Here is a 217,498-nt window from a genome sequence, read left to right as displayed (position 1 = left end):
TTTAATTCTTCAATGTAATTGATCAGCACACTGTATGGACCAGCACACTCTTTTTCATATTCCAGAACTCTCTTTGAAATTCTGGGAGTATTAGCTTCTTTCATGATGTCATCAAACACCTTATAAGTATTCTCTTGCTGACTGACAGATGCAGATTTTTTCTCCTCCTGTCTTTTCACTTGATGCCTTCAGCTTAAAATTTTCAAGTCCTTCAATTGATGATTTTGTACTATCATATTTAATCCTATTCTTTTTAGTGGTCTGCTTCTGGGGGTCATCCATTGTTTTCTGAATGATACATCTTTTTTGAGTCTAGGCTGTATTGTTGATCCTCAGGTTTGTGTGATCAGCAAATTTTATTAGCACACTCATATTTTTGTTCTAGGGTCACCTAACAAAAATATTAGAAAGGACAGTATCATGACTAATTCTTCAGGGACTCCATTTATTGTATCTCCTCAGTCTCTTTTCTTTGGAGCAGCACCCACTGCCATACTTAAATAGTTCCAATCCCTTGCCATCTGTACTAACCTTCATCTCTTCAGTTACTATCTTGTATGCCATAATTTGAAACACTATGTAAAGTTAAAAAACCCCCAAAAACAACCCCCACATGAATACATTTCCCTTGTGTAGCAGTGTAGTGGTTTGACCCTGGCTGGGTTCCAGGACTCACCAAAGCAATTCTATCACACCCCTCCACAATTGAACATGGGAGAGAAAAGGGCTGAGGTAAGGACAGAGAGAGATCACTCACCAAATACTATCATGGCCAAATCAGACTTGAATTAGAGATATTAATTGAATTTATTACTAACAAAATCAGAGCAGAAAAAAAAAATAAGACCTTAAAAACACCTTCCCCTCCACCCCTCCCTCCTTCCCAGCTCCACCTCCTCCCCCTCAGTGGTGCAGGGAGACAGGGAATGAGGGTTCTGGTCAGTTCTTCTCATTTGTTTCTCCCACAACTCAGGGACAAGAGTCCTTCCCCTGTTCCAGCATGGGGTCTCTCCCAGAGCAGACAGTTCTCCATGAACTTCTCCAGTGTGAGTCCATCCCATGGGCAACAGTTCTCCCCAGACTGCTGCAGTGTGGGTCGCTGCTCCATCGGATGCAGTCCCGCAGGCACAGCCTGCTCCAGCCTGGGCTCCCCACAGGGTCACAAGTCCTACCAGGAATCCTGCTCCAGTGTGAACTTCTCTCTGAGGGGCTGCAGGTCTTGTTTTCCCTGTTCAGGTCTTGAAGAAGGGGGGCAAAATATATGTGGAAGGTTGGAGCTGCTTTCACAACAAAAACAAGGCAGGAGGAAGCTGGAGTGAACAGCCAGGCAAGTGGAGGGTTTGGTCAATCCTCCTTCAGCTTGGCTATTCCCTCAGCTACGGAGGAAATCCTTTCTCTCTTGGGGAATCTGCCCAGGTTAGCTGACTTGTTTCTTTTTTTGATGTGTTCCTCTGTGGTGGATGAAAATTCAGCGTGAGGTACATCAAAAGGAAATGCCTTTTGGAAAAGGAAATCAGTTGAGCAAATGAAACTAACAAAAATGCATTGAGTTTACATGTGGAAGGAGTGAATAGATTTGCATGTGAAAAAAGGGAGCAACTTTGCGTATGAAACTCTCTAATGCATTAAAAATGGGACAGTCATTCATGCTGTAAATCCAGATAGAAGTGAAAGAGGAAAGTAGAATAATGGAGGCATCCAGAAAAGAAGCTTTTGCATAGCAAGACACTTCAGTACCTATTCTAGGTTCTGTGAGGTAGTGTTCTGCAAGGTGAATTCTATGTGCCTTTTTTTTTTTTACTACCTATAAAGGAAATGTTTCTATTTCTTTTAATTTCTATACTGTTAGCACCATAATCCAATGAACTGGTACTTTAGGTCGGACTTTAGTAGACTGGAGGAGGAAGGGATGAACAGGCTAGTGAAGGAAAAAGTTGTCTATTTCCTTTGGGTTTTATATGTTTTGTATATATTTTCAAGAAATATTGTGAAGTGTGAATTAAGTATGCTTTAAAATGCTTCATTATCCTAAAGAGGTACTCTTAATCACAGTAAAATACAGTTCAAAAAAGTACAAAATAGTTTCACAAACCTGATGCAATAGAGCAGTGGTGTTTTCCCAAGAGTGATCTCCTGTTGCATTTATAGAGCAACAGTGTCCCATAGGCAAGTTACAGGGCCATGGTCTATTGCTATAAATAGTAGAGATCTTAACTTCTATTTTCACTTTGGAAGATGAGGCCTTGTCTTATCTGTAAGGATACCCCTGGGTTCCACTCAATCAGATTACTGACTTCATCTGAGATTGCTGTAGCTTCCCTTCTGCACATGGAGGATTGCTGCAGTCCATTCCCAGCATGGAAAAAGATGTTGTTGATTCACACATGCAGATGAACAAGATGGGGGATTGTTCCTCTGTTGCAAGGTTTAAACACCTGAAGTATCTGGTTCTAGTTCCTGGGATGCACTCTTGTGCATCTGTGTAAATTCAATTTTGGAAAACAAACGTGTTCTGTTGATAGAGTGAGACGGAACAAACATCTCCCCATGTATTTTCCTTCGCTCCTCATCACAAAACAGTGCAGAATGGGTGGGATTCCTGCAAGGTATCAGTCATGGTCATAGTGTGTAGAGGCTGGTGAACAACTACCAAACAGATTTCTCTTGTGATTAGGGACAGCCACAACTTCTCTTGCAGCTCACGAGGGATTAGTGGGCAGGGCAACACTTTTGCACCACAGTTAATGTGCCTGGGGTGAAGAGGACAGGAATTACAAAGGCAATTAAAGCTGCACTGGTGCTTTGCAAACCTCTTTGATTTTTTTTTTCTTTCCTGCCTAAATTTAATTCTTATGATGGCCAGTAAACTAGGAATTGAGCTAAGATGCAGATAGCTGAAGTCAGACACAAGAATTGAGTGAACAGTGGTTTGAACTCAATTGCTCCTCAAAATTTTCTACTGAAATATAAGCCTACCAGTGGTGGTGATGGCTGTCTTGTGAAAATATCCAGTGAGCAATTCAGGGAAGAACCTGGTCTTCACAGCTCACCAGTTGATAACAACTCTAATGCACCCAGAAATTGAGGCTGACAGCTTTTATTTATTTAGCTATAGGATCTTTTAAGGGGCGTCCCAGGGTTTAGCTCTGTAGTGTAACTGAAAATCTTCAATAAAAAGCAACTTTTTTTCTAAATGAGAATTTCATTAACAGACAAAATGTATACCCAACTCTAACACATTATCTCAGGCTTCAGTCTTTCAGATTTTTGCACATGTAGCTGGTCTTCTGGCACAAAGTTTGTCCCCTTCTTGCTATAGATTGTAAGATAAAATCCTCGTGGAGCTTTGGGCAATGGTGCGAAAAATATGTACCTTTTTAGTTTCTGAAATGGTCTGTAAGTTTTGTGTACTAAAGCCAGCAGGGGCCAGGGCCTTTTCACTTCCTGCTCCCCATGTACTATCCCTTGGATGGCTTTTCTGGAGCTGATAATTGCAGTTCATTCGAGGTTTTCTTAAACTACTGAGTGCTTCACACCTTTCATGTTCAGGCATTTTGTCATTCCTTTCTGAAGAAAGTGAATGTGCATTGAATGTGATAGCAGAGCACAGCATCACAGTTTGCTTTTACCGAGGCTCCCCCAGGTCCTGTAGTGTTGGTATCTCTGGACTGTATCGCGAATTTCCAAGTTTGAAGGATAAAGGCACTCTCTCCGACAAGACACCCCCGTGACCCATTACTGTAAGCATTATTTTCTGGGACCAAAGGTTACGCTTAGCACGGAACATTGGTCAGCACAGTTAATTTTCGCTCGCTGTGTTTGGTGCGAGTCAAAAATGCAGGAATACCGCGCTTGTTATTCCTGCGGGGAGGAGTGCGAAGTACACGATGGGGCTCGATGCCCCAGATATCGGCACCCACTTACTCTCCTTCTTTCTCAGCCCTGAAGGCAGGAGGGGCAAGCCCGCTCTCAGCGCTTTGCTGGCACATCACGCCCGCTATTGTGGTTTCAGCGGGCGGTGAGGGGCTGGGGGGGCACAGGGATATTTTCCCCCGTCAGACGAGCTGTTCCCACGCCGCGGCCGTGGCCCGGCCGGGTCCCGCGGGCCGGGCTTGCGGAGCAGCCCCGCTCCCGGCGGGGCCCATCCCGGCGGGGCCCATCCCGGCGCGGCCGGGCGGGCGGCGGGGGCGGAGCCGGGCCGGGGCAGGGCGGCGGTCACGTGGCGGGGTCACGTGGCGGGGGAGCCGGGCCCAGCCGCCGCCGCCGCCGCTCCGGGAGCGGTGAGAGACGGAGCCGGGAGGGCGGGCAGGGAAGGAGGGAGGGGAACAGGGAGCGGGAGGGAGGGAGCCCGCGGGCGCGAGGGGCCGCCGCCCGCTCTGCCGCCGCTGCCGCGCCGAGGTGAGTGCGGGAGGTGGGGCGGGATGGGCCGGGCGCTGTGCGGGGCCGCGAGCGGCTCCGGGGCTGTTTTCCTTTTGTTCCGGTGGGCGCCGGCCGCCGGCAGGGCGGTCCCGCTCCCTGCGGGCGGGGGGTCCCGCTGCGCCGCCGGGACGTGCGCGTCCGCCGTGTGCCGCGTCCTTCCCGCCGCGGCTCCCCCGCGCCCGCCGGGATGATCCCCGGGAAGGCGGGCGGGAGGCGGCCGGAGCCCCCGTCCTGCCCGTGCACCTGCGGCTCCGGGCCGTGGGGCAGGGGTGGTGCCGCCCTTCCTCCCCCGGAGCTCCAGGAGCGACCGGGGGGTCCGGGAGCCCCGGGCGGCGGCGGCGGGGAGGGAAGCGCCGGCTCCGGCATCACCTGTGACTCTCCGTGCACCGCCCGTAGCGCTGCCATTTGTAAATATTTTTGTCTTTTTCTTCCATTTTTTCCCTTTCCCGCTCCGTGCCCGCCGTGCCCCCGCCTCAGCGGGGCTGGGGGTGGCGGGGGGCGCGCGGCTCGCAGCCGTGCCCGCGATGTGCCCGGAGCCGCCTCGGGAGCGCAACTCCTTCGCGTTCTTTGTGTTGTGGCTTCTCGCCGTACCTTGCCGTAAGCGTCTGTGCGCGAACGTGTTCCAGCACCTCGGCTCCCGAAAGGCTTCCCAAAAAGTGCAGGAATCCTTTACCAGTTCAGCGCTTAAATTTGACTGAGGCAGTAGAACAGGCGATTAAAAACAGCTGTATGGGGTGAGATCAAAGGTCTGTTTTGTTTGGATTGCCGTTTCTGCAAGTGGCACATAGCAGATGCTTAGGAAACACCATAACAACAGGGTGAGCGTGCTGTGATTCTTTGGGAAACCAGCCAGGCCTCCAGCAATTTGAGGTTAAGGGATTGCCTGAGTCAAATGTGATGTTTTTGTATTTAAGAGTCCTTTTTTGCCCGTGGCTTAGATATACATGTTTTTCAAACAAGAACTAAAGAAAGGCCTCTTAATAGAAAATGTTTATCTTTAAAAAAATACAATTGCACTCATGTTATTGTCATAGGTAGTTTCATTTTGTCAGGATTAAATTTGCCTGTCCAAGGATTACTGATTCATGGGCAACATCCTGTGTTTTGAATAGGTAAGGGGTATTTGCAATGGATATTTTCTATCTATGAAAACTGTAAATAAAAAAACCGTTTCTTAATATTTGTTTTTACAAATAATTTGCAAAATTTGAATCTTATGGTATCTGTTTAATAAAATGAAGTATAGTAAGAGCTGTGTCAAAATAGCAAGTGTTTTGCCATATTACAGTATTGACAGCTTTGGAGACAATCATATGAACCACTAACATTTAACTGTTTCTACTTAAGCTTAAAGACTTAAATTGTTGTCTCATTGTGTCAAGATTTCTGGTAAAATTATTTTGAGCATACCATCACAGATTTTTCCACAATAGCAAAATCATGGTGATCCCCAGGGATGCTAGCTATCAGCTTGATCCTGTAATCCTAATTCAAGAAATAGCTTCATGCCAGCAGTTTCTAACCTGATTGCTCTTATAAGGAACATTTGTGCGAGTGGGCCTCATTTTTCACAGGCAGTGGGAATGTCAGGCAAAGTAGAGCTATTTCAAAAAACTGCATATTCCCCCACGCCCCCAATGGAATTTTGTAAGAAGGTCATTAGCAGTTTCTTGGGGGCTGAAAGGAGGTAGTGGGTTGATAGTATATATAGATAGCTATTTATAAGATTAAAAATAGCTTAGAAAACTGACAACTGTAACTGTTATGAATGATTTTCATAGAAAGACAATTTATTTTTTTTTGTACATTGCATCACTGCTTCTGACAACAGATTGGATTTCTCACCTAGTCAACAGATGTTTATTGTAAAACCCTTAACACATTCATTATTCTATGAAAACCCTACTCATGTTGAACTATACTGAGCCTGTGGTGGACAGCTTGAAATATTCATTATAATTCCTTCAGTAAGGCAATGAATAGATTTAAATGGTTCTATTGTGAACTTGCACCAAGAAAGCTGATGTAGTGCAGCTTATTCATTTTTATCACAAAAAATTGATTGATTCAGCTGAACTTTCAAATAAAATCAGTTTTGTTTATAGCTAGCCTTTAGAAAAAGTTGTACTTGTTTTATGTAATTATTAAGCATACTTACAATATCCAGCTTTTAGCATTGCTTTTCATTAGTAGGTCTCAAAGCATCTTGCAAAAGAATTCAGTGTAATTATTCTCTTCTTATCTTAGGGTAATTATTATGTTATCTAATGCTCATAAAGAGATCATTGTCTGCTGTGATTGCTATAAGAAGCTCTATATGAAGGTCTAATAATAAAATCAGACTTTTTGATTTAGTTCTTTTTTTGTACAATAAAACCCCAACAAACTCACCTTTCTGTTTCTGTTGTTCATTTAATGAGGACTGAGGTAATTTCATACCATACCTTCCATGCCAGTGTTGGGAGCTAAGCCTATGCTTTATGGAGGACAGACTTCTCTTCCTAGTGTCAGAATAAACCTTGCCAAAGGCTTAACTGAATTCATTGATGAGCTAGGAAATGTTTCAGGACAGTTCCTGTTAAGGTGATCCAGGTACTAATGGTGAATGTCTCTAGTTCAGTTCCCAGGGAGCTTGGCTGCTCAGAGAGTTTGTCCATATGTCTCTTGATATCGATCAGGATAAAAAAAAGTGTGTGTGAATGAGTGAGGTACATGGCCAGCATCCTCTTATGTGTTTTACTTCATCTCTACTGTGATAGAGCTGGTAGAAATGGTACAGAATCTTTCATTTTTTAGGGTCGCTATCAGTGTCTCACTTTTGTAATGCATCTAGTGGCAGAACAACTTCTGATGCTAGCAATGTGAAGTACACATCTTTAAGTTGTTTTCCATCTGTCTCTATAACTTGGGATGTGCAGTTGATTATTACTAATTACATTATTAGTGCATTTTCATAGTTGCTTAGGACTTGAGGTCTTATGATGGGTTGATAGTTGGAAAATAAAACAAAAAGCTGTTGGTTTTTCTAAAATTCAAGATACTATATTAGGCCATTGTCATTTAGGGATAAAATACAAATTAGGAAATGTATGGTAAATTTGATAATGGAAAGATTATAACTTGAAAACTGTATAGTGTAATATATGCTAAATAATATGGAAACTATTTCTAGACAGTGCAGTGCTATCAAGAAACAGAAGCTATAACTATAGATCTAAGAAGATGTAGAAGAAGTTATAGAAGATCTGTAACTTAGATCTCAGTTGTAAACCTTTTAAGGCTTAGCTACTGTAATAAAATGTTTGTCAGAAGTTGGGCAGGTTTAGTCAGTGATTATGGTTGGCTCTCTGTAGAAACAATGCCTTGTTGGCAGACTTGCATCTAGATTCACTTAGATTTGTGTGGCTTTGGATTATTTGGAAAAAGGTCCAAGAGGAAATGTTTTGAGAAGTCCAGTTTCAAGAAACTGCCTGTTGCTGTGCTCATTGTTTTTGTTTGACTCTTGTTTTGATCCATGCTTTTATTATTTGATCCATTGTTTCTCTATTGTGTAATTTTTGATTAATGCCTTTGTTTACATCATTTTGCAGTATTTAAAACTTTAGTATCTTTTAAGTGGTTCACAATAATAGTTTTCACTTTGTGCTCACACTCGTGCAAGGCCTCAGTATTACTGTGCTTGGTGCCATATCCTTGAAAGCTGTAGTAGATCAGATCTGGTCTGGAGAACCTCCCAGTGGAAAGCTGGGCTGTGTGCTGTGGAGGTCCTTTGTTGCCTTCTGCATAGTTTGGGAGCTAACAGACCCAGCTGGTAGTCATACACTTTCCTGTGCCCTGGGTTTGAGTAGTCTCTGACATCCTTGTCTAGTGCAAAATACTCTTTGCAAAACATTCACTTGAAGGCTGACTCTCCCATTAGAATAGAAAGATCTAGCATTTCTCAATACTCACACCAATCCATCCTATCAGTTCCTCCTCTGCTTTGTATGTGCCATGGAATAGATTCCTCTCCTTTGAAAACACTCTTTTCAGGACATGTTTGTTCTGAAGCAAATATCTAGCAGCTGAACTGTTTTCTAAATAAAATCCTTGTTTATCTCTTGTGTCACTAGTTTGAACATTTCAAAGGTGGCCAAATTCGTGCATATAGCCATTTAAAGAGAATTGGTACAAGTACTTTACCAGGGGTCTCTGGCACCACTTAAGCAGACAAAAGACACGAAAAGGAGCCATAAATGTTGGACACAATATGCAAGAAAAGAATCTGTCTGCATGTATAGCAAGAATATGATAGAAGAGCAGTGTTTTTGAAGATAAGTAGCAAGTAAAGTTATTGGGAAAAGCAAAGGTTGACTGCCTGCTGTGATTGTGATGGATCACAGTCCACAGGAGACTCTTTAGTTGGGGAAAGACCATAACTAACAAAATTCTTAAATGAGGGAGAAAGCACTCTCACTTTTATTCTCTTTTGGATACGGTATCTAATACAAAGGGAACCTTGGTCTTTTGAGCATGCAAGCATTAGTAGCAATGTTATTGCTGTCTCTGCTTTATAAAGAACAGATCTCTCTATTCTATTGGAATGGTGGGATGACTTTTATGAAATCCTTTCAGTTGTAAATAACTGAAATGAAACGCAACCCTAGAGATCTACCTATCTAAAATCTGATTAATACACAGAAGGTAGATTGACTAACACAAATCCTGTCTTGCAGATCATAGAGGGTATGGGTAATAGTTGCTGTTGTATAAAAATAGAAAAAATGTTACTCATAAAGCTATTTTAAGTGTTAAGCAAAACTTTTAAGGGGGAGTGAATTCAGCTAAGGGAGAGGGAGGAAGAGTTACATACTTGTGGTGTCTTCCCCAGCTCTCACGAGTCATGTAAGTATATTAAGAACTGTTACTATATAAATATCCTGGCTGCCATACAAGTGCCCTACATAGTGTTTGGAAATGAGGGACTTGAACAGTGTAGGTGTTGAACCAGCTTTAGATATTGTACCTTCTTTTTTCCCAGGCACAAAAATATGGACCTATGAATGGCATATCAGCTGAGACCAGAGGTGTTTCTGCATGGTATCTTGTTTTTAACAGTGAATGATAGCAGATGCCCAGGGCAGAGTGTGATAGGGTGTGCAAATAGCTGAGTGTCTGAAGGGAAGTGTCACTGCATTCTAGCAGGGTGCAGTTTAGGGCTCTGTGGGCAGGTATTTAATCATTTGTGTTTTAATAGTTGTGGTGAATTTATGCCATCTTTCTTTTGAACCCTTGATTGCTTTAGCATCTGCAGCATCCTGTGGCACAAGAATGACAAAAGTTGAACATGTACATTTTTAATTTGTCTGTTGCCAGCTTGAGAGTTAAAATCTTCCATGCATTTAATTTGTTTGATGTAAACCCCTGTTTTTTTCAATTTGTAAAATTTTATAAGAAACGTTCATGGATAAATTTGAGTGCTTGATGTGGAACACATGGAATATCAGGCCTTGTATGCAAACTCCTGTTTGCTGTGAAATATATAGAAAGGACTCTTCATAAAAGTTCTTTTCACTTTGAGTAAAGTCCGTTCATCTTAACATGGAACCTGAGAAATTCTTATAGTTTTGCTCTTAACAATGTTTCTGTTTTTGTAAAGACTGTGTGGTTCCTATCTACTGTATATGAATTCTGTCTGTAGAAACACTGTGGGCATAAAAAGCTGGCCTTTCTATAGTTGCATAGTAGAAGACTGGTATCATGTGCATATTTGTCCCATTAGTCATGCAAAAAAGAAGACATTCCTGAATAATTTGGAAACAGAACAATGTGTAAATGAAATAGCTCTTTCCTATGGTCAGTAAAGGAACTTTCACTTAATCTGTAAAGAAATAACAATGGAAGTCAAAAGGGTTTGATTTGCATTTCCCAGCTTGGATTGGGCTGGAGTCTGTTGAGGACTTTTCTAGTTTGATGTGGACTTATCCCTGCTTTGGATTTCTGTTTCCTTCTCTTACCTGGTAGAGTTTGTTAGAAGATCTTTAATGATGTTTGATGCTTAAGGCAGAGGATCCTTTATGGAACATACATACATGTATTTCTGCTTTTTTAGTTTCTCATCAGAAAATGGGGCTACACCTTCCATTGTCCTGTAAGTGTTTATGAATTCAATTTGCTATAGCAATTAAAGTGTTTGAATTCTAGGGGACAATTAAATAAATGCATTTGTGTTTTATATTGACATGGGAAGCTATGCAGTGAAAATCTGCTAACTTGCATGAATGATCAAGGGATAAAATTAAACCAGCTCATGTTACAGGTATGCAGTTTGGAACCATTTGCTGTTTTTCCAAAGTGGAGATGAAGATATGAAATAGATTAAAAATAGATTAGACCAGCGGGGGAAGGGACATGGTTGTTCTGAAGATACCTAGACGAAGTCTTATGGTGAATTGTAGCAGAGCATTATGAGCAAGAATTAGTCTCTTTCTCTCAACAGCCAAAGCTTTGATGCAGCAATAGGGTTCCATTAAAAGCAAATACAAATCATAGGATTAAGTCTTCTTTCTCTGAGTTGACCTTTTAGAGGTGCATTCCTTCCAGATTTTGCCAGCCCACTGAGGAAACGTTCTGCCTTCCTTTAAACCAGTAGAATAACCCTGTGGAACATGTATTAAATCCAATACAAATTATTTCTCAGTGTTGCAAAGAGAATTTTTGAATTTGAAAGTCTGTTCACTGGACCTGTAATAAGATTGAGGAAAGTATACTGTATAAAAAAAGTATATTTTGAGCTCAGTACTTGTGCTAGGAGTGTGCCTGTACAGTATTAGTCCCTCCATCCAGAGGCCTCAGGGGCTCCTGCTGGATGAGTGCAGTGGCAGCATCTCCTGGAAAACACCTCAGCCTTCATGCTGCAGTCTGATCAGAAAGGTGCTGGTATGCTCTTCTACAGAGGAGATGAACATAGAAAGAAGACATAAGTAAACTAGCAAAGATGAAGTGTACAGTCACATGTCATCCACATATTATCATGAGAACTGTGTATTATATACTTTGCAGCAGCAAACTGCTGACTGTGTCCTTTAGGAAAACATATTCTGTCAAAAAATACCCATATCCAATGGATGAATAACCAACATGTGGATGACAGAGAGTTGGTGGAGGTGCAGAGAGGGGTGAAGTGAAGCAGTATGAGAATTTAATAACCATATTGGCTCTCATGGGTAGGATGCACAATGACTTTTTAAAGAAAGGATTTTAGAGTCTGGCTGCTGTGGCTTTTGCATGGTATCTTTTAAATCCTTTTAAGGAGTTACAGAGGACTTTGTTTCCTTAGTTGTCATGAATTAGAAGGCAATAACAGACATCTCCCCCCTCCCCAAACTAGTACTTACTTTTATTAATAAAGGAATTGGAAATTGCTCTTTCTTCCAAGGATTTAAATGCGAGACCACTGAAGAGAGAGTGAGGAAGAAGATGTACAGAAAATTCTTAAAATGCAGTTTCATTTTCAGTGATGTATTGGTCTGTTTTGCAGTTATTAATGCAGAAAGCGGGTGACCTGAATGAATGGTGGTTGTTCTGGGCTAGAAGTTACCATTAATGCTGCAAGATTTTATAAAAGATAGTCTTCTATTTCCATGAGATGCAACAGTAAAGTCTTTTGTCTCTGTCATAGGAAGCTTGTGTTCCAAAAGTTGGATAGTTCTCTTCCCCTTCTCCCTTTGGAGTTTGCTTTAAATATTTCTGGTGGCTTTGAGAGAAAATATTTGTGATTTGATTGTCTGGTGCTGTGATGCCAGAACAAGCTCTTGCAGTTTTAACATAGTATTACTTGTTCAAGCTCCAGAAATACTAGGAAAACTTTGTTACCTCCTTTGAATTTGAAATTATGTCCATCCTTATCATCCAAGGATGCACAGGGAAAACCAAGAAATAGCCAGCATTTGTTTAATGTAAATTCTCCTAAAAAAATCAAATTACCTTTGCATGGGAAATTATAATAAAAATTTTATATTGCCTTCAGGAGGAGAAGGCTATTAGTTGTCAATTTTTTGTTAAGAAAGATAGACTGGGACAGATAGGATTTGGATCATCCTGATTTGCCTCCAGGGGCATTGTTTCAGGTTTGACAAATACCATGCCTGATGACTGAGTGTCCATGGTGATGTGCAGCTGTCTGTTTTCACTTACATTTACTTCTGCTTTGTTTTCTTGGTGTGGAGGCTTAAAATTTCAGGGCTTTCTGAGCTCAACACTTGCTCAAGCTGTGAATAACTTTTCTGCCTTGGAGTATTCTCAGAGGTTTGGGTTGTTGCCTTTTTCACTGGCAGGACCAGTGTGGAAAGACTGAATGGAAAATCCCTAAGTGCTGACATTGCTTAGTTTTGTTTCTGTTCTGATTGTCCCTAATGACATCTTTAAGTGCACCCATCCACGTGTGGGGTGATAACACTTGATAAGAACAGGCTTGGGGTCATGGAGGTTTAATGGAGAAAGCACTGGAGAACCTCCTAAGGAGTACATGAGTTCTTTCAGTTTGTGCTCTTGGTTAGGCTGTTGTGAGCTTGGGGCGTGTATGGTGTATTGTTTAAATGTATTTTCAATTGCTTGTTTGTTATGGTTTTGATTTCAAATTATTTTTCAATGTTTAGGGCAGTTTCTTCCAGTCTTTCTGGTTAAGAGTTGGGACCGTATTTCCTGGGTGTTGGTTGTTGTTACTGTCTTTGCCTTCATTGAAATTCACAATTTTGTGATTTTGTGGAATGCCAGGCAAGAGACTGCATTTTGTTATTGCTTCCTGATTCCCTCTGCATCTTTATAGAAAATGTGATCAGGAGACAAATCTTGGGCGTTTCTTTTGTCGAGTTTTGAAACACCTCATTCTGTTAGCTGATCTAGAAACCTACCTGGAAAATTACTCAAATTTAAGAATAAGTAACAATTGCATGCAGGCATACTTGGCTGCACAGCAAGATCTATTTTTAGAGAAGGTTTCTGCCCTGTTTTTACTTCATTTTAGATTCAGAGTTTTACCTTCATTTGAGATGTCCTAAGGAATTTTGGCTTATTTTCCAGTCCTTCATAATAGATAAATGCATGCATCCTCTGGATCAGATTTCAGAATTGTTTTTGTAAGGGAAGCCATGCTTATCTTCATGTAACCTCAGGTATTCCAGTAATTCCTAAGGGTGTGTTTGAGGTTCTGCCTCAGCTTGTTTGTTGTTTACTTGTGGGTCTTGTGGTTGGGAAGGTGAAGTAGCTTGTAGGAGGCTGCTGCCATGTGAGTGCAACAACTTAAAAAACAATTGGAACCTCATGCAAATGGGTGTTCTGATGAAATGATAATTTAGGAAAAAACCAAAGCCATCCTATGTTAGTCTAAAATAACACCTAAATTTTGATTTTTTTTTTCACTAGTTGATGATTACAGCAGCAGACTAGGAGGCAGAACTCCTGTACTTCTCTCTCAGTTCTGCCATAAGCTTGTGTACTGCCTTGAGATGTTTAAATTGTCTTTTACTTAGCAGTATAATGGGGATGATGCTATTTTACTACTTTTCTTGGAATCACTGACACTAGTAGAGCACTCCTAGGACACTGGAAAAAGGGTTCAAAATATCAGCGTCATGTTAAAAGAAATCATGGTGTAGTTGGAATAGAGCCAAATGTTCATTCAACTGAAGATGACTAGTCTAGGTACACCTTAAGCTAAAAAGGTTGTAGAAAAAGAGGGCCCTGAAATGGGACAGGTGAAACTATCAGTACAGTTATGCAACTCCTTATTTCCTTGTTGATTCTTGATACTGTAAGCTCTTGGCTTACCCCTTAATGTCTGTAAACCATCAGAACAACACTGCTAAAGTTACAATACTTCCAAATGTTATTAATGCTAGCAAAAGTGCATGGCTGGATGAGGTACCCAGACAGAGTATGTATTTGAACATATCCACTGAAGTGCACTTATACTGAAAAATTCCTCCACGTGTTTGTAGCAGACAGTGAATCCCAGGGTCCACAGCGTTGCTGAGAGTACTGTGTGTTGGGAGCTTTGGGAGTTAGCAGTGACAAGTCTTTATCACTCATTCATTGGTAAGGGTGTATTTGTGAGAAGAGGTTAGTGCATTTTATTCACCCCTATGTAATCGAAACCATATCTGTGGAGCGTTCAGCTTTATTCCTAGAGACGCTTTTTGGCTGCAGATATTTATGTAAGGTTGTGGGAGTTTTCATTTTCACAGTCCTTTAGCAATGTTTGTATTTACTCAAGCAGTACAAATAAAGCAAGGATGCTCTTTTGTTGGATAGTCTTAGCCTACCTGTTTGGGATTGTTTCTGGAGAACAGACTGCTAATTCCAGTTACAATTTTCTTTAATACTTAACTCAGCTATTATGCCTCAGATTTATTTTTGGACAGTGCAGTGTACAATATGCACAACACAATTTATCAATGTCAATGTTAAGATGAAAGTGAAACATGAGGGTTATGTAGTCTGAAATTCCACACAGCACTGTCCTTGGATTATATGTGAAGATGAGTGCTTACATTAAAGTGGTGTTTTCAGAGGAATTAAGATGTAAATTCATGATGTAGGTAGGAGGCTTGCTCTCACACAGTCCACTGTTAATAGGCCTGCTGTTTTTGTGTGCCTGGATATAGGCAGAGACCTAGTGAAGAAGAGAATTGTACTCCAGGCAAAGAGGCAAATATAAAATTCCTCGGGTCACAGAGAGGAGTAGGAAAAGTCAAGAAGGTCTTTTTGTGGTTTATGGGTGTTTAGGTGCAAATGTTTGTTCAGAAATTCACCTGAACAAATGAAACATGCCATGAAAAATGCAATGAACAAAATCACATTCTCCTCTGATGATTTTCTTCACTATGTTTCTCAAGTTGTGATGCAAAGCTTCCTGTGTGTCTCACCTTGAGCTACTTGTTACCTCTCTTTGTTCACATCTCTTGTTCACCTATCCTTTTTTCTTTCTATTTTTTGAGGGACTTATTCTTTGCCTTTGCAGATTTACTTGTATTCTTTGAGTAACTGAGTAAATTGAGGGATCTCTGAGGGTTTTAAATTCATCAGAAGATGATAGCACTGTCATTTGTCTTCCTTTTTCCCCTCTGCATTTTTGAGTTGTTCTTTCAGGACAGGCTCCTGTGGCTGTGTGGATGATAATGTGCACAGATCCTCAAAGTGAGACTGTTAAGGTTTTTGCTCTTTAGACTGTGATGTTTGTGAGGTGGCCTGTACCATAGTACTCAGGTCTTCTCTTTCAAGCTTTTCTTGCAGGATATTTCAAAGCTGTCTGTTCTAAAGTAGAATAGGTGATAACAGGGAGAGAGAAGTTGGGGGAAATGCTGGATTCCATACCAAATGAAACTCAAAGAAGTGCACAGCTTGTTTGGCAGCATTAGGTTCTCTAGTGCACTTTGCAGCACACTTGCTGTGAACTGAGAGCCAGAGACCTTTTGTTCACTGTTTTAGAAAATTTCAGGCCCAGAACTCTGGCCAAAACAGTATTTAGGCAGAAAAATGGTGTATAGACACTGCTCTGAAAGCCATAGTTTCCCTTCTAATGTTGAGGTTTTTGGACCATTCTCTCTACTATTTTAAGGATCAAAGGCTTAATGAATAAGATACTTCAAATTGTGAATTATTTGCTCTAGCACTCATTCACATGCAGTACCTTCTGCAGAATTTTTCTAGCATTTAGTAACAAAGTGGACAGGTTTTCCTCAAGTAGGTTTGTTTAGTCTCTGTTTAATTTTTTTTGTTTTGTTCCCCTCTAGATTCAAAATCTTTACTGATTATAAACAAGACATTCTCTCATGCTGGTGATAAGTCTAAATCTGCCTTGGGACAATTGTCTCTTTCTTAGCATGATGGCAGTGGAAAGCCTGAAAGTACTGCCACACTGCAGTTTGCTTTCTCAGCTAGAAAAGCATTGTTGATTGTCAGTGCTTGTTAGGTCCTTTGTGTCATAGAAATTGGTTGTGTATAACAGTGTGGTGACATCCTTTGGTCAGATGCCCTGACTCTTTGTGGTGATACCCACAATCAGCAGGGTATCATGGTGTGTTCATGGCTTGAGAATATAAAGACATGTTTTGCTGAACCTAGGCGTTGTTCAACTGGAAAGATTTCTTCCTGCTTTCTACTGCTGTTTTGTTGTTGTTGTTGTTATTGCATGTTTGTGTCATGCAGAAATGAAAATGAAACAAAGGTACACAGGTTTTGGGTTGAGACAGATATATTGGTTGTCAGAGAGGTGTTTTTGTGTGTCCTAATCTGTTCCCCCAGCTGTGTTTGTGGTTACAGTAGTAGCCAAAAATATGTCTGGAAAGAATCCAGCATGAGGATAACACTCTTCTCTTAGGAGCATGCAATCTGTATAATTTTTTAAGGCAAACACCTATTATATATTTCTATCAGTTGAGTCTTTAGGAAATTAATATGATGGGAATCACTGCCCTCCTAAATTTTTCTTCAGCATTTTCCTCTGTTTTGCTTAATTGCTGATTGTACATTGTTTTTTAAATAAAACAGTCCTATCTCCCAATGTGAACTTAGTATCTGATTTATGGAAACAGGACTGTCTTGCATAGTGGATTTTATGGACATGTAATTTCTCATGTAAAACAATGTAGCATTTCATTAGCATGCTGATGAAAATGCATCAGCAACTTGGTTCTGTATAGTTTGGGTTTGGTTTTTTGTTTGTGTGTTTGGGTTTTTTGTTTTGGTTTTTGTCTGTTTGTTTGTTTTTGGGTGATGGTGGGTTTCTTTGGGAGTTTTTTGAGTGTAAAAGTGTCTTACAAACACTGTTACTGGTCTGAAGGGCACAGATTCTCGCACTTCCCTTCCCCTCAAACCCTGCATCCCTGCTTAGCTAATTAAACATCCCTTGTGCTAGATGGCTGATGTCATGTTAGAGCATGTGTGTACAGATTCTTGGCCTGTTTACTCAGTCCAGGTAATTGATACCATGCCTGAAGTTTGATTTGACCCTTTTGGCCAAGAACTTGAGCATCATGGCTTCAAAATGAAACTGCATGACTTCCACATGTTACTCTGGTGCTCTTTTTACCTTGTGAACCACCTGCCTCTTTCCAGTATGAAAATTCCTTAATTCATCCCATTTTCCCAGAAGGAAGCTTGCTCCTTTTGTCTTTGCTTTCCTCTTAGAGGGATTTCCTCCAGCTCTGCCATCAGCTGCATGACTGGGATAATGCTTGTCCTGACCTGATGTCACAGCTGGAGGGGAGCACATCAGCCACTGGTGAGGTTAGAGCCAGCTTCTAAAGATGGGCTCACTGCTGCCATATGACACTGCAGGGTTTGGCAGATAACCATTGCAATTTTTCTTGTCATATGCGTATGTAGGTGGCCTTGAATGAGGGGAAGTAGAAATACAAATTTCTGCATAGCATGTCTTTTATGGACAAGATATATGCATTGCTCATGCCATATTCATCCATCTGAAATCTTGTGCATGTTGAGATTGGAATTATGAAGGCTCTATTTTTTCCTGAAGCTTTAAATGAATAAAACTAATACATCCAAAGAGATTTTTTTTGTCTGTAAAGCAGACAAAATTTGTTGAAGTCTGGCTTTGTCGTTTCAATATGTCTTCTCCTGCTGTACCTGGTAGAGACTCTCACAGGTTTGCTGCTGAATGGTTAGAAGAGGATGTGTGCCTGTACCTTGTGCAATTCACTTTAGAATCTGGCTTTTTTGATTTATCCTCAGTATTTTCAGCTGAGATTTGGGACCTTTTAGTGTTGTGATGAAAGTGCCGTGGGTCTGTAATGGAAGAGGAGCCTATGGCAATAGCATTGCCAAGTCTTTTTTTACTATGCTGCATTAGAGAACATTTACAGGGTGGCTAAAAATGGATATAAAAAGATACTATTTTTAAGTAGGACTTTCTTTGTCTTAGTCTATTGTAGTAAATTTAGCCTTTCATAAAAGCTGTCAAATTGAATTAAAATAGCTTTAATAATAAATTATGTGAGTATGTATTGCTTAAATGTTTTTGCTGAGGTTTTAAAAGTGCCACAGATCACTAAAAGGAGGGAAATTGCTGGGTAAATAACTGGTTTCAGTTTGCTGAAGGAGCAGGTCAGCTTGCAATAGATTTTCTTCAGGCATAGAGGAGAAATTGTGTTTATTTCAGTATAGTTTATGTCAGGTTTTTTTTTCAAGGAGAAACTGAAAAGGATTGTTTTCTTCTTGGAAAATGGAAAAAAAAAATTGATGTTGAGATTAGCTATTTCTACTGATGTAGTAATTCAGCATCTAAAAAGTCACCTCAGGTCAAAAGTTAAAGGTAATAATTCCTTTTGTTTAACAACAAATTAATTTTCAATGAAAATCATGATTAATATGAAACCGAAACATCTAGTATTGTAGTTTTATTAGTGACATTCTCTAAATCTTCTATACCTTGGATTTCTGTAAATGGAATTCTAGTTTCCTTTGAAAGTAGCTTGATACCATTGTGCGTTTGGAAGATAATCCTAAAATACAATTCTTTAAAATACTACTTTTTTGGGGGGATTTTTTTTCTGTTACCCCAGCAGTGTTGGAGATTAGAGAGACATTAGATTCTGGACTCAGCCTTGTTCTAGCCCGGGGCTTACAACACTTCGGGGTACCTTGTGCACTTGCAGTTTTATGTGTGCATACATTGTGTGTCAGTGGGGCATAGATGGCAGTTTGGAAAACATTATTCCAGAAGGAAGGACCATTTAACCATTCATTTTTTGAATGCAGACTAAAAATGGACAGAAATATTTTGAAGCAAGATAGAAATAGATTGGAAAACATCAGATGAGCTACACTCAGGGGTCGTACCACAGACTGGAAGCCAGTAGTGTTAAATTTTGCCTTCTCATTTATGAAGAATCTATTTTTCCCTTCAGTATTAAGAAAGTTGCTCCAGCTCTGTCCCATGGGTGAAGTTCCGTGGTGCTGGAATCCATGGAACTTCTGTGAGCTGAGCTAACATCTTTCTGTTTCTGAAAGGTCTTCCTGCACCCCAGTCTCTTGCCTGCTCCTTAGCTGCAGTTCCAACACTCACCTGACCCATCAGTGATTTAATCCAAATCCCTAAAGCCACAGAATATTTCTCACTTTTTAAAATATTTATTTTGTGGTGTTGTAAGAAACTGAGTCCACCCGAGGAGAGGTCGGACGGGCACCTGGCAGTGAAAACAGGGATGGGAGCCAAGTGGATCTAGGAAGGGAAACTGGAGTGGCTCACTCAGGCGTCAGAGATTAAGAAGTCTTTTTACAGCTTAGGATTCTGTGAACAGTTTGCTGTCTTGCAGGCCTTTGGGAAGGAATTGTACTTATCTATCTGACAGAGTTGCTAAAAAGACTCTGTAGTGTGTGCATTCAAGGCATCATGGGGTGTGAGAGATTTTATAGGAGCAATCCTGCCTTACTGTATATGGAATGTACTGCTACTTTGGCCATAAAACTTTATTTCTCAAGAGACAAGATGTCATAAAGCTGTTGGATTGCCAGTGGTAGTGGTGTCTCTGCCAGTCACGGACCAGCTCTTCTGCTGAGGATGGATGTAGTGCTCTTAGTAATTTTGTGGTAAGAGCAGGGCTCTCTGAGTCATTGGAGGTTGCTATGAGAAACCCAGTAGTGTTTCCATAGGGCATAGCAATGTAATTATAGAAGCTTCATTTGAAAATGGGTGAGGTGTCAGTTATTTGTAGCTCTGCTTCAGAGCAAGAGAAACAATAAATGTTGAAATTATTTTCTCTGCATCTGCATGTGGTCTTCCAGGAGATAGGCCTGGGTTTGCTTTTTGTCTGCTGGAGCTCTTGCTGGACTGGGTACTGCTCTGAGAAGCAGCAATAAAGGACATTCCCTATCAACCCAGAACAATTGCTTTGTAGTTTGGCTTTTGGCTCTTGCAAGGAAAGCAACAGATCCAAGAATCACAGAGCACATTGCATGAGGGAATGTTATTAAACAGTGAATGCCTTGCTATGCTCTGCTTAAAAATTTTGAAAAAATGTTGAAGCATTGAGGGAGAATAATCCTGCAACATCTGTAAGGCTCTACATAAGAAGCACTGTTTTATTGCAGAACATCCCAGCAGATGTGCTCCCCATCCCAGTGGGAGGCTGACTGCCTGGCAGAAGAGAGTCTGTAATCAGATCCCTGCAGCTCTGCATTGCTCTAGTGTGTCTGTTTAGAATCTAGCAGTGTCTTGCTTCATTTTATGGTTCATATTGCTTTCTGTGAGATGGATTTCCTCATCTGAAATGAAAATTGGTAAACATGCAAGTGCAAAATAAAGCTTGTGAGTTGGATTTATAAAAACCTATGTTATTGGTTTCAGTCAACTGAAAAATCAATTTAACTGGGTTTTTTTGGATGTGAGCTCTAGCTTCTCAAGCTTTAATCAACATAACATAACTTTCCAGCCTTTTTTGCTGCCATTGATTACAAGACTTCATAAAGTATTTAACTACAATTAGCATCTGAAGCAAAATCGTAGGGGTTGGAAATGATATTATTTTATTGACATTTTGCTCTTCAACGGGGGGAAACATCCATGAAACTTGTTAATACTACCTCCTACCTACTTATCCATTGGAAATAAAAAATTATGTGCATGATAATTAAACAGACTAGATAGGCTTTGCAGATAATTTATAGCTGCCTTAGAATACTGAGGGTAGTATATCTCAGTCTGCATGGATAGAAACAAGAAAGAAGTGTTAAGAGATTTCTCAAATCTAGTGTTATGCTTTGATTGCTCCTGAGAACAGCGGCAAAAAAATTTGGGTTTATTTGCAGGCCCCTTAAATGTCACATTTGTGTGGGATTTTTTTGTGGCTAAGTTGCTTAAGGATTTTGTTTACAATAGGGATTTGACAGGAAAGAATGGAATATTTGTTTTATGGGTTGTCCATCAGTAAAATGTTGTTTATTCCAATTCTTAGTGATAGATTCTGGTAGGATTACTGTGGTATTGACACTGTGGGAATAAAAACAAAACTGATGTATTTGCACCTGTGAGATAATGCACATATCTCTCAGGTGCATTAATTTGTAAAATTATTTGCTCCTATATGATGATTGCCTTTAGGGGTTTGCTTTTTGCAAGCTTACTGTGGAACATTTATCCTCTCACTTCTATGTTAGGGTCATTTAACATTCTTGGAATGGTGTATGCCATCTCCTTGCACTGTCTTATGGCCTTGTGGTTTTGTTAATTACACTGAATTCCTCATCCTAGGAATGTAATGAACAAATTATTATTTTTTTCCTCATAGATAATCCTTTCCACATTCTGTTTTGACCAGTGGCACAAGCATTACACAGCCCCTTTTACAAGATAAATACATTGCAATGTAGATGTAAGGAGAAATAACAGCAGCAGTGAAACAGCTCTGCTGTGACAGTGTACAGGTATAAACAAGGCAGTATATTCACATGTAATGTAAATCTTGTTTTATGCCTTTTTAGAAAAGAAATAGACTGATTTCAGACAAACATATTATCTGTGAATTATATATTAAGTGTAACAGATCTTTTTGAATTTTTTTAAATCTTGCAGCATTTTAATCACACAGCTAAGTAGTGAGTTGTTAGGTTGACAATCCAATGAAATCAGCATCTGTCAGGTAATGTTTGAGGTTTTAGAGTCACTGAGTAACTAGATGTTCCCATATTTAATTTAGGTATTTAATTCTTTTAATAGCTAGGAAGAGAATTTTTGTATTCTGATATTGTAATTTCTGTATGTTCATCATCTTTGTTTCATGCTGTCATTTAGTAGAAGAGTAAGTGAAAAGTAATATATAATTTTAGTTATTGGGATAGAATTTTCTTACAATATCATTAGGTTACCTAATTTCAGAAGCATTGTATGAAAATACTTTATATAATACCATATTTTAACCTTTTTCTCTAATGTTTATTGTGCGCATCCATCTGTTACAGATCAAATGTAATGTCAGTTTCAAGCAGATGCTGAACTGTTGAATTCATTGTAATCTAGCTAATAGAGGTAACAGCAGAGCATATAGTTTCCTCATAGTAACCTGTGATTATGTGGTCTGTGAATAATACACAGTTAATGGAAAATGTATTAAGGTGTCAGTGCAGCATTAGGCATTGAAGTACTGTACTGTCTTATGTTCCCTGAATCTAAGAGGGAACTGGAATATCCTGATCCTCTTAAGCTACTGAATTAAAATCCTGAAAAAGATGTTTTCATGTAATTTGTTTTAATAGACTTTGTAAGCTCAAGGGGATGACTGACACCACAAGATTATGATGTTACCTTGCCAAGCTGCTTACCAGAAAAAGCAGCAGAATTCTCCTTACACAGTTTGCAAGCAGATTTTTTTAATACAGATGGTGAACCTTCAGTACAGATGTTGAGTTTTACAGAGAGAATTATCAGAGTAGATTACATGGTGTTTCTTTCTCTGATTGTTCTGCTTTTTCAAAGCAGAAAACTCTTCTCAAAACTCTTACCATGGTAAATATTGGGCTTTCATACAGTTCTGGAGGTACTTTGTGAAGTACGTATTTAACTAAAACAAGATTCTACTGAAATAGGCTTGTCTAAACATATAGTAGTCTTACACATAGAAGGAAAAAAGTAACTAAGATAACGATAAAATTTTACATCAAAATTATGAAATTACCTCAGATTGCTTTTGTCTTATTGTTACTTTTGTCTAGAAAATGCAAAGCGTGCTTGAGCAAAGTGTGATTGCAGGACTCTGACCTATATTTGTCAGATTTAGCAGGAGCTGTCTGCTAAGTAGCACATCATCTACTAAATGCAATCATATTACTTTCCCAAATCCAAGTTTCTAAAATGAAGTACAAAATGTATGAAGCTGATATTCTTCAACCAAATCGATCTTTCCTCTGGCTATTTTGAAAAGTTTACCGTCTTCCTCTGACGATCTTTGTGTTCCTTGGGAAAGCCAGTAAGGTGTAACTTGGCAATGGGAAAGAAGAAAATCCAAAGGGAAAAAAACCCCACACCAGCACACCAGCATTCTTTCTCTTGTTTAGTCATGCATAACTTTAGCTTTAATTGTATGCGAGTGCGTTAGCTCTGTGTGAGTGTTTATCTAGAAGATCAGATTTAACTGTGATGATGAATCTTCCCTTTTGATCCTCATGCTTTGTAGACTCTGAATCTGAGCTTTACAAAAAAAAAAAAAATCCTTTTGGGTATAGGTTAGATAAAGGTGCATTTAAAGAGGCATTGAGAGTTTTCTGTTGACGAAGAGAAATAATTGGGTCCAAGTAGTTTGACAGTTATTCATTTATGTAACTTCCTGGGGATAAAAACAACAGAATGAAGTTAATTATAGCACTAGCTACCAAGTAATGAGAATATTACTTTTCCTCAAAAAACCCACGCTAATTTACAACATTTGTTGACTTTCTTGATGAAACGTGAACACCTGTTCAATGGAAGAGCATTTTCAAAATTTTATAGAGATTGGAGTTAGAAGCCACCACTATCTGGTAGTTGTACAGAGGGCATTGAATGAAATATTCAGAATTCCTGCTTATAACTCTTGTTGCTTTTCGAATATACTTTTCTAGAGTTTTTGCAACCCTTTTCCTATTCATTCATTTTCATCTGCGATCATTTTAACACATTGATTTTTCATGTTTAAGGAAAGAGAAGACACAGTCATTGGTAGCCATCCTCCCACTGAATACCTCAGTAACTGGCAATTTTTCACTATTATGGATTTCTTAATAGAAAGGTTGTAGTGTTCTAGTCATGCATGAGGAACAATATACTGCTAGTTCTTATCCCCACTTCAAAATTTTGTATTTTAAGATATCTACTATTTAATATTCATATTTATATGAAATAGACATAGTTCATATGTCTAGCAAGAGCTAGGCCAGTAAGAAGAGAGAATTGTGAAGACACGTATAAAATAAAATTGCTTGGGCACAAGACTGCTCTGTGAATTTACCTAGGTGCAGATCTGCCTTCAGCTCACCCACCAGACCATGACTGTGCCTGGTGGACACCTGTGTCTTTCTGACCTCCTTGCTTCTGTCTGGACAGGTGAGCAGTCAACACTTGGCATATTAATACAGAGCAGATCAAAACCATCATTCACCTAACAGGGCACAAGTGTATGCGGCTGATCTTGTGCCCTCTGAGTCTTGGCAGTGAAACAGCAACTTTCAGAGGTCTTTGCTTTGCTCCAAGCATTTATTTAAAGCTCCTGACTTTACTGCATTTGTTTAAAGCATTTGACTTTTACAAATGCTTCTTTAGTGATTCTTGATTATCAAGGCTGCCTCTAAAGGAACTGCTCCTTGAGTTAGTCTGTTTCCATTCTATTATATGCCTCCTTTAATCCAGAGATCTTGACATGACCTTCCAGAAACAAGAGGAAAAAACATGGAACTTGGAGAAAAAGAGAGGGATGAGATGAAGCTGTCCTTAAGGTGTGCATCTCTTTGTTGCAGGAGTAGAGTATCCCTGCTCTGCATCTGCACCTCTAAGCAGTGGTGGTGAGGTGAGTGCAGCTCCTCAAACTAGCCTGGAATCTTGAGTTACAGCACGTTAGGGACAGCCAGGACTGGAGTTCAGTTCTTCATCCCAAAGCCAAAGACTGAGAAACCCAAGCTGTTTGAGAAATGCATCTGCTGTCTTTTTGTATTTTTAAATGCACACACACAATATCAGAATCCATCTCACACCTGTGGTGCAGCTTGCAGCATCACCAGGAGCTGCCTCTCTGCTGCAGCACACTGCGCTTGGACCGCTTCTCAGCAATTATCAGGCTTCTGACTTAAATATGTCTTGCTGTCCAAAAGACATAATTCTTGTTTATGAGGCTCTTCTGAATGTTAAAAACTGATGATATCTGTTGTTCTCTCCCTTCATCTCCCTTTCCTTTTTTTTAATGTTGTTTGTTTCCATTGTGGCAGCGCGTCACATACAAAGGTACATTGGGATTTTTGAGGAGAATATCGAAGGTTCAGTGTATGTTCATAAGAAAGTATTAAAGACCCTGTGGGCAGATATTGGAGATAATTAGGAACTAGCTGGAACTGCTGCAGACTCGAGGGATGTTTGCAGGCTGCAGAATGTTCCTACGGGAAAGAAATTGCTCTGTAATTACAGGCAAGGTCAGCGCAGTCAGTTCAATGGAAAAGAGGCGTGAGAGCTGGGGCGCCCTCCCATGAAGGTCATCGAATATTCTTAGTAAGACACAGTTGTTGCCACTTTTTGATGAAGTGTTGGTGAAGTATACATTGTCTGGGGCTTCTCTGTGCTGTGAGGATTGTAGCCTTTTCTTGAGAAAGAAGATTGACACAAGTGTCAGGAATTTCTTGGTCACACTTGATAGTTTCTTTGGGTGTGAAAAACACATCCAAACTCTAAAGTTTGGATGTGTTTTTCAGTGGTGTGAATCTCCCAACTCTTTAAAAGGCTACTATGTGTTATTTGTGCATTTTTATCTCCTGAAGCAGGTTTTTCAACACCTGTCCTGGAGTATTTCAGCCCACTTTTTTAAAATTTGAAAATGAGACATATTTTCATGGCTCATGTGTATTTGGCTCCAGGACATCCAAGCCATCTTAAATTCATCCTCAAGAGGAAAAACTTTGCTTCCCTTTCTTCTAAGGACAAACCCCTGAGTTCAGAAATATTCTGCCCAAACTTTGTTATCAGTAGTCATCAAGTGGCAATACTAGTTGCAGGTACTCCTCCCTTCTCTTTCTCACTTGCTTTGTGCCTTTTCCAGTTTGCCAGTGCAGCTGAATGTGGGACAACACTGGGGCTGTGGTGGGGATTGATTCTACTTAAAAGAGCAAAAACTTTTGGGCACAGCTCAAACTGATTGAAATTTATTGCCACAATTCCTAACCCTTTTGTGCATGGTGACTTCAGGAAGGGAAGCTCTCTTAAAATCAGTCGCTGTTTTTGGGGAGTAAGTTTTCAGAGAGATCAGCTTCCAAGCCAGTTAATTTTTTCTTCAGGCTTTTTAGGAAAGTAGTTAGTCTTGTTAAATAATTTTCTTTCACTTTTTTGATAGGATTGTTTAATGATTTTTGTTAATTTAGAGATTGGACTATATAACAACTTGTATCATCTTACCAGCTTCTGTCTCTATACTATTTAGCCTGTAATACAGTAGCTCTATTACATGATGTGCCAATTTTGTACTGTAGTGTTCAGCAGTGACCTTAGAGGTTGCTCCCACAGTCCCCATTTGATAGCTGGTGGGATCATCTGCCATCAGCTTGTGCCAAAGCAGTTGTGGCTGGTACTTTTAAAATACCTTGCTATCTTCATGGACACTCGTGTTCATTTTTTCCTTCTTAGACTGCAAAAGGAGGGAAAATTACAATTTCCTTTGACCTTATGCAGGTTTGGCAGGTAGGGAATCTGGTTAGGCTGAAAAATCCTGAAGTCTTTTCAAAGACTCTTTATCTTCTATTTCTTTCCTTAAAATGTTTGGGTCATCAGAATCTTCCAAAAGCAGGCTGTGAGTCCTTATTTGTTTTGGTTTCTTGGAGATAATAATTCAGAAATAATGTGTACTGACTTCACTTTCCCTTCTTTGCTTTCCTTCCCTTCCCAGTCCCCTTTTATCCTTGCCTTCAGATTCTCTGCTCTGCAGTCTTGAAGAGTAGGGGTTTGAATAGATATGAAATACTGAAGAGCTTGCTGAAGTATTGCTACATTTGGCTGTGCTTGTCTGCTTTCTGTCAACAAAAGAGACACCTCAATGAAAGACGCATGAGAACAAACAAATATTTTTCTGGTTGTCCAACTGTGGCTTAACACACTTTATATAAGTTAGTAGGAACAGAAGATAAAAATGATGAGTTAAATATTGACACTACAATAAGAGAGCTACTGTTTATAACCACATTTTTAAAAATTAGTACCTAAATTTTTTGTCATGCGGAAACGTACCTTGCTGCTGGGTTTTGCATTTGAGAAGAACTATGCTTTCAAAACAAAATGAAATAAAATAGTTGTGGATCCTGCTTTCCTGTGTCACAGGTCTAATGTGTTTTTGTCTGTACTTTAATGTCTTACATCACTGGGTTTAGACTCAACAGTATTAGAGGATGAGTTCATATAGCATCTCCCTTTGTTAAAGGGGAAGTCCAGAGAAAAGGTATTTTCAACTACCTTTTAGGTGAGAGTGAAAGTAGAGAATTCATTGATATTTATTGTCCTAGTAGTGTCAGAAACAATTCACCAGCAAAATCAGATGGTGGTGCACTTCTGTGATTAGTCCTTGCACTGCTGTGGAAGGAAAGGTGCATAAAATTTGATGATAAAAAATCTTCAGTTAAAAATTTAGTTTGGATGAGTTCCATCTGGAAGGCCAAGCTCTCTTTTGGGTTTCATGGTGAACCCAAACTGACTTGGGGCTAGTGGTAGGATTGTGCAGGTAACACCCAGCTCTTCTTTCTATCATGCTTTTTATCCTCTGCTGTTACACACTTCACAACAGAGGTGGAAGCCATTACCCTGTTCCATGGAGGGGAAAAGCTTGGTTTCAAAATATGAAAATGAGCAGAACTGTGATGCTGCTGTAATGGTGGTAGAAGAGGAGTGTCTAAATTATGGATTTTTTTAAAGAGAAGACAAGCACTTGAATCTTTTAGTTAAGTTCTTTCTTAGGAAATACAGAGTGCATGGAAATGAAGAAGAAGGGAATGGAAAGCATTAATATATAATACATGTAATCTCAATTCAGTCTGTATTTTGAGTGTTTGATACTACAGTCTTAAAAGTATTTTTTTTCTTGTGTCTGAATGTAACATAAAGACAGTGACTCAAAGGTAAAATATTTTCATAGGTTGTATTGTATTGAGAAAGTGTTTGAATAATGCATTTGAATAATGACTGGTTTTATTACTTTTGTAGTTATTTTAGATTTTCATCTCTCCCTGACCAACATTTCTAATGCAGTTAGGATATTTTTAAGAGGAGAAGCCTTTAGTCTGTCTAATCTTGAAAGTGATGGCAAATGGAACTAAGGTGAGAGAAGGTTATTGACCAAGATGCAGATGAGTCCTTTTCTCAACCTTGTTAGTCTTAGATGCAGTGAATAAGGACAGAAGTTGCATACAGATTTTATGCAAAGCCACTGTATCTATAGTTACCTGTATTTTAAAATCCACTTGTGAACTCTGGATTCTTGTACAGTTCAAACAACTCTGTTTAGTGCTTATCTCTGCTCTGATATTTCAGAGACTTTGTTTTCTCAGTAAACTTTTTTTTTATTTCTCTGTAGGATTAGTAAAGGCTTGCATCATAATACTCATGTTGCTAATATAAAATGTCAACTTTTGAATGCAGATGTCTGTTAGGAAGATTTCAGTGAGTATGGAAACAATGGCACTGATCCTTCAGAGGATCAAGTTTGCTTATGGGATAAATGCAGAAGTTTGTCTATAAACCGTTGTACTCTGAACGTTTTTCTATGTTTTCCTATATATGAACTTTCTCTGGGCTGTAATTGATAAGCACCAGGAATTTGGAAAGGTGACGTTTGTCATATCATCATCTTGCCATGATGAAAAAGAAATTAATAGCAGCCATTGTTTTCAAAACTTCAGTGAGATGTAGTGCTGAAGAGGTCTGGCAGTGACTCACCAAATCTCAGGGACAGTGTTTCTGATAAGTCAGCCAACTGTGTAATGTTGTAAACTACTTCACAACTTTGCCTTTGTGTCTGTAAATTTGTTTTCTTATCTAGTCTCTTTTTTTTAAACAAAATTAATTAATATGTCCATGCTAGAATGAAATAAGTGGTTAATTACAGGAAACATGAGGTTAGTATAGTGCTTTATGTAATAAAGACAAGACCATTTTTACAGCTCTGATGACTATTATGAATGCAGCTCTGAATTTAAATGAGCTCTCTTTAGCAGTGACTGTGTAGATGCAATAACTGCATATGTGTGCACTTCGGATACAACTACTGGAATATCCTGAATGGCCTTTTGCTTGGTCTCTTGTGCTTTATTTGTGTACACTCTTTTGTATAACATTGACTTTGGGGAATTTTTCTCCCCTTTTTTAAATGGAGATTTAAGCAGCATTTGAATAGTTTTTAAATTCATCTGTATTGATTCAAACTTTTAAGCTTTAATTTTGAAGTACCTTAGATCTCTTCAAAGCAGTAGTTTAAGCCCTGGAGGAATCTTCTCAGTCTCTTTGAGACTGATAAGTTCAGTACTGTATTTTCATGGTTTGGAGCATCTTTTCTCTGAGGAAAGTCTGAGAGCTGAGACTTCAGCCTGGAGAAGAAAAAGCTTAAGGAGATCTTCTTGTTGTGTTCAGTTGATGGGAGGGAATTGAATGAGAGAGACAGGCTCTTAATGGTGGTATCCAGTGACAGAACCAGAGGCAATGAGCACAAACTGAAACACAAATGGTTCCCTCTAAACATCAGGAAACACTTTTCTGTGAGGATGACTGAGCACTGGCACAGGTTGCCCAGAGAATTCATAGGGTTTTCATCCTTGGAAATATTTAGAAACTGCCTGGATACAATCCTGGGTAACTGACTCTTGGTGACCCTGCTTGAGCACAGTGGTGGGACCAGATGATGTCCAGAGATCCCTTCCAGGTCAGCCATTCTGTGATTCTGTTTGCGTGTGCCTCAGGGTCTGACCCTGTGCCTGCTCTATCACTGACATCTCCCTTCCCCATCTTCACTTCAAAGCTGTGAAATCTTTAAGACTTTGCCCCAGAGACTGTGAGCAGGACAAAGCTCTTCCCCCTCCTCTCCCCACCCCCCCCAAAGTATCCTTCCCATATACATTTCATTAGCTATACATGTCCATTATGAAAAGTTTTGGGAATTTTGGAAGTGGAAAAGAAAATTTTGTATTTTGTCTTTGTGTGTCTATCAAATACAAATATAGCAAACATGTATGTTCTGAATAATGCTTTATCTATTTATAATACACTGTGTAGGAGTCCAGTATACAATCCTTAATCACAATACTTCAATTACTGTAACAGTAGTACCAGTATCTTTAACTTGTTTTGTGACTTACTTTATTCACTTTTTTCTTTTTGTGTTTGTGTGTGTGCTTTGCTTTGCAGAGTTGGAAGAATCCAGGGATTTCAAGTTTTGAGTAGCCTGCATCTTGCAAGATTACCACACCTAAACTGAAAAGGGAGATGCAGCTCTGAGTACCAGACTGGTGTGTACACTGCATGTACATGAAAACGCACATGTTTTTGTCATCACGTAGACTTGCTCTGGCCTATTCCTGAGAGCTTTGCAATTGATGAAAATTAATTTGAGAACCAGATGGAGCACCTTCGCAGCACAGGAATCAGTAATCCATGGAAGGACACCTGCCAGTAATGTTCAACTTTCCACATGGTCTTCACGGGTGAAAAAAGTCTGCAAGAAGAGAAAGAAAAAACACCCTCTGTGCAGGAGAAGCCTAATAAATACCTCCACAATCTAAATCAATAGCTGTGAGGGAAACAGAAGAATCAAGAGGGCAGAGGAAACTGATTTAGTTCTAGCAGAGGAATAATGTATGGTCTTCGGCACGTTTTGCTTTGGGCTCAGTGGATGTGAATGGACAATAAATTGTGACCTTCTGCTGAGCAATGATGACTGGAAGTAAATAAGTTGAGGAACTATGGGACAAGTCTGGGCATTGAACTGAGCAAACCTCGCTGTCCTTCTTGAGTTAACCAGGTCATCAAACTTGCATATCCCTTCTCCCTCTCCTTTTTCCTCTTTTCACTTAGTGTGATATAAATACTAGCTAATTGAGCTCATAAATGTTATTCAAATAAAACGATTGGAATACTTCATATGTTTCCTTCTTGTACAGCTGCAAATGTTGTGTCTGGAACTATGAATCTGTGCTGTAGACAAGCATCAAGAAGGAAAGATCCTGTCAAACAAGCAAGGAAAATACCTAGAGAAATAGTGAACCCAGGAAGTCAGATTTTTAATGCTGCTTCTCTTTCTTTTTTACATGATTATATTTCTTCCTTCCTTGAATTTTAGAAGATTTTGAAAGAGTGCTTACTTGATGTGCTTTAATTCTGGCATTTGTTTTTTTATGGTAGAATGAAAAGTCTGTGATTCCTTATAGCAGAAAAAAGGGAAAAGTAAAGGAAAAACAGCTTGACATTGTAGCCCATTTCACAGGAGAGAGAACTTCATGGTTCACCTGAGGCAAACTTGTCTACTTTGAAAGCTAAAAGCTTTAGAGCATTTTTGATTCTGCTATAAATGAAGAGAGGGTTCTTTTTCATTCGTGTGTGGCAGCAAAAAGTGGGAAAGCAGGCAAGATAGCGTGATAAACAGTTCAGGCTGTGTTGGGTCTCTGGTGGAAAAAAAGTGCTGCGATGAAAATTGGATTGGCTTTGGATTGCAAAAACTTTTGAGTCCAACGAGCGGTTCAGTACCAAGAGGGATTTCCCAACTGGCCTGGCACACCAGTGCCTGCACAAGTTCGGGTCTGTTGTTTCACACGGTTTGTGTGCCTTTTTTTCCCTTTATGCAATCTCTTTCAGCTTTAGCAGCAGAAATACATCAGATGGAAAAGATATGCCAGAGGGCAGCTTGGAAAAGAGGAATGTCATATATATACATATATATGTATGTGTGTGTGTTTAAATTTCTGCAACTGAACTTTTGAAGAAAATCTGACTGGAGGAAGTTTTAAAAGCCTTAAGTTACTTGAAACCTACACATTTGCAACTCTTTGTCTCTGGAATTGCATTACGCTAAACTGGAATCTCAGGCTGAATAAAGATTATATCAAGTTGAGCAAAAAGATGACTTAACCATTTCTTGAGCGCCTCTTATGAAGTAGCTGTTTCTCCAAAGGATAAGTGCACCCCCACTCTACAGACTCAAAACAAAAATGAACCTGAATTTTTTTTTAAGTGTTACTTTTTCTTAGCCAACTGCCATCATCTTTTATAGAGGAATTTTTCACTATGCATTTGGTGGATATTTATAAACACTGACCCCATCCTCCTCCCTTTCAATGATCTATCCAGGTCAGTCTTATCAATAAAAAAAAAAAAATTGATTTAAATTTTGTGCACTAGACATATTACTTTCTTATGTCAAAAAATAAAATATTTAAAAAGCATGTATGCAGCAGTGGAACATGGGCCTGTTCTTTGCAGCGATTCCAACATCCTCTGCCTCTCCTGGAAAGGCAGAGTCCCCAAAAGTGAGAAGGAGAAACCAGTGTGCAGGAGGCGGTACTATGAGGAAGGCTGGCTGGCAACGGGCAATGGCAGAGGAGTTGTGGGCGTCACTTTCACTTCCAGCCATTGCAGGAGGGACCGGAACACCCCTCAGAGAATCAACTTCAATTTGAGGGGCCACAACAGTGAGGTAAGCAAAACGTGTGTTACACTCTAAAGAAAATGATTGCTACCTCTTCTCTTCTCTTCTCTTCTCTTCTCTTCTCTTCTCTTCTCTTCTCTTTTCTCTTCTCTGTATTTCTGCTTGGAATTTGACAGAGTGGTATGAAGGAGGCTCAAGACTAATCCAAATGGGATTTGGGTCAATTGGAATTTTTCTGGTAAATTCAAGCATACACGAGTGATGGTGGGAGGTTCTCTGGAAATGTGTCTTGTTTTGGTCTGGCCTACTTTCTCCTTCATTCCCCAGCACCTGCCAGTTTCTAAGCAAATGCAATAAATGCATGTTAATGGAAGTTGAAAGCTGTGAGAGTCAACTGCTTTCTCACGGTGGTGAAGTCTGGGCTGGAAGACAAATGGAAAGGCAGGGCAATAGGAGAAAAGCTTGCTTGAAGTCTGCCAGATTTTCAGAAGCTGCAAACTGGAATGGCTTGTGACAGGACATAGCTGCTTTATCTGGAAAAGCTTCTCATTTTGTTAGAATAAAGGCCAAGAGTGACTTCTCAGAGAAATGCTGAGGTGCCTTGCAGTAAAATGCTGTAACTTCAGTGTGCAAAGCATTGTCCTGAGTACAATGATACAAAAACTTTTCCATTCATGTTTTCTGAAAGGCATAAATCTGATGGTATAAACTCGTATTTCAGCTGTGCTTTATCATCTTCCTGGCACCCATCTCTTTGTATAATGCTTCATGGAAAGTGCAGGTGATGCCCAGTAGCATACCAAGTGTCTTAGACAACAAGGAGGACCTAGTTTGTTTCTGCTTTTTAGTTAGGATGTGTTTGGATGTGCTCTTTGAGAAGAATCTGTTCAAATCAAAAATTTGCTGTAGGGTTGGTGGGTGGAATGACATTTTAAGTACTGAAATGAAAACCAAAGATACACCAAATTTACAATGTGTTTTTTCTTGTCTCTTTTGCTGTTTATTGGGTGGACTCTGGGAATGTATGTTGCCCTTTCAACCCAAGCTGCACCAAAGTTTCAGAAGTGTGTAGTTTTGGTTCTTGAGTAACATTAGTAACAATCCTCTTTTAAGCAAAAAAAGGGAGCAGCCATCAAATACTTAGTCTGAAATAATTGCTTCCACATGCTTTGTGTGTATGGAGGTGTGTGGATGTATGGTAAATCATACAGACTTCTGTATGTATAGATGAAAGACAGATTTATGTATATATTTGTATCAGGTTCATTCAGAGAAATTACAGCCACATTTTCCCAACGGGAAGAATGATATTTGAATCCAGCATTTTGGTTTGAATGACAGCAAGTTGTCTGTTTAATTTTCAATTACAAATTGCATTTTATTTTTTAAGAGTGTGTGACGCAATAATCACTTCTCATTTCTCCATATTTTGTTATCTAAATTTTCAGTGAACCTGGGCACTTGTTTCTCTTCTTTTGTGTAATATATGTTTTGGGAACAATATAGGAAGTTTCTGTTTCTGTGAAGTCTTATTGCAGAACTTGGAAATATAATACCAGGTTTCAGTTTGTGCCCAAGTGGAGAAGATGCTCATATGCATGCTGCCTTTGGGTTTGGCTAGTTTTCCTTTATTTACTCCGTTGGCCCTTAGAGTCTCTTTGTGGGTCATTGCATCATTGCTGTGTGGATTTAGCTGTGCTGTTTGCACATCCTTACAGCTGACAGTGATTGGCATGAGGGAGAGAGATTGAAATGAAATGAAACTTCTCTTTCTGAGTCTTTTTGTTGTGGTTGTTTGGGTCAAGCTTGTGATATGTGTTCCTGTAAGTAATGCTCCTGACAGCAGGAATGGTGTCAATGACCAGAGTAGAGGCTTCCAATTTGTGTCTCTCTAAAACAAAACTGACATGGTGGGATAGAGAAGTGGCTTTAGTGGAATTAGCTTTCTGTGACGAGTCTGTGGCTGCTATCAGATTTTCCTACTGTCATTTATTTCTGACCATCGTTGTAAATAAAAGTTCATTTTTAAAAGATGATGTTTTCCGCAGTGCTCTTCACCAGGCTTACTGAATTTAATCCTTTTATAGGAGAATCCCACTGGTTTGGATAAGAATGTTAAAGATATGTAGTTCAGTGGGCAGCGAGATTCTTCTGTCTGCTGAAAGATTCTTGAAAGAAAATATTGAACAGCAGTGCTTATTGCTACTATTTGCATAAGAAGAAGTAAATGTTTTGTTTTCTTATTGTCTTGTTAAAAAAAGCCAACAACAATGTGGTCTCTATTGTGTACCACCATCCATAATGGAAAATTCTGATTTTGCAGGCACATCCTGGTATGTGTGTCTGATTAAAGCCACATTTGTTGCACAGAGTGGGCCCTTAGATTGTGATTGACTTAAAACTCATAAGAGCCTGTTTGATTTGCTGACTAGTTCTAGAAGCATATTGTGTTGTCTTGTTCCCAGAAATGGTGATTTATACCTATTTTAGAGTTGATTTATAAATGGGGATTTATACCTATATTTTTCTCTGGGATAAAGCTAGGGTGCCAAGTGAGGTTTATTGCTTTTCAGTCATGCAGTGCTACTTCAACATTAGTAGTGTTCAATTATTAAGTATAAAATGCTGAAATGAACAGAATGAAAGAGTGACAATATAGAAGCAATATAAATGTTTTCCATTTAGAGTGTAATTAACAATATGCTGTGGGCAGAGCACTACATTGTATTTAAAGTGAAAATCTAGAGGAAGAGCTAATGTGGCAGCACTGTGCTTCTGGCAGGAATGTGAGACTATTTTTAAGTAAGTCAAGAAGGTGAATGCTTGTGATGGATTTTTGCAATCTTTTTATGACTGCTGAAGAGATTCACTGAAATCTTTTTGGTTTATTTTCTTGACTCTAATAAAATGCCTGTGGCCTATAAGAACAAACAAGAATGAGGAATCCCCAGGACTGAATTACTGCCATGCATATTATAGTGTTGGATTTGAATGACTCATCATGTTGAACAGTAATTGAGAATTAAAAGCATTGTAGTGTGAGCCACACTTATGTTTCTGCAATTGTTTTGCTTAGTTCTTATTTATTCAGTGGCAAGGGGTGAAAATATTGCATTTTGTGATACAAAATTGTGACCACTAGGCTCTGAAGTGTGCCAGACTGAGTATTTTTTTGTAGTGCTACAAAGATACCAACTTTCAGTATCTGATCCATCTTGAGTTTTCTGGGGAGAGATTTTCAGGAGGCTTTCTGAGAGATAATTCGAAAAAAAAGCCCAAACTTAATTTAGGAGGCTTCAATTAGCCTTATAGGGATTTTCCTTCCAGTGAAATATCTTGCAAATCTAATTGGTTGGATGGTGCCATTGTAAGTGTTTCCTCTAATGATTTCTGTTGTGTCTAGTGTATTAAGATGGTACCAATTTTTATAGCACTTAATGTTTCTTAAATTGCTAGTGCTTAAAAAAATGTTTTGCAGGTGTACATTTACTTTTGACTGTGCTAACTAAAAAGACATCTTTGATATATTTAATAAGAATCAGTATGCTAATTGCTAGACTGAGGCATTAAAAAGTATTACAAGTATATGCAAATTAGATGCAGTGAATTAAGTAACAAGCTGAATACATCATTGAGCATATATAACATTTTTTACTGTAAAGATAAAGGAAATTATTTATTTACATCTGTCGTTATTTCAGTGTTCCAAGCACATATCTACAGCTGCAAAAAACCCACCCTGTTTCATTTAGCACAGGTTTTAGTAGATAGGGATGTAAACATATCTCAGCTGGACTGTCAAATGAATTAGTTACAGCTTTTCAAAGGAACACTCTCCTTTAAAAATATTCAATACATGTTGGTTTTCGTACTGCATTAGTTATGGAAGTCTGCACAGTTCTTGGTTTTGTTTTGGTTTAGAGTAGAAGGAGCTTAAAATGTTTTTTCCTGGTTTTAAAAAGAAAGAAAGCTTTTCTTTATCCTGTCCCATTTTTTTGAGGTTTTATGTATCTTGCAGAGCAGATTTTTTCTAACAGTCTATTGCTTGTTTAGGAAATAAATTTTAGAAACCCAAACAAACAAGCCTTTTCAGTAGTGTTTCTTGGTTTGTAGTGTCACTGGAAAGAATACAGAAAAACAATATAGGAAAGCTTTTTTGTTTGTTTAAACTTTGTTTTAATGTAACTGGCATTTGAAAGTTAAATGTGATTTTTATTATGATTCTTGGACAGAAGAATTGAATCCGCATGTGACTCTTTACAGTATGGATCCCTCGTATCAAATGTTGCTTTCAGACACAGCTGGAGCAGTTGTTACTGGTGAATAATTAAAAAATCCTGAGGTGGAATGATGCCATGATGATCCCTTTTGGCTTTAGAAGTCTCAGTGTTACAAGACATACGCTGTTGTAAACTGCAGTGGTACTGCAGATCTCTGTTCTGTTTTTCTGTCACTGCACAAAGAAGACAGGACATTTGTTGGCAGAAATACTGTCTCTTTGTTAAAGCAAGCTAGTGTAATTGGAAAAGACAGACAAGCTTTGGGCATACAAGGTTCTGAAGAAGGGCTTGTATTTCTGAAAGCCTGTGTGGTTTTTACACCCCTCCTACCTGATACAATGCTAAATCTGTCTTCAAACCATGCCCTTCCTCTGTCCTTAGGCTATTAGGACTACAGAAGAATAGTGCTGCGGAGAGGCAGAACTAGTGACTTGTAGGACAGTAGGTGCTGTGCCTGCCTGTGCTGGCTCTGTTTGGTTTGAGCTGTGGCTGGTGTTGCCAGGCTGTTCTCACTGCCTGCTTGCAGAAAGGACAGACACGATGGGCTGTCATGCAGGCTCCGTAATGCACCTTCTTGAGCTGCCTGCTCTGCAATCAGTCTGGGTGCCTGAGTGCTTTTATTTCTTCAAGCAAATATTAAAAGAGCCAAAATACATTTTAAACCTTTTTGGTAGTCTTTTATCAGTCTTTTCAACCTTTGCTGAAGTTTAAACATGCTCCGTGGCATGCAGAGGTGTCTTTCATAGCCTTCTCTTAGGAGAATTGTTAAAGAAAATAAGTGGAGTAATAAGCTGGAAATGGTTGATCCTTTCCCCTTAAATGACAAATAGCAGTCTTGCTGTTTCCCATTTCTATGCCCTGTGTCAGTTTACAAATGCCAAGGTATGGCCTAAACTTGTGTACCAGCACAACTCCTGTATAGTTTGTTCACTCTAAGAACTGTGACCACTTTCAGTGAGTCTTTTTCTTTGCAGTACTGTCTTTTTTCCAGCCACACCCAGCTACTACTTTCACAAATATTTTTGTGAAAAACCTTTCTTTCTGTCCATTTTTCTCAATTGCCTCAGAATCTCAGCCTCCCTGTTCAATGTTTATTCTTATGCAGTTGTGGCTTTGAAGCAAACCATCCAATATTGCCACAATTGTTGCTGAGTAATGAGAGTTGGTAATGCTGCATTGATCTGCTACTTGGAAATTGCTCTTGTAGGTCATGCAGCAGTTTGTTTCCTGCAAAGGTTAGGTCATCAGCTTTGGAAAATTTTAAATTACAGTTTTTCTGGTTTGTAGTAATAAGCATCTAGATAATTACCCCGAAAGCTGAAGAAAAAAGAAATATATAACATGAAAAAATACTGACAGCTTTTAAACAAAATTAATTATATTTGTAAGTGGGTCATCCATGCAGTTTAAAATTTTATAATGAAAAAAATGTAGCTATAGTTTTGTTGTTAGATAATTCTACTCAGAAAAGTTTGAAGTGGAATGAAGCTCACTTATATCAGAAATTACTACAATTTTTTTTTTCCAAAAATTGCTGAAAGATAACAACATGCATATTTTAGGATAATGACATGCCTGAGGGGCATTTCTTGCTTTTTGAATTAGGGTGAAAATACTTTGTTGTTCTGTACAAAAGCAGTTGTTCCACATGATAATTTGTGTGTTCAAGGAAAATAAATGCATTTTCTTTAACATAAGTTTAATGATGGGGATCTATTGATGTACTGAATAGACAAGATTACTCACCTATTAGACAGTGGATACCCAAGCTTGGAACACGAGCACTTTCTGAGTAAAGTGTTCAATAAAGAATTTATTATGAACTTCTCAAGGCCTTGTATATATTGAGCATCTGAAGAGTAGAGAGATTCGGTTTTATGATGGCATTTCTGAGCCATAATAATCATTAAGGACACTGCCTTGGTTTAAATAGTTCCCAGAGGACTTCATCAAATTACAGATAGTCTGAACAGATAAGATACCCATTACAAACTATAAACATTTCACAATATAATTGAATGTAGAGTACCAAGTAACTGCTTGTCAAGTGTAGCTAGAATGTAGTAGGACAGACAAAAGATATTTTATAGACAATTATCCTTGGGCAACCAGCATCTTTGCTTTAATAGCAATCTTTTGTGAACATGCATGAACTTCTGAGGAAATTCTCAATATCCTCATTGCATTAGGAACTTCTTTAAAGATAAATAGTCCACTTGTATAATACAATTGTTATGGGAAGTAATGAAAATGAAGTTGACTTGGGGAAATTCTTGTGCATTTTCAAAAAGAAATGCTGGTTTATGATTTTCATTGGAATTGTGATATTCCAATTTTAGAATTACTTCACAAATTCATATACTGGGAAATAGTATCCTTATGCATTGATTTTTCTATTATTGTTATTATTTTAAGGATATTAAATGTATGTAGATGACTTTACTAATGAATAAAACACAGCTTTGTTTACCCTAATCAGAATGTTGAACATGAGCTAGCAGTGTAACCCTTACTGCAAAAAGGGTAAATGTGTCCCTGGTGACATCAGGAGAAGTATTGGCAGGTGGTCCTTCCCCTGTGCACAGCTCTGGTGAGGCCACACCTGGAGGATCATGTTCTGGGGTGGGGGTTCCCCAGTAAGAGAGGTCAATGAAGGGCCACAAAAATGGCTGAGGGACTGGAGCACCTCACCTGTGAGGAAAGACGGAGAGCTGGGGCTATTCAGCCTAAAGAGAAGGTCCAGAAGAATCTTATTCATGTATGTAAGTACCTGCAGGGAGGGTGCAAAGAAGATGGAGCCAGGCTCTTTTTGGTGGTTCCCAGAGACAGAGGGAAAGGGCACAAACTAAACTGCAGGAGGTTCCCCATGAACATCAGAAAATGTTTATTTAATGTGAAGGCAGGTGGCTTAAAAATAGCCCAGAGGTTTTGGAGTATCCATCCTTGGAAATAATCAAAAAAGCCATCTGAACACAGTCCTGGGCAAGCAAATACATGTCCCTGCTTGAGCAGGGAGCTCAGAATTTCCAGAGGTTCCACCCCAATCACTCTGAGACTCTGTGAAATATATTTGTGAAATCTCTTGCACAGAAATTGGTAAAGCAGCATCAGAAAAAAGCTCTTGAAGGCAGGCAGGAAGTGCTGTGCTAAGCATACAGAGGTGTGGAGAGAATCCATTCAAGTTTGGCTAAAACGAGAACAAACTGCTGTGCTAGAAGAGGAGGATTTTTTTTTTTTCTGAGGAGAAATCCATATGGTTTCCCAAGTAGTCAGAGAGTTGGAGAGCACAGTCAAAATCCTCATGCAGAGGTTATTAAGATGCAGAAGAAAGTCAAGCCGTTGGATGTGACTTCATAAGAGAAACAGAATTTGGGAAGGAAAATTGTCATTGAGCTGAAGAGAAGGAACTGTCTAGATGCACAAGTCATGGTGTTTGAAAAGTTCTAGAAGAAGCTACAGAACATGAGTCTGTTGTAAGCTGTAGAAACCTACAGCCCTGCTTCAAACAAAGTGATAAAAATGCTAAATGTAGACACTGAAAGATCAGACTTCTGGAGGAAATTGTATCACAGGCAGTGCTCCAGTTGCTGAGTTGGCTCATCTGCTTGTTAAATGAGAAAATGGCAAGGAATTGTTTCATCTGGGAAAGACAAGGCAGAAGTGTGAAGAAACCTGCAGCAGCAGATGCACAGTGCCTGGGAGAGGGGTGTGCATGCCCCTGCCCAAGTGCAGGAGCCACAGGTGCAGCTGGAGTGCAGCCAGTCTCAGAATGCTGTCACAGGGTGGGGAATGGCCCTGGCTCTTGTGAAGCTGAGCAAACGTGTGGGGGATCTGGCAGGCACTGGCAGTGAGCAGAAGGCAGCAGTCGGATGCACAGATGCGACTTGCAGAGGATAATGGCCAACAGCAGAAGGCTGATTATCAGCAGTGTGGCCATGTCCTGCTAATGGCTTGAGTGGTGGCCTGGAGAGGGGGCCAAATATAAGCACCTGCAAGAGATGTTGGAGAAGTTGGGAAAGAGTGAATATTTCAGCCTGCTAAAGAAGAAATGCAGTCTTCTGAGTAAGGTGGCAAAAAGAGAGTTCTTCCACCTAGAGAAGAGACAGCTCTAAAGCCTCAAACCTGAAAGAGCTAGAGGAGGTTGAGTTTTACAGGAAAACCAGTTTCCCCCAAAGGAATATCAAGGTCATTCTTCAGGTAGATACACAACAGAGAATTATGTCAGTAAAAAAAAAATAAAGGTAGAAAGGAGACTCAAAAATCTTGATTATTAGATTACAAAATACTAAAAATGGAGATATTTAACCTTAAGCTGTACCAGGGAAGTTTGGGTTAAAAATCAGAAAACAATTTGTCACTGAAATAGTGATTGGGCACTGGAATCATCTGCCCAGGGAGGTGGTAGAATCACTGTCCCTGGATGTGTTTAGAACTAAAGTCAGGGTGTGGCACTCAGTGTGGCCATGGTTTATTTGATAAGGAGGTGTTAGGTTACAGGTTGGACTTGATGATCTCAAAGGCCTTTTCCAATCTAGTTCATTCTGTGATTCTGTGTGATTTGTAGCTTCCCTAATGAGGACCTTTCTTGAGGAATGACCTTATCTGTCAGGGGTGCACATGTGAAGATACCCCAGAAGCTGCTCAGAGGATAGAGTGAGACTGCTTCCTGGTGCTCTGCTGTGGGTAAAAGGATTGTTGATGGCATACTAGAGAGCTTAGTTTGTAAGGGATACAACAGGACATAAAGAAAAGGGATCCTGTTTCTTCTTCTTTCCCTTTCCCCAGTTCTGATTTGGTCCTGTGCAGTATTTTTTGAGCCTGATAATATACAAATATCTTCTTCTTCAGCTGAGCAGTTTCCTATGAGCATACAATGGAACTGTGGTTCCAGCTGCTGCACAGAATCAGAATCCCAAATGTCTGATTCATTAATAAAGGATGTTGCTGTGGAGGGAGTTGTGTTTATTTTAAGGAATGGATGCTCAAAAGGTTTAGGTCCTTGAAATAAGGTGTCTTAAAAATATGCAGAGGATTAAGTGGCTAAGAAAGGCTGCAGATTGAGGGTACCTGTCACTTCTTGTTCTGGTAATATCTTGAGCTAGGCATATGCTTGATAACCTAAATGGGACCAGTATTGAGCAAAATGTATGAAATGGAAGAACATTTGTTGTTCTTCCACCCAGGCTCAGATTAGTTTACTGTACAAAATGGGGCCTTAGCATAAGTTATGTTTATTGGTGTCTAAGATAAATGTTTTCTCATTTACATTATCTTAGCAATTCTGCTTTTGGCCAGAAGGTACCCCATTGATCACAGATGTTAGAGTAGGAATTACTGTTTTCCTATGAAAAATCATCATCTATGTGTTTATTTACATTTCACTGCATTTCCAGCATTCTTAATGTTTCCAGAATAATACTCTCAATGGTTTCCTCAGATTTAGTAGTTCTCCTACTAATTATAGATTCCAGACTCTGCATTTCACTTGTGAGAGAAATCTCGTGTCATTAGCTTTTTTGAATATCAGCAACAATTATGCAAGTTATAAAAATGCAAACCAAGGCTTGTTTATTGAGAAATACCTATTGGCATATACATAGATGTTCATGTTGGAAGGAAATCAGAAGTCTTTTGAAGCAGTGCTTCAAATTGAGAGTTGTTCATGATGACATAATTTCTCCTGCCCTAACCTTTCTCCAGAAGAAACAAATCCAGCAGGGAGGTTAACAAATGAGATTTTGATATTGTCATTTTCATACATACTATTTATGAAACCAGTTATGCCTTGTTATTATGCCTTATGGCTGCCATAAAGTTACTCCGTTGAATAAACAGATTCGAATTAGATTTTGACACAACGTTGTTATGTTTTATTAAAGGTCCTTTCTAAAGCTGGTGTTTCTTTGAGTTAACTATGGTAAGGATTCTGGTCTCTGTGGTCACTTAGTAAGGGTTAAAATTGTCCTCCCTCAGCCAGGTCCTCCCTCAGCCAGGCTCCTCCTGGAGTGGAGAAGTGAGATCTACTTGGGAATGCACTGGTTGGGGAGATGACTGTGCTTACTTCAAGGCACTGGGTGTCGGGAATTACAGGTGGAAGTCATTTTTCCATCCTGAAGGTCTTGCTACTGACAGCTAAAATGAGCCATCTAAAGCATAAAAAGGGAGAAGAGGCTTCTCTAAAACCAGGTGATCCTATACTACCATTTGAGGCAAATATGTCTAATTTTGTTTCCATACATACAGAATATTTTCATAATGCCTCGTTCACATTTTAATTACTCTGTCTGCAGCTTTGATGCATAATTGTAACAGTAATCAGAACAGGTTTGCCTGATTTGAAAAACTTCCATCTTGTCCATAAACTAGAAAGCACAATAGAAAGAATTTGTATGCTATGCATGAGGCATTTTATGACTTCATTTGAGATTTTTTCAATGTAATTTCTGAGCAAGAGACATTTATACTTGAGATGCACCAAGGTTTAGTAGCAAGTGTATCTGCTTTTTGAAAATAATAGCACAGAGACTTAAAATATTTTGAACTTGATGGGTTTGGGCAGCTGGTTTTTAAATTTCTTGTGGCCTTTACATTTTTAATCTTAAGGACAGAAATTTGAAAGCTATTTAATAGGTAAGGCACTCTAGTCTCCTAGGCTGTTTTTTCTAAAACTACTAGTAATATCAGAAATACCTTGCTATTAAAATTTTCTTTGTAAACCATTGGTGAAATACTGGTAGCAACTGAACTGCTAGTTGTACTTCTACTACATCATCATCATCATCATCATCATCATCATCATCATCATCACCATCATCATCATCATCATTATTATTTTGCTATTGGAAAATACATAGTATTACCTAGTGGGCATCCATTAGTACTTTTACTAGAATCTGTTCCAGTGGAGGTTTTTGCTTACTTGATGTAGGCATCTTATATGTAATTAATTTCACATTAATGATAGCAGCTTTTATGAGAATAGGGAAAGAGCTCAGAATTTAGGTAGAAGTGGGAATGGGCCTGAAGTGTAGGTAGGGTGGGAGTTTTGGGACTGTTTGGATTCAAGATGCAGAATACCTGGAGGGAATAGGTGGCAGAGAAGAGGGCAAGCCTGCCTGCTGCTTTTCTAATGTGGCTTTCTGCCAGGCCTTGGGGTTGGATCTATAGTTGTGAGGTCCTGAATTCATAAACAGCTATCAGATGTCATCACAGTGTCTTCATCCTCTGCAGTGAGTGATCCAAACCAGAGATGACAACGTTAATAGCTGTTAGTTACATGCAGATAGTAGATATCAGTCCTGCTCATCGCCTTGTGGGTTGATGGTGGATGTCAGAAGCAACATGTAGGTTTATCCTACTTCTTTTGTAAAACCTTAGCAGTTTGTCAGACAGCCATTGTGTATCAGAGAGAAAGATTGAGCTATCAGAAGTTATGTAATGTCAGCATTAGCTGCACTTGATTTACCATGTCAGTTCATTTCTTTGAATGTGTTGGTGCACGCATATTGTGATTCAGTTTTCAATTACCTCGATACATACTCTTTTTTTTTTGACTCCTTGTCATTCTCTTCCATTCAGTGCAGTGCCTGTGGGTGAGGAAAAGTTGCCCAAACAAGTTCCATATTACTTGTTTTGGAAAGTTGTAAGTATGCAGGGAAGGGCATGAAGAAAAACAAAGTCTAACAGTTCAGCAGCTCAGTGTTGCTGTGAAGGATTTTATTTAATTGTTATTATTTTTTTTACACAAAAAAATTAGTTGTTATTATTTTTTTTACATCCACAACCTGGATGTATTTCTCATTTTCTGAAAAAGGGTAGTTCTAATTTTTCTGTCTTTGGAACTGTGAAGATGAATCAATTAATTTTCATTAAATGATCTGATACTGTAATTCTACATAGGTAGCCAACGTTTCTTGGCATTTGTCTTTGTCAATTTAATCTTGGTATTCTTCTGAGTATCTGATTTCACAAGCCAATTTAAAAATAAATTTTCATGACTTGTCTTCAGAGTTTGATCATGAGTAATATTTGACCCCACTGAACGTGGGCACCAGTGCAGTGAGGTTTTTTGGTATATATCTAGCTAATCTCAAGGAATTCCTCAATGGACAGCGTAGCTACCTTCAAAGCTCAAAACCTAGGTGTACAGCAGTCAGAGTAAGGGGATATTTAGCTATGTTATACATCCAGCTCACTGTGATTCAGTCAGTTAAACAGCTTACAAATCACCTGTTCTGAGCTTTAGACCAGTTGTAATGATGAGGATTGTGCCCAGAGGATGGATAACATGATTCATGTCAATGAGAGGTTTTAATAATTGAGTTTAGCGTTGTTGTAATAACATTAGTGATGTCAGATCTAACATGTTCTTATTAAGCTTGACTTTTAAAAGTATGCTAAAAAAGAAAATAATCTGTGATGTATTTATGTGCTGCAGTGATTATTAAGACTGAGAATCACAGGTATTTGAGTCTGAAAAATGGTATGTGACTCCCTTGGGTAGGCGTGAAAGCTAGAAGAAAGTCAGTTAGTAATTGAAGTTTCTTATTGCCAATTAGCTCCAGAATCACTTGAGAAATGATGAGAAAGTTGGCATTTATCAGCCAACTTAGTGTATCCTCACCACTACAGCAAATACCTCCCTGGTCCAAAAAACCAAGTGGAGCTTTTAATCCTCACCAGTAAAGAAGGTTATGTAGGTTTGCTCACCTAGATATTCTGTGAAACGTATTTCAAACAGGTTTAAGTGTGTTTAATGGAACATACTGTTGCATTTCTTTACTGTGATGACTTTGAGGTGTTAACTTTTTATCTTGAATGTCAGTGAAAGTGAGTTTTGAATACACATGGGAACAAATTCATTGAGTATACAGCTGCTACTGTTAAATAAATCAACCTTAAGGCTGCATTTTCTAGTCCTTACATTGCCAAAATGAGGCAGAGGCCCATAAAATTACCTGCAGAAGGTGCATGAACTGTACTGGAGGCTGTAAAAAGAGGGTTAAATGTATTTTAAAATAATTTTTATACTTCCAGGCTGTGGCAGAGAGTGCTTTTTCAGATTCGCTGTCCAATGATGGCTGATTTTCCAAATTATTTTTACAAGTGTTCTTTAACAGTGACAGCTCCATCATACTGTGCTGTGGCACTCATGGCTAGCTTCTGTCAGTGTAGATTTAGCTACTATTCTTGTAAAATGGGTATTTTCCCTAACAGAGAAATATGGGTTATTATTTTTTAAATATTTGTGAGGATGGTGCTGCTTTTAGTGGAATGTGTTAGATTCTGTGAAATTTTAGTCTAATCTGTTTATAGTGACAACTTTGTTTTGGGTTTTTTGTGGTTTTGTTTTTACAAATTGGGAGTATTTGAACTTTTCACTTAAAATACAAAAAACCTTTGGAAAGCCATTTGCTCCCTCCTCTTCATCTTTGTATTTCTGCTTAAAAAATAGTCTGCTGCTTTCTTCATTCACTATTTGGGATGAGTAAGGCAGGGAAGCCTTGAAAACACTTCATTTAAAATTGAAGACACAGATTTCTATTTCTGTGAGCCAATAAAAGTTGAAGATGAGGCTTGTTTTGAGGTTTTTTAATCAGCTGAAAATTTTTGGAGCAACTCTAGTCACGACAGTCACAGAAGTGTTTGATAGAAGGCTGCTCACCAATTTGTATTCATTTTTGGGTGGTTATTAGCAAGCTAATAACTCTTGCTGCTCTTTTGAAGTTTCCTGTCACTTTGTCATTGTTCTGGAAGCAGATGAACACAGATCTTATTCAGGCATTAAGAGAGAATTGGCTGCTTTGGCTTCTCCTCTACCACATGGCTGGACTTGGTGTGGGGCACTGCTGTGATGTCCTTCCCAGAACCAATGAAAGCACACAGGTACCTTGTTCCAGTGGCTTGTGTTTGCCCCTCAGGTGGGAGTTACCTGAGCTGGAGAACGGGCTCACAAGTGAGCTTTGCTGGTGGTGTGTGTGTGGAGCCCAGGGGCTGTGGCACAGCCCTGCTGAGGAGTGAGCTCTGCCTGCCTGGCTCCTCTGTGTTGTTGCCTCCAGGGATGATAAATGGTTCTGCCTTACACAGCTGCAGGAGCCACTGCATGTCCACAACACTCTGGGATGGAGGTAGCTGGAGCTGATCTGTTCCTAGAGCCAGGCTATCCCTGAAGCTGGAGCAGAAGCTCTTTGCTTGCTTCCCCTGTTCTGCAGGGCTTTTTTTCAGTGAGAGATGCCAGCACTAGGTGACCAAGTCAAGCTACAGAGCAGAAAAGATGGATGCAGGATCTCTCAGTCACAAGGATGCCAAACCAGATGACATCAAAAAGCTGTTAAAATTTCCAACTGTATGACAAACTCTAGTAGAAATAGAATGCTGGATCTTTTAGGATATTAATCTGTTTTATGATCTCCCTTTTATAAACAAAGCTGTATAACAATGTGCTCCAGGGTCCTTTCAGATGAAAGGCATTAGATAATGGCACCTTTAGATTTTACCTCTTGTCTGGGCCTGTGAAGTCCTTTATCACTGAAATGCTTTATTTCAACAACTCTGTTCTTGCCTGTGTGTGGTGTGAAACTATTTGAATGTCATAGTTATTTATTTTAGATCATTTATTATGTTTCCTATTGAGGCCTCTATGGCCTGAATTAAAACACTAAAAGGAAATCTCTCCATAAAGCTGCCAAATAAAATACATAGCCAGGCAAGATTAAAAATAAATAAATAACTAAATAAAAATCAGGCAAGAGGTCTGTTGGGCTTGTCCTTGTGCAAGCCACCCACAAAGGGATTAGTTCCCAGTTACTGAAAGGAATGGAAAAAATATGAGTAGCAGATAAAAGAGCATAGGGAGGGGATGCAAAGTAGACAAAAATAGCTCAGTTGAAATAAACAAGTCTTGCAGAAAAGGGCAAGAGAAGAAGTGCATGCTGAAATGTTAACACAAAATTGTGAGTTGTTATACAGGAGTGGAACTCATGGTGCAATGGGGCATCCTGGGCCTGGACCTGATCCAGAGCAGGCAGGGCAGGCTGCCCTGCTGACATGCAGGCTGCAGTTTGGTTTGGCCTGGTTTTCCCTTTCTACCTGCCCATGGGTGACCAGCTGCAAGAAAGGAGATGGCAGTGCTGATACAAGTAAGAAAGCTGCTTTTCTGAAATGTGAGTTTGCTTGCTGTGCTTGGAATTGCTGTATCAGGACCCTTATCCACCCATTAAGCACAGAATACTCATTTAATTCACTGTTTTGTAGGATGAAGCCCAGAAGTGTAAAGATGCATCCTTTTGAGGTTTTGGATGTTACTGGCTTGGGTGATACCTTCTCTCTGTCTTTCCCAAGGAAAGCCTTTTGGAACCATCAGAATGTTATAGGCAATTGAAGATCAATGACAAGGGCTTATTTAAATCATCCTGGTTTTTATAGATTTCTCCATAAGTGGATCTTCCTTGTTATAAGATAATTTAAATGAAATCTGTGTTGCTGCCATGTTTGTTATCTGAACTGTAATCCTTTACCTGTGCCAAATTATTGTCTGCAAACAGGTTAAATGATTGAGGGCAGAAGAAAGGTCTGTAACATGACCTTTGTACTTAGTACTTTGGAAGGGTCCATCCATGCTCTCAGCTCTAAATTTCTAAACAAACACACCCTGAACATCATGCTGTGCTTTAATTATACCTTCTGGCAACCTGTGATTGGTTTCTGCATTGCGTGGCTGCCACCTCATGATGGCATTATTGAGGGGGGTTTTTCCACGTGACCCTTTTAGATATTTATTTAAATGGTACAAATAAGCAAATGATGATGGTGGTAGTAGCAATAATAATAATAATAGTAACAGCAATCATCATCATTTTTATTTTCACTGCTACTTTTTCTCAGGTAACATTTCTGTGATTCTTTTCCTGCCCCCTTACAGTTTCACCCTTTTTCTTTAAAAATATTTTAATAACTAAGTTACCATATTTTGCCTTTCCTTCTTCTATTCCTTTTGAATCTCTTTATGTGAAATCAGTGTTTGTGAAAAGCTAGAAGGTGACTATTTTGAGGAAGAGATACCAGAGTGGATATGCAAAAATGTGACAGGTGCAAGAATTTTTTCAGCCTTTAAGGTTTATACTCACCCAGCAGTCCTGGTGCAATCCCTGGTACCGGTGCTGGGTGGTTTCTGTGTGGCATTGCCTATACATTGGGATCAGGAGCATGTGTATATTGTCTTCTAAGTGAGAGTCATTACAGTCCTGCAAGGCAGTCTGCAGGTGACTGTAAAGATACCATGAATTCTTACCTGCAGAGTCTTCTGTAAACTGGAGCATTGTAAACCTTCTGGTTTATGACCAGTATCCAAGGGTTGTTATACACAGTATGGCTGAAGGTTTATAAAGTAGGGAGACATTGGAGATTTCAGTTTTTCCTTACTAATGTGTGTTTGGTGTTTGTAAGTTAAAAATAGAATGACAGCTTTAATTTAAAATGTACATTAATTGAAATAGCTAAAAAGCAGAGTAATGATTTGTGTTGTATCAAGCAGAGCTCTGACTCTGTTGAAGCTTTCTTGGACACTGCAGTTGAATTTGTCAGTCCAAACTTGTCATGCCAGTGTGATGCATCCTCTTCATGGTAGCTTTAAATGGATCCACAGATGGATGCTATTCCCAGATATTCAGGGGTGCAGGTAAAAGGAGTGTGATCAAAGAAATCTGCTTTACACCCTTGTGTGTAATCTGCTGTTTAGCACTTCTCAATTCATGGTCTTCACTGGTATACTGTCAGACTTCTGACAGAAGTTACTATTACTGATCTACTCTAGTACTGGTTTTATGGTTGTGATAAAACAGTCTTCTGAACTTTCTGAGAAGGTGCTGTTTGAAAAATGGAATTTTTTTTTTCCTTTTTCAAATCTGTCATTAACCACATTTTAATTTTGCTTTTCTGTTTTCCTAGTATTTTTCATTTGGAAATGAAACTCTTCAGCTTTACCTCATTCTTAGTGCTATTTTGGCTCATCTGACTCCTTGTCTTAATTGCATCTGCCCCAAACCCCATCTGTATTTCTGAAATGGCTCAGTCCTACTTTGTTGTGCCATTTAGGTGCCCTCTGCTTAATTGTTTGGGCCAGAGGTTTCTGCCTGAACTTTATGGTGTTAAGACAATTTAAGGAGTTTCACAAGGTCTTCAGGTGTTTATTGCAATTGTGTTTTGAGCATTTGGTCTGGTAAGGCTCAATGCTGACATGTTATAGAAAAAGAAGTATGTCAAGCTGCCTGTGGATAGTAGCTTGCTTATAGATATACTGCTCAATGTTCTTAAAATGTCCCTTGACAGAATTTTAACTTTATTATACAATTGAACTTTTGATGTGATGAGAAAATGAAAGATACTTAAAACTTCAAATATTGACCTTTTGAAAACAGGAGTGAAAAAGAAATATAGAGCAGATTTTGCCAGAGAGAGAGAGGGAAAAAAAGGTTAATGTTAGATCTGGCAAATTTTAGAATTAATTTAGAATTAATCCTAAAATATAATTAATAATAGAATTAATTGTCACTTGTTTGAGACAGGACAGCATGAAGTTTTACATGTTAAAGGCTTTGTCCACAGTGGTTAATAGCATCCATAGGGTATCAGATCAAACATCCTGATGGCAGTGTCCTGTCTCTGGCAGTGACTGTCAGCACACAGGCAAGAGTTTAAGCACCAGTTTGCTCATAATTTTGCTTTTCTGGTACAGATTCAGATGTCTGCAGTTCAGGAGCTCTCTGGGCCAGGCTCACAGGTCTTGTTCTTATGACTTTCTTTTGTGAATTTGCCTTACTGGTGTTTGTATCAAGTGTAAAATTTTGACCCATCCTGCATAATGACTTGTACAATTTACCTATGGGTTGTGTGGAAAAAGTATTTCCTTTGTTGTCTGAATATCCATGCTTCAGATTTTGTTCAGTGGTCTTTTTTTCTTTTGCACTGGAAAAGGTTGCAACAGTTGTTAATTATTTATTCACGCCACTCCAGTAATTTATTTTCCTGATTTGAATCATGCTAGTCTGTTGCTCATACAGAATCTAATGTACCCCTACATCTGAATCATGGGTTTTTTTCCCTGTTCTGAGTGTTTTGAAGTTGATTTATGTGCGTTTTGAGACTAGAGGAACAACAGCTACACGTAGCAGTAATGAAAACCCTACAGTGGCATAATGCTGCTCTCTGTTTTCCCTTTCTCCCCCATCTCCTTATAGTTGCTAATGAAGGCCAATATAATAATGACAGTCGCCACTTGTTATAGTTAGGGCTGATGTGTTTCTTTGAAAGAAAGCCTAGTGGGGAATGTTTTTACTGGTGACAGATAGAGGACCTGACATGGGCTCCCAGTACAATTCCTGCTTCTTTGTTCCATGTAATATTTGTCAAAACAGTGGTGATGAATGATGATACGTATTTATTTTATTTTCAGCGTGAAGGATGGCTGCATTCAGCATGCACACAGGCAGATAAAAGAACTTGAACAGCTTCAAAAGCTGTGTCAGTCAGACTGTCAAAATCATACTGGCAGACCTGGAGTCCTGTATGTACAGATGGGACCTGAAATAAGATTTGTTTGCTCATGGGGGTAAAGGGAGCTTGATTTGACAAGACTACTGCAGGGAACAGCTGGCTTGCTTGGCTGGGACTGCATCTTCACATGTCTTGTAAGAGGCTTGCACTAAATATCTATTTTTTCCTTTTCTTTTATTTTTTTTCCCTGCAAGCCATGCTTCTCTCTTGGAGATGTGCAGCATTTGTGCACCATGACCTTTTTGCTGCCCTGGCCCTGGGGTGCTCCTGAGCTGCTCACTGCGTGGGGCTTCACATGAGGGTGAGCAGGCAGGAAAGCTGCTGCCTCAGTCTGCCTTTGCCAGTGCTCTGAGCAGCCTGCAGGGAAGGCAACAGAGGAACAGAGGCCACTTTTCCATGTAGTGGAGTTATGGTAGGACAGCACAAAGCAAGCAGGTTGCAGGCTGTGAGCCCTCGTTCCTGAGCCTTCCCAGGGACCTGAGTCCTTACTGGGTTTTGTGCTGAGGTGTGTCTGTCCTCAGGAAATCCATCCTGCATCCCTTGGAGAAATCTTATTAAGTGGCATCAAGCCTTGAAGCTAAAGCAAAGTCAGTTACCTGTTTGCTAGAAGATCAGGGGGTTTTTGTTAAACAGTTGTCAATTCAGAGCAGCTCTTCACCTACCAAGTGAATGGAAATACATGTGTTTGGAATGTTGGGAGATTCTTCTTTCTGGCATCTGTAGCCTTTATATATTTAATGCTGTTGTATAATCAGTTATCTGTATCTTTTACTTTTGTCCTAAGAAATAAGATCATCTTTATTTGTTTTAAAATGTGAGCACTAAAATATTTGTGCATGTAGGCAGTATATTTGACTTGTCTCTTGACTGGAGAATAGGTATGAATTACTTTGCTAGGCTTGGTCCGTGGTAACACTGGTGTACTGAAATATTTATCTGTTTTCTGGTGACTGGTTTTTGTGATTGCCTTTCTCAGAGAGATTTCATGCATTGAACTGATTTCTGGGTGTTACTGGAAGTGTCCACTTTCCTGGCTTTGATCATGCTGTGTGCAGTGCATACTCTGATCTCAGTTAGCAGATCAAATAATTCAGTAACATTTGTCATCCCGGAAAATGGTGAGCATTTTAAAAAGCTTTTTTAAAAGTTTTAGTGAGGAAGACATTAAATGCCAAATACCTGTGTTATTGAATGTAGTAAAGTAAATGTATGGAAATGATGCAGCTTAATGAGCATGTTTCTTTGAGAAGATACTAAAATGCAAAGAGTAGGTGAAGCACACAGGCACCTACAAACTATAGCAAATGTACAAAGGAATGAAATTGCCATAAGATAAAGATTTGGAAAGAACAGAAAAAACTAGGACACAATAGTAGTTAAAGGGCTAAAGTCTTTAAAGTCATTATATTGGGAAATGGAAAAAGAGAAGATTTGCAAGGGGAATGTAAACATTAACATAAATAAAGTTCTTATAGCATAATTACTACCTTAAATGTTCTTTAAAATGTCAGAGGCACTTATTTTTATTATTCCGTAAGTCCTTGTAAATTCTGGTTTTTTTCAATTTTTGATTTTTGTCTGAGTAGAGAGTTGAATTATTCCCAGTGACAAGCCCAAACTGAAAGACAGAAAATTCTCTTTAATCATCAGAAAATGCTTTTTTACCGGGAGGGTGACTGAGCTCTGGGACAAGTTGCCTAGAGGTTGTTAACTTAGAAGTACTCAAAAGCCACCTGAGCATGGTCCCAGGCAGCCAAGTCTGGGTGTGACCCTCCTTGAGCTTGGGCTTGTGCCAAATGACCTCCAGAGGTCCCTTCCAAGCTCAGCTGTGCTGTATTTCTGCAAAAATGTCCTTTAATTTTAAAAAGGAACATTTTATTGGTATTTGCATATAAAGTGCTCAGCCAACATAGTGGATACTTATAAAAAGATACATTCACCTATAGATACTAAAATGAGCTTTCCAACCAAATAAATGTTTAAAACTATTTATTTCAGTGATAAATTAGGGCGAAAGGGAAGCTTCAGACCAATGTGAATCGGGGGTTTTATGTTCTCTAGCTGCATCATAGAGGTTTTGCATGGCACTGTTGATTAAACATCTTATTATGGAGGATAATATTCAGAAACAACCTTGCTGGGGCCTTGTTAGCAGCACTGAGTATTCAGTGTTTGACTCACTGGGATGCTTACTAATGTATTCCTGGGTGAGATCTAAAGCCTTTTGTCTGAGAAATTATGTTTTTAAAGTAGAAATGCAAAATTAATGGAGAGATTAATTGCCAACCAAATCTGATTATTTGGCAGGGCTTCATGTGTAAATCCATTGGCATCAGTGCTTGGTCTAAAATTATTATGACATTGACACTAAAATGTGATGCACTGGCATTTTAAGATGACTCACTTCAGGAAGAAATACTTATTTAAAATCAATCCTTCACTCTGAGCTGTGGACTGGGAGAATTTGCTTTTGATAAGGGATATGAAAAAATAATTGATTAAAAGTTTACTGAGGGACAGAAATGTTGCAGGCATGCAAAGTTAGACAAGGTAAAGCCCTCTGGAGAGGAAAAGCCTGCTTTCAAAGACACAGAATGCTATGTGTGATCCAAGAGAGATACAAGCTAATTGGCTGACCTTACTGCATTTTCTATGAGGTTTGGCTTGAAAAGCAGAGAAGGAGCTTCCAGTGGAAGGAAATTTTATGTCAGCTTCTTCCAATTTCATTCTATGACTTGCATTATTAATTGTCAGTGTAGCTTGAGCTGAATTGTAACTTATAAAAGTCGTACGGTATTCTTTTATTCTAGTTAGTTCACATTTTCATTGTTTTGAATGTGAAAGAAGGTGTGGAAGTGTAAAGGGTTGTGTCTTTGGACCTCTAGCCCCAATTTATTTACTTGCATTAATTTGTGCTCCAGTTTCACTGTCCCTGTGATTTCCCTTTATCTTCATATCTACATCTTATATTGCTTGGAATAGATGACTTAGCTGGGAATAAAGCTGAATATTTCATAATTTTTCTCAGAATCACTTAACGACTATTTGTGATGCTAGTTTCCATAAGGAATGCATTCATATTTTTCTCTTTTTTTGACATTATTCAAAACTTTACATTGTTTTGCTATGTCTAAATCTAAATGTTAGTATTTATTTACTTTTTTTTTCTGAATGGCAAAAGTATCTTTTTATTACTTAAAAAAACCCCATACCTAATATGAAATGCTGTCTTAATTCCCTGATATGTGACACCGCAGTAATCAAATATATTGTGTTTCATTCTCCATATCAGAGATTTACATAACACTTGAGTCTTCTGTGACTGTGGAGTTTAATAAAATTTAAATGGCATCTTTGCTTTGATATAGAAGTTATTGTTTTTCAAGATACTGGATTTTGCTTCTTATATTTCCTCTCCACATAACTGTAACTGATAGATGCAAATCCATCTGCAGTTCAGCTCACTCTCTTGCTGCCTGCTATAAGATAAATTTGATTTTTATGGAGCAACTTGAAATAATACTTTAATAAGAAAGAATGGTAAAGTTTATGAAAAGAATATTGCTTTTTGCTGTCTGAGAAACCAGACTTTGCCTTTGTAGATGTCTTTGAAAGAAGAAAATGCTATGGAAACCAAAGGTTGTTTTAATATTTGGGGGGGGGGGGAAAGGAAAATGGGGGTAAGCAACATCTTGGTTCCTATTTAGTTGGCCTGTTTGGATTTCAGCATTTATGGGAAAAGGTGCTGTCTACAAATTTTAAAAGTTAAACCATCCAATTACAGATTCTGTGCTGGTTCATAAATGGAAAAGATTCAAAAAGTTAATTGCAAGTAAAACTAGTCAGTTGGGATTTAATTGCTTCAATCAGTAGGAAAAAAAGAAATGTTTCTGGGGAGTCTGACATATGTTTGCTTGGAAAAAAAAAATTGTGATAATAATAATGTCCATTTAGCAGAAGCTATTCACAGCAGGAACTTCACTTTAGAAGTCTGGTAGCAAGCACCATGAAGTTAAATGGTTTGGCTTGCTGGGGAAGCATGTAGGATGCTCTCCCTGACTGCTGTGCAATGGCAGCTGTGTTTTCAGGGTGGTGAAAGAAATGAGATGGGAGAACACAACACAGGAAGAAAGGAGATTAAAGCAGAAGCTCACTCCAATAATAATGAAAAAGAAAATATCCTGCAAGACTCCCTGTTCTCTTTGTCCCTTTTCCTATTTGATGGTACTGAGTAGTGTTTGAAGCAGAACAGGAAACAGCCTTTCTTTTCAGCAGCTGTCTTCCAGGAATTTCCAGTAGTGAGTAAATAGATGTGCTCAACACTGGGGCTGCATGTTTCTTTTTATAGGCACATACTATTTTTGTTATGATCTATTTATAATGCTTTACTTTTTTAGTTCACTGGAGAAAAGCTTGGTTTTCATATTAGCATCTTTTGGTCCTCACATTTTCCATGCCTTGGGAAGCTTCTGCTGAGTTGTTTCAAAAGTTAAGGGTTTTTTTAAAATAATTTTTTAAAAGTGGTTGGTGACTTGAAGCTGCAGTGACTTCTAGATAGGTGATCAAGCTGTTGGGTTGTTAATGTGCTTAATTTTAGGTGATTGTAATTTTCTTGAAAGATCTGTGATGGCCAGCACTGCTCAATTCTCTCATTATTTGTAGAACTCTGCTTTTGAATGTTCTTTTCTAGGAGTTCAGTAGGAAAAAAACAAATAAGCAACTCTGATTTTTTTGTAAATGTTAGAGAAATTGTTGGAAAAACGGAGAGATTAAGAGCTGCAAAAGTCAATAAGTTTATGTGATCTTCTGGAGGAAGAATGTAGATGTACTCTGCAGGTTGTCATTTACAGTAAAAAAAATAAAATTTGTACTAGTACTATTAGTATGTCGGTGCAAGCTATGATGATGAGTTCTTTTAATCATTATGTCAGTGTTTACATCATGAGTTGCAAGAATTAAACTCTTCAAAGTGGTAGGAACCCAAAGAAACAGGACAGTGCATCATCAAATCTGGCCACCAGCAGGTCACAAACTGTAATACCAAGTTCACTGCAGAATACAGTAACTTGGGAATTGATCACACAAGTTGTGTTGGATAAAAATTCTCTTTTGCAGTTTAGAAATGTCCGCTCCTTTTGTCTCAGGTGTTGCAAGTTTCTATTTCATTGAGGAAATGAAATTTTTCAGTCCTTGCGATTTTTTTTTCTTACCTCTAAGTAAATATCTAGTGGCAACATCATTGATAATCTGTAATTGCTCCAAAGTACTACTGAAATACTAACCCTGTGCCATGTAGCTGTCAGGAGAAGTGCAGAGGCTGCTTGATACAGATTAATTGGTGGGAGGTAATGGGGCCCCAGGGCTGTCTGCTTGTACCTGTGTGCAGAGATAACCAATGCTCCACTCCCAGGATTGTCTTCCTCGCAGTGTCAGAAGCTTTTTAAGTGTCTGTTATTGCTCTAACCAAGGACTGCAGATATTTCACAAAATCAATTATTTTAGTCTTTTCCTCTGGGCAAAGGAAAATTGAAGTAGTGTTTCATGTGATTGCTGAATTGCTACCAAAAGTGCCCCAAAACCAATCCTTTGGGTGAGATGTCTCAACACATGCTGCCTTTTTCCACTTGCATATGGACTGTGGGGGGTTCAAAATACAAGTGCAATGCAGCTGAGTTACACCTCTTAAACATAGTGGGAAAATCACCTACATTATCTGAAGTTGGTAGAAAATGAATGCATTCAGGGTGGGTTATGACAAAGAAAAAACGTCTGTATAATAGCTGTTCTTGGGAGTATATGTTCATGTAAATATTTTGGTTTGTTTTATATGTTGCTTATTTTTTTTAGCTTAAAGCAGATACAGCGATTATCAACTACAAGATTTTTAGGCTTTAGGGCACTTTCTGAAGTGAGAAACTAAATTATTAAATCTAAACAGGGGACTCTTTTGTGAGGAGCTTGGTGAAAATCTATTTCATTTTGGTCATCCTCCTTAAACTTGATTTCTCTTCTGCGTTTAGGGGAACAGTGCTACCATGCATTTTAGTAGTGTAAAGTAAGTTATTAATTTTGGAGTCTCGAATAGTTTATAGTATTTCTATCAAGAAGTACTTGATAGCATTTCTATACATTTCTATTTCTACCTCTTATGGATTGGTTGTGGCTCTTCTTTCTTTCTCAGCCTAGCAATAGGCTGGGGATTACTTCAGAGCCTGTCACCACTGGTTCATATTGAAGCAGAAGAATGACAGCCAAGCCCAATGCTGGCCTGAGAGTGCAGCTCTGTAGCAGTTCCAGCTCCTGCAGTCCTGGGCAGGCAGACTGGGAAAAAGAGCCAAATTTTCCTCCCAGAAGAGCTGCAGCCACATCAGTGAAGCCACTTGGATTGAAGGCTGCTTAATAGTTCTGTAAATCAGGTTAACAATCTATGCCTCCTTTTGGGCTATGCTAAGCTGGCCACTTCTGCACTGTCTGTACAGTGACAGTTGCCATGGATAAAAGAATTACATAATTTTTTCTACTTTTCTTGACATACAGTGCCCAAGCAAGGCACAAAAATTGGCTTCAGAGCCACAGGAAGTATGTCAGCCCTCCAGATGCTCAATGAAAACAATTAAAATTCTCTTCTGATTACAGTAGAATCAGTCATGGTTTTAGCTTCACAGTGAATAATGTATTTGTGAAAGGATGCATAGCCTTAAAAATTATTATGTGTAATAATTATTGTATATTAGGATTTTTCTTCAGGAGGATGAGCTAGTAATAAAAGAAACATTGCTATATTTTTATGTAATTTTTTATTGCTTGCAGCATATTAATGACAGATGGCAGTTGTCACTAATTATATTACTACAGAGGAAGTAGTCTAGAATAAGCTTCTTTTTTTTGTCTCTCGGTTATCTTTTATTCTGAGAGGAAAGTCCAATCCCCAAATGGTTTGGTGTCTTGAAATTGAAAGCATCTGTGCTGGTAAGCCACCTTCTTACTCATTAAATGCTTTCATTTTACCTAAAGTAGGATTATGCTAAGCTGTTGCTTGGCATGTTGCACCTGTTCTGGTGTTGAAATGAGTGGGTACAATATATTTTAAAAAGTGTGAAAGAGCACTATGGCAGATGAAACACTGAGTGCCCAAATGTCACAAAATTCCTGAATTAAATTTGTCTGTAACACAAGTTTCTACTTTATGCACAGGCTTGATGAACAAGTCTTTAACTACACAACCACAAAGTGGGATTTTCTCTCTTTCCTACAGCAGAATAGTTAGCCTACTTGCCTTTACTGTGGAAGCTTGGCATCATCACTTGTTATAATGGTGCTCAAAATTAAAAAGACTTCAAAAAGCCTATGGAGGAGAAGTACCAACCTATGATAAATGTTTGTCACTGCCAGTTGTCTGTGGTAGTACAGGATCCCTGGGAAATTGTTTAAAAATTAGTGTTTAAATCCCTGACCAGCATGCAGTAAGAAGTTTGTTAACAAGGTGTAAAGGTTAGGAGAGTTGTAGCACATAGCCACAGAAATTTATGTCAGGAGTTTTGCAGCTGTGAAGCACAATGCCCATTTCATATATCAAAATGAAAGGTGCTAAAATATACAAAACTAATTGTGTTTCTACTTTGTATTATACTTAAAGTAGCATAAATTTAAAAAGTTTAAGTACAGGCTAGTGATGAAGAATCAACCTGAGTAGGTGTTGAAGGATTAGAATTTCATTGTTAGTAATAGACTATAATAATAATTTCATAATGATAATAAAAGTATGAAACTATATGATAAAATATTGTAAGACATTAAATACGCATAATACATAATAATGGAAAATACACTATATGCCCTGTACAAATATATATTCCATTATGCAATTATAATGTAATATATATTTGTACAGGGCATATAGTATATTTGCTATTATATACTATATATTAGTAGGATATATATATAAAATATAGTATATGTATATATATATAATATATATATATAATAAAGTATATAATATAAATAGAATATATATAATATACAATATATTAAAAGTATATAATATAGTATAAATATTATATATATATATATACTGTAAATAGTATTATTATAATCATTATTATAATAATGATTATAATAATAGTATAGGACAAGAATGGGCTTTGATCTCATAGTTGACCTTGCTTGCAGTGATATCTTCTGGAGTCAGTTCCTGGGCTGAGGCTGCATTCCCCAAATGCTGCAGTGGAGTGAGTGCTTGTACAGGCTTTGACACAAGAGCAGAGATTATCTTAAGGGACCGGAAGATAACTATGCTCACCAGTTTTTCTGCACCAGACCTAGTGCTTGCTAGCTCTGGGGAGGGTCAGATGCAGTGCCTGAGCCCCCAGAATTGATTTTTTTTTTTGAGGAATTACTGTAATTTTTTCTCTTTTGGAGGTTGCTGTCCATTTTACTGATTCGGATCATTGTGTGTATGAGCTGGTCACTGATCCTCTCCTTGGCTTTTGCTTAGCAGTTTGTGGGCTCTCCAGCCTTGTACACTGCAAAGGTTAGCCTGTAAAGCTCATCATGTGCATTTTATGTGGCAGTGATTGGGGTTTTAACGTGGCCTTGTGTTTAGTTCTGAATGAGGAGAAAAGAGAATCACAAAGCCATCCTGTATTTTAGAGGGGAGTAAGAAAGGAGCCAAAGGAAGGCTGTGTGGAAAGCAGTTTTGTAGGAGTTGAGATCTTGGTTGCTCTGGCTGTTCAGGGTAAAAGAAATAATGAACCTGTGTTGCTGCAGCCTAGAAAATTAAGGGTGCATGGATTGAAAATGCAAGAGTAGTTATCCAGTGAACTAAATTGCCAAGGGAGATAGTAGAATTGTTAATTTAAGCCCATGTAATCATAGGACAGATGAGGCTCTTGTCCATTAGAGTTGTCTTAGGACCAGTGGCATTGTTTCTGGGACGTGGCAGCAAAACTGGCTGAGGAGCTCTCCTGAAATTCAAATAAGAAACACATTAGGTATCAGTTATTTGATGGCTATGGTAAGCATAAAGTTCAGAATAAACTTCTCTTGATTTAGGTGCTCTCATCTGAGCTGAATCTTTAGTGTCAACTCAGCCAAGCAGGTCTGGCTTATAGAGAGAATGGAAAGGCTTTGCTTTTTCCAGTTTCAATCTTAATGTTACTGGGGTTAGGGGAGACATTTGCCCAGTCATTTCCTTGCAGTGAATTGTTTCTGCTCTTTTAATTCACTGCTGGATTTATATGTAGATAAAAGTTTTGGGTTCATTTAGGCACCTTGAAAGGTTGCTCCTTTAGAGGCTCACTAGCCTCTACGATTGCTGAGGCTAGTGATCCTCCATGACTTTAATCATATAAAGATTTATATTGGCTAGAAAGTTTCAGTATCTAGAAAATCAAGTGGTAGATTCCTGCATTTCAGCAGCTATACATTCCTGTTTATCTGTGAAAAACATTACTCAAATAAATGAAGAAAGCTGCTCCCCATGTAGCAAGTGACCATGAGTTCTCAGCATTATCTAGAAAAGCTTGCCAAGGAAGATGAGAGTCTTTCAGCAACCAGTAGCTGATGATTTGGTACCAGCTCCAACTGCACGTTCTTTGGTAAGTGACTGTTTTGGTCTGTCAATCTTTTTCTGGTTTGATTTCTCCTTTATAAAGCATGAGTAATATTAATTCCCTTGTTGCACCCTTTTGTTCATATATAGGTTTTAAACTTTTGGGATGCTTTTTTGTAGAGTATTTGCACAAAATCTAGCACTGTAGGATCCTTGTCTTAGTTGAAGGAGTTAGTTGTCTTAGAGCACTATCAGAAGTATTGGCAGAAATAATAAGCTCCATTCCCTATTTAAAAAACTTCACAATAAGTAAGAGAGTTCTTTAGGTTGGTATTAGTGTAAGTCCCCATAGACTGCTGAAGGCTTTAATCAGGAAATTGTTATCATATGAACTCAACAGCAAAAAAGTTGAATTTATTAGAGAGTTAATTTTTCAACCATATATTCCCAGTGCAAGCCCTCATTACGATGGAAGTCATGTTTGGAATGTGCACAATTAATTTAGGAGAATCTACAAAAATGTTTTAAATACTGGGAACCATACAGCCTCACTTAAGGGAAAGAGTCCCCCAAACATGAAAAGTCCTGGAGTTAATGTTAAATTTAATGTATTTGGCTTTCTTCTAAGCTCAGAAATTTAAAATGTATGAACTACTGATCCTCTGTGATGTGATTTGGTGGTCAGAGAGCTGTGCTGTATTCTAGTTCAGATCAGGCTGACTAATTAAAACATGCAGAAATCTGTATTTTCTATCGTTTTTTCCCCCAAGTTTATAGCCAGAGAACAAAAAGAAAGCCTTACATGTTGATTAGCGAAGCCTTTCCATGTGGCATTTTTTCTTCCCCATGGAGAGTGGTGATTGTGTTGAAAGAAAGGGACTGTCATCTTTCCTAAAGCTGGATTGCATCACTGTTCCTTCAGGTGCACTGGGATGTGGCCATCCCTCTGCATTGGGTTCTTAATGGAATTTTCTGCTACAGAGCAAAAGTCATCAGTCCCTGTTAATTTAGAAAGAGTGGGGGAAGATGACATAGCCATTAATCCTTAAACAGATAAATAGGCAGAATTTTTGAATGATGCATGAGATTTCAGGAAGCTTTTAGAGTATGTGAGAGATTCTTACAGTGAGATCCCTTGGGATGCAGGAATGATTTAAAGCAAGACTTTCAGCATTTTAGAAACCTATTCTTAATGTGATTTATATCTAGGCTTACCTCTGAATTCTGCATTTTGTGCAAGTGTTGCACTTGCAGATGTTGGTATATATGGTATTATTATACATATATGTAACTGTGATTGGATTTTTGGTTTACTTGGAAAGCCTTACAATGTATAAAAATGGTATTTGGTATTTCTGCAGTATCAGAAAGAGCAAAACTAGAAATTTGTTTTTTAAGATAGATATAAATGCTCTCTTCCCCCTCCCCAACTGTGTTTTCATAGACAAATATTGCAATAGTATTTTTAGTGCCTGCTGAAACAAAACATGTTAATAAATATTTAATTTTCTGATTATTAGCTAATTTTAAAATCTCAGTTCATAAATATGCAGTTCAGATTTTGTCTCACTTCATTACTAGCCTAATTTCTTACTTTGAAAGACACAATCTCCTGCTGAGCTAAAATATAAGTTGCCTGGTGGCTAAAATCTGTTAGGGAAGCACCTGGGCAGACCTTCAATATACTGCTTATTTGAAAGACAGAGATAATCTGCTGCAGAAATAAAAATAGCACCTGAATTATCTGGAGGAGTCAGAGAATGAAGCTACTGGACTAGAATGCTGCTCATTTGTATGTAAGTGTACTGTCTTTGTTTCTGAATTTGCTCCTTAAGTTCTGTTAATATGGAAGAGTAAGGGATGAAAACCATTCTTGAAATTGATCCAGACAGATGCACTCAGGTTAGTGCTGTGTGGCTAAATCATGATGTACATGGTGGGGATTATCTGAAAAAAAAAAATTAAAAATCTGTACTTATCTATACTTGAAAAAGCCAAGGTGAATGCCTTGGGAGAGCAAGGCGCTGCATCTACGATTGCTGAGGCTACTGATCCTCCATGACTTTAATCATATAAAGATTTATATTTGCTAGAAAGTTTCAGTACCTAGAAAATCAACTGGTAGATGCCTGCATTTCAGCAACTATACATTCCTGTTTACCTGTAAATAAACATTACTCAAATAAATGAAAATATTTCGGGAAGGTTTATTTTTCTAACTTGGGTACAGGGTCTTTTTCTGAAGGAAATTGAGGGAAAGAAAGCAGGGGGAAAAGATAAAGGAAAAGACACCCTCTTAGAGACTAGGAATTCAGCCAAACTTGCAAATAGTTATTTGCCTATTTGAATGTTATGGTAGCTCTATGGCTGTGTTCAGTTACCTGCAGCTTAGGTTCTCTTAACTGAGTCCTGATGCCTGCCATGCCCTTCCAGGCCATACTGAAGTTGTCATTTAGAAACTTTGTGTCATGGAAATGTACCTAAGTAAGTTTGCACACCTGGCTGTGTGGGCTTTACATGGCATTCTGTCCATACCTAAAATTATATATTCAGATCTGCTGCCATGGTTGCTCATCATGTCATGAAAGTACAGTTCTGAATCTTTCTGTAGCAGGAAAAAAAATCAGGAAATAAAAATGAAGAAAACCAGAAATGCTTATTTGGAAAAAAAGCATAGATATGAAATGGAGAAATTGAGAAGTAATGTTAGAATTAAGGCCGTTAGTCTTCCTCAGATCATCTTCATATGTGTTAGGGCTGGAAAAAGGGCAATTAATTCAATTCATTGAAGCACTGTGCATTAGAAAGACTTCCTCACATTGCACGTCCCAAGAGAACATCCCAGCAAACACTGAAAACCTGGAGCTAAACCAGTGTGACCGATGATGCTTCAGGGAAATCCAGTTGACAGTAGGAGGAAGCACACCAGAACAAGATACTGATGGTGAGGAGTGGATGGATGACAGGAACACAGACAGTGGAGGAGGAAGGATAATGGGAGGAATTATGGATGACAACAGGGTGTCTTGGCAAGGGGTTGGGAATAAGCACGATAACTGCAGTCCTGCAGCTTCCTCCACAGCCAGGAAATGGTGTGTTCTTACAGTTTAGCCATTTTTTCCCCCCTGAAATTATGTAATTTTTATAAGTCAGATCTGATGTTCTTAAATGAGATGTTGAAAGAGGGATTATTTGCAATGAGTTTTGGATGCATTGGGCTATTTTATCTTACAACACAGACTACTGAAAATACATAATTAGGCAAATGACAAGAATTTTTAAAAACTTGACCTTTCCTAATGTTTGCATTATTATGTATTAGCTTAAACTTGCAGTCAACATTTTTTTTTGCTTTACCACACTTAATCTGTCTAATTAATAGAATTTTTTTATATCTTCTCGTGCAGTACTTGCAGTAATCAGTCTCTGGACATGCTTTTTTGCATAGAAATCATATTTTGCTGATCTCTTTAAGTTGCATCATTATTGGTCTGTAGCACTTGATTTAAAATTGAGAAAGGTCATCTGAAAATAATTGTCTTGAAGGAAGAAAGCATGCTATATTTGTTTTTTTTCTTGGCTGGTGCACTTCACAGTCCGTTATCTCTTCCATTTGCATGACTTCTTTCCCACTTAATTTCGTCTTTTACCTCCTGGCAAATAGCAATATGCCTCAGCATAATGATGAGCAGCAGAAAAGGTAAAAAAATAAAATTTATATTCTTCCCTGCCTTCCATATTTAGAACTGAAAATGGAAACTAGTTAATATCTACTGTTCAGAAGAGTAATAAATAAACATAGTTTGGAGAAAAGACTGGATATACTTCAACATTTTTCTACATTATCCTTTTCTGTAGTATGGAAAGATTTTTGTAAAATAATTTAGGAGTCATACTAACAATAAAAAGATAAGCAGGAGGATAATTAGCTTCTGGAAACAATGTGCAGCTTTCATTTCACCGAAACTTCAGAGGCTCAAAGCTGAACACTGAAATCTGTGGCACATAAAAAACAGCATAGTATTTGCATGCAGAGTGTTTGGAGTCCATCAAGGCTTGGAATAGCATCTTTAATGCACATATCTACCTACTGCTGTTTATTAATTCTGCCTACTGTTCCTCCTCACTATTAAATTAGCCTTCTAAATACTGCAGCAGAATCCTGTGTTTCTATTGAACCTGACTGGACACAGCCCTGAGCCAGAGCAGGGGCTTCAGCTGACCCTGCTCTGAGCAGAAACAAGGTGATCTCCAGTGATCCTTCCCACCTCAATGTTGGGTCATGCACAGACTCTGAGTACAAGGGGAGCTGGGGTTATGTAAAGGAGGCTTAAAAAATGTTGGCAGATCATGGCCATAGATTTTTTTAAAAAAATGTCTCCAGAACATCTGTAGAACTGGTAATACTAATAAGTAATCAAAGGCAGGATGGGTGTGACAAGAATGTTATCAATAATAATGATCAGTTTAGGTACAACCCTATGTAATAGAGAGGTTGATCATGGAAGTTAGCAGGTGCTTAAAGGTTTTGAAATTAAAGAATTGGTGCTAGATTGTCCATAGCTGGAATTTTTCACATACCCATCAGTGGGCTCATTCAAAAATGGTTGTTTTAGCATTGCTTTAACGATCAAATGTTGGGGTGGTTTTTAGTTCTTTTCCTTTCCTTTTCCCTTCTGGAAAGGCAGAGAGGCAGGATGGCAGCAGGAGCAGTCCCTTTCAGCTGGTACCTTGTGTTGCCCTGGCAGCCACATTTGGGCAACAGAGTGACCAGGGCAGCCACCTCTGCAGGGCCATGGAGGGTGGAGGCTCGCTGGTCACAGAGGTGGCTGGGGACACCAGCTGGGCCAGCACTGTGGTCAGCACAACTTCTCCCCTCCCTCTGCAGGGCCATGAAGTCATGGGGCAGGAACTCTGAAGTTGTATTTTCTTTCAGGTTCTTTCTTGGCCAGGAGTGCACAGGCCTTTGGGTTTAGACCAGACCATTGTAAACATTCAGTCAAATCTTCTATACTCTAGGCCTTGGGGCAGCTTTCAATTATTGTATTAATGAGCTTAGACATGGATTAGCTGTTTTTAGGAGTTTAATAGATTGGCTGTAGTTTAGCCAGGTAATTATCATCGCTGTTACACATCTCCTCCTAATGATTTTCTTGCCAAAATTTAGCTGGTGATGGATCTTTGTGAGTGTATGTGGATGTTGAAATAAAAAGCTCGAAGACGAACTATGGCAAAATAAAATATGCATTTATGATTAAGTAATGGGTTAGAAAATGTTTTCAGGAAGATTAGGTTTAAGAGGTAGATACATAGTTCTATAAGCCTCTAGTGTTTTTATCCTTGGTGGTGTAATTCCAAGGCCTGATGAAGAGATGTAGCTGAGAGTGATGATGACAGTCATGACTGTGAGACAGGACGTGGTCTCCTGTACAGCAGTGCCAATTTAGTGGCTGATTACTGGCAAAAAGCAGGCTCCTCTACCACTCCCAATTATTTTCTCTTTTTTAAAAATTGTTTTATTTATTTTTCATTTTCCTGCCAGCTTAGCTCCTGAAGTAGGGTTATGTGAGTGTTAGGAAAAAAGGCAGGACAGTTCCTTTCTGGAGCAGCCTTCAGTGAGATGGGCTCAGCAGTGTCATTCAGGTCTATGGGACCATAACAAACCCTGGGAACTAAGCATCTGACTTGGAACAACATCGCTTAGCCTTGTAGCAAAGGTTTGAAAAATCTGTATTTTTTGAGATTCCCGTTCAGATTCAGGTGCTTCGGCTTTAAAATATTAAATTGAGAATGTGGAGTGTTACTGTATTAGGGCATTGCAGTGGGAGTACATTGTTAGTGTGGAACATGCAGAGACACTGAAGTCACAGGATTGACACTGGCATGTTCACAATTTGATAACACCTCCTGAATAATACATGTGATGGGTACAGGATGCACTCACTGGTGTTGAGTGACTGATGTGGACGTGAGGAGAGGAAAAAAGGTTAGGACAGCACAACACCAGAAATGTGCTTCTGCCTGTTGGGCTTCCTGATCTTACATATCAGGAATTGGAAGGAAAAGGAGGAAAAGTGGATGGTGCTTTGTCATTTTGTGTCACAAAATGGTTAAATTATAGTATGCTTCTGCAGACACATGTACATTTGGGAACTGAATTACACCATCATGTTAAAGGCTGCTCTGTAACTAGGCTTTTTCTGAGGAAGCTGTTGACCTGTGAACCTTACTTTTGAAGATAATGTAGGAGAGAAGAAAGCAGTTTATTGCTATTTTTTATGTATAATCTGAAGTATTCAATATTTAAGAAAATTCTCAGAGATACATAATCATGTTTGTCCTTAGTGTACTTATTGATTGTACTGGAGAACCAGGTAATTTGTGCTCTTTCAGACTTCCATGAAAAGCAGAAATTGCATGAAACATTTAACAAAAAAGGATTTTTTTTCTGGAATATTGTCCAGCCTGTATTTGACTGTAGCCCATCAGAAATAAATAATGAGGAGTTTTATTCACTGAAGGAAAAAATATCTTTCCTTTTCAGATCTTTAAAGTGTGTGATGTTCATATATGGATATATTTTTATAGTGGCTTAGAAGGCTTGGCAGTTCTGATATGAAAATATATGGGGTATTTTAACAATGAACACCACCACTCCACCCACCCACCCAAGAAAAGCCAAAATCAAAACCCTTCGTATTTGTGTGCATGAACATGAAACTTGTAGTTCTGTGTATGCTTATGATGGGGTAGAGTAACCATAGTGGTTTCCTTTGTGTCTGATTATATTTGTGAAAAAAGCCTTTCCACTCCAACACCGATATTTGAATGGGATAAAGCCTCATTCCCCTGAGTTTACTCATGTCTGTAACCATGCAGAATCACAGAATAACTGATTTTAAGGGACCTCTGGAGATTGTCTGGTGCCACCCCTGTGCTCAAAGCAGTGTCAGCTGGGGCACCAGCACTGTGTCCAGTCACATTTTGAGCATCTCTGGGAATTGTGACTCCACAACTTCCCTGAGTCCAAATAGCACAGTGTGTGGTACAAAACATTGAATATGGGACAGGAAGGGAGATGAGCCAAGTTTTATGATCCACACTCCATGGAAGCATTTGAGCATATACTTCAGTCTTGCTACACTAAACACAGTTAATGTTTGGGCTTAAATGCAGTACTAGCTAGAGTCATTGGTAATGTTTATTTACATTTGATGGTGCTTTTGTTATTCTATTCAATCACAGAAATCAGATGGACAATTTGCTGCCTTTATTCATGCCCTTTTATTTTCCTAATGTCAGAAAGAGCTACACAATTATAATGGGACCCAGGCACAGCCATGTAACTGTGGGCTTTGGTCAGTTTTATACCTAGTGACTAGGAATATGTTTTCATTTTTATTACTGTAATATTACATAGAACTGTAGGAATTTATAATGTTTGCATATGTACAGGTGTCATTTATTTAGAATGTGTGCAGTAATATTTTTTTCATGTCGTAAACAGTTTACATAAAGCCTTTGAAAAAGTAATAAGGCTGCAGCAGGCCTGTGCAATAATCTTGTCATCCTTAAATTATTTTTCTGAAGCACTGCCTCTCAAGCTGTCATGTGGGATACTTTAATCTCTTTTGCTGATGGCATTCCATGTGTCCGCTTCCAGGGCAGCCACAGGCAGACCTCTTTGGAAAAACAGATGAAGGAGTTTATATATAGCATTCCATTTATTCCTAATGAAATCAAATGGCCTTGTGGCCAGAACTTGGTTTAAAAAGAGCAGTTTATTGAGAATCTCTAAATAGATAAAAAGAGTAACAAATGGTGCTGTATTCCCAGGCTATTTGCCTTTTCAATCACATGGAAAATTTCGCTCTGAAATGGAAAGAAATCACCACACCCTGTTTATGTAGAGGTGAGTCAGTACTTCCTTGAAGATTTTATGAATAGCAAAAAAAAAAAAAAAATTTGATATGCCCCCTGTGGCATTGGATGTCAGAACTGGGACACCAGAGTGACTGACGTGTAATATTTATCAGGTTTCACAGTGTCCCTTCATAAGCAGATATGTCTGACTATATGTTATTTTTAATTGAGATGAAAGGACAATTTAAAAAAATACTGTAATTCCATTGCAATAACAAATTTGGAGGGTAAATCTGAGACTCATTTGTATGACTGCAGAGCCACAAAGCTACTGACCATGATTCCTCATGGGCAGAGCTCTAAGTAGAAAGTGTGTTTTATCTGTCAGTGCCCAGGCTAATTTCCTAGATAGGAATGCCTTTTCCCTGGATGCATTTCTTCATACGTTTTCTCCAGGTCACCACTGGTTTTTCTACCTCTTTCTTCACTTTTTTAATCTCTTTTGATTTTTAGTACCTGGACACTTAGATAATGTTAATTCTCAAGGGCCAGTTGATTGAGACAGTTGACTCAGATTTCCATCAGGCTTGAGAGAGCACCTTCCATGGATGTGTGCCTAATTGTAATAAGCCTGTAAAAGAAAATGATATGAACTTCAGCATCTTAACAGGTGAAGTAGTAGTTATTATTTAAAAGCCACATTTTTCAAATGCTGAGAAAACCATGTATTTTTTAAGTGCTTGAATTTGCAGATTCTGGATGCTGAAGGTAACTTTTCATTGACCCAGCTGAGAGTTTTGGCAGTTATTGGAGGAAAGGACTGTGTAGCAAATTGGTCTTAATTAGCTACCATGGGCAATCCACTTTTTTAATGTTGTAATATCAGAATTTACCGAATGGGAAAAAAAAATTACATGCAGAGATTTTATTTGGTTTCAGTAAGATTAATCTTTTAAGTTTGATACAGTTTTGTGCTAATTTAGGTTTGAACTCAAGCTTCCTAGCCCTTAACAGCCAAAGGCAGAATTGGCCTTGGTTTCAAGATGGAAACAACAGTATGGAGAGTAGTAGAGCTCTTCTTCAGCCACAAGACACTGCTCTTCCACTTGTCCTCAGCTCTCTAACCACACTTTTCCAGTGCTATTGTAGGTAGTATTTCTGAGGTTTCATCTTCAGGATTTCTTTTAAAAACTGAAGGAAACCAACTGCAGAGAGCGAAGCCTGCCCTGCAGTCAAATGTAAACTTAGATTGTTTATCCTTTTCCTAGTCTGTAAAGCTTTAGTTCTCTCTCATATATTGTTCTTCTTTGCTTGCCAGCCCAGGAGTCAGATATCAATGTGAGCAGTACATTGTGTCATGTAGAAGACACAGGTAAATACACCTACCAACCTGTAAGAAAGGGCTGGTGCCTAAGGATGATTCCTTTGGAATAAAGGAATAAGATATTTTAGTGAAAACAAAAGGACTTCAGTTTTTGTTTGTCCTTATTTTTCTTCCTAAAATTCCTAGAAGTGTGTTTGTAAGCAGCTGATTCCAAATAGTTTCATGACACTGAGAGTGTGCTCCAGGGCTGTGCTCGGCAGAGACCTCCATGTCCACATCCCACCGTGTGGTTTGTGCCCCCTTGGTCACTGTGCCTGGCAGAGACACTGCCATCCATCTGGGCCATTTATCAGCTTTGACTGCAGCTGCTGTTTTGGAGCTTTCAAATAGCCACAGATAACAAAAAGAAATTATTTTGTAGTTAATCATATGGTGCTGAAAAGCAAGTAAACCACTGAAATCATTGCAAGAATCAAAATATAGGGAAGGGAGAGGCAGGAATACAGAAGTGGGAGAGGCATACACAGATAAAGGAGATGGAGTGTCACAGGTGTTAAATAGGTGAATAAAGGTGAGGAAAATATACATGCTGTAGGAACTTGAATTTTAAATTAATATCAGTTTATGTTGTAATGTCAGGGTTATACTTTATAGCTGGAACAAGAACTCTGTCATAAATCCAGTTTAACCTGTTTGGTCTTCAAGAAATGGACTGAGGAATGACTCACTCTTCCTCAGAATTTATGTGCTGTTATTGTTCATAGAAGGATGCATTGCCTGTTACACTCTTTGGAAATGTAGGTGTTTTCCTAAGTATTTTGAATGCCATATTTACATGCCTAACCATGGTTTCCAGGAAGGAGGTTTCACCTGGCCCATGCTTTGAGCCACCTTCCTGGAATACTCTGGGAAATGTGTTGTAATATTGGTCTGCTACCTCCCTTCCCAGGCATTCCTTTGACTTGCCTTACAATTCACATTAAGTCAGGTTAAGGTAGGAGCAAGTGTTATTTTATTTATGAAGTTTTCTTTATACAGCACAATGTATAATGTACCCAATAGACACAAAAAATGTAAAAGAAAAACAATTATTTGTCTGTTAGATTAACTCAGGGTATTCCTCCTAGCCTTTAGGGAGCAGCTCACAGCTTGCTAGAAATTCATGTCCCCATGGCTGAGGAGATGTTTTACAAGGAAATCTCTGGTCTTAGATGTAGAGGTGGAAGAGGGTTAAGGTTAAATATAAACTGCTAGCCACCAACCATTTTTTGCTGTTTACTGGGGTTTCATTTGTAGTTAAATCTTCTTTTCTTTCTCTCTAATTCTTACACATGTGTAAGAAGTACTGATCCATAGTTTATTCAGTTATAGATGCCATCTGATCTGTTAAATAGGGTCACTTCTTTGAAATACCAGGATCTCTTTGGCTAGATTTCCTGTAAGGCAGTAGGTTCCCTTTTTGGTAGATGATTTTCTTTACTTGATTAAACTGTTGCTAAAATGTTAATTCAATGAATAGGAAAACCATGGTTCTCATCTGCTCAGGAAACAGAAGAATCTCTATATAGTGCCTTTTCATGCTCTAGACCTCATGCACATTCAGTTCAGCACCTTCATACAGATACATAAACCACGACTGAAGCATGTATTGTGACTCTTGAATTAATCTATATGTGATTCTCTGTAAACCACTTTGGGGTAAAAAATTGGTCAAGATAGCTGCCTTTTTTTCTCCCCCTCCTTAAATTGGTTACCTTTTTTTCCCCCTTGATCCTTTTCCTAAAAGTCATAGATCTGAGTCTTTTGCTTCCCACATGATGGCAATGAAAAGGTGCAATCCCATTGTAGGCTTAATTTCTCAGTCTGTGACGTTGGACATTTTCTGATATGATGATGAGTCATTTCTGCCTGTATTAGCATATGGCCAGAGCAATGGGTCATGCACTTCCCTTTAGTAAGCTTTGTAATTAAAGGTTCCAGGTTTTATTTTATGGACTGGAAACTATTAAAATGTCAAAGTTGGTTTCCAGGGGCCTGGTAGGAGACATTGCATGAAAAATCTGGTGTCTTTGCACAGCTGCATGATTGAATTCAGTAGGTTTGGCCTTTGCACTTTGAGGGAGTAATTTTCATGTTACTATTTTTAATCTTGTACAAATCTTTTGATTTGTCATTGCCTTAACTTTTGTAGAGCTAATTAAAATTCCTTCTTTCAAGAAACCATTACAATAATTGGGGGGAAAAAAAGCCTGAAAAATGTATTGCCACCCTGAGCTATAAATGCACTATGGAAATGTGAAGTGTCATGCATAGATCTGTAATCCTTCAGGGATAGCATTAGCCTTTGATGGATTGTTCAGTGAAACTGCAGTGTGAACAGCTCTTTAAATTTAAGATGGTGAGATCTTGATATATATTTTAAAATAGAATAGATTTTGTTGTAACCATTCTGACTGAAATGCTAAATTCCCATTACAGGGTTTATTTTTACATCTATTACTTGTCTTTAGCAAGCTTTAGGGAAATTCCATCTCCTGATGTTTCTTAGGTGTTTGGGTGACTGCATTATGGGTTTATGTTTTGATATATTCCTTGTATTTGTCTTGTCATTTGGTGCCAGCTTGAAGGAAAATAGGAGCACTCATGAACCTTTGCTGAATGTGTCTTTCCTCTTTTGCTCAAAATCGGTGTGGGGGGAATGGGTGTTGATGAAGGAGAGCAGCTGCTGCTTTTGCTGCTCCCTGAGGAGCTATTCTGTGTTCCTAACAGTGATGCTGGAAGTCAGGCAGGACTTGTGCAGGTCAGCAAGGCTTCTCCTCTTTGAACTTGATTGCAGGCTGTCCTGTAATAACCCCAGTGCCCTGTTGTGTTAGTCATGGCAGCATTGCTGAGGGTATTTTTGATATCTGAAAAAACCAACTTGAATGATTGCTGGATTTGCTTGTTTATTTTTTTAGGCATACTGTTGGATGAATGACCTCCAATGCCTCAGGCAAAAAAGCACCAATATGGTTATTTGCTTAGTTTTGGAAAAGAACAATCCAGCATTGTTTTAATTTACATTGTGTCAGTCCCAAGCCCCTCTTCTAACTTCATCCATGAATCAGGTATTTTTGTACATAACTTTTTTTTCTGAGAGTTTCTGAGAGCAAAACACAGCCTGTAATTTAACGCCAGAAAGACCCCTATGAAGTATTGCCTTTAAAAGTAATTTCCTTGCACTGAACTGTTAAATTGAGAACTCTATTTGGCATAGCTTTAGTTTTTGATCTACAACCAGCAAATACTGGAAGTTACTTAATAGTTATGCAAAAAGCAAAGAATAAATCAACAGCTGAATAATGTCCTCCTTTAATTACTTTTTGCTCTCTTTTTATATTTAATTTTACATCAAATGAAGTGTTCCTTAGAGTAAGTCAGGTGTTGATTAGTTAAATGGATTATTCATGACTAAAAAAAATTTAATTGAAGTGAAATCAAACATCTTTGCATATATGTGAACAAATCCAGGCAATATTTTTTTTCCATCTAATTTGCTTTTAGCTGACTTACAGCAGGAATATCACAGCTCACAAGGTAGTTTTTGTCATGTATACAGTTACTGAGTTCTCACATGAGAACAAAATTTTATTATTTTTGGCATACAGTGTTTTTACTTTGGCTGCTTACTAGAGAAGAACTGCTGGGGAAGAATGTGGGGAGGATTCAAAGCCTCTGATTTCTTGGTGCTTGGCAGGAGCAGAGCCTAGAAAAAGAATACACTAGGTGATGTAACTGCGTGAAATACTTAACCTGCATTGGGAGCATTACACTTATTTTTTTCAGAGGTGTTTCTTTCTCTGCACCAAATTTTTGCCAGAAAATGAGGGTCCTCACTGCTTCTTCTTAAGATGAAGTTGTTAAACTATCAGGAAAGCAAAGCAAAGTAATTTTAATTTCAGAAGTTTTTATTGTTAGATAGCTTTAAAATTAATCTGTCTAAAGACAAATAGTTGTACAGTAACAGTGAATAAACCAGATACTGCTATGGACACTTCACTGGATATAATATAGAGAGATCTGCTTTGGTACAGTTGCATTTAGCTTGTAAAATCCGTATTGTGAGTTTTGTGTGCAGAGGATGTGTTTGAGGAGCAGAGCAGGCATGAGGTTGTTAGGTGTAGTGTGTGAATCACAGGAGGAGTGGGTGCAGCAGACGTGTCCTCTGCTGCTCCTTAGAGCCAGCACAGCCTCAGTGAGCAGCACAGATTTTGCTGGGAGGGGAATTTTATCTTGATGTCCTGAGTGAAGCAGCAAGGTAGTCTCTTGGTGGAAAGGCTTGCATGTTACTGAGGTGGTGTGACACCTCTGGTTAGCCACTGTGCTTTACAGTGCTTACAGGTTTGTCAGCTGGCACCTCCTGGGCTGAAATTTTTATTACTTGTTTGGTTTCAAGATGATCCTTCTTTTTTCTTTGAACACTTCTGTTATCTCTGTATCAAGGAATAGGGATTTCTGTCTCCATATTCCCCAGGTCTGCTTTTGGACCAGTTTATAACTCCTTGAAATCTGAGGGGAGAAATTTAAATTTTAGCAGTTAAATATTTTCCTGTATGGGTCAAACTCTCCATGCCTCCATCCCACAGAGTGACTCAGTGCAATGGTATCTGATGCTCCAGGGATGAGCTTGGGCTGAAGGTTTCTGCTTCAGCTGCTTCTGCATTGAAACAACCAAGCTGAGGGTGGGAATAGGGAAAAGAGAGAGCAGGTAAAATGAAAATGGTGTGTATCATCTGAAGGCAGAAATGGTTGGGAGGAGAGGGCAGAATTCATGGGGAAGGGCTGTGGTGGGAGAAGACAAAATGGAAAGCCCATCGAGGAGACTGGGAGTGGGAACTGTCAAGGGGGAAAGAAAGGAAATGGTTAAGGAATGGTGTCAGACCGTGACAGTGCTTCACAAGGACACCATTCCAGGAAGCAGAGGAAGGGAAGCTAGAATGAGGTTATACAAAGATTTGGAGGTGGGGAAGAAATAGGATGAGTTTGGATACAAAGGGGCTAAGGAAATTTAAGCATGGTATGAAAGGGAAAACAGTGTTAAACGCCATGGCCTGCCATTGCCATGATAAGCCCTGAATCCATGAGTCCCTTGTCAGTAAATGTCTGTGAAGGCCATGAGGAAAATCCCCCAGCACTGTGCAGAGGGGGGATCTGGGGTACAGCAGGCCACTAACATTCAGTGGGAAAAAATAGAAGAATTTAGGTAGTTCTTTTGACTCAGTGAGACACGGAAGAACCTGAAAATGCCTACAGAATTGCGACCACTTTATCCACTTGATCCACTTTGTGCTATTTAAAGGCCAGCGTTTGCCCTCAGCCGTGTCAGCTCCTCCTTTTTCTCACTATATGGTTAATGTAGGAACCTGCCACCCTGTTGGAGATACTAGTGAATTGCTACCCCAGATGCATGGGTTTAATCCCAAATTGGCCATTCACAGGCTGTATGATCTTGGACTAGCTAATCTACCAGAATGTGCTTTATTTTCCCCCTCAATAATTTGGGGATAATGGTTTCTAACGACCCTCTGTAGAGGCCGTTGAGCTCCACGAATGCCACAGTTCACGGAAGAGCTGAGAAGTGCTGGTTGTGCTTTTAATGACAGTTTCTTTCTATCTGACTGGTGACTGTTTCCTTTTTCTCTTTGGACCATTGTGTGACTGTATTAGGACAGAAATTGAGAAGAAAGAAAGGAACTGCTGGGGATAATAGGTATGGTGTAACAGGGACAGCTTTCTGTCTTATTATCCAGACTCACTGCTCGGCCAAAACTGGATGCGTTTGTGTCTGCAGGCTGGACTGACTCAGACTTCGTAGGGAGTCATTTCAAAGACACACAGACCTCCCTAATGACACTTAGTTTATATGAAATCATTCTAAAGAACCTGGCTTTATTAAGTAATTGTGAGCAAGCTGGACCCTGGCACCGAGCGCTCGTTTGTAGCTGCTGTGACGGTGCCGCGCATGCTGGGATCTTTGGGCTGTGGGATCAGGCAGCCCCACGGGAACCTGGAAGGCTGAGAGACAGGACTAGGAAGGGAGAAACTATAGAATAGCACATTTATTCCACATCATACATTGTTACATGAATGTTTTAAGAACTCTGTGCACCTGCCAATCTTTGAACAAGACAGCTTTTTTGTTTCCTGTTTGTTCTCGCTCTTCTTACTACTTGCAGCTCTCTTCAAGCAGAGAAAGCACCTCAGTGCTGTACTGTAGATGGTTCAGGTGCTGATTTATGGTGTGTATCTGTGTGTATGAATTTGGATTTGAATTCAAATGAGAAACTGTGTCAATGTCTAAGGTATCTAACATTGAGAAGCGATTGCCTTTCAGTGGTTTATGTGCTATATTTAGTACGATTCTTATGAATATTTTCAACCCTTGTCATTTTGTCAGAGTTGTCATTGAGGAACATGCTCAGGTCAGAAAGCTTTTGGTATGGCTTATTGTTAAGGAGAAGATGCTATCATATATGGCATAGGGATCAAGAAAATTCCCATTTACTTCCAGTTTTTGAAGCAGCAATCAGTGCATTGCTGCATTCATAGGGTCCGTGAAAGTAGTCAGGCTCAAAAGGCAGTTGGCTGAGAAAGTGCAGACTTAATTCTATTAAGGTCTTGTAGTAACACCACTTCTTGTATTAGATTAGAATCTTTCCTTCTTTCCTGCTCTTTTTGGTTGTTTTTATTCTTGAAATTTAATGACTTTTTACAAGGGCATGTAGTGATAGGACAATGGGAAATGGCTTTAAAGTGAAGGAGGGTAGTTTAGATTAGATAATAGGAAGAAATTCTTTACTGTGAGGGTGATGAGGCACTGGAACAGGTTGCCCAGGGAAGCTGTGAATGCCCCATCTCTGGAAGTGCTCAAAGCCAGAATCAAGACCAGTGTTCAAGAATGGCACTCTCAGAACCCAGGTCTAGTGCAAGGTGTCCCTGCCCCTGGCAGGGGGTTGGAACTAGATGGTCTTCAAGTTTTCTTCCAGTCTCCAACCACTCTGAGATTCTGTGATCCTCTGTTCATGAGAGTGAGCCTGGCAGGAAGCCAGCAGATGGTAGACTGGCTCTGCAGCCCTGTGTCTGTGCTGCTGCTTTGCTCCCAGGAGCTTCTGCAACTTTGGTCCTCAAAGAAGCTCCAAACCCTTCTGGGAAGCTGGTACAAGAGCAGATTAAAGTGCTTAGATGTTCTTTTTGGGAACAAGCCCAATTCAGCTAGTTTTGAAGAACCAGATGCTTGTGAACTTCGGAGGCTGATATCTTTCTCAACTGCAGTATTTCTTTAAACCTCTTTCTTTAGTTGTTTCTGTCCTAGCTCTTCCTCTGTAACCTGTGTCTGTTGGGTAACAGAAGCCAAAACTTGGATTAAAGTATTTTGATATTCTTTTGTCTTAAATCTGTGTGAAAAGGTACAAATGCAGATTAATTTTTTTTTCCTGGGGAAACTTTCACAAAACATAATATTGGAAATATATTAGGTAAATATATATTTTATGTTACATTTCCATGTAGTGTAGCATTACCTTGGGAGAGCTCTTGTCTTTGTGCCATATGACACAGTTCTTCCTTACAAACCTGGCTCTGAGGCTGAGCCCCTTTCTTACAATGTGCCTGTGGTTATGCTTAGGAGTCTTAAAACCCTCCCTGGCAGGTTGATGTTGTTGCTTTTATCATACTTACCTGTTGTCAGAATATTTCCCTCTATGCACTGCTGGTTGAAAATAGTCCCTTAAGCCACTCCAGATTGTTCAGTCCAGTGCTGTGGAATGGTCTTCTTTCTACACTGGCCTCTCTTTGAAAAACATTTTTTTTTAATATCTTCCTCTCATTGGTTTTCAGAAGAGCATGGCTGTAATTCCTGAATGCTCTTCATGATTCTCCAGCTGAGAATTTTTGTCCTAGAATAAGAACCTCCAATGTCTGCCATTATCAGTCATGAAATACCTCGACTAGTGAACAAAATACCGTACTGTAAATTGTGGTGAATATCATGCAGTGGTGATACAAAGTGGGCTTTATGCTTATTTTTAACTACAAAATGTAGTTAGTGTGTGCTTCAGGAATAAAGAATGTCATTAGAAAAGATGATTTAACTGAATCGGATTTTTTTTTAGCAAGAGAATTAAAAAATCAAGAAGGTTAATGAAGTAATTGTAGTTTGTGGTCCATGGGAGCCTTTTAATCTTTCTTTCTGTTCTTAACAGTAGCATTGCTGTGTCCTTAGTGTAGTGACTGTAGACTTCAGATTTTAAAAAGTGGGGTTTGTCAATTTTACCCTTATTTCTGGAGCTTGGTTCTCATTTTGCTGGATCGTGATAAAAATGAGAATTACTTAAATCCTACATCCAGGGAGTCAGATTTTGGACTCTGCGACCAGAAATGGCTTAAAAGTATTATGTAGACTTCAAATGCTTGGGCTGTATGAGCAGGGATGAGTCTCAAATGAGAGCTTTGTTAAATAGTAAGAGTATGCACAGCTTGAGTCTTAGAACAGTGGGGATTTAGCTTAAAAAAAAAAAAAAAAGGAAGACAAACTCTTTTCTGTGGATAAATTGTCATATCCTCTAAATTTTGGGTACATGGTGAGAGGGTGAATTAGCCTGGATCACATAGCTGCCCAAAAAGAAAGGGATTTTAGGATCTGTTTGTGGAGTATATATATTTCTGGCCTTCACCCTCTTAATTCACTTCACATGAGGATTGTGCATTATTTATAGTGAGCGTGGGAGATGGAAAGAGTACTGTGGAAGAAAGAAAAATAAACCTTTCAATCATGAATTCTGTTTTTGGCTGCAATGCCAGTTTGGGGCAAGGTGCCAGTAATTTTGCACCCAAAATAGAAGTGCTAAAATCCCCCAAAATTCAGCAGTCTCACTCATGATCTGAATATTTTCTCAGATTATAGTTAGGAAGCAAAACACAGAGTCTTGAGGCATGCATCATCCTCGTGATGAGAAGAGCAGATCACCCTCTTTTAACTCGTGTCCTCCTGCTGCCTTTAATGGCCACAGAGGACCCCTGTGCTCAGGGCTTGTGAAAACAAACCACAGCTCCTTGGGGTTTGTTCTGCAGTGCTTGGTGCTCCAGCCTGGGCCCTACACCAGCCCAGGCTTCCTCTTGGCTGGGGCCAGGCGTGCCCAGGGCTCCCTGAGAAGGACCCTGGTTTTGGAGCTCCCTGGGACTGTAGCCTGCCTTTGGCTCCAGGGTTAACCAGACAGGCGGAACTCAGTGTAGAAGTTGAGCAGCACTGGGCACAAGAGCCACAAACATCAGATGAACGTGCTCTACATCACACCAGGCTGCTCCTGTCACTGCCATGCTGTCCAGGGGGCATGGATGCACTTCCATGGGCAGCCTGGTGGTATCACAGCTTGTTCAAGAAGTTTATTTTCCTGCACTGTGGTTCAGCAGCAACTTAATAGCTGTGGGACATTCTTTCTGCAATCTGATGTGTGGTGTGGCCACTCACACAACTGCATTGGCCCAAATGGAGGAACAGTAAGATGGGAACCAGCCATGGGAACAAGCAGCTGAAGTGGGAATTTATCCCTCTGAAGAAAATTTATACTGCAGCTCTTCCTGAGTCTCCACCAAAGAATGATGCTTAGAAGAGTCCTCTCAACCAGCCTGAGAGGGCTTATGTAGATCCTAAGCACTGCCCTGGCCCTGTTCAACAGTGCCAGCTTCTTGTTCAAACTATGCATCATGTCGTGCCATTTCCTGCGTTTCTTGTTTCACTTCCAGCTGAACTGTTCATTCTGTTTAGCACTACGGTAAGAATTACTCAAAGAGTTGTTTAGAAAACAGGAGGATTGCATACTGTGACTGTCAGCTCAGGTTACTTGTAAGGGAAGGCAATGCCCTGCATTGTTAAAGCAAGTCAAATGTTATTTATTTTGGACCTTGTTACAGAGTAGCCTAATAAACCCCTATTCAACCTAGGTAACAGAGAATGGAAAGACGTGTAATGCTTGAGAGGAACAAAAGGATCAAACAGGGCAGAGGTTTTTGTTGGGTTGGTTTTTTGGGGTTTTTTGTGTTTTTTTTTTTTTTGTTGTTGTTGTTGTTGTTCTTGGGGTTTTTTTGGGTTTTTTATATATGTTTTACTTTTAACATACTCTACTTGCACTTCTGTGGTTGCTAGAGACTGCAGAGGGATGTTGAGTGATTAAAGTACCTTACATACAGACACTATATAGCTGTGATGAGTAGGGCAAAGAGTAAGACACAGTGATTCAGCCTGAATCTCTTGTGGAGCTGTTAACTCTCCGTATCTCACAAGAAAAGGTGAGAGCAGGTCTGTAGGATGAGGGAGATAAGGTCTGTAGGTGATAGACCTTCTCAGTAATTCATTTTCTTAGTTAATGTCTATCATGTTCATTTACTCAAGCATTCAAAAGTCATCTCGGATGCAAAATTTACAAATTTAAACTTAATAATATTAAACTTTTACAGCTTTTTGTTTGTTGAACTGTTAATATTTGTTATTCTACTCCTGATGACCACACTAAAATACTTGAATTGTTTTTGTGTGTTCATCTATAAATGAGATTACTTTGTAACCTTCTGGTGTGTTTTGAAATCTGACAAACAGGGAGAAAGTTACAGTAAAAGTGTTTCCTTACACAGGCTTTAACACCAGGAGCATTTTCTGCTGTAGTCCTGCAAGTGAGAGAAGAAGGGAAGGGAGAATCTATTCTTCCATCCACAGTAGATCCTGGGCAGACCCAGACCCTGCCCTGAGGTCCTGAGATCCAGTAACTTGATGTTTTTTGTGTGCTCCTTGCCTGGGGAGAAGGAAACGACTGTCTTCAGAAGGTGTTTAGCTCTGGGACCCTCACAGGAAGAGTAAGCCCAAAAAGTAATCCTGCTGCACATAAAAATGAACCCCAAAAGGCCAAAATGCTGGCAGTGGGGCACACAGCTGAAGGAAAAAAGAAGAACAAATAACAGAATGTGCTTTAAATGAATGAGAAGCTGGAAGTTGGTGAGATAACTGATGGACCTGCTGGGTGAATTGCTGTGCACAGAGGAAACAGTTCGAGAAAGCAGAATATTGCAGAAATGTTAAATTATTTATTAGTACCAATCCTCACCGCAGATTTGTGTCCAAATTTATTGAGAGCTCAAGTATGAGGTGGCTGAGGTGTTAGACAAAATATATGAACTCTTATTAGAAACAGCATCATAAGAATGTGGAACTATAAATGTGTTAGAAGGCTCTAGGAAGCATCTAGAGAATTACATCCCAGTAAGCTTATAATGGTAGTTGGGAAATTAGCTGAAATAAGAATTACTTACAGGTCACAATTCATGGCTTGCAGCTGCTGAGATTGCACAGGAGGAAATTATGCCAGACTGATGGGGAGAAGGGTGTTTTGGAATATGGAGAATAATTTGATTCAAATCATGAAAGCTTTTAGAAAGTTTCGTTGTCCTTCGTGGGTGGCTATGACTAAGGTGGTTCAAAACCTGTATTGAACACAGAAGCAAAAGGTGCATTACCCAGTTAGATCTGTTAACAGTGGTGTGTTGATAGATCCCTACTTCAAACTGGTGGGAACTGCTCTGCTCTCAGAAGCATGAAACAGCACAGTTGTGCCATTCTGCCTGCCCCATTAGCCCTGCTGAAAGGCAGAATTGGGAATTGCCTGAATGGTGTCTGGGCCCTGAGCATGGAGAGCTATGAGGCTGTCAGTCCTAAACCCCCCCTTGGAGAACTCCACTTAGGAAGGAGCTGGACCTGAGAATAGCAAGCTCTTTTTTGGTATGTGGCTGACTTGAAAAATACAATAGTAATAGAAACAATCCAATTAATTTTGAAAACATGTAATTAAGAATGGCCATTAAGAATAGAGAAAGTAATAAAGAACAGCATGGAGATTGTTACCAGAAATAAAAGCTGATATGTCTAGAACGCCCTTGTCTCACCTCAAAATAGCATTCAGGAGTAGGTGGGAGTTCAGGGAACACAAGATGAAACTGAAAAAGAATGCAGGAAGTCTCATTCGAGGAGAGTAACTGAAGAAAATTGTGACTCCTTACCTTAGAAAGCAGATGAGTCAGAGAAGAGGCATGCTAAAACTGTATAAACCAGCAAATGGTAATGAGAAGGTAGATTGGGGTAAGTTTCTGTTTGCTTGTCGTTATTCACTAAAGTGAATAACTATTTAAAGAAATCAGGAGGTTGAAATTCCAAAACTGATAAAAGGAAATTCTTGTTCAGATCTGTGATTAAAGTGTGAAAGTCACTACAGCACTAAGTTGTTGTGCTGAAGAATTCAACAAGGTTTTTAAAAGGTTATCTTAATGGATATCAGAAATATTTACAGCTGCCATAATCCATGTTGGACAGTTTTGGAGAGAATATTAGACTTAAGTTTTTAAGACTAGCTACCAGGGATATCTTCATGTTCTGTTGCTGGTTGTCCTTCCTTCTTAACATAAAGTGTTAGGTTAGTGGTGTAATTCATTAGTAGTTGTCTGCAAGGTGTGAAAATACTTCTGATTCTCACTAACAAGCTGGAGAGCACCCCTGTGTGGGTGATGCCTGAATTCAGAGCAGCTTGGTCTCTTTTCAGGCATTGAAACAGAGTAGCCCAGGTAAGGGTCATTCCCAGCATCTCTTGAAGTCACCAAGATCTGTGGCTAACAGGTGCATGCAGGGATGGGATTTCAGAAGTGTAATGTCAGGTCAGGAACTGATGTGATTTTATATCTGGGTAGAAAGTGTTAAGTTGCTTTGTTTTGGTCATATGGGCATTACATGTGTGAGTAGATCTTTGTCTCTTAAAAGGGCCCTAAAGCAAGAGAGCTTTCTGCACTTGTGTTCTGGAGTTTGTTTCACTTACAGTGACTGGAAGGCATGATGTAAGGAACTGTTGTCTTTGCCTGAAGTCTTCAGTTAAATGATTAAAGGAAATAATCAAACCTAAGCTGAGAAAATTATTGGTTTTGTTTGCCTACAATAACACTAGCAGTTCCAGTGCTTGTGGTTTTCATGGATATGCCTGTATGTGTATGTAAGTACATAGTGATGAGCAGTTCATAGTTTTTGTCAAGATTTTGGTTGGATTAAATTATACTTGTCTGTATGTGAATTTGATGCTGGCAAGACATCAGCTAGTCAGGTCATGAAGTCCTGCCATTTCACCTGATAGTAACCTCCCTAGGAACAATACCTGCAGTCTTACATCCAGCTCAGAGCTGGTGTAGTTATTCTCTTGGTAGGTGACATGATACTTTAGGATAATTCAAAATATTCTGAACAGTAATTAATGATGTTGTATACAAATTTCAAAGGTATGAGTTAGATATTTGAAAATACCTTGGTAAGCAAATCCTCCTGAGAAGGGAAAGCTATATATTCAAAAAAAGGAAACTAATTTCTGCTTAATTGCCAGAAGATAAGGTAATTCCAAAATGTTAATGGAAAATGCTGATATTTGGCCTTCAAATGGCAAGCATAATGCAAACCTGCTGATTGGAATCAGTGAAATGGTATGGAAAAAAATCCTCCCTACTTGAGAGTTTGGGGAAATCAATGCCTGATAAATTGTGCATATGCCTTTGCAGTAACAATAGCAGAATTGTGGAAAGATTAAGAAGGCTGGTATGATTTCTGTTAAAGTAGCGTTAACTAACTGGGTCATAAATGCAAATGAGATTATTAACTCTAGATGGCTGGCTTATGGTTACAGTGTCTCAGCTACTGGGCTTTCATGGCATTAACAGCTGACTCTCCAGTGCATGAGTCCACATCACATGGTTTTATTTTTAGTACTGATAAATGGAATATTTCACGATCATGTGGAGCTGGGCACTGAAGGTTTCTCAGGAGCTGCCTCTTCTGCTCTCCCTGACTCTGCAGGGCGACTCTGCCCAGGGCTCCCTGAATCATGCTCTGTCCTGCTCAACAAAAGTGTCAGCTTTGGCAAATTCCACCTTAGCAGCAAAATCATTCTTCTGATACTGAGTTTGGGATTTGATGATTCATACAGTGTCAGGATGGGTGGGAGAGTGGCTGCAGGCCAGGCAGGATGCCCTGCCATGGCTCATACCAAGCAGTGCTCGGGTGTGAGCATCGTGGTTACTTGGGCACAACATTTTTGTTGGTATTTCCTACAGAAATGTACTTGAAAGGAATTACTGTATAGAAACGATGGCAAAGTGGGATATAACTGCGAGGATGTGGTTGGTGCTGACACGGAGGTTTGCTGGCTGGTGGGCTGGCACGGCAAAGCAGGAGGAGGCTGCGGTTGCCATGAGCTGCATATCCAGCTTCCAGCTGAAGCTCTTGGATAGTGGATGATGGAGGAAGCTAGCAGGTGAGAGCTGTGGCTGTGGGATCTCTGTGCTCCACTCTTTGGGGGTGCTTAGCTGGAGCCTTCTCAGCTCAGCTCCATCTCCTGCCCTGTGCTAGCTGAGCTTGGTCATCAGTCAGCTTATGGGGTTCCTCCCCTCCTGCATCTAAACGTGGAGGTACCTGGTGGTCCCTGCAGTATCCTTGAGTCCAGCACAGAGTACTCTGTAGTACTGCATAAAGAACATGGTGAAAACCACTCTCTGTTGGACCTAGGGGCCCAGTGTTGATTCCATGCTTTTGATCTGTGGCTCTAGCACTCCATCTCCCTGCTTTTGGAGAGAGGGAGACCACCTGATTCCTGTGTTATGATGTGATGCACTCCGAACCACCCATACAGTCAGTCTCCCTCCCAAGACCACTAGCTGCTTGATATGAACAAACAATTTCCAAGTAGAGCTGTTTGATCATCCTGCTAGTGATGTCACTGCTCTAATTGCTAATGTTTCTGAGAAAGTGAATGTTTCCTGGGCTCTTTCACTCCATTGCTCTGTAGGAAATGTTGTGCTCTGGAAATGCAGGCAAACTAACATTTCAAAGTGTAACAAGAGCACACACAGAGCAAAACTTACTGGAATGACTGATTGCTTGCAGACATGAAAATAGCTCTCAGACCATCTAGACAGCCAGCCCCTATACCCCCAGACTACAGACAGACACAAAAATGTGATTTAATCACACATTTAATTAAGATCATTCCTCTTTACTCTCCTGCACTGAATAGGACTGTTCTATGTGCTATACAGAATACGACTTTTTCTTTATCACATACTTATCCTGAAATAATGTCTTTAGCCTATGTATTTGCAGCACTTCAGCACTGAAATAAAATTTAAAGTCATAGTGTTCTGTAAAAACATTAGAAAATTAAAGTAATTTATGTTAATCAATAAACCACAATTATTTTTCTTAACTCTCAGTTAATGAATAAGAAAACAGTGTTTTAATAAGAGAACCACTGAACTTCAATACCCACATCAGTTTAAAAAAAATTCCCTGCAATATACCTCTTTACAATATGTGAAAATTTGTATGAAGTGATTCCAAAGGTTGGCTTCATTCCACCTTTTCTGTTAGAAGACCGTTCAACTATTCCATTCATTGCTGAAAGCTTTGCTTGATATTTAACCTAAAGTACAGTTTCCTGAATATCATTCTATTTCTTACAGTAACATTTAATAATATGGTGCCTTCCTTGTTTTTTCATGTCATTCCAGTACTTGCTGACCCTTTGCATGACTACTTTGCCAGTATGCATTCTTTTATTTTATTATTTACCGCTAATACAATATCTCAAAATTTGGATTGCTTTCCATGCTTTAAAACTCTTTTTAAGAAGCACAAAACTTACTTTAAAATCTGTAAATCATAAATAAATGGAAATTATGCATAGAATGAAGGCAAGTGTTTTCTTCAGCCCTGTCTGAAGTAATGCTATAGATAAGGGGTCAGTGTTTCCTGGTTTTGAGTTGGAATTCATTGGACTGTGACAGTCAGAGACCTGCTGGCAGTGCTCTTTCTAATGCACCCAGGGTGCCATTGGCCTTCTTGGCCACCAGGTCACACTGCTGGCTCATGGACAGCTTGTTTTCCACCAGGACCTCCAGGACCTTCTCTGCAGAGCTGCTTCCCAGCAGGTCAATCCCCAGCCTGTACTGGTGCCTGGGGTTATTCTTCCCAAGAGACAGGACCCTGCATTTGCCTTTGCTGAACTTCAGACCATTCCTCTCTGTGCTCCTGTCTCCAGCTCTTCTGGAGGGCTGCACAGCCCTCTGGGCTATCAGCCACTCCTCCCAGCCTGAAGTGTCAGTGAAATCTCCAAAGAGGCATCTGTCCCTTCATCCAAGTCACTCATGAACAAGTTAAACAACACTGGGCCCAGTATTGAACCTTGGGGGACACCACTAGTGACAAGTGTCCAACTGGACCCCGTTAATTATGACTCCAACAATGTATTCTAAACATTAAATATTCCATATGCTGGTTGACATGCAAGTGACTTGAGATAGAAAACATCTGCTCATTTTGCCTGGTGAAATTTTCTTAAGGATTTTACTGAGGGGAAAAAAAAGAACAGAAATGTTTGTAGTTACTGCTTTTCCTCCCTCTTTTTTTCAGGTGAAGCAAAGGATAAACTAGACTATAAAAATTACTTTCAAGTGATGCAGTGCATATAACCTAGCTGGCTCAGGCTCTTGGATACAGATCAGACAACTTCCATCTCTAGTCTGTGGTTCCTCTACTGGTTGGGTTGTTAAAGGTTGAATATTGCTGCTCTTTGGTCTCTGCAAGTCAGTTTTCCCTCAGTCCCTTGAAAACTGCTTTCTGCACCACTGGTGATCAATACATTTGTTAATATTGGTGTTAGATGAGCTGTGATATTGTCCTTAGATATGTGTTACCTGTCACCCTTCCTGCCAGCACTCTGACAGTTTCACAGTGACCCCTACAACCCAGGGATTACATTCCCAACCTATAGTTCACCCCTCTTGAGGCTAATAGTAATTTTACAGTTCTGTAGAGCAAACCTTCCCTGCAGAGCTTCTCTAGCCTGGTTTTTGCTTTGTCTTCAAGCCTAAAAACTCCAAAGGCTTGATCATAACATGTACAGTTCCAACAACATGGGGTTCAGTTTTAGTTGAGACTTCTGTGTGCCACAGTGGTAAACAATAGCAGTGATTTGTGCTTTCTGGGGTTGTCCACTTTGCCCGTCCAAGTAACTAATTTAACCCTGTATTTATAGCTCCCTTGTGTTCTCTGGAAAGTCAGGCAGGGGAAATTATTGGTCACTTGGCCAGCTGCATCATGATACAGTTTTTCTTTCACGGAGAAGTAGCAAATGTAGATAAAACTTCCTAAGAGAGGTTTGCTCTGAAAACAGTCTGTGCAGAATTGCAGGCCAGCCAAAGCAAGGATAGCATTTTGCAAATCTGCTATTTGGCATTTCCTAGAGTATGGCATTTCTTTATCTGGTATTCACATTGACAGAAGTTTGTATCATATTATTGCAAATTAAGTGGGCCAGTGTGTCTCAAGCCTGAATCAGAGCCTCCACAGGGGCAATATATGTGTGTATATATTAACAAAATAATTCTTGGTAGGTATCTGTTGTCTTATTTATTCTAATATGCTAAAGTGAATGTCTTGCTTGTAAATATTGGGAATTTTAGTTATTGTGTTGTTAATTTAGTTCTCCTCTTTATACCTTTCTGTCCTGGGCGGTGAAGGTGCTGAGTGGCAGTTCTGCCACTGCAGAAAGCATTCCCTGTTTTAATGACTGCTCCCTCACAGTGTCCTTCTTGGAAGAAGACACTATTTCAGTTTCCACTTTGTTTTCCACGTCCATTTCAGCAATTATGCAGTCCCCTCAATAGCTGATAAATGCAACTGTTTACATGTCCTAAACACCACTAGCTGAACCTTGTATGAGTGACCCCACTGGGGCAGCCAGCAGATGGGGTTCAGGCGTGGCCTTGTGCTGGAAGTCAGAGCAGGTGTCCTACCTTTGCAAAATAACATGGTGGAGTTTCCTCAGTCTCACAGAAGGATTAGGGATGCACAGTCTCCATGAGTCACACAAAGACAGTCCAGGCAGTCCAATAAAAATGAATATAATTGCTTTCTTTTCTCAGTATCTGTGACTAATTTAAGGTCACCAGCATTCCTCAGGTGGACAGAAAAGTTCTATAACAGTGTGTAACTCACACAGAGGTCATATGAGTGGGCTTGATGATTGGGGTAACAATAGTTGGGTATTTCAGAGAGGAAAGTAGTCCCACTCCAGCAGTGAAGTGCCCAGCTGTACCATCTGTCTCAAATCCACCTTGTAACTCAGCTTAATTACATTAGTGCACAGCTATTATCACCTGGGAGATCATAAGAGATTTGGAGAGCTGATCTGTGCTTCTGCTGAAGTTCAGTTTATTTTTAGTTCCTTGTGTTTGAAAAAAATAACTAGGGCTGAAGTATTGTAGCTCTTGGAGAAATAATCATGCTTGGACAACACTCTCTGACACTCCTTGGGAATTTTAAGGTCTTTTCTGTTTATATTGCTAACAAAAATCAAGTTTTTACTGTATCTCTTAAGGAGTGAAGTTCCTCTCCTTGGAGAGGGTTTGCACGAATTTTGTGCTGCAGTCAGGTTCTATCTAAGGCTTGTTTAGTGGACCTTTACAGTGATTTCATCTAAACAAGTTCAAGCTAAATTATAGTCTAACCTGTAAAATCCTGAAGCTAGTCACTGATCAGCTTCTGATTATAAAATGTCCACCACAAATACTAATGATGATGCTCAGAAACCTGGAATAATGTTACTTAGCTCTTGTGCTGTATGAGTTTGAATATCTGATGAGCAAAAAGTGATCTGTCACCTTGGTATATTTGAGATAGACAGACTTAGTGTGTTTGATAGGGGCAGATCCGCTGTGTGTGGTCGTGAGACACCATTATTTTTCTGGCACTTCTCAGAATAGACTCCAGAAAGTGAAGAACTTGTGTTACCTCCTTCCTCTCTTGTTAACTAGCACAGTTTTATATAACAGAATTTATATGACATTTTTAAGAGTTTTCTTTTCAAATTTCCTCGTAGATTTTTTTTTCTTTCTTAAATAATTTCTTTTTGGTTAATATATGCATGTAAAGTTATAACATTATATTTCACTATTATATGAACACTTGATCAGGAATTTTTAGCCACTGGATTGGGAAGATTAAGTATAAGGGAGAATCTGTCTGTCATAGTCACTTCACTGGCTTTTTGCAGCAATACATTGTTGCCCTGGGGATATTCCTGAACAGAAACCTTTTACAAGGTGGGAAGATAGTGCAGGAATTCGTAAATAGATGCTGTTAGAAAGTAGAGTAGAGCTAGTTCATTCAGAGTTGGAATGGTTTTCAGTAGTGTTTATTGTTAACCTGTTTCCTCTTTAAATTTTTGGGATTTTTTTAATTTGGGTATTTTTTAAAGGAAGAGAGACAAGAAAAGCCATAGATTCTCTTACAAGGTTTTTATATCTCTGCATCCAATATTTTTCTCTATTTTTAGCCAGGTAAAAAAAAAGATAGTAAGTATTTTAAATTTGCTTTATGCTTGGGGTGTTTTGGTTGGATTTTTCTTCCCTCAAAACTTCTAACAAAGATGTGTATGGACTCTGAATTCATATAGCCCTGATGAGGCATTGGTGGATATCAGTGAGTGTTATTTTTGTTCTTAAAGCATGAGGTTCATTTACAATGAGCTTCTCATACTCATTCCAAAAGTGAATGTAAATGTTTAGGTTTTTGAAATGGTCCTGATTTATACCATCTGTAATGTAATTTTGTCAGATGTTAGTTAAATGAGCATTAGGCTCATGTACTTTTAATTTAGTGTACACTAAATACCAGAGATTTTAAATCTACTGGGGTTTTTTTTTTTTTTTTCATGTGAGAAAATACTCCACCATAAATGCTCAAACCCAGGGAACTTCCAGCTCAGCACAGTTATTGCATGTGTCTTATTTTAACAGGAATGAACCTTTCCCAATGGTGCTCATCAGTGATTTGCTAGAAGGAGGGGGAACAATATTATTCTTGGTCTTTTGATCTTATAGCAAAATGGTTGTTCATCTTGAGCTAAAATAGTTGTCTCTATATTATTTATTGCAGTGTTTTATCTGTTTGGAAGCTGCAACAAAGTGAAATCTTTTTCTTACAGAGGAAGGCAATGAAAGTACTATTTTATCCTTTGCTCATCCTTCCCAACATTCAGATTTGATTTATTTTTGTTTACCTTGGACCTGCCCTTGCATTTAAAGGGAGTATGTATGGGCAATTAAACAGACATATCTTACAGCCCAAGTACAGGATGACCATTGACAAGAGACCGTGGTAGGAATGTGCATGCTATAAGAGAATTTGCCTCAGTGGAGCTGAGTGCGGCTTAACTTTTAAACTTTTTTGCTGTGAAAACAGTCTTTTCTGTGAAAGAGCTTTTGGGACTTGAGGATCCCTGTAAAGGGAAAGGAGTCAAAAGCACACCATAGACCTTCTCACTGTCCCACTGTTGTGTGCAAGATGGGAGAAGAGCAAACCTCCACCAGTTTCCCTTTCCAGAACATAATAGTGTGCAGCTATCTTGTGCATATAGGTGACTAAGTCTTGATTTTTCATGCTTAATTATTTTCCTTCAGATTATCACCAACTATTTTCTTTAATAGCCCTTGAAGGAATAGTTAACAAACTTACTCAACTGAGAACCAGTAGCTAGATACCAACATCTTCTCATCCATGTTAGATTCATATCACCTGTTATTTTTCTCACATCCAGCTTTCTGTTCTGGCCTGTCAGATCTTCTGTTCCCCAAACATATGTATGGGATATACTTTGGATACAGCACATTTCTGTTGGTGTGGGTTTTTTTTTAAATGTCCCACAAAACTGTGGTTCTCTGAAGTCACAATTAAATGTGGTGAGTCCAAAGTGAAAAGAGTAATTCCTTTAGAACTGTGAGCCACTTCTTTCATAGGAGCATGATGCTTCTTGTTTGGTACCTGTGAGGAGTCTTGGGCCTGTTTTCCTCTGAAGTAGGCGATAGCGTAACACATTCTGTGTTCTGTGAACAAATAAAATGGTTATGTGGCAAATCCCTGGGACTAATAGACACTGAGGAGGGTGTATTTCTTAAAATGAAGTGTATCACTTAAGGAGACCTGTAAAGCTTTAGAGCCTTTCTGAGTCCTCATCTTGGCAGTTTACTATCAAGGCCCCTAAATGTATTCAGTGAGATGTTGACAGTCTAGGTATTTTTAAGACAACATCTTACACTAAAGGCATTCCTTCCTCAAAACAGCCCTCAAAAGAATTTTTGTTGTGCCATTGTCTATTTGCCAAAATCGTTTCCTCAAGCTTTTAAAGATCAGACTGGCATCCATTGGGGATTTCATGCCAACCATATGATACCTTTCAAAAATAGGTATATGTGGTGGGTTGGATGCCAGCCTCAAGATACCTTTTAAAAATAGGTGTGTCTGTCATTCATCTGCAAAGCAAATTAACAAAACTTGCTGGGGAGCATCAACATTCTTCCCAGTGGGTGAGCAAAAACCACACTTTTACTTGCAGAGGCTGCCAGCCGCTGACACACAGAGCAAGGGAGCACTGGGGGAATGGACACCTCCCCTGCAGATACTCAGAGGGCTGTTCCTGGAGAGCTGCACTGCTCCTACCTGGCCCCTTCTCCTTCTGCAGCTGCACAGGTGATCCCAGTCTTTGTCAGCCTGGTGTGTGCCCTGAGCGTTATGAAAACAAACACCAAGGAGAAAGGGGGAAAAAGTTAGAGCAAGTGTGTCCAGTAAAATGGCACAGAGCTTCTGATGTACCCTACATTGAACTTAACTTCAGAGCTTTACCTGAGATGTTTGAGTTAGGGATTTGGAGTAGGGTTTCACATGAAAGCCACAGAGAAGTCTGTGGTCAGAAGAAGATACAGGGTTGGACCTTTTATGCCCATTAAGGTCACTACTTTCTTGCAGGTCCAGCCTTACCTCTGATTTCATTTAGCACAAGGCTAAGTCCCCAGGTGACATGCTTAGCTTATTGACAATGTTATACTATGAAATCAGATTGTAAGCTTAAAAAAAAAAAAGAAATAATTGAAACTCCTTTTCAAAGAGCAGAACAAGCAAGATGACAGCAGCTACAGGATAATACACCTCTTTCAATGAAAATGTAGGATCCTGGGATACAGGATGTACTAGTGGCAGTGGAAAGCTGTGCCAGTGGCAGCAGCTGAACCCCGGGGGCTGTGAGCAGCTGCTGTGCCCTCGGCACAGGGCACCACTGACCAAAGCTTATCCTGAGGCATGGATAGGGAATATTATATGACATCTGTCCCTCAGATATCTGGAGGCTGCTCCAGCCCTTCTAGGAGGAGAGCTCACTTTTATTGTTTAGTCTAGAGAAGCGTGAAGAATTTGGAATTTTGGTGTTTTCTGTCTCCCAGAACTACTTTGCCATTCATTTACGCCCTCTGTAACCTGCAGCCCCTATTGTGAGCTGGCACTTTTTTTCAAGAAATGTAAATGCCAGTACAGATTTGCCATTCTTTAGCTGCAGCACAATGTTTGTTATTAATAGTAGTAGTTTCTTCTTAGCAATAATAATTCCTTGATGGGTATCATACCTAGGAAGGTGACAGCTCCATATGCAAATGAGGCACTTCATCTGGTTGTAATGTCACTGGAAACAAAAAGTCAGAGCTCTGCAGGTGTGGGAGAGATAGGGAGTGTATCATTAGAGAATGCAATAGAAGACAAGGAGGATAGGAAAAATGGGTGATGCCAGCTTGCTGTCTACCACATCTGCTGCTTTTTTGTCTGGTATTATTAGGAGGAGAAATACTTGCTTGATGCTCTTTGTGTGATTGAATTAGTTTGAATGGAGAGAATAATCCTGGCATTATTGTAATGGCACGAAATAAAGGTCATAAGGGAAGGTGAAAGCAAGAACAATTGCAACCAATCTGCAGTGTGAGAAACTAGGAGAGAGAAAACTTAGAGAACCTTTATGCTAAAAAATACTAATATTTAAAAGACAGTTAAATGTTAATTGAATTAAAAATTTGCAGAAATAAATATTGGTTATAGGTAAAGTATGGTGAGAAGCAATAGCTCATTAACTGCAACTCTACTGCCTATTCTGGGTGCCTGTTCCAGTGTCCAAATTACATTTTAGTTACAAAAATCCACTTCAGTTAGCTCACTTCAGTTAGTTAGCTAGTGAATACAAAGCTGGCACAGGTTCCTCGAGGACTGATAGGGATTTGTATTCATGCACATACCCATGTTATATGTATGTGATATATATACACATATGTGTATATATGTGTAGCTGTATCTCTCTGTACAGTGGAGGGAGAGGCACTGAAATGCCTTTATTGCATGTAAAGGTGTTTTCTCTGGTTCTTGTACTTCAGTGCTCCATTTCTGCTCCCCACTCCCCACCCATCTTTTTTCTTTAGTTGATACACTTAGAGATTTTTCCGCTCTGTGGCCAGTAATAAACTGTAATGTGTGCCAGTGTGTTGCACCTACTGTATGCACATATTTATCCTTAGTTGTATCCATGACTAAAGACCAATGTATTTATTAGGGAGTTGCATAACAGGACTACTTGATAAAGCAAATAGGTGATGCTCAGTGACTCCAGGTAGATTGTCCAACCCCTTTTGTCAGTGCTTTTTCAACCTTTATATGTTCCTTTAAAAAGTTGAGTACTTTCCTAAAAGCTTAGGATTGGAAGAAGCCTTTGGATAGACTGAGTGCTGTACTCTGCTGCTGTAGTTAATAGCCTGATCTCCTTTGTTATTCTGTCCTGGGAACAGTTAGGTCTCGTGCTGCCGCTGCTTGGAAGATGGAATTATTTCAATAACTTTCAATAGCATTAGAAATGTAGTATGATTTATCTGGGGAGGGAAAGGCCAGCTATCCCATACGCTCACTGGAGTTAGAATGCATCTCATGCTGTGCACTGTGCAAAGATGTCATCTTCACTTGTAACTGCAGAAATGCTCATGCTGGATACAGGAATGTGGCACTTCAGGTGTAGCAAATTGGGCAGTAACCAAGCATTGGCATGGAGTATTCTCTGCTCTCTGTTGCTGTGGCAGTCCGTCTGCAAGCATATCCATTTTCACATATCCATAGCATATGTGAAAATGAATGCTGGAGAAGACCTCTATCTTTAGAGTGTATGCCTCTCCCCAGTAAAATGGACGGAGGATCAGAGATTTGGAAAAATGAGTCACTGTGACTCACTACAGTAAATCCATAATAAAATCTATCTAAATTTGGTAAGGAACTCTAGGAACTAATTGCCCTAGTTACTTACCTCTTTTATTTTTTTTGTAGATGTTTGTCCCTTGCTTCTCTAGGAATTATGTACTGTATGTACTGAAATAAGATTTCAGTAATGACTGTTGTGTGATAATCTAGATTAAGGACTTCTGCTCCTGCAGAACTGATTGGTGTCATATTTTCAATTATGTCCTTCAAAAACCATAATGAAATTAGGAATAACAAAAACTCTCCAAATGCTTTGGATTTTAGTGGTCTTGTATTGTGTTAGAAAAATGTGAAAAAAACATTTAAAAGTTTCAATAGCATGTAATAAATTTAGATTGTCAAACCTGGTTTCTATTGGGAAGAGATCATGTTTACTATAATTCACACATTTACTACTCCAAAATTTCAGTTACTCAAAATTTCTTGTCTAAAATCTTAAATAGATAATAACATTGTTAGCAGCATTAAAGTATGCAGTCAATTCTTGGGTAGAGTTTCTAGCACATTTAGGATTAATTAAATTTAATTCCAAAACATCAAGTTGGTAATTAAACCAGAGGTGTTGAAGGTCCTGAATGCTGAACTTTTGAAACAAATTTTTTACTACTATTCCTTGTATAAAAAACAGCTCAAAGAAAACATAAGACTGACTGAAAAGCTCACAGCTTTGTGGAAAACATCCTTTTTAGGGGCAAATTGTTGGCCTTTACATTGTATTTAATATCTCAGGCCAAGTTTTATTAGTGAGAGATCCTATCCTGTCTGAGACAGTTGTTTAGAAGCTGATTAATACCTGTGATACACTTTTTTTTCAAGAGTAGAACAAGCACAATTTGTGTTCTTTATAGAATTAAAAAACCCCACAAGCAACCAACCAACAAACAAAACTAGACAATATAGAAAGGCTGTGTGGACCATAAATGGTCCACAGACAACTTACTTTTGTGTACCAACATTCTCGCTCTTTTGAGTTCAAGATAAAACAGTTCAGACCTTCAATACCTGTGTGGAGATGCTAAGTAGAAAGCAGAGGACCATAAAGGCAGAAGTGGAAATGGGTCCTCTGTGACTTGAAGCTGTTAGTGAAAGTAATGATATCTTTGCATTTATGGGTTAGCAGTAAAATTCCTCTTTGTAGAGGGGTAATTCAAGCTTATGCGTTATTTAAGTGCACTATCAATGGGACTTGTTTTCATATGCTTTACATATGAGCCTTAATACTTGGGGCAATCCTTCCTTTCTTTATCTCTTCTTCAGCATGCTAAGTGTCTGAAATGAAATTGGAAATACTCAAAGCAGTTGTGGACTCAGCACCTGTAGTCAGATGTTAAATGTAAATTACGGCATCATCTTTAAAATGACCTCGTAAAATAACATTTGCTCTGTGTTTAAATGGGTTGAATTTTCAAATTACAAATTTGCTTCCTTATGAGGCTGTTATCAGAAGGCATAGAAAAATCATTGTCTCGCTTTCATTTCTCATTATAAAGCAATAAGTTTATTTTGGAAGTTACTAATTTGTATCTAATTGAGATGGATGGAGGCTCTAGTTAATCTTGTTTACATTCAAATGCACTCTTGGATATTTTATCAAGTCTAAACAAAAGACAGGTTGTACAGAATCTGAATTAAAATTTTCAAGTTTTAACAAGATTCCTGTTTAAAAGAGAAAAGAAACAAAACGCAACAAAGTAACTCTTGTCACTTTGCCCATAATTCATATTACAAAGTCAACTTGTGTGTCTAATTTATAAAATGGTTGATCTCAATTCTTAGCCAGACTGAACAGGGCAATTTTAAGACAGGTGGTAGCATTCTTAATGGCGTTAGCTAAAGCATTCATGTTATTTGAACAACTGTTTCTCTTTTTTCCCCTAAATATTGCCTAGCAATTCATTCTGGTTTGATGCAGAATTCATTTGGTGTGATGTGTGAAACATGAGCAGTGTCTAAGTGTTTAAAGATTGGTGTTTTGGTGGTGATAAGTACTTTCCACTCAATAATGATCATAATTAGCCTTAGCAGCTCTCAGCTTTTAGGGATGAAGATTTGTTTCAATGTTATCCTTGAGTTTTTCTTCACTTCTTTCATAATACTGTTAGGCGTTGCTGGCAAGTACACTTACTTCATTGTTGCATTTTGCCTCAGGGTAAATGAAATTATGGCTCTGTGGATTTGACTTCTACCAAAATGAAAACAAAATTTTGACAAATCGGTGCTATTCTTGTTTAGGTGGAAAGGACAGAGTGAAACCTCCAACAAAATGCATCTGCTTGCATTGCTATAATGGAATATTTTATTTACTGCTCATCCAACATAAGAATTTTTTTAAAAAGCTGAGTGTGATATAATCCATCTAGGGGCATTGTATAATTTGCCCAACTGGAAACAGGACTGGTGACTTAGAGTGCAGCTGCAAGGTTATATAAAGTAGAAGCCAGTGTTTTTCTGCAAAATCTCAAATGGGATTCTTCTAAGCAGTGTAACAACAGAGAGGTGATTTGTCATACTTGCTTCTCCCCGTAAGCTTTATGTATGAACAAAGAAAATGGTTTTCCTGTGGTTTTTTATGGTTCAAGGGCTGATCCTCCAGGCTGGTGAGCTCCATTGGTAGACACGTTCTTAAGCTGTGACCTTGACACTCTGAATAGGGCAAGATCATCCCTCAGCTGTCAAGTTTGGGTTTTAGGTATACATATCTATATCCTAGTCCTGAAAACGACTGCTGGTTTCTTTGTGAAGCGGGAAGGGTCTGTCTACTTAGAGCTCATCTTGGGACTAGAATCTTTAGGAGGATCAGTCTATCTCTGTAAACAGCAAAATATATTTCAGGAAAATGTTGCTTGTTGCTTTTAGATGATTAATCTATTTCATTTTATGAAAAAGTGTCATTACAACTGGATGTTTATTAAGTAGTTGAAATGACACTCTACTAATTGAGTATTTAATATATATGTACTTTGTTTGCATACTCTCTGTCTCAGTAAAATAGCTGGGGGGGAATTTACTTGTGTGAATGTAAGTGTCCCATATATATCTGCATGTTTTTGAAATAAAACTGATTTGGAAAAAAAAAATTTTTGGAGAAAAAACTAATTTGGAAAAAATGTTTTTTAAGAAAAAGTCATTAACATAAGGTAAATTGTTTTATTGCTAATTTTTACTTCAGCAACTAGGATGACATGCTATTTTCAGTTCATACTGCGGTCTCGAGAGATACTGTATTTGTTAAAATGGTATTAATTAAAAATGAGAGAGCAATTGGTTGGTTTAGACTTGATTAGATTCTCCAGAAAAGCTCAGATAGCTCTAATGTGGAAAGAAGAATCTAAAGCTGCTTTGTATTCCTTCTGCACTCAGTAGCAAAGCAACTTCCCTATGAAATTTCTAGTTTTTAATAATTTGAGACTCTCAGGGGTTGTTTTGAATATGAGCATTCAATCTGAGTATTTAAATTGTGTGCAGAGCATGCCACTTTATTTGAAGTCAGCAAGGGGTGATGATTTGATGAAGAGTCTGACAGTCTCTGAGATTACAGTGGGGGAATCATTTGAGGGAGTGTTGGATAATCTGTGCAGGGCTTCCTGTTTGCAGCTTCTATAATGGAGTCCTGTGTTCCAGTGCTCCCTGTGATTTTATTGAAAGTGTGCAGTGCCTTCCAAAAAGGCCTGATGGTGAGAGATTGTGCATTTCCTGACAACCATGGCAAAATGATTCCAGCTGTTCTTGAGAGGTGCCTAATGCTGGGCCGAAAATTGCTATTTTGTGCTTCTTTAGGGTTTAATGCAATGATATTTATCTGGCAGTGTTGTTTAACTGGTTCTTGTTAAATAGCTGTTAGCACAACATGCAGTTTTGGTAATGCTGGTTTTGTTTGTAATCTTTTAAGGTTGTGCTGGTGAGGTGGAATGAACCATTCCAGAAATTAGCAACCTGCGATGCAGATGGAGGAATATTTGTTTGGATACAATACGAAGGCAGATGGTCTGTGGAGCTCGTGAACGATCGTGGGGCACAGGTTGGTATGCATGTTTTCTCTGCAGCCAAGAGGGATCAGCTCCTGAGAGGCCAAATGAAGAGGGCAAGGAATGAGACTTTATACCTTTCAAAAAGCACAGGAGAAAATGAAATGTTTGTTTATTGGAAGGAACGCGCAAGAATTGTCACAAAGGCACTTGGCAAGCACAGTGCTTTCTCCAGTAGGCATGACATCAGAGCTTCAGCTGGGCTAATAGTTGGCCTGTCTCATTCTGTGCACTGCTGCCTTTTATTAAAACAGCAAAAGAGATCCTACATGGCTCATATATCTATTTTCTTGTCTTTGATATGTTAAGGTAAGCGACTTTACATGGAGCCACGATGGGACTCAGGCACTTATCTCCTATAGAGATGGATTTGTGCTGGTCGGTTCAGTCAGCGGGCAAAGACACTGGTCTTCAGAAATAAACTTGGAGAGTCAGATCACCTGTGGCATATGGACTCCAGATGACCAACAGGTAATGAAAGGGGGGCATTTAGGGGTATCAGTTGGGTTGCACTGCTGTGCCATGGAATACATCTCTTAAAAAGTTACCAAGTAAAATGGTCATGTGGTAAGATCAGTTTCCTTCAAAAGTGCTGCTCCCACTGATAATGAAAATTTGGTTAATCCTGTTGTTTTATTAGGTGAATATGATAGTGTACCAAGTTCCCTATCATCACTTTTCCCCCTGATTCACATACAGTCTTATTCAAAGTTAGTTGTTTGGGACAGGAATCTGTTAATTGTACCCTTAATTTGTTGTTACAGCTATCTTATAACTGCATTTGAGCAGAAACACAGCCTGGGCTGTTAAACATCTGATTGGATGTTTCTGTGTAGATTTGTCCAGTCTGCACTTGTAGTAAAAGCAGTTCCAGCAGCACATATGGTTATGTTTTGCATTCACATAAGCAAATGTATGTAACTGAGTGTTGAAGAGATGTCTCAGCCTTACGCAAATAAAATTTAAAAGAATAAGTTTTGCTGAGCTTTGAAAAAGCCAGTTAAAAAAATGTTCTTTACAATTTTTCTGAACAATTATATGATAGTGGACACAGCAGCATTTCCAGCATGGCTGCAGCAGGAGCACTGGTTCCATTTGCAGGATTTATACTGCTCCCTTGCCTTTCACTGCTGAGCTGACTGGATTGGTCCTTCCTTCCTCATACTTGCTGCCACTGTGGTTGTGAATGGGTGTATAATTCAGTGCTGAAGGAAATGATAGCCATAGAATAGTGCCCAGAGAAACCCTGTTAGGATCACAGCTGGATTGTTTTCCTTCCTTCATTTTACACCACCATGGAAAAGATTCTGGTTCAGGACTCAAGGTACCACTCAATTTAGAATACTATAAATTCATCCAAGGTAGAGTTATTTAGGGAATTGCTAGTGGAAAATAATAGCACTAATAATATACATTTCTGCAGCAGTATCTAATAATTTTAGAGTACTCTGCATAGAATAATGAATTAATTATTGCAACACTGCTTTTTAAAGCCAGCGAGCCTGCCTATTTTTGAATCTAGGGAAATGTAAATCTTGACAATAAATAATTTACTTGAGATCAAGAGGAAGAGACAAGCTGCAGAAGTAGGAGGGGAAGCTAAGATCTAATAGCTCTCAGTCCTATGTTTTAAACATGAGGCTACCCCATTTGTGTGATGCTCAGTTGTTGCTACTGTATTTGGAAATATCTTCACTTGAGTGTTTAATTTGGAGTGGCTGACTGCCTTTAATTCAATAGCCAATATGTTTGTACTTTCTAATCTGGATGCTCCATAAGTGGTTATTCCAGGAAACAAACACTTGTTCAGCGTCCAGATAAATGCTTTCGAACATAATGGCCAATTCCAGATATGCGAAAATGACTTGCTTGACTTACAGACTCTGCTGCTGACAAATTCACTGAAATAGAGACCCAAACCAGCCTCGAGTTTGATACTGCTCTGCACAATTCTCCCTAACTATGTGGTTTGCAGGGGTTTGCATGTTAGTGATGATGGATCTTTGTACTATTCCCTGGAGCTGGTGGAAAGAAGTGATCTTCTAAAATATCTTTAGATGTACTTGCCTCTGGAGGCACGAGGAAACATGAATCACAGAGGTGCTGGGTGAGAGACTGTGCTCAGTTCAAATTAAAAATAGCAAACAGGGGGGGAGGACGTTGCATATATTATACATAAATAAATGTTTATGGAAATGGATACCCTTACTAGCTTATTGCCTCACCCAAATTTTCTCCTGATTGGTATGTGTGCAAATGAGAACAGAGTCTACAGTAGCTTCAGCATCTTCCCTATGGCTTAGTGTACTCTGCTTGTCAGTACAGTGACTGAAAGATAAATGTTGGCATTTAAATTTAGACTTTTCTACTCTTCTTTTTGTTACCCCTCTGGCACCTTGAAGGTTGCTAGTGAAAGTATTCCTGGAAAGTATTATACACCACGGTCCCATGACCTTTAACACAATTATCTTTAAAATTTACGTTTCCAGGGGGATTGTCTTGTTCAGTATCATGTTTCTATTAACCTGATAGAAATCTGTTCAGTATAGTGTGTCTGTTCCCTTCACTCTTCAGTTCTCTCGACTTTCTCCTTCACTCCCTTCTGCATGCGTCCTGGTGGCTTCTCCTTCCTCCTCCATCTTTTCTCCTGTACATTCAGCCCCAGTAAGCTGTCACCTCTGTCACTCCTTGCTTGGATGGCTGTGTGGCAGCTCTGCAAGAGGAGGGTAATTTCCTACCACCACCTTTCTGCTGGAGACAAGGAAGGCTGGAGCTGCAATATTGTCACCATCATCTTGTTTGACAGTGTGTGTGGCCTCTGGGTTTGTGTCATTACTGTGCTTGAAGTAAAGCACCTTTGAGGTAGTGGCTAATGTGTAGAGATGGGATGAGAGCTAGAGAGGTGGCCAGGGTGGACTACAGTCCTGCTGAAATTGAGCATATAATTATGTCTTTTAACTGATGTGGTACATACTCTGCCCTGCTTAAGTTATCGGCTGATTTTATTAATACTGGCCAAAATTGTTCTGCATTTTCTTTTAGGAAGAGAGTGTTACCATTCTTCTTGTGGCTGAGTTGTTTTTCAGGTTTTTTGAGCTCTCCTTGTTTGCTGGGGACAAACTTACTTTGAGTCACCTGGTTGATTGCAGTGCTTTCCCTCAGCATCATCTCTCTCAGATGAACTTGTCATGAAGGTCATGGGCAGATTTCTGCTGTAGTTCACACCCAGATCTCAAGTATGGACTTGGAGCTGGGGGCTTCTTCAGCTAATTCTATACATAGGCCTTTTGAATGTGATTCTGCATGTTTAGTTCAGAGGACTAGAAGTCAGTTTTCTCACCTCACAGTGTGTCTGTAGTCTCACTCATTCAGGCATTTCCTCCTCCTGTACCCTAGAACCAGAGCACACATCTGGCCAGGACGTGGCCCCATTGGGCTCTTGGGGATGTACAAATGGAAGATTTTATAAGACTGGGCTGTCTGTCTCTCAGGCAGAGTGCCATTCTTGTGTTAAACTTGGATGGATGGGATTTCAGGAGTGGAGCTTTCCTTACAGTTTTTAAATGTTTTTTTTTCAGGGCTACAAGAGGCTATAGGAGGCATGTGGAGTATTTTTCTGGTGAGCAGGCTCACCTACGATCATGTTAGGGATGAAAAGTATATATGAAATGAAAAATGAATTTGAAATATCAGAGAATGCTGTGTCCTGTCTTGAGACAGTTCTGTGGCATTTTCCCATGCTTGTTTTCCATGAGGGAGTGTACATACCAAGCAGATTGAGGACTTTATAAGTGAGAAAAGCTTGACTTTTGTCTAACCAAAGGGTTTATTTATAATTATAGAAGCAATGTCAATAAGTAATTGAGAATTTTCCCTAAATCCACAAGTCATACAAAACCTCTTTCCAGTGCTGTATCTCCCTTCCTGTGTGTTTGCTGAGCTTGCAGTGACATTTTTCTGTCGTCTGCTGCCCGGCCACCCTTTCCCTCTTCTTCTCCCTATATTTTACTCATTAAAGAGATTGTCTCTCTTCATGATGGAGAAAGACAGTGTCAGAGAACTGGGTGGGAGCTGTAGAGGATTATCCCTTAGTTTGTAGCAATATAGTGTAACTCCTTGAACTTCCCTGGGGTTGTTGCTGTTGCTGTTTCTGTGTGTGAGAAGGGAAATCACTCTCCAATAGAGGAAACCCTCAATGAAAATGAATTAATGTATTTTAATTCCTGGATATCCCAGGAGGTGCTAGTAACCTATATTTGTTCCCTGCATCTCTGCTAGTACAAATTATTAGACTTTTCTGACAGCTGTAAGTGCCTATTTGTGGAAATTCAGGGACTGAATAGGATTCTGTTTGGCTAGGACATGACAGGTTTACATATATACACACACACACATATATATGTGTATATATGTATACATATATGTGTATATATGCGCATATATATACACACACACACACACACACACACACACACACACACACAGAGGTATAAATGAACTTTGCCCGCATGTTTCCTTCTGTTTGCTTTGAAAATAAGTATATAAACAGGTAGGCTAATTTGATTTGCATCCTGCTGGGTGCAACATTAACTGTTGTACCTGGTCCCATTGCAATGCAACATGCACCAGTACTAAAAATGTGTAAATACAGGCCCCAAGGTTCAGCCTCTTCTGTGCCTAATCAGACAAAATGATGCTCTTGGTGAAACAGAAAGCAGCACCGTGTTAGGAACAGATGCCCTGTGCACTGAAGGGTCCTGTAATGCCCTGGAAGAGAACAGAGAGAGCAGCAGCAGATGAATTGTGTGGCATCAAACACAAAGCAGGGCGCAGGAGCTCTGTATGCTGTTTTTTTGGGAGTCTCTTGGAGCTTGCAGTAGCTGTGCAGGGAGGCAGTTTCCAAGCTGTTACTCACTCCTGCTCCCAGCTCTTGCCATCCTATTCCCATGGCAACCGCAGGGACGCTTCAGCAGCATCTTTGTTCCGTGACAAGCAGGAGGCAGGGCAGCCTTCAGCTCCTTCCCCCCGCCTGCAGTGCATCAGGGTGGAGCCAGAAGGGAGCTCCAGGTGAAGAAGGGGATGTGTGTTGTCCCTGGGCCCAGCAGTGGGGTGGGGTGATATCCCTGTGCTGGCACAGCACACAGTGCCATACAGGTCCCTGCACAGCAGCTGATTAACAAGAGGCGCTGTCAAATTGTTACCAGTGGCATCAGGTGTTTCATGAGCTGCTCTCTCAGAGTTCTTGAGTTTGGCATGGCTTTAGTCCTTGGCAGGAGTTTTACCTAATAAATCCCCTTTAGTACAGTCTGCTTTTGGATTCTCTGTTTTCATCTGTGAACTATGATTTGCAGTTGCTACTATGTTTTCAAGGGAATGGTGTTCTGAACAGCTCCTAAGCTGAAAGTAAGGATAGTAGCCTTACCTAGCTTCCAGAACACAGATTTATAAGTGTTTGAAAATGTTGCATCTGTTTGGGCCCTGCTGTTGCCTTCCCACCTACATCTGCATTTGCCTGTGGCTCTGAAATGAGATGTTTGTGCTCCCACTCACCCTCCTGCTTTGGTTTTATTCAGGTGCTGTAGCACACATTCAATTTGGGCAGTCCTTGCTGTTATGGTAGTCACACTGGTCAAGTTTAATTATTCTCAGACATCTGGAGTTGTGGAAAAAAGTCTTGAAGATGGCCTTCTAATGAGTTGAGAGAATGATGAAAGGGAGCAGTATGGGGAAGGTAGCTGTTTACCATAATTGCTGTGAATGAGAAAGAAGGCCAAAATGAAAAAGGTTACAGCTTGTAAATTTTGAAAATGTAAGCAATTATTTTGGTCTTTATTCAAATAATTCTTGTTCCTATTAAGGATTTCTAGGTTCACATTAAGGAGCTTTAAAGATGCTAGGGAGTAATTGCATTTTTGTGTCTTAACATATAGAAATGCATTGTTTTCTCCCAGCAGTTCTGGATGTTAAAGCTACCAAATGATGGTTACAATGACTAGGGCCAGTCAAAATTGCACTGTAAGATGCAGTTGTTGAGGAAGATCTGATTTTCATTGATGGATGAATTACTCAGATTACTGGGAAAAATGGCTGGAGGCTTTTTATAGCATTGGAGACGTGTCATTAATTAACTAGGCAGTTTATTCAAGCCACAAGGACTGCAGACAATGGTTAAATCACATATAAGCATTTTAGCATTGCATGCTGCATAATTGAGCAGCAGCATTAAAATGCAGAAAGAGGACAGGGGAAGGAGACTTCAGTTGTCTTTGGAAATAAATCCGTTTGTTATATAAAACAAAACAGATAAAACCCATCCCAGCTTGACTGTCTAATATTTTGGACTGTTTTTAGAAGCATTTCAAACCTTTGTGGCAAACTTGCTATTAAAATTAATGATTTCTGCTTACTTGTGCTAAAGGGTCTGTAAATATTTACTAAGCCTTTTGTAAACAAAATATGTGGGAGGGGTTATATAAACTGAAAATGTTTAAATATTTTTGCAGAGTTTTATATATTTATACATGGAGGAAGATAGTAGCATTGGTTTTGCTCTTTGCTTGGGAGACTTGATTTTTATGATGGTACATAATAGTGACAGATTTTGTGGGAAAAGTAATGTGAATTTTAAGTGGTATTTTGCCTTTCTTTCTCCCATCTCTTTTTATTATGTTGTTTCCAAGGCTGTATTGTGCTATTTCCTAAATAATAGATATCTCTTTTTTTTCTCCCCTTTTTTCTGATAGCAGTGTATAGCTGTATTAGCATTGTTTTTCCTTTGCCTTTTTGTCTCAAGTAGGTTTTTATTCATCATTCTGCTGAGAATACAGCTTCCAAAAAGAATGAAGGAGAAAACTTAGCTTGGTGCACTGTTGTCATTTCTTGGTTGTGCTTTCCTTTTTCACTAGCAACCAGCAGCTACACTGCAGATTTTTGTGCTCAGATGAGAACTTTTTAGGCTTTGCCTTGAGTTTTGTGGAGGGTAGACAACAAGGATGTTCTCCTTGGAGCCTCTAGGGCTCATCCACAGCTTCAGGAGCTATGGCATCTATCTGTGGGTTTATTCCAGACAAATTTTTCCTGCCAGAAAGCCTGGTCTGTGCTGCACAGTTACTGAGCGGGTAATTGGAGGAGCAGAGCAATAAGGTGATACTTCAGTGTGCTTTCTTCTTCCCACTCGCTTCATCTGTGCCTTGCCTAATCTTTCCCTGGATGCTCTTCATGCAGCCTGCAGAGGCAAGGCACTGGGAGAGCTAACGAGATGCTGCCATTTGTTCCAGTCATGAGAGCTGTGCCATGGGGGTTGTTTATGGGCTGACGGCGTCAGGGCTCGTTTTCTCCGCAGCTCCTGCAGTGTTTCGTGTCAGGGCTGTTTCAGATGAGTCTTGCACAGAAATTTTTCTCTTAATGACTCTGTCTGAAAGGAGTAATACAACTGTTTTAATGTTTTGCTTGTCCTTGTAGACAGGGTGTTTGATGTTTGTTAGTGCAAAAAACAAATGCCTGAATGGATTTCTGCATCCCTTTGGAAGCACGGTGTACGAGGATGTACAGATCAGCCTCAACTGTGCACCTTGTAACTCCTTCCCTATGACTCTCAGGTCACAATATTGCTATTTTAGTTGACTGGAATCTGAAGTTTAAATGCTGCGCATTCTACCACGTCTTTGCCCTCCCTCAGGAAGGAAGAATGTTGATGGCAGTGACAAGCCAGAGATGGAGGAAGAGATGAAAACTTGTGCTATTCAGTTAATGTGTCCACTTAGCATTTTTATACCCCGTGCTGTTTTACATTTTTGAAGCATCAATGTTTGAGTCAGCAAAGTAAAGATGAGTGCAAATAGAAACAAGACCAGTCTCTGTGTGGGAGGTGTCAGGAAGAAGGGAGTCGTTTGCCTCTCCTCTCACCTTGCTGGCACCTGTACAGAAGATTTTGCTTCTATAGCCTGAAGTCTTTAGTTCTCTGAGACAGGGAGTTTACTTGAACTTGTGGTTTTGAAAAGCTCTGTGCTATGCTTCAGCCCTGAGGCACATAGTAAGCATGAGGCTTTGCAGTGTACCTCTGCAAGGGAGCAGCATGCACTTAGGCTGTGTTTTAGGCAGTATAGGGAAAAAATTGAACCTTCTGCAGGAAGGTGCTCTCTAAGGAGAAGTCATATGTAGGGTAGGAAAATTGCTTTGTTCAGATTTTGAACTGGTCAGGAGAGGGCACGTGAGTGGCAGTGTAATTCTTACAGAGGGAAAGCTCTCCAAACTGTGAAGGTTTTACAGCATTTTTCAGGAAGAGTCCATTATTCCACTGCCAAAGCCACTTGACTGACAATACTTTGGCCCCAGGATCCCTTGGGTTCATCTAGAGCTTTGTGGTCCTTTCACTTCAAAAGAAATGTAGCTGCCAGTGTGGTTGATTTGAACTTTATCATCACTGGTACTTAATCCATCAATTTTTTGGAAGTTTAGTAAGAAGACCAGGAGCCAAATGGGGTCTTGAACTTGGGGTCAGATGTCTTCAAGCCTGCAAATAGTCTGAAACCTTGGTGCCGAAAACAGGGATTAGAGTGATTGAATCTCGAGGAGGATATTGTGGATTTCTGCACTAGGTTTTGTCTGGGAAGGCAAGGCCAAGTTTCATAGTAATAGCAGAGGAAAGGTGATATTTTTGGAAAGTGATACCACATAGTCTTTCCATTGATTTGACAAAAAGAGATAGTATACTAATGGAAAGCAGGAGCAATATCTCTTTATTCTCTAAAACCTTTCCCATCAATGTTTCATCCTGCATGTGTTCGACTTGAGCTCTCTGTTCTTTGTCCAGGATCCAGTTTCTTGTCAGTGTTCAGATGTTGAGGGATTGTTGGCAAGCTAAAAAGGAATTAATCCTTCCTTGCTTTCCTTGCTTTTTAAGAGAATAGTCATTCTTCTTCAGTGCCTCATTCGGTAACAGTTTATTACTCAGCCTGACTCCATGTTGACTCAGTTACACTTGACCTCACCCATTGCACCTATTTCCTGACCATGCTGAGTTACTGCTCTCTGCCAGCACCCGAGACCTCGAAGGAGGGCAGAAGTTGAGGGACTAACTCTCATTAGTGTATAGCTTAACCCAGGGACTGCTTGATTTTATGTTATGAAATTCAAAACAGCAAGGACATTGCTTCTAAACTGCTTTGTATTGCATTTTCACTGGTTGAGAGTGCTGTCCTTGTTTCTAAGTAATACTATTTTCAATTAGGGAACAAAAACAAACCACAAAACCCCAGCAGAAACTCTCAGACTTCTAAAGCTCTGAATGAGATTTTAGCTTCAGCAGTCAGCATATCTTTCAGGAAATAACTAAAACCTGACATGGGAATAATGCCGGAGACTGCCAAGTGTATCAGTTGACTTCTTTTCCTGATTGAGTGTTTGTTGGTAAAACTAATTGCATTTTCCCACCAGATGTTGTTTTAGTTGCTATGTATAATTGTGTATTTGTGAAGAATATGTGTTTTCAGAGACAGACTTTCCTGGCAGTTTTGTGGGCAATCAGGAAACAACACTTCTCGAAGAATATCCCAGAGTATTTCTGCTGTGGGAACTCAGTGGTTCAGGCTTGGAGTCCTGTCCAAGTTAATTGTCACAGAAGAAGCTCTGTAGAAGGTGTTCAGCTGTTGGCCTTTTATTCATTTTGCATGCTGCTTTAAATATGATTTTTTTCACATTTTAATTAAACTGAGGTATATCATTAATGCCATGAACATTATATAGGAGGGCAACTCTTCACTTAAAAATCTAATTGCTGAAAGATGCTTGCTCAAAAAATGTCGTCTTGAGAGTCAAGAAGGAATACAGAAATGTGTGTGCCTGGAGTACACAAGTCAGAATTAGTCCAGGTATAATTACAGGAATGTATAATAACCAGTCTTTCTGTGATTTGCTAGAATGCTTTCATATAACGTTTCATAAAACATCTTTGCCTGGACAATTGCTTCTATCCCCACATGTCCAGAGTAGTTAATAGCTTGAGGTCCTGGTTTTAAGACTACTTATATTTTTGACTCCTGAAGTGGCATGAAAGACTGTATCTCATTTACAATCATTCAGCTACATTATACTATTTTAGAGGGAAATAAAGCCAGTGCAGTTTGAATCCCCAGTTTTTGGTATTTCAATATTTGCTATTTCAATATTTATTAAATAGATTCGTCACCAAGATCTCTGATGGATTTACTTTGCCTTCTCATTTGATGGCGTTGTAATAGTTATGTAGATCCTATGGACTTGGTAAAAGAGAGAATGAACAAGGCTGAAAGTAGGTAACTCAGCCAGTGCTGCTTTTGAAAGGATCAATGACCTCAAATGAGAATATCACCACTGTATGTGTGTTTATAAATGGGAGTAGTAGAATGATCCTGGGCTGTACCAGCCATGTGGGAGGCTGGTAACTGCTCGCATCCAAAGGAAACAGAGTCTTCTAAGATTTTTGGACATAAAGGCAGTCAAGAAAAATCTAGTGCTTTCCCCCTGAGCTTGTATGTGAATTTTAGTGATGTCTCTTTTTGTGTCAGTTCAAGAAATCATTTTACAGTGGCTGAATTTTTAATGGAAATAAAAAAAGTATTCAGCAGGAGACCAGCTGTCTCCCTCACTCTGCTTTTCTTTATTTCTCTCTGTATTTTGAGGTAAAAAGAAGGAAAGCCAGAAATATGACACTGAGAAAAAACAAACTTTCACTTTTTAACATATCCTAAGAGGAGTTTGCTGCACTGTCTCCTGCTTTGTGGTGGAGAAACAGTAAACAAGAAAAGCCCAAGCAAAATGCTAATATTACATATAAATGGACTGCAGAATGCTGGAGTTAAGCCTTGGCAAGACTGACATTCTTTTGTTCGACTAATGAATGAAAATAATTCATGGCAATAATTTTCCCTGCACTTTCTTTGTTACTAAGCCTACCTGCATAAATAGAAGGTTGATCCATCATTTTGTGTATTTATCACTTTATAGTTCAGTTAATTTTGAATCAGCAAAATAGATTTATCTCTATTAGTGTGATGGCAGTTTGGTGACAGCTGTGAAGGCTGTTCCTATCATAAATACTGAAGTTTGTCCAGGTGGCTAAATCAGAGCAAACAGAACTAATTCAGCTTCCTTGAACTGCTCAGCCTCTTCTGACAGTGTAAATGGTTGACCTTATTAGGATTTTTGCAAAGTGTATTTTCTGAGGTGCCTAGTTTTTCCTGTAGGGGAAGATGGGGGAGGAGACTGAAGAAGAAAGCATAAAAACAGGTCTAAATTTGAGAAAGTGAAGGTCAGTGAAGCAAAACATAAAATGAGGCAGCTGTGAATGCAGAGCTGTGCAGGACAAGTTTTTAAGTGGCAGCAGTGATACAGCCTGCTATGATGGCACCAAGATTTCAGCAGGTGTGTGTGCCAAACACACACACAAAGGCAAAGAGTAAAACAAAATACTGAAAGGGTAAGGTTTCCAAGTGGTTAAGAAGAGGAATCCTTCAAACTTTGGAACTACAGCCCTGGTTTAAAAACCAAAAGCTGCTACCTGTCCTGTGGGAGAAGGGACATCTGTAACTTGAGAAATAGCTCAGTGGAGTTCCTGACAGCTTAGCCACATCTTAGGGGAGATTAGAACACTTAAGATTTAATGACAGATTACATTAATTTTCAGAATGTTTCAGTGTGTCCAGGAATTTAGATCCAATCTGATCATGCACCTTGCATAGTCCTACAAGGCAAGTTCTGCCTGTATGTGAAAATTTGGGGTTTTAAGAACCAGATTGTACTAGGATGGAGTTTGCTAGAATAATTTTTAGTGCTGTTGAAATTAATGGAGTCTATGATTTGTTTTGTGTTTGTGAATTGTCAGATGTTTGTTCTTTGTAGAAAGTCAAGAGGATCTGTTAAAAATCCCAAGCCAGCAGGAGTAAAACAGATGCTTGTTCCTTTTTTAGCTTTCCAACATCACAATACTGGAATATCTCACTGGCAAAGTGCTACCCTAAAGTAGCCTCCAACAGCTTTATATTTCTTCCAGCAGCTATAGCAAATCCAGCTTCTAATGCTTTAACTTCAGCTTCAGTCAAAGGTTTGGTTGTTTCCCTGATGCAGAATGACAGTCCCTGTTCTGAAAATGTATTGATTAGATTTCCTGGGAGTTTTGTTTAACCAGCAACATTAGAAACCTTCAGTGTTAGTACTAAATGTCACGAAGGGAGGCATCTTGTTTTATCAATATCTTTTTGTAACATTATTGACTGTTCAGTTTGTACAACCAAAACCTGAGATTGGGAATAATTCTGCCTTCTACTCCTCATATGTATTCCAATTATGATAAAGTTTGAGCATTCTTACTGTTGATGAGTTCTATTTACTTACATTAAACTAAATTAAATAGCAACAAAATGTGTTATGTGCCAAAAAGGCACCACTGTTAGAAAAGAATACTTCTACAAAACAGTGGGCTTCCTGAGCTGGACCTTCAATGTACCAGCTCTTTGGTCACTCCACTGTAGCTTTGTGGATCTTGGTGCTGCCAAACCACTTTCTGCTGGTGCTGTGTGTGGTCCAGAGCATTGCAGCATCACAACAGATCTTACAGGAACTGAGGAGTTCAGCACAATATTATTGAAATTTACGTAGCAAAGCCACCCAATATGTCCAAGCTGTTCCTCTTGAGCTGAATTTTTAGCTTCTTGGCTGTTGTAATATTAATCTCTCCATAAGAGGAATCCTTCAGAGCAAAATACCCCATCTTTTGCTTACCATATGTCTTTTAGAAATTGGTGTATTTCAGATTTTTAGTTGGAGTGTCTTTGATATCATGGGCATTTAAGGGGGTTGCAATATTGAATGCTAAGTTTCATGGATGATAGTTCAGAAATCTTTGCTTGAAAAACCTATTAATTTACCAAAACTAGGTTGTGAAACTCACCTCAAGTTAGCACATAGACTAAAGAGGTCAGTGCATGCCAGAGAAGAATGTTTGTCAGGTATTCAGATTTGTTATAATAGATAGAAGTCACCCCAAGCTGGGGTTTCATGGAGAATTAAGACACTTGTGTTTCAGAACTGAACCCCCCTTTCATCTCTGGGTACACTTGGAAAGCCATGTGTCCTTTCCCAGGGCTGTTTACCACAGCTTCCCTTGAAAGCACACAACATCTGGGCACTACAGGAGCCCTGCATTTGTGTGACTTTTAATCAGCTGCAGCTTCACTGTAGTGTAGGCTTGGCCATGTGTGATACTGTGTAAAGACATACTGCATTTATGTTGTGCTACTGACTCACACTCAGAAGGCATTGGGTGATTTTAGGTATTGGGTTATTGGATTTTCCCTATTCTGCAAATGCAGTTCTGCAGTTGGTAATACATGTAAGATCAGTTGTGATAACAAGCAGTAGGAAAGGAGAAGAGATGAGTCAAGAGAAGAACAGAACAAGGGGCCAAAGAACCACTTCAAAATAAGTACTTGGGTTTTTTAAATTACTCTTATTATCACTTAGCTTTTGTGTTCAAGGCATAACAAACCACTATAACTTGTTCCCTTTTCCAACATTCTGTCTGACCTCCTCAATCTGCAAACACACAAAAAATAAAATTAATTTAAGTATCTAAAATGTAACTTCTTAATTTCTCTGTTAGATCCTTTAGGGATATCCTGTGGCTCAACCTTTTGTCTGAAGGTCAAGAGAGTTTTATTCATCTGACATAAGTAGCTTGAGTGGGGCATTTATAACCTGAGTAATGTTACGGATGATAACACCATTAGACATTTTTACAGCTTCAGCAGGAGTTCAGCCAGCAGGACTATCAGGCTGATAAATGCTTTCATCTTAAAGGTTGTATTGCTACAATAACCCTGAAACTTAAAGCTGCTCCTTGAAACCTACAGCCTGGCTGAAGAGATGAAGTGTGCCCTCTGATATTTCTCGGTTGCTAAAGAGCTCTCTCAAGTTCCAGTGCAAGAATTAAGATGCTGACATGCAGCTGTTCTGAACTGGAAATTACTAAGGACTTCATAATTTTAAATTATTTGGGGGCAGTGTTACTCAGAAGAATTAGCTTTAGATTGAGATGAGACTGAACTGTTGAGTGATGAATCCAAAGATTTTGTTCCTACCCAATTATAAAATGTTTCTGCAGGGTTTTAGGAGGCAGACTCTTGTCAGACTGCTATTTTCAGAAACAACAGAGGCTCAGCTCCCCTGTCTGGGTATTTGCAGTTCTAAAACTTCTTGCAGACCAGTTAGAAACTAATCCCTAGTAGACTGAGAGTGGTGTGAAAAGCTAGCAGTGACAACTGGTAAGATTTTGCCTTTGTAAAAGTTTGTTTTGTTGAGATCAGAGAGTTGCTGTGTTTTGAAAATGAATAGTGACAGTGGCTGTGCACTGATCATGCATGTGAAAACAGTGGAAATAGTGAACAGTGTGAAAGGAGATGTGGTGATACAAGTGGAAGAAGAATGGAATAATGGATCACAAGGGAGGATAGTGTGAGATGAACAAAGGTTGAATTCTTGCTTTTACACCTAAGAATAGTATTCTGAGGCTTGTAGCAAATTTAAGTTGCTGTTTTAACCCAGCAACTATTTAACACAAAAATATTTGTAATATGTAATGATTACAGTTAAGGCAGCCAGATACTGACTTTTAAATATTTTTGATAATGGGAAACAGCTCCATTGTTTTCCTTAAGATTTTAATGACTTTATGGGAGTTCTGTTAAATTGTCATTCGAGTTTATAACCTTCATTATGTTAATAATAAAAAGAACTCTAGTATTTTTCTTTTTGTTTTGGATTGTAGTTATTTGGGGGTTTTGGGTTTTGTTTGGTTGGTTGGGGTTTTTTTTTGTTTGGTGGCGGTTTTTTTTTTGTTTGGTTTGGTTGGGTCTTTCTTGGTTGTTTGGTTTTGTTTTTTGGGGTTTTTAAACTAAGGCTTAGGAAACCATGCTTCCTTTCTGAAACTTTCAAAAGTGCAATATTGACAATTGCTTCCTAGGAGACTGCTGTTGAATAAGTGGGATACAATACACACATTGCCTGCTGCAAGTCTGACACAGCCTCTCAGTAGGAAGGTAGAAAAGAAGGCCTCTTACGGCAGAGGTCACCAAGGGTTGATTGCAGGCTTTGAACAAGAAGTGTACATGGAGATCCTACGTGGGCTGATTCTTCAGCTTGGGAAAGAGATGACCAGGGAGTCACATAATAGAGGTCTGTAAAATTGTGACCAATGTTAAGAATGTAAGTAGGGAACAATTATTCTAGTTTCTTTCAGCACATAGAGCTAAAGGTTGCCAAATGAAATTATCAGTTATCAGAGAAGAGGGATTGTGGGGTTTTTTGTTGAAAGCTGCAGGAGCGTGCGGGGGAGATGCTTGCTCAGTGCATCCTATTCTTTCACTCTTCTCCAAACACTTGACCACTCTTACAGGTAAGATCCAAGGCTAGGTGAATTTCTGGCCTGGGCATTCAATTGTTAGAACCCTAAATATACTGGAAATAGGTGGTTGACTGAAGAGCAAGTGTAAGGTTTGACCTTCCTTTGAGCTTCATTTTTAATGCTGGCTAGTTTTCAAGTTGATGGGTGCTTTTAAACTTGCTTTAAAGTGTATTTGCCTCATACAGAATTATGTGATGGCAGCAACAGCCTTGGCTAATCCATTTATTGCTTTAGGATTTATTAGTCTTTTTTTCCCGATTTTTCTCTTAAAATTCATCAAATATTCAGGATCTTAACTTTCTTAAATCCTCAAGAAGAATTTATTTAAAAAGAAATTGGCTGGTTCCAGTCAGTCTGACTTCAGTCTGTGATTGGCTATGGAGTTGTTTAAGTGCAAGAAAAAACTTGGATTATCCATTTTGTGTTTGAAATGGTGGGTGGAAGCTCTTCTCATCTCTTACTGGATGTGCAGCATGTTGCCTTATTGCCTTCCCCTTGGCCTGTGTTAATCTACTTCCAGCTGCCTGATCATGCTGCTTTTGCCTTTTTTGTAAGGCATTCTTCCAATTTCTCTAACTCATCAGCTCAGTAACCTGTCCTCTATTCAGCTTTGTATTTCTCATGAACCATTTGAAATCTCTGCTAGGACTTCACTTTCGTCAGCTGTGTCTTTTCTTTTGATATTGTTATGACTGATGCACACCTTTTCTGCCACCAGGTTTAGGAGTTTTTGTAGTATCCAAGAATACTAAATAATCTGTGGTAGCCTTTCTGCCAGCTCACTTTAATTTTGGCAATGATCAAGTTCAAATTAAGTGTAATGTCTCACATTAAAGTGAATGAAATGCATCCACCATGAAACGTTACTTGCTCACAGATTTTACAAACTTACCTGTAGACTCTGCTGCTTTAACTTCATTCTTCACATTTGTCATTGATTGCAGGGTCCTTTACTGGCACTCTTTCACATCCATGACTGCTTTGCTTTCAGTTCATTTCCAGGGTAGCTGGTTAATGACAACATGTGTTTGAAGGAGAGCCCCTGTGGCTGACAATTGGTGGGACTGAGGGTTGTTGTGTCATTTTCAGGTTCTGTTTGGCACTGCTGATGGACAGGTGATTGTCATGGACTGCCACGGGCGCATGCTGGCCCACGTGCTCCTTCACGAGTCAGATGGCATCCTCAACATGTCCTGGAACTACCCCAGCTTCCTGGTGGAGGACAGCAGCGAGAGCGACACGGACTCCGACGACTACTCCCCACCACAGGGTAATTCATGGTCACGTCCTCTGCTTCAGCTTTGCACCTGCTCATGAAGGCAGCCCAAATGCCAGGGCGATGTCATGCCCTACAAAACCAGCAGGGTGGCCACAGTTTCAAGCTCTTGTGCAGCAGAGGGCTGGTATGGGAGAGTGGCTTTGTTCCCAGCTGTGCCACCAGCCTTGCTGCCTCATCTGCGCTGCCTCTGTTTGCACAAATAACATCACAAAGCTTGATAAGTTTTCAGTGAGGGTGAGTGAAAAACAGTAGACAGGGACATGTCAGGTTTCACTGATAAGCAGATATGAGGTATTGCAGTGGTTGGTGTGTGTGGAGGTACAGAGTGCAGCCACAGAAATTAATGCACTATTATATAGATTCATGTGAAAAGGCAGCAGTACTAGACATGGTGTAAAGTATTATATATTTAGTGTTATCTCTGTTTTGTAGGATTTCTGTAATGCTCATCGTTACAGTCCCATCCTTCATAGTCCTGACATCAAGAGTTCCATAAATACTGCAGAAGGCTCAAAAATGAAGATATTTCCTGCAATGACATGGGGTAGAAGCAGGGTGACTGGAGTTGGCTGGAGTTATTAATTCACATGCTTCAGAGCACATTGCCAGTTTGAGAGTCAGGAATAAATCCTTCCCTCTCCTTAAGTCTCAATGCAACTCATTTGGTGAAATATTTGGCTTTAAAGTCTTTAGAAAATCATCAGTAGCAAAGACTTCTGAGGCCTAGGTGTCCATGCACAGTCTGTCCCACCTTTCTCATTCAAGTAATGGTTATACTTTCCATTTATGTGATTGATCACTTTATTAGCTCTAGGTGAGCTGTTACTGTATTTCAGTGTATTAAGCCTGAACTGCATTAAGAACTGACTTTCTATAACAGTCAGTGACTGTACAGTGAAAATTTTAAATACATAACAATTATTCAAAAGTAATTCTGAATTTGGGTCTTGGATCTGAACCTCTGAATTGAGGACTTTTGCAGTTTTAACTCTAATTTGGATTCACACTAAAAAATCTATCTTTTCCACTATATGTGTCTATATAATAAGCTTATGTATTTAACAAATATTGAAAGAAGATAATCTGATCACCTGGAAAATGTTAGAATATTTTAAAACTGGATTTTGTTTTGGCTTTCGTGCCTTACTTCTGGTACTGGGTAAGATTTCTTACCTTAGAAGGAAAGAAACTAACTTCAACCTAGCAAACTCCTAAAGCAAGACAGACAACAGCAATAAATTGGATTTTTCCTGGGTTTTTGTTGTGTTTTTCAGAAATACTGAGGTTTCCATTTGGAGGATGGTGAAATTGCAGATGAGAGCTTAAATGATCCAAATGTGTGTGTGTTAGCTTTTTCTGAGTCAGTCAGGGGGTGGGTGGACTCGTTACAAGCCTATTTTAATGATTACCCAAACATGATGTGTTTTCTTTAGAGCAGATGTAGCATAAACCTCTCAAAGGTGACAAGCCTTTGACTCACACAGATGTGTAGGAAGGACTAGAAGTTTGTTGGGATTTTCTTATTAAATTATATACACATGGAGGTGCCAGTTACTAGACATCTTTCTCCAAAATTCTTTCTCATCAGATTTTTTACGAGTTCAGGAAACAATACTACTCTTAACTGGTTCTGACATTTTTGTTGACTGGAAAGATGTTGGCTGGGCTTTGACAGGCACTTAATCAGGGACCAGTGGCATCTCCTCTCAGAAACTGTAAACAGGAGTTAAACACCAAAAGCTGCAGGTGCCAATATTGGTCATGAAGTATTTGAGCAAAGGAATTTTAGTGAATTGCTGAAAAACAAGCCCAGAGGACTAGAGACTTTGCAGAAATGGTTTTTAAAGCCAAGTGTTCCATTTGGGCTCACCTCTCCTTTTGGGTGCATTGGATCCTGTTATGCAGAATGGCAGGTATCCTTTCATGCTGCTGCCTAGACATTTAGAATGCAGTAATTTGTGAAAGGTCAGTATGTTCTCTTTGAAATTCTTAAAATGTCTCTGTGTGACTTTAGGAGGAGTCCCTGGTACCTGCCCAAGCAAAAAGATCACTTTTAGAGCAGATCACTTTTAATGTTATTATATTGTTCATCATGCTGGTTTTCAACTGGGGTTCCAAGAAAGTCTTCTAAGGCACTGATTTTCCATTTCTTTGTCACTTTAAGGCATTGAGAATGAAGACTGAAAACCACCACTATGTAACATAATAGATATATGCATAAATCACTGTGGATATGGAGCAGTAAAAATTGACAAAGTAAAAGCACTGAGGTTTCCCAGAAACAGAGAAGCTTAACTAGCTACACCTGCTTTGCTTGTGCCCACAGATGTTGCAAAATAAGCAGGTAGAGAGGCTTGGAACAGCTCCTGATGGTGATAGGCTGAAGTACAGTGTGTTTCGATCTGGATGTGATTATTTTTGGTTGTTCACCTTCTGCTCACTCAGAGCCTTGTTTTGCAGATGGCCCAGCTGCCTATCCAGTGCCGGTGCAGAACACCAAGCCACTGCTGACTGTCAGCTTCACGTCAGGAGACATCAGTTTAATGAACAATTACGATGACTTGTCTCCCACTATCATCCGCTCAGGGTTGAAAGGTACCAATAAGAAGCTGTTTCTCCCTCTCCTATGCCCTGTTTTTCCTGTATTTTTGATGATGTGTGCATAGGATACATTTTTGTGCCTCTTGCTCCTTAACCCAGGAGCCCTGAGCGCTGTTATTGCCGTTTCCAGCAGTGACACCTGCTGGAGGAAGAGCAGTTCTTGGCTGATGGAGTTTCTGTGTTTGAAAAAATGCTTCACAATATTTTTGAGATCGTGTTTTCATGGCAGTTTTGTAGGGCAACTGATCTGTTCTGCAGTTTTCCAGCAGAATGCATTAATATGATTATGGTTCCTTGTGTGAATGTCTCTGCTACATAACACTTTCTTTGCATGTCTAATTCACAAAGTCTTCCATGTTTTTGGTTACCTGGTATAAATTTCAATGCTGCTTTGGTTCTCAAAAGTATTGAAAACTTGCTAGAATTATTAATTGTCAAGAGGCAAGTTGTTCTGAGAGAGAAAACATTCCTGTGATTAATTACTATACATTTTGTGAAGTGATGTGCACCAATGTTTGTACAATCAGTATTCCATGTAAAATCTTTAACTCACATTGAATTTTTTACTGTTCTTACCTGTTAAAAATGTCCTGTACTTTGCCAGGACTCTGTGTGCAATTTACTGTGCTTTCCCTGCAGAGACATTTTAATTCAATACAGCACATAGGCACATGCTTAAATATAGGTTCCACTGAAGCTTTTTCATCTCCACAGGTGAATTAGTTTTAAATTAGATGAAAAGAGAATTAGGCTGCTGGAGCAGACTCTTAGCTGTTCTGAAATAGTGGGATGGTTTTGGTGAAAAGTTGCCCTAACACTGTCCCCATAGTTTTTGGGTGATCTGTTATGTACACTAGTCCTGGGAGGTAAAAACATCACCTTTAAGGTTTCTGTTCCATTCCTTCTGTGCCAGCCCCAGAAAAATGGAGCATCATGAGACAACCCTACAATCCAGAAAACTTCATCAGCTGAAAGGAACCCAAAAGTGTGGAGAACTGGGGCCAACTTAAAAAAGCTGTTGTGATAATCACCAATGGATCTGCTCAGCATTCCTACAATATTAGAGTAATCAGGGTACTGAGCAGTCTTGAGTTGTCATCTAGTCTAGCTTTCAACTGGAAACAGTAGGAGAAACAGACCCCATCTTATTCTCTGTTTAGAGTTGCAGGGCTCTATCTTGCTGTGGATGTGTGTCCTGTTTCTCCTTCCCCACTGACTTTCACTAGCACAAAAAAGATCCCTTAAGTATATTGCCCTCCTGTAGCAAAATATTAATGTGCTAGATTGGGTAGGAATATTTTTATTAATTATAAGCTTGACTACATTTTTGTCATCTGTAGACAAAAAACATGCAGCATCTTACTGGATTGGGAATGTGTGTGAGACAGAGAAAGATGATTGGGATATTGTTGTTTTAAGCATTGTACAGTGGAAAGTATTTTATGTCTGGTTCTATGTAGATGTTCACACTTCCTGTAGCTTCATAATTTTTTTCAAGTGACTCTAAATTTTACTGGATTTTATCACAGGCAAGAATGTGCAAAACCACTGTAAGTCCTTGTTCATGTGTTTGTGTTTAAAATCTCAGAGTATTGCTCTGTGATCTCTGCAGCAGATATCCTTGCCTTTATTGGCTACTGTAGGCTACTCATTGCATTTTTAAAGTAGGCAACTATGAAATTATTTCAAGCAGTAGCAATATATTTTTAATATATAGAGAATATACATATTCTACTAGTTTTGCAGAGTTGTCATTTTACTGATAGTATTTCTGTTAAATTGAGAGAGGAAAAACCTTGATAATTTGATTACCCAAATAAAACTTCTTTTGATCCAGTTTGAACAGTCCTGGTAGTTTTGTGAGTCCTAGTGGAGGTCCTGAACTGTTCAAATGTATCCTTTATTTTTTTGAGGCTTTTTAACTCTGATTCTTAGTGCACTGCTTCCTGCAGAACTGCTGAGCTACATCTATTAATTATACTAGTTAGCCACAACCACTGCCTGCAGAGCTGTTGCACATTTACAGTGCTCTGTGTTCAAGGTTTGCTGATTTCCATGCCTGTGCTGGCTGGAAAGTAGGGGTGACTGACCCACTGATTCACTTGTAGACCATTACCCTAAATGAAACCTCCATTTGATTTTTAATCTCTGTGCTAGTGCTGAGAGCCTGTTCACCAGTTATTTTGTGTAAAGGTCCAGTAGTCATTGAAGATCCTCTTGGCACTGCAAGTCTGTCAGTAGAGCCACACTGCCCTGGAGGGATGCTGCAGTCCACACCCACCCCCTTTGCTGCCTTTGCAGCAGTCTAGTCTAGGACTTGAGAGAGAGAGAGAGAAAACTGCTGGACACTCATCTTCCTCTTGTCATGGGGATTGGCTGAAAGTTTTACCTGAAGACATGTATCCAAAAGAGACAGTTTTTTCATTATGGTAGTTCCATAGTTATCCAGTTACCAAAAGTGGAGTTGATCAGCTTGCCTTGTTTATTTCTAACCTGCCTATTTTTTCCTGTCTAAGAAACATTAATTAAATCCCATTGTAGGTTACTTAGAGGGCTGAAAACTAAGAGAAAACAAGAGGCACACAATGCCTAGCTGTGGAAAAATTACCTTGAGGAACATGCGGCTTCCCTCTGATATGTACAGAAGCATAATTCCCATGAGATATATCAGAAAGTTGAAATAATACAAAACCATTTTAAATTGCACATAAAAGTCCCTAAAAATGACAAGTTGACAACTTGAAACAATTTTGAGATCCTTCCTGCCAACTCTCATTTCTCTCTTGCTTCTTCATTTGAAGACAGCTTCTCGCCCACAAGTGTCTTCAAAAGGTTCTTGGCAGACTGAGCATCCCAGAGCACAAAGTTTTGTCTTTACCTTCACTTTGTCTCAGCACAAAATAGCTGCCTTTCACCTCTGGTTTAAGAGTAAAAAGATTTAAACACTAGCTTGGTATTCCTTCAACATGGAAATCTGCCTTTGAAACACAAGCAGGAATGCAAAATGCTTTTTTACGGTTACTCTAGAAGTGTGACAAAGAACTGGAGGATATAAGGGTTTGAAATAAGCATCCCCAAATTAAGCTGTGGGCGTCCCTCATCGTGAGGGGCCTGTATGAGAAGTAACTGATATGTATATTCATATCCATGTATATGAGAGTCTGAGCAGTCCCTGTGTGATTCCAGTAAAACCCTGCTACCCTGATTTTTACATGTCAGAATCACAGAATCATTAGGGTAGGAAGGGACCTCTGGGGATCAGCAAGTCCAACCCCCCTGCCAAGGTAGGTCCTCCAGAACAGGTTGCACAGGAACTTGTCTTGGTGGGGTTTGAATGTCTCCAGAGAGGGAGACTCCTCAGCCTCTCCCTCTGCTGCCCTCAGTGTAAAGAAGTTCTTCCTCATGAGGTTGAATTTCTTGTGATTTAGTTTATGGCCGTTGCTCCTTGTCCTGTCACTGGGCACCACTGAAAAGAGTCTGGCATCATCCTCTCTGCACAAAACTTAGAGATTATAATGAGGTCCACTGTCAGGCTGCTCTAGACCAAACCTGCCCAGCTCCCTTAGTCTCTCCTTGTAAGAGAGATTCTCCAGAGCTCTCATCATCTTTGTGTGATGGTGGCAAAAGAAAACATATGACATGGGGGCCATCTGTATTTATGGACACAATCCAAGTGCTTTTAGGTTCATGCTATACTGTTGTAACTCTAGTTTGAGTGGTGTTAAAAGTTACATTGACAGCCATGAGAACATGAGGCATTGCCAGATATTCTGCTTTTTTGCATTATAGGCCTTTCCAGACAAACACTCTTTGCTACTCTCTTAGTAAGATTATCCGTCTGCATATTAACTTGATTCCACTTATTTACCCCAAAGCTGTATGTAGGATCTTCCACATCAGTTTCATCTAGTAAATTCTTGTTCTTAGTGTTCAGGAGCAACTACTGATTACATTCTAGACTCACAATAGAGTGAAAAGAATGTTTTTTACACATTTTTTTTCAGTTTACAAAATGAAGAGTCATTCTCAAAAGTGCATCTGTGGCATATTTTCTACTATTTCAATGAAAGGATATGGGTTTTTAAGTACTTAAGGAACTTCTGAGAGGATGTTTTATCTGTTCAAGTCACTTTGCAGCATCTGGAAGTTCTGTTGCTGTTGTTTCTAGTCACTGGTGGCTCAGACATGTTTGTGGTTTCAGATGTGGTGGTGCAGTGGTGCACACAAGGAGACCTGCTGGCAGTGGCAGGCATGGAGAAGCAGAATCAGCTGCTTGACCTCAGCAATGGCTCCCTGCTGAAAAGCGCCCTGGTCAAGTTCTACAACGTGCGTGGGGAACACATCTACACCCTGGAGACACCTGTGCAGGTAGGAGGCATTTTTAAAGTCTGTTCTCCATGCTTTGCTGACATGCTTTTCCCACTTTAGCTCATTGCTGTAGACCTGCAATGTGGAAAAGGTTGCAAAATGTCCAGTATCCATCCTAAAACACAATATAGATATAAATGAGCTATAAACAATGGTTGTTTGCATTAAGGGAGACATGCAAGACTGCACCTGATTCTAAGGTCCACTGTGCTAGGTATTGTGGAAATACAAAAGGAGAAGGTCTGTTTCACAAACTCACTGGGCCATGAACAGACACACAGAAAAAGAAAATTCCATTGTTTTATGGATAAGTGACTGAGGAGAAAAAAAACTGTATTACCTGCTTAATGTTGTAGCAGAGCCAAGAGCTGGACAAAAATATTCAGTATCATAACTACAGGATTATTCTGTTATTGTCATTTTCTAATGTACAGTCATTTGGTGTGATGCAGTGACCTCAGTCATGTAACTTGCCAAGTAAATGCCAGCACATGGTCTGAGCTGCTCAGGAGCACAACATGCTTCATAGGTGTTTGCTGGTACTTCAGAGCCCAGCTGAATTCTGTGTCATTTTCTGCAGAATAGGGATGACTCCATTCTGACTTCTGCTGCTAGTAATGAAACTTTATGATAGCTTTGAAATCTGAAAGTGAAGGAAAATGCTGTAGATATATTAATTATATTTAATGATGATACTATATATTATCATTTTTTTCCAGTACCCTGACCTGGAATGGATGCAAAAGGGTGACATAGTAAACCATCTGCCAAGCCTTTGTGTTTGCTTATATTTAGCATTAACCTGTGCTTATTAACCTTAGCACTCTAATTTAGATAGAATTCTTTAGTTGTGTAAAGTGTAGAATAATGGTCTCTAAAGCCAACCTAAATATGTACAGTGATGTCTAATGCTGATTTAGGTACCTAAAGGACTCACCCATAAACACAGCTGTATTGTCTCCAACGTAGCCCTTGCAGCAAAGTAGCACAGCCCTTTCCTCTCTGGGTCAGTTCTGAAGAAAACATATTTATATCAGTGTTGCTTTTTCCCAGCCCAGGTGAAAGCAAACCTTGTTCTGTTACTTCAGTACCAGAACTCAGTATGTGCAGATCAGCTGTTGAACCCTCTGGTGCCAGGCTGTGAAATCACTCTGTGGTTTGAGCATCAGAACACACCAGGTCAGGGTGTGACCTATGTGTGTGCAGGCTTTTCCCTCACCCTTTGTTCCTGCTGATTTCAAATTCTCCTTAGTTTAAATACTTTCATCTCCTCTAGTTCTCAATGTATAGCTTCAACTTCTTTTCATGTTCTCAGCTCTTTCCTTTCTCCTCCACCCAACCAGCTGGGAGAGAGTACATATTGTGCCTGATTTGGGGGCTAATTATTCTGCCATTATGTGAGTGCTTACAGGGCAGCTGAGAGGTCAGACAGAACAGGTGCATGCCACGTTTGTACTGCAGTATTTCCAATAGTGGAAGCAGTAATATAAGCCTTTCTGCTCTTTCCAGCTGCTATTTTTGTTGGGAATAGAAATATTTTAATGTAATGGAGTTTTCTTCCCCCATTGTCAACTGCAGACTAAAAGCCAACAACTTCAGAAGTTGTAAGCCAGGTTGTTAAGTGAAGGATGAGGACACTCAGGGAGAGGCAACCACCAATTAATAGCAGAATCAAGGAGTCTCATTTCCTTTGGAAATTAGGATAAAAGTAACATTCAAACTGATATATTTATGTTTATTAAAAAGCTGTGCGCATAAACCTACCTAAAATTAGAGCCACCCCTCTTCTCTTATTAGTCAGCGTTTAGTCTCTTTATTTGGTGCATCTAAATTCATATTTACTCAGCTGCAGGAGGAAGTGAGTGATCTTTCAGAAGAACACCTGTGTCTGCTCTCATGGATTTTATTCTCCTGTGTATTTGAGTGCTGGTCTAGCAGTATTACCAGCTAAATGACAGGTATGCTGGAACATTGTTAAGTATTTGGTTTACTGACAAAACCAGATAAAAACCAGTGTTGCAAAAAAATTACTGGTAACTTCTGCTGTGCCTGTGCTCCAAAGATGTATGTGCAAAGATGAGAGTGAGTCAGTGGTCCTAGTAATTTGTCTCATGACAAATTCATCAGAATAAATTAATTAGTTTTCTGTACCATGGCAGTCAGCCTTGTAATGGGATTTTATAAGATTCATCACGGGTTACTGAACTAAAAAAAAAAAAAAAAGAAGAAAATAAAAGAATTTCCTCATTTTGAACTCTTCTGCTAAGACTTTCTTGTGAAGAAGCAAATGAAATGTATGACTGGAAAAGCACATTGATTATAAATGACTGTTGTTCTGAATACAAAAGCCAGGAAAAATAAAACAACCATCAATATAAAAAATAATGGATTACAGTTACAAAACTGATTTTCAGTGTGGTTCTCTGTCCCAATTCTTTGACATAGCACATGTCTGAAAATTGTATCAGTAAAATATACTGAACTGTTTTGTTTCTGCTGTTTGTCTGTCCTGTCTTTGGTAGGATAGTCAGGAAACAGATTTTATTGTTTATAACAAAACTCAGTCTAAGACTGACAGGATTTATATGCAGCTTGGCTAGAGTGTTGCTGAACATAAAGTCACTGCAAACCCCAGTGGTAGAATAGATTTGGGAACTGCAGGTAACTCATTTCAATGATGACTGTTGTCATGGATCCCTTCAAGATGTTCCATATGCTGCCTTCTGCTCCAGCTTTAGTGTGGTTTTGGCATCCTCTGTCTCATTTGATTAACTCTCTTAAGCTTTTACCTTCAGTGTAGGAATTTATAGTTCATAAACCTAGTTTGCTGACTATAAAGCTGTAGATAGGGAAATCACACTTGTTTAGAAGTATTGGAATAAAAGCAGTAGCTTTGCTTGAAAAACAGCATCCATAAACAGAGTGGTAGAGTTGGCATAGTGCAGCATTCGCTCCTGTTCCTGGCTCTGGGGCTTCAGCCTGGCATCCTGCAAGGATGTGTTTGCAGAATAGAATGGAAAGAGCTGAAAAAGCATTGGTAAAGACTGGTCAAATACTGAACTGAATTCTATGCAAAGAGCATATTTTAAGGGCTGGTGATCAGCTGATGGCTATTCAAAAACATATTATCAGTTTCTGTAAAATTTACCTCTTACTATGCCCATCCTTGTATGCACTACAAAAAATATGCCCAGGTTTTTCATGGTCCTGCTTTTTCAGTATTTAAAAATGAGATTGCAACAGCAGGCTGCCCTGCTGGTCATAATGTTTTTATTGGAAGGATGTTAATTTCTTACATTGTTTGGTAAGTCCTCACAACCTTTCCCTGGCATCAAGCAGGGATGAGAAGAATCAACTCCTTTAAGACCGTTTTATAGTCCTGCTAAAATTGTTTACCAAATGCTGCAACCCAGTTCTGTCACTTTAGAAGATCTCCTCTAATATGCAGACAGGTCTTTATTATATCAACTAACTTTACCTGCTGTCACTTCTGATTGGAAACAGATGCTTCATATCTTCCTATATCCTGAACTTTGAACAGGAGTCTCCTACAGGATCTCTTCAACATTATATAACTGCCAACTTTAACAAACTTGTGATTTTTTCTTTGTAATGGTTCAGTCTTGTGGCTTATATTTGGTCCCTTCTTCAGCTTTTATGACTTTTTAATATGCCCCAGAGAGGACCAGGGGAGCAAGAGCACAGATTTAGAAGCTACAATGCAGATCTCCTCCATACACCTTTAATTCTACAGTAAATTTACATGACTTTAAGGTTTTATATCTCTGTGTAGCTGGTGCGAGTACAGATTACATCTTGAGTGCAGTGAAGGAGGATGAGAGGGAGCTAAGCTTCACATGTGGTATAGACAACAAAATTAAATGTAAAACACCCATGTTTCTCTGTGTCATATTTTTAAACCGAATTCAAAGTGGTGTACCAAAGACTAAATTTTTATGGAAGAAGTCTTTGAGAAGAAAACCAGCTTGCTATAGACCTGCTGCTGTCAGCATTTCACAGACTGCTTCTCTGCTGGAAATGTCCCAGCATCTAAATGAATAGATTGAAGATTATATGATCCTGCAGAAACCTGGTAGTTCTGTAAAGGCTAGAGAAGGAAGGTGCAATTTTAGGTTTAATTCAGATCAAAAGGTTCTGAAAAAAGAGGCTGCTTTTTATGTAATTCAGCTGAGCAGACCTTGCTTACTTTTCTTCATTTATTTCACACAGAGTTTTCAGGTTTGTTGCATCTGAATTAATGTTGCCTTTCATTTATATTGCCTAAAATCAATTTTATTTAGTTGTTATGGGATGACAACAAAGCTTCAAGAAGGGTTTATTTTTCTACAGGGAAAAAAGCAACAGTTTAGAACTTACTGGTGAAACATGCTTTAGTATATCAATAAGGACCTTGGTGTTCTTTATATAGGCACAGGATCATCTCTGCTGCACAGATGGATTTTGATCAGCACTGGAAATTGAAGACACTTTTCTAAGCAACTCTTTCTGCTAAAATGGAATCTTGTTGTATTGATTTCTTAAAAGATACTGTAGAAGTAGAGAGGGTATAAGAAACAGCTGCAAATCAAAAAAGAGTTTATGACATCAAAAATCATATCAGGCCACAGCAGTGGCTGATTTCTCATCATTTGTCACCATCAATTCTTAGCAGTTAATATTTTTCCCACTGTAAATATGAGGAGCAGAAGAATGAAGGAGTGGCTTTCCCACACCGTCCATGATTGCTGTGGCAGCACAGAGGTGTGCACACACATCTCACAAGAGCCAGGTGGGCGCTGCAGCCATTGCCCCTTTCAGCTTGTCTCTGAGAGGGAAGAGTGTGCATCTCCACATCAGCAGCCTGCAGTGAGAGCAAGCAGGCAACCTGCTTACACATGCCATTCACTGGATACTGTTTTGCAGTTGTGTTCTTCCTCCTGAGAGAAGTCCTGCTAGTTCCTGGGCTTTCTGCCCTGGAATACTATTTTTATTTCATTACCAGTGGGAGTCCCAGTGCCAACAAACAAGGGATTAGTTCAAGCAGCAGGCAGACCCCATGGCTCAGGATTTCTGAGCTCAAGGCAGGCAGCAAGAATCAGCTAGAACAGTGTTTTCATTGACTGAACTGCATACAAGTGATGGAATGTATGTATATTATGTTCTCTCCTGTAATAGAGACACTGGAGTGACTCATAAGAAGCAACCAAGGGCTTTGAGTGGGAATATCCATTCCTGCATGCTCTTCTAAGGGGAATCAACATCCCAGCTGGGGGCACAGATTTGAGTAACTGCAGCTCACTTTCAAGCCCACTTGGAAAGAAATGGAAAAAGAGCTCCTTGTTAGTCACTTGTTGAGATGTGTTTTCAGTCAGTATTTCTCCTGATAAAGCATTTTTTTTCTTGTGCTTCAGCCAATAGTTTCTAATATTTAATTGTCATAGAGCTACATGTTGGTATTTAAACCCCAGAATTAATTCAGGTATTTACAGTTTATGCTGAGATTTTTCACAACCTGATGATATTTTTATATGCAAAGTGAGATTAGAAATTTTCATGTTATATTTGTAGCTGCATTTCTTCGTTCCTAGCAGAAAAAAAAAACACAGCTGTGCAAACATGGAAAATAAAATTCTTCTGTCCTTGATTCTGCTTGTTCATTTTTTAACAGGTGGCTACAACAACTTTTGGATACAACAACTTTTGTCCTTCCTTGTTTTGCTAAAACAGTACAAAGAAGTGGAAGCTTTATGAGGAACAATACTTTTATGTTGGATGTTTGAGGTCAATTGCTTTTTCTCAGTAGAGTTTGAAAAGAAAGCTGTGGCCAGCTCATAACTGACTTGCCGCAGTAATTGATTCATATCTCTTGTCCAGCAAAGGAAAGACTAGGAAGGATAGTTATTGAAAAATATTATTGGAGCAGTACTTTAAAGGTCAGGTCAGATCTGGCATTTGGGGGATCTTTTATTTCTCCAAGCCTGTAATGACAGGCTAATTTTCCTTGAAGCTCATCTGAAGTCTTAGCCCTTCACTGTGAATTAAATGTTGCTGAACACTGGGCTGGAGGAGCACCAAGGGTCTGACCATTTCAGAGAAAGGAAGGCAAGGTATGTCTTCCTTTGGTGGTGTGGTGCAAGTGCTCTTTGTTGAGGTTGAAAATATTACAACATAATGAGGTATGTGGGAGACTAATAGTACAAATGGAACAGTAGAAATGTCATGATTTACAAACAGTACAGCACATGTAGGTATTGTGTGTGTTTGTTTAATCATCCACCCACTCACATATTGTTTGCATTTGTATACATTCATAAACAGAACATAGGAGCACCATACATTGAGAAGTTTAGAAGGTGACTGAATTATGGTTGCCAGTAGGGAAACAGTGGTGAAGTTTTCAACTTCTGACTTTCTTCTCCTCAGAGCTCCCCAGTGCTATGTTGCCAGAGGTCCTACCCTGCACTTCAAAGCTTCTGAAAAACCTTTTCCTTGAGCCAGTGTTTTAGATTGCAAAAGTCCCTGCACTGCTACTATCTGCACCCCTGGTGCTCTCTGTGTGCAGCAGTAACCTGAGGAAAGAGGTGGTTTTATTTGACTCTGTTTGGATGAAGAATGTCCTACCAGGGTGTGATATATTGGGTTATAATAGCTGCAGTATGAGACATCAGGTCTGGGTGTGCTGTATGGGATTATGATAGCTGGGATATTCAGCTTCTCTTCTGCTGTTAGAGTCTGTCCAATAAATAAACATTTGTGTGCCAAGGCACATACTTGTTTGTCCCCTTACTGTGTTTGTAGGTAAGCTGTAGGTGATGCAAAGTGAACAGCAGGATGCAGTTTGGATCCCTCAGTAATGATCAGGTAGATTGTGCTGTCCATGCTGGGGTTCAGCTCTTGGGGAAAATCAGGGTCACTTCTACTGTGCTGTTCTCAGGCTGTCATATAATAGATAGGCAGGTACCTACCTTGTGCCAGTGCCTTTTCAATTGTATTTATTTGGTAAGCAGCTTGAACTGTCTCATTGCTGCCAGACAGTGTGAGGGCCAAGCCACACTCACAAATCATGAAAATAGCAATCAATAGGGGATATCTCATGTGGCCTCTCCTCAAATGCAAGGCTGTATCCCACAGATTATGGTTATGGCAAGCCATGTAGAATTATTGATGGTACACAAAGGATTTCTCAATTCTTTTGAAGTTCTCCACTGCAAAATGCATTCAGCAATTACTGTGAAAATCACAAGGTTCACATGTTGCTTCTTTCTATTTGTGTATCAGTCAGCCTGAAGATTTGTGCCTTCGTGGAGGTGTGTGTGTGGTATTGCCTAAATGTAATTAAAAAGAAGTTCCTTCATTCCTCCTATTTTAAAATCAATATTTTTCTCAAAATTTAAATCTAGGATAAGGTGACATAGTAGGGAAGATCTCTTACGTTTTTCAGCCAATGCTTTATCTTGATGATAAATGTTGGTATAGTGCTGTGCCAGCTGCATTTTGCTTCATATCAGTCGCATAAACCAATCTTTTCCCAGTTTCTTGCCTTTAAGCATCTTGAATTTGTAATGGAAGGGAGGCTCTTTCCCCAGACCAGGTGAGTAATCTCTGGGCTGATCTAACCCTGCTATCTGGGACCGTACTGCTAATAGAGAAGTGAATAAAAGCTCTTGTTGCTGCTGTCCTGACCCTGTCTTCTTGTTTGATGTGTCTTGTGAAAAGATATTCCCAAGATACCCTGACTTTTCATACAGTTCATTATTTAGATAAAAAACATGTTTGCTTAAACTTCTGAGTGTCACAGATGGTGAAAACAAGGAAGACCTTCACAGAAAGGAGTAAATCTTTTGTAGTTCACTGATGACAACCTGCTGTATAGCATTCTTCATGGAGTCAGAGCTTCATCTTTATGTTATTTGCACAGAGGTAGCAGATGGGATTGAAATACCACAGGGTGTCTGTATGTCAGCAAATACAGGAGCTTTGTAACACAGAAAGCAAGAGATGACAGGTGGATGCAAGTAACACTTAAGGGCAAAAGTAATGATGATAAGGCCGGAGGAGGTCACAACAGACTGGTACTTTACAAAAAAGTATGGGATTTAGAAGGAAAGTTTAGGGAGCTCCTTGCAAGCAGGAAATAAATGTTCTAAGCAGCAGGGTTTGTTCATCATTATTCTGTTCCACATTGTGACATTTCGTATAAGTTGGCCTTGACTCTTTCTGGTTTTTCTGTCGTGATTTGGACATTTCTGAGTGTAGACAAGTAGAAGGCAAAAGGCCATTCTCTGTTGCATTCCTGGTGCTCTTTCACAGTTCAGTTCCTCCAGGAATAGTTCAAAAGATGCTGCAGCAGAAGACTTGGCACAAAACAAGAAAGCTGGTTGGGTTTTGTCCACTTGTTTTTTAAGTGTCTCCAGGCATATAATTTAACTTTTCAGTTGTAAAATTTGAGCTGTTACTAGTGGGTGAAGACTGATTAGATGACTGAATAACTCATTTGGATAGGGCATCAAAAGATCCTACTTCTCAACACCCTGTGTCTTTAAAGTCACTTATCCTGTCTAGGTACTGAATTTGGTAGCTGATTCCTTGCGTGAAGAGTCTAAGCATCCTGAGTAAAAAGTACAGAATAAACATCAGCTGCTGTTTTTGATGATTTGATGTCATTATAGAGCACGACACAGTACAAAGTACCATGACTCCATCAAAAGGGTGCAAGAGAGATTTATTATAGCAACATGTTGCTTTTATTCTTATATTTACATTCACTTAACATACACATTTACTGCCCATTGGTTATAGGAAAGAAACAAAGTTCTCAGTGGGTGACCAAGGAGCCAGGTCATTCTGTGAGCCAGCTAGAGTCTGTAGCTCTTAACTTTCTCTCCTTCATCACATCTCCATGGTGACAACCTTGGTGTCTTCCTCAGGGGAGATATGGGGCTTTCCTTTACCTTCAGGAGGCCTTTGCTGGTTCACAAGAACAGCACAGAATGTCTTTCCTACAATGTGAGATGTTCATATTCTACTTCTAGGGGCAGTGGTGGGCACTGAAGTTTCTGGAAGACTTACGGTAATGTGATCGGTGTGAATTCATGTGATCGCTTGTTGCGCAGCCATATTGGAAAAAGCTCTTTTGCACAAAATCTTTTGAAGTTGTTTCCTTTTGCTCTTCGTGCAGCGTCCCATCATCTCCATCTGTTGGGGTCACAGGGATTCCCGCCTGCTGATGGCCTCTGGGCCCGCGCTGTACGTGGTGCGAGTGGAGCACAGGGTCTCCAGCCTGCAGCTGCTGTGCCAGCAGACCATCGCCAGCTGCCTGCGGGACGACAAGGACATCAGCAAGCTGACCCTGCCCCCTCGGCTCTGCTCGTACCTCACCACTGCCTTCATACCAACAATCAAGGTAAAATGAAAGAGATGGGTGCTTGTGAAGAGGGAAGTGCTGCTAGATCTCCCCCCTCCACGGTGCTCCTAAGTGGCAATGGCTAAATGATAAGATTTTATCATTTTAAAAGCTTTTGCATCCTCTTCAAGACCCCACTGATGCATTTGGTGCCTATTAAAAATCTGAAAAGAAGGCTCACACATGCTGATCTGCATTATTCCATGGAGATGGCCTTTCCAAGTACAAGGGTAAAATATGCTGGTGACTCACGAAGGCTTCTGAAGAAGCTCACGCTGGTGATAATGCTCTGTCACGGTTACAGGGGTAGAACTGTACCCCCTTTACATGTCACAGGAGTGCTTATATTCCCAGGAAGGTTAGGCTTAAGACCTGGGGCTGCCCAAACATTTCTACTAACACTGAGTTCTGCTAATCTTATTGCTCCAACAGTGCTGTGGGATAATGAGCCAGGTACCACACCTTTTCCTGTACCACCAGCAGAATCATCTGCACAACCTGTTTGTTTCATAGTTTGGCCCTCAGTAACATCTTGGGATTTCCGAGCTCTTTATCAGAGCATTAGCTGATAAATGCTTGGCATTCAAACATACATTTTTGTGATTTTTTTGTGTATGTGTTACACCAGTCCTCTTCATCCAGAGGTCCTCGTTAAAACAATGCAGAGCTAGAACAACTAATTTGAAATCAGTGGGGCTGACCCAGCTTAAGTGAGAAAAAATTATGCCTACAAAATAATAATTCAGTATGGTTCCATTTGGGTTCTGCTAATCAGATCAGTTTGTGCAACTGTAAATAATTTTATTTGTCAAAGAACAATATAAATGCCTTGCTGTAACCATAACTCCTGGATCTCCAAAGATGCAGAGCATTTACCGGGCCAGAAGTCTCCAATTCTTTCTAGTTCTTTCCATCCATCTCCCCAGGATGATTCCCAGATGTTGTTCCAGAGCCACTCCTCTCTAGAGCATCAGTGACAATTCCTGGCTGTCAGGGCAGGCAGGGAAGGGGAGGGGATGGGCTGGATGAGGGCAGCAGTTGGCTGGGAGCCCTGGGGGGGTCAGAGGGCAGTGCAGGGACACATCATTGCCAGCAGTCCTTGTGTCACCTCCTAGTAGAAATGCAACGATGCAAAGCGGTTGTGGTGCTGCGTAGCTGAGAGGTGGGAGCAGGGTTTCCAGAAGCCACGTGCCTGTCCTGTTTCATGGCTCTTTCTGGAGCCTCATCAGCACTTATGCTTTACCCTGGCTCATCCCAGTCACCCACTGAACCTATGTTGTCAGCCATGCCTTCAGTGCTAGGCAAGGCACCCTCTTCCCTGCAAATATTCCTCTTCCCCCTCCAGCTTGCAGAACACATTACAGGTCACTCCTCAGTCTATACCCATTTGCCAGGTTAAGGAAGCCTATTTTTTTTCCTACCTTTTTTTCCTTGTGCTTTCATTTTGAAATAAACTCTGTTGACTTACACACATTAATCGTATTAGTGTCATACAGGCTATATTGTCCTAGACAAAAGCAGTCCTACTGCTTTAGGATTGAGTTTTTCATGGATTAATACAGTGTGCAAGCAAGCAGGGCAAAGTAATCCAAGCTTTGTATTTCTCTACATGGCACACAAATAGGCCCTCAGCTAGGATGGGACCTGTGCTTGGAAGTGATATAAAAAGTACAAGCTTCTTCCAGAGTTGACAGCATTGTAGCATAGTGGCATAGCATGTACCAGTACTAAGCTGGAATGGGATCTGAGTGTCCAGGTGCACTTCCAGGGCCTGCAGGAGGCAACATACTCTGATACTTGACCACATTACTCATGTTCAAAAAGAAGTTTCTGATAAGAGCTGGAACTTGACGACAGGTTTGTTGTCTCATTCAGTGCTCTGACCACAGGTTCAACCTTCCTTTTTGACGTAACTAGTTTTAGTTTTTATTTTCTGTATACAGCTGCTTTTGATCTAACTAAATAACACACTGCCATTCCATCTTGCATGTGGGTCCTGCATAACTCATGAAGTAACCTATACTAATCTTCACCTGCCAGATTAGAGCTGGATTCAAGTTCAGTTGGTTGTGTTGGGATTAAGTCACCACAGAAAAGAACCCCAACCAATATGGGAAAACTTTCTCTTTCCTTCCTCTGTTGAATGAAGCCTCCAATCCCAGACCCAAACAATATGAGAGATTTTGTCAGCTACCCAACAGCTGGGAACGAGCGGCTGCACTGCACCATGAAGCGGACGGAGGATGACCCGGAGGTCGGGGGTCCCTGTTACACACTGTACTTGGAATATCTTGGGGGGCTGGTGCCCATCCTCAAAGGACGTCGGATCAGCAAGCTGCGGCCAGAGTTTGTCATCATGGATCCTAAAACAGACGGAAAAGCAGGTACAATTCAGTTGTTGCTCTGTGTAAAAATGATTTAGCAACACTTTGGATGCTAAATCCTCAGGAGTTTTAAAAAATACATACGTGCAGCATGGATGGTGGCATCTGATATTTTTTTCTGATGTGAAAAAAATCTTTTGCGTGACCTAGAAGCTTCTGAAATTATACCCTGCTGCCTTCTGTTTTGCAGAAGAGAACTTCTTGTATTCTGAGTAATGGAATATAGATTGCTAATTAGCAGAAAATATTCTTTAGTCTCAATTTCGAAGTCAGTTGGATGCTATTCATCCCTCTGAATAATGTTCACTTGAGTTCAAACCATTGGAAATTTGGAGTTGGAAGGCAGAGTGGAGAACATTTAATTTTCCTCTGCAAAGTTTTATTTCAACTGCTGCCTGTGGATCAGGTTTATGCTTCTGATGACTGAGAGTTATAATTTATAGCAGTTTTCTGAAGCAGCACCTAAATTTTCTGGGGCCTGTCTTGATAGATGAAATCTATGGAAACAGCTTGATTTCCACTGTGATTGACAGCTGCAACTGCTCTGACTCCAGCGATATCGAACTCAGCGATGACTGGGCAGCAAAGAAATCTCCAAAAATCAGCCGAGCTAGCAAATCACCTAAACTCCCCAGGTAATAACCTCTTGGATAGTTCTTCTTTCTCCTCAAGTGGCCTCTTTTCCTCCCTGCCTCTCCTTCCCTCTCTTGACACCTTGTAAAATGAAAAGTAAACTCCTTTGGGCACATAGGAATTCTCTGTAAGATTGGGATCCTCTGCAATGTGCAGTTCTGGGGTGATCTCAGAGATTGGCATAGAGCTGGACTTACGGGAAAATTTCTGGGACACAATGTAATGGTAAACAATAGAGCACAATTTCTCCCCAGGCAGTCTCAAAGAAAGATTTTATAAACTCTCCCACCTTTCCTTTTCTTTCTCTCTTGCCACCATGGAATATATTTTGTCCTTCCAACAGACTGTTTTTTACTTTTGTTTGTTACATTTCTGCTAGTGAACTCTTTAGGTGCTCGAGCTGGTATTCTTGACTCTGCCTTGTGTAGTGGGAGGTAGAAATGACTTGGCTTCGGGTAGGAACACTGACAACATTTGTGGAGCCTTGGTTTGCTGTATATACTAATGTGAAAATCTGTCAGCTGAGGTGTCATGTTCTCATTTCTTGAGACTTTGCTCGAAGTCTGCATAGCTGAGATCATTCATCTCTACACCTTTTTGGGATTAGTGGAAGACAAATTGTATCTGGCAGAGCTGCTGGAAGCTATGTTAGATTAATTAGAAAGCATCTAGCATGAGTTACTGCAAGTGTGTCAGGTCTTCAAATTTGACCCATAATTCTCCATGCTGCAGGCTCTACAGTCTTTATTAGTCACTTTGAGGACATCCTATCAGTTGTCTTCTTCTTACATCTTTCTGTTCAAAGACATGAGTTTTGTGCATTTTAGCCTGCCCATTGTTGATTCCAAGTATTGCTTTACCTGCAGAATCAATATAGAAGCTCGCAAATCTCCAAAGATGTCACGAGCTGCACAGGAGATCTCAAGATCACCAAGGTTACCAATAAGGAAACCCTCTATTGGTTCTCCAAGCCTGACACGAAGAGAGTTTCCTTTAGAAGACATTACTCAGGTATTGTGCACATTGTTACCATACCTGATTCAAATGCTTTTTTTTTCATGAGGCAGCATATTGTGGTAGAGATCAAATGATCAGCAATGAAAGTTTGCATTATGTTACAATAAGTAGATAGAACTAGAGAATTGCATCTTCCATCTTCATTAGTTCAGTACTAATGTTTGAAAGTGCCAGTGGAGTATGAGGTGGTGTTTTTTTCAGACCCATCTTAATGCCACCATGATTCTCTGCTTTGCTAGGGATTGCAGAGATAAGGAAATTTTTGCTTCAGAGGACCACAAAATCCATTTCATAATTAGCATGAAACAGTCTTAATTGGAAGGAAGGAAAGGAATTACCACTTTGTGCTCTTTGTGGTATTCATGTCCTCTGGGAAAATGAAACTTAGCAGGCTGTAGAACTGTCTAGGTTGTATATTTCATTAATAACAGCCTGTGTTATTGTAATTTTCTTTTGTTTGGCTTGTTTTTTTCTGCTCTCTTGTTTTTCCTTTTTATGAAAAATTCTAAACAGTTGCACGAAACTAGGACCAAAAGCCCTTTGAGTAGAGCAGAAGACCTGAGGCTTAGATCCTGCTTCTGATACTAGCAGCATAACTCCTGGCCTTTGAGAAAAGTCTGTTGGTCTTTCAGACCCATAAATATGTGTACCATGGCAACAGTGGTTTGGGAAGTTGCTTTAGGAGCTCCAGGGGAATATATGTTTGTTATGAGTAATTAATTTCTGTCTTGTTTATTGTTCTGTAAAGTGATTCATGAGCATAGAGCCAACGGGCAGGGTGTATCACTCTCTGAAATACAGAATAGCGCCGTGGTCCTGCTGGGCAGGAGCAGCAAGTGCCAGAAAGCAGACCTGTTCTCACTAAACAGGCATTCTCCACTAAGTGTTGTTCAGATCTTCAATAGCTCTAATCACCCTGTGGCCGATGCATACATCATTTCTGATGGTGTTAAGCTATCAGAATGAGTCTTCTTAATGACTGGATAAAACTGTTGCTACATAGGCACTTTGGGCTGTTTCAATACAATAAAAACAAGATAGACTGAAATTGCATTATCACTTGCAATAGCTTGATTGCTGTGCAGTTTTTTGTTAGAACTTGATACAAATTTTATCAGATAAAAATGATCTTGTTTTTGTTTTGCAGCACAACTACCTTGCTCAGGTCACATCTAATATCTGGGGAACCAAATTTAAAATTGTGGGTTTGGCTGCTTTCCTACCAACTAACCTTGGTGCAGGTAAAAGTAAACTGTTGATTTTTTTGCGTGTCAATTTCTTTCTAACAGACAAGAAACTTACGCCATGAGATTTTTTGTAAGTGATCAAAGCACTTATTTTCTGTGGACAGTGAGAGTTAGATTTTATTAAATTCACTGTAACTAAAGAAGATTAAAATCTATAAATACAATAAGGAGCTATCAATAAAATGCTAAAACTCTCACTTGTAATAAGCCAGTAAATCAACATTTGAGCCCAGACCTCTATTTTTACAGTTTATTGGAACAAAACTCACACAAATAAAAAAAGAGTTTTGCAAGAGGACTATAGAAATAATAGGTTTTAAGTTACTGCCGTAGAAGTATTTTTAAAAGTCAGATTTTTATAGTTATTTAGCTACAAGTTATATGAAAAAGCTATTATGGCCTCATGCTCAAGATTCTTCAAGTCAGTGCAGAGCCTCATCACATGGTTCTCCTGCTGGAACATCAGTAATCTGGTAGCCATCATTAAAAGCAGCAGTTGTCTATCATCAACCTTTTTTCAGGGTAGTCCAGTTCTGCCCAATAGTCCTGTTGGGAAGGAAGAAGGCTGGGTAAAAAACAGGGTACCACACTGCAGAACTGAGCTCTGAACTGAAATATTAACACAAGTCTAGCAGTCTAATGAGCTCTTTAGAACACTTATTGTGTCCCATGCTGCATTATGTAGTTGGGTCAGGAGTACATAAAGGTGTCCTGGATGCAGAATTAGGTGGATAGCTTTTGTGGCTATATGGACTGCTGTCAGCAGTTGAATGACCACAGGTCATTCTAATTCTCTCACTGCCAGTGGCAGATAGGGAAGGATTTAAGTGTAGAGTAAATGGATAGTGATACTTCTTTCAAATGTTCTCCCAGTCTCCAATGGTTTGGTTCCCAGGGATTTCCTGAGCCCAGTGGGATTTCTTTGTATGTGGTAACCGTCAGCAGATTTCCTTTCTGAAAGCTTTCCAGTTTTCCCCTGTAAATTGGTAGAATCCTGTGGTGAAAAGTTTCAAAAGTAGAATGGAAAAAAGTCTTTTCCTTCCATAAAAATAGATGTGAATACAAGATGAAGTAATTAATTATTTAATTACAGAGATGCTGCTTCCATTTAAAGAGAAATAGCTGAAAGCAACAATCTCTTTTATTCCATTATTATGCAAAGTGTTACATAGTGATTTGACAAATAATGGCTCACCCATGCACATCTATACAGTAAATAACAATATTCATAGCCCTTCTGTCTGCTTTGAATTGGCTTCTTCCTTGGCTTTACATGCTATCTGTGTAACAAACTTTTTTGTTTCTTATGTTCTTTCTCTAGTAATATATAAAACCAGTCTGCTGCATCTGCAGCCCCGGCAAATGACAATATATCTCCCAGAAGTGAGGAAGATTTCAATGGACTACATTAACATGCCTGTCTTTAATCCAAATGTTTTCAGCGAAGACGAAGATGATCTACCAGGTAAGGAGGAGCTGGAGGGCTGCCGTGTTATGGGTTAAGCTAGATGGAGGTCAGGTTGGTTGTGTCATGGTCCCCTCTGGTAAACACACAAATCAAAATCCTTTAGTTTGATGGGATTCGGTAGAACTGAGTTAGAATAAGGCTACATACGTATTATGGACATTGTTTTCTATGATGTGTGGAAAATATAATCCATAAAGAGCTCCTTAGTTTCAAGTTCATCGGGAAATTAGTTGTCCGCTAATTCATCTTAGTTTGCTAGGAATTCTCCACAGACTGAGGCCTTGCATTCTGCATCTTGATAGGACAGAGTTGTAATCTGTTGGAAACCAGACAGGCTGTTCTTGAGACCTGATGGCATCAAAGCTGATAGGAGCTTGGGTTGGAGAGCAGGTTCCCATAAAACTCAGCCACCCTTTGAGAAGCGATAAATGCTCATTTGCGCTTTTATCACTACTAAGAGGCTGAAGTAGTAAAGTAGTCGACAAACAAAGCAGGATCAGGAAGAAATTTTCACTTCACTGAGGTAGCAGAAGATTTAAGCAGTGCAGGGAAGGTTTGGGTGCAGGTGATGTGATGTGGGAGGGGAAAGGACTGGAAGTACTCAAGACCTCCTCCAATCAAAACAAAGTCATCATGCCAATAAAATTAACAAGCAACAGAAAATAAGATAAATTAATACATTTTCAGAATTTTCATATGACTGAGACATTCCTGTTGCCCGGTCACAGGTTTTTGGAACTATGGAAGTGGCTGTCATGCCAGTACCCTTTAAAGAGGAAGGAGTGTGAGCACAGCAAAGCAATTAAGAACAGTGCTAAAATCTACTGAAATAAATGGAAATGTTCTCATTATTTCAGTCCAGGGTTTCAACTGCTGACAGCGGCAAAGCTTTTGTCTGACCCAAGCATCAGAACAGTCCTCTGGACTTCTAAAGAAATACTTGTATGTTTCAAATTAAGCCCATTTTTTTCACAATCTGGGGGACTTGTCCTGCTTAATTTCTGTCAGTGTGATACTCACCTGTCGTGTCTGAAGAAAATAATAGACACATTGGTGACCATATATATATTATTAATAGGAAGCACCCAACATTCGCTATTATGAAACACAGTCCAAGCTGTCAGAAAGTAATATAAAAACTTAATAGAAAAGAAAGAAGTTAATACAAAGTTTTCACATCTCTTCCTGAAAATTGGGTTGAATCTGCACTAAGAGATGAAATGGTGCTTATAATTGCAGGTACATAAACAGAGAGAAAATTATAAGAGACTCTTGTAACAGCTCTTTGAGAAGGCTATAAAAGAATTATACTACTCTGTCCTTCTAACAGCCTTCCTCTTGTCCATTTTTTCCTTTCTAGTTTCTTCTGAAAATATATTTCTGACTTAGTAAATGGTGGCTACTTAGATCTTCAAAAATGTTTTTGGGGATATCCTTTCTAAAGCCTGCATATAAAGGAAGTACCATCTACTAAAGGAAAAAGTATTGCAGGGTAAATAATGATTACCTGATAGATTTAAAAAAAACATGGTAGAAAGCTGCTCTTGGGCAGTGCAATGTTCATAGTGAGGTACACTTGGGACAGGTGTTTTTTAATGTGGTCAGTAAAGATTTGGCAAGACAAATGCACAGTGGATTGATTTCACTTACAAAGTATGCAAACTAATCAATTAAAAACCATTGGAGAAATGAAGAAAACGTTGGATTTAAACACTCAAGAGTAATAAGCAACACCACAATAAATGATATTTTGTTGGGTAAGGTAAAATGACAGCAACATTTGGGGCTGCTCAAGCCAAGCTAACAATTAAACCTGAGGCTCTGGCAGCTAAACTGCTAAGCCTGCAGGCATCAGGGTGAAAGCATGGCCTGCCAGCCAAGCACAGAACCACCACAGAACTGCCTTGGGGTCAGTTAAGTTTGGCTCTAGTCTTCCTCTAAAGGAATGAACTGAACTACCATAAGGATTTGCCAGTCCAGCCACAGTGCTGTCTGTACACTCCTCCCATGTTCATGACTGATGCTGGTAAAAGCCTGATGTTACCGAAAATGTAATCATAGGGCATAGGTAGATTACCTGAATTTTAATTAGAAATTAATTAGGAACAGGGCAGTGTTTGGAGGGGTCCTGACTCATGGATCTCTTACATGATCTGGTCTTGCAAATCAGAGGTCTTCACAGAATTTGGCACACTTAAGTATGGATATAGAACTGGATAAAAATTGGATGTGACACTAGATCCTTGGTCTCTTTTCCTTCCACAAATTTACTGATACAACTCACTCACCATTTTCTGTGGGGTTTTTTACAGGAAGTTTAATAAAAAATAAAGAACTTGCAATATTCTTGGAAGTTCTAATATGGTATTTACTGTTTTCCCCCTTTATTCTGTTTTGTTCCTTCTTGACTACTGCACCTCTACTTGAATCCAGTGTCTTCATTTTCCTGTTCCAGCTTTTCAGTGGTAGTTCCTATTGGAAACAATCACTTTTTGCAAAAGGAACTGCAAACAACTGAGCACTCTTCACTCTTCTGCTCAAAATCATGAGAATTTCTTCTTGCCACATTTTCCCTTTTTCAATGCCACCACATGTGTGAAATTTTTCCTCATATGCATATGCTTCTTTATACATTTCTGATTGCAGCCTGTCCAAACATTAATGCTGCAGTTGCCCTGACTACAGTACCCATTTCCTGAATCTTCTTGGCTTCCCATCTATTTCCTCACATTTTCTCCTTACAAATCTGACAACTTTTTATAACCTTTGTCTGCATTTCATTCTATCATATTCCCCTCTCTCTGTTTCAGCTTCCTTGCTTTTGCATGGCTGGTAGGTTTGTCACGCACTATACTCCGCTTTTGCCCACTATTGTCTGTGTTCTCCAGTTCTCCCCAGCTCAGTGAGTCTAGGAACCTTATACTAGATATTATACAGTGTCTTCAGTGCAGGTCTTCAGCTTTCTTAGCCTCCACTTCTTTTGTTTATTTGCTTGTTTGCTTTGTTCAGTTGTGTATTGATTTGTTGCATTTACTATCGAAAGTCCCTCCCTGAAAACTAATGAGTCCTGATTTAGCAAAACTTTTACTGATTTGAGCAGAAGCAGTTAAAACCTGATGATGAGTGAATGCTGAGTGGTATCGTGACAGCCCATAGGGATCCAGTATAGGCTGAAAGCACGCTCGTAGCTTGACCTCTGAAGTGTCACTCCCAAGAAGTGGCTTTAAAGCTGGTCACCAGCTGATACAAGAAACTCTTGTGCGATGGGAGTGATGAGAGTCACCGGTGAGAGTGATGGGAGTCACGGGCTGGAGACGTGTTCCCACTGAGGTCTGATCCACCGGTTTGGGAGCAGGTAGTAGCAGAGTCCCTACAGGTAGCAAACATTTGACAGGCCCCTCTGTGGCTGGGGCAGCCCCGGCCCGGCCTGGCCACGGCAGGGGAGGTGTGCGGGGCGGGAGCGGAGGCCGGGCGGCGGTGACGCTCTGTGTTGTCCTTGCAGTGCCCGGCGCCCCCGGCGCGCCCGCCAGCAGCCCGCCCTGCACCGTCAACATCCCCATCGCGCCCATCCACAGCTCGGCGCAGGCCATGTCGCCCACGCAGAGCATCGGCCTGGTGCAGTCGCTGCTCGCCAACCAGAACGTGCAGCTGGACGTGCTGGCAAACCCGCCGGCCGAGGCGGGCGGCGAGGGGCCGGGGCCCTTCCCGGGGGCTCCGGGCCGCTTTCCCGGCCCCGGGGCGGGGGCGCTGGCCGTGGGCGAGCTGGGCCGCCCGCCCCCGCCGCCGCTCGCCCCGCCGCCCCCCGCGCCCCCCGCCATCGCCCTGGCCGACCTGCGGGACCACGGCGACCGCGAGCATGAGCCCCCGCCCAAGGCCAAGGCCCCGCGGCCCGGGCCGCCGCTGGTGGAAGGGGACGCCGTCATCTTCGGGGCCGCCCAGGAGCTGCAGCTGAACAAGATGAACCCGCCGCCGCCCTACCCCGGCACCATCCCCGCCGTGCCCGCCACCCCCCTGCCGCCCCCGCCCGGGCCCCCGCAGCCGCCCCTCGATCTCTGCCTCAAGAAGGGCGAGTTCTCCCTCTACCCGGCGGGGCACTACCAGACGCCCCTGGGCTACGAGCGGATAACGACGTTCGACAGCAGCGGGAACGTGGAGGAGGTGTGCCGGCCTCGCACCAGGATGCTCTGTGCCCAGAGCACCTACACCCTGCCGGGCCCCGGCAGCTCCGCCACCTTGCGCATCACGGCTGCCGAGAAGAAGATGCAGCAGCCCTGTGCCAGCGCCACCTTGAACCGGCTCACGGTGCCGCGCTACTCCATCCCGGCCGGGGACCCGCCGCCCTACCCTGACATTGCCAGCCAGCTGTCCCAGGGCAGAAACATGGCGCAGAGGCTGGACAGCAGTATCATTCATGCTACTCTGCGGAGGAACAGCAGAGAGGCAGCCTTGAAAATGGCTCAGCTGATGGATGGTCAGAGAGCCACCTTGCAGCTTCCCCCTAAGGCCAAGAGCAACATTGTGTCAGCACAGTACCAGCAGAGAGTGCCCACGGCCTTGTACACCTGCAGCCAATGCAGCAGCGGCGGCGCTGGCAGCAGCAGCAGTGCGAGCGCTGGTGGCGCGGGCAACATCGCTGGTGCTAATGCTGGTAGCAGCACTTCCAGCATTGGTGCCATGAGACCAGATCTGAGCACAGGGAGTGGCTCCCAACACAGTTCTGTCATTGCTCACTCTGTCAGTACTTCGCCTCTGGCCTCCCAGTCCTCATACAGCTTGCTGAGCCCGCCTGACAACTCCCGTGACCGAGCGGATTATATCAACTCCGCTTTCACAGAGGATGAGGCCCTCTCTCAGCACTGCCCAGTGGAGAAATCGGTACGGCACGTACCTGTGTCCTTGACAGAGGCTACCCTGAGTGTAAAACGGCCACCGCCGTACCAGTGGGATCCTATGGTGAGCGAAGAGATATGGGTTCCTCAGGAAAGGACATCTCAGAGCTCAGTGCCCAACCCTCTAAAACCTCCTCCACTCATCATTGGTCAAGCTCAACATCTGGATATGTCTCGAGTGCCATTTGTTTCCCCCAAGTCTCCAACCAGTCCCACTGCCACTTTTCAGACAAGTTATGGGGTTGGAGTACCTTACCCAGGAAGCTACAGCGCCCCACCCCTTCAGGGAATGCAGGCCCCCTGCTCCCCCAAAGAAGCTCTGGCCCCAACACAGTTTTCACAGCAGGAGCCCTCAGTTGTGCTTCAGCCAGGTTACTCATCCAGCCTCCCCTACTGCCCTTTGCCGCCCATGTACCCGGGAAGCAGCACTTGCTCTAGTTTACAGCTGCCACCGATCGCCTTGCACCCCTGGAGCTCCTACAGCGCCTGCCCGCCCGTACAGAACCCCCAGGGCACGCTGCCCCCCAAGCCGCTCCTCGTGGTGGAGAAGCCGGTGATGTCTCCCCCGCCAGCGGAGCTGCAGGGCCACGTGGGCACAGAGGTAATGGTGGAGACAGCAGACACTTTCCAGGAGGTGCTCTCCTTGACAGAAAGCCCTGTTCCCCAAAGGACAGACAAATTTGGCAAGAAGAGCCGGAAACGCCTGGACAGTCGAGCCGAGGAAGGAAATGTGCAGGCTATCACTGAGGGCAAGGTCAAAAAGGAGGCAAGGACACTGACTGACTTCAATTCACTGATAGCCAGCCCTCGGCTGGGGAGGGAGAAAAAGAAGGTCAAGAGCCAAAAAGATCAGCTGAAGTCCAAGAAACTAAACAAGACAAATGAGTTTCAGGACAGTTCAGAGAGTGAGCCGGAGCTTTTTATCAGCGGAGATGAACTGATGAACCAGAGCCAGGGCAGTAAAAAGGGTTGGAAAACTAAAAGGAGTTTGAGGACAGCCAGTGAGCTGGATGAATTCAAGTGCCGGAAGGCCAGTGAGAAGGAGGATGGGCGCCTGGGAAGCCAAGGCTTTGTGTATGTGATGGCCAACAAGCAGCCACTGTGGAACGAGGCAACACAAGTCTACCAGCTGGACTTCGGAGGGCGGGTGACCCAGGAGTCGGCAAAAAACTTCCAGATTGAGCTGGAAGGACGACAGGTAGGAAGGGTTGGCACATGCTTGCTGGAATGGGGGCCAGGATGTGGGAAAGCTATGCCAGGAATAAGCTGTCACTCATGCTGCAGAGTGCTTCTTGCTTGTGTCAGCTGTTCCATGAAAAAAAGCTTTGCCATATGGTTGATAAAAAACAGCTGTCAAAGGTCTAAGTTCAGCACGTAGGGTGAAGTTCAGCTGTAAAGTAAATACACAAAATATGTTTGGTCTTATTGCAGTCAGACATGGGAACAAGGGCCTCCTTTAGTCTGGCTGGCTCTCACTGCTGAAGGTTTTGTAATAAACACAATGGCTCTCCACAGCAGTAGCTGCACTTGCCATCAGTGGTGGTTGTGGATGGCATCTAATTGAGTGATCACTGTTCCCTTCTTGCCCTGCTCACATAGCCAGGCAGCACATAGCTAAGGTAGTTAGCTTCCCTTCATTCCAAAATTTCCACTTGTGAACAGCTACCGGGCCCCTGGGGGTTGGCTGTCAATGCTAGAGGAGGGACACACTGACCCACCCCAAAGCCAAGTGCTCCTGGGCCACCCACTTTTGAGCTGCCTGTGGATAGAAGGATCAGTGGCTATTTCAAAAAATCAAAACATTTAATTTTGGCCTGGAAGTGATATGTTACTACTACTACACCAAACCCAGGCTTGTAAGTGGTGCTAATTAGCAAGATGCTGGACTGAGATTCAGGATACTCTCATTTATTTCCTTGTCCAGCTGTAAGTCACTTCTGGTTTACTAAAGATACCAAGACTCTCGACTTCCTCTGATTTAAGTTGGGAGTTAGATGTCTTAAGTATCCAACATGCATGACCAGTGGGAGTCTTTTGGTTTTGCTTGTATGAAACAACAGCTCGAAGGCAGCGATCAGAGCCATTCTTCTTCAGTTAAATGGCTGTAGATATGTGCCCATGGGCAGCTGTACAAAGCCACCCAACCAAGGGGTTTTTTCTTGCCAGGGGTAACAAAACCTGCCTTGACTTGCACAGTCAGTCCCCAGTCTAGCTCAAGCATCTTTGCTGTACAGCAAATAAAATCTGGATTTCTGACGAAGTGAATGAAAAAACAGTAATAATAGGCCAAACTTCAGATATTCCCTGAGGAAAAGCAATGAACAACCTGACTAGTTTTGCTTTTTTTGCATTTCAAACAGCTCTCACTGCTCCTTAGCTAATTCATTCTTGCTGTAATTATGTGCTAGTGAAGATATTTATGCAGAGGGAAACAGAACTGCAAAGAATGAACACCTTATCAGCTATGAAGTGCTGGAGTAGGGAAATAGGTTATTCCCCTTCCCTGAAAGCTCCTTTCTTTGAAAACAAAACCTGTTTTCCTGTTGGGTTGATGGTAGGATATTTCCAAGGGAGAGACTGGTACTTTCCTGCAGGAAGCATGATACTGGTGTACCCATATCTGCTGAAGTAATTGGTGACAAGCTACTTAAACCAATGCTCTATGCAGTCTAGCATATTTTGTCAGTTTACTCTGTGGAGTGAAATATTGCAGTCAAATTCTCTATACAGACAAAAAGTAGAGTGCTCTCACTGTTCTTTGGCATCATACCCCATTCTGTCTGTAGCTCCAGTCATTACCTGAGAAAGGGGGGTGTTCCTACAAAGCAGAAAAAATTTGCTCTTATTCTCTTCTCTGTTTCCTTTTCTGTGGTTCATTTTTTTTGACCTTGTTCTCTTTTCCCTTCCTTTTCCTCTTCCCCTGCTTCCCAGGTGATGCAGTTTGGAAGAATTGATGGCAATGCTTACATTTTGGACTTTCAGTATCCATTTTCTGCAGTGCAAGCCTTTGCTGTTGCTCTGGCTAATGTGACTCAACGCCTCAAATGAAAAAGGAGAGACTGGAGAGAGGAAAATGTTAACCTTCTCATAAAGTCCAAATGGGAAATGTCAGGGCAGCCTGCTTTAGGTGTGCAGAGATGCCTGGGAGTTAAGAAGGCAGTAAAACTGGAAAAATCTCTTGGTGCCCACCAGAAGGGCATTAACTCTAATCAGTCACGGGGTGGAGGGTGGGGGGCTGTTTTCTGTTTGTTTGTTTGTTTGTTTGTTAGCTTGTTTGTTTTCTGGTTTCTTTTTCTTTTCAAGCATTGTGCTGGGTCTCAGAAAGAGCAAAGGGTTGAGAAGCGTTCAGTGTTACGTGGAGAAGTGTGGCTTTTGGCTTGTTGTGGTGGTTCTGCTGTGTGTGCTACAGTAGCTGATGTAAGCTCATGGGGGGATTAAAACAGACTGCTCTTCTTAGACTGCCTTATCTCATGCTATTCTTTTTAAAACAGGGAACATGACTTTTTTCTGGTCCAGTTTGTACCTCTACTACTAAAACATCAGTGATAGCAGCAAAAAAGTAAAAAAAGAAAAGAAGCTATAATACTTGAAGATGTGTTTCTTCTCTGATACCTGCTATTAACTGAGCATCACAGTTTCCAAGGAGGCTTATGTAGGTAAACATTTAATTTATAAACAGTTATGTATTACTCAAAAGAGAAAAAATTGTTTCCAGTGAGTGTTTGTCATGGTTTAGGAATGGTTTTCTCCAATTTAGTGTTTCCACCAAAACTCTTCAAACCATGCACCACTTGCTCACTGCCCCCTCCCCTTTTCCCTTCCCTGAGCTGGATGGAGAGGAGAATTGCAGGCACAAAAGGTAAAGATCACAGGTAGAGAGAAGAACAATTTACTGCAAACAGCAGTGAAATAAGAAGACAAACAGTAACAGCAGCAATGTTAACAACAGAGTGCATGAGAGGTGAAGGATTCACACGTGTGTGCTCACCAAGGGGAGCCTCTGCCAGTACCTGACTGTGCTGCCACACTATGGGACCCTTCCAAAATGATTGGAGGTGATATAGAATAGCCTCTAGATTCTAGCCATGCCCTCTCCTGGCTACTGCAAAAATTAACTCTGGCCTGGCTAGAACCAGGGTTTAAAAACCTACTGCATCAAAGAAGTTGATGTCTGTTTGTTTTGTATGCTGTTAAGGGGGATAAACATCTTGCAGTAGGTGACAGAAGACAGAGGAGCATTGCTTCTTTTGTTACTGGCATAAACATCTTTCAGTAGGTGAAAAAAAACTGGAGAGGATATAATCATGAGTGTTGCTTTTTTGTTCACATTGTTCAGCAGTATTTTATAATTTGGCCTGTAGCTGGGAGAGGTACAGTGTGATCAGATGTACCTCCGAGGCCGTGCCTGTGCTTGCTCCTCATTTCAGTGTGTTTACACCATGTAAACAAAGCTTTTCCAGCAAATGAGAAGACCCAGTGCATTCAGTCCTCTTAGCAATCAGTATCAATCAAGTTCTACAGCAGTGCTTGAATTAGGAAGGAGACAGAAGTGCGTAGCAAGTCATTACAAGAAGAAATTTCATCAGGAAAGCAAATTCATTGCAGGAAACAACATCATGGCTGGCTGGAGAACAAATTATTTGAAAGAGAAAGGAAAAATTGGACAGGATCATGTCTTCTGTCACCCACCTTGCTACTTGCTCCAGCTAAGAGCAGGAAGCCAGTGTCTACATGGAGTGTGATGGAGGAAAGCTTAATACCAGTAGTATGACTGTGCAGTTCTCTCTGGTGCGCATGTGGACGTGTTGAGCATTTCAGAAGGTTGCTTGCACAGAAGAGTTTTTTTGTTGTCCATGTGTTGTACACATGTTTACTTGCTTTTTCTCTTTCCTTCTCAGCATTTTGCTACAGAATATGTTTTGATATGGAAATAGTTTCACCAGTAATGTACAAACCCCCAAACTATTCATATAATTATTTGAACATTAGATTACAAAACATCACAGCAGATTTTTGTAAAAATGGATCTTTTGAAGTTAAAAGATCACTGGGAAAGATATGCTGGTTGAGATGTCATCAGCTGCTTTGTCTTTCATCCATGGTTTAGCTTCTTTACTTGAAGAAGCCCGTATAACTTCAGATGAATACGTGTGATTTTCTCTCTTTGTTTTTCTTGAGTCCTAGTAGTAGGGCTGATGGGTGTTGTGTTTGATTTATTCTAGAGGAACATTTCTCATAAGACCCTGCTGTAGTAGAAATTGCCAATATGCTGTGAGCTGCTCTGCTGAGGTTTCCAGAGCTGTACAGCACGGAGGAGCAATGTCCCTAGAGGAGTTTCAGAGAGTTACCAGGGGAGGTGATGAGTTAGATTGGATAATGCCCCACAGGGTAGGTCCAGGAAAAACCACCTATGAGATTGGAGGGGAGGAAGGAGAAGTAGGAAGGAAGGAGTGGGGCAGTAGATACCATGCCTGTATTATCCCAAAGCTTAGCAGCTTCTGCTTGTGTGTGGGAGTGGTCAGGCTCAACATTACCCTTGGCATCTATCAAGGTATTTTCTTTAATTAACTAATTTTGTTTTCTTTAATTGTCTGGGCCCACTTCTTTTTCATGTGCTTGATTTACTCAACAATTTGAGTGCCTGTATGTTTAATGTGTGTGGAGCAGAGGAACTGAAATAGATTTGGTTCTGGTCCCTTGAAAATCAATGGAAATGTTTCACTTGTTGGTTTTTATTGAGGAAACACTATTAAGCCCTTTGTCTATATTGAGTTACATGCTGTAAAAACAGTAGGTTGAATTCTTAGTCCACTGATTCCAGTGCACAAGGAGGGAAATTGGCTGATGAGAGGCCTCACCTGCCCTAAGGTCTGTGCTAACCAGCTGTAGCCTAATTAGTGTTTGACAGGCACACAGTGAACACTGTAAGACAAGAAACATACCAGGGCTGGCTTGTTTGCTTGCTGAGGGAAGGGCCACTTAGTCATATGTCAGAAATACTCTGCTGGAAGAGCATCACCAGCCAAAATTATTAGGGTGTGGAAACAATGTGAATGTTCTTTTCTGAAGAAAATCTAATCTAAATAGGGAGTTCTGCATGCCATTTCTTAACCTTCCAGAGAATAGTATTCCTCTTCACTTTGTTTTTTGCCAAAATTTTCCAGTTATCAGTAGTTTTGTTCTAATGATTAACCAAGAATTGAAACCAGTAAAACAAATAACAGAGTTAGTAATTTGGTTTCATTGGTCCAGGTCATGATTGCATCCTTCTGATGGCACTCACAAAGAGCCGTGGCACAGAAAGAGCTCTGGTTTCTGCCTCAGCAAAGAACAAGGAATAATTGCCAAAAAATTGGGAAAATAAATGCTATTTCCAACATCCTTTCCATTTAGTTATCAGAAAATTCTTTAAGATAAGATAGTCTTTTATCTTTTTGAAAATAATTTAGCCGAGTCTCTTTAATTAAGGATTTTAATATTTAGAGAATCCCCAATTAGAGGAAGAAAATACTCTCAAATATATAGAATGTTAATGAAAGCAGTGGTAAATACATAGAAATCTGAGTGTGCAACTGGATCCTAAATTATAAAAAGAACAAATCAAAGTAATTTTATTTTAAATTGAGATACAATATTAGGAAACAAGTAAGAATATCCCCACTTAATCCCTTAAATTGTGAAGATTGCTATTGCGTTCAGCCGAAGGATAGATGTTACATTTTCTATTTTGTTAGTTTTTCTGTAGGTAACTTAAGTACTTCTAGGAAGAATGTAGCAAAGTGTTCAGGAATATCTAGTTATTTTATACAAGCAGTAATTTCCACTGAAAGGATGTACAGGATGTTTTTTCCAAAGCTTATTTTTTTCAGTTGTGCAATAATTTTAACAGTCTAGGGAGTTTCTTTTGGGTTTTTTGGGTTGGTTTTTTATTTTGTTTTAGTTTGGGTTTGATTTTTCTGTAGGGAGTTTTGAGTGGTTTTTTGAAGCTAATTTAATGCAGATTTCCTGTTAATGTCCAAAAAACAAATTATTTTTTTTGCATTAGGTAATGAGTGATTTAGGGATTATTTTTTTACTATCTATCAGTGAGTTATACACACTTATTTATGTTTAAAGAGCATATTTGTAAGCAATTGTTTGCTAGCAGTTATATTTTGCTGCAAGAAATTAAAACTGCTTATAGGAAGACCTGGTTTTGCTGGATAATATGCAAAAATTTCATAATGCAGGCAAAAATATTTTTTGGCAGCTAAACACAATGAGTTTGCTATGGAGAGCTATGCAGACTACAGAGTCTAGATGAGTTCTTTGGGACCTGCAGAAATCTGTCCTCTGTTTTCCTTCTTTATTTGTAACTATACTCTGGTTGGGAGTGGCTTAAAAAATAGAAGACATGGTTTGCTTTATGTTGAGGTACGAGATAAGGTGAGTTATGTGATAAGAGAGGGTGTGACGGCACGGGCTGTTTGTAAGGAGGTCACTGTAGTTCAGTTGGGGTTGGTGATGGCACAATTCAGTGCCAGGTGGAGGTACAGGCAAACTAGCTTGGAATCAGCTGAGGCACAAGGAATAGTGCAGCAGTTTCCTCTGAAGCATTTTCCTCTGTTCAGCCTAAAAGTGCTCCTCCTGCAGCTGGGCTCAGCTGCTTCCAGCACTGCCACAGTGCTTCTGGCAGGTGCTGCACAGAGCTCATGGAGCTGTGCCCTGACATTGCCTGCAGCAGCTTTGCCTCTCCAAGATGCTCTGTAGGAGATCTGTTGGAGCAGGTGTTGCTCCACTCATCCTTCTAGGTCTGCTCCAAGAGCAGCATGAAGCTGCCATGGAGTTTGGCTGCAGCAGCTTTGGGCAGAGGGAGCCCCGATGCCAGCCAGCAGCCATGGTGTCCATCTGAAGTCAGAATCTGCTTTGCTGGAGTTGCAAAGGGATGAAACCAAAAACCTGATAATTTTGAAAAAATAATGGTGATATCCTTGAAATATTATTATCTCAAACAGAATCCAAAAATTGATATTTAAAGTCTGGCATAGATGGAGTGGCAATAGTAAGAATACATGTTTCTGCATTCTTACTTATTAAACTGTGAGAATGCATGTTTCTGCAACATCCTGAGAAACTATGAGAAGGTGGGGGGTAAGAGATGGGGGAAAAAAGGCATTATCACATTAGCAATTTTGCACTCAGTTCCAGCAACTGCAGTATCATGTGCCATGGGCTGCCTGAATATCAGTGAATCTGCATACAGGTTAAGCTCAGTTACAAAAGTTTCCTGTGATGCGGCCACAGGTAAAACAGTGTTTTTATGAAGATGCATGAAGGTCTACAGGTGTCAGACAAGGATACCTAACTTTCCTGAAGCCTTCAGCCTAAATTTTCCATAGATCCAGGCTTTCCTTGAAGTGTCTTTTTAGTGTCCTCAGAAATTACAAACATTGGAGATTATGGAGTTTTCCTGACTGTTGCCTCAGACAATTTCTGTGCATTTGCTTTTTGCAGCCTGATGTGTGTGATCCTGTGTTACCTTGGTGCCCTCTTACCTCTCAGAAACATTTTACATCCTCATATAAAAAGAGCAGAAAATGCAAAAACTGATTTGATGAAATGAAAGGGAAGAGAAGACACAGTAAATTTTCATTAACTTTTAATAATGTGTTTCCCAGAGCAGCAGTTAGGAATTGCATGTCTGCAGGGCCCAAATTGCTCCAGACCAGTAAATCAGACTTAGAGATTGGTAAGAGATGAGACCCTTGTGTGGCATGCTGACAGAGAGCCAACTTCCAGCCTCACCACATGGTTACAACAAGATGCATAAGAGACCCGAATCCAACCCAAAAGGTACTTCCCCATTACTGTGTGATAAAAGTTGACTTGTGTGACCCATGCATATCCACTCAAGGAAATAATAGAGCATTACCCAATAGCCATGTTGACAGCTCAGTATAGCCCTCCTTGAAGAATGCTAGAAGTAAAATCCTGGCCACAGAGTAGTCATTCAGATTTTTGACTTTTATTCCCATTTGTAGGATTCCATCGCAGGACAGGAGGGCAAGCTGTTGATGTTATTTAAGAGATTGGCATAATAGTTTTCCCAGTGTAAGAGAGCAAGTCACCTATACTGCTTACAAAAATGGGAAAATTCCAGTAGACAAATTGGTTTTTGTGTTCATGTCTCTTCCCCTTCAAGGCACAAACCTTCATTAGTAAATACCAATTTAGAGTCTTGCTGCCCTCAGGAGTAGTCTGCAGGGAGGCACCACAGGTCCTCTTTACAGGATTGGAATTTACATGCACCGTTCTCAGAGGAATAAAATTAATTACTACTCGTGAACAATGGTCTATGTGAATTATTTTGTCTTTGTATTTATTTAATATTCTTAGGAAGTCCCACAGAGATGTTTTTAAGATTAAAAGACTGCTTTCCCTGTTGCCTGATATTACTGAAGATATATCAGGAGTTTCTTTGGGTGGTTTGATTGTTGCTGCGTCTAAAAAATTTTTAAGGCAAAAGCAATTAATGAAACAAAAGAATGAAATAAGATTCAGTGAAGCAATTCTTTCTAAGAAAACTAAAATCTTCACCCTTTAACTTTGGATTTGGCAAATGAATCAGTAATGAGAAATTTGTGTTTCAAGGCAAATTGATTGTTTGGGAGCGCTGTGCAAGTGCACTGGTTTGCTGTCACCGAGCTGACTGCAGGATCAAGAAAACATGCTGTTGTGAGACAAAATTAAATAAATGAAAACACCAAATACTTACCTATCCAGAGTGTTCAATGAAAATTTCGATGGTGTGATGTCAAAGCCTGCCAGTCTGTTCTTAATCCTCTGGTTTACAGTTTTAAAATATGGACTGATCAGCAATTCTAAATCCTGACAAAGGTTGTCTGTTTTTTTTAATTTTATCTGACTGGCCAAGTAGATGGCTTAAGATATAGGTATGGATTAAAATAATAATGAAAGATAAACATTTTGGAACAGTGTCTAGACACCTGAGTTTCAAGTATTTCACAGGAATAATGCTCGGCCAGTAATTCTTACCAATGTTGTTTGGAACTATTTGTTCAGAACTTTTCTAACTTGCCCTTTGTTTCTTTAGTTTGCTTGATACTTTATTTGCCTTTGGTTGCTTTTCATTTCTGTTTCACTGTTTCAGCATTTGCTGCTTCTTTTTCTGTTCGTGTGTTGTGTGTTTGGAGAAGGGTATGTCTGTTCAAGACCTCGTTGTTTATTGTAGATACAATATATGGTGTTGTGGAATAGCATGGGGATGCATTCGATTGAAAAGGCACTGTAGTGTTTCCTGAAAAAGAAGGGGAGTTGCATTTGTTTATAAATGCATTATTTTGGTACTATAACTTTGAAAGTGATTTGGGATTTTTTTCCTTTTTTTTTTGGTTTGGTTTTGGTTTTTACTTTTTCTTTTAAATTTAATGAGGATAGAGTCATGCAGGTGCATGCATTCTTAAGTGAGCAAGCCCAGCATGTTTTTCTTAAGGCTTTTGAAAATTTGGTACACCATTTGTGAACTTTATTTACCTAGACTATTTTTTAATTACATTTTTTTAAATCTCCTTTTTCTTTTTTTTTCTCCTGAATATACCGTGGTATACTTGGTTTCCATTGTCCTTAAAAACTACCCTGATCTGCCTCTCCTTTTATGTATCTTGTGTAATAGATTTTGCAGGAGGTGCCTAGAAAGTATTGTTGGTTTCCCTATAAAAGTGTGGTTTGTCCAGATTCTTTACTGTCTACATGATTGAGAGATGGACTGATTGCCCTATTTTTCCTTGATGATTTGGAGTTGTAAGAGTTGTCCAGCTGTTGCTTAATAAAATTTTGCAGACTAGAAAGTTGCTGATTTGTTTCTGTTGCATTCTGCATCTTGTCAAGCACCTAAATACTTTCAAAGCAGATGATAAATCTGTGCTGGAACAACCTGAATAATAACTAGCCAGGTGCCATTGCACTTTCTCTTTTCAGGAACCATACCCACAAGTTCCACTGGACCTGGTGCATGTACCAGCCCCATCATACCTTGTGTCATTCACACGACAGGATGGATGGCAAACATTTTCTGGTGGTAATGTTCCTATCTGCCTGGAAATCAGCTGGTTCTTGTGATATTTCTACCCTGCTTGCTTTCCTTTTTAAGGAGATTACTTTTGGGGTTTGTTTACTTCTGATTTTGTCATTGACAAACTGAAAACCTTAACATCGCCACAAGAGATTTCCTCTGTCCTCTCATCTTTAACAACAAATGCTATGATGGCCAGTGTTTATTCTCTGGTTTCTTTTAAAAAAAGGAATTTTGGGGACAAAGAAAACAAAAACAAAAAGGTGGTAAAGTAGCTTACCTTGCCTCATGAACATCCCAGCTAGGGCACAAATGAGGAAATCCTGACATGGATCCTCATAATGGACCTAGGTTACCATTGGAGTTTTGCAGGGGTCTGTGCTGGATCCTCACCTCTACACCATATTCATGTGTGGCCTAGAAAAAGTTTGAACACTGAGCTACAAAGTTTATTGATTATGTGAATTATTCAAAGTAGTAAAGGCAATGGGCAGTTGTCAAGAATCTCAGAAAATCATCGTGAAACTTGACAATGAAATGGCAGGTGAAACACAGCATAGGTAAATGTGAAGAGATACATGGGGGGAAGAAACCATCCTAATTTCACATTTGCAATAGTGATCTCTGCAGTAATCTGTTACTCAGGGGAAACCTTTCACCAGAATTATAGATAGTGCTCTGAAAACATCAGGTTGGTGCTGAGCAGCAGTCAAAAGAGGAAACTAAAATATTGGTAATGATTGGGAGAAGATTTGACAGCAAAGCAAAAGATGCATGATCACTGTATAAAATTCCAGTTCACTGCACTTCACAAACTGTGCAGTGCTGGTCACAGAAAAGGGAAAGATGTAGAGGAGATTCACAGAAGTGCAGCAGAAGGCACAGATCAACATCTACATGAGGAATTAGTGTGAAGTCTAGAACCCTTCACCCTGGAAAAGAAACAGTTTAAAGGAACTGCTGGAGAACCACCAGGACAGGAGTAGTGTTGAAAGGTGGATAGGGGTTACCTGATGTCTCTTCCTGCAGAAAAACTAGGAATATGAAATGAATATAAAGTCAGGCTCTGGGAAGAGGAGAAATGGAAGACTCCCAACCTCATGCCTGAATGCTTTGCACTGCAGCTGTGAAAAGTCCTCTTGTAGCTCAGAGGAGTGCTGGGGCCCTGCCAGTGTTCATTAAATCTTCCTTAGCTCAGCTAAGGCATATACCAGGGTTATCTGATGAGTTTTCAGATCAAACTGACTTCTACTAAAATACAGAAATTATGAAATTAATAGTTAAGTTTGGAGACAGAGAAATGGAACAGAAATATAGCTTCTGGTCATGGCACTTTTCTTGGCCTTATGCTTTATTGCTTTGGCTATAATGCCACTGTTTACCTGAATTAGTATCTGGCCAGGTGAGCTGAGCTGATTAACACAGTTTTCTTATAGATCAAGGTTCCAGAAGTTTTCACTTTTTTCCTTGTTTCCTTGTGAAATATATTGACTTAAAATGTAGTAATCTTCTGCATCCCTGCCCTTTTTGTGTTAATTTGGGGGTGTTCTGGCAGCTACAGCACTGGTAATTGATTCAGTCGGAGTAACAGTCTGTATCTGCTTGGCTCAAGGGAGCTGAGCAGGTGCAGTTTGGTTTGTTGTTCCAGAAGGTTGGTTTTGGAATGTCCCTTTCTGCTGGGTGCAACCAGCTAAGTTAACACTTGTTGTCACTTGCAGTTTGTAAATAAACGTCAGACTTGTTGCATCACCTTCTCCACGTGTTGGAACGGGAATGTGAATAAAAGACCACTGGAGCTGTAACTGGCTCTGGTGACAGAGGAGGTATGAAAGGAGGCAAACAGATTTGGGGAGGTGGCTTGTTCGGGGGAGACAGCTACTCAAATTTGCCTGCCTGGAAATAGCAGGTGATGCAAATGCAAAATTGATCAGTAACAGGGGCTGCAGCAAACAAATAAAAATATAGACCTTTAGGAAAATACCCTAGGAAGGTTCCTGTGATTGTTTTCTTGCCTTATAGAGGGACTAATAGCATTTACTTTTTCTTATTTATATATGAGTGTAGTTGCTAATAATACAATCTTGTTTTTATGATTTGAGTGAACACAAGGGCCGTTTATGCCAACTGCTGCCTGTTGTAGAGGTCAGGATGTGCAGGCACTGAGGGAACAATATTTAATCTGGGGCTTTTAAAAGACAAGCTGATAATACAGCAACTATACATGTAATTAAGTTTGTATATGCAATTTAATAACTACTGGCTAGATCATGAACTTTTTCACCAAGACAGGTTATTGCTGCTGATGTTCTCTCAGCAATGACATATTCCATTTTATATTGCCATTCCTACCAAAATGAGTATCGATAATAAAATAGCAATCTTTACTTACTGCTGATTTTTTCAGAAGCAGCCCAGCTTTCATTATACAATTTTAATGGGATAGGAAGCTGAGTAATTACCTAGTTGTGAGAGAATTGTACAAGATCAGAAAAAAACCAGAACAACCTGGAGCACTTCATACCAATCACGATTCATCTCAGACCTTTCATCTTGCTCCTATCCATTATAGATGTCTATTGCACATCCTCATTTTCTGTTCTGTTTAAAACTGACAAATTTCAAATCTTTGTTAGATCAAAGGGAAATCAATTCATCTGGGGGAATGTTTTGCTTTGTTGCATCTCCTGATACTTTTATCCTTTCCAGATGTTCCGCATTTTCTTCCATTTATCACTTCCCCATGGATAAGGAGGAAAGTTAGATTTGAACTCCAGGAAGTAACATTTCTTTGTTCTCCTTTCTCATTGCTCTCTGCGGCAATTGTCCTCTCTCTTACAACAAGAGTTTAGTCATTCCCTTTGTTGCACAGTTTTTGTGAGATTAATTTCTTCCTTTTTCTTTCAAAGCCATTTACCTATTTCTAACTTTTTTTGTAATCTGAAAGAATGTTTATTTTAGAGAAGAGTCTGTATAAGGCTGTTATAGCCAAAGGAAAATGCTAAGATGATTTAAATTTCATGGAGTTTTCTAATTGCCTCATGGAGAGGCAGCCAAATGCAGAGTCTCATCTGCAGAAGTCATGTAACTGTGATTTGACTTTTAAGTAACTTCTCTGTCTCATTATGATTTTTCTAATGAGAGAAGCATCCTTGTTTTCATCAGATCTATGAACATACCTTAGGATTTTTGTCCTTGAGCTGATGTGGCAGGTAGAGTCATCTGATGTGGCAAATGGCACATGTTGTCACTTGTAGTTTGTAAATAAACTTGAAGCTTCTTGTGTCATTTTAACAGGTTTTATTTGTGTGGCTTAGAGGCTCTCTAAAGCCAATATTCCAGTTTTGTTCATAAACCCACTGCTAGTATTGCTGTGATTTATATGATACTAATAATTTTATCTGAAGCTTAAACAATACACAGGTAGATCTGTGAATTTTAGTAGATTTATGTCAAAAGAATACAAGTGTGAAAATACAGAGGCATCTTTTTAAAACCCCCAGCACATATATAATTCACACTGGAAGTTCTGCTATAAACTGCAGAAGTTCCCAATTCTGATAGTGTCCTCTCAGGCCATAAACTGAGAGAGCATCATCTGGAGAACTGCCAGAATCCACAATTAGATTCCACTTTTGGAGATTATGGAAAACTCAAGCAAGAGTAAGAATGACACAGACTGAGACACTTTCATCAGAAGCACTGCAGTTTGTGCATGACAAAAAAGTTCTCCAAAGAGCAAGGCAGTAAATCTGAGAAAGGAGAGGTTTCTGGGAAGTCAGGGAACATGTGGGATGGGGGACCAGTAGCATATGAGGCAGAATGTCAAGTAAGGACAAAAAAACCCTCCTGTCGAATGGAAGCATGAGCATAAATCACTTGTATTCAGATTTATTAATGCAAAATCCACAATGATGGTCATCCATGACATTATCACTAGAAAGACAGTGGCCATGGAAACCTTTTTTTTGGTGGAAGTTTTTACTGTGTGAATGTTAAATGTGAAAAGAATCAAAATACAGATGGTGGGAATGATGGCCTCAAGGCTAAATATTCTGAAACACAAAATGCTGCATACTAAGAGCAATTCCCATTCCATAAGAAAATATCTTCATTTATTCAAAGAAAATAATAATAAAAAGATAATAAAAAACAACAAAAAAAATTTAACAACCTCATAGAAAGATTGCTGGCATCCCTGAAGTTTATAAGCAAGCCAATGAAGAAAATATCCTAGATGTGCATTTGGATAGGTCTGAAAGATTAAAACATGGAATTAATGAAGATAAATCAATATTTATGATGTGCCAAAAGCTGTTGCATTAATCTACTATGTGTGGATTCCTGACTGCAAGACACAAAGTTGAAAACAATTTCATCAAAAGAAAAGATGATTAAAATTATTTTGACAACTGATGATGTCAACTCATCAGTCTTTAAATTGGATCTCTACATTCTTTTGGAAGAATTCTAGTGTGGCATGCAACTGAGAAGTCATCAGCTAAAGAAATTCAAAGAACAAGATGTACAATGAAATTTGTTCTGAAGATTTTTATGTTAGGCAATAATTACATGAATGAGTTAGTAATCATACAGTGCAACTGACAGCCATGATTTAATCGATTAACTTTAAGATAACTCATGAAGAGTTAGTTAGTATGACTTCAAAATATCAGGTGGGTGTTAAAACTTTGCTAGAAAAGTTTGAGGGCACAATGGTGTCAATGAGAGATTCTGTTAATCCATTTACTGCTCAGTCAATTTCCTCTCTGATGTTGATAAAATATTAAAGACTGCAAAGTTAGGGAAAAACATCATGACACTGGGAGGAATTGTTTTAGACATAATTCAGCTGCATAGTAACATCAAAAATAGACATCCAAGTAGAAAATTAAGATGTTTTCAAGGACCAACAGAAAGAATGGAGTTGGAAAGTACTTGGGAAAGGACACTGGATGAATTTCCTAGGAAAAATATGAATTGTTGTACAACACAGAAATTAAGGATTCCCTGGGTATTACCGAGGCACTGGCAACACTGGATTGTTACAGGTGTGATTCCTGCTGAAATCATCATCTCTGTAACTACAGAATGAATTTTATCCAAAGAATGAAGTGATAGCTAAGTGTTGGCACCATCAGGCCATTAGCACTAACCAAGTGAAACTGCAAAATTCATGGAATGTTTGATATTTCCAAAAGATGGCAGAAGAAAGAGAAAGGTTCAGATTGATGCAACAGAGGGTGCAAAGCATGTGTTCATTTCAAGAACAGAACTGTGGAAATTAGGAGAACATAGAACTGTGTGGCTATGGAAAAAGGTTTTTAATCCCATCAGCAGCCCAATCCTCATCAAATTTATGGCAAAACAGCTACAATTACCACTGAAGACTTATTTGTACTTGAACTTAGCCTGGGATGCGGCAATTTTCTATCTTAGCCAGAGCATCTACTTAGCCGATGATTGAAGTACAAGCCTGGACAAGATTCACTGGCATCCCTGAAGTCAAATGCTCCCCTGAGGCTGATGTTTGTAGATCTGAAACAGATCTGCAGCCTCTGTGTCTTGTTTGGGTTGTTAACACTGCTGGGAGTGAGGAAAATTTGGGAGGCAGAAAACTCATGCAGGTGTAGTACCAAGATCAGATGCCTTTGAAACACAGGTGAGGTGAAATCCTGTGGTGGGCAGTGCTTGGTGTCACTTGTTTTCTTGTGACACAGAAGGGTGAAGTAGCCCTGCTGTCCATGGGCTGTGTAAAGTTACACTGGAATTTGGAGGCAGCTCCCACAGTGCAAACCTCTCACTCAGTCCTGTAAGGTGTGGCCAAGCAAGTGGCACCAGCAGAACGTGGACAGGGAGTGGATGGTTGGATCCTCCCCACCATGGCTGCCTGTCACAGTTATTGTCAGGTGTGGAGTCTGTGCTCATTGTACGTTTCAAAATCGGTGATGCTGCTGCTTGAACAAAGAGCTGCAAACTGCAGCCCTCTGCAGGTGCCAGCTGCAACTCTTTTGCCTAACAGAAGATCAAAATAAATACTGAATAATAACATAATTTCACTGAGATTTTTAAACAATACAGGGGAATTATTTTGTTTGAAATAGAATCTTACAAGTGTGTTATCATTTCTAAACATGTTAAGGTAAAATACTGTGTTGTCTGTTTAGGATGCTTTTAAACATAATTCTAATTATATAAATTGTCAATTTTTTTACTGATAAACATGTGAAGCTTAAATGTTACAATGCATAAAATATGTTGCCTGCAGACAGGGCACCATGTTAAAAAGCTTAATCGTTACTTTGAAGATACCAAAGGCTGTAGGATCTGAAAAAAAATCTGGCAACACAGATGTCTTCAAAAGCATTATTAAAGTTAGCTTCTTCAAATGACTCCAGCATCTGAATTTTCTGACCTTGGTTCATTGACTCTATGAGCTGAATGCTACTCCCAGGAGCTTCACACACAGCAAGCTCACCAAGTTAGCTGCATATTCCCCCCAGGTGCTTCCTCACAATGATTTTCTAATGCAGTGACACAGAGAAGCCCAATAACTACAGTTATCTGTGCTTGACTCAGAGTGATTGAATAAGCCAGATTTTCAGCTCCACAGTGTTGCATTCTAATAGCTTCCCTTTTATTGCCTTGTTCTTTATTTCCCTGGATGTACTCATCGAGCCAATCAAAAAGGACAAAAAAATCAAAATAAAACCAACTTCAACACAACACTTTGGCTTTCCAGCTGTGTTACACTGAGCATACCAGAGAGCCTCAAAGGAATTTGATCTGTTGGTGATGGTTAGGGTGGAGAGGGTGGCAAGGGTGGCCAGGGGCTTTTCATGACACCACAAGAATGAAGAGAAAACAGCCACAAAGCAAACAGCAGTTCCAGAGGTGCACCTGTGGTAGGAACAGGAAGGCAGGACTGTTCACCCTAATTCATTGGGCCTGCATGAATTCATTGAGAGGGGAAATTTCCTGTGGAGCAGGTGATGAACAAAGATACAGACTGCACCAGTAGAGACTGAACATAACCTTTGGAAAGCCAGAGATCAGAGAACTGCAGGCTGCAGGAGTGTCTTATAGTATGTCACAAAAATAAAGTGACACAAATCCTTGCTGCAACAGAAGTCACATGGGACTGCAAAGCAGTGGGTTTCAGCTAACTAGCAGGAGGAATACTCATTGTAATTCCCTGAGGGACCAAACAGTACACCCACAGGCAGCCAGAAGAGACAGTTTGGATCATCAAAGAATTTTGAGTCTTGAGAGCAGTGCTGAGATGTGAGAAAGCAAATTGTTATGCTGGATTGCTCATGGTACAGATGCAACGAGGAGTGCCCAGGACATGGATTTGGTATAAAGTGAGATCCAAAGAACTGTAATTTTAATACTTCTCAGCTCTCTCTTGTGGACAGCAATAACTGGGTGGAATCCTACTATAGTTTGAAACATACTGTACAGTCCCCTAGTTAAATGTTTCTAAAGAAATTCCTTTCTCACATAAAAGTATAGAGGCATTAGGCAGTATATCAAGAGATTCAAAGTTCTGGAGCCAATTCTGCAGTTTTAGCTCTGAAGAAAATCATCTCTCTCCAAAGTACATGAGGTACAAAGTACATGAGCTAACTTTGAGAAAAAATGTGGGAGTCTACCAGCTCTACTTTGTCACCCTGAGTGATGCAAGATGGTATCACACACACTCCTTACTGTGGGAGAACATATTGCTAGACTTGAGCACAGTTAACTCCTTCCTTCCCTTTATGCTCAAATACATGGGAAAATCAAGCATGTCAAGTCTCCTGCCAAACTCATTCCTCAGTATAGTTAGTGACTTTCAGTAGTAACCAGAAGTGATCTCGGTCAGTTCATCCTGTTTCAATCTTTTTTGAAGAGTGGAGACTGGACTAGTGGTACATCAAGAGTGGCACAGAGCAGGCTGAAGAGAATTCCAGCCAACTGGTGGGCAGTTTTCATGTATTTTATACAGTCTGTTATATTCTAGGAGCCTGACAAAATGCTTAGCTAACAATATTTGAAAAAGAATATAGACAGCAGGAAGTAGACCAGCCATGTGAGCAAAATAAGAAGCCGGATTATACTGGAGTCAGTTGAAAACTGGAACATAAGGATGTAAACCTTGAGAAAGTATTTTAATGTTATTCTGGAGTTTAAAAAAGAGTTCTTATTCCACCATGTCCTTTGACACTATTATTTGAGGTTATTCCCTCAATTTGTAGATAAAATTTCATTCACAGGGCATTTGATAAAATAGCGCCTGGGGTTTCAATAAAGAAATTGGCAATAGCTCGTGCAAATGAGGTGGGCTTTAAATGGATTGTGAATAAAACTAGGGATCTTACAAAGTAGCCTGCAATGGAATCCTTGCTGAGTGGAGCATTTCTGGTGGGATTTTACAGAGACAAGTGCTAGATCTGACAGTAAAGAGGGCCTAAAAGCAGATACAGCACTGTGGTTGATCAAATCTGTATGTGGCATAAAACTGCCAGAAAGACGAATAGCACTAAGGACAAGGTAATAAAACATGGCTGACAAAATGCATTTTTAATGCAGGCAAATGTAAAGCTATGCATTTAGGAGCAAGGAATGTGGCCATGTCTCCAAAATCAGTAATTTAACTCTAAGAGCTGTGGAACTGATTGGAGGCATGGGTTAAAGCAGGCATCTCAGTAGGGGAAGTTAGCAATCCTGAGATCTTCTTGCAGAAAGAGCTAGTACAATCCTCAGATCTGTAAGTAGGGCAGTGGGAGGAGGGAATTGATTTCACCTGATAAAATACTGGGTCTGCTACTGCTGGCCAGGCTTCTAAGCTGTCTTACAAGAAGGGAGAGTGTTGAAAAACTATAGTTCAAAAACAGAAGAAAATGCCTCGCAGCAAGAGATCTGTCTGCTTAGCTTATTTCAGAGAAAAGCGTAATTAAGTAATTTTCACTATCTTAAAAAACTTAACTGAATTAAAATACTGATATCAAAAGGCACTTTAATTTAGCAGGAAAAGGCACAACAAGCAGTAATGTCTGGGGGCTGGAGCCAAGTACAAAAAGAAGCAAGACACACTTAATGATGAAAATTATTAACATTGGAACAAGCTCAAAGAAGCTGCAGATTCTCCATTCTATAAAGTGTTCCAAACAAGGCTGCTTCAGTTAGATGAATTTGGATAGATACAGAGGTAAATGTGTGAAACATGCAATGACCAAAGGCAAATTGTCTCCAGAGGAACAGGCAAGGTCTTGGTTCTCCCATCAGCCAGATGTTGACCTGTCTGGAGGACACTCCTGCTCTTTCGCTGTCTCCATGCCCAGTTTTCTTTCTTTCCTACAAGGGGAGGAGAAGTGAGGGCCTGAGGATGAGGAGCCCCTCTCTCTTGTGGGCTCATGACTTAGCCACACATGTTCCCAAGCCTGGGACCTTAGAAATATGCCCAAGTGCTGCAAATTAGATGTAGTCTTAAATGGCTGAAAAGGACACCCATTTGTTGGTTTGCACAAGAAAAAGCTAATTCATTCCAGTGGGCTGCAAACATGTGATGAAACTCCTGTTGTTTTAAAGTTTTACCATTAGTTTGTAAAAAAAAAAAAAAGTAATTTGCTATTTATAACAGGGTATTCATCTTTGTAGTTCAGAGCAGAAATGCCTGACTGGATAAAGGAGACTCCCAAGCAAAGAATGAGGCCTCCCCTGGTGATGCTGCCTGTTTCTAGTTAGATCTAGCAGCACCTAGAGGGTCTCACTATTCATTAATGTGTGACTGCATATGTAGACAACAATCAGCTCCTAAAAGGTGAGAAGCTTTCCAAAATATCTGTCACTTTTCACTATTTCCACATTAGTTTTAATTGCTTCCCTCGAGATGTACAGACAACAGTGCAGAAAGGGAGGAATGGTAAACAATGGAAAAGTACCATGTAACCTCCTATGTGAATGATGACCTGCTCCATGTGGAGCAGGCAGCCAGGTGCTGGCAGGGGGAGCTGCAGGGCTGGGTCCTGCGGGATGGGGACAGTTTCAAACTGGGGACAGCTTCAAATTGGACCCAGCACAGGACACAGCTGAGCACACACGGGAACAGCTGGTGGCACCTCCGTGGAAATATATTTAAGTTAGGGCACAGGCAAGAGGAGGGGACAAAAAGACTGGGAAGCAGCAGAGGAATGAGAGGAATAGTGGATTGTCTTTACAAACAAGCTGTGGGTCTGCTGGTAGGTAAATCTAGCTCTGGGAGATAAAAGAAACAATGGGAAGGATTCCGCCGATTGATGAATGGAAAAAGATATTTGCCTTTACAAATAAACTTTAGGTTTGCTGATAAATGAAATCAAACACTGAAAGATGAAAGAAATAATGGGGAAGAAAACCCCCTAAATTTTGTGAGAATTAAAAATTAAAAGGAGGGTTATACATTAGAGGGAAATCTTTGGTATCAGGCATTTTGGCAAGTCTATACCTCTTAAGTACCTCAGCCAATGGGGAAAGAGAAGGGAAATGCGGCCGGGAAATCGTGATAAAAAGGGAAGCTTCCAAAGTCCTCCAAAAATTTGAGAGACCCCAGGGGAATGCCTCATGGCCTCTCCCTTCATTCGAATAAAGTAAAAGGACTCCTCTGTCTCCTTTTTGGACATAAACCTCTGATGTTTGTGTATTAATCTTCCTAAGAGGAACACCAAGGTTGGAGGAGGAGGGAGTGCTCTGTTGTGGGGTAGGCCCCCCCTTCCCCAAAAGTCTGTTGTTTGTTGTTATCCAAATCAGTGCCCAAACGTTTATCTCAATCAACAATAAATTAAGTTAATTTCCCTGAGTAAAGTCTAGTTTTCTCCCAACAGTAATTGGGAATTGATCTCCCTGTCTTTATCTCTACTCATAAACTTGTTTACTCTGGTTCTTTTTATTTTCTCCCCTATCCAGCTGGTTTCAGGGAAGGGAGTAGGAGTGAGCAAGCAATTGGGTGGGAGTTTTACTGCTCATCCAGGGTCAACCCGCCACACATTTTTAGTCTGAGATGATAAAATTTGCACGATTATTAGTCAATCCTAATTATTCTTGAGAGATAAGACTGTTTCTCACAAGAGACATGAGTTTCAAAGGAAGAATAATAGGCATCTCAAAATCAAAACAAAGGTGTTCTGCCTAAAATAGGCATAGTAAAAGTGCTGGATGTGTCATTACATGTATTTTCTCAAACATTGTGAAACCTTTTAGAAAAATACATCTATGTAGTTTGAACATAGTGTTTAAAATTTTTTTGAAGTACGCCTGCAGCAATATGCTGTGTGAGAACTGAAAAGTAAACATGGTGATCTATTTAGTGGACTAAGATAACTAAAATACAAGTCACTGCAGTTAAAAATATGCAGTTGGTCTAAAGTCTTCACTAGTTGTTATCTAGATATCAAAAGTTGTTGAGTTTTTATTTCCCTTAGTCATAATCCTTTTAATACCAGTGGGATAGTTAAATTAATAAATGCCACTGGTAATTATTATTCCAAGTGCAGTTGGCATTTGAAAGCCAGTAATCAGAGTGAAACACAGTATAAAATGTTAATTTATATATAGGACAGGAAATCTAGTTATGCTCCCATTTCAATCTTCCCATTGCTGTCAACGTGACAGTCGAGAGAAAAGCAGCCCAGGCAAGAGAAAAGCAATCCCAACCCAAGAGGGACACAGGGCATGAACAGGTGTGATCAGTGTTCCTCTTTGTCTTCCTTGAAATCACCTCACAAGAGATTTCTCTTCAATTTCGATCAAAAGAGATTTTAAATCTTATTTTATTTTCTCATCCTCACATCTCTTCAAAGCAGGATGGATGCAGGGAAGATTCATCTCCAAAGAGACAGGGAGGGAGTGCTGAGTGTTTCCTGCTGCTGCTGTGAGGGTCAGGACTGCCAGCTGCAGCCTACTGTGAGGAGCTTTATTCCTCCCAGCGATGACAAGAGCAGCTGCAGCTCCAAAGCCGCTGTCAGCTCAGAGATGATTTGTTATGGGTGATCTGCCACGGGCTGTCCCAGCTGTGCTTCTGTGCCACCTCTTCAAATAAAGGAGAAGCTTTGCATCACAGTGAACACTGCCCTCCTGCCGAGAAACGTCACCTTGCTGTCCCCAGCACGCAGAGCAAGGGCTGCGTGACAACAGCTGAGTCACGTCATCCTCACATCGCTGCTTAGCTGTGACAAAGCAGTCTTCTGGCAGGAGAAGGTAGCCAAGCCACGATGGCCTGGGGCAAGGCAAGGGTTATTCTCTTCCAGAGTTAAGGCAGCAGTGAACAAGTGGGCAGATGGATCAAAGTCACGAGTTTTCTGTGGGGCTCAGTATGGTTTCTGCTCTGCGGTTTGGGGATTCTCAGTGACAGTGTCCGTGTGTGGTGAGACTCAGGGGCATAAATTAAGCTGTGTAACAGCAGCACAGGTTCTCTTATCTGGCAGTCACTGCAGGTGTGTGCTTGTTTCTGTATCATCTGATGTACCCATCCTTAATTCCACGTGGAAGGAAAAAGGCAGTTGCTCCTTTCAGCCAGCAGCTACCACTACTGTCTTTCTCTGTCACAAAACAGTTTTGAGGGAGAAAGTGTTTGTTAAGTAGGAGGACTTCTGTTTGTTTGAAAGGTTTGTTCCTTTACTGGAATAAAAAAAAGGGGAAAGAAGGGGACTTGGGCTGGCAGCATTTATTCCCTTAACTTCTCAGTACCAGCTGCTATTGCTTCTGAAAGAGTCCAGAGTAATAACCCTGGTGCTTTTCCATGGATTGCTAGGCTTTGTATTTAACCACTACCACAATACAATACATGTGGCTGATGCTGCAAAAGGCTCACTATACACAGGGGGAAAATGAGAAGGGGGACTTCTGATAAGCTCCACCCTCAAAAATAAACTCTTTCCATGTTATGTGATATGATGCAGTGCAGATGTTGATTACATCTTAGTCTCAGACTCTTGGGGCTTTTCTCTCCCTCATGAAGTCCAGAAGTACTCAGGGGATGAATTCAGTTCCAAATGCTTAAATTCTAACTGAGATTTGTAAGACACTCAGCAGTACTTTAGATTGGTTTGTTCTTAGATGTGGTTTGATGCTACCTCTCTTTTATCGTGTGCTCTGAAAATCAGCAAAATCAGACTGACACAGGAGGAGCTGTGCTTGGATAGATGAGCTAGGGTACCCTGAAATGAGTGGGGTAAGTCATGCCCCAGAGCTGGTTATCTGCTGGTGACTCTTGCACCTTATTTGCAAAGTTGTCTATGAAACCTTGGCCTCCCTTTGCTTTTACTTAAGTTGTGCTTCCTACAGAACCAAACGCGTTTCTGTGCCAACCCAGTGCTGTGACACCACTGGACGGGAAAGATGGAGAGCCAATCATGGGAGAAGAATGATCTGTTAGGTCTGCAAGGCTGGGGTAAGTGAGCAGCAAGCTGAAATGTTCCATTCATCAGAAATCAGATCTTCACAAAAGAAAATGGATTGGTAGTTTTAATAGAAGTGTCTGTTCAATATTAAAAATATGTTTTAATGCTTCTCTTGTTTACTAAAATAAGGAAACCTGAAACTTCTTTGACAAAAAGGTTTGGATGCAAGCTAATTTTTTTTTATCTTAAAAGTGTTACTTAGGAATTGCATACAACCCTGAGTACTGCTTTTTTTGTCAATGTATTGAAGTGTTGTGGAGATTCAAAATGCATTCTTGACTATCTTAGAGTCTTTTGAGTGTTTAATATGGACCACAATGTGAATATACAGTTGCTTGTGTCTTCCCACAAGTTTTGCTATTCACAAGTCTAATTTTAATCCTATAATATCTGGTATTTGTTGGTTGAAACACTGTCTGGTTGTTTTGCTTTTTTTTTTTTTTTTTTGGATAGGAGAAATTGGTGGGTTAATATGTGGTCAATGCTAACAGCTTCTCTGTGAATAACTTGCCAGCCTTCCATAGAAGGTGTGGAACTCTCCCATGGCATTTGAGGTGTAGAGAGACAAACACCATTGGAAGCCAGCCTGCGTAATGTTCAGCACAACAAAGAACATTGTGTGTCTGGAATGATGCTGTTCTGGGCTCTCAAAAAATGAAAAACCAACCAAAAAACCCCTTTGTCTCTGACTTAAATGTGCATGTGGCTTTTTTCTGCTGCTATGTCTCCTCAAGCTTAGAAATATTCATAGGTAGGAAATAGAAATTCTTGGTCAGAGATGAACCTTCCTCTCTCCCCCACCTGCTGGGGAAGATGAGTTGTCTGTCCCTCTCCCACTGCGCCACCAGGAGTAACCTCTTCCCAGCACACATTTGTGACAGATCAATTTAAGTAAAAATGCAGTCTTAGTATATGATAAAATACAGACTAAGGGCAAGGCTGGCAAATAACCCAGCCCAGCTTCCTGAATGTTATGGCAAGATATTTACATGAGAGGAGCAGTACAGAAGACTTTGATATTTATATCTTCTAGACACAATGACTGCATGTCAAGAGTACCGGAATTTTTGCTTTTAATATGGATATCATCACTGCCATTAACTAGTAGAAATTAAGGCTTCAACTGATTTAATAATTTAAACGAGTTTAAATGTGAATTTGTTTATGAAGGAAAGTTTAATATGAATGAAGCTAACATGGTGCTCTGTAAACTGACTAGAGTTCAGTTCAGAGGTTCTAGATTTAGACACTGTAAACAGCATCATTCTTAGTTTTGGACCATTTACAGTGTCATGACCATGAGAAGTGGATTTAGCATAGGGTTTCTTTGACATACCTGCTACGTTGGGGAAAAGAAGCAAAAAAAATCAGGGTATTTATTTTACACAGAGCTGGTAAGCTTTTGATATCAAAACAGTTTTATTAAAAAAAAAAAAAAAGGAAAAAGAAAAGAGATATTTTTGGCAGAGGTAATGCGAGCTCGTTGCTCGCTTCCCGGCACCGGCCGCCCCTCTCCGTGGTGCTGAAGCGCTCCCGCCGCCCCCGAGGGTGCGCGCCGTGCGCGGAGGGCCCGCCCTGCATCCTCCGCCCCTGCATCCCCTGCTGCTGCTGCTGCATCCCCATTCCTGCATCCTTCCTCCCTGCATTCGGCCCCTTCCCTGCATCCCCCTTCCTTCCCTGCATCCCCCGCTCCCGCATCCGCTCCCCCCGGATCCGCCGCCGCCGCTGCGGCTCCAGCGCCGCCCCCGCCGCGCAGCGCCGGGCGGGCTCCGGCGGGGCTCCATGGCGGAGCGCGGGGCCTGAGGCGGCGGCATGGAGGCGGATTTCGCCGCCTTCGGGAGCCCGCTGTGCGGCGAGGTCAAGCGCTTCTGCCGGCGGGTGCGGGAGACGTACCGGGAGATCCAGGAGGACCTGACGCCCTACAAGGATGATCGCTACTACCGGTACTGCGAGCGCGGCTCCGCCGGCATCGGGGCCGAGCGGGGCCGAGCGGGGGTGGGTGCCGGGCATCACACGGGAGCCCCCGGCTGAGCCCCCGGGAGCGGTGCCCGGCCCCGCGGCTGCTCCAGGCTAGCGCCCGGATCCATCCCGCAGCCCGGCGGCAGAGGGGCGCCGCTCCGCCCGGGAGATGTGCTCTGGCAGAGCCCCCCCCGATCGGGCAGCCCAGCCCCACGCCTCTCTTCCTGCCCTCACCTGTTAACAGCCATACACAGGCAATTTCCATCTGCGTCCCTCCGTGCTACCGCTTTTCCACTGCCGTAGCAAGCAAGGATGTGTTCTAGAGGCAGCCGCGAAACAATCCTGGAACGGGGTAAGAATAGATTAGGAAAATGAGAGTGGTTGGCAAAGGTTGAGGTCAGAAGGGACAGATACACTGCCTGGGCTACACCCACATTTCTTCAGAGCCTTGCCATGTCTGCTGTTTCTGTGACTGACCAGTGATGGCTGGAGAGACGGATGGTTTGAGATTACACAAGGCTAGGAAGGGCTCCAAGGGTGTTGGGCACCTCGGTTATAAATGAAAGGAATTTTTGAATTGGAGGAAGTTTCTGAAAAAGTCCAATGAACATCAGGAGAAACAGGTGCCAGGAACTCTGCAGAGAATGGATGCTGTTCAGCTACACAAATAGAAGCTGGGGAAGAGTTATATGACATTTTTGTCTTAAAAGGGTATAGAAATTGTAATCTTTTATAAAATAGCCTCTTTCAACAATGACGTCTTACACACATGAAGAAGGTAAATGTACAGCAGAAGCATAAGATGTGAGAGTTACACCACCTACTTTAGTCAACACTCCAGACCTTAGTGCAAGCTATGTCCAATTCTGAACACCACACTTCAAGGGCCTGTCAGTGGAAGAGAGGATAAGACAGGGATCTGGATAATCAAAAGTCTTGAAAGCATAGCTTTGAGGAAAATTTGAGATTACTCCCCTAAAACAGCAAATATTGAAGTTGGAGGAATAGGAATTTCTCTAAAAAGAAACTTCATGTTCATCTTGGACAAAACAGTACAGAGTAATATTCACTGAGGCAATAAAAGTTCTTGTTAGATAGACATCAAGAAAAAAATCTGAATGGGAAGGATGGCAAAACACTACAAGAAAGGATTATCCAGAGAGACTCCAGCATCTCCATCACTGGAGGGTTTTAAAAACTTTTGACAAATACATCCCAGGAAAGTCTTAGATCCGGCACATGCTGTCCTAAGACAGAGGGAAGGATGAGGTACCTTGTAAGGTCTCTTTCAGCTCTATTTTACTGTGCATCTGGGCAATCTGCTTCTGCATAGCACTCCAGCTGTTCTGCTTAAGTCATTTGACTTCAGAATGTGGTTTTTCCCAGTGAAGGGGCAGGTGGTCCATTAGATTGAGTTTGTCTCACTATTCACAACATCAAAGACTAGAGTCACAGAGCTTGGAAACACTGACAGCTTGGCAGAATCTAGCAAAACCATGGTCTTTCCTGGGAAAACAGTGGCTCCTTACATTTGACTGTGGTGTAAGAAGCCATGGGAGGTGATAAGGAGTGATGGCAATGTATGTATCTGTGTGCATCTGGCAGCGCAATGAGGAATTTTGGCACTAGAATGGAGAAAGACGGGAGGCATTAACTTGTTGAATTAACAAATAAGAGGTCCTGGGAGAGGCATTTGTTCAGCTTTATTTCTAGAAGAATCCTGAGCTCTCCAAGAGAAACTATTATTAATTCATTTTTATGACTTAAGAGCATATGGAGGGACTTTCTGTATTGAAAAGGAAAGTTGCTACCTCAGTGAATCAAATGAGCTTGCAGAGTTAGTGCTAGACTGCTCTTTCCTCAGTGACAACACCCCAAGAGGTATCAGCTGCTGGTCATCTAGAATGAAATGGAGTAATACTGGACTCTTAGCACAGAAATAGTACTTCCTGACTTACAAGTCATGCTAGTAATTCCCTACATTCCCAAGATCTTAACCTAAGTGACCTGGTGTAAAGTGAGTTACTGCCACTGCACACCTGCTGTTCTGGCAAGTGCTTCCCCTCAGCACCATGGGTGGATGTAGCAATGGCACCTTGCTCCTTGCTTGTTAGATTCCTGCTGTGGAAGAGGGTTCCTTGATGCTACCATGCATTCTTCTTACAGGCAACTCCCACTTACAGGAAGGAGAATTAGATTTTTGATCCTCTTGTCCCTCTTTGTTTTACTCAGGACGTTTGGTCAGGTTATAAATGAGCACACTCTGGGATGTAACGTGGAGATTTTACTTCTCTGACAGCAGGTGGCAACTCCCCTGCTTCTCTAAGGCATTTTGAGTAGACTATTGGTATGAAAACAGCTTAGTACCAATTTTACTAAAACACATTTTTATCTCTTTGACATGCTACCAGTGAGATACCAAAGCTTACCAGAAGATACCAGGCTTCCCAATCAGCTGACAGATATTTTTCAGTGGGCATTTCATAACTCTATCACCTAGCTAGTGTTAAAGAGTTCAGCTTGCTGGAAACATTTTGAAGAATTGAAGAGCGGGAGGGTGTCCAAATTGTCGTCTGACATCAGAGTTGCATAACTGCAACATGGCATTCCTGAAAAATCAATTTCTAGGTTAATGAACATGTCCCACTGGCCAATCAGCTTATACAGGGAAGCACAGTGTTGATGCTGAATTTAGTAATAATACTGAGACTGAGATAAATGTCCTTCAATCTGTCCTGCTTTACACAAGGGATAAACTTTAAACTCCTATAATGTAGTAATATGACATTTTGTACATCAAAAGGAAAATACTATATGTAGAACATCACGAAAAGTATTTTTTTAACTTGCAGCTTTAATTAATGCTTGATGTTACACAGACAATCTTCAAACCATGTGGGAAAATTTCATTGACTGTGGTTCTGCTCCTTTGGCAAAAAGACCTGAGAATACCATTTCATTTCACTCAGCAATAAAGAGAAGCTGTTCATTTTTCCTTAGAGAACTGGTACCTGTGTGCTTCTGAGCAGAAACCTGAAGTTGCCAGAGAAGGCTGTTGTGATAAAATATACATTTCTTCACACCAATATGCATCTTCTACCCGGGCTAAAGTGAAAGTCTGTGAGAAGCCATGAGGTCAACAAGACCCAGTCGAATTCCTGGAAGGTTCATGCTGCCTTCAGCCTTGACCCAGGCAGGATCTTCAGGCTGCTTTGAGCCACAGCTGGTACCCTTCTCTTGTTCTTTCAGGGTCCTGGCAATTGGAAGAATCTGAATAACCCCAATGGGAAGCATATAGCTAGGGCCAGAAGGCTTGAAACAGAGAGGAGGATGAGACTAACACTGTAGCTTCATGATTGCTTTAAGCTGCCATAAGCTGGCTCTGTGGCTGGAAAAAGCCATCGTAGCTCTCATTTTCCTGGTCACACATTTCTGCTCTTTCCTCATCTGCCTACAATTAATCCTTTATCTGCATACTTACTGAGCAACTGATTCCTAAGTGACCTTTAACTCAGATGATTTCCATTATTTGATTCATCAGTCCACTGCACTAACATGAGTGCTGGCAAAATTGAAAGAGCTCCAGCTAGAGAGAGGCTGGATTTCACCTGTTGTCACTGAAGCTGTGACTCTGTAGCTGTGAGCCATGAAAGTGTAAACTGGCCATGAAAATACACCCTTAGTGCTGAGGTGTTCAGTTTAAGTAGAATCCCAGCTGAGTGAGCATTCAGCCTCCTGTTGATAGCTCAGTCTGCCTTCTCTTGCAAGCCTCATTCATCACACACTGTCCAGCTCCTACAACCAATGAGGCAGACAGCAGCTGCTTGCACTATTTCATCCCAGAGCAGGTCAGACAAGGCACTCAGTGGCATCTTCTTGGAAGAAGCAAAGTGAGACTGACTGACTGTGAAGAGAGAGGAGTTTGACAGCGTCTTCCTGCCAAGTGTTTAGGTTGTGAACTCAGTGCCAAAATTTTTACAAAAAATAGCATGAAATGTACATGTTTACAGTGTATTCACAGCCCTTTGTAAGTTGGTAGATAGCAAAGAGAAATATGGTCCCATGGCTAATTGAAGTGAGCTAGATTACAAGCTCTGCCACCCACACAGTTCTCCAAGTGACTTTTGGCAAGGCTCAGTCTCTCTGTGCTTCAAGTGCTCATTTTCCTACCTACTCAATGAGAATAATATAGTTTTGGTTTGAGGATAATAAACTGAGGTTAGTGAGACACCTGAGTGCCAGAGGGATTGGAGCAGTCCTTGGAACAGCTCAGTTGTGAGCACATAAATAGAAGTGTAACTGCAGAGAGTCATAACTCCATAACCACGCTTCCCAGAACACTGGGAATGGTCACAGATGCTGTAAGCACCACTCCATCATCTTCTGGCTGGGGAGAACTTGTTGGAGAAGCCTTAAGTGTGCTGAAAGCAGCACAATGCATGTCATAGTCATCCATGACCTAATGGCCAATTGTGGCTTGGCAGTGATGATAACTTGTTCTGAGCAGATACACTTTGTTAAGTTGTCCTGATTACTCAAAGCTTTATTTTCTTTCCCCCAGTTAATTCTTGTCTACAGTTTAAACTCCTGTTGATTTAAAATGCATGAACACCTTTTCTTCACTAATTGGTACTATGTATTTCTCAAGGCAGCTATCTTTATGAGATTACCAAGTGATCATCACTGCTGTAAATGTATCCCATCACTGATGGGATAAATACCAGTATCAATGACTAAATTAATTCCCAGCATGTTTTTAGGTTCAGTGGTGTTACACAAGAGTGGTATATTGGATCCCACAGGTCACAAGTAATGACATAACTGCCCCTAGAGTAATGGAATAAAATGAATAATATTATTAATCCTAAGTACTATTAAAAAGGAAATGCAATAAGACCATTGTATCATCTAAGTAAGCTTTTAATGAAATTACTTACCTGTTGAAGAGATAATTTTTAAATTTTATTTGTTGACATATTATTATTTGTTGACTGATCTATCTAAGCATTTCTTTGGGGGTCAATCCAAAGTGTCTCTGCCTTCTGTATATGACAAACACCAAAGCCAGGCAGTTACTCTGAATTTCATTCAAGACTACACATCAGGTATTCCCACATGTTTTAGTAACTGCAGTGCTGACTTTCTATGAGCAGATGTTAGAGCTATCAAAAATTAATACAAAATATAGTTTGGCTAACCCTTACACCTTCCTACTCTTTACCATCACTACCCAGGTTGTCAATATTTGTTGCCCAGTCTTAGGACATTTAACAGAAATTCAGAACAGAAATTCAACTTTATCTAACGTTGTGCAAGAACAGAACACTGTTGAGTGTGAACTAGAGATTTTTATTACATAGTGTGTTTAAAGTAGTCGTTTACTCCTAGGATTTAATTTCTGTTGCTCGTGAGCTGACTGAATTCTCTGCAAACACGACACATCAATCACATCCCTTGAATACCACAAAGCTTCATGCAGATGACTGTAGTGACAGCATTTTAATTCCACTGAAAGAGCTGGTAAAAAAATTGTTTATGACTCAGGTGGCACTAAACATGTGCATGTTCAGTATGGATACGTCTCACTGGGCCTTTTGCCTAAAATTGACAGATTTAGACTGGATTCAGAACCACTTCTGTGTCCCAAATATTTTCTGTTTATATGGTTAAATTTCCCTCTGCTACCGGGGGTTGCTACTACTACACCACAAGCTGATAAAACACACTAGAAATGTGGAAAATACTGCTGTTATCCTGACACAATGACATGTTTGGCCCATAACCAACAGTATGAGGTTCAACTAGACCAAACGCCGGGCTCTACACTTTGGTCACAACCCCAGGCAGGGCTACAGGCTGGGAGAGGAGTAGCTGGGAAGTGCCCTGGCAGAAAAGGACCTGGGAGTGCTGGAAAACAGCAGCTGAGCATGAGCCAGCTGTGCCCAGGTGGCCAAGAAGCCGATGGCATCCTGGCCTGGATCAGCAATGGTGTGGCCAGCAGGAGCAGGGCAGGGATTGTCCCCCTGTACTCAGCACTGGTGAGGCTGCGCCTCAAATCCAGTGTCCAGTTCTGAGCCCATCACTGCAGGGAGGACACTGAGGGGCTGGAGCGTGTCCAGGAAAGGGCAAGGGAGCTGGGGAAGGGTCTGGAGCACAAGTCCTGTGAGGAGCAGCTGAGGGAACTGGGAGTGTTTAGTCTACAGAAAAGGAGGCTCAGGGAGACCTCATAGCTCTCTACAGCCCGGTGGGGGTTGCTCTCTTTTCCAAGGAACCAGACACAGGACAAGAGGAAATGGCTTCATGCTGCACCTGAGGAGGTTCAGCTTGGACATTAGGGGGAATTTTTTCGCAGAAAGGGTGATTAGGCATTGGAACGGGCTATCTAGGGAGATGGTGAAGTCACCATCTTTTAAAGGTGTTTAAGAAAAGACTGACGTAGCATTCCGTGCCATGGTGTAGCAGACACGGGGGTGTTAGGTCATAGGCTGCACTCGCTGATCTTGCGGATCCTTTTCCAACCTAGCTGGTTCTCTTATTCTGTGTTACTGTCATTTTGAACCCGCAGGCCAGGACCAGCCGTGTGCCGGCGCTGCAAGCCGGCTCACCAAAGATAAGCTGGCGCCGTATCGCACTACCTGCCGAGGGGTCTCTCCCGCTCTCCCTTTCACACCGCGTCTCTCCCGCTCTCCCTCTCCCACCGAGTCTCTCCCGGTCTCTCTCCCGCCGCCCCGGCGGAGCGCGGGCCCGTGTCCCCTCGGGCTCGCCGTAGCTCCCCCGCCCCCCCTCCTCTGCTCCCCCGCGGCCGGGGCGCGGCGGGGCCCGTGACGTGTGTGGGGCCGCGTGGCGGCCGCGCGGTGACGCACGCGGAAGGCGTCGCGCGGCGCCGGCTGTGCCACGGCGGCGGCGGCGGCGCGCGGAGGAGGTGCCGGCAGCGCGCGCGCGGCGCCGCCATGGAGCCGTGAGTAGGGGCGGGGGGCGCGGGGGGCGCGCGCGATGCGCGCGAGCCTGAGGGGCGCCGGCTCGCCCGGGTCCCGGTCCGGGCGAACAAACGGCGCTCTGTGAGGGAGGAGCGGAGTGTTGTCATTGACGGAACCACAGAACGGGCGGGCTCGGAAGGGACCGCGGTCGTTGAGCGTGTGGTCCAGCCCGCCTGCTCCGGCAGGGTCCGTCCTGGAGCACGCGGCACGGGATTGTGTCCTGACGGGTCGCGGGTATCTCCAGGGAGGAGAGCCCTCAGTCTCTTTGGGCGGTCTGAGTGTAATTCAGTTTATACGGGTTATCCTCGCTATGGAGATCAGCTCGCCGAGGGTTAAATGAATGTTTCTGAGGCTGTGGCTCGCCGCTCAGAGCCCCGAGGGTGACTGTCCTTTTCTTTAGGTGAACGCTGTGAGTTTGCCTTGTACATGGTGAATAAAACCTCCCTCCAACCCCGCTATCTTCACTCTCAGATTGCTTGTTAAAGGAAAAAGAAAAAACTTGTTTTCCCGGATATTTCTTGGCATGGACCAAGAAATGCGTGACCAAGGGCCATAGCCGTGATTAATTGTTCAGACTTAAATGAATACAACGAACAACAACTAAAAAACCAAAAAAGCCAAACCCACCCCGTGCACACATACAAGGTAAAGCGTAGCCATGTTCATCTGTCAGTTGCCATGTAGAAGTTCTGTGTACTACTGACAATGTTAATTTTATGCCTTTTTGTCTAGTCATGTGCTGCCTCATTAGCTATTAACCCTTGTGGAATACATTTGCAAGAAGAAATTCAAGGTCTTCTGAGGGACACCAAAGCAGGCAATGTATTTAAACCATGAGCAAGTGCAGGGTGTATGGATAGCCCCAGTACTGTCAACGTAGGTAGAATATATAATTATTCAAATCAAAGTGGGTTTGATGGTTCTATTTGGGAGAGAGCCTAAAATAGAGAAGAGCAGTTGGAGGCAGAGATGTTGAGGCTAGGATTTCAGAAAAGCTGCTATGCATAAAGGCGAGCTATTTCTGATTTTAATATTGACTCTGTGCCTACATACTGCTTAATCTCAGTTTCACCACAGCTTTCCCTTCTTTAAAGTCAGTCTTTAGTGAAAACTCTTATATAATAGGCTCTGTTTTTCTTGATGGTCTTCATGAAAGACTTTGTTGTGCAGTCATGAGAAATGATTTGAGGGTGAGGAATATCCTGAGGAACATTTTGCTGACCCTTTGGAGACTTTAGTCTTTACTCCAAAAGCAAGATGTAACCCTCCTTTACATCTCACATATGAATGGCTCCTGAAAGATTGCAGTAGTTTTGAGTGTGTGTTTCCAAAGTTAACTCTGTCACAGGCTGCACTAGAGCAGTTTAGTTTTACTGAGCAGTTTTAGTTTACTGCTATTTGAGACTGCTGTAAGTATACAATTTCTCTGTTTGTATCTCAGTGTTTTCTCCTCCTTTGCAGTCAGTTTCAGACATAAGTTAATTATAAACCACTCTGAATTAGGGTAAAGCTGAGTGTAGGTGGTAAAAGCTGCCTAAAGACCTGCAGACAGTTGGATGCCTAGTCTTGAGCTTTGGACTGCTGTGGTTGGGCTGATTAAAGTATCTTCCACTTGGCTTGGTAAAGCAAAGCATAGTTCTTTTCTTGCTTGAACAGGTGCATCCAGAGGGAGTAATCTTTTTTGATTTTCCTATAAATGTGTTTCCAACATTTCATTCCTTTCTTGGGCATTTCAAATGTAAGATAGAGGCTGTCAGTGGGGCATCACCAACTTGCACTTAGGTATATTCATGAACTTTATGTGATCTCTTTCCAAAAGGCAGGTGTTAAACAATGAACTCGGGGGAAGGTGATTTGACCTGCTTTGTGTGTCAGCTGGTGGTAGGTGCAAGGAGACACTTAAATCTGCACAAGGAAGTTCTGCAGCTGCAGCAAGGGGCAATGGAGCGTGCATCACCTGATAGGAATGCTGTAAATTGTGGTTTGCCCTCATGAGAAATGCAGTTAAGGTTTGGCTGAGTTCTTACATTTGCTGTGAATAAAAGTGTCCACGTTGCCTTGCTGACCTCTAAAGCAGCACATTCGGTCAGGGGCTTAAATGAGACTTGAGGAGTACAGGTGTGAGTGAAAGGGAAACACGGGGTGTGTTCCTGCTCTCTGTGTCTCCTCTCTTGGCTGAGGAGGTAGGTGTACACCTACCCATTCCAACTACTAGGTGTTCACCATCTGGAGAGCAGCTGGAATACAGAATGAGCCAATGTCTGGAATGTGTTCTTCAAAAGCTCACATCTGCTCTGGCTTATGTGTAAACCAAGGTGTTAATTGCCAGTGGTTGTAACACTCTTGGCTGGGTGAGGAACTGGTGGCTTTCCTGTAAGGAGTGTGGGGAGGGAGCTGCTTTTCATGTCCACATCATGCATTTTGAAATGTCTGCAATGCAAAAACTTTGAAATTAGGGAAGTTCTGAAAAGAACGAGGAACATGCACAGCAAGTCAGAAGTATCCTGCATCAGCCTGTAGCTGTCAAGTGGATGCCCAGATGTGAGCTGTTCAGACAGCACAAGTGTGTGTTATGCATTACTGCAAGCATGATACCTTTCCAGCTGTCAGCTATGCTCAAGCCATGGACTTTCCTGTGTTGAGAGATCCTCAGTGTGTGCTCTGCCATGAAGCATTTGGTATCCACTTGAACCCTTACAGTTAATTTAGGCATGTCCACATTTTATGTACTGTTTTAAATGTCAGGGATTTTCTTGCTGAGATTAATACTTTGGTATCTCAAGATAATATCCCATACTTGGTGTACTCAGGTAGACAGGGAACACCAGGTCATCTGTGGAACTGAAGGAGCCCCTGGAGCTGATGGAAAAATGCACCTTAGTTGTTTTAGAACTATTACAGATTTAACAGCTTTAACATGGTTTAAGTGCATGAGGGCTGAGAGTTTAAGACATTGATATCAGAAAAATACTGCAGTTACATCCCTGCAAAAGTCCTGCAGACAAGTTCTGCTTTGAAATGCCTCTATTTGTGGTTTTAAAAGTCAACTTAAAACCCTATTTGTCTGTGAGGCTTCTGTGTGCTGATCTGATATTACTTATATGGCAATTACTTGGTTGTTTCATATTTGGTTTGCCTTTTTTGGCTGTACAGTCAGCTCTTCTGACCTCTAGACTGATGCAGAGTTTCTGCTGTGTATAAAGGTGTGTGGCAAGTGTTTTGCAGGTGCTGTGCCTGGAGTCCTGCACAGCCAGTTTGTGCAGGCTCATAACGTTTGCAGCTTCTTGCTTGCAGTTCTCATTACTTCTGTGGGGTTTTCCTCCCTTCCCCACCTCCTTTCTGTGTTAATAAATTAAGATTTGGATCTCTCAAACTTTACAGCAAAGAAATAATGCAAATTGGTTTTGGTAGTGCTTCATTTGGGGAAAATGCAGTGATTCTCAAAGAAAACAGAGGTTGTTATTATTAAATCTTTGTAGTGATTTAAAGTGAATTGTTTGCCTTGCTTTAAGGGCTGCCATGCATGCAGCTCATGGTACCTGGTCCCAGAGTTCAGGCTGGGTTTATGGGGAGGATTTTACCACCTCTTCTGCAATTCTTTATTAATGTGGTGAACCAGTAAGAGCACCATTCAGCTGGTGAAAAGAAGAAAGAAATTTTATTGCAAGCTAAAAGAGAGTGCTGTCATTAAAGTCTTAAGGTTTCATTTCTTTCCATGATGGTGCTCATACAAATGTATTGAAAAACATCACCACTCCCCCTTCAGCCCCCCCAGTCCTGTAGCTTTCCCATGTAAACTGTACAGATTCCTATGATCATACCTCCTGGAACAGCAGCAGAAAGTCAGGTATGTGGTGGCTCAGGTCTGGTGTAACTCAAGAGGAAATGTTTGCTGTATTTTGAAACATGGTGGATTTGTCTACCTTATGTAAGATTAGTTATTTATTCATATTTCCCTTAGGCTAACAGAACTGTTTTCCAGGGAATGCAGTTGGTATTTTCAATGCACACCACACCCCTGCCCCCGCTTTGTCTTCACCCTTATGATAACCACCAGTGCATAGTGCTGGAGATGTCATTGCTTGTATGTGTATTTGTATTTAGGTGTCCAATAACAAACCTCAGTTCAGGTTTTTATTTCCCAAGCTTTGGTGGAGCTCAGACAAGAGTTCAAAGCCTGAGCATGCAGATCTAGCAGATCTGGAGTTCTGCCCTACTCCTTGTTAGGGATGATCCTACTAGGTTGAAATATATTTATAGGGTACAGACAGCTCATCAAGATCCTGTGCAGGTAACTGAGTTGTCAGTGATGTCTGTCCCTTTAGATTGAGCTCTCATTGCAGGAGACATAGGGTCTTGGATGTTTAAGTTATTAATGTATGAAATAACACAAACAGCCTTTTCTCCCTTTAAGAAATGCTTTCTGTTGCTCAAGTTTTAGGACAATAGAAAAAATTCATACATTTTGGAGCACAGATGTGTGTGTACATACATGTGTTTAATAATTCCTGTTATCTTTGCTCTATGAAGCAGCATTTTTTTCCTTAGTGTTACATGTTACCTCAGTGTTTGGTTTAATTTTCTTTGTTGAATAGTGAATGGGGTTTATTTTCTGCCCTTTAGAAATATGGCAGACACTAATTCTGTGGTTTCTTTTGCTTCCTGTAGGCTGGCCCCGATGCGATTGTATACGCTGTCCAAAAGGCATTTTGTTCTGGTCTTTGTAGTATTCTTTATTTGTTTTGGTCTGACAGTCTTCATAGGAATAGCAGGTAAGGATGTTCTCTTTTTAAAAGATTACAGTTCTCATATGCTTTGGCTAAACCTGTTGGTATTTACAGATGTATTTAAATGCTAATGAGCTTACTGCTCCTGAGATGTCTGAGGAAGCCTTTGTCTTGACAGAGACAGGGAAGTTTTTCTTCTGTCTCACATTTTCATAGAAGTACTACCAACAAAGACTTGGTATTTGCAACTGCTTTGCAGGGGAGAGACAATAAAAGGAAACAAGCAGATTCATTGCAACATAGTTTTTCAGCAGACTGCTACATTAATTGGGGTTTTTTTTTGTATTTATATATGCAAAATGGTAGTGCTAATACTTGATTTTCTGTGAGGAAACTCATAACTGTTTTATGAGTAAAGCCTACTAGATGTTTGGGTGATAGATGCCACATAAATACAAAATATTTTAGTGTAAAAATATGAACTTCACTTGTCAAATGCATATGAGCTTAGATCTCTGGTTTCAGAGATCTTTGTGAGAGTCCTGACATGACCTGGGAGGCTTAAGCACATAAAGCCTGGGTACTCGTCCTGGAGATCAGAGGGATTTGTGGTGGTCTGGTGAACAAAGATGCAGCGTCACTAGGGAGTTGAAAAGCATGGGACCCTTCTTTATTTCATGCCAGAGGGCTTTTCCAGGGCTAAAACATACTTGAAAAATAAGTCAGTGTGCTCTCCTATCAGAGTTAAATGTACTGATACTCTGCTGTCAGAAGAGCTTTATCAATACAGAAGTGACAGGGAGAAGGAGAGTGACTGGTGCTCATCAAGCAACCCACCCCTATATAAGAATTACTTTAGCTTGTTACCATCTTCCTCTGCTTTACTGCTGACTTCCACATCACTCAGCTTGTCCAGTGTGTCCCTCTCTGACACTTTCTGGCCTGTTGGGTTTGTCTCTACCTCTGCCCTGTCCTTCACCTCCTTTAGAGTGAGAAGGGCTCCCAGGCCTCGGAGCCATCCAGCCCTGCCTGACTTGGAAAGAAGGGTGGGTTAATTGGAGGCAGCTGTTTGGGCTTTTTATGCCCATCTGTGCCTTGTAGGCAGTACATTTTTCATAATAACGTTCAATAATAAAATTTGTCTGAGAAATAAAAGCTTCTTTCCTGCTGTTTGATTTATTATAGCAGCCAAAGGTCTAAACTGGCTTTCAGTTCATAAAGGTTAACCACTGATATTCGTGTGACTTGCTGAAGGATGCTGAAGGGCATTATTTGGCCACTAAAATACTGCATTAACACATTTGCAAAAGTGCATGTTATGATAAAGGGGAGAAAAATGGAATTATTTAATTTAGTGTAATTGGGCTATTTGGCTTTAAAATTGAACAGTATTTATAGTTGTGTACTTATACTGCCAGGCTGCGCGAAATGAAAGACAGTGGTTTTATGTAAGACTAAGCAATGCTCCTGGGAGAGAAGACTGAGTGTTTTGTTCTTGATCAGTAGCAGAACCTGAGAGGGAGCTGTGCTGGTGTATTGTGTCTGCATGCAGAGAAATCTGGTGGTGTGGTCACCTTTGGCCCAGGGGACTTGGCTGCTGTAAGCAGCCCTTGGTCATCTGTGCCATGCTGTGGTCCCAGGCCTTGCCTGTGATCCCCTTCAGGGGCTGGCATGGCTGTGGGATTCTTGTCCTTGTGAGACTGGTTTGCTGGATAGTTTGGCTGGCAGTGTTCATTATTATAACTGAAATGTTTTTAAAAGAATGCTGTTTACCTTGGGAGGAGATCCAGTGAACAATTACTGTGATATTCCTCACGGCTTCTGTTGACAGCTGCTTGCTTCCTGTGAGTAGAAGGAGAGGCCCTAACAAGAGAATGCTCCCTCGTTAAAGGGTACAGTCTGAGAAAAGCTCACCAAACCCACTAAGTAAATGAAAGTGTGGGAGATGCAGCCATGTTTTCTGTGCTACTTAAATGTGCCATTGCCCACACCCAACATCTGTACCTGCAGTTTGGGAAGCCTGGCAGAACTCTTGATTTTCATCTGAGAAATCAGTTTGATTGGAGATGGATGCCGCTCTTACAGTTCCTGTAACCCAAAGCAGACACAGACTTGTTTGGACTTTCTTCCAAGTTGCACTCACTTTCTTTCTCTTTTCACGATGGGTCTGTGTTATCTTTGGGGTGAGACAAGTTCAAAGAAAATCCAGGGTGCTGAACTCATTTTTGGTAGCTGTGCAGTTCATCAACTCAGGATAGTTCTTTGCCTTTATCTTTTATTATGTTAAGTGAGCAAGACTAAAAGAAAAACAATAACTCTTTAAATTAGTCTCCATTTGTTAGTAATTCAGCCACAGCATCATTTTGTTTCAAAAGCTTTTATTTATCACTTGCTAGAGAAGAAGTAGTTATAGCACTAGAGCTTCATTATTTGCTGTTAAGAACTTTGACTGATTTCTCTGTCCCAATACTGGTTCATATCTTCCAATTAAGAAAATAAAGACCCTTAAAAAGGCTAATTCTAGTTGTTTTGTCAAGACTTAATTACTTATGATGACTTACCAACTGTGAACACCTACTGAAACTCAATTTTGCTTTTTAAAACAAAAAATGCTTTTCAAAAATCTGGTTTATATGTACTTGAGAGCTGAAAAGTTCAGTGATGCTGAACTGACTTTATAGTGGGTGGCTGTTAGTGATGTTGCACTGCAATTCTTATATGAAAGTCTAGCTGTGATAGCTCAAAATTCTTAATTTTTTTCTTTTAAGTCTGTAAGATGGTTGATATTGTTATTAGAGTGGTTGTAGGAGCCCAAGCAGTGCTGCATGTTTAGAGCTGTCATGACAGCTGATCTATCTTGGACAGAGTGATCCCATGCTGCCCATTTATAAACTTCTTTTCCCTTCTTTCTTTGTAGTAACTTTGAAATGTTTGGTCTGTGTGAGAAACTGCTTTTCTTGCCTAATTTTTTAGTACTGAGCTTGCAATTGAAAGAGCATATTTTGAGGGTTAAAAAAATCCATTAAATTGCTGGACTAAATATATACATGGAGAGACCACTTGGACAGAGGGATCTTCCTGGCCCAAGTACAGGTGTATGTGTCTTGCTCATGTCCCTACCTGCCACACATCTTCTCTGTGCGTTCACAGCCTGCTGTGTAGACACAGATGTTTTCCTGCTCTTCCCTGTCACTTCCCTGGTTTAGTCCTTGTGTGTTTTGTGTACATAAAAACACAAACACATGTGCATTCCTCTTGTCCTCAGTACTCCATGCTCTTACATGCCTAAAGGGAAATTGTACCGCTGTCTGGAACCACCTTATCAGGGGTTACAAAGAAGATGAGGCTTTTCTCGGAGGTGCAGCATAAGCTGGAGCAGAAGAAATTCCAGTTAGATATTAGGACATTTTTTCTACTGTAGTGGTAGTTAAAAACTGGAACAGGTTTCCCAGACAGGTTGTGGGAGTCTCTGTTTCCCAGACAGGTTGTGGGAGTCTCTGTCCTTAAAGATGTTAGAGACTTAACTGGACATGGCCCTCAGCAGCCTCAGATGATTAAACAAGGGGGTTCTGTAGCTGAGTGCTTTCATGACTGCATTCCCATAAAATCCTGGGAGATGTATATACATATCTAGATAGATAAAGATAGAGATATATGTGAATAAAAAACTACTACTAAAATTGTAGTAGTTTAGAGTACACATTCAGGGCTTTTGATGTGGAGTTCTTGACTTATAATTTACTTTATTTAATGATGTGTAGAAATACCATGGCAGAGATGCTTAAAGGAATATGCAGGTCAAATTTATAAATTATATTGAGATATCTGAGTGCTTTACCCTTTATCTGAAAAGTGGAATACCATTTACCTTCTTTGCAGAAGGTATTTTGTACAGTCTTTTGAAGACCTATATTTACATCATCACTTGTACGTATACTTCAATATTATTTTCTTTCTTCCTTATTATTTATTGTGTAGGTCCTAATGTAATTGAAACTTCTGTAGCAAGAACTGACTTAAATAACAGCCTAAAGGTAAGAGTTACTAAATATTGTTGGATTGTAGGAATGGCTTTATTTGATGTTAGTAATGTTAAACATTTCTCTCCTTCCCCCCAGTCATTTTAAATATTTAAACTTTTACTGCAGAATATCTTTGGGCTGCTTGCCAGTTTGAAGCTGATCATGCAATATTGTACTACCACTGTGTTACTTCATGAGTAGCCAGCAGCAATTTCTGGTCTCTTACTGTTGGAGCAGGTCAGATGGAGATTTCTAGGGTGTTTCTGCACAGCAGTTTCTGATAAAGAAGCATGTGAGTTTTTCCCTGGTGAATTAATGTTGGAGATTCTTGTAGGGGTTCAGAAATAGAAATTGAGAACATGCATTGAAAAACGATGCACTCAGTGGCAACTAATGCTATCCCTCTTGTGATTTCCCTTTCCATCATCTGTAAAGAAATATTTCTTGTTAATTGTTAGCTATCATGTGACCAAGACGTGGGATCTGGCTTCCTAAAAGGAACATTCACATATTCTCAAGTGCTTTCATATTTTGGTTCTCAGTTCTTGCATTTTTGTTTGTCTAACTCTTCATTGTCAATCTAATATCTAAAGTTTTTTTTGTGAAAGGGCTAAAAAGGTTTTTTGTGTGTTTTTTCTTAAAGTGCATTTCCTTTAAATGCACTGGGACACTCATTTTTTTTATTTTTTTTTTTTTTAACCTACCAGTCACCTATATATGTTTGGATTGATACAGTACTGTGGGTGGGAAGCACATCTTGGTTTCACATTAGAGAAGTCTTTCCTGCGTGTAGGTTTTATCTGTTAATGACACCTTTCATTCTTTTGAACTCAATGGGGAATTTTTAGAAAACCTAGTGCAAAATAGGACTTTTTTGTAATTATAGTTTAAAAAGTTTAAAACTGTGTAGCAGATAAGGCCCACAAATCTGACTTTTGATGTAAAATTCTAAACATTATTTCTTAAATTCAAGCTAGGCCTCAGGATTTTGGTTTTCACATCTGAACTTTTCTGTTTTATTGCTGCTGCTTTTATAAGGTTTAGGTAGTTGTACCTTTCCTTACTTCAGTGCTTTGCAAAATATGTGTGCTGTTTAAGCTACTTCTGTGGAAGACTTCTGTGTGAGATGCTTATCACGCTGTCCACAGAGTAGCACATACAAATCTCTTCTCAAAAACATTGTCATGAACATAATTATCATGCCTTTCATCATTGTAACTACAGACATGTCATGTAGCAGTGTAAAGGCTGTGCTAACCTTGTGGGGTTTCTTACAGCTGAAGCCATTTAATTTAAGTTCGCCACCACTGTCAACTTACAACCAGCAGCTGTGGCTGACCTGTGTGGTTGAGTTGGATCAGCACGATGGTGAGAATCTGACCTAATTCTCAGGAAACTGCTATAGCAACCTGTCTGTTGTACCTTTAATTCCATCTGTCACACACATGATCCTGTTGCTTTCTGGCTGTGGTTGGTGGGTTTTTCCTCTGATGTGCTTTTCTTCCACCTCACCCCCCTCCCTTGACAAAGACATGGACAGCACTGATTGAATTGTATGCAACAGGACTAGGGGACAAATTGTTTGCTATTTTTGTGAAAACAATAGTATCTAGGTAATCTGTGTTTTCCTTCTTCATTTTGGGGGGAATTAGATGTGTAAATTGTAATGGTATTGATTTTTCAATACAGCTTCCCTGTATATATCTGAGAAATACTATATTAGTAATTGTTAATCTGTAGATTCAGTACAGGCCTTGTGACTTACTGCCTATGTATAAAAATATGTACCCTACTCCAGTAATGTATAGCTGGGTAAGTCTGAGTAGTATTTGGACAGCATATGTGTTTTAAACAATTTTGGAACTCTATAGAGAGTTAATTTCTGCAAGTAGCAATAGATTAATGTTTGCTGTTTTAATTGCAGTATCCCTCAAGAAAAATGTGACTATGACAGTCAGAGTGCTGGGAGTGGTGAAGGACGGAAGCACACCATACGTTAACAACCAAGTTCACAATCGGACGAGGTTACTCACTTGTGCACAAGTATGCACTTGCTTAAACAAAACTCTCATGTAGGGCATTTTCTTTAAATCTGTGTGCATGCTAATTTACATTGCAAATAAGAATTTACCTGTTAAACTTGTCTCAGGAATGACTCTACAGGACAGTTTTATTTATAATGGCAACGTAGGCAGTGATGCTGACAAGACACCTTCCCATCCATCATTTTTCTGTTCAGTTCTGTGACTTGTGTCTGTTGACTGTTACAGACCCCTCTTGTTAGAGTTGCTCTTTGTCAGGAAAGCAGTGGGTCCTGTTCAGTCACCTAAACAGGTTTAGCAGTGCTGAAGAAAGGGATGTTGTAGCAGAAGATTTGATATGGGGTTCCAGAGGAGAGAAAAATTCTTCTCCAATACCTTGCAGAATCTGCTTGAAATCAGCTGGCAACTGTGTTCTGAAAAAGCCACATTTTTTGCCAGCGTGAAGAAACATTTGGAGATTCTAATGTAATTTTCACTGAAATTTTTAAGCTTGAAGACATTCAAAACAGCTTCTCCAGATGCAAATCCTTTAGGAAGGACATAGCTGAAATTTTTTATTATAAGCATATATAGTAAATCAGGTGTTTTCTTTTTATATAGATACATGTACATATCTATGAAATTTGCAGAAATTAATTAATACTGCTCCATTAGATTTAATTACACAGTCAAGAGAGCAATATACTTCACTTTTCTCTTTTCTCCTGTTAACTTTTTAAGTGAGTTAGTATAAGGAAGGCCCATCTCACCAGCTTGAGTTAGTGACAGAGTTATTGGTTCCATCCTGGTGCTGCAAGCAGTTGCTGTCACTGGCTCAGGTGAAAAGCTGGCACTTCTAATTGAGTTTATTGTTCAGCCACTGATCCACCTGACTCACTTTAGCAGTTTCTTCTGCTCTCTCTGGTACCTTTCAAGAAAGTCTTGATGAGACTGACTGAGAGCGGTGAGATATATAATAAATATCATCAATATTGGACCATTTAGGAGCAAATTTTCCAACCTATAGTAACAGTGCATATTCTGGAATAATTTGAAGACTTCTAATTTCTGTTCTCTGTGTGTGTTCACAGAAATGCAGTGAAATCATTGTTGCTCACCTGGGCTACCTGAACTACACTCAGTACAACATATTTGTTAGCTTTGAAGATCGGAACAAGTTAGCATCCACCATCCAGAATATTACTTTCACAGTAAGTTTAAAGGTTTAGTCTGTTAAAAGAAGTCTCTTTAATGCTGTATTAAAGTGTGCTTTAACTGTAACAAAAAAGTATCAGATTTTTGAAGATAAATAAAAAAATGCATCATAATTATTTTTTCTGTCACTACTGATGTCAGAGCTGTTATAGAATTTACTGTTGATAAGGGTCAAGACTAAATTTTTTAACTCCAAAAGGAAAAAAATTCTCTCAGAACTACTGCTGCTGTATTCTGTAATAGATAAATTTAGTCTGAATGCTGGGAGATATTTCTTACAATAGGCAAGCTAGATTAGAACATCCAGTTTTCTGCATTTGCTTATAGAGATGCTGCCTGTCTGCAGGATGGTATTTTTTTTTTCAGCCTCGCCAGGAGGTGTATTTGAATTAGCAAAGTTTTCCAGACTTCATAAAAGTGTGAACTGGAAAGGTTTAACTAAGTCAAAGGAAAATGAAGAGAATTTTTTTTTAGGAGCACTGTGCTTATGAGGAAGAGAATTGGTTTTTTTCAGCTAACACAAGCAGGTTACTAAAATAATTCACTCAAATGCTCTCCAGTGGAATAACTATCTCAGTTAATAGTGCTTTATATAGTGTGTATTGATTGACTCCAGAAAGCCATTTAGAAACATTTGCATTGGGATAAAAGGGAACTAAACCAAGTTTGTAATACAGATTACTCTGGTATATTTACCTGTATACAGCATTCACTGTGTCAGAGCAGGTAGCAACCAAAAATCGTTTTTCCTGTAAAGGAAAGATATTTTTAACATACCAAATTAACTTTCTAAATATTAGTATTTTTAATACTTCAGTGCATAAAGAGTATAATTAAAAATAAGCTCTAAGGGGAAAAATCTCCTAGGCTTGCAAACCCTTTATTTATTCTTTATTCCAGATTTCAAATAGAACATAGTATTGGGGCATTTATAGTTGTACAGTTTTTTATCTTCCTTTGCAGGCTGCCTTTAAGGCAGACCTGTATGCAATCCCAAAACAACTTCAACCCAAACTTTCCTGCAGCAACTAAAATTGTCACATTTATTTCATTATTACAGTTGTTTGTGGTAATCTCAGTTGAAATCAATGGATTGCCTTTTGTATAATAAGTTTCTCTACATATAATTTTCGTTCTACATTTACAGTTTAAAAAGACAAGACAGAGGTTGACAGATTTAATACATTGAAAGGTAAAGCTTGTTCAGATGAGCAGAGCATGTGTTTGCCAGGGAGCTTACATTTCAAAAATGGCTTCAGAAGAATGCCAGGTATGAGATAAATTGTCAACAGAGCAGAGTTTATGTAAACTGACATGTTATAATTAATGTCTATGCCTTCTAATAACTAGAGTAGAAGAAGGAGGCTTTTCTCCTTAACTTGTGTAAAGATTTCTGTGTTTCTGGTAAGCTACTTATCCTTCCTTTACATGATTTTCTCTTTTTTAACTTCTGAGACAAGTGAGTAAGCTTTAAGAGCATAGACTCCTGACAGGAAGTACACCTGTACCTTTTTGACTTCTTCATAATCAATTTATGCATCTGACCCTGGTAGTACCTAACAACACACTGGATTTACTCATTTATTGGCATTTAGACTTTGATTGAAAGTGCAGTGAGATAATGGAGACTATCCTATTTGTCCTGAGAATGCTTTAACATAAGACAGCACTGTGTTAGGAAGTGGCAGGATAAAAGAGAAGCAAGGCTATTAGGCTGCTTTTCTTGTCTTTTTATCAGATAGTCCTGTGATTACAAGTTTGTCTTTATTTTTCCATGGTGACACAGTGGAATTTGGTTATACCTTTAAATTTTGAAAAGCCGCAGAACTTTTCAGTATCTGCAGTAAAGTGCTGATTATTGATGTCATATGTAGTTTGTCAGAATATTACTCATTGGGCTCTTCTGTTTTCTTGTAGTGGAAGACCTACAATCCAACCTTTTCACAAGTGGAGATTTGGTTCCGATTTGTCTTTGTAGTTCTTACTTTTATGGTCACGGTAAGAGTCTTTTGCAGCTTTTCTGGAGTTTATTGTGTAGACAGCTGATAACAGTCTCTGTGATGCTGTGTTTAGGAATTTAACCCCAGGCAGCAAAGTTGGCATGTCACTGACTGGGTGTAAAAATGTTTCTGAAATACTTATGTAGTTGCTGCTTTTATGTTTTTACAAGTGGTATTGAAGGGACATTAAGAAAATAGGATAAACGGGAAAACTTGTTTTTCTAAACTCTGGGTTTGGATTAAACAGAAAAAAAAATTGCTTAGACAAAGGAAATTGTGATGACAAAAGGAAAGTATTATTTTGCAGTGTAGGTAGGCTCAGGAATAGGATGGCCAGAGTGTGGGCTGCTTGACCTTGATCTAACATGAAAGTTATCACTGCCTTGCATGTGAGCATGGGCCAGAGGACCTCCAGAGGTCCCTTACAACCTAAATTATGCTATGATTTAGATGATGTCTCCTCTCTAACCTGTCTTGGCTCCTGGAAAAGAAGTGTTTGGAAAAAAAGCCAACATAAAATCTAAAATCCTGAACTTTCAGAATAGGAACACCAAAATACTACATGCTTCCGTAGCATTTTTCTTGCAGGTGATGTTGCTCAGGTAATTGTGAATATAAAATGCAATCTGCTTTTTTAAAAAGTGAGTTCAAGTGGAGGTCATTGATAGTGTGTGACCAGTAACGAGGTTACATCCTTTTTTTCACACGTTGTTGATTTTCAGGTACTGGCTGCTTCACTTCCCAGCTTGCTTGAGAAAAAAGTAATTTGCATTGGGGTCAGTGAGCAAACTTGAAATAGAAACTAGGTGACCTGGTGTCCATTTTACAGTGTTCTCAGTGGCAAAGGCCTCATGAAGTAGCCTTGGCAGTGTGCTCAGCTCTGTCCTAGCTCTGGTTAAACTATTGAAGGCTGTATTCCTTCCTTACAAATTGTTGTTGTTTTGCAGTGTCTGTTTGCACATTCCCTGCGGAAATTCTCCATGAGAGACTGGGGTATTGAGCAGAAATGGATGTCCATCCTACTGCCTCTCTTGCTACTTTACAATGGTACTTGTATCCTTGAATTTTTGGAAAGGCACCATTTTAAAACAGAAGCAGAAAAGGAAGAGACAAAAGGAGGAGGCAAAATGGAATTTCTCCTTGAACTTATAAGCAGTTGTTTATAAAGCTTCAGAAAACTAAATTTAAAAAAAACCAACCCTTTCCAAGTGTAGCAAATTCAAGGGCATGAGTGGGTGGATTTTGTTCTTCTCAGTCACATGGATGTCAACTATTTAAAGCTCTGATTGGAATAGGTGCTTGCCATACTTAACCTTTCAATTTCTGTTTGTCTGCTGTCTTCATTTTTCAGATATTCACACTTTAGTTAAAAATGGAGGCTACTTTTGGTCCAGTAAAAAAATGCTGCACTTTCTGGCAGTACCAAAAGAATATTTGCATCTTAGTCATTATACAATAATTTTTTAGATTGTCACCATTAACAGTGGTTTAATAGAAAGTCTAATAAAACCTAAAATCCTCTAGAAATGTTGGCAACCATTCAAGATTATTCCTACAGCAGAGTGGATTGCTGCTGGAGGCAATGTTTTCTTTGTTAATTTATTTAAAATAAAGGAAGCTCCAGTTTCATTTACTGAGGTAAATTGAAAAAATCTAGGCTTTTTTTTGTTCTGCTGAAGTTAGATTCTGCTTTACTTTTCATACTGAAAGGCTTTTTTTCTCTCTGTTTAGCCTTTTTTTTTGTTGTTGTTTTGTTACAGATCCATTTTTCCCCCTTTCTTTTCTGGTGAACAGCTGGTTTCCTGGAATGCTGGATGATCTATTCCAGTCACTGTTTCTGTGTGCATTGTTGTTGTTCTGGCTTTGTGTTTACCATGGTATAAGAGTACAGGTAAGAGATGCAACAGTATCTTCTACTTACTAAGGAGACAGGACTTGTTTTGTTCAGTTCTCTCAAAAGGTGACAAAAATGAAATCAAATTCTTACAAAGCAAACATTTATTTTATTCATAAAGTACATTGTGACATGAAGCTTTGGAGTTAGAATGATTTAAGTGAAGTAGATTATTTTGAGTCAACCAAGCCTAAATGCAATAGATGAGACAGTTGTCAGAATTATGATGCCATTATGCTTCATTCTTGCTTGAAGAGTTTTGATGTTGTATGTGGTAGTTGATTGTTTTTTTTTAATTTAAAATACTACATAAGAGAAATAGGAATCCTGGAGCCTATGCCTGTATTTGCATTATCAGTGAAATATGTGGGACCTTATAAATAGGATGCTCCAACTCTAATTCATCTTATTAACACAAATGATGATACAATATAATGTCTTCTTTAGTCCCTTGTGCAGGATAAAAATACAAAAGATGAGTCTCTTAATCCAGTTCACATTGAGTGAAACAAAGATGACAGTTATTTTATTTTGTAAAGAATGAATAAAATCTGAAGTATGGGTTCACACTTTCACCACACTATTGTTTTCTTGACAGGGGGAAAGGAAGTGCTTAACTTTCTATCTGCCCAAATTCTTTATTGTTGGACTGTTGTGGCTGGCCTCTGTTACACTGGGGATATGGCAAACGTAAGTGATTTCAAATGTATTGCACAATGAGAGCTGAGAGTGTTCAAGAGTGAGAATACTGTGTGTACTTGGTGTATCTATTTCTTAATGCTCAGATTGTGATACAGGAATGGAGTTCAAATTCTTCATCTTTCTGTTCTGCAAATTGTGACTGATTTGAAAACAGTTCTCAATGTACAACTTTGTAGTAAATAATTTCATAAATCTGAGTGTGATGTAGAAATCATTCTACTTTGTCAGTATGTTATGGCTCCCTACAAGAATCTAGTGCTATGGCTCAATTAGCATTTGTAGCTAATTGAGTAGCTGAAGCAACAGTTTCTCTGTGGCTAATTATGACATAGTTTGACCAGACTTTCTTGGCTATTAAACCTGCAAACTGGTACTGACATGGCTTAGTCAAGCTATGCTGTCTTTACTCAGAACTCTATTATTTTGCTTGGTTTAGTGGTTCTCCCTTTTTTCCAGTTTGTTGTGTTAAAGGTGTCACTCTTCCCCACCCAGAAAACTTCATCCATTTTAATACATTTGTGGTTTTATACTGTTTTAGTCTCAGGTGTTTGTCCCTTATTTTATCTCTCAGAAGAAAGATACCTTCTAACCTTCTCCTTGCTGTTGTGCATTACTGAAAGCAGTGCAGTTGCAGGAAATGCTCATGCTATTAGTAAAATTGCTATCAGGGAAGGCCTCATGCCACAGTTTTCTAAGGGTAAAATGTAGACACTGAATCATGAAGACTTGTAGGAATCCTGAAGGCTTGTAGGAATTTACGTGATACACATTTTCTAAAAAACAAGTGGAGAGATTAGACATGATCCCAATTTAAATCCTCCATATTTCTTCAAGTTTGGTTTGCTGTATATGGTATTGTCATGACTCCATTGGAATTAATGGCATTGCACCAACTTACCCAGCCAAACCCTTTTGTTATAAGCTGTACATAGTAACCTTAAACCTTTTCTTTGTGAGTGGGTTTCTTGGTCAGCATGTCTTTTTAACTTGTCTGGAATTGTGCATTTTTAATACCACTTTTTAATTTTGAATATTTTCTAGTGTGAATGAAGTACATGACCCTACATATCAGTACAGGGTTGACACAGGTAATTTCCAGGTAAGTCAAAAATTACTTCTTGCTGTCCAATTGTCAGGTACACTTAGGCAATATGAGGAGATACAGGCCTTTTCTTTTATAAAAATGTATAACACAGTTTAGAAAACAGAAAATGCTGGTCAGACAGTCTTATTCTGACTAGAGTACTTTAGTTTTTGCTTTAGATCATGAATACACCATATTGATATCTGTCCCATTGAGAAAAGTAAATTGTCTTGCAAATCTGGAGACTAAACACCACAAGTTTGTTGGGATTGAAAGAAAAATTTTTTAGTCTGTTGTTCAGTTTTGTACATCTTAACTCCTGCCAAGGTCCCCATCCCTAGTACATTTCAGACTTTATTGTTGTAAAGGAAGATTTGATGTACATGGGTCCTTGTATTGTTCTTGGGAGCTGTGTTTTTAGAGAATTATTGAGATTCAGCCAACTCTGAACTCAGTTAACAAAATCCTGGTTTTTATTAAGCATCCTTTCTTTACATTCCCCAAAAACTTCCCTGAATGTATCACCATCCTTGTTTCATGAGCCTACTTTCCCTGAATAAATGGACCATTCTGTGTTGTGCTTTTGGGAACGAATTATTTCTGTTGACAGAAGAAGGAATAGATGAAGTCTTATTAAATAATAAAGCCTAACACTTTCCTTATAGGGAATGAAAATCTTCTTCCTTGTGGTGGCAACCACATACATTCTCTACCTTTTGTTCCTGATAGTGAGGGCATGTTCAGAACTTCGAAACATGCCTTATGTTGGTAAGGAATACTTCTTTTGATTCTTCCCAAACAGGCTTGCTTCTCCTAGATGTGGGTGTAAATTCACTGATAACAACTTTTCTCAATCTTTTTCAGATCTCAGGTTAAAATTCTTGACTGCATTAACCTTTGTAGTGCTTGTCATTAGGTAAGGCTTTTCAAAGTACATTTGTCAGTACTCTCACTTTTCTAACCTTTTTTTCAGGGCTTTGAATACAGTTTGTTGTAATAAGTTAGTCAATGAAACTGAAGAATGCCTTTTAATATTATTGTGATGGCAGTAATTTCTTAATTTTTTAACCCTTCTGAGGATTTTGAGCTAAGTTTATATTATTTTGATTACCATGGCAGTGCACAAGATTTAGAAGTTCACTTGGCAGAGCTCTTCTGGAGCTTTGTAGGCTTCACTTAGTCAAAGCAGAAGTTTACTGTTAATTTCTTACATTACTGTTAATATCTGTTTTCCCTACACCAAGCTATTATTTCAAATAGCTGTTGACTATTGGATTGTCTGTAGTGGATGAAATCTGAGGATTTCTGCTTTTCTCAGCTGAATGCTAACTGTTAATCACAAAAGAATCATTCTTAATTTAGAACTAGCTAAGCAAATGTATCTTAAAATAAGTGATCTGCATGTTAACATAATTACTCTCTGGTATACTTTTCTATAAACCTACTATTTCAATTTTGCAGCCTAAGGACACAGTACACCTATAAGCTTTATTTTTTTCCCCACAGCATTGTTATACTCTACCTACGCTTTGGAGCACAAGTTCTACAGGACAACTTTGTTGCTGAGCTGTCAACTCACTATCAGAACTATATCCTTGTGTTGTCATAGTGCTCAAGTAGGAATGTTAATCTGTTTTTGTGCAGAAGGTGCTTCAAAATTATGTACCTAGGACTGAGACCTTTGACTTCTAGGTGGACTCTTGTAGTTGAGTCTGTTTTGTTTAGGATTTCCTGTCAGCATTTTGCCATGGCTCTTGTAAAAGTTGTCTCAGTCTAGTGTGTCCACATGACATGCATCACAACTGCTCGTGATACTCTCCAAGAGGAATGAAGTCTTAGATATGCATACCTTATGCATATCTAACTAATTTTAATGAGATATCATGGCAAATTTGGCTGTGTTTGCTGCCTCAGTTGTTTGCTCTGTACTTACCAGTTGTCATGGGGCATATTAAAATATGAGAAATTAATAGTTTTGATGTCAGTGAAAATGCATTTGTGTATTGGTCCAAGTCTACAAGTGATACAGGTCACAACAGAGAATTCAAGTGGCTTGGGAAGGACTATTTCTGGTGTCTATTGCCAGCAGGACTGTGACCTGTATTCCTGACCCTGAACCATGAGATCCTTGCTCTGTATGACTGCAGCTGCTCTGATTGCTGATTAGCTTAGATATGAGTTGGGAGGTAGGAGAAAACAATATATAAAACCTTTAGTATTCACCTAAAACAATGGCAAGAAACCATCTTCAGAGTTCTATCCAAATGTAGTTCCTTTCTCCTCCTTTCTTCATCAGTGTGCCAAGGAAGAACTTTTTGAAAAATAAACCAAACTAAACCCACCTGAACACCCACCTTACTCTGCTTTCTTTCAGCATTCAAGCAGAATTATTTGATTGACCATACACTCCACTGCTCAAGAGCAGACTGTGCCTCACCAAATGTTACTTGTGTTAAAGCTTTGTTTTCAATGGGAGCTTTACCTTGAGATAGGTTGACTACATTAGTTGTTATTGAATTTAAAACATGCAGTTTTGTTTAGCCACTCGTGCTCACAAACTTGAGTAAGGTAAACATTCTTTCCATTGAAACAGCCTGTGTATGGGTTGGGTCTTGTTTCCAAAGTTAATATGTATGGAACTATATTGAGCAATATCCTTAACACTTAGTACCAGCAGAATTCTTATCATTTTATGGGTTATTGAACTTTTATCTCTACACGTTAGCCTTCGTGTATTCCCCCTCGAAGAATGCACTGTATGGTAAGTGTGAGCCATTGTCTGGCAACAAGCATGACAAGAGCTGCCATATTAGCAGATGCTGTGCAATGCCTTTGGATTCTGGTTGTCTCATTACTGTTCTGGTTTGCTGTGAGTTAACATGCACTCACTGCTCCTGAGCAAATAGTATTGGAAATATGAAGGAACACATAAAATGTAATCAGCTGATTAGCTGGGCTTGAATTCTTGTGCACTTAAAGTGTACAGTCACTGTGATGTTTGCATGTGATGCACCAGCCTTTGAGGTGACTCACAGACAGCCCTTATGGAACAACATCACTTCATTTGTACTTTGTTCTAGCAAAAATTAATGCATGCTGGCAGACTGGACTCTGAAATCCAAGTGCTGTTGGAAAAGTAGGAGTGAAACTGATCTCTAATATGGGAGAAATTTTGGAGAACTTGCTATGGGGAGGGCTGCACAGGGTCCATGTAAGGAGGGACAAAGGATTGAGTCAGTGGCAATTCTGGTTTTGCATTGTGATATAAAGGATACAGTCTGACTTACATGATGATTATAAAGCATTTCCCTCACTAAAAGACAAAGATCATTAAAATAAATATTTTTACTGAGTATATTCTCTGCTTTAAGCATTCTGTTCAAGGTACAGAACCACAGAAAGAGCCCAGATTGGAAGAGACCTGGAAAGATGATGTAGCCCAACCTTTCATGGGAAAGGAGGCCTGAGATTATCTAGCAACCTGTCCAGTTGTATTGTGTATGCTGAGAGCATGCAGGGGGAAGGCACTGAATAGTGGAGCTTGTTCTTTCTCTAATTTAGAGTTGAGATGGACAAAACTGTTCCAGAAAATGCTATTTTTCCATCCAGAATGGAAAAAGAACTGGCTGGATGCAGATAAAGCACCCCTTCTGCTGGGTTGCAGAACTATTTGTTTGTGGACAGCAGAAGGTAAAATGCTGCCAGGAAAAAGTTGCTATGGCAAATTGCTAGATCGAATTTTACTTGCATATAATTAGGAACTGCAGCTAAGCAGCACAGATTATGCAAGAAATTAAGCCCTTAAAACAAGTTAGAGGGACTTGTCATAAATAGCAATTGGAAGGTATGTGCTTCTTTTCATCTCACCATAAAGGTACAAGTTGTTCCTTCATCTCTTTCAAGGATAGAGAATAACTGGATAATCACTGACTTGCAGTCAAGGGATTCCAGCTTTGGTCTACTGTATTTTTAGCTTAGAAATTAATCAAGAGGTCTGTGCTTTTTAAATGCATATGAAATTTTGATTAAGAATAATCAATTTATGTGCAGGCTGAAATACGACATGGGAAATTGCACAGGGGAGGAAATGAACAGACAACATAGAGAATATTTATCTAAAAATGAGATAATTACGTTGTCTCTTTAACTCTTAAGAGCACTATAATTATGTCGCTGAAGGGTAGTGAATTTAAAGGAGAGAATTCCTGTTTGATATAGTTTTGTTGAACTCGGTTGTGACTGCCTTGGAAGTTGTTGTGTCTGTTGCTACAATGTTGAGTTAGCACTACAGTCATGTTTATTCAACACATTAAATTAACCCTTATTTGTGTTTTTCAGAATCACAGTTAAAAGACAATCCTGCTTTTTCTATGCTGAATGATTCAGATGACGATGTGATTTATGGGTAAGATTAAAAAATACCTGTGGAGAATTACTTCTGGTGTGTTATTTTTGTAATATTCTTTTATATATTAATTAAGTGAAGGGTTTGTTATTGGAAGTTTTCTGCCTAAAGAATAGAAGTATAGCCTTTTCTGAAATAGAAATACAATGAGAATGCATGTGTTTTTCTTTTTTTTGGTTTCTAAAAGGGATTGCCATGGCACTGAAACAAACAGGTAAGAAGGTATCATAATACTGCTGGTAGCTCATGGAGTGAATGCAGTAACAGCTGTGAAGGGAAAGGGCTTCCTTTTTACATTGGGAAGGACTGCAGGAGTCAGATGGAATTAGCAAAGAGCCATCTCATATGTAAATGCTTCAAGCAAGGAGAGTGGTGCTTTTTAAGTCTCCAGCACTTTCTGAATGAAGAATAATCAAGTCTAGCAAAACTTCCTTGACTTGGATGATTTTATGTGATATGAGAATTACAGTAGCACTTGAGACCCATCCCAATCAGGTGTCTCTGTGTTGACACTGAAATACACCCATGATGTTTTCACCTCTTACCAAAGATGCTGAAGTGACTGGAACAGTGAGGATGGGACCAGCACTGCAGTAACCTGAACAAGTTCGTGCTGGGATAGCTTGCCTTTGGTTAGTTAGATGAGTAGTGGTAGTGTTCTTGCTTCTTGCTACTCTGTGTGAAAAATGGCTTTCACTGGAATAACTTTTATTATGTATCATCCTCTGGAGGAAAATCATGTGCTGTTCATAGCTCCCACAAGGAACAAAAACAGATACCAGCTTCTTACCCAAGTAACAATGTTATGCCTCAATGTAGTTTAGAACTTTCCTCTTTATTTTCAACTTCCTATCTGAACACCATGTTCAGAAGTTACAACACGTGTCTGTTTCACAGGAGTGACTATGAAGAGATGCCTCTTCAGAATGGCCAAGCTATTAGAGCCAAGTATAAAGAAGAGTCTGACAGTGATTGATTGACTGGTTTCAGTGCAGACAGACTTGTGCATCTGGAGCACAGCCACTTCTGAAGTTTTCCTAGGTGGACAACTTCTTTGGGTTCCTACAGTCTGCTGTCACCTGAACACCAACTCCCAGGAAGGACATTCTGCTTCTATTTCTGTTTACAAGGATAAAACTGAGAAAACAAATGATGGAAATGGTTGTGGTGAAAACTGAAGAAACCAAAATTTTTACATGTCTTATAAAATGCCTAATAGCAAGATATCTGTGGACTAAAATCTTCACCTGTTTCTGTTTTAAAGTCTCACAGATTGTATACTGAGTTTCAAATTGCTTCCTTGCTGCTTGGTTTTGGTTTCCTTGTTTTTGGTTTTTTTTGTTGTTGTTGTTTTTCTTTTTGTTGTTGTTTTTGTTGTTTTTTCTCTTTAGGATGATGTACAGCCTACTGCCATCCATCTGTTGCATTTTGCATTAGCTGCTTTGTATACTGTCCGCCATGGTATGAAGTGCCTCATTTCCCTTTCAGTTTTCTACCTTAGCCTTTTGAGCTGGAGGCAGTGAATTCAGTGTTTTGGGTTTTGTAATCAGTGCAAGAAGACACAAGCTTTCTATTCTTCCTTCAAATAAGTGATATAGACTTAAGGCCATTTTTAAAATACATTTCAGTAAGTATACCAGATCTATAAGTGGAAGATACGGGCAAATAGGCAAGTTGTAGTGAGCTGAGCCAAAATAATCTCAGTGGTGCAAAATTACTTGTATAATTATGTGTTTCGTGACATGCTTTACTGCCACAGCAGAAGTGTCTGTGTTGATTTTTTTAAACAGCCCTTTCAAATGGAATTATTTCAGCCACAACAAATCTCAGAGGGAAGCCAGTACTGGCTTTTTACTGGTCTTCCTGTATGCTGGAGGAGATTGTTACTTGCAGAGAATAGAGTATGAAAGTTTTCTAAGGAATTACAGTTTCAAATTTCCAAACATTTCATTTTTAGAGGTTTTTTTCCTGAATCAGTTTTCCCTTAAGTTGTATTTCTAGATAGTTACTCTACATGCTAGGAACAGTTGTAGTTGCTCATGTATTGAACGTGGCTGAGAGTCAGCTTGTGAGCATGTTCTGTGCACAGTTCAGCTGCTTTGTCATACCAGTCGCCACCTGTATGATGGGAACTCTTACTAGCACATGTTGTGATTATCTATTCCAGTCTGTACTGGAACAAAGTTATATGGGAATTAAATATTCCTTGTACAATGCTGCTGCTTCTCTATTTAGAAGTTGGTTTTCTCCTACGCCATTGTTCGGTTCTTTATTTAAGATGTTTGTTTGTAACTACTTTTGTTTTCAGATACTTGAATTTCTGAAAGTATCTCCTTTTTTCATGTACTCACAATAGAGATTTACTCTTGTAAAATTTCTCTGCCCTGCTGCTTTAGAAGATTCCCAAAAGCACTGTTAATCTACTACATTATGGTGCTGGGTTGCACTAGGGAATTGTGTTCATCATGAAAGCAGTTTAAGCAGAATAGTGCAATGAAGTCCTGCTAGACTTGCTGAGTCACACTGGGGAAAAAGGAGATTTGTTCTGCTTTAATGCAACAACTGCTCTAGACCGTGCCCACTGCAGTGACCTTCTGGTGGCTGTTCAGGATCATGAAGGGGAGGCTGCACAAGGCAGCAACTCACTCAGAGAGGACCAAAGGAGCTCCAGCTTCATGTGGTTGTGCCCTTGCTGTCATAGAATAGTTCAGATTAAATCAGTGCTCTGCTAAAGATGTCTCCTGAGACTTTGTGTGCGTGTGAGAGAGAGAGGGAAAACTATCTAAAATTATATGGAGCTGTGAAATTTTTGGGGAGTACCTGAAATTAAAACCTTTTTGTGCCAGGGATCATTTCTTTGTTAGAAGCCAAAGCACTGCTGTATGGCTAAAGCAAGGAAATTGCTGGGGAGGAAGGGCAGGTTTTTCCCTTTACCTTCTTAGTCGGTATTACTTTAGAAGAACATATAGGAAAACACTAAAGAAGTAATTCAAGTTAGTGGTGGTTTTCTTTCCAGAAAGTAAAAGGTACCTTCAGCACTTCTTTTTAGACTATTTTGAAAGGGTATGGGAGATGCTCTGAATCCTAAAATTGTAGAGTCCATTCTCATTTTTACTATTTTTGACATAACTCTCCCTATTTGAATGTGCAGAATCAGACTTGGCAACCAATTTGGCATTGTTTACATAAGCCAAATCCTTTCAAGTTCCATTGGAGTAACAGTGAGTACAGGAAGTAGGTTTTCAAAAACTGATATTTACATGATTCTTATATACTCAGATATTTTTCCTCTGATATTGTTTAATTCTCTCCTAAATTGTTATGAAAGATAAAATTTGACCAATGTGCAAAATACACCAGTGTTTCTTATCACAGTCTGAACTGGTTGTTACAGTTAACTCTCAAATAGTGTCATGCCTTGAGATTTCATTAACTAAAAACATATTTTAATCTAACTTGGAGATTATTTTTTCTAAGCTGTTTTCAACCCACTTCTCTTGCTGTTTTGTTTCACTTCACTACATCACTACATTCAAAGTGGAAATAGAAAAGCTAAGAATGGGAAATGTGTACTTGAAGTATCTCACTATGAAAATAGTGAGAAAATAATTTCTGGGGTCATTTTTAGAGATTATATTTAAGCAATGTTTGCCATGCAAAATAGCTTTCTATTTTGCAAGTGCTACAGTGTTATGGTAGCTTGGTTGAATCATTGTTGCATCAAATTCAATATACAGTAAGATGCCAAAAGCAGCGAAGCAGATGAGGAACTGGTTTTGCTAGCAAGATGCCTCTTATTTCCATGATTGGACAGCAGACAGTATTTGAAGAATATTCCAGTATGGGTTGTAAACAGCTTGGGAGTAGGTGGCATAAATTCACCTTCTGAGTAAAGTATTGAAATCTAAGGGTCAAACAGAAGAACTCTTTTTAAGAAGCTAGCCTGGCTTTCCTTTTATTACTGCTAAAGTAGTTATTTGCATCACTACTGCAGCTGTACAAAAGAAGAAATGTACACAGGAAGGCCCCACAGCACACAGTGATCCTGGCTCTAAGGGAGACATCATCCATTAATTACTGCCAGACTTCCACGTACACAGTGATTACAAGGGACTTCTAAGAAATCAATAACTGAGTGCAAGCCAGTCATACCAACTGCTTTCTGTAGCATTTGCTTTACAAATACAGTTGGTGTTGAAATTGGTGGAAACTTTCCTAGGACTGGCCAAGAGGCAGCCAAGGTTTAACACCAGTGAGCAACAGCTTGTGCATTGGATCTGTGGTACCAGTACTGGGGAGAACAGTTCCAGCTAGGAAAGACTACAGATCGAAGTCTTTCTCTGAGCCAAACATTTCATCCATAGTCACCTAATTTCCCCACCCATTTCCCTTTGCTTATGCCAGTAATAACTTTTGCATTACTGTAAAACTTTTTTTAGGAGTTTGTAAATATGTAAAATGAAAATACGGAAAAATTGTATACCAAAATGGTATAAAAATGTGTAAGATAAATGCTCTGTTTAATGAGAAGCTGTAATTAAATGCTGCTTTGAGAAAGTGTGCATGAGGACATGTTAAATATTCTGTGTATCTGTAAGTTGTGCTAATAACAGCAAATTATCCATTTATGTTGTAAAACTTCATGCTAATGTGGAATATGAAGGAAAACTGAATATTTTACTTCAAGGAAGTTTCTTGGAAGACTTTATGTGCATAATCATTGTTAAATATGTTCATAATAAAGTTTTATATCTTTATATTGTATCCTAGGTTTATTTTCCTTCTACTGAATTTTAGTTTCCTTCTCATAAACTGTTTTCATGACTTACATATATTTTCAGTTTATATGCATTTTAATGCATATTTAAGCTTGGTTAATTGCATAATGATGGGATCCAAGAAGCTGTGTTATTGCAGATGTTTTGTATTTTTTTGGGGAGGGGGGGCAGTTCATTACCTTGTCCAGAGTTGAAGGTGGAAGGACAGGTTGCTAAGTTTTTTTAATACACCAGCTAGGTTACCTAAGGGACCTAGCATTTTCAAATGGCTTCACAGTGGCTTTGCAAAGCCTGCTGTGGCCATGCTGGCAGTGAGAATTCTCCTGGTGGATGTTAATAGCAGTCATAAAAAACAGGTTTAGAGAGTGAAGATGCTGATGTCATTCATCAACTTCTTACAGCTCTGTCTTCCAGAAATCTGCTCATAGCACATCACCTGCTGTTTGGGGTGATGCCATTTCTTGTATCAACTCGAGGGGAGACTGAAATCTGTGCTGAACAAAACGGCCACAAACTTCCCTGTGTGAATGGATATGCAGCTTACTCCTGGCTGTAGTATCAGAGAGGGTGGTGCTCTTTTAGCAGCAGCAGTTAATCCTGGAGCCATTTCCTTAGGTTATAGTTAAGACAGGTCAGACTGCTCTGTGGCAGTGACAGTAAAAGGCTTCCCCCTTCCTCCTCCTCCCCTGCAGACTGGCACTGCCATGCCCCCCATTTCTGCAGCTGTAATCATATGAAGAGCCACGGCAATAAGCAAGTGACAGCAGAGACTGACTGTGTAATTACCTTGAATGCTCCATCCACAGTTTGGGTTTATTTTTTTTAAGGCAAATTAATTACCTAGAGCCAGGACTCTGCCAGCTTATCACCCAAATGCTTTACTTTGGCTGGAAAAAGTGCTTAAAACTAAGGAAATGAAAATTTAAAAATCAGTTACTGCAGAACACCAAAACATGCAATTTTAAAGAAGAGCACTGTTTGAAGCATGGGAGTAGAAACCAACACCCAAAATTCCACAGCCTCTAACCCCCTTCCTGTAGTCCTAGAACTTACATTGGAAGTACTGATTATTGCTCACATTTAAAACCATCTATAAAACTGTATCTGCTTTTCTGTAATGCAACTCCTGTTTTAATGCAACAGGGGTTTCTCCTCCCATGCAGCCTTTACACTGACAGGCATCTCAAACATTTCTTGGGGTTTTTTTGCAGCTCAGCATATGCACAAAAAACACCAAAAGCTCAAGGGATTTGCTATTCTTAACATGAACAAAGGACAAGGAATGTCTGGATGGCTTGACCAAGAAGCAAATAAACACTCCAAGTGCACAAAACTGTTTAAGTGTAAAGAAATAATTCAGTAGGTACTACACTGCCAGCATCATTCTGGCATGATGGAAAGGAGAAAAAGTATCCAAGCATCCAGATGAAAAACTTCCTTAGCAACTCAAGAGAGCAAAGATTTATTCTTTTCATAACAAGTTTCTCTCTGACCCTGATGACTGTTTTAGGCTTGTTATTCCATCTGCTTTTAATATTTTCTTTTTACAGGTGTTGTATCATTTCTGACTGAAGACTGGATCTGCACTAAAGCTCTCTTACAGCAACGTGAGGGATGTGCTCCTCAGGCTAAGGTATATACATACACACTGTGTACAGCCTGTAGCACTCACTAGACATATGTGAACAGAATGAAGTGGCTTGTCATGAAGGAGATGCTTTTACAAAGCTCTCAGCAGAATGGAATGTCAGCAGAAATACAGAAGCTTTACAGCATTATTAGAAGTCTCATGCACCAAGCCCAAAGTTGCTGATACATTCACCTGTTTTGTTCTTCTGACAGCAGATATGGATTGGGAGTAAGAGGGTCAAAACCTTGCCTAGCACAGGGCTTTGCACAGTCTGACTACACTGAGCAGAGTTAGCACAGAGCACATAACACTATGGCAAACAAATCCTCTCCTGCCATTTGAATTTGTAGTATTACATCTCTCCAGACTATGGAATCTGCTGTATTAGCAACCATCTCTCTCTTAAACAGCTCTAGCTGAGAGCCAGATTCTGAACTCATTAGACAGGGCTTCCTACAAAGAAGCAAATCACAGATTGCTCAAACTGACTCCAGCCCAAGGATGCTCTCCCACATGGCTCTGTAACTCTTTCAGCTTCATTAGCAGTGAGCTACTGCTTGCAGAAGCAGCACAGCTGTTGGTACAGGTTTTCTGAAGTTCATAGTATGCTCCCATTTCTTTAATTAGCTGACAAAACATTACCCAAGCCTATGCTGAACACTTATTTACTTATTCTTCTGCAACTTTACTCTAGAAGGCATGAGACCGACTTACTCACATGTTATTTAGTCACATCGCCTCAAGGCAGCTTTTTCCCCTTTCAGAAAGGATCACACTTCATCAGCTACCAGAACTCATCACCCTCACTATCAGCAAAATTGACAGGGTCTGTAGTAAGTCAGTTCAAGACCTACTTAACACATGTAACTGACTGCAGAAGTGAATGATTACCCAGGTACAGCTTGCTGAGCACTTCCAGAATGGGAAAAAATTTCTTACCTGTCTTTGTTCAATGAAGGTAGTTCTTGTTCCATGCTCTAAATACCATACAAAAAGATTAAACAGGTCCCAAAAAAGCCAAATTACTTTTTGATAAACATTTTCTTGCAGCTTTGTAGTGACTTTGGCAAAATTATGAAAGTGCTTTGCACTGTGGTATGTACCTTGACTATCTTGAAGAGAATTGAAAAAACTGAAACCTTTCCCCCCAATAACAAAAGATCTAAGTTTAAATGAATCACACCAATGGTTATGAATTTCAATAATTTAATGCTAACCAAAAGTACAAAGTTGAAAGTCAGTGTCTCATTTATATTGGTCTAAGAAAAGAAATGTAGAGAAAGTGTTTATACTGCAGCAGATTTCAGTATTAGCACCTTGAAGAGAAGTTTTTAAGTGATAAAAAAGTATAGAAAACACTGGTATGGTACTAGGTACAAACATAAAACAGGTAACAGCATGTTTTCAAATTTCTACCTTTGAAGAAAAGTTACTAAAAAAATGCCTTAAAAACAATTTCAGGTATTCACAGTTTGAGTGGAGATGGAATCAAGTGCTGGAATAGAAAAGAGAAGAATGAACAAGGCAATTATAATGCAAGTCCAAAGGCACTGACAATACAGTACATGGTCTTATTCTCCCATCTCACAGTGCAGGTTCCTGCAAATACAAAAATAAGGGTTTCAGAAACAGAACTAAGTTGAAGTGATTACATGCATGCCCCTATATGCATTTTTATGCTTGTTTCCTTTAAGAATCTTAATAATGAAGCTTTCACAACAGCCAAGCATTTCATCTACAGCCCAGTTAGCATCACAGCCAAATGGAAAAAGTACCCAACAGTATGCTATTACTCCAAAACTACAGACTTGGGGGGGGGAAGCATGCTGCCTAGTCTTAACGAGACTGGCATTGAGCTGCTAGTTGGAAAATCCAAGAGTTGTTTTCCTCACCATCACTGGAGTTGTCCCAGAAGCAAGAGCTTGCTGTATGTAGCCCAGCACCATTCTTTTGCATAATCACACAGGTCACTGTTAGTGAGTAGAGAAGTTTTGATTAATTTCTCACACACGTTAATTACATTTAGCTCCATTTTTGCTCAGCTCAGCACACACATACACATACACAAGCAAACATGTATGCTTGTGAGCAGTTTACAGACAAGGCTCTCCCTAAGATCTTTCCCCACCCCCTGCCTACATGTGCATGTGACTGTGCCAGCTTTCAGAGAAAAGGGGCAGCTGAGCTCACCGATGTACTTGAAGGGCTTCCCCAGCTTTGTGAGCTGGCTCAGGGTTTGTTCCACCACGCTCGTTGTCCACTGGTTCACTTTGCTGTGCTGGTAGGCGTTGCCACCGATAGCGCCCTCTATGGCCTGCGGGGGACGAGCAGGTGAGGGAGCTGCACCGCTGGCAACTGCAGGGCACGCATTGACCCTTCCCAACATGGACCCATACCCACAGAAAAATCCCAAATACTGCTGCTCCACACTGGCTCTTGGAAGTGTTTTCAATTATTATAAACATGCAGGTCAGAGTCTGAGCCAGGCATAGGAGAAATCATCATAGATCCCACCCTCTGTTCATTTTGTGATATCTAAGATTATTTGTAAAGTCCCACAGCCATAGTTATGAAAAGAGCCCTACATTTAAACAGTCCTGAAGAGAATTAAAAAAGGCACAGTTCATCCACACATATTCTTCTATGGAAATTAATTCCAGTTTTAGAGCAGAATCATTTCTGGGAAACAAACCCCCAGACTAAAACAGAAGACCCATGTAGTTGCTGGTTACTAACAGAGCATAAGCCTCCAGCCAAATAATCCATTTTACGTATGAGGATAGTTCCCCTTTTAAGATATAAATAAAAGTACACTATACCTACATGCTTTTCATTGGCACATTTTTTCATCACAGAGATTATTTTAAAAATAACCATAAAACTGAATTCAGAAGAGACAGGAATATGTATTAAAGCATGTGTATTCAATTTACAGAGTTTGACCAAAATAGTTATTTCACAGCAACAGAAAGACTGCACTAGTCTACAAGAGGAATTTCAAATCCTGCTAGAAATTTTCTAGACAGAAAATTCATGTTTCTTAGCAACAAGAATGTTCAATCATTCCAAACAAACAAGAATTCACTCTGGAGAAAAGCCTCTTGAAAGAACACAGTAACACGCATATGCAGACAGTCTACAAAAAACTCCTCTATTTTACTAAAACATAAAATCTATTTCTACAGCATTTAACATAAAACATCCCCCTAGAAATTCTAATAGGAGTGCACTGCAACCAGAGAGGAGTGTATGAAATGACTTTAAATGTCTCTTGGATTTGTAACATATATCACAGCTAAAGCTTGGTATCATTTCCACTGAGGTCCATACACTGGTTAAATCCACAGTTACCTGCACTTTGACAGCAACCTATCCAGGAATCTACTACATATCAGTTATCACATTTTACTGAATGTCTTTTGGTACACATCATACAACATATCAAATTTCCACACCAAAAAAGTGAAAATGTTTAAATTACCTCTTTAATGATGCTGCTGACTTCATCAACAAGAAAGGCAGCCTACAAAAGAGAAAGAAGAATTTTAAATAATGAGGGGACACATTCTTCTGTTTATGATGTTTGAGCTCTGTTAAGAACATGCTCTGGAAATTTAATTTATCCTTGTCAGATTTCTGGCAAGTCAGAAGATACCAAGTCTGCCTTCATTTGCATATATATGTACTCTAGCTCCTTCAGCCCAGTCAAGTTCTTAGAAAAGTAATGAAAAGTAAGAGATGAACTGATATTGGCTGGCCTTTTGAGTCAAGAAAGCTTTCAAATTTTAACTTGGAGACATTTGAAAATGACAAGTATGGCACTTGTGTTCACATCTATTCCCCTTTCCCAACAGGCAGTAATGTTCTCACATCACAGTGGGCTCACAGAGGAGCCTCAGCTGGCAGCTAAACAGAACCGACATCTCCGGGGCACCGGTGTGGGCAGGATCTCAGTTCAGAGCTGAAGGAAAAACTGTCCTGACAGGCTCAGCCTAGGGTAGGAAAGCTGCTCCTTGGAAACCAAAGGGGAAATGTAGCTCACTGCACCCTCAGCCTTCAGGGAGCAGAGATTAAGCACGTGGGATCAGACAGCAAAGTCCCCAGCATTTTACTGATCTTCAGACTACCACCCATAGGGTTAGTGGTTTGTGTGCTCTTGTTGTATTCCCTCTGCTCCTGCTGCCTCCCGTGTCCGGGGGGAGGACAAGCAGCCACTCACAGGGCCAGGGAGCAGTGGCTGCTCACAGCCCACCCTGCCACTGCTGGGGTCTCACAGCCTCACCTCACAAACCAGCACTAAAGAACAGCACTAAAGCCAAACTGATTGATTCCAGAAGACCCAGTGAGAATGTAACTATGAACCTAACCAGGTGTAAAATGTAGATGGATTTTCACTGGGAGGTCAGTCAGCTTCCCCAGCTGACAGAAACAAACAACACTGTAATTCAGGATGCAGTTACACCAGTCTAGCCAGCTTCAATGACACGTGATATTCAGAAAGATGAGAGAAGTTGGTCATTCTCCACGACAGAAGGAACAGCACACCCTGGGAGACAAGCTGGGCAGTTCCTTTTCTGTACCCATCTAGAAGTACAATTCAACTTTTTAAAAAGCTTTTATGTGCTGTGGCTAATTGCTTTTTATTTTCAGCATCTTGACTTGCATTTAATTTGAACACGCCTCATTTATTTTCATGGTATACTGCATTTTACAGGTGCTTACATTTTAAGGTGCACCAGTGCATTTAACCAAGTGAGAGCTACAATTATCAAAAAACACTCTCTCCCACAGAGCTTAAGAATATGCATGGCAGACATGCTATGCTGGCAGACATGAAGACTCCTGTCAAGCAAGATGATAAACCACATACAGTTTTCTTCTTCACAAAATCTGCTCAGAAATACCAGAGTGAGTACAAACATGGTTCACACCAAAGTAAAATGACCTAAATCCAACCCAAGTTCTCAAAGGTATTCTGAAATCTAATTTGTACTGAAATAATAGAGAGATCTGAGAATTCACTTCTAGGGCTGATGTCACTTTTCAACCATCTTCCTTTCTTGGAATGACAAAAATGAACATAAATTTCTGATATCCAGATTTGGGATATATGTGCTGTAACTGGACTATGAAATAACACACCACTACCCGTTTTATAATTATGTCATGTTTTAATAAGAAAATTTTAATAATAAAATATTTCCTTATGTCATCTTTTAATAAGATGACATAAAAAATTTTGTATTAAAAAATGAGGAAAGAATCGGTTACTTTGCAGTTTCCCTGCCCTACCTCTCTGGCACAAAGCAAGCAGCCAATGTTTCCAACACCTTGTTTAAAAAGGGTGCTCCCAAGCAACACATGCAAACTGCACAGCAGTACTATAGCCTATAATAATTCTAAAGACCTTTTTGTAAACAGCAGTAAGAATTATGTTCAAGCATGTTAATTATATATTTAAAAAAACCCCAGTCTGTGACTGAAACACAGGCCAGGCCCTGGACGAGGCTTTTAGAACAGGACAAGCCTGACACACCTTGGCCCCTCTCGCTGCTTCGCTATTGTGTCACACCGCGGCTGTTTGATAGTGCAGCAGCTCAGTGACCCTGTCCCTGAGCTCAGTGACACTGTCCCTCTGCAAAAGCAGCACTGGCTGCTTCCTCCTTAGCGGGGGGACATCGGGGGGTCACTTGGCATGATAATAGATTGAGACCCTTGATTTATCCCACTCGGTATCTTGTGAATGGGGTGTGAGCTCCTCCAGTGTGCCCGTAACACGCAGACGAGAGGCTGGACTCGTGTTTCCGCACAGAAACAGCCTGGCCGAGTTCTGCCCGGCCCGAACAGCACCGGCCGCCCTCCCAGCACGGCGCTCGGCTGCTCCTGCGGGGCCAGCCCGAGGCCACCACACCCCTCACGCCTTTCCCCCGAGGGACCGCAGCAGCAGGGGTAGAAGCCGGAGTGGAGGTGCCCAGGGAACACCCGGACAGGGGCCGGCTCCCGGGGGCGGCAGAACAAAGGCCGGGCCCGTCTGCCGCCGGTGCCGGGACACGCGGCTCCACCCTGGGGGAGGACGACAGGGATGGCGGCGGGAGACGCCGAGGGGTGGGACCCGGGGCGGACGGGCACCGCCTGAGACCCTCCGCTGGCCCTGAAAGGAGACGCCAGGCGGGAAGCTGCGCTCCGCCTGCTCCCCATGCCGTACCTCCTCTGCCGCCTGGAACTCGTCCATCTTCCCGGCAGAACCCCTCACGCCGCCACCGACCCCGGCACCGGCACTGCACCGCCCCCGCGCCGCTGCGCCCCTCGCCGGCCGCCGCCCGCACTGCGCCTGCGCACCAGCGCCCGCCGCCGCTGGGCTCGGCCCGGCGCCCGCCAAGATGGCGCCGTTGCCACAGCGACGGCGGCCGGGAGTCGGGCGGGAGATGGCGCTCGGCGGGGCGGCTGTGCTGCTGTCACACGTCCCAGAGCCTGTGGCTGAGAGAGGCAGGGGGCCGCTTGTCACCGCTGTGCTTTTCGTACCGATAGCTTGGCATTCGTGTTCAGCCATCCGAGAGGTCCTTCCCTGGGAAGTCTCCCTGAGTGATCCTCATCTGCTCCCCAAGGAGGGAAGGAGGATCTGCTTCTTGTTTCTGGAAACAGCTGAAAAAGAAGGCCTAGGTCACAAACCGAAAAAATTAAAAAGTAGAAAAATTCCCGCTGTCTTTTCATTATATTCCATTTCCCTGCCCAGCCAGCGGGAAATGACAGGGCAGCTTTGGTGGGCATCCGACATCCAGACAGGGTCAGCCCACCACAGAAAAATACCTGAATTCTTAGAGTTCTAAGCATATCACATGATTTTTAGCAGACACAGCAAGAGCCAGGAGAATGAAATTAAAGGGCACCCTTGTCACAGTTTCTGGATGTTGTGGGTGTGTGGTGTTTACAGGTTGCCCGAATCAGTGATGCTCCCAGCCCCTGAGAGCTGCTCCGGGCAGTGGGAGAGGCTGGTCAGGCTCAGAGGGGCCTGCATGAACTGCAGAATGAGCCTGGATGGAGGAAGAAATAACTTACTGCAGAGAAGTGCAAAGGGCTGTATGGAGGCTGGAATAACCAGCTCTACAAGTGCAGGTTCAACTCACTCAGTAGCTGTTCCATAGGCATGTGGAGTAGGGAGGTGTTTAGGTACAATTTATCTCAATTTCTCATATGGTGCTGTTTTAAAAAAACATGGGAAAAAATTTAAAAAGAGGACATAGAGCCTGGAAGCAGTATTCCTATTGCCCTCTCTGCAGTAAGGCTGCACAAGGAATACCGTGTCCAGTTTTGGGCGTTGTATTTCAAGAAGGTTGAGGGAGTTACAGCTCCTGACTGAGCAGTTTTGGTCCAGTCTCCAGTCCTTTGTCAGGCTCTGCCTGCTGTTTTTCCTGAAAAAGGAGACCCTGACCAGCCACCTGACTTTGGGGCTCTGTGGTCCCCCTATGGGCAGCAGCAGCTCGCTCGCTCCGGAGGGATGCAGTGGGAGTGCGGCTGAGTGCTGAGCACATCCTCAGCCCCATTCCAAGTCTTGTGCTTGCTGCTTGCAAAAAACAGAGACAAAAAGTGAGGACTATGGGAAGAGTGAACAAATGGTATTTGTTTGAACCAAAGCATAAATGGCTGTATATTTGGGTATATCCCTAGCATGTATAAAATACTGCAGCAGTTTTCCAGGTCCAGGGATGAGAGGGAAAATTACAAGGACTTAAATATATGGCAATTAAGGCTTTGATTAAATATTAGGGGGAAGCTGGTAGTAGGGCTAATATTCCACAGTCTGGATTTAGGATACAGTTAATCTGTCACTGGGGGTAGTTAGAATCCTCAGGTTGCTTTTGGTGTCTCATTCAGTTCAACTTTTGCCTAAAATTAAGGCCCAAATTATCCAAATATGGTGCATATGTGCGTAGCTCTATGCCCCCACTAACATCTGCTTTCTCTTCCATGATGCAGTTGAAGAGGGTAATTAAACTTGACATACACAGGTGGAAATGTTTGAACCTATTTAGCTTGAAGAGGTTATAAAAATGCAGGCTCTTCAACTTTGCCATGTGAGTAGAATTGCTGTGCTTTGTTTCATTTTAACTAGAAATCACATCTCTTAAAACACCCAAAACAGTTAAGAAGGGCTTCTGTATCATATGCACAGTTTGATAGAGCCAGGAAGAAGAAAGGAGCTTCAGCTGTAAGAATAACTTCTTTTTTTTCCTCCAGACTTAGAAATAATTGGTAGGTAATTTTGAACTTCATTACTCACACTTTATTCTGTGATAGACTTGACTTAAGATGTCCAATCTGAATAATGCTATGACTTTCAGTTGTTACCTGAGATCAGATTTCCAGTTGTGAGGTAAAATAGCTTTCTTCTTCTTGCAGATGCATAAAAACTGACTTCTCTTGAATTTTTATCTATGCTAATTGCTCTATCTTATAGACCTAAGAAGAAAACTGTTTTGTTTTCAGGAAAGAACTGCTTATGATACAAATCAAGCTTTCTGTGCAAGTCCTGGAGACATTGAGGTTAGAAGCGTTTTCACATTTACAGTGTCTGAAAAAGAAATATGTATAACTCAAAGCCACTTCTCTTCCTGTGTGTAGCTTGAAAACTGAGCATATTTTGGTGTATCAGTCAGCTCTTGTAGTCTCTAGTGCTGAGTCTCCTTTTAATGTTAGAAAAACAAATATCTTTGCTTGTTGCTGGTAACAAAACCAGAGATCTGGCAAAAGCTGTTGTAACACTGGAGCTCTTTGTTGAGTGCATTTGCTTTCAGCTGTTTTGGGGTGCTCCTCTGAACATCCATCAGTGGTTTCGGTGCACAGAGGAAGGAAAGGGGGTGGAGAACAGCCCCCAGTTTTCTTTAAGGAGAGATAATTAAATAGTAAGACTGCTTCTCATCTTTTAAAAGCAGTTTACTTCCTGGTGTCTCTCTTTGATGGTTGCTGAAGAGGTAAGGACATCATTTTACTCTGTTCTGTATGACATAGCACAGGGGGATGCATTTTTGTTTACAGGCATGGGGTTTTTTTCAAATTAGAAAAGGTTTAATGGAAAAACCATACCCGCAACTTAGTTGTTTGTGTTGGGTTTAATTATTTGGTTTTATTTTTACTCTGAATTCTGGGGTGGGAAGTTATTAATATTAGAGTGTTAATTTTGGTAAAACATTATCAAAGAACTTAATAATTTTAATGTGTATATGTAGGCATGTAAAAGCTAAATTGTTGCAGCTAGGTAGTACTAAATAACACTTGTAATTTTCTTAACTAAGAATGAATTTATGTGATTGGTCTCAGCAGAATAGAAAATGGCCACAAATTGCAGTAGCTTTTGGGACTAATTTTACTCTAAACCTTCTTAATCTGTTCCTCACTACTGATGTGTCACAGTCATCTTCTGGGTTAATGGATAAAGTTATCCCATTATCTTAAGTAAATGAAGACTATGACTTTAGAAGATATGTTAATTTATAATTATTTAATTGCCATTGTTTTGTTGAAGCTTAAGGATCTGAAAGGAGATCAAGTAATGCATTACTTGTAAAATTACTTTGAGGAAAATCTTGCTAAGCCAGTCATTTTTAGTTTAAAAGCTTAGGAAAGAAGCTGTTTTTGCAAACTTAATCTAGTGTAAGGTATGCTTTTTCCTTGATCTTCAGTGACAGAACTACATGCTATTTTATCCTGATAGGAAAAAACCATGTTTTTTTTGAGGCTGTACTCTGTGAATGCATGAATTTCTCTCAAAAAGGGTAGCCCCATTCGTCATCCCTTATCCCTTAGAATGGCTTTGGGATTTGTTATGATATTTTCAAGAAGTTACTGATCCATCTGCAAGGTGCCTGACCCTGCATTAATTTAAATACAAAATGTAATAAAAAATGATAAATATATAATTTAAGAAGTGTTTCAACAGAATCTTTTTGTGAACATTGTGCTGAAAAGGAAGAAGCATTGTGGTATTTACTAAAGAGGTTGCTGCTACTTTTGGTTTTATGTAGAAGATGGTCAGCTTTGAGGTTAGCTGAGTGCAAAGCAGCTAGCTAGCTGGATTCGATGGGTGAACATGAAAGGAGGGCATCCCTGAAGGTTTATGAGGTTTTTCCTGTCAAAGAGAGTCATTACTGAAAACACTTCTTTATTACTGCCAAAAAACTGCTCTATTGCAGACAGCTTTGGTGTAAGAGAAGTTCTCATTTCACAATGGTAGAGAACTTTTCAGTCCAATTTGAACACCTCTGTGAAACAATTACGAGTTCAAGTTTGTTGTGGGGCCAAGGATTAGCTCTCATTTTGGGGGTTGTAATACTTTTAATACTTTTATAATACTTTATTTATTCTTAAAGCTACCTCATCATTCAGCTAGATGTATTAAAAAAAATTTGAGGGAGATGTCAGATAGCAACTCTTTCTGTACTTGCTTAACTGCAGGTGTTGCTCTTTGTAACTATTTTACTGTGGCACATTCTTAATAGCTCTATTAAGACATTAATGTATTTTCTGTAAGATCACCAGAGCAGAGTTTTATTGGATCCACTTAGTATTGTCTGTCATGCAGTCAGTTGCTGCTTTACTGGGATTTTCTGGTGGTGTTCTGGATACGCCTGAAATCCTACAAGTTTATGGCAAATGTAGCTTTCCCTGTAATGGATGTTTTGGTGCCCTGTGTAGGGCAGAGACACCAGAGTTTGTACTGACTCCTCTTTAGGTTATGCTGACTTAAATGGAGTCGATGGTTTTAAACATGCTCATCAATCCCAGGAGGTATTCATAAGGTAAAAGATGAAAGCAAGTGAAGGATGCAGGGGCCTTTGAAAATGACCTATATTGTGTAAAAAAAAAAAAAAATTGCTCAGCCTTTTTGTGTTTCAAATGCGTAATTTCCTGTGAAATTGCAGTTGGTAAGGAAATAAAACATGACTATGCCTATCTCTGTCTCTCTTGTTTCCACAGGAAACCAATCTTTTTTGTTTTTTCTTGAACACAAGCTTCTGTGAAATGGTTTGTCCTTTTGGTGTCTGTTGAAGGGTTTCATGAAAAAATCCCCACACACAAATGGAATGCAACCTGTTTATGTAGACATGTTTTCACCCTCTACTTTTTCTGGTGGAAAATTAAGTAACTTAATTGGGGCAAGCTGCATGTAAATTCCCTGCACTGACAAAAATGCATTCTCACTATATAGCTGAAGTTTTAGTGGGTTCATTTGGTGGCTTAGCTGTTTGTTTTAAATTTAAACCTTAGTATTTGAAAATAATGATCCAGCAATGCAGAAGTTGGTCAGATTCTCAGCTGAGGTCCATCAGTGAAGCATCAGTAACTGCTTTGGGAAAACCTTGCCCTTCTGTGCCAGTGTCTACACCTGCCTAGAACTTGGCCTTGTGTATCTACTTCAGATAAAGTCTGAAACACTTCAACCAGTTTTCATATACCCATCTTTATTATTGGTGTACCATAAGTGGACTTGCTTTACATTTCTAGTAATATGCACTAAATCTTAGACAGCAATATCTAAAATTAATATGGTGTGTAAGCTGGTTTAGCTTGAATAATTGTGTTCTTTCTTGACTCTGTTGCAAAGTATATTAAAATTACTTTGCATTTTAGTGGAGTTTTGCAAAAGTGAATGTCACAGCGTATATGCAAACTACAGTTGTGATTCTGTTTCAACTTTATACTTGCATATATTTGCACTTTATCAATTTGGGACCAAAATCATTAGTACACTGAGCTGGAAATAGTATATATCTTAACATTTTGGTCTCTCTGTGTATTAGCAAAGATAATAGCATTATTTGGTATCAAACTGTTTCTCTGGACTTAACAGACACAGGTAATTGATGGAAGTGACTTAGAGGTCTTTTCTTTTTTCCTCTTAATCTTGTGATGTCTTTTCAACAAAATGAGATTGTAAGGGGCCATTTTTTCTCAAAAATTTTGTCTCAAGCAGTATGGTAGTCATGAGACCTGTAGGCCTGTTTTGAAAACTAATGTAAGCTTTTTTATTGCTTGTTTTATGTTGACTGTACAAAAATATGAAGGTATGTGCTTGAGTGCTATGGACAATATGGTGAGCCTCTCTGAAGAACAGAACTGTCTTAAAACCTCTCCTGTGTCTGAATTAATGCATGAAAGGTTTGAGTATAACAAAATGTGTTCTTCAAATTTTTTGAAATGTCTTGAGAAGGTGAGATGAGATAATGTTTGGTTGTTGTTTTGTTTTTTCCCTTAGGCCCAGAAACTCCAAATCTAGAAGAGCAAATAAAGAAACCCAAACCATTTCTGCC

The 217,498-nt window shown here is 40.1% G+C and overlaps 3 protein-coding genes across 5 annotated transcripts; 2 read left to right on the top strand and 1 right to left on the bottom strand.

The window, feature by feature from the left end:
• The first annotated feature begins 4,243 nt into the window (after positions 1-4,243).
• Positions 4,244-147,329, top strand: TULP4 (TUB like protein 4). Of its 3 annotated transcripts, XR_008483188.1 has the most exons (16): positions 4,339-4,398; positions 30,524-32,804; positions 98,433-98,561; positions 98,878-99,039; positions 115,094-115,274; positions 117,744-117,878; positions 122,086-122,252; positions 131,431-131,655; positions 133,805-134,039; positions 134,530-134,674; positions 135,539-135,683; positions 136,837-136,930; positions 138,258-138,401; positions 141,907-144,491; positions 146,225-146,420; positions 146,785-147,329. XR_008483188.1 is itself a non-coding variant. In XM_054279319.1 (15 exons), the coding sequence occupies exons 2-15, from the start codon at positions 32,553-32,555 to the stop codon at positions 146,339-146,341; spliced, it is 4,716 nt and encodes a 1,571-aa protein (XP_054135294.1). In that variant the 5' UTR covers positions 4,244-4,280; positions 30,524-32,552; the 3' UTR covers positions 146,342-147,329. The 3 variants fall into 3 exon arrangements, 2 of the variants coding, with proteins under 2 accessions (XP_054135294.1, XP_054135293.1); XM_054279319.1 differs by lacking the exon at positions 4,339-4,398 and adding an exon at positions 4,244-4,280 and having other exon boundaries at positions 146,225-147,329; XM_054279318.1 differs by having other exon boundaries at positions 146,225-147,329.
• A 22,203-nt stretch (positions 147,330-169,532) lies between these two features.
• On the top strand, positions 169,533-203,542 carry TMEM181 (transmembrane protein 181). Its single transcript, XM_054280019.1, has 17 exons — positions 169,533-169,722; positions 181,384-181,487; positions 185,421-185,476; positions 186,742-186,832; positions 187,389-187,507; positions 188,577-188,696; positions 190,618-190,698; positions 191,648-191,747; positions 192,461-192,591; positions 193,193-193,284; positions 194,338-194,395; positions 195,046-195,148; positions 195,245-195,296; positions 195,887-195,969; positions 197,052-197,141; positions 198,719-198,785; positions 199,683-203,542. Exons 1-17 carry the CDS (start codon positions 169,592-169,594, stop codon positions 199,759-199,761), a joined length of 1,557 nt encoding a protein of 518 aa, XP_054135994.1. The 5' UTR covers positions 169,533-169,591; the 3' UTR covers positions 199,762-203,542.
• A 2,840-nt stretch (positions 203,543-206,382) lies between these two features.
• DYNLT1 (dynein light chain Tctex-type 1) lies at positions 206,383-211,499 on the bottom strand. The gene is made up of 5 exons (XM_054279997.1): positions 211,399-211,499; positions 208,675-208,716; positions 207,384-207,507; positions 207,086-207,163; positions 206,383-206,792 (listed from the first exon to the last, which is right to left on the bottom strand). Exons 1-5 carry the CDS (start codon positions 211,423-211,425, stop codon positions 206,722-206,724), a joined length of 342 nt encoding a protein of 113 aa, XP_054135972.1. The 5' UTR covers positions 211,426-211,499; the 3' UTR covers positions 206,383-206,721.
• Between the last annotated feature and the right edge of the window lie 5,999 nt (positions 211,500-217,498).

This window comes from Melozone crissalis, unplaced genomic scaffold, assembly GCF_028551555.1.
Source record: "Melozone crissalis strain CALT ecotype California unplaced genomic scaffold, PUWL_Pcris_2 ptg000027l_1, whole genome shotgun sequence".
NCBI lineage: Eukaryota > Metazoa > Chordata > Aves > Passeriformes > Passerellidae > Melozone > Melozone crissalis.
The sequence above is the reverse complement of the archived record's forward strand: the minus strand, read 5'-3'. Positions and strand labels throughout refer to the sequence as shown.

Bases quoted from the DNA above. Each gene is read 5' to 3' on its own strand.
- DYNLT1 (XM_054279997.1), bottom strand. From the start codon at position 211,425: ATGGACGAGTTCCAGGCGGCAGAGGAG. The intron at 208,717-211,398 runs GTACGGCATGGG...TCTCTTTTGTAG, and splicing joins AGTTCCAGGCGGCAGAGGAG to GCTGCCTTTCTTGTTGATGA. The intron at 207,164-207,383 runs GTGAGCTCAGCT...ACTCACTAACAG, and splicing joins GAAGCCCTTCAAGTACATCG to TGACCTGTGTGATTATGCAA.
- TMEM181 (XM_054280019.1), top strand. From the start codon at position 169,592: ATGGAGGCGGATTTCGCCGCCTTCGGGAGCCCGCTGTGCGGCGAGGTC. The intron at 190,699-191,647 runs GTAAGAGTCTTT...GTTGTTTTGCAG, and splicing joins TTCTTACTTTTATGGTCACG to TGTCTGTTTGCACATTCCCT. The intron at 191,748-192,460 runs GTACTTGTATCC...GTTTTGTTACAG, and splicing joins TCTCTTGCTACTTTACAATG to ATCCATTTTTCCCCCTTTCT.
- TULP4 (XM_054279319.1), top strand. From the start codon at position 32,553: ATGTATGCAGCAGTGGAACATGGGCCTGTTCTTTGCAGCGATTCCAAC. The intron at 99,040-115,093 runs GTAATGAAAGGG...TGTCATTTTCAG, and splicing joins GGACTCCAGATGACCAACAG to GTTCTGTTTGGCACTGCTGA. The intron at 115,275-117,743 runs GTAATTCATGGT...CTTGTTTTGCAG, and splicing joins CGACTACTCCCCACCACAGG to ATGGCCCAGCTGCCTATCCA.